The 288358-nt window shown below is 38.8% G+C and overlaps 1 protein-coding gene and 1 non-coding gene across 2 annotated transcripts; one reads left to right on the top strand and one right to left on the bottom strand.

Annotated features, from left to right (window-relative positions):
* Positions 1 to 60652: 60652 nt before the first annotated feature.
* CDH2 (cadherin 2) lies at positions 60653 to 269778 on the bottom strand. Its single transcript, XM_054510335.2, has 16 exons — positions 269624 to 269778; positions 242432 to 242543; positions 120363 to 120589; positions 118526 to 118672; positions 116618 to 116773; positions 111811 to 111955; positions 109038 to 109210; positions 100375 to 100512; positions 99518 to 99703; positions 96979 to 97232; positions 95880 to 96022; positions 93455 to 93688; positions 92920 to 93153; positions 90782 to 90921; positions 71218 to 71382; positions 60653 to 62060 (listed from the first exon to the last, which is right to left on the bottom strand). Exons 1-16 carry the CDS (start codon positions 269681 to 269683, stop codon positions 61854 to 61856), a joined length of 2721 nt encoding a protein of 906 aa, XP_054366310.1. The 5' UTR covers positions 269684 to 269778; the 3' UTR covers positions 60653 to 61853.
* LOC123853377 (U6 spliceosomal RNA) lies at positions 108336 to 108442 on the top strand. The gene has a single exon (XR_006793135.1). It is a non-coding gene; the product is annotated as a U6 spliceosomal RNA (small nuclear RNA).
* Positions 269779 to 288358: the final 18580 nt, after the last annotated feature.

Genomic DNA, 288358 nt, shown 5'->3' with positions numbered 1-288358 from the left:
TGATCCCAGGGTCTTGGGATCGAGCCCCACATTGGGCTCCCTGCTCAGTGGGGAGTCTGCTTCTCCCTCTCCCACTCCCCCTGTTTGTCTTCCCTCTCTCACTGTCTCTCTTGTTGGCAAATAAATAAAATCTTTTAAAAAAATCTCCATATTTTCTTCAAGGTTTTTAATGTATAAGTTTATACTTTTATGAATTTTTTAATTTTCTAAGGAAAAATAATCAGATAAGTAAGCTTGTTTAAATAAGACATCAAGCATGGAACCCCTAAATTGATAAATTATATTATTTAACTATTTATGAATGGCAAAAATTTACTATAAGTCAGGTTAAAAGACAAGCCTAAAACTAATACTGGGTCGACTGGGCTGCACTTGTGACTTATAAAATGTGATGGTGTACCAGTTTTACTCCTAGGCCTCGAGAGTCCTTGCATGCTTCCCTTCCATCTTCTGGAACTTGGCAGGTACCATGTGAACAACCCTGGATTAGGGATGATGAGAGACTACTTGGCTGAGAACTCAGTTACTCTATCTGGGACACATGAGAGAGCCCACTGTCTACAGCCTGCAGCCATGAGAGCGGGCCCAGCAAACACCAGAAAAACCACCCACTTGAGCCCAGTCTAAGTCATTAATCTGCAGACCTGTGAGCTAAATAAATGGTTATGCTGTTTTAAGCCGCTGAAGTTTGGTGGGCTTGTTATGCAGACATAGCTAACTCATACATCTCTTGTGAGTATTTCTTTCTGTCCTGAGACCATAGAGGGGGCTTACATAGCATCCTCTCTGGTCCCCAGGAAGAGTTAATTCTATAATACTAAGAGCAATTAGTAACTTAAACTGATGTTAATTTTAAGGGCAAATGTGAGCTTACCATACCCTTTCCCAAATTGTCTTCATCCAGGCAAGAGTCCTACTAGATGCTCACAAAAAGAGAAATCACCGAGGTGAAATCATTTTAAGAAAGGGTGCATACTACATTCTACTATCAGAAATTCACAATGTGCATTAGCGCACACACAGCCTCTACGAAGTTGTGAGTTCATGGTCTAAAACCTAGTAAATACTCAACAAATGCTCATCATTATCATCTTTATCAACATCACCATCATCCTTTTTTTTTTAAGATTTATTTATTTATTTTAGAAGGAGAGAGAGCACGAGCAGGGGGACTGGCAGAGAGAGAGAGAGGGAGACAAGCAGACTCCCCACTGAGCGGGGAGCCCGACACAAAGCTTGATCCCAGGACCCTGAGATCATGACCTGAACTGAAACCAGGAGTCAGATGCTCACGAGACTGAGCCACCCAGGCATCCCACCATCATCACCCTTATTATTTGCTAGCTACAAATTAAATTTGTCTGTTCAGATCCTTAAAACTCTGTAGTTCATTGATCTACCTCTCAGATTCTTCCAGCCAGTTGGCTTTTCATGTTAATTTAGATTAAAAAGTAATTTTAAAATAATTTGATAAAGTTCTAAAACTTTTGATTTCGGAAATTTTGGATGTTAAAATAAAAATATGGACCTTTACTGGTTTGATGTGAGTTAGTTATACGACACAAATTTCTCAAAAGTGAGTTCTAAGTAGGAAGATGCAATTTCTATTAATAGTCTGTGGAACTGGAGTTTTGTAAAACACTTTGGGATTCACTACTCCAAGGTGATGATGGCTAAATGGAAAATGTCACAGGTGAAATACTCTCTGCTCTTTTAAAGACTGCACAAGTAAAAGGCAGATAAAATTTAATTATCTTACTTCCCACCAAAGAAATAAAGAACCATGAAACAAAGTTTTCAGAGAACTCTGGAAAGTCCCCTTGAAAATCCAGCTGTGATGAATGCTGGTGGTCATGCATTATAATAATGAATCCTCACAGGGCCGAGACAGGGAGAATACGTTCTCAGAGTTCAATTTGATCTATAAAAGCAATGACCTTTTTTGAAACAAATGATAACAAAAACAACTCTCAGGGCGCCTTGGTGGCTCAGTTGGTTAAAGCGACTGCCTTCGGCTCAGGTCATGATCCCAGGGTCCTGGGATCGAGCCCCACATCTGGCTCCCTGCTCGGCCGGAAGCCTGCTTCTCCCTCTCCCACTCCCCCTGCTTGTGTTCCCTCTCACGCTGTCTCTCTCTCTCTCTCTGTCAATTAAATAAATAAATAAAATCTTAAAAAAAAAAAACAAAAAACAACTCTCATGTCTTCTCATTAAGCATTTCTCATTTGTTAAATTCCTCCTTTTTGGCATTTGATTCTCATTGATGACTCAGCATTTTACGTTTTTTTTTTTTCTTGGTAATCAATTGTTCTGAATCCATTAATTTTTATCTTACAGCCATTTTTTTTTTTTTGATCTAAGCACCAGTCTTTACTGGTCAACAGACATTAAAAAAAAAAAGTGGCCTAGGGGCTCCTGGGTGGCTCAGTCGTTAAGCGTCTGCCTTCGGCTCAGGTCATGATCCCAGGGTCTTGGGATTGAGCCCCACATCCGGCTCCCTGCTCGGCAGGAAGCCTGCTTCTCCCTCTCCCACTCCCCTTGCTTGTGTTCCCTCTCTCGCTGTCTCTCTCTCTGTCAAAAAATAAACAAAAGCTTAAAAAAAAAAAAGTGGCCTAGATTTTATTGTTTGCATGTTTCCACTGTCTAAGTTGTGAAAGCTCAGAATGAAACTAACTTAACATATCTGGGTAATAACAATTCAACCCATTTAGATATAATCTCCAATCGATGCAAGTCATTGGGATTGTGGAATAAATTTATTCCATATGTTAACTTAAACCCTTATTTTAGCAAATAACCTTTTTATCGACTTTGATATTATTTGCTAGAGCTGCTGTAACAAAGTACCACACACTGGGTTCACAACATAATTTATGTAATAGAATTTATTTTCTCACAATTCTGGAGGCTGGAAGTCTGAGATCAAGCTGTCAGCAAGGTTACCTCCTCTTCAGCCTTGTTCCGTGGCTTGTAGATGATCATCTTTGCCCCTTGTCTTCACATGGTCTTCCCTCCATGCCCGTCTGTGTCTAAATTTCCTCTTCATATAAAGACACCAGTCGTATTGGATTGGAGCCCAATTTAATGACCTCTTTAAAGACTCTATCTTCAAATATAACCACATTCTGAGGTAGTGGTGGTTAGGACTTAAACATACAGATTTTGAGGAGATACTCTGCACATAAAAGCTTCCTTCTTTGTCTTCCTCCCTAGCCTTGTGATACTGTTCTCTGTCATTAAAAAGGGGATAATAAAACATTTAGAACAAGACTGGGAGCACAATAAAGACTCAGTAAGTATTAGCTGATACGATCTTAGGCCACCTATTATTATGCTCTGGATCTGTGAAATGGAGAGTTTAACAGGATTATCAGGGTAGATAATGAACTGGAGAAAATGAGACCAAGACTACAAACACACTGGTCTGTAGCCTAGCAGTTAACAGAACAAATTCTAGAGTCATATTAAAATGCAACCCTGCCACTTATAAGCCACACAATGTCATTAACTGCTTAACATTTTCTATTGCTAATAAATCCATATTGCTCATACGGTTGTTGAAAGGCTTACATGAGATCATGTGAGGAGAGCGCCATGGAGGTCCTTGGCACGCTGTGGTACTGGACAGCCAGTAGTCGTCATCATTATGAACCACCTCCAGGTAATAAAGAGTTCATCGTAGCCCCACTTAACTCTCACTTGCTTTGTATTTAGCCCAAAGCTGTGGATGTGAATATTTATTCAACCAAACACTATATTATACCCTTTTCACTTAGGAAAAGGTATGAGAACTCTTTAAATACTCTGTTTTGTAAAGAGTTCTTAGGTTTAATTAAGGCTCAGTCTTTAGCTCTGCAGGCTATTTCTTAGGTTAGGCACACAATTACTAAAAGTTCAGCAAGAAACCTCAAAAAAAAAAAAAAAAAAAGATCAGTGGATCCAGGGGCACCCGGCTGGCTCAGTTGAAGGAATGTGTGTCTCTTCATCTCGGGGGGGTCGTGAGTTTGAGCCCCATGTTGGGTGAAGAGATGACATAAACAAACAAACAAGCAAATAATTTTTAAATATCAATTGATCCAAGTTTCTCTCACAAAACAATAAATTGGTCCCTAAACAGGTTTTCCAAATAATTCCATATATTAGAACGCAGAAAAGCTTTATGCTTTTCTGTAATAACCAAAAAATTTTAGTTTTGAAATGTTGTAGCTATTGAGAAAAATATTTATAATTTTATTTCTACACTAGTTTGTTAATATCCATGACCAAAGCAAATCATATGGACAAAATAAATTTTTCACATATGATAAATTTTATTTTATAATAAAATTGTCTTTAGAAAGTATCTTATCATCCCTTTATTTCATTTTCTAATATAAAGGGACGAAAGGAAAAATATTTCTGAGCTGCTATAAAGAAAGCTACTATTAGGTTATCTACCAAAATAGAGAGAATTACATCTAAGTGTATATTTTGGATATTTCATTTGCCTCTCGATTTCTAAGCACAATAATGCCGTTTGCTTTTACCTAACTTCTGTTGAATTGACATGGTATTTATGATAAAGTAAAACTTACTCTAGAGGCAATACAATAGTTCTCAGAAATGTGAAATCATTCCTTTTCTTTGGGCTTAGACACCTTTAAAAAGCTTCAATATGAAATTTACTGATCTTTTTAAAAGTAGAGACTTTGGGGAATGAATGAAAATAATTGTGTGTCTAGTGAAAAAAATTGGGCAAGAGGTATTGAATTGTCATGTTTTATTTACTCAATTATATAGACAATTTCCTTTATCAAAACTTCTCTGGACAAATGGGGGGAATTAGAATGGCTACCCAGCACATTTCCTATGAACTTCTCAACTTTGGCATTAAGCAGAGACTTGTCATGAAAATAAATCTATGGCTCTGCACGTTTAGTGTTCCACAAACAGTAAGGAGCGTGCAATGACAGAGAGGACTCCAAAGTAGTATGTTAAATTTATATCTCTATCAGAATATTTGTTGTTTCCAAGATCAAAAATAACATTCTTTGTTAGGAAAAAAAAGAATTCTATGTATCTTTTCTGAAGATAAAGAAAAGTATTCATAACCCCTTCAATGAAGACTTTCTGTAATCATACCTACTTAAATGAGCCTTACTGAATACAGCAATGTCAGCATGTTATCTTGTAAAGAAAGATAAAATTATGCATCCTACTTACTGAATTATTTATAATGTTGAATTTATCCAACATTTGCTTTTGATTTAAGGGTCATAATCAGAATTGCATTTGCTAATTCACAAGAACAAAAATGGAAGAATTAGCCAACACTCTTCAGTCTCTGTATCCAGCCGATTGCTCTACTCTAAGGGCCTATTTCAAAGTATGTTTTTCAGAAAACTTTGGGGAATGAAAAGAGTAGCTTTGAGTTTTTAATGCAGAGTGGTAAAGAAGAAATGATGCTTTGAGGACACCGAAGAATAGAACAAAATCCTTTCAAGTGCACACAATCACATTTCAGAAATATATTTGCCACGCCAAAGTTCACCAGAAGGGGTAGTCAGAATTTTATGCTGGGTTTCAATTTATACACTTAAAATGAATATTAGAATGTTTCTCAAGGTGGCCAAAGTAATTTTTTCATTTCTGGCACTGAAGTTGGTTTAACTAAAGAAATAAAAGAATACGATGACCATGTCATAGAAAAGAAAAGAAAAAAAAAAAAAAGACAAGTAGTCCGACACAACAAATCAGCAATAGAACTTTCTCTTGAAAATGTAGTTTTCCATAAAAATCTTAGCTCTCATGTGACTTCACTTAACCTCTCTATTCCTGCAACTGTGTATGCAAAATGGTTCTGTTTAAAAGAGTAATAGCTGACTAATTTAAGCCAAAAAGGAGGGGATTAATTGGAACCTACAGGGGCTCAGTGAGTCAAAAGAAGAGGAAACAGGCCTTAGGGAAGCTGGGTGCTGGGGTAGTTTTGACGATCTCAACAGCAAGAGCCACAGACCAGCCTGCAGACTCCCAGGGTGAGAATATTAAACTTCAGTCTCCTTTGTTCCCTTGTGTGTCCCTGTTCAAAATTCATATTATTGGGAAAGAATCTATCACCTCTCACTTAGGACATGGGCATATATCCGTGTGGCAAGCTTGAGGGGTAAAGTATTAGAACAGGACTAGGGAAGGGAACAGAGGGGTGAGTCGTATGTGGGATACCCCAGATCACATGGAAGGAGGCAGAGTGTTCTTTCACTGAAAGAAGGAAGGAGACACTGGATGGACCCTGCTCCCCCTCAAAAAGCTAAAAAAGTAAGTAAGCTATCAGCATAGTGACAAGAACATAGTACCTAATAGACATTAATTGTAGTGATATATTGGTATACATTCTGGATTATTAGTAGGCACAGAATAAAGCAAAGTCAACTCGAGAACACATTTAATCTAGAAAGTGTGTCTTTTTTTACGCTCCCCAAAACACTCTTTTAAACATTTCCACCTCAATTATTTTTCAGTTTCTCCATGCTCTTGAAAAAAAAAAAAAAGATCTCGTTTTCTGCTTTAACTGGAAATGAGAGGCAAGGACTTCCTCCTGAGCAGGGTCAAAGTTAGGCAGAGACATACTCGACGTCGTGTTCATCTTCAGGGCACAAGCCACTCAAAATCTTCTGGGATTGCTCCGCAGATAACTCTCTTTAATAACCGCCCCTCACAGACAGTGGCTTCCTGCTTTCATCATGCAACCCTGACCAAAACTCCTCTTGGGTGCTTCCTCTGGACTATTTACATTTTAACACAAATAAGAATCTCAAGGAAAAGGAAGGAAACTCTGACCTCAGAATTCCAACAGTTCTCCTGAATGGTTGAGGTTTGACAGGTGGAGGCTCTAGCTGGATGCTCCATTAAGTTGTCCCCTTTGGGGACACAGGGACTTTCTAGGAGACACAGAGAAGAGCCTGCACTAATACAAGCCGTTCCTCTTGCCCATGAGATCTGTAGCAGATGCAGTCCTCCCAAGCAATTTTTGTGAACTGTTGCTCTCCCAGGCCCATTCATAGAGCCCACTCACTGGATGGCGGCGCTCAGTCTGAATTCTGCTGCCAGGCTACTCTGGGCCCTGTCTGCTCCCCTCCCCGTGTTTGTTCTCTTATATTTTAGTGTTGTTTGCCCTTTGGTACCTCCTTCCTTCCATACCATCCTCCTTCCCTCCCTCTCTCCTTCCTTCTTGCCTTCCTTCCTTCTTTCTAACTGGGCGCAGAGAAATGCTACACAAAATCTACATGTAATGAGGATGCAGTAGAATGTGATAAAAACCATTTAAGGAGGTAAGATTTACAGTTTCTCTATCTGAGTCCATCGGTAACTAGCTGGGGGATGAGAATAAATCTCTTAACCTTCCTGAGGTTCAGTTTTCTCCCCTCTAAATAGAGAAGCTTGTTTCCAGCAACAACCCACAAATGCCCCCCACCCCCACCCCCTAGGCAGTTCTGTGCCAAGCAGCGTCTCCAAATGTCCTGCATGGCATTGGTCTCAGGCTGGTCTTTTAAAATGATGCAAGTCCTCTCTTACCTGCAAGGTCCTGTAAAACCCCGCTCTGTGCTCTCTTCGGAAGAATTGCTCCACTAGTCACCACCCTCCCTGTTACTGATAGAGTGTGTACTCTCTTCAGGGGCCCTGGAGCAAACTTAAGGCTGGGAACCACTGGTCTGGACCACCTCAAAAGTCCCTTCTGGCGAAAGGGGAACCCTCCTACACTGTTGGTGGGAATGCAAGCTGGTGCAGCCACTCTGGAAAACTGTATGGAGGTTCCTCAAAAAGTTGAAAATAGAGCTACCATATGATCCAGCAATTGCACTACTGGGTATTTACCCCAAAGATACAAAAGTAGGGATCCGAAGGGGTACGTGCACCCCGATGTTTATAGCAGCAATGTCCACAATAGCCAAACTGTGGAAAGAGCCAAGATGTCCATCGACAGATGAATGGATAAAGAAGAAGTGGTATATATATACAATGGAATATTATGCAGCCATCAAAAGGAATGAGATCTTGCCATTTGCAACGACGTGGATGGAACTGGAGGGTATTATGTTGAGTGAAATAAGTCAAAAAGAGAAAGACATGTATCATATGATCTCACTGATATGAGGAATTCTTAATCGCAGGAATCAAACTGAGGGTTGTTGGAGTGGGGGGTGGGGTGGGAGGGATGGGGGGATTGGGTGATAGACACTGGGGAGGGTATGTGCTCTGGTAAGCGCTGTGAATTGTGCAAGACTGTTGAATCTCAGATCTGTACCTCTGAAACAAATAATGCAATATATGTTAAGGAAAAAAAAAAAGAAGAAGAAGAAGAAGAAGAAGGTAGCGGGAGGGGAAGAATGAAGCGGGGGAAATCGGAGGGGTAGATGAACCATGAGAGACGATGGACTCTGAAAAACAAACAGGGTTCTAGAGGGGAGGGGGGTGGGGGATGGGTTAGCCTGGTGGTGGGTATTGAGGAGGGCACATTCTGCATGGAGCACTGGGTGTTGTGCACAAACAATGAATCATGGAACACTTCATCTAAAACTAATGATGTAATGTATGGGGATTAACATAAGAATAAAAAAAAAAAAGAAAAAAAAAAAAGTCCCTTCTGGCTCTGACAAGGATTCTAAGTAGGTTCAAGTTGGTCACGTTCTTTCATCTCTCAGCGTGAATCAAGGACTCTTCTCATTCCAGAAGAATATATGCCAAGGACATATGATGAGGCTATTTTACTAAGGGGTATAGCTTTTCGAGGGGAAATGAATAGCACAGGTCTGGGACAACCCCTTTAAAAATTGCTTTCTTCACATAGCTGCTGTTCTTCCTTTTCTTCTCTCCCGTGTAGCCAGTAGAGTAGAAGCCTTGTCTGTTGGAAAGTGGAGTGAAAACAGGGAAGGGGCCAGAAGAATGAAGGCGGGGGCTAGGTTTCTCATGACTGCTCTTAACAAAGTGGGCTTTTGTACTGCACCCATGGGGAAACGGAGCTTTGCAGAGAAAGGGCTCCGTCAGAGGTTCAGGGATGAAACTTGGGCAAGTATAAAGATTATGCATCTGTCTGGTGTGCATTTCCTGCATGTATTCCCTGGGAACCTAAGGAGCACACCAATAGTTAAATGGGGTCAAGGATTGAGTATCCCAAATAACCTAGGAAACAATTTAACAATGGAATACTATCAGCTGGTTCTGATTTTTAACTACTGGCATCATGGCTACTTAAAAGTAAGAGTATTTAAATCATGAGAAAGGGACTGCTTCATCTGGATTCCCTGACAATATTCAGGCATTACAATTCTTATTAAAATAAAAGTCTACAGTGGATAAAAGAACTTAGGATTTTTTTTTCCCCACGGTTGATATATAAACATGCCACCAGATCTTCCATAAAAATGGGACTATTTAATAACGGCAAACTATTTGCTGTTTATTACTTATTCTAATTTTTTTTTCACTGCTAGTTCTAGAATTATAGAAGCAATTATGCTTGCAATGGAGGCTGTATTTTCAACAAAGATCTGTCTGGAGAAAAAAGTACATTTGATTTTGGCCAATACCAGCTTATTTTGAAAACTACTGTTTAGGAAGTAGTTGGTGTCGTTGGTCTGTGTTAAATATTCTTTTCTTCCAAAATAATTTACGCGAATAATCAATTAAGTTCAAACAACATTTACATTACATCTACTATGGATGAGGTACGGCAATCAAAATATATTGATTGCCTTGAAGGAATTTAGACTATGGCAAGAGAAACCAAGTTAAACCGTAAAACATGTATCATGTATCTTATGACAGGAGTATGGATAAACATTTTGGAGTCACTCTAATGCTGGAAATGGCCTATCTTAAGCATAAAATGTAATATTTTAATGTTAAAGATCAAGTCATTTGCATGACATAAACAGTTGTCTTTCATCTAGCTCATACATACATTTCTAATCACTTCCTCTTGTTTCAATGTACAACCCAGGAATAATTAATAATAATTTCTAAAGATGGTCATGTTCTCTCCTGCCTCCATTCATGCCTGTTTGTTTGTTTGTGTCTGTGTCAATTTCCTGAGTAGACTCTGAGAGCCTTGCAGGGAAGCTTTAGAGGCCCTCCGAGCCCCGAACCTACACAGAGCTTGGCATATAATTGGCATCTGTAAAGAGATACGAAATTGAGCTGAGTGGATGATTTATTCTCCATGAGATCTTGCAAGCAGAAATTACTGCTTCTCTTTAGTGCTCTCGCAATATTTTGTTCTTTCTACCATGTTCTTCTTTCTTCTCTTTGTCCCGTAACAGTGGAGGGCTAAGGTGGGTGCCCTTTTCCTCTTGTTTCCTTTCACCCTCTCCTTGCACAGTGGTTACCACATGGTGGGGTCGAATACATTAATTAAATTAATTACTAATAGATGAGGGGCTGATCAAACAACTCAGCCGATGATAGCAACGGATGGCAATTTCAGGATTTTTCCTAATTGCCATTTTTTAGTACTCCTAAGATTTCAGACCCTCTACTTGATGCCATGCAATGTAGAGTCCCATATTCAGGATTGTGAAGGTTTACTCTAGAAAGAAAAGCAGCAAATGTTAAAATAGTCAATTATTTTAAAAACTGAACAACAAAGATATACGAGTGGGTTTTTTGTTGTTGTGTTTGTTTGTTTGTTTGTTTGTTTGTTTGTTTTAAAGCACTTCATCAAGGGCACCTGGGTGGCTCAGTTGGTTAAGCGACTGCCTTCGGCTCAGGTCATGATCCTGGAGTCCCGGGATCGAGTCCCGCGTCGGGCTCCCTGCTTGGCGGGGAGCCTGCTTCTCCCTCTGACCCTCCTCCCTCTCATGCTCTCTGTCTCTCATTCTCTCTCTCTCAAATAAGTAAATAAAATCTTTTAAAAAAAAAAAAAAAAGCACTTCATCAAGTGGTTTTCTCAGAAATGCAGTTCATCAGGATTATACTTTCTGGAATTTATGTGTTGCTGTGAAGGTGACTGCAGGCCTGAATGGTGGCAGATAAAGCATCACCAGGTGCCTCCCTGCAGCCCAGCAAGCATGCCCGTCTTGTGTACTGCCACTCCTTCCCTCTTGTTCCAGGCAGCTCAGGTAGAATCCAGTTTCCACTGAAGTCCCTGGGCCGCACCCCCCAGAGCAGGCAGGCAATGCTGCCCCCTGTCCTTTAAGCTAAACTCTAGAGGACTGTTAAATTCTGAAGTGAGTCGGAGTTTCTCAAGGAATTGCACAGAGATAAATATCCCAAACTGACCAGATTCCAGGTACCCTCACCTCATGAGGCTATCAGTTATACCACGAATAAATGTACAAGTTATACTAGAAATAATACACATCTGTCGTCCTAGAAATAAGTATGTTTAATTTTCACAAGTTTCAGACACTGAAATTAGAAGCCAAAATATTCAAACATGCAAAGCTCAAGTATCATGAAATCTATTCTGAATCTAATCTAATCCATGATGTAGGTGACTCCAGAGTCTGAGACTTCCCTAGTATTGAATAGTTAAAGGGAGGGGGAGGCCAAACATTGGTGGGGGGTGGGGAGGGCGACTAGGGGATGGGGGAGCAGCAAGTCAAATTGGGAGATAAGAAGGCAAAGAAATGCTTTACATTTGTTTGTTACGGAAAATAGCTTTTGCTTTGAAGGTGTTGGGTATTTTCTTCTCCTGGTTGCTCCCATTTTCCACCGCCCAAATCACTGCAAAATTTATGAACATCTAAAAAGGAACAATGAACAGAAGCATTCGAATGTTACCTCCTACTTTCTATCATGTTTTTTTAATCAAACAAACATAAAAATTATAATTAGCTAGCTTTTTGTGATAGGCTTTTTGAAAGGCGGTTTTTATCCACCACTGAATTGACATAAAATATTCAAAATTTTGCTACTTGGTAAGCACTCTGGAATATTTCCCTTCAGATTCTTGCCTTAGCACACTATTCAGGTGATTACCAAACCTAGGAATGCCAAAGAATATCAAGCCCTTCCTTTTTGAAAGACTTGATAATAGCAAGCCAAAGATCTGCCTCATTTTTTGTTGTTGTTATTTGCTTGTTTGTTTGACCGATTTGTATTTGTGTATCTGGTTTTATCCAGTATCTGACAGTGTAACAGGTACTTGGGCACAAAGACTTATGTCTTTCCTCTGAGTAACTCACAAACTACCCAATACTAAAACCCAAGTTGTGGATCAGTGACAAAAACATATTTTAAAAGTCTGCCTTCTCCCTATTCGGAAAGATTTCAGGCTGAACTACTGGGCTTTACAATGATTATGTGGAACTCTTCAATAAATTGCTTGTGGCCTCTGTTTTGAAGACATTGTGATTAAATTAAGGAGGAAATATTTACTATTCATCTATTTTTCAGTGTGGAGGAAAGACTCATTAAGTCGGTCAAATCTATATTATGCTCTGAGCAATCCAGTAGGCAAGAAGCATTTTGTTTCAACTTCATTAATCATTTATCATTGCCCATATTAGAATGTCCACATAATTTTGACATTCAAAATAAACCATTCTGGGGTTGAAATCAAGCTGTACACATCTAGTGGTATATATCCTGAAGCAAATTCTGCTGGTTTATTCTTGAAGAAAAGACAATTCAGCTGATCATGGCAGCATAACTTTAAAACATACTGCGTTTCGCTGAAGACTTTCTCTCTCAAATTCACTAATGAGTCCAAACTAAGCAAGATAAATTGTATACCCAAAGGTGTTATTCTGAGAAAATTATTAAGGAATGAAAAATAGAGGTTGGCCAGCCATGGCTTCAGCAACTTTAACCAGAGCATCACTGCCCCTACCCCTTAAATTAGATTTCGGCGAGATCTGCTACTGCTCTTCAGGGTTTGGCCTTGGTTCATCATGTGCCGTGGAACTGTGGCAGAACCAACAATTAGATCAGCTCGGGCCAGTGTGGGATTCTGTCCTAAACTTGCTAAGAGTTTGAACTACAAATAGTATTAAATAGTAGATCATACCTTGATCCTCAATCTGATTTCTTTCAAGTACTCCATTTCATTTTGGTTTCGAGGCAATGTTACATCTCTGGAGTAGTTCTTGGGGAATTTGGAACTGGGTCAGATAAGAATCACCTGGGGAGTTTTTAAAGCATATAAATACTCATACTTCTGATTCAACTTCCCATTCCAGTTCTCTAACTTTCTTCACCCCAGGTGTGTGTAATTTAAAAAAAAATCAGTCGATATTTTTGACACCCAGCATCATCCAGTATCACAAATTATGGGGAATGCTGGGCTGGGTTTTATGCTGCCACACTTGGAGCTGAAATAACCTGGGGTTCTTCACTCAACAAAAATAACAGGAAAGGGAAATCTTTTTACCCCCAGTGATAGAAGAGAAATACAGAGGGTTGTGGGACGCAAAGAATCAGGGTTGCTCGTGCCCCAGGATTGCTGGTGTCCATGGCAGAATCCACACCCCTGAAAAGTTAGCCTAGGAGTAGATAGATAGTGCCTTCAAGGATGGAAAGTATCATTCACTTCCCATCTATGTCAATCATTACTGTTCTCTGAAACAACATGCAAGAAAAACCAGCATAATAAATAGTGTTATCCATAAACTTTTTCTTCATGCTATTATATCATTGGATTCTTTTCTGCTGGAAAATGGGAAAAATGTGAGCAACTGTAAAAATATTCTAGTGTCCTTCAGAGACCACTTAGTAAAATGGAGAAGGACTTGGAAAATGAGTAAGCCTGAAATGCCTATTTGAAACCCAGAGGCAATCACAGAGTTACCAGAATTTGGCGTTTGATTTTATTTATTTAACTTTATGAGCTCATGATGGTGACTCTTTCACTGATATTTTTATAACATCCATATCTCTCTGACCCAGTGTAGGGATGAGACATGGAAAAGGCACAAGGAGAAAATGGAACAGACAAATAAAGAAGGGAAAGAGAAGGTGATGATGGAAATGCCCTCCAGCCAAAGACCACCAGGAACACACCTACAGTTGAATAAGTTGAATGGCTCCTTGAGACAAAGGAAAATGCACACCATGGGGGAGGGGACTGGCAAAGGACATCTCAGTAAGACAGCGCTAAAAAGGATTGGGGTTTGTGTGATGTAATTTAGAGGAGGTTTGAAGGACTCAGGTCTTTGTTCTGAACTGGATACTCTCACGCAGTGGCACTAATATCATGATTAGACAACTTAATAAACCTTCTCTAGAAAGAGGGAAAACTAGACCAAGGATAAAGTTGTAAATAAGGAACTTCTTACAATTTTTATATTAGCCAGTCATTCATAGTAGCCAGGATGGGGCAGTGTGAGGTCATTTTTGATGTGTGGTTACTCTTCATGTGCTTGTCTGTATTCACACATGCTTATGTGGAATCATTTTACTTTTACCTTGATCCAATGTGGTCACAGTGACTGTCTGGTCTCGGTGTTCTGTGAAATTGCTTATACCCAACGGGAGAAGGCCTAATTGTGAGTGTCAGGCTGGCTCCTAGATGCCAGGCAATGCTCTTCTATCTTTTGGTACTCTACTTGTCTTCATTTGTCACATGGAGACACTCAGTCATGGAAAGAACAAGTTCCTTGTCCAGAGTCATAGCGTTACTAGGTTATAGAACTGGCCAGTCTTCCTTCAAAGCCTAGGTCCTAAAACACAGTATTATGGTTCCACCAACAAATGAATAAACATATCTGTTCCAATGATCAGCTTCAACATTTTGAATAAGAACTTTCTTTTGTGGTTAATTATCATCCAAGGGCCTTGCTTTCCTCTCTGATGCTCCTCTGAACATCTACTTTTCTCTATCACTAAAGCATTTTACAATTTGTACCATCTCCATGGTGTCTAAAAAAGAGGAAAACCAATTTGGATGATTCTGCTATACAAAAAGTAGCCTGAAAAGTATGGTTACTGAGTTTAATGCACACGCGCGTGTGTGTGCACGCACGCACACACACCCACACAGGATGATGTCTAGTTAACTTTGAATTTCAGATAGCGAATACCACATTTTGGATAGGTATGCCCCAAATACTACCTGGAACATACTTATCCTAAAAAATTATTTGTTGCTTATCTGAAATTCAAATTTAACTAAGTGTCCCATGTTTTAACTGGCAATCCGACCCAAAAAGTTTAGTGAAAATTTAACATTTTCAACTATGAAATCAATTTCCTTTTGCCTCTTGCTGTCCATGATAAAAAGGAAATCATTTCCTTCTCCTTGGAGGCTGAACATTGTACCATATTTATTTCTGTATCTCATTCAGTGAGCATGGTCTATAGATATTTTTTAACTAAAGAAAGTGCAATCTGAAGTCTTCATGCATATATACGTCAACACAAGCATTTGATAGCTAAAGACAAACAAACACACGAGTATATGAAGTTACAACAAAATACTCAGTATTATATTCCTGTAAGGCTAAAGATGTCCTGTTCCTCATTGACTCAGTAGTCCTTTATGGTGCCTCAACTATGTGCCAGGCTCTATCAGGCACTGGGGATACAAAGAGAACCCCACAGTTTAATGAAAGCTAATGGAGAAGGAGAAAAGATTAGCTCATCTAGTGGACATTTTCCTATCCTCTTGTCTTCATATATCTTACACAACCTTGAATAGAACATTCACTCTTTGGTTTTGTGAAACAAATATACTTTAGCGGTTTGTTTGGGAGAACGTGTAATTAATTTTATCCTTGGCCTCTGCTAGACTCACATGGATGTCTACACTATTATTGGCTGCTGCCTGTTATGGGATTTTGGTATGAATTTAGCAAGCAAGCTTTTTTCTAATTACTACTGCATCTCACACAGACCTGAATCATAGACTAGGTATATAAGTATTTTGATTTCTATACCACTAGGGATCATTTACTATATAAAAGAATACTTTAAGGTTTGGTTATCACAGGATAGACTGATAACCTTAACAATGAGAAACTATGTGATCTGAAATCATTTCTTGGAAAAAGAGAATAACTGTGCTTTGTAAGAGTCTCAGTGGCAACTTTATGCCAAAACAAAAGCTACAATCCTCTGTTAAAGAGGAACAAAAGAGGAAAAAATGAGCTTAAATGTAACCCACTAATTATTTTTCCCAGAAATCACTAACTGAATGTAGTAAGGTGTATAACTCAGATTTATTTTCCTAGTTATGGCACATATGCACAGCATCATTCTGTGAGTACTGAATAATAGTTGACTGCCTGGAACACTTTTGATTAATTAAAGAACAAAAACTTCCAACAGTTGCCTTTCATGGAGTTCAAGGAGTGCTTAAAAGATTCTCTGGATCAGCAGAAGCACCCAGAGTAATGATCTGAACTATGGTGGGGGAAATTATAGTCCATGGTGAGAAACTCAGTTGAAAGTGACCGGCATCATACCCTGTATTTGGCATGTGGGAAAAGAACACTAAATACTGAATGAACAGTATAATGACTAAGAACAGTCCATGGATACACCTCTGTGTTGGATAAGCAGGCATGCAGCATGATGAAAAAAGTTGAGTTAGATTTACTCAAAATATCTGCAGGTTGGTTCTCATATCCTCCATACTGTTCTGGGATTAGGAGATCTATACTCACTATTGCTTCAAGAAGAAAGTAAAGACTATCCAAGGACATGGGGACTCTTCTGTGTTGCTGTCCTAAAAGCTGCACAATCAGACCTTTGCCTTCATTTGCTAACATCATCTGCCCGTCTTATTAGCCTGGAAATGTTGCATGGACCCTCCCAGTGACGTTTGCAAATGCGGTCACCCCTCGTAGGTACCGCTAGCTCTTTGGAAAGACTCACATACTCTTAGGTTTAAGGGACTTATGACTGTGACTTTGGATCATTTGATGAACAAACTACACCAGGATTATAAATGATCAGGTTGAATAGTCCCAGCTTGTCAATAGGGTCGGGTCACACAGAGAACCTAGAAATACAAATGTCACCATTTGCTGTGGCTTTCTGACCAACAGGCCAGTGAAAACACCCAGCCAAATGCTTCTTTGTCCAATCATGCTTCTCCATGTGGCAGAACTCTTGAGCTCTCCCCAGGTTCAAACTTTACAAGAATTCAAAGTATGCTAGTGATCTATTAATACTCAATGTGTCCTCCAATGATTTTATCAATATTTTCCCATTATTTGTCAGGCCTTTGTCTCAGTAATTTTAAAGCAGGATGTAAAAGCAATTCCAGTTTGCAATATAATAAATTGAGGTGCAGAAAATAGAAGTGAAGACTATAATTTATATGTCAAACACCATGCTTGACACGTAAATACATTCTATAATTTAATAGTCACAACAATCAAGAAAGTTAGGAATTATACCCACTTTCAAGGTGAAGGAACTCAGTCCCACAAGAGGCTGTGTGACACAATTGGAAATCACACTTTGAAATTATTTAAAAACTGTGGCCCAAATAAAATTGCTCTATCTAATTCTATTTGATATTGTAACTTGGGCAGACACTGTTTTGTTGTTTTGTCTTTGTTGGTGGTGTTCATTTTGTTTGGCATCTGATCTATGCTAAGGTATATACCTGTGTTACTTATTTAACTATGGTTCAACCAAATTGTCTGACTCCAGAACCCCATGAAGACAAATCTAAGAAATATGTCATGAATCAATTTGCTTTACAAAAATGCAATAGAGGTATACTTCTTGGAAAAAGTTCAATAGTTTGACCTCACATTTGTAGGTCCAGGGACATTTCTAATGTCTCTAATCTTAGGTTTTAAGGTCTGCACCACTGGTAAGAGATCCAGGAAAGAGAGAGATAAAACCGAGTGACATTAAATTGCTCCCAGCCTGGGACACAGTTTACTTATTCACACACAATGCTGTTGAATCCCTTGAGAAAGTTTCCAATTCCTCCTTTTCTCCTTGGAGGAACTTCTTTCTCCATCAATGTGATTTCTTGAATCCAATACTCTGTTCATCCCCTTTCTTCTTCTTGCTCTGTTAAAACAAGGCGGGGGGCGGGGGGGGGGGCGGATTTTTTTTTTTTTTTCATTCCCTCTCTTCTGTGATCATGGCAGTGAAGATGGGTCTACTCCGAGTGGGCCGCTAGAAGCAGGGCAAGTGGGCCTATGGATTAGCCGTTTGAATAATGGCTCACTGCCCCCTAAGGAGGAATTTACCAAACCCATTTCAGAGGAATCATTTTGCCCCTTGCCCCTTTTGTCTGGATAGGGTAAATCAATTTTAATGAAATCATTTCAGTTAATCTTTTATGTATAACTTGCTTTGTCCCATAGATGTGAATCTTACCAGGTCAACCCCCAAATGTTTCAGAGGTGCTTAGACTGTCAAACCAAACTGCCTGAAATAATAATTTGCCCAGCCAGGGTTACACAGAGTGGAGGACTAAGCTTACAGTGGATTTCCTCATTCCTAAACCAATATTCTATCCTCTCTCACTGCCTTTTTCTTTCCTAATAAAATTGCTGTAGCTAATTACTGGATCAGAAAACCTAAAATCGTATGAAAACATCCCTAATGGCAACAAGGGTTAAAGGAGGAAGAAGCAGGATGCATTTGTGTGCTGATTACCGTTGAAGGACAAAAGTCTTTTTGAAAATCACGTTCTTCTCCAGCAATAAGCTCTTATAATAGATCTCCACCCGCAGAGATTAAAAGGCTTCAGGCCTGTACAAATAACAATAATCAGACCAGAAACTGTTAAAAGCATAAGACAGATAAACCCAATGAGAAGCCTTCAGAGGGAAGCAGATAAGCATCGCATCAGAGGAAAAATGTCAGCGAAGTTATTTTGTTCTAGAAGCTTTTTTTTCCCTTTCTCTTGAAGAGAGGTGAAGGCACTGATTAGAAACAGAAAATTTGTACACATTTTAAAAAGAAATAGGAGTGTCAATGGAGGCGTATCTGCCTGGTAGACTCTTGTCCCTGGGAGTTTGGGGGCTTTCTTTGCATGTTACCCTGTGGCACGGTAGCTTGCCCGTATCTTTCCTGAAAAGCTGAGACAAAAATATATGCCATTCAGGTATAAGTAAATGTTAAACACATGAAAAAAAAGTTAAATGAGGGAAAACGTATGGTTGAAACACTTTCAGATTCGAAGTTGGGCGGAAGGACTGCAACAGGTAAAATGATGATTTATTTCACATTGCCTCACCCAGGTCGTAGAGGTCACCAAGCATAAAGAGAATGGCAACGCCGTGGATTTCCCCTCAGTAATCCCCCTGCCCCAGAACATGGCCAGAGCTGGGCCCCTCCTTTTAATTCACTTCCCGAGAGTCTTGATTGCATAGGAAAGATCCGAAATGATTGTCTGAGGTAGATAAACGGTTTTCTGCCTCGACACCAACACTCGTTTTTAATACTTCTCTGAGTAACCAACTCAATTTCTTTGACCGTTTGTGTGGAGGTATAATTTACATATCATCCAATTATCCCATTTTAATCGGATAACTCAATGGTGTCTAGTAAATTGGTAGAGTTCTGTAACCATCACCGTAAGACTTTCTCTTTGTCTATGACTTTCTGCAGTTCAAACGTACTCTGCCGAGGGCTGTCTTCTTTGGTATTCATGCCCCTGGATGTTCTCTGAGGCTCCTGGATCTGTGGTTTCCTGCTGCCATTGATATTGAAAAGTTGTTGGCCATTATTACTTCGATTATTTCTTCACTCCATTCTCTCCTTTGGATATTCCAGTGCCGTGGGTGGTGCTCCTCTCGCCGTTGGACCATGGTTCTTGCATGTTCTGCTCTGGTTTTACTTTCTTTTGCGCTTTCCCTTTGCATTTTCAGTTTGGGAAGTTTCTCGTGACCTCTCTTCAGGCTCACTGGTTCTTTCTTTGGTGGTGTCAAGTTTCCTCAAGAGTCCTTGGAAGGCATTCTTCATTTCTGTTACTACGACTTTGATTTCTAGAATTTCCTTTTGATTCTTCGAGTTTCTGTCTCACCCATTCTGTTCTTGCCTGTGGTGTTTCTTTTCTCTTGCAGACCTTAACATGTTAAATGTAGTTATTTTATTTTTTATTTTTTTAGGATTTTATTTATTTATTTGACAGAAACAGGGAGAGAGCACAAGCAGGGGGCGTGGGAAGCAGGCTCCCTCCTGAGCAAGGAGCCTGATGTGGGGCTTGATTCCAGGACCCTGGGATCATGACCTGAGCCGAAGGCAGACACTTAACCAACTGAGCCACCCAGGCGCCCCAATCATAGTTATTTTAGATTCCCTGTCTGATAATTCCAACATCTGTGCCATCTTTCAGTCTGATTCTGATTGCTTTGTCTCCTCAGACTGTTTTTGTTGGGGAGGGGGATTGTTTTTGTTGTTGTTCTATTTGCTTGTTTGTTTTTTTTGCCTTGTCATTTTATGTTGAAAGCAAAATATACCAATAGTGTTAATAGGCGAAGAGATAAATAGGCTTTTAGGGGGAGGATTTATGGTAACCAGCCTACACTCCAGGCTATGTTTAATGTTTTCTGTACCTATAAGTGCCAGAGACTTTAAATTCCTCTAGTGTCCTCGTTTTGTCTCAGTCTCTTGACCCTGGGCTTCCCCAAGTGTTCCCCTTTAGAAAGAATTTGTATCCTGCAACCCTTTCAGTTGTCATCCACTCTTAACTATACTGGAAACTTTTAGGTGTGGCGGTAAGATACGCGTGAGGGGAAGCATCCTGCACTCGTACACTGAAATCTTGGTCTTTCAGTGGGCCTGTATCTTGGGGCTGTGACCTTCACACGCTTCTTTTCAGCATTATAACTTTTCTTTCGCATCCCCCACTCCCTTTTCTGGCCACAGCATTTCCAATACATTTCCTTGAAACCTTGACCTCTTGTTGACTATGTTTTTCTCTCTCAGGTAAGAAGGAAGACTAGAAGGTGCTGCAGGAGGAGGAATGAGTGTTCCGCAACTGGGTAAGACTCTCTTCCTCTGGTTCTTAAGCCTTTTTTTGGAGATGGTTCTGGGCATATTTCACAATGATTACTGTATTAGTCTGCTTGGGCTGCTATAACAAAATACCATACACTGAGTGGCTTAAACAACAGATACCTTATTTCTCACAGTTCCAGAGAAATCCAACCTTAAGCTGCTGGCCAATGCACTTCCCTAGCAAGAGCCCTATTCCGAGGCTTGCAGTCATCCGCTTTCTCACTATGTTCCACGTGGCAGAAAGAGAGAGTGGAGGCAAGCTCTCCTGTGTTTCTTTTAAGAATGCTGATCCCACCGTGGGGCCCTAATCCTCGTGACCTCCTCTAATTCTAATTTCCTCCCAAAGGCCCCATTTCCAACACCATCACATTGGGGCTGAGGGCTTTAGTGTATGAAATGAAGGGGAGAGGACACACCTAATTCAGCCCATAGTAATTTCTCTTTTTCTCTCCCTATTAGAAATATGAGGTATATTTCTCACATCTTTACCATGGAAATATGGTGGGATTTCTTGAACTAATGCCTGTGAAAGTATGGGGTCCCCTTAAGACTATGGTCCTAGGAGTTTCTCACTATCATACTACTACACATTCAGTGTGACAATTAATTTTATGTATCAACTTAGCTAGGCCATAGTGCCCAGTTTTTTGTTCAAAAATCTGCCGGATGTTGCTGTGAAGTAATTTTTTAGATGTGATTAACATTTATTTTTAAATTTTTTTAAAGATGTATTTATTTATTTTAGTGAGGGGGAAGGGCAGATGGAGAGAATCTTCAAGCCAACTCCCCACTGAGCATGAAGCCCAGCACCTGGCTTGATCTCAAGATCCATGAAATCATGACCTGAGATGAAACCAAGAGTCAGACACTTAAGAGACTGAGCTACCCAAGCACCTCTAGATGTGATTAACATTTAAATCAGTAGACTTTGAGTAAAGCAGATTACCATCCACAGTGTGGGTGGACCTCATCCAATCAGCTAAAGGCCTTAAGAGACAGAGGTCTGCTGAGAAGGAATTCTGTCTCTAGATTACCTTCAGATTCAAGAATATGACATCAATTCTCACCTGAATTTCCAGACTGCCAGCTGGCCTTACAGATTTCAGACTTGCCAGCCTTCATGTGAACTCCTTTGTTATTGCTGACTGGTATTCCATTGTATGAACATAATACAGTTTATTTACTCATTCACCCATTGAAGGATATTTAGGTTAATTCTAGTTTGGGGCAAATTATTAATATAGCTTCTATAAACATTTGTATGAACACAAATTCTCTCTTGTAAATAACCAGTAGTGGGTTATAAGGTCATAAGGCAAGTGTATACTTAACCTTGTAAGAAACTGCCAAACCATTTCAAAGTGGCTGTACCATTTTTCATTCCCACCAGTAACATATAAGAGTTCCAATTGCTCTGCATCCTTGTCAATATTTGGTAGTGTCAGTATTGTTTATTTTAGCTATTATAATCGATATATAATGGTATCTCGTTGTAGCTTTAATTTGTGTTTTCACAATGACTGATGATATTGGACTATTTTTCATGTGCTTATTTCCCAACCTTTTTGGCAAACTATCCTTTCAAGTCCTTTTTTCACTTTTAATTGAGTTGTTTGCCTTCTTATTGTTGAGTTTAATAGTTCTTTATATATTCTGAGTACAAGTTCTTTGTTGAATACGTGATTTGTAAATATTATCTAATAGTTTGTAACTTGGTTTTTTAAATTCTTTACAGACCTTACTAAATTTACTCATTAAACAATATGGTACTAACATAAAAACAGACATATAGACCAATGGAATAGAACAGAGACCCCAGAAATGAACCCTCACGTATTTAGTCAAATGATTTTTGATAGGGTGCAAAGGCTAGTCAATGGAGAAAGGGCTGTCTTTTCAATAATTATTTCTATAAAACAAAGGCAAAGATTAATAAAAGTTGATATGATACTAATATTCATATGAAAATAACAAATATGTAAGAGTAGCCAAAAAAACACTAAGAAAGTAAAGCTCTGAGGAAGACTACCTCACCAGACATTGAAACATATTGGAGACTCTGTAATTACAGGTTCAGCATGCTTCCACTGCTCCACTCTGCTCGCTGCTAAAGATTCTATGATTAAACCATTATATAGCACTGATGCATGACTAGACAGACTGATGGAATAAAATATATAGCCCTGAAATAGAATCAAATACATGTACAAATTCAGTATATGATAGAGGTGGCATCTTAAATCACTGGGACAAGATTGATTTTATAAAACTGGTACCAAGATAAATGTTTGGGGAAAAAATGCAAGTAGACCTATATCTCACACCATTCACCAAAATAAACTCCAAATGGTTTAGGCATCTACATGTAAAAAAATTAAACCATAAAAGTACAAAAGTAAAACATGGGTAAGTTATTCTTTAACTTCAGAGTAGATGACGGCTTTCTAACTACAACTCGAGATATAGAGGCAATAAAAGAAAGCATTAAACTTGACCACATAAAAATTGAAATTTCATGTGACACAAAATATCAAAAATAAAGCCAAAATACAATTGAAAAAAGTAGGAGAAAATATTTGAAAAATATACTTCAAAGAGCTAAATGTTTTATATAAATACATATATAAAACTTTTAAAATTTGAGGGACAAAGGATCAAAAGCCTCAGAAAAGAGACCCAAATAAGCAATTCACACACACAAAAAGAAAGAAAACAATCCTGAAACATATGGAAAAATATTCAAATTCGGGACGCCTGGGTGGCTCAGTTCGTTGGGGGTCTGCCTTCGGCTCAGGTCATGGTCCTGGGGTTCTGGGATCAAGTCCTATGTCGGGTTCCCTGTTGGTGGGAAGCCTGCTTCTCCCTCTGCCTGCTGCTGGTGCGCACTTTCTCTCTCTCTCTCTCTGACAAATAAATAAGTAAATAAAATCTTAAAAAAAAAAAATATTCAAATTCACTCATAATGGGATATGTAAATTAAAACAACCCTAAATGCAGTGCAAGATCCTGGATTGGAACCTGGAACAGAAAAAGCACTGATAGAAAATACAGTAATAATCAAAAAGGTCTGTAGTTAATAGCATTTTTCCAATGTTGGTTTCCTAGCTTTGATCACTAACTATTGCAAGACAGTAACTTTAGGGGAAGCTGGATGAAGAATAAACTGTACAGGGATTCTCTGTACCATTTTTGTAACTGTTCAGTAAGTCTGAAATCATTTCTAAATAAAGTTTTAAAAAAACTATTTTTTTAGGATTTTAAAAAACAATATATTTAGGGTTACAACATCTTCGGTAATGGTAATGGTAAGAATAAAATATAGACTAGTGGTTACATGTGACGATGACAGATGGGAAACGGATTGGGGAGGGGCACTCAGAGGACTTCAAGGGTAATTTTAATATTACTGTTCTTAGGGGGCGCCTGGGTGGCTCAGTCGTTAAGCGTCTGCCTTCGGCTCAGGTCATGATCTCAGTGTCCTGGGATCGAGCCCCACATCGGGCTCTCTGCTTGGCGGGAAGCCTGCTTCTCCCTCTCCCACTCCCGCTGCTTGTGTTCCCTCTCTCGCTGTGTCTCTCTTTGTCAAATAAATAAAATCTTTAAAAAAAAAAAAATTACTGTTCTTAGAATAGGTGTGACTAAATGAGTTCATTGTAACATGACTATTTTATACCTTTTATATATTTGATAATTCTTTTGAATCAATGAAATATGTTTAATAAATACAATATATGATCCTAGCAGAAATATAAAGAGTTTACATTGCAGGGGCGCCTGGGTGGCTCAGTCGTTAAGCGTTTGCCTTCGGCTCAGGTCATGATCCCGGGGTCCTGGGATGGAGCCCCACATCAGGCTCCCTGCTCAGCGGGGAGTCTGCTTCTCCCTCTCCCACTCCCCCTGCTTGTGTTCCCTCTCTCGCTGTGTCTCTCTTTCTCTGTCAAATAAATAAATAAAATCTTTAAAAAAAAAAAAGAGTTTACATTGCAAAGAGGCTTTTTGTAGCAATTTGAAGTTGCATTGCATTAAACGAGAATACTCCTAAAAAGGCCTTTCGATGTTAAAATTTGAAGTGTTAGGTTTGCTTACCCCTCCATCTGTAGGTCCCTAATGTGAGCTGGCTTGCATTTAAGGATAGTAAAATCCTGGCAACAATGCGGTTTAGTTCTGAGTGTGGTATCAATGGAGAAAGGGAAACAGTTGGAATATTTGCCTTTGGAAACAATTTTAAGAAGAACAAATGGAAGAGAGTACTTATTGGCACATACTGAGAAAAATCCCCCTGCAGTGAGTCTCAAGATACCCAATTAAGATAAAATTAAATCATGCAAATATTGATCCAGCTAAATTTGCCAGGGGTAAGTCATATTATCAGTCAAATTTCTTTATATCAAATAGCAAGGAACTGTAGAAAAGACAAAAATGTTTTATATGTTTTTTAAATCAGGGGAACAGTAATAATAGAGAAAAACATTTCATTACACTTTTATTACTTGCACTGGTTATTGACTCGTAGTTTTGCTTATTGTGACCAATTGCATTTAAAGCATCAGACTCTTTCTCAGGTGTTTAGCACTATCATAGGTAATGCTCTACTCTCAAAGAGCTAACACTTTTGTCTGAGTAAGACGCACACATTTTAGGTAATTTGTACAGAGCTAAATGCATAAAATAGCCGGCAGCATACCCATGAGCACAACAACGGCACATACGCTCTGAATGTCCTTGGAAAGTGTCTATTAGTAATTTCATTGATCAAAGTAATTGGATTTACTTTCATCACAGATTGAAATTACCTTCTGGGGAACTCCATCCAGTTGTTGTAGAAAAATATGCATTTAATTCCATAAGTGTGCTCGAATGAATGCAAGTGTGAATTTCCTTAGTAAGATTTTTTTTCTTAGAGGTAGTTTCCAAAAGCAAAATCTGCATCAAAAACTTCTCAGTAAAGCAAACTCAAAAAAAAAAAAAAAAAAATTCCTCCAATAAGAAAGATACAGACATTTGGTCATAAATTTCCTTAAAATTGTCTTCGCAGTTTAGGTTGTATTCCAAGTTGTTAGCCATAATCTAATAGGTCTGTCTGATAAGGAAAGTAGCTGATTTATTTCAAGTCTACCAATTTCACATGTCTGTGTGAGGGCAGACCACGACAAAGCACCTTGGAGGTCAGATTTACCAGTGATGCTGACGCTTGACCAACACATTTCTGGAGTTCCCCTTCTGGAATTGCTCTCAGAGCTTGGGCTACGTTCCAGAGAATCCTCAGTAGAGAATCTTAATCCTTTGACAATGGATGCGATTTTTGAAAAGAAAGTGATGTGGAGTTCAGGATATCGAATAAAATGGGTGATGAATCTGGTCAGTAGAATTCTGGGCTAAAAATTAGGCATGGGGAGCCTGGGTGGCTCAGTTGGTTAGGCGACTGCCTTCGGCTCAGGTCATGATCCTGGAGTCCCGGGATCGAGTCCTGCATCAGGCTCCCTGCTCGGCAGGGGGTCTGCTTCTCCCTCTGACCCTCCTCCCTCTCATGCTCTCTGTCTCTCATTCTCTCTGTCTCAAATAAATAAATAAAATCTTTAAAAAAAAATAAAATAAATAAAAATTAGGCATAATTGCATTCAAATGGATTTTCCACAAATGGCTCATTCATTAAAATGAGCACATAAACTTCCAAAGAACCTGTTTTGAAGAACAATATTCATTTACTTGCATTAGATATGGTACTGACATTTAAACAGGGGTCTGGTTCTGGTTTGCTGTCTTACACGTGGAGGAGAGTTGCACACATCTCTGACAAGCCATTCTGTTTCTGCTGGCTAGGTCTCTTGCCTAGAAGTCACTTCAGCACTCTTATTATGGGGGTACTGCCCTGAGTTCTACGTCTTCTTCTAGAATGGGTGGAACACAGAAGGTTGCAGCTTCTCTTTTCTTTCCTCACAGAGCCCATAGCCCTAAGGAAGCCACAAAGGAAGCCTGTTTCAAAGAGCTGGCGTAAATGACAATAAAAGCCACAGGGTTACCAAACCCCCCAAACCTACCAATTTGTTGAAATTTGATCAAAATGAAATGGAAAACAAGTTCACTAAAGGAAGACATACAGCCGAGAGACATGTGGGGGGCAAGCAAGGGATATCTTCACCCAAAGGCACTAATTATATGCAGAGACCTCCATTTCTGTCAAAAACAGTTGGCAGCAACTTCTCCTCTCCATCCCTGATTGCAGCTTTTCTCCCTAACTTGCCGCTCACTTCCCCCCTCCCAGCATCCTCCTCGGCCTGCTGCCCGGCTGTCCATCCCAAGGGCCCCCACAGAGCTTAGGGCAATTGATGGCTCCAGTGAGTCAGAGCCTGACTTCTGATTTTGTTTCCTCTCCCCCTCACGCTTTTCTAGAGGTAAGACGAGGCCACTTTCTCTCCTCTAGCCTTTCAAATTGCTTCGTCATTACTTTTGAGGCCCTTACAGGGTCAGTTGGGTCAGTTAAGAGCACAAGTTTGAATCTCCACCTCAGTCCTTAATAGCTATAAGATCTACCTCACAAATGCGTTATGAAGATTGAATGAGTTCCCGCACCTAAAGCGCTGAAGGCCAGAATGAGCCCTCAAAGAAGGTTGGTAATGATTGTTCTTACTAACACAGACTTCACGGCACTCAACAAAGGCCACCTCCCTGCGCTACCTTATATAAGCCCCTCGCAGGGCGTAGTCAAGGGCCCACCCCTTTCACTAGCGCTCAGGCCTGTGAGAAGCTCCAGGCAAGGGGAATTCTGTCACCCTACAAGACTTTTATCTGGAACAGGCTTTATCTCTTTCACTGTGGGGATTTTCCCTAGGCTCTTTTGTCCTCTATTTCAGAGCTTATTTTGCCTCCCTTTTGTGCTACATTTGCTTCAGGGGGGTAGGTTGGCTATAGGGGGGTAGAGTTGCCCTATTTACAAGAGAAGCTATCACCATGGTGACTCGGTATTTTGATACAGGCATGAAACGATCCTGAGGGAAAAATAGATCCCTTATTTTTCAACTTTGGCATGTAGACGTATGGGAATCAAAATTCTTGCCCAACATTATATAGCAGGTTCAAATGTCAAAGCAAAGAAACAAGTTTTGTTGATATTTTAAATAAGTATTGAGCAACTGCAGCGTGCCATCAACTGAAATGAACATTCTCACAATTAATTTCTGCCTCTGAGGCTCTAACGCTTGAAGGCAACATGGCATCTAGTACTTCGGTGAACTCATTCTCTGAATGAAAAAAAACGGGGACCATGGTTAGACAAAGAACTGCTGTGTTCACTCAAATTGCAAAAGGCTTTGTGAAAGATGTCTTAAGGAGTTGCCGGGATATTTTGATTGTTTATTGAGAGGGAACAAGGCAGAGAATTTGGAAAAATCAGCCCGTCGGTCCGGGTCAGAGGAACAGTGTTGCAGTGTATCCGACTTCTCCACCGTATATGGCGCGGGGAGGAGGCTGGTGTTGATTACTGACAGGCAGCTCCGTGCCAGGCTCCCTGCGATGAGCTGCTAGAATAGATGAGTGCCTTGTCACTCCCACCGTTGGCACTCTTCCTCCGGTGGGGAAAGGAGTCGCTCCAATACCGAATGCAAGGTCTCTGTAAAGAGAGCTCCAAGATGCTGTGAGAAAGGAAACAAGGCCTCCTAGAGATGGATTTTGAACTGTTTTGAAGGGTGGCCAGCTGGTGAAATCAGGACTGGTGACACTGATGTGTCGCGTCTCTGCGAATCATGAGCTTCTTTATTCCCTCTGCCAAACGAGGGCAAGCCTCGTCGCTGCCTCGGCATCTTCTGCCCACCCGGGTGTTCCTAGGAGCAGGCTCGCCAACAGACCCCATGTGAATTCCCATGCGCAGCTATTTTCAGTTTGCCAAATGGGCCATGTTTTCTCTGCCCTTTGCTCATTTCGTTCCATCTGTCCAGAATCTCCCCATTGCACCGCGTCTCCTCCTCTCGCCACCCCCCCTGTAGGCGTCCTCTTACCAACTTTTGCTGTCCTTCAGGCCTTGGTTTTGATGTGCTCCCCTCGGATAACTTTTGCTGATGCCCCGAGCGTGTGCAAGCCCTCCGATCTGCTTCCGCAGTGTTCTCTACTTCCCTTCTGTCGGTGCTCATACAGTGTCTTGTCACTGCCCGTTTTCTGGTCTGGCTCCAGCAATTAATTGCACGCATGCCTTTCGTTCCCTTTGATGTTGCGAGCTGTCACTAGCAACACGAGGTGCTGTTCCCTTTTGTGTTCGCAGGGCCTCAATTAATTTTTATTAAGTAGATGCACAAATGAATAAAGGGGGGCATTGTCTGTTATATGGAAGAAACTACCTTGGCTCATAATGATGTTTCTTGGATTTGTTAGAGAGGGTCTTCCCGCAAGGTGTTTTGATTTCTTTTGGTCATTCAGTGATTGAGTTCTGAGAGTTAAATATTTTGTTTCCAAGTTCTTTGTCCGTAGATTTTTTTGAAAATATTTTCTTCAAGGCTGAAGTGTGCCTATTCATTTTCTTCATGGTGTCTTTTGATGAGCAGAAGGCTTTAGTTTTGAAGAAGCCCTCTGATTTGTCATTTTTTTTCCTTTGTGGTTATTGCTTTCTGTGTGTAAGAAGACTTTATTTGCATTAGGGAAGTTTCCTTCAGTTCCTAGTCTTCTAAGAATTTTTTTTAAAAGCATGAATGAGTGTTGAATTTTAAACTTTCGTTGAATTCTTTTTCTGCATCTACTGAGGTGACTGTATAATTTTTCTCTTTTGTTCTAATAATGTAGTGAATTACATTGATTGATTTTCAAACATTAAACCAATTCTGGGATTAATCCTAAGTTTTCATGGAGTATTATCCTCTTAATATACTGGAGACTTGATTTGCTATTATTTTCTTAAAGGGTTTTTATGACGGTGGTCATGAGTGGTATCAGTCTGTAGTTTTCTTATAATGTTTTTGCAAGGTTTTGGCATCAGGATTATGTTGGCCTCAGAAAATGAGTTTCAAAATATTCATTCTTCTATTTTCTGAAATAGTTGTGTCAGGTTTGTATAGTTTCTTAAATGTTTATTTGATAAAAATCATAGGTGGGGGCCCCTGGGTGGCTCAGTCGGTTAAGTGTTCGACTCTTGCTTTCAGCTCAGGTCATGATCTCAGGATCAGGATCAGGCCCTGTGTTGGGTTGTGAGCTCAGCAAGGAGTCTGCTAAAGTTTCTCTCTCCCTGTCCCTCTGCTCCCCCCCCCCCACCCCACCATGCTCGCTTATTCTCTCTTCTTCTCACAAATAAATGAATAAATCTTAAAAAAAAAAAAATCACAGGTGAAGGCATCTGGATATGACATATTCAATGAAGGAAGATTTTTTATTATGAATTCAGTTTTCTTAATAAATAAAAGGATACACAGGGTGCCTGGGTGGTTCAGTTGGTTAAGCGACTGCCTTCGGCTCAGGTCATGATCCTGGAGTCCCGGGATCGAGTCCCGCATCGGGCTCCCTGCTCAGCAGGGAGTCTGCTTCTCCCTTTGACCCTCACCCCTCTCATGCTCTCCCTCTCATTCTCTCTCAAATAAATAAATAAAATCTTAAAAAAAAAAAAGGATACACAGTGTTTTCCTTTTATCTTATGGTAGTTTTGATAAGTAACATTTTCAAATAATTCATCTTTTTCATCTAAATTATCAAGTGTAAATACATAAACTTTATGGCAGTATTTTCTTCTTATCTTTTTACGTCAGTAAAATCTACAGCAGTATCACACTTGTGATGGTTAATTTTATGTGTCAATTTGGTTGGGCCACATGGTGGCCATTTATTTGGTCAAATATTATTCGGGGTGCTTCTGTGAGGCTGTTTCCAAGACATAATTTTGGATGAGATTAACATTAAAATCAGTGGACTTTGAGTAAAACAGATGGAGTTCCATAGTGTTGGTGGGCCTCATCTAATCAGTTGAAGGCTTGAATAAAATAAATAGACTAGTGTTTCCCGAGCAAAAGAGAATTCTCCAGCAGATGACTTTGGATTTCATCTACAGTATCAGCTCTTCATAATTCTACAGCAAACTGCCTTTGGACTTGAATATGAACATTGGCTCTCCTGATTCTCCAGGCTGCTAGCCCAGCCTGCACATTTTGTGCTTGCCAGTATCCACAACTGCATGAGCCATTTCCTTATAACAAACAAACAAGATAAGCATCCTGTTGGTTCCGTTCCTCTGTAGAATTCTGACTAATACAACTCCTTTCATTCCTGATATTGGTAGTTGTTTTCTTATTATTCAGTCATGCCAGATGCTTGTCAATTTGTTGGTCCTTTCAAAGAGCCAATTTTGGCTTTACTAACTGTTTTTAAATTCTGTCTTTTATATTCTGTCTTTTTCCTATCTCATTAATTTCTGGTCTTATTTCTATTTGTTCCTTCCTTCCACTTACTTTGGGTTTAATTTGTTCAACTTTTTATTAAGGTGGAAATGTAGATAATTTCAACATTTCTTCTTTTGTAATATAAACATTTGAAGCTATTTGTTTCTTTCTAAACACTGTTTTAGTTGCCCACCACAAATTTTGACAAGTTTTTCATTATCTCTTAGTTTGCTGTAATGTTTAGTTTCCCTCATGATTTCTTAGACACCTGGGTTATTTAGAAGTTTGTTGTTTAATTTCCAAATATTTGGAGTTTTAAAATATCTTATTATTTACTTCTGCTTTAGTTTTATTGTGGCCAGAATTCCTAATCTGTAATGTTTTAATCTTTTGAAATTTATTGAGACTTGTTTTATGATCCAACATATAATTTACCTTCTTAAACATTTCATGTACACTTTTAAGGAATATGTATTGAACAGTTGTTGACTATTCCATAAATGTCAATTGGGTCAAGTTGTTTGATAGTGTTGTGCAATTCTTTTATATCACTCCTGGATCTTTCATATATTTCTTCTGTTACTGAGAGAGGAGTGTTAAAATCTCTGACTCTTACTGTTGATTTATCTGTTCCTCTTTTTAGTTCCATCAATTTTTGCTTTTGTATTTTACAGTTGTGTAGGTAGGTACATATGTATTGAAGATTTTATGTCTTCCTGATAAATTAACCATTCCATCACACTCAAATCTTCCTCTTGTCTGTGCTACTTTTTGCCTTTAAGTCTTTCTTTCTTTCTTTTTCTTTCTTTCTTTTTAAAGATTTATTTATTTATGAGAAAAAGAGAGAAAGAACACGTGAATGGGGGAAGGGCAGAGGGAGAGAATCTCAAGCAGACTCCCTGCTGAGTGCAGAGCCAGACACTGAGCTTGAACCTAGGACCCCAAGATCATGACCTGAGCCAAAATCAGGAGTTGGGTGCTCAACCAACTGAGCCACCCAGAGGCCCCTAAGTCTATATTTAAAATGCATCTCTTCTATACAGCAAAACTTGGGGTCTCTCTTTTTTTTTTCCTTCTGACATTCATTGCCTTATAAACAAAGGATTTGGTCCACTTATAGTCAATGCTAATGTTGACTTGGTTTTATTTATCTACCAGTGTGTTATTTGATTTTTATTTATCTCATCTATAGTCAATTTATCCTTTGACTCCTCTTTCTTTTGAGTCAATTAAACATTTAATTTCCCTATTGTTTTTTGGGAGTTACTCTAGCAATTATAAGTATGTATCTTTAAATTATCGGTCTACTTACAGTTAATATTGTACTAGTCCATCTAAAACATAAGAACATTGCTACTGTATAGTTTCATTTACCAACCTCATTTTTTGTCCTAATGTTTTCATATGTATTAAGTCTAAATATATTATAAACTCCATCGTTACAACATTTCAATTGTCTTTTAAGGAAATAATGTTTCTTTGTGCTAGGAGAAGAAAAATATAAACTCTTCTCCTTTTACTTAAATGTATCATTTCCAGTGCTCTTCCTTCTGTCCAGGACATCTGAGTTGCCAGAAAGTGTTTTTCCTTTAGTCTGAAGAACTCCCTTTAGCGTATATTGTAGTGCAGGTTAGATGGAAAAGAATATGCTCATTTTTGTTTATCTTAAAATGGTAACCTTTATTTTTGAAGAATATTTTATTTTATTTTATTTTTTTTTAAAGATTTTATTTGTTTTTTGACAGAGAGAGAGACAGCGAGAGAGGGAACACAAGCAGGGGGAGTGGGAGAGGGAGAAGCAGGCTTCCCGCTGAGCAAGGAGCCCGATGTGGGGCTCGATCCCAGGACCCTGGGATCATGACCTGAGCTGAAGGCAGACGCTTAACGACTGAGCCACCCAGGTGCCCCTGAAGAATATTTTAACTAGATATCGAATTTTGAGTTGTTAGATTTTATTTTTTGGCAGTTTGAAGAATGTTGTTCCATTATCTTTTGATGTCAGTGTTTCTGAAGAAAGAAAACCTGACTATAATTTACATCTTTGTATACAAAGTGCCATTTTTCTCTAGTTTTTTTTTTTTTTCCAGAATTTTTCTCAGTAGGTTTCTACAGGAGGCTTTGAGGAATAGAGTGAAGTGACACACTATATCCCACCACTTATAGAGACACTTTTAAAGACAAATATTTAGTTGTGAAATTGATGTGGTATTGACATCTACCTGACCTGCTAGTGAAAGGGAAAGGAGCCCTTCTTAAAAAAAAAAAAAAAAATGCTGAGTTATATATACTTTGGGAAGAGTTATATCATATGTAATCTCTTTCTGATATGAGGAGAAGTGATCACTTTCAAACTCTCTTTTTCATGAAGTATAATAATTATCAAAATAGCAAAAGTTAACATTTATTGAGTTGTTACTATATATTCAAGGTATTGTTCAAAGCACTTCATATCTATTAATTCATTTAATACTGAAAACAATGCTAGGAAATAGGAATGATTATTAGTATTTCTGTTTCCTGGTTGAGGAAATTGAGACTTAGTCAGAAATAAGCTGAAGATATTTTAGTCTTTATTTTTATAACCTGCTCTGTGGGTAAGAGTGTAATCTCTCCTCCCATACTTATTTCTGGTACTTATATTTTACTCACTCCTTCCTCCTTCAGTACTTCATGTTTGACTTTCATGTTCCTCATTTGACATGATTTTAATAGTGGTAAGTTACCTAAAATCTAATTTTTCTTTATACTTAAAAATACTCTCCAATCTTGGCAAACATTCACATTTCTCCATCACTCCAGTGAGTATCCATTTTGTCTTTTTAACTTTCAGACTTCCTGTCACTAATGCTGATTTTGACTTGAAGAAATAATCCTTTTCAATTACAAGAAGCAATAAGCAGTTTCTGTCCCCAGAACAACAATCCTCAAACTCCTTTCAATCGTCTGTCCTCCATGTTGAATTATGTGTAATAATACATTGATGTGACTTGATATCTAGTAGGGATGGTTGGACACTACCAATCTCCTGATCTCCTTTCTTCTAAGTCCTCAGGTCCTAAGACCTTTTGAGTGGGGATGATAGATCTTTTCTTCTTCTTCTTCTTTTTTTTTTTTTTGGTTTATCATGTCACCAGGCACTTAAAATTTAAAGTCTGCTTTTTTATAAAAGATACAGTAAAAAATTTTTGCAGCCTCATAAGATACTCTACCAGAATACAAAAAAAAAAAAAAAGCTATGGGATGCCATACATGATGAGCAATTAAATCATAACTTATGAACGTTTCAACATTAGGCATCATCTTTGTTCTAGTATTAAAAACTGGTAATAGTCTTAAGTAGCTCAACGTATGGGGAGCTTTAGTATACATGTAAATCAATATTTTTAGTTCAATCTGTAAAGAGCCGGCACTCACTAAAAAACATGGAAATGGCAACCAATAAAAGGAAAATAGTTTCCTTCTCTGAGCTGCCTATATGAGAAGATATTATTAACGATCATGGAGGTTAGTCAGTCACACTGAGAGGGCACTATGCCCATAAGTGCTCCTGAAGCAACATGTCAAATTTGCCTGTTTCTAAAGTTCTGATTTATGTAGTGCCTTATCCACTGCGTAATAATATCAGTCTCTGAAGTGCATCCCATAATTATGCTGGCAATAACCATTTCTTTTTGTCTATAAAAATAACAGTGAGTGAGCAGCTGAAATGTAATTTCCTGGAGCAAAGATCTAAGAATTGATAACATCTTTTTAACTCTCTTTCTACCATTTTCAAACCCCAGTTTAAAAGGTCAAGATTTCTGTTCCTAATGATTTCGAAACTATGTTGCCCCACAAAGTAATGGAATTAGCAATGACTGAAAAATCACAGATATGTAACTGATTAGCATTTAATGAATATGTGACAATATTAAAGTAAAAGCACACCTCAATTATTCAGTATAATTCAAGGAACAAGACAATCTATCTGAATTTTCTGGTTAGGGAAGGTTTGATCCATTTCTGCTAGATGCATGAACCAGTTTACTTACCTTGCCTCGTTGAATCACTTTGTATTTTTTAAAATATTAACATTAACGAACTATCAGACTTGAATTTAGAAATTAAAATATTTATTGCATGGTCAATAGTCTTTGGAAAGTATTATAAAAACAGAAATTTAAAGTTTCCAACAAGTCCCATAGGTGAAAAAGAATATTTTTCCCATAAAAATGACTAATTATTTCAAATATAAATTTTAATTCAAAATTTGATTCCAAAAAATGTTTTGAAAAACACTGGATAATTTAGAATTTATGTAATCTTATTTTAAGAGATGATGATAAAAATGCAAATATGAAATTGCCTTTGGCTCTCTTAGCTAACAGAATAAATCCTAGTTGAATCATTTATCCTCCATTATACATATTTATATTTTTGCTGTAGCCTGAAAACTCAGAGGTAAAAAGTAAAGGCCTTTAGAGGTATCTACGATGCGATCGGTAAACAGATTAAAAGTCATGATATTTGGCAGTGTGCCTTTGTCTGACCCCTTTTTCTCACTGCTTGTGCCTATCTCCATATGTGCCTCTCTCTCAGGGTGGGCACTATCTTGTTTTCTTCTAAATGAACAAGAATCAAATTTAAATTTCATTAAAAAAGATTTTATTTATTTCTTTGTCAGAGAGAGAGCATGCAAGCAGGGGGAGTGGGAATGGGAGAAGCCGACTCCCTGGTGAGCAAGGAGCCCGATGCGGGACTCAATCCCAGGACTCTGGGATCATGACCTAAGTCGAAGGGAGACGCTTAACCAACTGAAGTGTCCCTAAATTTCATTTTAATCCGCTTATTGTAAGAAATTAATGCCACCTGCCCAATATGCAACATGACATGTTTTTGGTTAAACTGTTAACATAATATATGGCTTTCTTCTCTTCAAATGCTATAGTTATTTTGGGGGCTTATTGTATAAGAGACAGCAAGCTTACTAGAGATTTTTTCTACTGTCTCTTTATGAAAATTGATTAATTTTATATACACAAGGAAAACATTTAAATGAAATTGGCTTTTCCTTTAGGAAGAAATTTTGGGCTAGACTCTTTGGGGATTATGAACCAGTTAACCATCCTTGATTTGAGACTGGGTCCCAGTTATATTTCTTTGGACTTCTTTGATTTTTTGCTAAAAGAAATTGTTCTAAGGAACATCAAATTTAGTACAAGGGTGCAAGGGTGTCTTGGAACCCACCGGTGGCAATGGGGCTGGTGCTGAAGAATGTTTGAGAAGGAGGCACTCTGCTGCTATCCCCACTTAGTTTTGCCTTTGGGCAGTTGCTGGGTTAGCTCCTAGTTGCAAACCAGTTCCCATTGTTTCTCAATTCATATGATACAAAGTGGGTATTTAATAACTCCGCATTTACATGGTCTCCATTGAGAAGTGTGCAAGATGGAGCTGAAGTCATATTTGCAATGAATGACATATTTTCAGAGGCCCCGTCGATTCTGTCCTGAAGGCGGAATTGTGTTATACGGCCAGAGTGGTTACTGTTTTAAATTGTGTAAACAGTGGGGAGAGCTTCGAAGGCACAAGATGCCTTGATTTGAACTCTCAGTTTGCTTCACAAAATTTTGACATATTAGAGAGATATGTATAGTATTGGGCCAATTGGTTATATTCATTGATTTTTAATATTTATCTATGATCAATCAGGTATCATTCAAATGAAGCTAGGAAGGGAAAGCTAGAATTGGTTTTGGTTTGTAACGAGGTCTATAGAATCCAAGTGCACAGAGATGTTAATAAGATTTGCCCGTTTGGAATCATATTGGTTAGCAAATCATATAATATATTTGCTCCTTTTTTATTTTAAAAATAAAGAGCACTAGACAATAGTATTGCAGAAAATGCAAGCACATAGGTTCATATGTAGTTGTAATTCTAAAATATTAATGGTTGACCCTGGCATTCTCTGATGTAATGTGGCTCATACACATGAGGTCAAAGGCAGGGATGGTAGACAAATTGCTGAGATCATGGTGTTGTTGAAGCCAAGGTCAAAGGTGTAAGCTCCATGTGGGCCATGATTTCTGTAGAGAGAAAATGAAAAGGCTGCATCTCCAAACTCCCTTATTCTTATTATTAACAACATACCATTAAACAGGAGGGAAACTGGTGATACTAAAGAGATTTCTTAATCAAAATACATGTCCCCCTTACTGTATCTAATATCAACTTCATGCATAAAGGGAATTTCTTATTTAATAAAAAGAATATCTTAGTTCAAGAGTGAGTCAGGATATTTATATACTCTTGTTTTTATGGAAGTAGATTCTCTTTATTTTATTAATCTAAAAAAAAAAGGTACATGCACATTGTGAACTAACAATTGTGAAGCCATTTCCATGGCCTAAATAAATCATAGTGTATATCATTCCTGAAATCTATAACATTTCACGATGACTATGATTTTATTACAATACTAGCTATTTGTTTGAATCTGTTTAATTCCAGTTCTTAGGTTAGAGAAAGAAGAGGGGGAGGAAAAGAGAGAGAAAAGAAGAGATAGAGAAATAAGTGTTTATGAGCTTAGAAGAAAATATATGAGTTGGGGCGCATCATTTGTGCTGCTATGAGAAGTTAAACATCTTGTAACTTTAATCTATTCGGATGCCCAAAGTCACTAAGTTTTGAAACCAGCCGATGAGTCAAAGGATGTTTCAAGAAAACCAAGCTGGAAGTGTTCGGGAATTATACAACATGGTATCCCGCCTCAGTGTATGTATACTTCCGTAGAAACTTGAAGTTATTCTTAATTAAGGTTTCCCAAACCCAGCTAGAAATTTACCAGAACGTACTGCCTTTGATGACACGGTGTATTAGCAAGTGCTAATAATTTTAGGTAGCTTTGATTGAAGAGCTTGACCTATTTGGGATCCATGTGAATAGTTTTGCTGAGATAAAGTAAATTAAAGAAGAGAATATTTTCCGCTAATAAAAAGAGTTAAAGTATTTCTCACACAATTGTGAAAGAATGAAGTGAAGACGGACCTGCCTACGCCCTTTTCATTTTTAATAAACACATAATAAGGTAAAATATACCCCAAATCATTGTGATGTCTCTTTCATTACAGTTTTATTTTACTTACAGCAGGTGCAGCAAAGCACACACATGTGAATATTCTAGGGACTGTTTCTTTTCCTGGTCTATGTCCATTCTGGGTCTGGTTTATGCTGCTGTTTGTGTCCCTGTCCATCCAGCAAGTCAGTAGGTTGTGCCAGTTAACTCCCCATCACCTTCTGACATGATTCTAAGAGCAATCTCAGTGCCATTTACGCTTTGATGTTCAGATTCCCTTTCAAGGCAGTGAAGGTTCCATTACGGCAACTAGGAGGAATAGATTTCTTTGTCTGCTGGAATCAGAGTGGTCTATTGTCTCTGATACTGTTGGATTTTCTTTCGGGGACCTTTTCCAATTTTAGGATGATATCTCTTTCTACCCTAAAAATCAGTTATTTTCTAACCTAACATGTCCCTTAAAGGGCCATACCACAATTTTAATAATCCATTATTAGATATAACATAATCACAGTAAATACGAAACCACCCTATAAACATTCAAATACAGTGAAATAGTCACACAACTGTGCTTGCTGTGGTCATTCACCACAAGACTTTATGCAAACCATTTTATTATCTCATTTCATTTTTTTCCCTAGCTTTCTTGAGCTATAGTTGAAATGTAACATTGTGCAAGCCTAAAGTGTACCACCTGTTGATTTGATACACTTATATATTGCAGAATAATTACCACCAGAGTGTTAGCTAACACTTCTATCCTGTCACTTAATCACCATTTATTTCTAGGGGTGAGAACATTTAAGCTCTACTCTCTTAGCAACTGCCGAGTATATACTACTATTACAATAATAATAATAATAATAATAATAATAATAATAATATAATGTTATTAACTATAATCACCATATTGTACCGTACATCCACATAACTAATTAATCTTATAACTGGAAATTTGTACATTTGACCCAAATCTCCCATTTCCCCAAATCCCATTTCTTCTAGGTTATTCAATTTTGGGGGCATATAATTGTTCATAGTAGGGGCACCTGGGTGGCTCAGTCAGTTAGGCATCTGCCTTCAGCTCAGATCATGATCCCAGGGTCCTGGGATCGAGCCCCGCATCGGGGTCCCTGCTCGGCAGGGAGTCTGCTTCTCCCTCTCCCTCTGCCGCCGCTCCCCCTGCTTGTGTTCCCTCTCTCTTTCAAATAAATAAATAAATAAAATCTTTTAAAAAAATCATTGTTCATGGTAGTCTCTTACGATCTAGTAATTCTGTGCTATCAGTAGTAATATCTCCTCTTTCATTCCTGATTTTACTTTTGAGTCTTCTCTCTTACTTAGTCTAGCTAAAGGTTTTTCAACTTTATCTTTTTAAATAACCAACTCAGTTTTGTTGATCTTTTCTATTGCCTTTTTTTTTAATTCTCTATTCCATTTATTTCTGCTCGATCTTTGTTATTTTCTTCCTTCTGCTAAGCTTGGTCTTACTTTGCACTTCTTTTTCTAGTTCCTTGAGGTATAAAGTTAAGATGTTTATTTGAGATTTGTCTTTTTTCTGATTGTAGGCATTTATCACTATAAAGGTCCCTCTAGGATCTGCTTTTGCAGCATTCTATAGGTTTTGATATGTTGTGTTTCCATTTTTTGTTTGTTTCAAGATATTTGATTTACCTTTTGATTTCTTCTTTGACCCATTGGTTGTTCAGGACTGTATTGTTTAATTGCCACACATCTGTGAATTTTGCAGCTTTCCTCTTGGTCATGATTTCCAGTTTCATACCACTGTGGTCAAAAAAGATAGTTGGTATTATTTCAATCTTCTTATTTTTGCTAAAACTTGTTTTGTGCCTATCATATGATCTATTCTATAGAATGTTCCATTTGTGCTTGAGAAGAGTGTGTATTCTGTTGCTGTTGGATGAAACGTTCTGTATGTGTCTGTCAGGTCCATTTGGTCTAAAGTACCATTGAAGTCCAATTTTTCTTGTTGATTTTCTGTCTAGTTGATCTATCCATTGTTGAAAGTGGGGTATTGAAGTCCCCTGTTAATATTATATTACTGTCTATTTATCCCTTCAGATCTGTGAGTATTTGCTTAATATATTTAGGTGCTCTGAATGGGTGATATATATTTATGATTGTTACATCTTCTTGATGAACTGACCCCTTTTTATTATATAATGACGTTCTTTGTCTCGTTACTGTTTTAGGCTCAAAATATATTTTGTGTGCTATGACCATCTCTGTTCTCTTTTGCTTTCCACTTACATAGAATACATTTTTCCATCCCTTCATATTCAGCCTTTGTGTATCCGGAAAGCTAATGTGTGTCTCTTGTAGGCAGCATATAGTTGGGTCTTGTTTTCTAATCCATCTAGCTAATCCATGTCTTTTGATTGGAGAATTCTATCCATTTACATGTAGAGTAATTATTGATAGGGAAGGATACCATCTTATTAATTGTTTTCTGGCTGTTTTCTGGTTCCCTTGTTCCTCGCTTCCTCTCTTGCTGCCTCCCTTTGTGACTTGATGATTTACATATCGGTAGCTTCGGTTCCCTTGTCTTTATCTTTTGTAAAACTACTCCAAGTCTTTGCTTTGTGATTACCATGAGGCTTACATAAAACATCTTATAGACATAATGGTCTATTTTATGCTGACAACAATTTAACTTTGATCACATACAAAACCTCTACCTTTTCTTCCCCTTCCTTTTATGTTTTCTATGTCTTGGTTTACCTCTTTTTATATTGTATATTTATTAACAAACTATTATAGCCATAGTAATTTTTAATACTTTTGTCCTTTAACCTTTATGTCAGCGTTCAGTGGTTAACACCCCACAAATAACAATATAATTCTGAATTTGACTATGGACTTACGTTTACCAGTGTGTTGCATATTTTCATATGTTTTCATGTTACTAATTCATATTTTTTCATTTCAACTTTAAGAACGTCTTTCAGCATTTCATGTGAGGCAGATCTGGTGGTCACAAAAAACCTCAGCTCCTTTTTTTTTTTTTTTTTTGCCTGGGAAAATCTTTATCTCTCCTTCATTTTTTAAAGAAAGCTTTACTGTGTAGTAGATTCTTGGTTGGCAGTTTTTTCCTTTCAGTATTTTAAATATATCATCCCACTCTCTTCCGGCCAGTAAGCGTTCTGCTGAGAAATTTACCTTATGGAGTTTCTCTTATAAGTTACAAGCATTTTTTTTTTCCTCTTGTTGTTTTTAAGATTCTCTGTCTTTGATTTTGACAGTTTTATTATAATGTGTCTTGGAGGAAATCTCTTTAAGTTGATTTTGTTTGGTGACATATGAGCTTCATGAACTTGGAGATCTGAATCTCTCCCCAGATTTGGGAAGTTGTCCACTGTTATTTCTTTATCTTTTTTTTTTTTTAAAGATTTTATTTATTTATTTGAGAGAGAGAATGAGAGAGAGAGAGAGAGAGCACAAGAGGGGGGAGCAGGAGAGGGAGAAGCAGACTCCCTGCTGAGCAGGGAGGCCGACGTGGGACTCGATCCCGGGACTCCAGGATCATGACCTGAGCCGAAGGCAGTCGCTTCACCAACTGAGCCACCCAGGCGCCCCCCTGTTATTTCTTTAAATAAGTTTTCTGCCCTCTTCTGCCTCCCTTCTCCTTTTGGGACTCCAGTAATTCCCAAAAATGGTTTTCCATATCAAGTCTGATGTTACTGCTTCCTATTGCATTTCTTTTTCATTTGATCCATTGTGTTCTTCAGCACCACAATTTCTGTTTGGCTCTTTTTTTTATGATTTCTATCTCTTGGTTAAACTTCTTTTATTTGTGTATTGCTTTGTTGATTTCATTGACTTGTCTTTCTGCTTGTGGCTCATTGAGTTTCCTTAAAGCAGCTATTTTGAATTCTTTATCAGCTAAATCACAAATCTCCCTATCTTTGGATTCAATTACTGGAAGATTATTGCTATTCTTCTGTGGTGTCATGAACTTTGGTTTTTCATGTTCCTTAAAGATTTGAGTTGCTGTCCTCACGTTTGAAGCAGTAGTCACCTCCTTCAGTCTTTACCAACTGCCTTCCTGAGAGAGACATGGTCTAGCCCTGCTAGAAATTTGGATGCTATCTCAGACTTTCCATGGGTACACTTGCTCCATGTTTCTTGCTCCTTCTTGTGGGAGAATTCTTTTTTTTTTTTTTTTAAGATTTTATTTATTCATTTGACAGAGAGAGGCAGCGAGAGAGGGAACACAAGCAGGGGGAGCGGGCGAGGGAGAAGCTGTGGGACTTGATCCCAGGATCCCAGGATCATGACCTGAGCCGAAGGCAGACGCTCAACGACTGAGCCACCCAGGCACCCTTTGTGGGAGAATTCTTGAGCTTGGTTGCTTTCTCTGGATCCTGCAACACTCCAGGCTGAGTGCTGACAGTTTCTGCTTTGTTTTTCCAAACGTGGTGCTAAAGCTCAAGATTGTGGTCTCTCTCTGGCCCAGAGGCCAGCTTTCTCTGCATGCTTACTAGCAGTTTGCCAAAATTCTCCCTTGCCACACCATTAGAAGCACTCACAGAGAGCCAGCAACAGGGTGGTGGGGGTGGGGATGTGGGTGAGGTGCACAGAGTGCTCAGGGTGCCCATGAGTCAGATGGGGGATCTGCAGGTCAGGTGTTGCCAGTAGCTTATTGACAGGCTTCTTGATGGAGTCTGCAACACAGGTAGTAGAATCCACATCCTTTGAACGCTTACTGAGAGTCCTATCTGCTGCTCTCCCAGCTTTTTCCTGCCCCCCAGTTAATTTGCTCATGCTTCAGTACTCTGGATGGGGTGAGTGAGTAATAAACCCTTTTGCCTGCATCCTGCACAGCCACAAGCTGGGGAGGCTCACTCACACACCCCCTCTTTCCCCCACAGAAGAAATCATGGCCAAGAATATCTCTCTTAGCCCTAAGCTGGGCTGCCTTGAGGAAGCATGATGCAGATAAAGTCAGGCTATTTCTTTTACCCATTTCAGTGCTGCCAAACATGTGTGTTTGTTTTTTTCTAGACATGTGCTGGAACTTCTTCTCTGGAAACCTGGACTTCCAAAAGGCCCTCTCACCTGTGAGTGACTGTGTAAGACAGTATTGTCTAGGGGCTTCCAGCCCATGGTGGGGAAGGACTGAATTGGTTTACGGGCCACTAAGAGGTCCATAGCTGGACCAAGATCTGTCTGCTTATTACTGAACATGTAGGTGGTAAAAACTCTCAGGTCCCTTGGCATATGATGCTAGATGCCAAAACTCCCACAAAGGCACTCTGTCCATGGATGGATGCCAAATTTTTGTTGGTGGGGGAAGAGGGGGAGGGAAACAAGAGACATTTTTTGCTGCCACAATGCTCTATTTTATTTTATTTTACCATATTTTATTTCATTTTTTTGGTGCAAGAGTCAGGAACAGAGTCACATCTGAAAACAAGCGTGACATTTGTACTAAGCCTATGGAATTCAGTGGTCAATTGGATTAGTGCCCTCAAATCTTGAATATTGTCCACATAGGTGGATTACAATGTTATCTTGGGCTTTAGGATTGTATTGTTCTTCAATGCGCAGTAAGGATTTCAGCATTCTGTTTTTTGTGGCTTTCCCTTTCTTCTTTTTCTTCAGCAGACAGCAAGAAGGAGAAACCAACCACCTAGCGGTTTGGTTAGTTTGCAGCAACATTTTGGCATTATGCTATTTGGAAATACAATTTTACTCTATTACCTGGACTAATAGCAATGACTGTCGTCTCAGTTGCCAGTCTGGAAACCTGGCAAATCCGGTAAATTCAATGTTCTCTCCCCATCAACCATCAATAATCATTTCCTAGGTTTTGTTGATTTTATTTGCTCTATGAATTCATTTATTCAAACCCTATTGAAGCACCTCTTAAATTTGTTTAACCTATCCATCTTTTTCCAGGCCCACAAACAAAGTCAAGCATCTGTGACTTCGTCATCTCTCATGTGGACTCTTACAGTGGATGTCTAATTTGTCTCCTTCCTGTAGCCTTAGCCCATTGCTATGCATTCTTTCTGTACTGGACTAAATGCAAGCATAGGGGAAGGTGAAGAAATAATTGAGATGATTTCATAGTTAACATCTCAAAACAACATTGAAATAATCAATATGAAAAATATCAGAACATGGTCAGATTTCTGCATTATTTTTACAATTTAATGTTGTTTTTACTTTTTACATATGGCAGAATCACCATAATATTTTCAGTACATAGGAACTCTGAAGATTTTATTTGGGCCCTGTAGACTTTATGGAACTACTGGAGTAGTCACAACAGTGACTTCCTTCCACAGCTTTCTATAACCCAAGGCGTAAAATTCTGAATTCTTTAGCAATACTACACAGGGCTGAGCTTTGTTTGAACCTGTCTTCACTTCAAATAAACCTATTCTGCTGGTTGTCTTTTGGTTTTGTTGACTGTTTCTTTTGCTGTGCAAAAGCTTTTTATCTTGATGAAGTCCCAAATAGTTCATTTTTGTCCTTGCTTCCCTTGCCTTTGGCGATGTTTCTAGGAAGAAGTTGCTGTGGCTGAGGTCGAAGAGGTTGCTGCTTGTGTTCCCCTTTAGGATTTTGATGGACCCCTGTCTCACATTTAGGTCTTTCAACCATTTGGAGTCTATTTTTGTGTGTGGTGTAAGGAAATGGTCCAGTTTCATTCTCCAGCATGTGGCTGTCCAATTTTCCCAACACCATTTGTTGAAGAGACTGTCTTTTTGCCATTGGACATGCTTTCCTGCTTTGTCAAAGATTAGTTGGCCATAGAGTTGAGGGTCCATTTCTGGGCTCTATATTCTGTTCCACTGATCTGTGTCTGTTTTTGTGCCAGTACCATACTGTCTTGATGATGACAGCTTTGTAATAGAGCTGGAAGTCCGGAATTGTGATGCACAGCAAAAGAAACAGTCAACAAAACCAAAAGACAACCAACAGAATGGGAGAAGACATTTGCAAGTGACATATCAGATAAAAGGCTAGTATCCAAAATCTATAAAGACCTTATCAAACTCAACACCCAAAGAACAAATAATCCAATCAAGAAATGGGCAGAAGACATGAACAGACATTTTTCCAAAGAAGACATCCAAATGGCCAACAGACACATGAAAAAGTGCTCAACATCGCTCAGCATCAGGGAAATCCAAATCAAAACCTCAATGAGATACCACCTCACACCAGTCAGAATGGCTAAAATGAGCAAGTCAGGAAACGACAAATGTTGGCGGGGATGCAGAGAAAGGGGAACCCTCCTACACTGTTGGTGGGAATGCAAGCTGGTGCAGCCACTCTGGAAAACAGTATGGAGGTTCCTCAAAAAGTTGAAAATAGAGCTACCATATGATCCAGCAATTGCACTACTGGGTATTTACCCCAAAGATACAAAAGTAGGGATCCGAAGGGGTATGTGCACTCCAATGTTTATAGCAGCAACGTCCATAATAACCAAACTGTGGAAAGAGCCAAGATGTCCATTGACAGATGAATGGATAAAGAAGATGTGGTATATATATGTAGCCATCAAAAGGAATGAAATCTTGCCATTTGCAATGACGTGGATGGAACTGGAGAGTATTATGCTGAGCGAAATAAGTCAATCAGAGAAAGACATGTGTCATATGACCTCACTGATATGAGGAATTCTTAATCTCAGGAAACAAACTGAGGGTTGCTGGAGTGGTGGGGGGTGGGAGGGATGGGGTGGCGGGGTGATGGACACTGGGGAGGGTATGTACTATGGTGAGCGCTGTGAATTGTGCAAGACTGTTGAATCACAGATTTGTACCTCTGAAACAAATAATGCAATATATGTTAAGAAAAAAAAGAAGATAGCAGGAGGGGAAGAACGAAGGGGGGAAAATTGGAGGGGAAGACGAACCATGAGAGACGATGGACTCTGAGAAACAAACTGAGGGTTCTAGAGGGGAGCGGGGAGGGAGGATGGGTTAGCCTGGTGATAGGTATTAAAGAGGGCACGTTCTGCATGGAGCACTGGGTGTTATGCACAAAGAATGAATCATGGAACACTACATCAAAAACTAATGATGTAAGGTATGGTGATTAACATAACAATAAAAAATATAAAAAAAATAAGCCGAATTCCTTGCCACTCCACCCTATTCAGCCGTCGTGTCAAATGGCCTGACCATTCCTAAATTGTGCCTTTTAATCACAAACTTTTATGCTTTTGATTATGTTGTTCCTTTCTAGAATGTTCTTTTTCTCCCCTTTGGGCTTAAGAAAATTATCCTTCCTCACTCATATTAAGTATTGCCATGATGAAAAGGTAATTCAAAATGGAGCTATATATTCCTTTTAATAGTTCCAATGAAGTAGGGCCCTTTTCTGCTATGCACGTACCACCTTATGTAGTGGCTGGTCATGTGACTTATCTCCTTGTTAGACCAGGCGGTTCTTGAGGGCAGACCACAAGTCTTAATCCCTTTACAGACTCATGCTTGGCATGGTGTTCAGCACAGTACAGACAATCTATATCCATTAATCAATGACTATGTATCTTTCTAGGTTAAAGGACAAAGTGGAATGTGCTTTCTTAATGCTTTATATATTTTTTTCTTGCACTACAGAATTTGTCTCTTAAGGATTAAAAAAAAATTTTATTCCCATTTTTTTTAAAGATTTTATTTATTTATTTGACAGAGAGAGAGACAGCTAGAGAGGGAACACAAGCAGGGGGAGTGGGAGAGGGAGAAGCAGGCTTCCCGCCCAGCAGGGAGCCCGATGTGGGGCTCGATCCCAGGACCCTGAGATCATGACCTGAGCCGAAGGCAGACGCTTAAGGACTGAACCACCCAGGTGCCCCTTTATTCCCATTTAAAGTATTAAACTTAACAAAATCTATTTAAGAGACTTCACTAAAAACTGAACTCTTTGATCTATATGAATGATGATATTATTCAGCTGCACTGTGGATGCAACTATAATATTGGCAGAAAATAGATTATCTAGGGAAGGTCAGATATTTTTAGTTTATGTTTTTAATTTCACTTTGTCTTTTCTTTTTTAAAGATTTTATTTATTTATTTGAGAGAGAGAGAATGAGAGAGAGCACATGAGAGAGGGGAGGGTCAAAGGGAGAAGCAGACTCCCCGCCAAGCAGGGAGCTCGATGCGGGACTCGATCCAGGGACTCCAGGATCATGACCTGAGCCGAAGGCAGTCGCTTAACCAACTGAGCCACCCAGGCGCCCCTAATTTCACTTTGTCTTGATCATGGAAAAACTGAGCTGAAGTTATAGACTCAGTTCATGGGCTTGTTCATAATGAACAACTGCTGTGATAAGCACCAGTTGGGGTTAAAAGATCAAAATTAATATTTATATACATTTACATCTACAGAGTCTTTTCTATACGTTTTCTGTTTTGCTTCTCAGTATAGCCTTTTACATTAAGTCTATGGCAGGCATTGTTATGACCGTAGTACAGATAAGGATGCAGAAGTGGCCAGAGTCTACATGGTTCCTATGTTGTCATATCATTACTAATTGTCATTCTTGGATACTAACTCAGGGCTTCTAGCTTCAAAACTCTTCTCTTTCTACTAACTATACATCTTTTCTGATTCCATGAATCTGGCTACCTGCAAACTCCTTCTAGTAAACACAGCGGTCTATTTCTCATTCTTCTTTAGATTATATGATTTTCTTTCTTACCTCCTCTTCTCCTGTTTTGTACTGAAGTAGCTATTTTTGCTTGGACTCAAAACAACTTGAGGTAGGAGGCTGACATATTCACTTTACTCAAAGTAATGAAACACTCAATTTTTAAAGATATTCTGCTTGAAAAGGAAACCTTTATTAATGCCAAGTTAATACGAAGAAAAGGTGCAAGCTGAATAGTTATATTCATTCAAATTCAAAATACAGAATAAATTTTATGTTGGGATAGCTAACCTCCTGAAATTCCATGTTTTATTTCTCTTTGCTGGGAACATTAACAGCACTGAAATTATAAGGTCATCTTTCAAATATGTTAAAAGGCTGATATCTTACCAGAACAGAATTTATAAGTGGAGTCTGAAATTTTGCTTTATTAGAGATAAAACCAGTTTTTATTGATATCTTTATAATTAAAATAAAAACTATAAAGAATATGTAGTGGTTAAAAATAATGGGATTTTAGAATTAGACATGCCTGAGTTTTCCTTCAAACTCTGTAATTCACTATGTGATTTTAGGCAACTTACTTATTTTCTTGAACATTAGTTTACTCAAGTGTGAGACAGAGTGATGTTTGGATCAAGTAAGATAATTTATTTACAGCACATCAATAAGTGTAAGACATGTGCAAAATGAATTCTTGTTATCACAACACGACATTAAGCTAATTTATCTCTGTTATTTTTAATATGTATTTTTAGTTTTTTAGTCAATAATCATTGATATGTATCCCTGGGTAACATGAAAAAAAAAATCTACACACTCATCTGATCTAATTTTCTCTCAAAATTCTGTTCACTCTTTTTCTAAAATACCTATGGTGTACACAACACGATGGAGGATTAGGAGGGAGTCAAAGATGTAGGAACTACATTTCAAGCTTTCTAGACAGAAATTGAACTAATAGATGAGTACTTTGGTTAAATCAAGAAAATATTGAATCCGGATAGTCAAGTCAGAAAAACATCTGCTATAAATGGAGGGCTGCAGCTTGCATTTATTTTGAAAACATCAATTTTTTTAAACCTTCTTTTAAAAGTATAGACACACATTTGGAAAACCACACATGGTACTCATAAATGGGATATATATAATTTGACAATATAGTCAATGTTTATAGACCATGTTTATCCTCACATATTTGCATCTTGATGAATTTTATAAGAGATAATTCTTAATCTCTCACACCAACATTCTTAAGGTGATGTAAAGTTATAAGAGAAGAATGAGATAAATCAATTTTTGATTGTCTTTTCCCAATTGAAAGCAGTTTTTCAAAGCTCTGAGGTTAAAGTTAGCTTTAAACCTGTTTTAGAAAATGCTACTTGATATATAGTAAGTGGGAATTAATTATATGCTACCTCCTTTTACTCTAACAAATTATACTTTATTACTTTCTACATTTTTTTTGTTATCTTGGGGATAACAAAACCACTAGTATTTTTTTAATTAGTTCCTTATGCAGGACTAAACAACACAGTGTAATACCGTTTCTAAACTTCTATATTATAATCTAATAGAATTAGGACATGCACACCAATTAATTGGTCTAGTAATGCAAAAATACATGCAAATTTTATCTGCTAAATTAGGATATCTGAAGGAAAGCAAAGACAGTTTTAACAAGGAATTAAAATATTTAGGGGTCATGATATTTACAATCTAGATGGAAGGAACTCCTTTATTTTATTTTATTTTATTTTAATTTTTTGAGAGAGAGAGTGCATGCACATGAGGGGAGGGGAGGTGGAGGGCAAAGAGAGAGGAGAGAGAAAATCTCAAGCAGACTCCATGCTCAGCGAGGAGCCCAACGTGGAGCCCAACACAGAGCTTGATATCATGACACTGAGATCACGACCTGAAATCAGGAGTGTGTTCTGCATTTCCCACCCCTTTTATTTTTTGGACTTCTTCTCTTTCCAGTTGGGCTGCACATTAAGACCTAGTGACTTTCCCTCCATTTTCTTTCTGGCAGCCACCAGGGCAAGTATCCAAGCCTTTCCATATATGAACCAATTGCTTTGGACAAAAGTGGGGAGTAGTAAAAACAAAACAAAACAAAACACCTGTAATTTTCGCTATCTCCTGGGGTTTCAGTGTCCTTGAGAACTCCATTACTTGTCTCAATCTGCCACCCCCACTGCACTGACATTTCTGCTCTTTACCTGATTTCCACAAAACACCAGAAACACACAATATGACAAAAAACAAAGCTAAATCCCCAAACTTTTGTACATGTCTTTTATGCAGGAAATGGAGGGGGTGATTTATTTACAACAGGGCAAACAAATTGAAATTGAATATCAAATGTCCCCGATACTAAAATTTTCCCCAACGTTATGTAATCATATATCTTCTCCCACCTTTACCACTGTTCTCTATCCTCTCTCCGTTCCCCTATCCCCACCCCACTCCTGTCATTTCAAATGTGGCGCTCTTTATTCACCTCCTTTTTGCCCTCAGTCTCAATCCCAAGAAGTTATCTTCCTAAACAAAGACTTCTTTCCTATAAGGGGAATCCTTATACCGGGAACTTTAATTTGTTTTTATTATGCCACATAATAAAGTGACTAAGTTACCAAAATTAAAACAAATTAATAAGCATTGAGTATGCTGTGCCTCCTAGAACCTTTTGGAGAACTGAAGGATGTATTTCCCCAGTTGCTGAGATTGCTGCTGCCAGATAACCTTACTGATAGCCCTCTTCCAGGGTTGACCCACTGAAGAGGGTCTACTCGCTCAAAGTCAAAAATCCTCCTAGGGTGGCATGCATCCAATCACTGGTCTATGTAGGTAGGTGTGGCCCCCTTGTCTCAATTTGTAACTATGCTTAAGGGCCCCTGTAGCTTTATAGCAGCCTGAGATGTCAGCTGAGGTCTTCACTGAGACTGCAGGGCAGCCCAACTTCTTCTGCCTAATCCAACTTCTTTCTCTTCCCATCCATACACATTGATCCCCAAAGCCCTCCCTGATAAACTCTCTGCATGCCAATTATCTCAGAATCTGCTTCCTTTGGAACCCATCCTGGGCCTCATTCTTTTTTTTTTTTTTTTTTTTTTTTAAGATTTTATTTATTTGCGAGAGAGAGCATGAGAGACAGAGAGCATTAGAAGGGGGAGGGTCAGAGGGAGAAGGAGACTCTCTGCTGAGCAGGGAGCCTGATGTGGGACTCGATCCCGGGACTCCAGGATCATGATCTGAGCCGAAGGCAGTCTGGGCCTCATTCTTAATTAGTGTTTCTCCATATGGTTACCAAGTGTCTCAGTCATAGTGCCAACAATGCTTTTAGGCAAACCAGGACAGGTTCTTCTCTTGGGTGAGCCTGAATGACAGGTTCATTTGCTCAGGCTGGGCCTTGGGTATATTAGGTTGGGAAACAGGTTATCAGTATTTTTGGAAGATCCTCAGGTATACAAATGTATAGGCACATTCAGGAGTCCCCCTACTCTTCCTCAAGTGTCCTACCTCCTTGGCTGCATTTCCTTCCTTTTTTTTTTTTTTAAAGATTTTATTTATTTATTTAACAGAGAGAGACACAGCAAGAGAGGGAACACAAGCAGGGGGAATGGGAGAAGGAGGAGAGAAGCCCCGATGCAGGGCTAGATCCCAGGACCCTGGGATCATGACCTGAGCCGAAGGCAGACGCTTAACGACTGAGCCACCCAGACGCCCCAACTGCATTTCCTTCTTAGAAGAACCTTTGCTACCTCTTTGGTGTTTTTGTGTCTGACTTGGGGAATAGTTTTATTTAATGCTCATCTGAAGAGCCATGCTTTTAGCATCCTGAGACTAATGGATGACTCCAGTCTTCTTAGCTGAGATTACAGTTTCTCCATTCTTCAGGAATGCCATGATTCATCCACATATTCCATTTCCCCTAGAGAATGAGTGTAGTCATGTTACAATTATGGTTCGACAATAGAAGAATCAACCTAACTTGTAGAAATAGTCAAAGACAGTATCTGTCAAAGGACAAGGAATTGTTTTATCATACCATTGAATCATTTTATCCCACCATTAACAGGTCACGGGTGGAGGTGGTCAAAACGTACAAACTTCCAGTTATAAATAAGTTCTGGGGATATAATCTACAACATGGTGACTAGAGTTAACAATACTGTGTTGTATATTCAAAAGGTGCAAAGAGAGTAGATCTTAAAAGTTCTGATCAAAAGAAAAAAAAAGTAACTATGCATAGTGATAGGTATGAAGTAAACTTAAGATCAGAACTTAATGTTCTGGTAGTCATTTCACAATATATACCTATATCAAATCACTCCACTGTATACCTAAAACTAATGTGATTTTATATACCAATCATATCTCAATATTAAAAAGAAGTCAGAGTTACAATAAATTATTTGGAAAAATAAAAGCAACAGGCGAACAAATCCTGGGCCAAATGGACAAACTAATAGCTCTATATCTGTTCTGTCTTTCTGGGCTGTGATATTAGTACATTTTGGGATTACCAAGTACTCGCTTTTAGTACATAAGAGAGATACATATTTGAGGCTTTCATCTAAGTAACATCTTTTTGATGATACATATCATTCACTTTTCCAAGTTACTCATTTAATATTTAAAACCTAACATTTTTACAGCCCATTACAGTTTATAAAGTATCTTCACATCAATTATCTCATTTGTCATTCTTCAGTTGTGCTGATTTAATAAACTAGGTGATGCCAGCATTAGGTTCTTATAAAAAATGTAATGATGATTAACAAAAAACAATTTGATATGTTTGCTTCTATGCCCTGTTCCTCCAATTATTAAAGTTTAGTGTTTCATAATGACCTAATTTTTTAAAGATTTCTATATATGCAGTCAAAGGTTTTAAGAGGAATGATACTATTAAGAAGGGGAATATTAGAAAGTGGATTTAGAATTAGGTGAGCCAAGCTAAAATGGATGATTCTGCTCACATAGCTGAGTTACTAAGTCTGCAATTTTCATGCCCAAGTCCACAAGGAAAATCTCCAAAGTAATAAAGTTTGATCTCTTTAGGATCTATCACTTCCAGGCAATTGAATCAATTTTTAGAATTCCTGTAGTTCCAAGTTTCCTGGATATACTTGGATGTTTTTCCAGAGCTGGTGATTAAGGAAGCAAAATTGACAGGTGTTAAAGCAATCTGGTCACTGGTATCTGGGATCCTGTACTTTTACTTCAATAAGCTTCACTATTAGGGCCAAATACATTACATAAAACACACTTAATACTGCTTTTAATAATAGTAAAAGAGTTTAAAACACAGAATGCAAAACTAACACAGAAATTTTCTTCAACTTTAAGAAGTAAAATAAAGTCTCCTATCAAGGTAAGTGTATACATGGAATGCATGAAAAGAATATGTATTACAGAATTATAAAGCTTGCATAAAATTTCTGACTGAACCTTAACAATCATTTTTGAAAAAGTAAGAAATGACACTAACTTATAGTGGAAAAACTTTTTGAGAATGAGAACGTTTTCTTCATTTGTAAATTATAAAACGACACGAGTATGGAGATAAAGATGACTGTGTCTTAATAACAATAGCTAAAAGTAGCTAACTTTTCCAGAATGCTTACTAGGTTCCAGGTCACAGGCATTGTCCTGTGATGTATCCCTAATTTATAGTCAAGGTCACTGAGAGATCAAACAAATTATCAGAAGCTATGCAGCCAGTTAGGGGCAGAAAGGGAAGTTGAACCCAGAGGGAATCAATCTGTGCCTTCTGGAAAACTTCAGTCTCTCCTCAAGGCACTTGGGGTTGCAGCCGTGTTAGGGAAGGCCATGAGTTAGTATACTGGAAAAACAAACCAGGTATGTTGGATAAAGAAACAGAATAAAAGATTCATCTTTCTTCGTGGAGAAGAAAATGAGTTTCTGCTAGCAGACTAAATGTTCCCCTAGAGCCTGGAAATGTTATTTTGATTTCCAAAATTGTTCAGCTTACAACAAGAAAATGAAACGTTTGGGCCAGAGAGGGCAGGCGGGTCTCGTTGCACATATGAATGAGAGAGATTGTCGCTCGTGGCAGAGAGCAGAGAGATGCTCTGAGTAGTAGCTTTCTAGACCCTGAGGTCAACAGCGCACAGGGCTGTCTGCCTGGGACTGGGGAGAGACTGAGGAGTAAGAATGCTAAGAATGTGCCAGTCTTGGTGTCAGCAGTGAGAGAAAAGGACTTAAGTCTAAGAAATTATTAAATTAGAAAAAAAAAAAAAAAAGAATTCCCGCTCATCCTAGCGCCTCTGATTCTCTTTCTTGCCACATGCATCTTTGCTTATGTGCTTAGTGTTTCATAAGATGTGTATGTTTCCTTAATATATATGGCTTAGTTTGAAACTTTAGGTTGAACTGATTTAAAAGTTTAACTTAGATGTGGAAATTAAAATATTCAACTGTCTCGATGTGTAAGAACTGGCGAAGATATATGGTTGACCCTAAGATACAAATGATACTGTGGGATAGAGCGGCTTTCTCCTTTCTTCAGCCAGCCCTGTGATTTTTTGCCTCATGCCTGCTGCGGCCAGGTGGTAGACGTAAGTGTGAGTTCAGGAGCCAGAGAACTGGGCTTATGTCTCAGCTTGGCCACTGACCAGCTGAGTGTCAGTGGATGAGCCGCGTAACTTCAGCTATGGCCTCTCCATCTGAAGAAACCAGGCACAATGAAAGCGATCTGACCGTTAATACGTACGTATTTCAGACTCAAAGACATGGATGCTAAGCTTTACTATTACTGAAAGGCATCAAAGTGACATTTTCCCACAACTACAACAGCACTGCGTCACCTGGCTGGGACTCAGTTATCCTGTAATGCTCCTTGATCTTAGAATTGTTCAATTATGGGGGGAAACAGTAAGTCCAATAGAAGGGATGAAAGAAGGTAATTACTGGAAGGATTAAATGAGCTAATAGGCCAAGTGAATAGAATAGAATCTTTACACATACAAAGAACTCAGTATTATTGAAATCTATCCTCATTGTTGAATATGGGTTTATTTGAGACTGGTAACAGTTTTAGTTCATATATAGTCTATGAAACCATGTTCTCTGCAAATACAAGAGAAATCAACTTCAGTTTATAACGTTCATAACGAGGCCTGGAAGATGGGACATTGATTCAGTTTGAATTACTCTGAAGGTCCCAGGGATCTTAGTGCAGGGACACGAGTTAAGTGCAGAAGGTGAAAAACCTGGGGCAAAGGGGAGAAGTTTCTTTCAGTCTGTGGTTCTTGATGCCTTTATTGATACTTAATGATCAAGATGGAGTTGAAACAGGAAGCTAGAAAAAATATCTAATGAAACAAGAAAAACATTATCAAACGCAGTTTATAAAATCATCTAAATTAGAAAATATTCTTATCCAATACAGTCATATTTCTCCTCTGACCTTTATTTACCACAAATACCCTATTAGAAAAAGGCAACAAACTCTAAAATTCTGCCAGGGAAACTAGCTTTCCTAAGAAGTAGAAACTGAAAAAAATAAACTGTTGCTGACAAATGTCTATATAATGATGCAGAAAATAAAAGTCAACATTTGGATTTTAGAGCCAAAACCTTAAACTTAAGGTTTCTTATTCCAAGTGTGTTAGTTACAGAGAAAGATCAAGAAACAAATTACTGTAGGAGCAGACAGCCATTTAGTAATTAAGTTCACCATACCTCCCTAAATATGTAAATCCTTTTAAGAATCATTTTTGAGATCAACATGTTCAAACTATAAAAAATGGAATAAATGAATCCAATATATTAAGTATATATTGGTTCTGGAGAAATTGAACACCTCAAAAATATCTGTCCACCGTTACATTTCTGATTCACAAAAATGTTTTTCTTTGAGGGACCTGCTCCACCCCACACCAACCCCATCTAAGAGTAGACACTTAAAATAATCATTATCATAACTCTTAGTGCACCTCTTTTGCTAAAACAACCCATAGAGAGTGAATATATTCTCCAACTTTAAGCTATACTTATAGTCAGCACAATCATTTGTTGTAAGAGAAATTAAGAGAATCTAAATTACTTTGTATCTACAAATAATCTCTCCCAAACTCATTTCAGCTGTTGAAGTATCCATCATCTCTTCTTCCACCCACTGACCTCTTAATCAGACTGGCTAATAAACAGAGAAAAATGGTAATATAAGAACTTTTATTATCAATCTTGCAGAAGCGCTAATGATCAATTTAAAAGTAGTATCTATAGTAAGACTGAATTTGCAGCATCAAGAAAAAGAAAGAGAAACAGTCTTGCTGCCCGCCCTTCAAATGCCTTCTTAACGGGGGTCAATCAAATTGTATTTTCCTAGGAAGGAGGGTTTTTGTTTGTTTGTTGTTGAACACATGGTGAAACACCAGTAGGTGTTTTATATTTGTTTTATGTCACTATCATTCTGAATGAGTTGAGGATAGTATGAATCTCTTAGCTTAGGTCTTCCAGTTTTTCCTTTAAATATGAAAATGATACTTTTATTCTCCTAACAAAGAAAAATAATACAGTGGATTTTAAATAAACAACTGTAAAGCTATGAGGTAAAATGGGGGGGGGGAGAAACATGGCTTTTTAGTGCCTTTTCTATTCTTTACATCATTGAGGTTAATTCACATGCTGGTGGTTGGGAGATACCCCAAAAGCCATGTGAGTGATTACTGAGAGTGACTCCTCACATGCCCAGTTCACTGTCACTCTAAAAATACATGAATGGAGGTCACTAAGTGCAAAGACAGTGAATTGCAAAAACCAAATCATTATGAAAGATTGATGTTTTCTGCCTGTTTGAAAATGGCAGTGAAATAAAATATTTTAATTAATATGTTGTTTACAGAGATATAAAAGGCAATATTATCCAAAAGTCTTCAATAAAGAGGTGGACCAAGCTTCCTCAGGCAAATGCTAAAAAAAGAAAAAGAAAGACAGACATGGCTACACAAATATTCATATCAGACAAAATGGATTTTAGAGCCAAAAGCACTAGAGGTTGCCAAGCAAGATATTTCCCATTGATAAAAGCAACAGTCCAAACTTGAGGATAGAACAGTTTTAAGCACATATCAATATGGCCTGGAAATACACAAATCCAAAACACCAGTGAGAAATGTCAGTAAACCTCTCTCAGGAACTGATAAATCAAAAATTAGTAAAACACCGATTATTTGAAAAACAAAAGTTATAGAGTTAGAAAAATGTGTGCCCTCTAAGCAAATGAGAAAATATTCTATATCAATAAATAAAACAGCTAGTTCTTTTAACAGAATAATAAATAGACACTTTTAACTGCTCTGCTGAAGAAAAAAGGGGGGAAAAACAAAAGAAAAAAGGGAAAAAGGGAAACATAAGTTATACAACATCTTCAAAATACGTTCTATCAATAAATTTTTTAGAAGCTACATAAAATACACAATTTTTCAGGAAGATGTAAATTGTGAAAATTGGTTAAAAAAAGCATAATGCCTGAATACACCAATTCCTATTGGGGGAAAGCATATAATCACAATAGTAAAATTGTAGGAGAATTCTAACAAATTTTTATGAATAGATAATCCCAGTTTATATGAGCAATTTGAGCACAGAAAAAAATGGCAGTCTTACTAATTTTTTGAGGCTAGTATAAATCTCAGACTAAAACCGAGCAAGAACATTAAAAAACAGAAAAGTATAAGAAAATCACATATGAGTTATAATTCCAAGTAAAATAGCAGCAAATCAAATCCATCAGCCCATTAAAAGAATAAATTATGATCACGATCAAGTGGGATTTAGTGCTGAGATGTAATGGTGGTTCAATATTTGCAAATCAATTTACATGATACATCACATCAATAAGAGAAAAAAAAATATGATCATCTCAATAGATGAATTAAAGAGCTGAATAAATGCAAAACAATAAAAAAAACCCCAAAATATAGGATAATAACTTCTAATTTACAGGTGGGAAGACCTTCTCAAAAATCTACAGTTGAAAATACTGAGAGTAAACCACATAAAACAAAAATTTCAGTAAGTAAAAACACCATAGACAAATTTACAAGATTAGCAAAAGACCAGGAAAAAAGAATGCATTTAACAAGGTCTTAGTAATTAATTGGAAAAGCCAAGTAATTCAATAGGGAAATAAAAATAGGCAGTTCAAAGAAACACAAATGGCTAATACACATAAGAAAAAAAAATCACCACTCTGTCTCATTAGTAATCAGGAAAGTCATAATTAGCTTGAGATATCTCTTACTGCTCATCATAGTGGTAAAACTTTTAAACATAGTGTAATGTCCAAGATTGCTGAGGATGAAGGTCCACAGGTTTTTGCACACAGTGTTGGTGGGATGTCAATTGGTTTAGTCTTTATTAGGGCAACTTGACTGTCTCATTAAAATGTAAAATGCACATATTTTATCACGGAAAACAACCCACTACACAGAGATTTTAGCACTCTGTACATTTTTTAATTTTTTTGTAATGTTGCCGAAGAGATCCAAATCACTAGTAGCAACCTAGGAAACATGTTTCTGGATAGGGTCCATAAACCACGTTCACAAATATGGTTTTCAAGGTTTTACTACATCACGTGGTGACAGTCATTTCAGAGTACTTGAAACTAGCACAGTTGCCCAACTCAAAGACTACCTTCCAAAGAAAAAGAATAAGGCCTTGGTTAGATTGTCTTACATTTTGTGGTTACTATTTTGAGCCACATAAAATCCTCTTGCCAAAAGAAGGAGTTGCTGTCTTTTAGAAAACCTCATCTACTTTTAGCTAAAAGTCAATTTGAAACGACATTAAAATACTTATAATTTTGGTCATATTTAATTCATTTCTCTCCACATTTTTTAATCCAGCAATTCCATCTCCAAGCATCTCATTTACAGAAATACCCCATGCAAAGAGGTATGGCAAAGAATGTTAATTGTAGCATTGTTTTCAGGAGTGAAAAAACTTGGAAACGACAGATTACTTAGGAAATGGCTAAGTTAACCGTATGTCCATATTAAGGAATACTAAACAGCAAATATATATATATATATATGAAATATATATATATGCTAATATGGAAAATTTTCCAAGGCACATGGCTTAATGAAAAAGGCAAGTTACAGAAAATATGTAGTACACAATCCCACTTTCATGAAAACCAAACACAATAGAATCTTAATGGAAATGTGTGTGTAAAGATACTTATTAGAAAAGACTAGAAATTACACATCAAAGAGCTAACGAAAGTTACCCTTTATCAGGGTAGGGGTGGAGCTTCCACTTTTTATTGGTTTCTTTTTGTTTGTTTTGAAAAGTGTCTTCACAAAGGAAATAGAGTCATGTATGACTTCTAGCAAAAAGGGGAAGTTTTGAAAAATATTGTTTCTAGTATTTACTGATTGTGCGTGTATGGAATGCTTATTATTAATGCTTAGAATGTATATACATATTAGATACAATCTGTGACTCTATGTCAACAATAAGTAAATAATTGGGAGAGTGTTTACCTAAATGAGGCAAATTTAAGTTCTGCGTTTGAATTAAGAAAAATAGTTCAGTATTCATTTTAGAGCAGCAGAGTGGTACAGACTAAGAATCCATTTTTAAAAAGACCACACTAAATTAGACTAAATTAGCAAATTTAGTAAGTTTCATTATGGAAATTCCCAGAGGCAACCTCTGGCATTTAATGATTAGAAAAGTAACAAGAAAGTATTGCTTTCAGAGTGAATCAATAGAAAAGTGAATTTCCCTAATATAAAATAATCTTTATGTTAAGCAAAAAGGCACAGAGCTAATTGGAGGAGGTATATTGTATAAATGTTTTTTTGAACTGTACAGTACAATACAGTGTGATAATCATCACTGAGCAAATAGAAAATACAGTGAAACTTTCCTCAAGTCTCTTAAAATTCACTTCTGAATCATAGTAGGATGCATTCATAATTTTACAAAATGTAGTAGGATCATTTCCCTTTTTGGTTCTCTGTGACTATATAAGGCTAATATTGTTCTGTATACTTAAAATTTGCTAAGAGATTTGATCTTACACACACACACACACACAAAGATGACTATGTGAGGTGATGGATGTGTTCATTAACTTGACTGTGGAAATCATTTCATAACGTATCCATATATCAAATCATCATAGTGTGGTTCTTAAATATATACAACTTTATCAATTCTACCTCAATGAAGCCAGAAAAAAAATGGTAAATGAACAGAAGTACCAGGGTATAGTTCACTAAGTACAGAAAATGGCTTCAATGAATTACCTGAGATGCTAGGTTTTCAGGGCCAGTCCTGTAACTTTTTTTTACCACGGTTTTCCTAACGCTGGTGCTCTAACAGGAAAGGCCCGTTACAGTCACTGTGACCACAAGCTTGAGCAGAAAGGAATGAAAGCATACGTGATATTAAGAAGTATACAGAGTTCACTGAAGTTACGAACATCACTTGTAAGCCAACAGCATAGTCTCTCCCTGATGTTTTTCTTCCGTGCAGTTAAGATCCACGGTGATTCCCTCTGTCACTCACTGGACACGGCTGCCCTGCTAAGGGTTTCGATGGCGAGTGGTACAAGAACAAATACATACTTTGGTAAAACTGTTGTTCTCCACAGAACTCCTTTACTTGGGATTTTTGCGACAAATTATAGCAGCTCAAGTAGAAAAGAAAAAGTTCAAACCAGTCACCAGATCCAAAATTAGCATTTTATTCAGAACGCTGGGGTCAGAGGTGTATCATTTATATTCTGGTACACAATACAGAGGCAAAGCTGGTCAGAAGTCTCTCCAATTTAAAAGCTTGGTTTTTTTTTTTTCATTTTTTTTTTTTAAAAACACACACTTAGTAATGCCTCCAGTGTCAGGCCACCCCTTTCTTTTCTTTCTTTCTTTTCTTTTTTTTTTTTTTTTGGTACAAATTATGTAAAACATTTGTGCTAAGAACTTTTCTCCCTCCCCAAACAAAAAAGAAAATAAAAAATAAAAAAAAATTAAAAAATTAAAAATTGAGTATTCTAACTACAGCTCAACAATTGAATCAAATGTCACTTTGTTTTGTAAATACTTTATCCATAACGAAAGATATAAACATGCAAAAAACCTGAATCCATAGTCCAAATAATACATACACATGTTCTGAAGTTTCTGCACTTCTCCATAGACTATGCCAATAAAACATTATGTACACATACCATTTTTACAGTGAAGTGGAAAAAATACAGTAAATAAAAAAAGTGTACATGGATTAAGACCAAAATGTATCTAACATTCTAGTTTATGAAAAAATTCAATTTTGCTACAAATTGGTGATATGAAAACTCCCTTTATTTGCAACCAGCTGCGTAAGTTTTAAGATTTTAGTGAAAAAAGAAAACTAAAGTCTAAAACTAGAAGTAATGTACATTTTCCAATCTCATGGTCTCATCCCCCAAGATAATAAAATCGCTCCATGAGTTTTTGTTTTTTGTGTGTTTAATTCTGTGTTTTAATAAAAGCAAATGCAATGTAACAAAAGCGTATTGAAGCATATCATGGTTTAACTTACTGCTCCCACCACAAAATATTTTGTCTTTTACTTATCGTTTCAGAAATCAGTACCGTTAAAGCCTTAAACATAAAACTAATTCCAATCTGAAAAAGGTACAAAAAGGCACATAAAATCCCAGTGCTTCTGTACTGTAAAATTCAAGTGTAACTGAGCTCAGTGTTTTTTCCAAACAGTATTGGATCACTGATATTCCCTCTGAGCCCAAATTGGTTTGCAGCCTATGCCAAAGCCTCCAGCAAGCACTGTGCTAGTAGACTACAAAGTTAAAGCCTAGCTTCTGAATGCTTTTTGGGAATATCAGTTGAAATTGTTTGTACTTGTCCAAAAACCAAGTTCACCCTGAAGTTCACTCATCACCTCCACCATACATGTCAGCAAGTTTCTTGAAGCGTGGCCCCCAGTCATTCAGATAGTCATAGTCCTGCTCACCGCCGCTACTTGAGGAATTAAGGGAGCTCAGGGACCCAGCAGTGGACCCACTGCCTTCATAGTCAAAGACTAAGAGGGAGTCATATGGCGGAGCTGTGGGATCATTGTCAGCAGCTTTAAGGCCCTACAATTTGGAAAGACAAAGAAAGAATGGAGAGAGGGTTACAATCGGCAAACGACATGCAGATCCCAGGGGTCCCATGTTTATAAGTTTCCACCCGCAGACCACAACATTTTCAACCACAGAAATTGGGGTTATCACCATGTTTGAATGTTGGACAAAAACGCACTTAGGTCTTTCCTCTGCAGGAAAGAGCCCAAGGAAGTCTAGCTCAGTGAGGCCAAGACATACAGTGGGAGGGGAGTTGATTGTGGAGAATGTGCTTGACAGGTGGCAGAAATGAGTGGCCAACTGCTTGAGGCTGAGAAGGAAGGATCTCGAAGTCTGGTAATCCATCTATATGACAGTGCACTGAGTGAGTAATTACTGCTGGAATAAGTTACATGAAATAATACAAAGGGCTAGGAAATCATGTTATACACGTGGACGCTAATCCAGAGTCAGAGTCAAAGGATTCTGACAGTGAACAGGTTGAACAGGAATTATACAAGCCAGGCAAACGCAGGGATATATAAGAGTGCCATATGGTCTTTGCCCTTTGTAATCTAGTGTAAAAAGCATTATTATAGTATAGTGTGAAATAAATGATAAATAAATAATAAAACTACAAAGTCTAGGCAAAAATCATCAGAATGCCAAAAAAAAAAAAAAAAAAAAATCCAGACTAGCACTGAGAGCTAGGAGTTCAAGGAGGAAGTGGCATATTTGACCTAAATTTGGAAGGAAAAAGAAGGATAAAGGCACCATGGGCTCATCACCGTATCTGTCCTGTTGGCACTCAATGAATATTTGTCTAAAAAAAACTCTTTAAAGCTTTGTTAAAAATTTCTTGCTTTGGAACTTGAAGAAAGAAAAATAAATGTGGAAACATAATATTTTAAGCAACAAAATGGCAGCTGCTTGACTGCCATCAAAAACAAGAGAGAAAAGTACACACTATCAGTTCTCTCATCCCAAAGTCTCTCTTACCAACCATCCTAACCATTTAATTAAACACCACTTTCCCTCATGTCTGGCTGGACTACGTATAACCCAGAAAAGCCAGTGTAAAATAAAATAAAGCATGTTTTCTGCAAACTACTTCAATGTATAAAACATAAATAATTTTTAGAAAGGATTTTATTTATTATATTTATAGAATAAGCTACCAGACAATTTTGCTAAGGCTGAAAATCACAAACTACAATTTCTCAGAAGTCATAATTCCTTTCTGTGGTAGACTGTGTTACTGTCCTCAATGATGCACTATCCTTTCCTTGTAGGTGGGTCAGATGCCCACACTACCACAAATACCTCCCTGGAGCCAGAGTTTACTTTCTAAACCCACTGTCAGGCTTGGCTATGGGCTGGCTTTGGCCAACACAACGTCAGCAGCAATGTAGAGAAGACTCTGTAAGACCTCTGTCCACCAGTCCCTTCTTGCCCCCTCTCCCAGGACAATGGACTGCCCCAGCTGGCAGTTTTCCTCCTGCCTGGATCCTGAAACACAGAAGACATGAGGACCCAGCCATTGCCAGCCTAGAGTGAACACAGAATTTGGACAAGAAGTAAACCTTTGTTATTATAAGTCAACAATACTTGGGGAGTTGTCAGCTACTGTAGTCTTAGCTGGTAAAAATCAAACAACGCACCTTCTGTGTTTATTTACTCAATTCAAGATGTAATTATTGAGTATGTATATTACCATGTATTCTGCTTAGTGGTGGGGACACAGCTATTAAGAAGCTAGACCCAACACCTGCCCTCATGGAGTTTATATTCAAATGTTAGCATGGGCCCTTTTTCCTTTTCCCTACTAACAACTGCAAACATAAGCAATAGGAGATTCTTTTAGTTCAGCGTGGGTTAACTTGGGTCCATACAAGAACCAGACCCGAAAAGATCTGAGGGGAAATCAAGAAGACAAAGAAAATCCTGGTAAGGAGAACAGGTTTCTGAAGACAAATGCAGGTTTCCTGGGCTATCAGAAAGTAGGGTGTTCATGAAGATGAAACCTTCCGAAAGCTGAAATGGCAGAACGCAAAGAAGCAATTACCATTCATTTATACAGGACATCTTTTTGAGCATTCCCAGACCCCAAAAATAATGGCTCTGAGGCTTTTCTGGTTCTTACAACACATGTTGCTAACAGATGCACACGATAAAATGGAGATGAAGCAGAGATGCTCACAGCCGCAGTTCAAAGCTATGCAGCTGGATGCTGAGGAGCTGAGGGTAGTTCTGGGGAAGGAGCCCAGCGGATCACTCCCGCGGCCTGGGGTGCGTGCTGCCTCTCTAACAGCTCCCTGCAAGACAAAGGCTGTGCGCTATTTTTCACTTACCATCTTTTTTTTTTTTAAAAAAAGCAGAACCTGTCTTTGGATTTCCTTGGTGAAACCAAGCACTGATGTAGGTCTTCCATAGCAGTAAAGTGGTGGAATGCAGACGGATGTTTGAAAAGCAGGGTGTACCTGCATTAAGTTTTCATTATGACCTTAAATGAAACTGCTTTCCAATGTGCAGAACAGAGCCAATGACCGAGGTCACCATGTTCAGGTCATCTGCTTTTATTATGATTCGAAATTTAAATAGAAATACATGCAGAGCCCTGCCCAGTCTTTATGGTGTGAGCACCAAACTGGAAATATGGAAAGGTTAAGACTAAAATTAGTTCTAAAGAGTCAGTGGCAGGGTGTTAAGTGTGTCTGGATTCAGTGGAGAGGAAGCAATGGCCTGTGTTCACTACGACTTAAGGATGAACGGGGGAAGCTGTCTGGTCTTCACTGGTGTATAAAAGGACCCGAGCCCCTTCATCGCATGTCTAAGCCCCCTAATTCAATGCTTTAAAATAAGCGTTAACACTGCTGATAACCTAGTCCCCTACTCACTATGAAGATTCTAAAATATATTCATTTCTTCTAAATTTCTTTTAGCTCCTGCCCCAGTTTTTGGATCATCCTGGTCATTTTTGAATCTGTTTCCTCCCTTCCTTCCTTTCTTCCTCCCTCCCTTCCACACTGTCTCAGGTTTTAAATAATTAAAAAAAAGCAAAAAAACCCCTGAACTTTTCAAGAACTCTTAGGCAAGCCATCTTTCTAGGCTGAAAGTTAAGTATCCTAAGTCCCCTCCACTTGGAATAGCACAGATTTTTATCTGAGAATAAAATACGACTCTTGTGGATGAGGTATTATATAAATTCTGGGTACTATTTTGGTAATTCTAAAAAGATCCTAGTCAAGTTCTGAGAGACTGAAAATGACAGGCACACAAGCAGAATGAATGTGCAGGAGAAAGCCGGTGGGCCACGTACCCATCTGGTCCTCCCTTATGGGATTCCTTTATTCTTAGGTGTGGACACTATTTCACATGAAGTGTATGTGCTGTTATCAACTCTACCAACTAGAGTTGCATGTGTTTCTCTTCTCCACCTGGTTTAACTAAATCTAGAAGAGTAGGTGTCTGTTTTGCCTTTCCTGGAAGGGCAGATCTTGAACTCTGGATAAATCTGAACTGTTTTCTGTAGTTTGAGGTGTCTCTGTAAAATGAAAAAGCCTGTGGCTCTGGCTGAATTCTTGCTGAGCTTGTATTTATAGACTTCCGATCCTATGCTTTATGGATGGAGATATGCTTTTAGAGGAGCTATAAAAACCCATATTCTTCAGTGAGGGAACACATGAGGGATATAAGAGGAAAGAGGTCTTATCAGCTCGCCACCTGCCTTAGTTCGGGCCCTCTTTATATCCTGCCTGGACCACAGCAAAAGCCTCTCTAACTGGTCTCCCGGTCGCCACTACTATTCCTTTTTCTTTCATACAAACTACTAGTGGCTCCTCTCTCAGACATTATTTGAAGTCGCTCCCCCAAGTAAAACTCTGATTGCTCTCCCATCACCTATTGCAGTGTTTCCCAGATAAGGGAGGGGTTCCGCTGGGGATGGGTAAGATGGTTTTTAATTGGTGCATGGGCACTTTAAAACAATTACCTTTATTAAAAAATGAAATTAAAAGTTCAAGTGAACAATAGATGAGGTGTGTGGACATGGAAAAAACCAGAAGGCGTTACTCAAATGCCTGATGTTTGGGTAACCTACAGGATAAAGTTAAAACTTTAGCAGAGCATTCAGTGAACTTGGGAGTGTTCATGCAACTTTTCCGTTTCAGCTATTCTCTACTCCAGCGACCACAACTAAATTTTTCACCAGATTCCCCCCAAATCTAAAAATGTCATGTTTTTGTGTACCCTGTGTTATTTGTACCTTCATTTCCTGATAGCTAAAATGGGATTTCCTTTGTTTGAAACTTCCTCACTCATAATTTCTCATTTTATTAATATCCATCCATCCATCCATCCATTCATCCATCCATCCATCATTTAAAACCCATTAAAAATATCACTTCTACTGTATGGATTTTTCCTCCAATCATGACTGGGAGTCATTCTCATGGTCTCCTTTACTTTCATTGTCATGTTTTGGTTACACTAGATTGTGACACCCTTTTCTGCCAGTGATGTTGATATTCATTTCATATCCCACTGTTCACTACAGTGCCTGATACCCAGCGGGCATCCTAGAAGGTAGCTTGGTACTCCTCTCCTGGGCTTTGGTTCTCACTCACCACCTTGCTCATATTTATAGACACTCCTTTCAGAAGAAGCTAGAATTTAGGTTTAAAATACATGTGGACATAAAAGTATACTAGGTTTACATTACAGTGGAATTTTGTGACTTAACGCCAACATTACTATGTCCCTTTCTGAGAATTTCACTTTACTTAAAGCAAATTTTTTTGGAAGGAGAGGATTTTGTTTTATTTACAATTAGAGAACAGTAATCTGTACTAATAACTAATATGACACATAATAAGTAAGAGATTTTACTATGGGATGGGGACTATACCAAGCACTTTATGTGGATTATCTCATTCAGTTCTTACAGAAATCTTAAAAGAGGATTTTATTATTAGTCTCATTTTATATATACATATGAAAACTGGATATCCAAGAGGTTAAATCCAAGGACCCTGACTTTGTAGAGGGGAACAGAGCTATTAGGTGAGGCAGCTGCATTTGAATTCAAACAAATGCCCAACTACTCTATGTATGGGACAGAGATATTTTAAAGAGGACAAATACATTTAATAGGAGAAAAAAGGCAAAAGTTCTAAGCTTTAGGAGTTCTGTGCAAGTTATTCTAGAAGCACTTCCCGTAAGTTTTTAAATATCAATCAAAAGTTGGTCTTTTAACAGAAATAAGTCCTTGGTTTTTGTATTTCTGAGATAAAGAAATACATAGGATTAGTAAAGTTATTGGAGGTATGCTAATACCTACTGTCAGGCTGAGATTAAATTAATTTGTTTTAACTTTTCACCCTCTGAAGGTCATATTTGAAAGCCTCAAAATAGAATGAAACTTGGTAGTCGAAATTAAAAAAATGTGTGATTTGTTTTACTCTACCTACCAGACTAGAAATATATTTTTTGATATTCAAGGCAACATTCATTGATTATTTAAATAAACAAACTAGAGAATGTTCTCATGAGCTTACTTATTCCTTACATTATAAAAACACTCCAGTTATAATTGCACCATACTCTTCTTCCTTTGGAACATTCGGTACTGTGCTAAATCAAATAAGACCTGGGGATAAAGAAATCTGTTTGCATTTTACATGTATTTACAAAATATGCTTGAATTCTTTCTAGGTGTCCTCAACTGTTTTAAAACCTTACATGAATGTATTTTTTATCTGTCCAGTTACAGAAAGAGTAAGTCCATGGGTGTCTTAGATGGAAGAATCTACACGGTGTATTTGAATGTTAGCTGACTTAGGCCTTTTGACAGTTTCAACCCTCTGAATTTTCCCACAGACCTGACCATTTCATCCCTAGACCCTCATTTTAGTTTCTTCTGTGACACCTTCACCTCCGTAGACCTTCTTCCTATGTCCAAATGTAGGGCATTTCTAGTGTGAATGTTTCGTCTTCCAACTCGTCCACATTTCTCCATCTTACAATCCCATTCAGAATTATGGATTCCATAGTCATTTGGGGAAACATTTCCAAATGTGATCCTTTGGTGCATTCATGTACTCACCAAACCAGTGGGCCCCACACTGCCCCCCAGGGACATGTGCACCTCTTCCCTTGGCAGCAGAAGGGGACCCTGAGATAGGAGTTATGAAGGAAGGTTAGTCCTGGGTACAATGGAATGTCACTGGATGGTGCCTACCCCAAACTCTGTGTGCCTGACCCTCCTTGGGTTGGTAAAGACTTAATGAAAGAACTAACGTCTAGAAAAAGAGGGAAGGGCATTCTACACAGAGAGGATAGCATGGGAACAGGTACTGACTTGGAATTATGAGCTGAGCGTGGGAGGCACAAGTCAAGTCCCTGTCCCTGGCCTGTAAGATGCAGGTTTGGGGGCAGGGGGCGTTGAGATGAAACTGTAAAACCAAGGAAGGATTACAGCCAATGGAGTCTGGCAAAGGAAGGCATCAGATACTGGAATGTTTGCCTGGTACAAAGACCGTGCTTGCAGCAAAGTGGGAGTACACACAAAGAGAATCCAGGTCTAATTTATTTTCTTTCTACATATTACTAGTACAAATATGTACACACAGGAGATGTTCAATAGTTATTTGCTGAATGAATGATCCTAAACCAAGCTCAAGATCATTTCAAAATGAGCCATTTTTAGCCAGTGCAGACAATCCTCAAATTATGAACTGACTGCATTCTAGGAGTTAATTTGCAAGTCAGTCGTTTGGCACCAAGTTTTTCATAGAAGTACTGAAACATGTTCGTTATGGTCTCCAGCTACTTTTTAGGCTGAGCACTGTTCTAGGAAAAGGAAACTGCAAATGGAAATTGTGACTGTAACTCTTTCTATTGTGGCATTTGAGGGGCTGGGTAACTGAATCTTATTAACTAGATATGCTTCTCTACCTACTGAAGAAAATCCAGTCCCTGTAAAAAAAATGAATGAACAAACACACAAACACAAAACATATCCTAAAACACAACTTAGAACAACCAATATCTTCATTTTCTGAATTTAGTCAGCTCCAGTAGAGTGAAGGCCCCAGACTTGGGCCCCGATGAAGCCCGATCAACTGCAAATCGGGTGGTACTCATGGCTTTAGACCCTAAACATCTGCCACAGCACTCGGGTTCCTTAAAACAACAAAACCTAAGAGCGAGGCAACATACTGGATGCTGAGGTTACTCAAAGATGAACAAGAAATTGCCCCCACCCTGGACAGCAGGCACATACTCATGCAGGAGAGAGAAACATCAATGGTTACACCACTGTGGCCAGGATTATCATGCAGTGTAGATGAAGGAAGTGTCTTGTGAACTCTTCCCAGAGGGATCAAAGAAGACCTCACATACAAGGGGGTGTTTGAGGTGAATCTGAAGGCTACGTGGGTGTTTCATTGATGGTTAAGAAGGTGAGGGCTTTGCAGAAATTACATTATAGTCAAAATTGGGATGCTTCTGAGGAATTGCAAATAGTTCAGTGGGGCTGCAGCCCTGGAAGGAAATGTCACGGGGAAGAGGGCAGGGGTTAGATTGGGACAACAGTCTTATACATGAAGCCTAGTACTTGACCTCTGTCACTGAGAAAAGAACAGTGTTATGGATGGACTGGAACCCCACAGAATACTGACGCTTTGGGGACAGGCAGGAACATTCAGTTAAGTATTTGTTGAATGACACTGAAGCTAAAATTCTTGCTTTAAGAAAGTCCAGTTCCTGCACTTCCCTTCAAAAGATTCACTCTATCTCGAAGTCCCACACCCACAGAGCTAATGAAACAATTTCTCATGACAACAAAATGCTAAATTAGAACTAAAATCATCAGGCACTCTTAAATATTCAAAAAAGATCTAGTCATAGATAATAAAATTCCTGCAAATCTCCTAACCAGTTCTCTATACAAATAACTAGAAAAGTCAGGGCATATTTCTGTAGATGAAGGAAGTAATGGCACTCTGTTGCTTTTGCCTTCCATCTGCTTTCAAACCACGACTAAAACAAATTAACCTATTACCTGTTTAACAGAAGTGAATGCATATGTTCAGAAAGCAGCATGCATTTCAGGAATAGACAGTAATGAAGAGTTGTAAAGGGAAATAAATACTCAAACCTTGTTTCAAATCTTTTTTTTTCCCCACAAACGATAACTGCATCTTTTTAAAAACCTAAAGTAGACTGATTATGTATATAAAATATATGACTACAAGGAAGCCCGGGAAATAAGAGTCTTATCAGCACGTGATGGCAGGCGATATATAACAGAAGTATTCCACCTTGTAGTGCACGGAGACCTATTCTGGTCTTAGAGATACTGAACGGCAGGACAGGGCCAGAGAATGCGAGTTCTGCCATAGAGTCGCAGTCGACATCAACAGGTTTTGCTCTCTTACATTTAACACTAAAAATTCAAAAGATGAATTGCAGTAAAACTATAGACATGATCAAAATAAGCAGCACAAATCATTTTACTTCAAAACGTAAGTATTAAATGTAGCAGAACTTGTGGTCAGTAATGAAATAAAAAGAATGCCATAATAATTTTGACAACGGAAATCATATCTGTTATATTCAACAGAGAATTAGCTGCCTCTTACAGAAGCTTTTAAAACTCCTCAACTAGACAAGTATTTAAATCACTTACATAATATTTAATTTAGCTCCTCTTCCTATTAATCTTATTTGATGGAACTCTAGTCATTGGGTAGGCACTGAATTCTCAACATTTGTGGGATTCAAAGGATACAGTATGAGGAAAATGAAAATGAACTATTATTACATTCATCAGTGCTAATAAGTGAAATTAGAATACACTATAATATTGTTAGTCTATTTATCACTTGTAATCTAGGGAAAAAAGCCTTTTGGAAATAGTGTGACTAATACTGATAATGTATATGAATGTCATTTATAAATACAGAATATTAATTGATAGATCTGTTTTCTGGCCCATCAAACCAATTATATCTGTCCTCCACTATTAAAGCCACATTTGCTTTAACACGAAGATAAGCTCAAGAAAATCAAGTGTGTTTAACGAACTACACAGCTGTACTCCAAGCAATCTGTGGTCTGATGGTTACGTACAGCTGACGGTTAGCATAAAATAAACGCCCCTATAAGGAGAGTGAGCCTGTCTTTGCACCTCATTAATGAAGTCCCCGATGTCCCCAGGGTGCGGGGCTGCAGATCGGACCGGGTACTGGGGCTCGGCGTGGATGGGTCTCTCATCCAATCGTCGGATTCCTACAGGCTTGATGGCATCAGGTTCCACAGTATCAGGCTGCTGCAGCTGGCTCAAGTCATAATCCTGCAAAAGACAAAATCAAAAACCCATGGTAGATGGGCATAAAGATGGAAAATTACAACCTTTGTTTTTAAACACATACCCAGAATGCATAGAAATGAGTGAAATTTAACATAATGGAAAAGTTGCCACTATGAGTTTTTCATGTTATGATTAAATATTTCTTTCACACAGCTCTTTCTTCTGTGCTTTTCATTTCTACAGTCTGTGCTCCATCTGCTTTCCTATGTTTCTCATCAGTTTCCAATGGAAAACAGCAGTGAGATAAGGCCCTACTATAAAATGACTAAAATCTGCCTAGAAGAGAGAGCTATGCCAGGGCAGCAAAGGTATTAACTCAGTGTGGGGTTTGAGACCCACTACCCTAATGTAGAGCACCTTAGCGTATTAGGTATTTCAAGTTGAAGGAATTAAAACAAACGAACAAACAAAAAAACCCCAGTAGAGTAGGAAGGTCACCCTAGCTCCCCTCATCCTTGCCCTTCTTCCTTGAAACAGGTCATAAAACTCCCGCGTGAAAGTTCCCCTCCCTGTACCGGGAGGAGGGAAGACATTCTTATCATCAGAGACAGAGACTTTGAGGCCAAGGGATCTGTACCAACAAACCTTATTAAACTAACCTTTATGTCCCTCATTACTTCTTCACCATTTACTAGCCCTCGCCCAAACCTTTGGTCTTGTCAATTCTTAGAAATGTATTGTTTCTTTGTCTAAAAGGTATAAAAGCTTCCCACCCTGGACACTTCGGGACTTCATTCTCTTGTGAGGCTCCCAGGAACATTTAAAAGTTCAATAAGTATGTTTTTCCCTGTTCATCTGTCTTCGTTTGTTTAATTTTCAGACCCAGACAGGGACCCTGAGAGGGTCAAGGAAGACTTTTTCCTTTCCTACAATGTCTTTAACATTAAAATATAATTTAAAAAAATGATGCCGATGTGTTTTCCTTAAAGAAAGGTGTTAGTTCACCACGGTTTCAAAGCCAATCTCTAGTCCTCCCTCCCTTCAGTGGTCTAAAGTTGGCAAACTACGGTCTGTGGGTCTCTGTCGGACCCATTTCCTATTTTTCTCAAAGAATGGCTTTTACATTTGTAAAGGGTATTGGAAGCAATAACAACAAAGAAGAAGAATATGCCACAGAAACTCTATGTGACCTACAAAGCCTTACTATCAGGCCTTTTACAGAAAAAGTTTGCCTATCTCTGGCCCCACGGTGTGAGGCGAGGAGGAGTGGATTTGCTCACAGGGCAGCCCTGTGGGAATGTTCTGGAACAACAGCCTGTCCACGTTCAGACGGGCAGAGTAGCATTGGTGAAGAAGGAGGCTCTGGGCACGGTTTGGGCCCTCAGAACTATTTTCAGCTTTAACATCAGCCAGTGAGACAGGAATAAAGAAGCTGACTGTAATGTGGAAATGTGTCAAAATTTTAGGTTTGGGCAAATGACTTTGTAGTTTTCAAACCCCTAAATTCTGATGATGTGCAATTCTCCAATTTAATGCGGACATTTACGGAGAGTGCAGATTTCCTGGGACTCTTCATAGCTCAGGCTTTACCTTTCTGTCTCACACCAGCTTAGCCCCGTTTGTAGTATCTCTGTGGTGGTTTTGATTGATTCAACACTCGAATACTCAGCCTCACACGTGTCCCCCCGTAATCCTCTGATCAGCGCTGTTCGCTGTTCGCCAGTTTTAGTATCCCCGTGTAAGAGCTGAGATCTGGAATCTCAAAGAACCCAAGTAACGAAGTCCCTGGTCCCAAATCTATGAGGACTCAGAGACAGGCTCCGACTCCAAGCATGTGAGACTTACTTCAAAGCCTCGCTCTTTGACAGTCACCGAGGAGAGTGAGTCAAGTCCAAGCTCCGAGGCCGGAGTTAAAGGGTAACAGACTAGACAGATGAGTGTGGAGGGCCAGGAATGTGAGGGATGATGAAAATCACAGAGCAGACCAAGGGCAGGAAGGTAACTAGCATTCACACCCACTAGGTACCAGGCACTATACTAGCCTCTTGAGAAGTGTCTTCTCACTGACACTTTCTTTTTCTTAACTGAAGATTTTTTTTAAATTTATTTGACAGAGGGGGAGGAGAGAGTGAGAGCACGACTGGAGGTTGGGGCAGAGGGAAAGGACAAAGCAGACTCCCCGCCCAGTACAGAGCCTGATGTGGGGCTTGAACCCAGGACCCTGAGATCATGACCCGAGCCGAAGGCAGACGCTTAACCGACTGAGCCACCCAGGAGCCCCTCATGGATACTTTCTAACAAACCTGTGGAGAATGTTTTATCATCGTCTTTCTAGGTGAAGAAACAGACTGAGAGAGCTTGAGTAACTTGCTCTCAGTCTCACATCTTCTGTGATTAGGATGCAAATCCAAACCAGGTGTGTCTGACTTCCAAACGTCCATCTACCACGTAAGTCTCTGCTCGCTGAGACACTCTCATCCTGACCACCGTCCTGGGTTCAGCTCCTTACCAAGAGGTCCGGCTAACCTAACCACTGAAGGCACTGAGGAAAAGCCCCTCCTCTGAGGAGTGTACACGGGTCTATGACGCGTGAGGCGGGTACACAGGGCAGGACAAGCCAGTGTGGGATGTAAGCTTGGTATATTGCAAAGTATAAAATGCTCAGAGGAGAAAATCTGTGTGAGGTTTCAAGCTTGAACAATCCGTGTTCAAGGGAGAAAAAGGACCCTTCTGGGATTATCAACAGAATGAGCAAAGGTTTGGGAATGCTGTTTTCTCTTGTCAGGATAGAGCATTTCTGACTATCCATATAAAACCTGAGTGAAAACATCTCGATCGTGCACAAATGTGCTCCGTTTTAAATTTTATGGAATTTATGAGCAATTTATAGACTATCTTGAAGACATACAATGATATAACAGATGTGAAGGCCTTTGAAATGCTAAAATGTTATACAACATAAAAACAAGGATTTATTTAGAGAATTCTGAATGCTTACACACCAGAAGCATGTTTTTCCAGGTCATGTTTAACTGCATAGCTCCCAAGCATAATAGAGTGGGATAAACCGTGACTAACTGTGCCTCCTGACAATGATTGGAGCTTTATATAGGAAGGGAAAAACAGATTGTAAGTATACTGATGACAGTAAATATTTTTATGCTGAGGGTGTAAAATATTTTATTAGAAGTCTGAATTACATGAAATTAAGTAATTGAATCTTATGGTTAAGGACTGTCTTTTTACTTGGTGACAAACTCCTTGATACTCAGTGTCTTTGTGATAATTCCGTATAGGAATACAGAGGAATTTCTTCGGCATAATTAGAGACAAAAGAGGCTTCCTTACCTGGAAAGAACCTGTGCTTCCTGATTGCTTATATAGCTCCCACCACAAGGTTACAAAGGGGAATGCATTTTGACTGGCCAGCAGTGTGGTAAAAATTTTCTAATAAATTGCCGACACTTAGACATAGGGATAGTTCCCCTGAAAATTGGGAAGATCTGGCAAAATAGAGCTTAAATTCTGACATAATTTGCTAAAACTGACTGTAGCTATCTCCTCCAGACCAGGACAGCATCTCCACCTGGACTGCTTCACTTATTAGGGATATATATATATATATATATATATATATATATATATATATATATACAGCATATTAATTTATAGGTTTTTTATCTTTCCTTTGATAGCCTTTTCCTACCACTTTAAGAACCAGAGAGCAGCAATAGCCTTCAAAGGTTTGTAGTCCTGTTCAGTCCTTTCCACCAACAAAATGGCAAGCCCGTAGAAAGAGCTCATTAAAAAAATGTGTTGAATAAAGTCTCAGCGATGATATTCATGTCAGATGTTCAAAAGAGCAACCAGTTTAAGAAATGTGCCTTGGATCGCATTACATTCCATAGCAGTAATTCACAATGGGGAGGGACAGAAAGATTGCCGATCCCGTCGCTGAGATTCATTGCCCTGGTGAGTCCCCCACAATGATGGAAACGTGTCATGTTCCTCAGCTGTGCTGGTATCAGAAAAACAGGCAGAAAACCACTGATTTACGGGAAGTTAGAAACTGGGTTAAAATGGGTGGCTTAACATTTCTCTGTGATGGTTTCTCCTGTCTATTACAAATAGGGGATATAAAAAAATCTGATAATGCTAGGAAGTAGGCAGAAATGTCTTCAGGTCACAGGGATGGGTTTTTCGGCCCACATCCATCTGTGTTATATGGCAGAAGTCCTGACCTGAGGGTCCAATTTTAAAGCCTTTTGATAAGGGGTCACTCTATGCAAACCTCCTAAATTATACATCTTTACAATCCCATAGTACTTTACTTAAACACACAAATTACAACATGTAGGATGAGAATTATAAAGACAATTACAGAGACCGAAAACATTCTCAAGGTCATTGGGTTCAGGGTCTTACTTCTGAAGATTACAAAGAAACAATCCAAGAAGAAATCTTTTATTTTGTTCCTAAAACTCTCTAGAGAAAAAGCAGATCTGAAAATTCTCTTATGATTGTCAACCTTTATTTGCAATGTTAACTTCCTAAAGAAATCTAATTTTCAAATGAAGGCTAAGGAAAATCTTGTTTTAAAATATTTGGAACATATGTTATTTGGTAACAACCATTAGAAGTAGGCATGGAATTATGGTTTTTAGAATATTAATACTGCAAGCAACTAAAACCCCCTTTTTTGGTCCATCTATGATTTAAAATGTCTTAAGTGTGATACAGTTATGAGAGAGTTAGTAAAAAGTTAGCAGCTAACACTGTGGTTTGGTTTTCTTTTTTTAAATTTTTTTATTTATTTGACAGAGACAGCGAGAGAGGGAACACAAGCAGGGGGAGTGGGAGAGGGAGAAGCAGACTTCCCGCGGAGCAGGGAGCCAGATGCGGGGCTCGATCCCAGGACCCTGGGACCATGACCTGAGCCGAAGGCAGATGCCTTCAGTCGTTAACTGAGCCACCCAGGCGCCCCTGGTTTTGGTTTTCTTATTAAATTCCACTGACTAGCAATGATTTATAATTGGTTCAGTAAAGATATCATGAATCTACCCTAAGGCATTTGGTTATGTTTAAATAAATTAAAATGCTGCATCAGTATAGATAGAAATTCTGGAACCGAGGTAAAAATTTCAGAAAGCTAAAAAAAAAAATCAGAAAGCTTCATTGCTGGTAGCATCTATAGAATTGTGCAATTAAATCTGTCTTAGAGAGTGATGAAAACATTCATTTACTGTTTCACAAGTAATTAAGGAGAGCCTACTGGGTACCAGATGCTATTTTCAGCTCGGGGTATGTATGAAAGAAGGAAACCAACCTTCACCTGGTGCCCATCATCTGTCAGGAATGTACTAGGTGCTTTCTCAAGTGATAACCTCACACACTCCCAAGCACAAATCCTTCCAAGTGGCTGTTGTTCTATTCCATTGATTACCGCAGGTCAGAGAGGTTAATGATTTGCCCAAGGTCACGGACTCAGGTAAGCAGTGTGGAAGGATAAAACAGAGACCACCAGAGCAAGTGAAATAAAAAAAAAAAAAGCTGTATCTTGTTGCCCCAGGGCCCGTGAAGAAATGCACAGGACCATTTGCTGAGGTGGGAAATGTGAGGGGTTTCCCGTGCCAGAAGAGGAGTTCAGGGTGGTTATGCTAAGTAAGCTAACTAGGCACTGGGGTCTAGAACTCTGGCCTGTGCATAGTTGGTTCAAATGTGCCTCACTGAGTTTTAGTCAGAACTAGAATTCTTCATGTAGGTCTGACACCAGGTGGGCCTGCGTTGGGGGGGGGGGAAGGGCGGGGAGGTGCGCGCGGACGGGACGGGAGGCACTGAAGATTCCTGGTCCTTTATCAGCCTCCACTGAGGAGAAGAGTGAAGGAACAGAGCATCCTGCTTCCCTATCTCCTAGGCAAGGGCTGGTACAAATGGAAAACTTTCCTTTTGTAGCAGCAAAGGCAAGGAATTTCAAATTCCCATATAGATAAATGAAACATTTTTAATGTTTCAAGACTGAGTGACTGAGAGAAGTAAAAAGTACTAACGTGAAAGTAAATGGACCAAATTCTGAAGGGGGAAAAAAAAGTTAACTGGAAAAAAAAGCTGACTGTGGCAGAGCCAAGAAACTCTTCGGACAGACACAAAAAGGAATGGAAGGTGGAAGAGAAGAACATTATCATCTCACCCTCTACAGCTCCTGGCATTAAAATAATTGAATAAAATAGTGATAAGGTGTCAACACATTACCATACAACTGCTGACAAGTCAGTCAGTCAAATACCCTTGCAAGCTTTATGTAAATGACGATACAACGTGATTTTCCTCCACAGCGAAATGCAGTGATGATGGTAACTCTCTACCCAGGCAAAATGATATGGAAGACTAAGTTGATTCTACGGATTATGAAAACCCCCCAAAACAAAAGATTTGCTAAAAGCTTTTCTGGTTTGAATCATAAGCCTAACAGAGATAAAACAACTTGGGGACAGCTAAGGACCTCTATTCTCTGCTTTCATAGACATCGTAATCTCACTAGAGGGCCAGTTTCCCACTTCCCACGAGGGACGCAGCTGGGTCCCCATGAAGAGGAAGCGCATCCATTGTTTCTGCCTCATGTTTTACAGTTAATGTTGCCTCGCCACAGCTTCTTTCAAAATTCTCTCAAAATTCTGTCTTCAGAATTTGGAATGAGCTGAAGTTTCACTCTTTGGTGCAAAATGATGGTTCTGCTGCTGCAGAAACTGGCGTTGTTGAAATTTTATCACCGCTTACTTCCTATTGTAAAATTATGGCATATTCTCTTGGAAAAATGTTGCAAATACTGTTCCATTAGATTTGATTCAACAAATACTTTTCTGGAGAGTCTCTTAGGTTGCCCATAGAGCTCTTAGTCTAGTAGTGTCTTTTAAAAGAATGCGTTCAAAAATGATGAAACCTGATATAACGTGTATATAAACAATTACAAAAATATGGAAGGGGAAGGTGTAAGCTGCTGGAGGAAGAAAGGATGTGGCTGTGCGAGGCCTGTAGGATGGAGCAGAGTAACGGCTTCAGAGAGCTGACGTTGCTCCTGCCACCTGATATTTATTTTTTTATACTGTTTGTCATTTCCCACCCTTTCCATGCAATTCAGTTATGGCCGTATACTTCTTAGCCCGCTCAAGCACGTCTGTCCGGGAGACACAGAGTATACTTTCTAAATACATCTTCAGGCCACGTTCCCACCCCAAGCTCCAACGTCTTCTGACAAAAAGACAAATGTCACCATTCAGACAAGATCAAGGTCATCCTATGTTAGCCTGACCTAGTAGTCTATCTTAGAGGAAACCTAAAAATAGGGAGTCAAGAAATGAGAAGATGTGGTTGGGAATATGGTGACAGAGCATCAGAAATCCTTCTCCACTTTAAGTCACATTGTTTTGGAATTTCCTAAGGAGAACTTTGTTGAAGTTGTTGAAGATAAACATGCATATAAAAGGAGCGTACTATGGCGACTGCAAAAGATAGAGTCTGAAATCAAAATGCCTTGATTCAAATCCCGACTTCACCATATCCAACTGCATGACCTTGGGCAGGTTCCATAAATGTCCTGTGCTAACCTTAAGAGTGTTCAAACTTCAGACAAAACACTAATGAGGGTTCCATATTCTCCAGCCACTCAGGGGGTTAGTTAGCAAAGCTTTTCCGGTGAGGCCCTGAGAGTAAACATTTTAGTATCTTTGGGCCATATAATCTCTGTTATACGGTCTCAACTCTGCTGTTACATTGTAAAAAGAGCTACGGATAACACATGAACAATGGACAAGGTGCATGGTTCTGTTCCAAGATAACTTTATTTATAAAAACAGGCAGTTGGTGGATCTGGCCAGGTGGCAGACCTCTGGCAAATGCCACTTAATATCTTACCTTTTTTTTTTCTCCCTGGCACAGTGTTAACACATAGTTGGCATTCAAAATCTTTATCACTGTTATTACCGGGATATTGATAACTTCCTATTCTTCTAAAACTAAATACAGTAAACTTATGATTAGTCAGGAAGAATGAATATTAAAAATGAATTCCAGAAGATATTTTGTTCCTTCACACAAAGTGACAAGAATAGCAAATAAAGGTCCTGTGCAAATCATGTGCACATTAAAAATACTTCATGCCCTGTGGGGAATGAACGGGCCCTGACCAGTTGAGAATATGCTGCTGGTAACCTACTGATGTGTGTCACCTGGTGGTAAGAGCTTTGGGAACAGCTTGCACGAAGGGAATGACAATGCACTAATCCAATCCCTGGTGAAGCTCTCCTCTTGTGAAATCAGTATTGGTCTTTGAATAACTAACATATACTCGTATTTGCAGGTGGTGTAAGTGGACGAACAACTTGAGAACATAACAGAGTATGCTTCAGCCAACAATAAAATCTCCACAGTTGTGGAATGGTCTCCACAGTTGTGTCCAGATTCAAACATGTCAGTTTGCTTACACAGCAGGAAGATTCTGTAAAATAATTATCTCAGAGAATCAAATATACCATGGTTAAATTATATGATTTCATTCTCTGCTTGAGACAGAGGGCCTGGGTTCGTTGCCCACACCGGGGTTGGATCCTGAGACCGGCAGGAAGTGCATGGAGACAGACCCCGTGGCTCAAGCAAAGATCCCTTGACTCGGGGAAGTGGCTCCTTTGGTCTCAAGGGGCTTTCTTATACCTGTACCCCATCCCTCTGTCTAGGCATCCAGGCTGGATTTAAAATTTAGCTCCTGTCATCCAGATTGTATACTTGGATTTTTTTTTTTTTTTTTGGTAATAACGTGGCTGTTCACATTGCTTCTCCAGATTCTAACTTTATTAATGTCAAAACATGCTCAATTTTGCAAGCCATGTTTAACCGATTAACTGAGTCTTTTTTTTTTTTTTTAAAGATTTTATCCATTTATTTGAGGCAGAGAGAATGAGAGACAGAGAGCATGAGAGGGAGGAGGGTCAGAGGGAGAAGCAGACTCCCCGCCAAGCAGGGAGCCCGATGCGGGACTCGATCCCAGGACTCCAGGATCATGACCTGAGCCGAAGGCAGTCACTTAACCAACTGAGCCACCCAGGCGCCCCCAATTAACTGAGTCTTACTCTCTGCCTGTTCTAAAGCTGGATTACCAGTGGTCTTCTAAGAAACTGGCTAAGCGCCCAGCCTCACTGGTCCTACCAGTATCACCTGCATGCTACAAATCAGCAACACCATATACGACATCCATCATATGACCACCAGCAAGTGCATTAGGAGTTTGGCCTCTCAAGCCACATGGACCTGGGTTTGAACACTGGACTAATAGCAGCATCTATTGCACAGGGTTGTTAGGAAGATGAAAAGAGAAATGCAAACTAAGGGCACAGCACAGAGCCTGACACTGAACAAGTATGTAATGAGTGCTAGCATTTATAACGGTATCATCACTTCCTGAAGACATCAGGGATTTCAAACAATGAAAGTCAAGTTATCTGGGCGTACTAGTTCAATTAACCCTGTAGACAGACTTATAAAAGCTAAGAGGTTTGGGAAGAAGGCCCAAAGCACGAACATTCTGTGAGCACCTCTCAGGCGCGAAATGTCCTAGGTACAGGAATAAAAAATGAGTAGGAGAAATCCCTGCCTTCACGGAGCTTAAGGTCGGGAGCAGGACTAGACACAAAAGCTCAAAACAAAGCAGACATGGAATGCTGTGGGTCACAGAGCAGAGACACTTGATCCAGCTGGGATTCCAAGGGAAGACGTCTTGAGATGAGTCTTGGGGGCTAAACAGAGATGCTGGTGAAGACCATGGACTAAAGCCAGGAAAGTGAAGTCACATGTCAGAGGTACAAGCGTTCAATCCTACTGCAGCTGAACATGCAAAGGGGAGGGGCCATGTGAGGAGAAACTAAATCACCAACCCTCAGAGTTCCCAGTCCTCAAAGCCAAGTCCCAGCTCAGAGGAGCTGTGGGTTCTTACTCCTTCTCAGGCACCTAAATTCCACTGAACGTGCTTCCTGTGCCATGAAGATTCCGGGAATCTCAGCTACAGAAATACTGATACTGATTTCCACAAATCACATAAGAGAACAATTTCATTAAAAAAAAAAAAAGGCAATGGTCACTCATACAGCAATTACATCTGGATCTTTTGGGTTTTGAAATCCTGGGCCACTACCAAGAGCTCCTATCATCACTCCCTTTATCCTGAAATTGCATGTGATTTTTTACATGGGCAAGTGCTGGTCCCTGATCAAGAAGACTTTAGGATCCCAGGGAGCACGGGGAGCATCCTGCAGGTTAGGGAAAGCTGCCCTCCTTGGTTTTTGTGAGCCTTATGTACAGCGTCTCATTTTCATGAGCTGTGAACCTCCTGTACATCCCCTGTGACCCCCACCACCTTCCGGGATATCTGCAGGGGTCACAAAACAATGCACTCTACTGTGGGTGAGTCCTAGGAGGAAACTCTTTTCAAACAACCTCAAAAAAGATTCTCTAAACTCAAATACCTAACAGGGTGGGGCAGAGACTTCCAGCTGGTCACCGAACTCATTTCTTCTTCTTATTAGATACCTAGGGAACAGAGAATGGAAGTCACATGCGCCACGCCCCATAAAAATCTCCCACAAGTTATCCTCCCTGCCCTTTGGTCATTCAGGGATTGCAGGTATGTATGGCTGGGGTGACCCTGGAAGCCACATGGGGTACAGTGGACCTTCCCCCCCCACCCCTAATTCCCGTGACCTGAAATCCAATGACCACGAAGTAAGTGAGAAATGCATTTCAATCAGGCTTATGTCACAGAAATTTTAGTTTGTTACAGCATCTAGCCTATTTTAACTAATTCATCTGGCTAAATATATTTGTGGTGAATCCACTTTCTTTTCCTCTTTTCCTTTAAAAACAAAAACAAAAACAGTACTATAGGAAATTGTTCCATGGTTTCAGAGCACTATGGCATCTTCTCCTTGTAGAAATCTGTTTTTTGTTAATCCAATGTCTAATAATTATTATATAATTTAATCAGAGTCAGCAAAAATAGATTTCTATAAAGGATTGGCTTATAACATAAGTCAATAAAGCTGGCCTGGGATGAAAAGAAGAAAACAAAAACAATTATCAGAACATGTCTGCCCTGCTTCAAGAGAGAAGCCTCTATTTGGTTTGCGATGTTTGCTGTCAAGGCCGAATGCCGGCCATGTTTCTAGATCTTTCAACTTTTTGGATAGGCTTCGGAGATCCAAAATTTACGGGAATTTTTTCAATTTCTACACCTTGCAAGCTAAATAAAAAAGTCCAGACACAACCTCCTTCCCCACCCACAGTTGATGAAATATGACTTTTAAAGTGACAGGGAATCCAGCTTTCAGACGTGCCCCCCAAATCATCAGGGTTGACGTCAGGCACTTCCTCTGAGAGCTCAGAACCGTCTCTGATGCGAAGGAAAAACTCTAGCTCGAGAGCAAGACTCCAAAACTTAAGAAACCAAATGTGGGAATTCAGGTAAGAGTCCTCTCAGTCCTGGAATGTGAAATCTCCTGAGCCCAAGCAGTGCTGGGCCTCTTCTGAAGAAACCGAGAGACAAAAATCTAGCTGATTGTGATGATACACTCAGCAGCAGCTGTGTGGGAAGACAGACCTGGTACCCCGGGGAGAGTAAGGACCAGGAGTCCAAGAGTGAGCAAGACAACACTGACGTGGAACCTTTAATTAGCCACTCACCCTTTCTGTCAAGACCCCCTCTGACCAGCGTCAACTTTAACCTTAGATGAGTTTGTCTGTGGAGAAGAAGCCATGGTCCAAAAGATCCCAGTGTCCACTCACTGTCACCTGGGAAACCTCCCCACGTGGACAGCAACATCCTCTCTCACACATCCAGAGTCCCCCATAGGAGTCCTCCAGCCCCAGACTCGGAATGGGAAATTTTCCAAGTCAGACTTTAAGAGCCGAGGAAGCTGCTGGATGTCCCAGAGTCCATTTCAAGGAAGGGACATCTGATAAATTCAGATGACATTCGGAAAGGCACTGTTTTAATCGCCTGATTGAACCTGAGCTTTGCCAAGGAGGGACAGGATCCTGTAGACACACCACTTTCTTTGGACTCGGATGGACAGGGACTTAATCCCCACATCACTACTTCTTAACAATGTGCTCTGTCTCTGCTGTGTACTGTGGGAGGGTCAAATGAAATAACGTATAGAAAGCACTTACTACAGTGCCTAATTCATAGGGTACCCCAAACAATAGCTTTTGCTATTATTATGAAGAATGAAACTGTATAATGGTAAGTGATTTAGATAGAGGTTGTTTAAAGTGAGCACCAGTGAGTGTTGTAAACATAATACACACTCCATAAATGTTTATTTGATATAAAAGCAATCGTAATTAAGTCTAAGCTTTAAAAAGCAGGAAGCTGGCAGTTTCTGTTTCCTATCCTGGGGCTAAAGGGGTGGTGCCATGAAAAGCGAGCCATCCGCGATATTGTATATTTACCCTGATTTTATTAGTGATGCTAATATGGAGGGAGCTCACTGCAAAGAACATTAAAAGCTACACAGTATCTGCAACAAGCCCCACTGTCCAAAAGTGCACGAATGAACATTTACTAATGAGGGTGATTAAACATGACTTGATAACCACCAAAAAACCTGATGGTACGGCAGTGAAGGAGATAAAGAAGGAACCTCGCCCTCTGAAAAGAGAACAGACATTATACTAAAAGTGTCTGTCCAACAACCAACAGATGTTCCTGTTCAGAAGGCATCTAAGGCTAACTTCAAACATCGAGGGCCCTGACAGTCTAAACCACAGCAAAGTATTGACATGCACTGGCAAAAGTCTACTTATACACAAGACAAAAGATACAGATGTGTTGTTGTTTTTCTTTTCTTAGGCTTCTGAGCTATTCTGTTAAAGAAATTAGCAGCCTGTATCCTGGCACAGAACTAAGACAGCAAGAGATGCTAATCAATGGCGGGGAAGATAAGGACTACCCTTGTAAAGGGCTGCTTTGCTTTGTTTTCTTTCTAATCAGTTAGCTTCATAAGAAGGATACTTTCTCTTGGCAGGAAAAATAAGAATGTTGGCTAAGCCAGCCTAAGGCTGGGTCTTCCAGCCTTCCCAGCACGGCTACCTTTGCCTGTCCCCACAGTCTCTACCTGGCTTTGCCAACGGCCTAAACTACCCTCTGAGGCCTGCCCATCCTTTGAAAAAGTTGGTGATTCTTTGGGATTGTCCAGCTGAGACATCAAGCAGACCACTGCCTGATTATGACAAGCCATGTCTGTCTCGTACGGCACAGTCTCCGTCCCCATCTTGAGGTAACACACATGCTCCATAAAATACTACCTACGTGTAATAAAAATCGACTAAAACTTGTCTAAAATGTAACATGGCAGCAATCCCATTTCTGAAGCCTACTCTTGTAAAGAGATAATATCTTCCCCCTAAAACTAATAAAAGTGTATGATTCATATTCTGTTGCCAAAAAAGGCTTAATGCACACTACAAAGAAATAAATCCTGGGAATAAAAGGCACAGTGTATGGAATATAGCCAGGGGCCTTGTCACAGGGTCCTATGGCGACAGGGGACAGCTACGCTGGTGGTGAGCATAATCTAACATACAGACTTGTTCAATCACTAGGTTGTACACCTGAAACTAATGTAAAATTGTATGTCAACAGGAAGAAAAAAAAAGAAATAGACTTTCTAACAGGGAGTCACATGTAAATTATGGAAAACAGAAACAATGTATTTCACAAAGCTGAACTTCTCAGGAACTGACCATAATTTTAAGATTTAAAGCAGTACCCAAGATCTTGTTTAGAAAATGGAAAAGTGGGGCGCCTGGGTGGCTCAGTCGGTGAAATGTCTGCCTTCAGCTCAGGACATGATCACGGGGTCCTGGGAGTTAGCCCCCAGTCAGAATCCCTGCTCAGCAGGGAGCCCGCTTCTCCCTCTGTCCTCCCCCAACTCACGCGCGCCCGCGCGTGCTCTCTCTCTCTCTCTAATAAAATCTTAAAAAAAGAAAATGGAAAAATATCTGGATTAAATTTACTTAGAAATTAAGAGTATTATATAAAGGGTTTAGTTTTTCTTAAGGAAAAAAAAAAATACATGAGAAATTCCACCAAAAACTTTGATGCAAATCTTGATGAATTCAGTTGGAGAACTGATACCACCAGATAGGAAGACACTGTGAAGTGACAGCAGTGACAACAAGTGGTACTGGCCAAGAGCAGGGCAGCAGAACAAACGCTACAGCGCAGGGTCAGGAGGCCAGTCTGCAGACGCACACACACAGAGCCACCTGCTTCATGACAAGTGGACCCCTGCAGTGCAGTGGAGAAGGGTTATCTTTTTCGTATGCAGTGCTGGACATCAAGGGAGAAAAGAAAAAAGGACTCTGATAAATATCTTATAACAAATGAATAATCCATTAGAGAGAGATCACAGACTTAATGTGATAGGTAAAACAATAAAGCTTTGAGAAGACTCTTTTTTTGTGGGGGGGAGAGAATTCATTACCTCAGAATCGACAATGTTTTCTTAAATAGGACATAAATGTATTAACCCTAATGGAATAAAACTGTTATACTGGGCTTCACTAAAATTAAACACTTTTGCTCATCATAAGACACCATGAAGAGAATAAAAAAGCAAGCTATGGGATGGGGGAAGATACTGACCATATGTTTATGACAAAGAAATGATATCCATAATATAGAAAGACCTCCTACAAATCAATCAGATAAAGGCAGACAGCCCAAGTAGAAATGTGGACAAAAAGGCCGAACAGAAACCTCGCAAAGATATCAAAATGGTAAACGAGTCAGTAGGAACATCCTGATTAAATCATACTGAGATACATACCATCAGAGTGGCTGAAATTCAAAGACTGGAAAAAGCCAAGTGCTAGTGAGGATGCAGGGCTACTGGAATTCTGATGCCCAGCTACGATGAGGGGAGGGGTCAACCGTACAATTACTTTGGAAAACGGACACAGAAATTCAATCCCTATGCACACACCAACAGAAATGCTCCAACACACACACACACACACATACAAGAATGTTCATAGCAGTTTTATTCATAATAATGCAACTGCATGAACTCGGTCCAAGCATAGTAGAATGGATGAATAAAATGTGGCTAATTCCTACAACAGAATACTTTTCAGCAACTATAAAAATGCACTACTTCTGTATATAGCATGGATTAATCTTACAGATGTAAGTCTGAGTAAAGGAAGCCAGACACAAAAAGTACCTACTGTATGATATCCATTTACATAATGAAATCCAAAACCCGGTTAATGCTGTTCTACGTTGATAGAAATAAAAAATACTAGTTACTTTTTGGCAGAGGGCATACTTCCCGGCAGGGGATTCAAGGAAGGCTCCCAGGGTGCTGGAAATGCTCTTGTTGATATGCATGGTGGTTACACTCTTAAACCTTGTAGGAAGCCTTCCGCTTCTGGTTGGGATGTAGAAGGTCATGAGACTGTTATTCACACTCTAATGCAAAGAACAAGCCAGATAAGTTACCAAAATTTTGAAGCCATAACTGAGAACATAACGAGGCTAACTGAATAAAAATAAAGAAGCTAACAAGCTCTAAGAGAAATAAGACCCATAGCTGCTTTTATCTCTGGAGGAGGAGAGAGTGGAAGAAGAAAGGCATCTGTCATTAAGGAGGTCCAGGCCTCCAGTCACGGAATGAATAAGTCATGGGAATAAAAGGCACAGCACAGGGAATATAGTCAATGATACTGTAATAGTGTTGTATGCTGGCAGATGGTAACTACACTTGTGATGAGCGTAGTATAACATAAAGGCTTGTTGAATCATTATGTTGTACACCCGAAACTAATGTAACGTTGTATGTCAACTATACTTCAATAAAAAAGGGAACACTACAGCCAATAAAGAAAATATTTTTAGAAACTACATCTTGACCCAAGAAAAGGCAGAGAGAGCATGAGGACAAGTCACCTAGACTTGCAAGGAAACTTTAGTGGCCACGTGTGGACAAGCCTGATAGATTTGCATCTTGAGGGAGTGCATACCCACCATCAACTCTTTCCCACAACCCTCTACCTCCTCCCTACGGGAGTGCACCAAAAGGCCAAAGACCTGTCATGCTAAGGAGGAAGTCTGGATTTAATAATTTTCAAAGAGCTGGTGCGGGTGTGAAGCCAGAGACAGGACACTCATTAGGACAGTAATGATTCTGATCTAAGTTAAGGCAGTGGCCTTGGTGATGGAGATATGCAAAGGGATTTCATGAACCTACTTTAGGTACAGACAAAGGTAGCATTCCCACACTGCATATTGTATTCTGCTATTATGAGGTAAGTCAGAGTGAATAAAAAGCCCATTATTTAATTTTGTCACAATTTTCTTTTCAATTTTTAAAAAGATTTATGTATTTATTTGAGAGAGAGTGAAAGCACATGTGGTGAGGGCGGGGCAAAGGGAGCAGGAGAGAGAAAGAATCTCAAGCAGACTCCCTGCTGAACTCGGAGCCTGACATGGGGCTTGATCTCAAGACCCTGAGATCATCAGCTGAACCAAAATCAAGAGTCGGATGCCCAACTGACTGAGCCACCTAGGCACCCCAACTTTTTTACAATTTCCTATAATGAGAACTGCAAAAGGAAATCATGACAGAGAATCCAAGATGGACAGAGGCTTTTGATCTAGATGAACATGGCATCAAAGAACCAAGACGCTAACTACCAAAAGATACCATAGGAAAACTAGTACTAAATAAAGAAATTAGACACAGAGGACAATATAGAGAAAGTTACAGCAAAACCTTTCAACTATTGGGGAAGTGGGTAGAAAACAAAACATTTGTGCCTAAGAGCTTATCTGGGGGCAAAAGAAACCTCAGAGGTCAGTAAAAGAAGAAGCTGAATATTTATGAGGATGATTTTAATAAATCTTGCAATAGGTAAGTTTGACTTATTGGATCTCAAGAATCAATCTAAGTGGATAAAGTCAATAAAGGAAGTCAGTCTTTCCTAAAATAACTACAACAATAAAACCTCATTCAGTGCTTTCCCTCAAAGGGATTGGTGGGGAAGAGGGAGAAAGAGGCAAATCAGGTAACACTGAGTGCCCAAGATGTTGAGAACGATCTTGGTTCTTGCCTCTGGGCCTCCAATTCTATGCAGCACCCAGTTATGACGGGTAGCCTTCCAGTTATTACTATTTATACTGAAGCTTCATGGAGTTGGGTTTAGATTTATGCCTAGAAAATTATGCACAATGACATGAAAAATAAAATACTGAAAGTAGAAGATTTATGAGATAATGTGATCAATATACATTTGCTGATCCTGAACATAGCTCAGGAAAGTGAAAGGAGAGATTAATTATGGATTAAGCCAAACATGAATTTTAATATCCAAAGACATTTATAAGCAAGAAACCCTGGGGCATATTTATAGCGCCACTTTAATTAGTCAGTATTCAAAGCAGCTTTACACATGAGTCAAGTTTTCGACATATTTTACAAGCATCTCCTAAATGCGAGAGTTGAGGTACTGTTAACCAAGCATGGAATCTGGAAACAGAAAAGGTGGACCTCAGTTCTGGCTCCGCCAGTTACAAACTCTGAGAACTCATCACACAACTTGCTACAAATGGAACATGGAGAACTCTAATGGGTTGCCACAATGATTTTTTTTTTTAAGATTTTATTTATTTATTTGACAGAGAGAGAGAGACAGCGAGAGAAGGAACACAAGCAGGGGGAGTGGGAGAGGGAGAAGCAGGCTTCCCGCTGAGCAGGGAGCCCAACGTGGGGCTGGATCCCAGGACCCTGGGATCATGACCTGAGCCGAAGGCAGACGCTTCACGACTGAGCCACCCAGGCGTCCCTGCCATAAAGATTAAACCCAAGTGGATGTGAATGTGCTTTGTAAAACAGAAAGTGATATAGGGGCACCTGGGTGGTGCACCTGGTTGGGCATCCGGCTCTTGGTTTAAGTTCAGGTCTGTTCTTAGGGTCATGAGATCGAGTCCCATATTGCATTCAGCTTGGAGTCTATCTGAGATGCTCCCTCTCTCCCTCTCTCTCTGTCCCTCCCCCCACTTGCACTCTTGTGCTCTCTTTCTCTCTAAATAAATACATAAATAAATAAATAAAATCTTAAAAAAAGGAAAAGAAAAAACCACCCCAAAAGTGATATATTATTTCCTCGAATACAGAGGGGACAGAGAAAATATGTTCATGAAAATTTGCTTTTATTCAAGTTAACAATCTTATCACTAATCGTCTACATATATCCTTAAGACAGAGTACATTTGAATTTACCGATAATGTTCCAAGACCCAAGAATTCTGGGGTGCTTTTTGACTACTGCCCTCCCCAAAGTTTGCATTTGTAAGTGGAAATAACATAATTATCAAAGTATCTAAAATATAGTCACCTGTCATGGTGACTTTTTGTAGATTACATTAGTATCTTCCAGGTAATTACAAGAGGTACTATATCAGAGTAGTTAGTTTAGGCTATGACATCAGACAGACCTAGACTCAAACTGTGTCCATCACTTCCTACTTCTTTATGAGAATCCAGTCATCTGCAGCTCTGTTTTCTATCACAAAAGGGGAGGTGCTCATAGTAGAGTATCACAGGTTTCAAAGATTTAAGAATACCAGCATTTATTGCACTCAGCAGAATGTCTGGTATGTGGTACAGACGTGAGCTATGATATCTAAAATTTGCTTTTGAGCACATAAAAGTATTCCACATACTGGTCACCCTCATCCTTGAACACATATGCAGTTCCTCATGTACACAGTGATACAGAAGCTCACGTGATTTTATAGCCCGATGGGAACTTCAACATGTATGAGCCAGGCATCATGAAAGACTCTACGGATACAAAGATGAACTAGATACTGTATCTAATTTCAAATACTTCTCAAGAATTGAAGACTCTTGAGGGCAAATATTTGTTGGCTCTGCCCACTTCCGTATCTTCAGTGATCAAAATAGTGTGTGGAATATTGAACTTGCTTGGTAAATGTTTGTAGAATAAGTTATCTAGTGCTTTTCCTGTATATATAAATCCAGTTGTGGACACTAATTTTACTTATACTTTAGATATCCAATGAAGAAAAACTATAAAGAAAAATATTTTTATTAGCATTATTATAATTGGAACTGGGTTTAAATCCTAGCTCCTTGAAATAATGTTAATGATTTTCTTACAAAATAAATGCAATGACATTTGGCACCTTGAAAAAAAAATCAAGAAACATGCAGTACACCTAGGGAAGAATTCCCCCCCGAGTATTTGATAATGTGACAAACACAGGAAACTCGAGACCATTTCCTTACTTACTGCGTGTATTAACATTTGTCCTGCACCTTGAATTATGTGATCACAAAATTTCATCTTAAAGGTTTAAAATATAGCTCACCTGGTCTTCTTCTCCTCCACCTTCTTCATCGTATTTTAAAATATTATCTCTTACATCATCTTCTGGATCAATTAAAAGTTGCTTGGCCTGGCGTTCTTTATCCCGGCGTTTCATCCATACCACAAACATCAGAACAAGGACTAGGTAGAAAGAGTAAAAAAAAAAAAAAAACAAAAAAACCCACAGTGTCATAATTTTAAAAACATGACCTTTCCAATCACCGCTTTTCACATTAATAACATACTTATCTGGGTCAAGAGCTTCTAAGGCATCTTCCAGTCTGTTACCTCTCTCTGGCCTGCCGTGAAGAGAGAGAAGACCGAGTGGGGCCGGAGCACTGGGCACAGAGCCTGAAACCCTGGGTTCCAGAACCTGGTGCCCTCTGAACTCACTGGCTGAATGCCCATCCTCCATTTTATAATTTACCAGTGGGGACAATAACCATGTCTGTCTCTGACTTTGGCTTGCTGGAGGATAGGACACTCCTAATATAATGGTTTGTAAATTCTAAACCAACAAACAATAGTAAGTCCACTGTTGGTTGTTATGCAACTGCTATTTCACTGAGGTGGGTTGGCTGTTACTATCCTCCCCACATCTGAGGGAACAGCACTCCCCAGGGAAGGTAGGTGCTTGCCAGGACGACTTGAGACTTGAATAGTAAATCGGAATTGGATCAGCAATTGGTCTTGAGGATTTTGGGTTCCCAAAGGCTGGTGTTTTTCTCCTGTGCTCTTCTGCATTCCCTCTCCTATTAAAATGCACGTTTCAGGTAAGAAGCTGACGGGATTTGTTTGAGCACTGAAATAACACAAGGCTTTCCGCTTTACACTTTTGTGCCAGGCCTGGCACCATGAATTTTCCAGAGGGTTGATGTTAAAATCAGCACCAATTCATTTTCCTTCAAAATGCTACAGTCACTCCTTCATGCCCATAATCCATCATATCGAAGTCTTTCTTGATAAGGTTGGCATATATATGCCACGTTTTAGTTCAAATTGAAACATATCCCTAAGTGCACATCTAGGAGCGCATTCTCTCTCAAATCTGAGGATATCAGTTTACAACCTGAAGCAAGAGATTTAATGACTCCTATTTGAGCACATTTTTATTATTGGCCATAAAAGTAAATATCCTCCTTTTAAAGCCAGATACATGATCTCATTTGCCATTGTTCCAGGGCTAAATCTAGCAAGTGGCTTATTAGTATAGCATGAAGGTTTCAAATTATAGTCAAAGCAGTCTCCACACAGGAAGTAAAAAAATGCCCAGGCTTCTACAGTAATTGCTTAGAATAAAGGGACAGAATTCTAAATTACCAGAACACTTGTAAATGGAGAAAACATAAAAGAAATGGCCAACATTTTCAAGAAAGTGATTGGTGCATTGCATGATCGCACAATAAACTAAGTCCTGCTGCTCTTTAACAATGAAACACAGGGCCCAGGCAATTTATCCTTTTAACCTGCATGCTTAGAAGTGGCTCCTACAGGACTTTCCAGTGGTTAATTTCTTGCATTCCATTGAACCAAAGATTGCAAAGTATCTGAAAAAGGAGCAATTCCTTAATCTCGACTTGCTCTAAAGACAATTGATTGAGCTATGCAATCATTCCTATTATCAAATGTGCTGTATGAAGGACAATCTCTCACTATTTTACGTAGCCCTTCAGTAACAAATACCTTGATCCCTGCATGACTGCAGTTAGCTGCTGACGGTGCTTTATACGAGCTAAGGAAGGCAATATACTTATTTTCCTAAATCATCAACTGAGTGCCATAAATTCATACTCAAATCATAAGCTAAGCGCTCGCACTGAGGAGCGTCTAACATTTTTCCGTGGAGAGAGTTTGCTCCAGCTCTCCCAGCCATCAGCATCAGAAAACGGTTGCAACGGGTCGCGGGCGAGGTGTGCTGGCTGGGTTTGCTGCAAGCACGTAAGTGCTTGAAACAGTGCTCAGGGATTTTCTCACTCTGCAGGGGACCTGACCGTCCCATACCGGATTGGCCAGAACGCGTTCAGAGGTCCAAGAAGAGAGTCGTTAAGGTTATATTAAAAGGCAAGAGCAAGAAGTTACTTCGCAAAACGTCTGAGGAGGGAGAAGAACGGAACTCCGAGAGATCATGCCAGTACTTACTGAGCAGGATGATGATGCACAGGAGGATGGCAATAATGGCGCCTGTGCCCAGCCCTGCGCCCACAATTCGATCCACATCCGTGCAGTCCCCGTTGGAGTCGCACTGGCAAACCTTCACACGAAGGATGGACATATTTGATTTGGGGGGATTACCCGAATCTGTGATTATGATCGGAACTTCATAAATCCCAGCTTCAAGAAATTTTATCTTCAAATTAAGCTGAGCAAAATCACCTACACAAAAAAGGAAAAAGTACAGTGGACAGTTAATACATCATACGATACGAAACACGCAGCCTTTTCCAGAACGCATTCACTGCTTAAGAGCATATATCAAGCAATACCACTACGCTGCACTGTGAAGATTTTTTTTTTTTTTTTTTGGCTGTAAAAGTTTTTAGTATCTTATTTAACCTTAAGTAGCTTTTAAAATATATTTAATGAGAAGATTATAAAGCACCCAAAATTAACTTTTCATATCAGGCTTCAAAACCTCTCAACTGCACATTTAGTCAAATAATTAACCTGTTCTTACCATTAAGCCGAGTGATGGTCCAATTTCTCTTAATAGTCGCTGGAGACAAAGGAAGATCAAAAGCAAATGGTCCAGCATTTGGATCGATGTCATAATCAAGTGCTGTGATGTTAATTGAATTGGGGTCTGGAGTTTCGCAAGTCTCTGCCTCTTGAGGTAACACTTGAGGGGCGTTGTCATTAATATCAAGTAAATAGATCTGCAGTGTTCCCGTTCCACTCATAGGGGGGATTCCTTAAAAGGAGAAAAATCACAAACCGATGCTGAACAGTTCTTTCCCATGAGTCTCAATGACGGTGGAATGCTCAAAACTAACCTGCTTGCCCTCATCATTGCATAACCTTGGAAATATCTAGTCGCCACAGCATCTGGCAGACTGTTACTCCAACAAGGCCACTTTTTGCTTCCTTTCTAGGATGACCCTGAGCTGCCACCTTTGGTGTGCCTAGCTGAGCGCTGGGACAATGCATGTCCCTGCAGAGTGCGATTCTGCACCTGCCCTGCCCTTGCTGTCGATTACTCTGGGCCTTGTGCATACCACGCTCCTCTAGCCACTGTGGGGAATACAAGAGAAGCAGAACATGGGGCTCATGGCCTTGTGCACCCTCCTCTTTTGATGGAGAACCAAGACGCATGAAAGAGCATGAGAATGCTTTTAAGGCTCAAAAACAGCTGTGAAATATTCAACCCGTCTACAGACAGATAACACAGACCCACAGACCTCATCTTGGGAAGGAATGCCATGGAGAAGAGAAATAGGATTTACTGATCAACCAACTACCTGCTTGTCCAAGAATTAGGTTGCTCTAAATACATAATTTCATTGGTAATCTTACGAAGTCGACTTAAACAGATGAGGCACCTCAGGCTCTGTACGCTGCTCATGGTCACACGCTCTTGTAAGCGGTGGGGTTGCTACTCAAGATAGGTCTGCCTGACCCCAAACCCATTCTCATTCCACCCTAAAAACTGTCTCTACTACGTTTTGTGATAATTTAGTCTGGTAATTTGGCCTCTTCCATATTATATGTATTTTTAGTACTATTATATATAATGACATAATTATTTTATTTAGTTTAATTACATAATAAACATTATATATAAATAGTATAGAATAGAAACATAAAAAATGTTAAAATAATAAATCTGAGACCCAGAAGTTTAAGTGACCTGCTCAAGAACATGCAGTTAGGAATGTGCCCACATACAGTCCTGAGGAGGAGACAAGGAGAAATCTCTCTGGACCTGTCTTAAGGACACAGACAGTTCTGAGAGCAAGGGGAATAAAAGTCGGGGGGTGAGGTGGCTGTGAACAATATTCTAATAATGAATATAGCACCAAGAGCCCAGTGATAGTCCATAGTTTGAAGAACTTTCACACTCATTATCACATGTAATATTTGACTTTCATAAAAACTTTATAGAATAGGCAAGCCGCAAAAACAACTTATCAATAATGAAACGAAGGCACAAAGAGTATAAGAGCTCACCCCATCATTAAGGAGCAGAACCAGTGCTCCATATCCAGCTTCAATTTGAAGTTAAGTGCATTTGCCAAGTATCACGGCTAACACAGATGTAACCACCCACTTCTCTATCCTATCAAACACTCTTTCAATTAGAAAAAATCCACCTTGGTGAATGACAAATCTGGTTGTAACAACCAACATTCATGCATATAATTTTATAGTTCTTTATTTTATTTATTTTATTTTATTTTGTTATATTAATCACCATACATTACACCATTAGTAGTAACAAAGCAAAATAAATCCATCACCAGGTTTACGTAAGTCATTTTTGTCTTATATAACTAAAGAAAGAAAAAAAGAAAGAAAGAAAAAAAGACGGCTATTTATTAATCTCAATCATTTAGAATCCAGCAGACACCCAGAAAGGAAAAAAAAGGGCCTAGACTGTATGTTCCAAAACTAACACACAAAAGCTTGTGTATTCACTTATCTCACTTTACACATGCAATTAAGAGTCTCCTATCCATGGCGGACTAGAGGTGGAGAATTACAAAGAGAAAAAAATGCTAGAGACAGACCAACTGATGTCAGTAAATAGACTGACCGTAAGAAATATAAAAAGATCGCCTCAAGGCCACTGAGGCACGAGGCTAGACTCGCAGTAAGGCGCAGTCAATGTGTCTCAGGGCAGAAGTCTGCAGAGGTTTGTCATCACAATCTGAGTTTGACACTGAGGGCATGTGGACATTGCGAACATTATAGAGGATAGGGAACATGTGAGAACACCCAGCAGAAATAGAAAATAGACATAGGGGCCTCAGCTTAATAAAGGTCAGTTTTCTAAACAATTGAGTTTGGGAGAAAACCTTGTTTCTCGATGATGCATTCGTGATGAGGCTCTACTCTCTTTAACAACATACACGGTAATACAGTGACCATATTTAATTACGTACCATTGTCAGAAGCAAGGAAAGTAGCATTATATATATTGTTTTTCACGTTTGGTGATTCTCTGTCCAAAACAGCGATTGTTGTTATTTGCCCGTTCACGGGATCTATTTTTAGCCAATTGGCAGGATCAGACAATTTTGTGTATCTACAAAATGAAAGCATTAGTAAATTTAAATTTTTCGATATACTTAAAAAATAACTACACTACACAGAACTACAGTCTTCAAAGAAAATGCCACTGAGTCTATATAAAGTAGATTTCTATGTATCAGTCGGTTTATCAGCTTAAACTCCTTTTTATTCTGGGTGGAGGCTAAGTTTTTCAAGCTCAGATAACCAATAAAGATTGGAAAAAATTTCCTGTTTTGAAAGGTAAAAAGTTGTAGGAGTTCAATATGCCTATTAGTTAGCTATTTATCTATCTTGATATCAACGTATAGAGAAATGCAATAGATATGCATTTATCTGTTAGCAGCAATTCTGAAAGAAGTTAAATTAAATATGAGCTAATTTAAAAAATTATCATCACCAGCAATGGATAATAGTCATGTGGGGTATGCTCTGCCAACAATCTACTCCCTCATCAGGAAGGATAAATTAGATTTTGCTGAGGTTGGAAATCTTTACAGATATGTTTTATAAGTCCTATAACTACTGCACAGGTAAGAGGCAAAAATAATTAGCTCTTATATCTTGTTTTTGGCATGAGTTTTCCTTTTTTCCTGATGTGTGGAGAAGAGATGAATGTTACAGCTCCCGAGCCCTATTTACTCTCAGTGAAAACTTTTTGCAACATTTGATATAAAAGCACTGGCTAAATTATTATGAAATATAAAAAGATAAAAGGGGGCAGAGAAAAAAGAGGCAGGGAACATTTTTTTCCTCAAATAATACATGAGTAGAGCCATTCTTCTATTTCCTATCTGATATACTCATTGATTTATTTCCTGACAGGAAGCTTCATCAAGGAATTAAAAATAATTTTGTAATGAGTCGTTTTGGTTCCAGTTCAAATTTCTCATTCAAAAGGTAGATAAATTTTGTGCACAACACAGAACATGAAGTGAATTTTGAAAAAATGCCACGAGTGGCATTTGATACCTAATATTTTGCTGCATGTATCGATCTGGGTCCTGAGCAGTGAATGTTGTTAACATGGTTCCAGCATGAAGGCCTTCTTCTTGGCGAATGATCTTGGGATTTGGGGCAAAATAAGGGTTTTCATTCACATCAATGACTGTGACAGACACAGTTGCAGTTGACTGAGGTGGGTGCTGGATACCCTTGGCTAATGGCACTTGATTTTCAGCAGCGACAGTGAGGACAAACATCCTGTTTGTTTCAAAGTCAATTGGCTGGGGAAAAAAAAAAAAGAAACCATATTTTTGCAGGAAATAAGAATATTTGTATTCTACAGTTTTCAACTCCATTTCCAAAACATTAATTTTTCATTCTCTGCACCATAGGTTCCTCTCAAATGTCTGGAAAACATGCATTAGCATGGCCAATGATTGAAATATTTATCACAATTGAGCCTGTTTGTCTAAGATGTCTGTAAATCTCAGGTACTTTATTGATTTATGTTAACAAAATAATGTGTATTACTATTGCACTGATTGCATCAGCTACATCTAAAAACTGGATTATTCTTAAGAACAGCATCGTTAACCAAAAATACTAAATAGTCTGAGGTCAAGTGAGAACCCGAATGTCTAGATTATAATCTCAAACGTTGGTATCAAGACCACTCCTCATCCAGGAGACCTTTTATATCTGTGATGAAGTGCAAAAAAACCCCAAGAAACCAAAGCCCCCAAACTATAAAATCCAATTTTTTCATAAAACAAAAACTTAATTCTATTTAAATTTTAAATTTAAATTCTATTTAAAAATAACATTCATAATTTGAAACACATTTTAAAGTACAGACATGTACACACACTTATGAAAAATAATAGTGTTTGTAGGCTTTTTCTTGTTTTTGCTTTTCCCTTACTTAGCAAACCAAAACTCTGGCTGTCTCCCCAAAAGAATTTTAGGTATTCTACTGGTCTGTGAGAACCCCTAATCTAAGAACAACACTTTAGATAGAGGCAATGCACAAATAACCCACAATGTAAATATTAACTTCCAAATTTCCACTGAATCCTACTGTCAACAGAAGAGTTACCAGGAGTCAAGTGATCAGACTGGACTTTCATTTCCACTCTTGATTTCCCCTGATCACCTTCCAGTGGGGGTGCAGATAAACACTACTGTGCCATAAGAATTTGAAAAAAACAAAAGAGCTTGACAAGCTCTCATGCCCTCCTAGATGGTCTAGGAAGGATTAAGAGTGAAGCTAATGAGAAAGCCCCATTATTAGTTTCCTACCCTAGACCACCTCCTCAAAACCTTCAAACACAGAGTTTCTTTTTCTCTCACTCTAAAATCTCCAATTCAACTTCCCTTTCTCAACTATTCTAAACAAGACAGTATAGAAGCCAGAAAGTAGAATTCTTTGAGTGATTTCATTAGCTACATGAAAAGTCCAGGACATAATATTTATTTATGCTACGTGGTATGCGCAAGTCTGTCCTTAAATGCGTATTAAGTGTATCCCTCAGAACGATGCTATGACTTCGATACTGTAATCCTCCCTACTTTCCGCATGAGGACCCTGAGGCTCAGAGAGGTTCCACAACTTGCCGTGCTCACACCACTCCCAAAAGCAGGGCTGGGATTTGAACACAAATGGTCTGGGTCTGGGGTGTGCTTCCTGATCGCTATGTTCTTCCCTATGCAGAGAAATTTCCAACGCCCACTTCCTCCCAGGGGAAATTCCCATTTTACTCACACGCATATGAAATTCTAGGCAACGGACCCCTCAGAGCACCCTCCTAGGCAAGATCCACATTTGGGTTCACTTACAAATCAACTGTTGGGATGTGAGGCAAGGAAACACATCTCTTCACTGGGGGCTCGAAGGAAGAGATGCTCACTTTAAGGAACTTTTACATTATAGCTACATATTTATTATCCGTGAAGTTAACATGCCCTTGCTTCTAGTGCTCAGTGTTTGGTTTGTTCGATTTTTGACAATTAAAACATTGTCTTGAATATAGCATTTAAAAACAGGAATATAAATTCATAACATTTTCAGAATGTAGGCCCTCTTTGTCCCTACTCATCCCCTTTTACTTTTGTGATATTTTCTGGTTTGTTCTCTGAGTCAATACTCAAAAGTCACCTTGAGAATAACAGGTGTGGGGCATCCTTCCTAATAGCTATCAATTGGCGATCAATACTTCAGGGTGTGCCATCTCACGAACACATCTAACTACACGGACAGTCAACACTGTGGAGGGCAGTCCTGTCTTCAGAACGTTAAAATTGTCCAAAATGACTGAAACCCAGTCGTATTCCAGAGACAATGTGAGAACATTTATGTTGGCCCCAACGTAGCCTCAACATAAACTAAACAAAAAACCAAAAAACAAATGTGACTCCCCAAAATATATTAATTCTAGATTTAAAGGTGTCTGAAAGAAAAAAAACAAGACAAAACCCTAAGATACAAAAGGAAACTATGGGTGAGGGAGCATGGACTGGTCAATGCAGGGTGCCTGTCAGAGAGATCAGCGGCCCAAGTGGCACTTACCTTGACTACAGTGACGAGGCCGTCATTGCTGTTCGGGTCTGTCTGAATGGCAAAGCGCCCCGTAGGATCCCCGCCGCTGATCCTGTACGCGGCATTCCAGGCTGGCGTGTGGGGCTGATCCTTATCGGTCACAGTTAGATTCGCTACTATGACATCTACCCTGTTTTCAGGGACTTCACCATAGAACTACAAAAAAAACAAACCTCGGTCAGAGGAGTGACCTGGTGAAAGACAGAGTGTCTTGATGACCACACTGCCCTGATTTTACTGCCCCATTGAATCTTTATTACACACACTAAATGAGGAAATCGGTAATGCAGGTAATCACAGCATTTATGTTTCACTTTAAAAATACTATCGCTTTTCTCAGCAGTCAAAATTTCTTCCAAATGATGTTACAGTTTCATTAATATTAAAATTAGTGTCCATTTGTGAGTATCTGGGTGATTAATGCAGGGTTGGAGAAAAGGACTTGTCTGAGGGAAATAATTTCCTCAAGAAATAATATTTATATTCTCGACAAAGTTGCATAAATCAGTCATGTAATATCCGTTCAATTTCATGCACCTGAAAATACTTATAAATATTCTGTTATAACAGCACCAAGTATTTTTAGGCCATTTCTTCCACGTGGCATATTTTAACAACTTCATCAGTGGACCTGGGAGACTAGGAGAAAACAAATTACTCAGGTGCCTCATTTAAAAGTCCTGGTGACAGAAAACGTCTGAGAGCGTAGCCAATCTACAACGAGGGTAAGCAAGGTCTACCTCTATTTAATGCATTTATTATTCATGACAAAACTCCTCAGTAACGGACCACAGACCTAAGTTTTGTGAGTGACAGTCTGTACTTACCGTCATGGCAGTAAACTCTGGAGGATTGTCATTGACATCTGTCACCGTGATGACAGCAGTAGCTGTGTTTGAAAGACCATATGTGGGATTGCCTTCCATGTCTGTAGCTTGAATTATTAATGTATACTGCTGCACTTTCTAGAAAGACAAAAAGATAACACCTTAGATGAAACTAATTCCTCAAGTAGACACAGCAGTTGTTCTGTAAATAGCTCTTTATTACACACAGAAAGCACAGCATCATTCATTCTGATTAACATTGCTTGAAATTTCCCAAGTGGAGCCGACTTTTAACTTGAGAAGCACAGGTCTGGTTCTTGTCTAGAGAGGTGACGTGTATTTTCACCTCTACTTGTGGAAAAGATCGCATTGTAGATGTGTGAAATTCACAGAGAAGCAGAAACTTCCATCTGGTCTCAACCTTCCCCTTTCTTCTGAACTTCACAACATTGTGATCAAGCATTCAAGTCATTTGGCTTGTGTTTACTTTCTCATATGTTAGTTTCTACCCAGTTTAGAATACTAAAGACAATGAAAAATCTTGGTAGAGTATATATATATGTATACATATATATATACGCATATATACACATATATATACGTTTTCACATATTTCATTTTACAGAGTATGCTTTCTTTTAATATATTCTCATATAAGTTCTATTATAACAAGGTTGATAGAGTATTTTCTCCTACTTTCCATTAGTACATACTATTCACAACTATGTAGGAGAGATATGTTCTTAAGTGAAGTTAAAACCTAATTAGAGGGTTTATGTTTATGTCTTTAGTTGTAACTAAGGAACACAGTGGTACTTAATTGTTGCATACTCAACGGATTGCCATTTTGACCTAACACTCATTGCGCCCACATACCTAGGAGGGACATAGATACATCTGCACGTAGATCGCTATTACCAAATAGGTATCACTGCTTTTAAATTCCAAACTGAAAAATTTTAAAATATTTTATGTATGCCTGTATTTATTTATTTATTAATTTGAGAAGGAGAGAGAGAGAGCAGGGAGAGAGGCAGGGAGGAGGGAGAGGAAGAGGGAGAGAATCTCAAGCAGGCTCTGAGCTGAGCTCAGCCCCTGATGCGGGGCTCGATCTCGTGACCCTGAGATCATGACCTGAGCCTGATGCAGGGCTCGATCTCATGACCCTGAGATCATGACCTGAGCCAAAACCTTCACCAAAATGGTGAAGGACCACCCAGGAGCCCCATCTGAATTGAGTTTTTAAAAGAGGGAGCCAAATTAAGCTGCACTGTATCTAAGAGAATATCTACAGACTGTCTGAGAAGTCTATAGCACTAGCTGATAAATACACTTTATATTATGCTAACCAAAATGATTTTCTAAAGTCATTTGAAATCTCTGTGGAAACTGGCACATATAAAAATATAGATCTTTTTCATAAATGTTAAAACATTCTGAACAACAAAACACTTCTTCATACAAAAATAAACTGTCACTGCAAAGCACAGTTTTCCCTGATTCTAAATATAGCTAACATTATGAATGGCCATTCTTAAGGGATTTCTGGAGCTGGCTGGAACAGACACAAATTGTAGCTTTTGATTTAGTTTGTTAGTGGGAAGGGCAAGGAAGAAGAAATGGGTAGGAGAAAAAGCCAAACCCCACACATCTGATTTGAAGTCTCTGTCCACCCAAATGCCAAACTCTAGCAGTTATTTATTTGTCTTCCTAAAAAAGAAAATACCACTTACTTGAATTATAAAAAAAAAAAAAAAGAAAGAAACAACGGAATAGTGCTAGTTGAGCCCTGTAAATTTTTTCTTAACCCATAACACCTCACCAGCATGCTTACGTAGGCTAAAATATTTCTCAATGATTTCCTTTCCCAATCAAGTGTCATTTCAGCTTAATGTTCTCATGGTTAGTGAGAGAATTTTGTAGGGCACTCAGTTCAACTTCCTAGCTGAAAATCATGAAAATAAAAATTTGTTACGACTTTGAAAGCAATTCTGTTAGTTATTTGCAGAAGCAGATGAACATTTTCAAAAAAAGGAAGAAGTTTTTCTTATTGTTGTTGTTAAAGAAGATAAAAAACCCACACAGATATTGTATGGAAATATGGTTCTTTGTTAATGTCTGCTCTTTAAATTATAATGTCTACTTTAAAATTATATAAGCATAATATATATAATTTTCCACTGAGCTGAAATATTGGGATCAGTAGCTAATACATGACATTTCCTACTACTTCAAGTTAGTCTTAGAATCTTTAAGCTACAAAAGAACATTGTTATTTCTAAAATACAATGTCTCTCCAAATAAAAAAATAAATCCGACTTGGTAAATAATATAATCTCCATTTTCAAATGCTTGGTTGGTAAAATGTTCTTACATTTAGTAAGGAAGACATGACAGCCTGTTTTAGACAACCAAACTATTTAGGGCTTCTTGCCTAATTTAGTCCCTGGGCATCTGGTTCTGAATGACTGACATTCAGATTCCATAAGAATTTGACTTCCCACCGTCAATCCCATATCTGGTCAAGGGGACTTTGCTTAAAAACGTTTCCTTATTTCCTCTTCTAGGTGGGTAAAATCTCAACTCATGTATTTGCTATCAATCCTTCCCTGTGACTCATCCATCTTACTTATCAAAGCAATGTATCACCTTTCATCCACTTACCCTACACCTTGAGCTTTTTGTATCTACTTTCAAATGCCTATTGTGACCCTACACCACTGCCTCTGGTATTTCCCTCAGGCTAGAACGGTGCTTCTCAATGGAGGTAATTTTGCCCCCCCCCCCCCCCAAGGGGACATTTGACCATTCCCGGGACATTTTTGGTTAACACAGTTGGGGGTTGCTACTGACACCTAATGGATGACCACAGAGGCCAGACAGAGATGCTGTTAGGCATCCCACTACACAGGACAGCCCCCCATCAAAAAGATTTATCCAATCCAGTATGTCAACAGTGCCAAGGTTGAGAAACTATGGGCTTCGGGACCCTCCCCTTCACCCTGAGCCTGGCAAAGACAAAGCGGAAAAGCCACCCCAGAGAGGACTTCAGAAAGTCCTGGAGGCAGAGCTGCTGGACTGTCATGGGTACACCTTTATCACTGTTTCTAGTTTATATGGCTGCTATCAATCCATATGTCTGTCCTCCTGGTTATGTACACACAAACACACGGCCCTCCTCAGGCCCCTGCTTTGTTCATGTCTGTGTCATTGGTACACAGACTAATGCCTGAACAGAGTAAGCGAGTGATAAATGCCTTTGACTTGGTGGTTGGATGGGTGAATGGATGAGAAATCCTGGGCTTTGCCTTTCACTATAAAAATCATTCCAGGTTTGGGAAAACCCATCTTATTTACATGGTAGCTGTTATTTATTCATTAAATCATACACTGGGAGTATAAACTAGCTAATTTCCCAAACTACAGTGATTCACACACCATCTTCCCAATGCTGACTTATCCTCATATTTCTGTATCATGAGTCACGTAACATTTATCTTGACATTCACCCCCTTTTAAAAAACTTAATTTATTGTAAAAGTACCATAAATGGAAGACCAACATCACCTGCCATAAATATAACTGTAAAAATAAACACACTATAATCCTTGTACTCTGGCAGTCTCTACTTGATGGAGTAGCATCTGAAGACTTGTGGTCTCCAGTTTTCTCAAGAGGCTTCCCCACATGTATCAGTAAAAATCATCACACCTGTGCACCACACTTTTGAAACACTGAACTAAAGTGACATGAGTGAATGAAGAAGTGAGAGCATTCGGTCGTTCATTCAGTTTGGCACACATTTAATGAATGTCTACTAGATGTCAGGCAATGTAGTATTTACTTGGATAAAATAATGAATGACACCAGAGATAGCCTTGATATCCTTAAGTGATGGAGGCAACCATTAATGGATCACAGGAGCAGATGTACAAAGCACCTGTAGTAAGAGTTGGAAGGAGTGATGCGGGGACTTCAGCAGGGGCATCCAAACCAGTCCTCAAAGTCTGGAGGGAAGAATGAATGCAAGAGACGTTTTGGGGGTAAATTGAGAGGAACCGGACAACTAAATTTATCAGTGGATGGATGGCAGTGCATGGTAAAGGCAGGTAGACCGTGATCTTGGGAGACTGGGGAGGTGGCACTGGTCACATGAAATGGGAAATTGATCAGGAATCAGATTTAGGGAGATGATAGATTGCTCTTGGATGCACTGGGTTAGGGGATCGACAACTAAGTAATAATGTCATGAGAACTTAGAAGATAAGTATAGGTTTGTGACGCTGTTCAAATTCTTAAACGGGAAGCTCCAGTTCCTTCACCTGTGAAATGCGGCTGATCATACCATCTATCCTGTATGTCTGGAGTCTAAAAATTTTTTTGAATGCTTCATGTATGCTGACATTGTTCTAAGGGCCTTGATAAGAAAAAAAAATAACATTTTTTGAGACTGAGTACTAACGACCTGCCAGATACACTGCTAAGCAGTATACATTATCTTATTCAGTCCTCACAATAATCCCATAAGGCAGGTGGACATTTTTTTTTAAAGATTTTATTGATTTATTTGACAGAGAGAGACACAGCGAGAGAGGGAACACAAGCAGGGGTAGTGGGAGAGGGAGAAGCAGACCTTCCATTGAGCAGGGAGCCCGATGCGGGACTTGATCCCAGGACCCTGGGATCATGATCTGAGCTGAAGGCAGATGCTTAACCGACTGAGCCACCCAGGTGCCCGGATTTTTTTTTAATCCTCATTTTCCAGATAAGGAAACCAAGGCTTACGGAGGCAAGGAAGCTTGCACAATGACACCCAGCCATAAGTAGCAGAGACGAGATTTGAACCCAGGTCTCTCTGACTCCAGAGTCTGTACTGTTAATCGCTCCACCGTATTAGTGCCCTCCTAGAAAGTGAGAATACGTGCATGACAAGGGGGCATCCTGAGTGGGTAGGCAGGCAGAAAGCCAAGTATTAAGATGAGGAGGGAGTGGGAACTGAGCGTGAGTGTGGGCTGTCCTTTCAAGGAGTATGGTGTTGAAAAGAAGGAGAAAATCACGTAATGTGAACATTTCCTCAGGGTTCCTATGCGGGGTGAAAAGGAGCCCATCAGCCTCACCAAATACTGAGAGCAAGAAGGCAGATATAATGTCTACGTGACATAGTCTTTGCCCATCTCAGGGAATGCAGAGACTACTAGGGGTGCCCAGGGAGGGGTTGGGGACTGGCTCTCAGAGAGTGAGGGTCACCCTGCTCTACAGAGATGGGAAAGGAAATCTCCAGGCAGAGGAAACCACAGGAACAAAAGATTTGTACAAGGAGTTTCATGTGGTTGTATGAGTGTTGGACATCACTTGTTCTTCAACAGGAGGCAAGGAATCCCAGGAGGTTAGACCAAAGAAGGCTTTAGGACCAATGTCACAGAGGGTTTGGAGTGCCATGTTACAGAGCTCTTACGTCATCCTAGGGGTCGTGGAGAGTCATTTTACCACAGGGGAGACTCAGCATGTTTACAGATTATAAAGATACTTGTGGGGTTTTAGAAGGGAACCTGTAGGGAAGGGAAGACCAACACAGTGGAACGCAGGAGAACATGGAGCTGAGAGCACAACAGAAAGGATCAGTAGGCTTGGAAAACAGGAAGTATTTTTCTTTCTTTGCCATGAGAAAGCAATGCTGAAGAGCCAAAGTGACAGTGCCCACCCAGTAGATGCCGAGGCTGGATTTATGATGGCAACAGAGGAAAACAATAGCTAATATTTATTGGGCACAGTGCTGAATGCTTTATGCCTTGTGTTACATAACCCTTACGACCATCCCACGGGGGAGGTAATATATTTTTATCCCCATTCACAGATGTGGGAACTAAGGTTTCAGGTTAATACACTGAAGGTCAAATAGCCCATAACAGGCAGTCCCAGGATTTACACCCACGGAAGCAGAGGGCGAGCCATCAGTAGTCCTACCCGAAAAGGGCAGGAGATGGACATCAAGGGAAAGGGGTGGAGAAAAGAAAGTGCCAGGAAAAGCCACCGCCAAATAATGCAACCTGAAGAACTGATATTTTTCTAAACCTACAGATTAAAGTAAAATAAAAAACGGAATCTCAGTAAGCATTTCAATGATTACGAGTTCAATCACCTGTAGGTGTCATATATCCTGGGAGAACAACTGAAATTGCTTTTGACAGAAAGAACACTGTGAATTCTAATAGAAATAAAAGAATCTCAGGCCTGCACGAGGCCTGAAGAAGTCAGAGTAATTTATGCCTGGCCTCAGGCAGAATTACCATAAACCATCTGAGATAGATACATTTTTTTCCCCATTAAATGACTTTCAGAAAAGGAAGGTTTTCCATAATTTCCCCTAGTAACTCATTGTTGTGTTTAATAATTTCACTGTCAAGAAGCGGTTTCTCACACATGATTCTAACGTTTCTAATCCATTTCCACGTTCATTTCATCAGGGGTGGGGCATGACAGCCTCAGTCCTCTGCAAAATAAACTTAACCACAATTAGGGTACCGCGCCAGGCTTTCATCCTCTAAACTAAATGCAGTCTCTCTAGTTTTTATATATGGCTGGTCTGCTTTAGTAAAATGATCTTTAATTCTCTTTCTTGTCATGAAACAGCCAGACTCAATGCGATAAGAATATTGCTGTGTGCAAACATGAGGAAGCCCCATTTCTGTATCTTCCAATGAAAAGTGTAAATGAAAGAGAAATATTTATATTGGGGGATGAGCTACATACCTACACAGTATATGAGCAACCTGGCACTCAAGAGAGAATGTTAGAAAACACCCCCTATTCTCAAACAAAATATGCATGCATGCTGATTACTGGCATTTAAGAATTGCACTTCATACGGTAATGGAAGAGGTGAAAAGACATGCATGTTCCAAGTATCACTGAATGAAAAGTACTACTGCAAACACTAAATTTCAACTATCTCCAATACAGAATATTCCTGGACAAAGAATCAGTGACACCCGGAAGTTAATAGGTACATGTCACAGGCATACATCTAACTCCTAAGTAAGGCTCCCAGCTCAGTTCAGTTGTGAATAAAGTAATCTTGATTTGTTCATACTACTTTATTAAAGTGCTTCTAGCACTATCTTGCGTATATAATTATTGCAATAGTAATGTTTTCTTCGATCGAATTCAAGTGAATGCTACTGGGGCAAATAAAGCGTCATAAAAACCAACTCCTAAAATCCTTGTCAATAATATTTATTACAGTAGGTATAGTGTTTCCTTTTGACATACATAATCTGAGGTCTCAGATTATGAGACCTCATACTATAAAAGCTGGCTCAGCCAGAAATCTACAAAACACAAATGTCTATGAATTAGCACTTTGATAATTCACTCACACAATGATTACTGATGGTCAATAATGAGCTTGAGAATCTCTTAAGAAAATGGTCAGAACAGCATAGAGAAAGAGTGTAAAAGATTCATTAGGGACAGGGTTTTCGGGAGAGGATATAAGTGGGGCTTAAATAGAAGCATGAAGAAATGGAAGGTTCAAGAGCAAGAAAAAGGTGCAAGGCATTCCTGCTAGAAGGAATCACATGACCAAAACCACAGAGGTGTGTCTGAGGACCAAGGGGTTGAGGTCTGTCACAGTGAGATGAGCATTGAGAATTACCCAAAATGCCCATCCACTCTCAGACTGTGACACTACATGGTATTTCAGTGTTGTCAACATTTTATGCCTTTTTCAACAAAAATTATGCCAGAAGTCTGTCTTTCTCCATTTATAACTTTAAAGGCTTGTCAGTAGAATTAATGCCATTACTAGTCTTCAAGCCTGTTAAGTAAGTTAATCTTAGAGTCAAGGGGAAAATTCTAATAAAGGAGATAATCTCTTTTTACCAAACCAGGTTATCCACAGAGGCTACAAAACACCTCAGCACACATGTTATTTGTAGCCTCTTAAAAATATGACTGTTGGGGTGCTCACTTCAGCAGCACACATACTAAAACTGGAACGATACAGAGAAGATTAGCATGGCCCCTGCATAAGGATGACACGCAAATTCGTGAAGCGTTCCATATTAAAAAAAAAAAAAAATGACTGTTGTGGCTCTGGGGTGGTGCAGTTGGTTGAGCATCCGACTCTGGGTTTTGGCTCAGGTCATGATCTCAGGGTCATGGGATCGAGCCCTACGTGGGGCTCCATGCTCAGAGCAGAGTCTGCTTGAGACTCTCTCTCCCTCTCCCTCTGCCCCTCCCCACCCCCACCTCACCCCCAAAATAAATAAATAAATCTTAAAAACAATATGACTGTTAAAAATTATCCTAAATTTATGCACACATTATTTGGGCACGGTTTTTAATTTAATTCCTCACAAAAACATTTGAATGTAAGGGAAAACTGAGAAAAATGCCAAGAATTTAAAAAATCAGATACCAGATGTATCTAATGAACTTAGTCAATTATACTCTAAATATTACATGGACCGGCAATGATTTATCCAGTATGCATACATCATTTAACCAATTCAAAGTTCAGTAGAAAATAGCACAAGATTTCTTTAAAAAATTGATATTGAATAATACTGTCTATGTATTATTACCTGGAGATAAACTGCATGTCATACCACGTGCACCTTTAAGATTAAACAACAAATTCAAATAGTTTTTGGTTGGCTTACTTCTCTATCAAGTCCAGCTGCCACTGTGATAATATCACCAGTCTCATTGTTGATTGTAAACATGTTGGGCGAAGGGGTGCTCGGAGCCTGGGACAGGATTCTGTACCTCAGCATCCCGTTTAGGGCATTTGGATCATCCGCATCAATAGCAGTGACCGTCATCACATATGTTCCTAGAACAGTACACATGGAAAATGAATGGTCACCCTGCACTTGAGGGTCTCCTAAATAGATATACCTAAAAGGTGTATTTGCCTTTTGGATCAATCTTAGTTTCACTTTTTCAAAACAAACATTTAGTCACTTAGATTTAATTAAAAATGCTACTGATAAGAACAGCACTCACTTTAAAAAATATAAAACATGGTTTAGATCCTCGAAAGGAAAATTATTAAAAATGTATACATTTGTAAAGACTCATTTTTTTCCATAACTTATAAGTTCACTATATGACTCAAAGAAAAGATCACTTCAGACCTTTATTTATATAAAATGCAAATAATAGTATAGATGCCATTAGCAACATCTTTTATGGCCACTGACACTTTCCCTTTGCCATGTTTTCCTCTGTTATACAATAACATCGAAAATGACATGCTGAGCATGATTCTCCTCAATGCCTAAGTCACTTTCTGAAAGTAAGCTGTGTGCATAACGATGCACACTCCATTTACTCAGGTCATAAGGAATCATTCCATGCATTACTGTTTTGGTACATTGAATAGGGGTTTGGCATTGTGGTTCATTATTTCCTAGGAGATTACAAGAGCAATGTAACAAACTGAGGGACTTCAATTTATTAGATATTTTGGAAAGGAAATCTACAACGCATTAGAATCAAATAAGTTCAAACTAGCTACACACCCTGTGTAATTTAGAAGTAGAGAGAAAAGTAGTTACTATTTAGGAAGGTTTGTTCTGTAAGATGTTTATAAGAACTAGCATATAAAATTTTCCATCTCTAATTTAAATTCGTCACGAGTGCTCTAAGCTCAGTTCTTCTTTAGAACCTCTCCATGCTACAATTTTGCCCCAGAATTCATGAAGGCTTGATCACGTTATTCAAATCTCTTTCCAGAGATTGTCCCTTTGAGTGAGACACTTCTGATTATGTGCCCACTCTACACCCTTATTTTTTTTTAAAGTTCATTGCATATGTGCTTGCTTCCTTGGCTTTTATTTTTCTCCCCTACTAGAATGTAAGCTCCAGTAGGACAGGTTAGGGTTAGGGTTAGGGTTAGGGTTAGGATTAGGGTTAGGGTTAGGGTTAGAAACTACTGTGTCAACACTGTGCCCACAGTGACCAGCATACAGCAGAGACTCTATAAACGTTTGCTGCATGAACAAATGAATGGTCAAAACAAAAAAAGTATATTCCGGAATGTTGAACCAAAATACTGATTACAATGCAGTTTAATTTAAGATCCTTACAGAACGACTACTGGAAATACATGCATGAAATGTCTATGGGAGGCTTTCATGGAAATTCACGATCAAATGCATAAAAAATATATCTTTAATGGTTTATTTTTGACAATTTTCGTGAAGCAGTACTTTTGATAAAGTTAGAAACAACAGAGGAACATATGAAATAAGTGATTTAAAAAAACAACAAAAAATAATTTCCGCACGTAAAAAATCTTTATCTTCATTTATCTTTAGAATATGTGTATAAGACTAGTGTTTTAGTAAGGATATGTTTAATGTTCTTTGATTTTATAGTATTTTAAAATACCAAAGAAAGCTACTCTGGAATGTGACTCAGAAGGAGCCACAGATGGTTGAACTTCCCGCACAGCCCCATCCTCCCACTCCAGCTCCCCTCACCCCCCACCTCTACTTCCTTTCTGAGGATATAGACAGGTACAATTGAACCAAGACAAAGTGACAATCTAAGGCATATGTGGTTATATCTATAAATTGGCGTATGCATAAAGGAGCTACTGGTATCAACTGGCGTAGGTGACAAAGGTAATATGTAGCACTATTTTAAATGTTGAGGCTCTCAAAATAAAAATAATGATGTAGCTAATTAAATCTCTCCAAACACCAAATCATCTCAGGAAAGCTGGTGAAACACTCTCTTTTCCCACCTCTCTACCCACTGGTTTTCTTGTTCACTAGTTTTTCAAACTAAATTGGCCTTCCTAGCCTTGGTCTTCTGAAGTTCACAGTATTTTCAAGGACCCGAGTCTAAAATCACTGCACGATGGTGAGAGGGTTTGGCAACTCCTGTTTCTAGGCTAGGACACTTTCCATGACACTAGTTTAAAAGTGTGGGCTGCAGAAGACATTAGGGTCATTCCAAAGTAAATATCCAGTGTCACCACAGCTGTCTCCAAGCCCCCTCTCTGCTTTTTGGCTTTACCTAGGAATACCAAGTACATTTCAGACTCTCTAATTGAGTTTTACTTGCTCCTCCGAGTAATATGATAAAATCTGTACTTTATAAACAGAAAGTCTCTGGTCTTCCAGCGCTCACTTTTTAGCCACACCGACTTTACCAACTGCAACAGAATGAAAGGATCCCATAGATTCTATAATATAGAATCAGAGACTTTAGTGTATATTTTTTTCCAAAGTGGGAAGTGATATTTTTCTGTTTTCTCTCTTCAATTGGTTTTTTCTTGTTACCTTCTTTTTTCCCTAAAATCATTTCGCATGAAAGAAAGTAACACCAAAAGGCTCACATGATTTCTCCTTTTCTTGCTTATAACCAGTGCTGAATTACACAGCATTTCCTGAATCTCTGAATTATTATGTTCAAACTTACCGGGCTTTGACCCCTCAGGAACTGTCCCATTCCAAACCTGGTGTAAGAACTCTGGTCTGTTATCGTTCATATCAATAACATTGATGACAATGTCAATAGGGTTCTCCACTTGATTTCCATTAATATCCACTGCATGTGCCCTCAACTGCAAAAATAATTAGAAAACAAAACTATTTAACACTTTTATGTCTCAAGTGAGAAGATAAAATATACAATCACCATGCTACCAAAATCGCAAGGGTGAACAGAGAAACTGAAGAAAAAGCTACTCTCCCCATCAAAATTTAAGTTAGCCAGGGCACCTGGGTGGCTCAGTCTGTTAAGCGTCTGACTCTTGATTTCGGCTCAGGTCAGGATCTCAGGTTCCTGGGATTGAGCCCTGTGTCGGGCTCCCCAATGGGTGTGCAGTCTGCTTCAGATTCTCTCGCTCCCTCAGCCCCTCCCCACCAAAATAAATAAATAAAATCTTAAAAAAAAATTTAAGTTAGCCAAACTTCATGTGATTAGGATAGATATTGTAGTAAAAAGCCAACACTTACTATTTGCTAGGCATTGTGCTCAGTTTTATGGATTTTAACTCATTTGATCCATATACAAAAGAGTGAGGCAGAAATGATAAGTGCTTGAAGGTGAAGAAATTGAGCTTCAGAAAAGCTAAGTGATTTTGCTCTGTCTCTTGACAGAGCCCATAGACAAAGCCAGTTCTGTCCAGTTCCCAAATCCTTTTGCTAAATCCGTACATATGAGTCAGGGTAATTAAAAATGTACTGGGCACAGAGTAGTCGTAGAGATTAAAAGAACAGAAGAGAACTTAGAATTAAATGTGTTTAGGGAATTTTGACACTAGGTGGGTTTTTGTTTTCATTGTAAAAGTCACTCGCCAACATTAAAAGTGTGTGAGTATATAAGACAATTGTTCCTCTCCCAAGCTTGAGTTCTCAGTTTTACAGGTATTCTAAAAATTTTATCTTTTTTTTTTTTAAATTAATACAGTCACTCAGCTACTCTTGGCAGAATATCCTCAAAATCTTTTAATCCAGCACATAGAGATCCATTACATTCTTTTCAATAGCTGTGTAGTGTTCCGTTGAATTGCTACTTTTTAATGGGAATGCTTCTGTGGTTTTTTTCCTGTGAAGTATCATGCTGGCTAATGGTTTCTGTTGGATATGCTTCATCAAGTTAAAGAAGCATCAACATATCCCCTTTTTAAAAAATTTAGAGGTTATTTAACACATGAAACAATGTAAATTTTATTATTGCCTTTTAACAGCTATAAAATAATCCTTTTTCCTTCACTTATTTAATACATTACATGTTAATACATCTTCACACTGAAACATCCTTGCAATTCTATAATTGATTCTTTTTTTTTTTTTTTTTTTTTTATGAGTATCGTTCTTTTCTGTGCTGGCAGTAAGAATCTGCAGAGCAAGAGTTGACCCCAAAACTGATCTGAGTTTTTAACCACAGGAGTTCAGATAATGAAACTTCATACAGGAAGAATTATTTAGAATTTTTGTATTGATATTATTTATATTCATAAATCCAAGACTAGTCTAATTAGAGACTGGTCTCCCGTGTGCTATCTTTATCAAGTTTCCCTATTAATGAGCTTTTGTCTTTATGAAAGGTTTGGAAGTTTTACTTATATCTTTATGGTTTAGAACAATATAAAAAGCACTAGCATTACATGTTCCTGAAGAATTAAAAAAAACCTGGTTGATGAACTGGTTGATGAAACAATCAAGTCCTTTGGAAGAAGGGAATGCTGAGTAGTACTCAAGAGTTTAAAAAAATTTTTTTTAAATTTTTACACCCAAAGTAGGGCTCAAACTCATGACCCCAAAATCAAGAGTCAGATGCTCTACAGACTGATCCAGCCAGGCGCCACCCTCCCTTTTTAAAGAATAACTCTCATTTTATTTTTTTAAGCTCTACATCCAATATGGGGCTCGAACTCATGACCACGAGATCAAGAGTCTCATGTTCTACCCACTGAGCCAGCCAGGCACCCTTGAAAAAGTTTTAAAAATTTCTCATATGCTATTCGTCTGTTTAGATCTATAGGAATCTTGCTCTACCACATATCAATATTTTAACAATTTTCAAAACTTCAATAATTTAAAAAGTTTTTACAAGTGCAAAAATTCAACAAATATGTTATTGTTCAGGGTAAGAGTCTAAAAACAAACACATGCATATGTGGAATAAAAAGTTTTGAATGACTAAGTATTGATGATAAACCACTGGGAATACTAATTCAATACATGGGACAACTGGCTATCTACAAAGGAAAAACAAAGTGGATCTATATACCTCTCTCCTTTTATTTATTTATTTTATTTTATTTTATTTTTTTAAAGATTTTATTTATTTATTTGAGAGACAGAGAGCATGAGAGACAGAGAGCATGAGAGGGAGGAGGGTCAGAGGGAGAAGCAGACTCCCTGCCGAGCAGGGAGCCTGATGCGGGACTCGATCCCGGGACTCCAGGATCATGACCTGAGCCGAAGGCAGTCGCTTAACCAACTGAGCCACCCAGGCGCCCCTACCTCTCTCCTTTTAGTAAAATAAACTGCACAGAGGTTAAAAATATAGATGCAAAAATAAATAAATAAATATAACAGATAAAATTGGGGAGATTAGAATCTTGGAGTAGAGAAGGCTTTTATAACCATCTCTAAAACAAGACTTTGATAAAATTGAAAAACACAACTAATTTTACAATGCAAGAACTGTAGTAGGGTAAAAATTATTAACAAAGTTTAAAAACAAACAACAGAAAAGGATAATATATGACAAATTAAACATTAACATCCCTAATAGATAAGAGGTTCTTAACACTAAGAATAAAAAGTAAACAAGCCAAAAGAAAATTCAACAGAGAGGGGCGCCTGGGTGGCTCAGTTGGTTAAGTGCCCCACTCTTGATTTCAGTTCAGGTCATGATCTCAGGGTCATAAGACTGAACCTCATGTTGGGCTCCACACTGGACATGGAGCCTGCTTGGGATTCTCTCTCTCTCTCTCTCCCTCTGCCCCTCCCCCCACCTCTAAAAAAACAAAATTCAACAGAGAACAGGAATAGGAAATTCACTCTGATTAGATATTCAACGTAGGCAACTTAAAGCATTAAGATCATTTCTTTGCAAATAACAGTTCGAGAAGTAAGAGAATAGAGTGGAGAAAGTATATCTCCTACACAGTGGGCAGGTAGTGCAACATAATGCAACCATTCTAGAGAACTTCACTATATTTATTAAAATAATTCCAAGTTTAGGAATTTATTCCAAGGATATAATGGGCAAATGTACAAAAAAATGTTCCCTGCCACATTATTTATAGTTTCAAAATAAAATTAAAAAACTAAGTTACCCAAATGTCTACCCATAAGTAATTAGTTAAAATTACATTACATTCATTCAACAAAATAATTTGAAGCAATTGAAAATGATGCTATAAGTAAATAATTATTTACTGACATGGAAATATGCTAAATCTTATGACTGCAAAAGTGACAAAAGCTGGTTTCAGAGAATGATGCCAATTTCAAAGAAATACATTTATGAATCTAGGCAAAGAGAAACATCCTACAGCATATCACCAAAGTGTTCCAAAAAAAAAAAAAAAAAAGAAATAAACAGGTTGGTTTTACGTACTGAGATTACAAATCATTGTTACTTTCTCATTAGAATTGCATTATTTGAAAGTTTTTATAATGCGCATATATTCTGTCTAAAAAAATGATAATTTCATTGCAAGTTTTAGTTATTCATGCAGAAACTGGAGAAGTAATAAAGACCAACTTAGGTTTCTATATTAAACTCATGAAAAAATTGTTGAAATCTTGTTCCAGGAAATGTGTAAGCATGGCTTAAAAAAAAAAAAAGAAAAATGCCTCTTGGAATTTGATTAATATTAGGTAATTCTTGAGTTTTAAAACACTCACTACAACTAGTATTTTTAAATTGGAAAAATCAGTTTCAAATATATATGTATATTTAAAAATATGAACATATAAATTATATACATAAAGTTGTGATAACTCACCAAGAAAACAGATAAAACAGAAAAATAAAGAGCATAAAAATGAACATAAGAAATATAATAAGATACTATATCTAAGAAAATATTGCTCAGATTGGCAGATTGATGAAACCAAGTGTTGGTTGGGTTATGAGAGAAAGGGAAATCTCAATTTCTGGTTGGGAACATCAAAATGGCACATCTTTCTGGAAGGAATACAGCCAACAAATAACAAAATTAAAATGTACTACCCATTTTCTAAGACTATTTCATGGTAACAATCAGACCAAGAAGAATAGATAAAGATGACGAACACAGATGTCTATTAAAATCGTAAGAAACTGTCATTAAAATTATAGCCTAATTGCTTCTTGGCCTTTTGGCTAAGATCAAGTGTAAAATTATAGCCTACACATTTAATGGAATACTATACAGTCATTAAAAGTGTTGTGATCTCTATAATTTACAGGCAACAATTTTGACCTCCTTCATGTAAATTTGTTCCTGTAAGTCCTTAGCCACACCAACATGTAAAGGGTAAGGAGATTTTTGGCAATTTCACTTTCTTCTTTGGCACTGTTTGTTTTTTACCCTAAGCATTCATCAATCCTATAAAAACAATGAAATCATTACAACAAATTGAAAAGGCTACAAAGCTCACTTCTGGTATTAAACCTGTCAGTATCAAAGCCCTAAGGCCAATGTTAAGAGGCAAACGTTAAGCTCTACACAGTTAGAAGAGTATTAATACATCAGATTATCAGCGGGCTGAAATCTTACATGAAACCGGGCTATCAGCTCACGATCCAGAGGCTTGGTCACTGACAGCTGACCTGAGATGGGGTTGATAATGAAGATACCGGTTGGAGGCTGATCAGCTCCTGGCCCCGTTACGCTATACCGTAGTGAAAGGTTTTTATCTCTATCCGACCTGATCTGAGGATCAAGAAGACAATCATATTAAATGGGAGACTAAACGAGCTCTTTATCAGGACAGGACATGCCACACCTCATGCCCTTTTTCAGTTACAAACTTAACAGCGTCTCTTCCCAGAAAACAAGTCCTTTCTCTCATCCTAGCTTCTTGGTGATAAGCTTCAAAAAGAGATGTCACCTATCACCGGAAAGACTAGGGCCAGTATTAACCTCTAAAAGAACACTCGCTAGGAGCAGTGCCAAAAAGTCAAATTTAAGGAGTGTCAGTTTTTTAAACTGCATCAAATTGTATCCAGGGAGATTATAGGTTATGATATTTAACATAAGAACAGGTGTCCAATTTAATTGAAATAAAACTTGTTTACCTTTTTGTATCAGTTAGGAGAAGACATAACTGTTTAGGCCACAGTGTGAAACAACCTTACATGGGAACTCTAATGTTATGGGTGAGCTTGGAAGTCAGATTTCTGCACTTGCATTATAGTGACATTATTCACTGCAATTCCAAAGCTTTCCGTGTCATTTTAAGGTGGCACCTATTACTCCAAATTCTTTATTAATAACAAAACATACAAGAGATCATTTTACAATACATTTTTATGCTCTCAAAAATTCAACCCACTATAGGCTCACTGCCTTTTCCTCCAAATCTAATAATTCCCCAGAAAAATAAGTTTATAGGTGAGCTGACATAGGAAAAGACTATAGAAAGGGAGGAAGAAGAACAGCTCAGAGAAAGCGCCAATTGGCAATACCTTTGCAGGTGATAATAACAGATCTTTATGTAGTAGGTAAATATACTTAACCCAGTAACAGAATCTAGTTTATTATTTTTCTTGTTAAGGCAAAATTCTCTTTTTACTCATTGTCCATTAAAGTAGGAAAAAAAAAGCCTTTATTTGGGGGTTATGTTGTTCATTGTTAAATTGAATTATAATGTGCATTAAAATAAAATACGCAATACAAAAAAATGACTTATTAAAAAATACAGCTTTCAGTAAGTATGTATTGGAATGCTAAATTAATCATGCACACAAACATCTACATTCAAATAAATAAATACACAATAACTTTGTCTTTTTTCCTTTTGTAATAAACAATGGGTAGCTAATTTTACTAAACATACACAGCTACCTGTGATTTTTTTTTCTCCACATCTGATGGTATACATTTGGAGTAACTGAAAAAAAATTACTTCTCAGATTTATAAAAGCCTATGGCTTTGCACAGCCCCAGGGATTCTGTTAATGGTATCAGAGGTCACTTCCTTTTTTCTTTAAAAAACTCTCACATGCACTTGGTGCTGGCCTTTTTAGCAATGATTGCCCCTTTATTTCTTCTTTGGCTCAAAAGCTATCTGTAGAGGGCAAAGATCATCATGGAGAGCACAGCTGTCAGACAGGGAAGTGAAGGGGTGTGTGTGTGTGTGTGTGTGTGTTTATGTGTGTTGTGAGAAAGGGTATGGTCTGGGTTGTGGATGCATGTTGGAGTTAGGGCTTACGTATTCACACACTCAACAGACTGCATCGTCCGTGGTGTAGGGGACCCACAGAGAGCTCTACTTACACATAATCTGAGATAACAATTTTTTTTAAAAAGAGGCTCTATACAACACTATAGACATTTCATCTATGCAAAAAAATATATTTTTAATACATGTTGTAAAGTCTATCTTGTGATAAAACAGACAAAAGCGTTTCTAACATACACTTGACACATGCCATGGAGACAATTAAAATTGTGCCAGCCTACCCTGACAAGCTCTTGAGGAAAAGGTCCCCTGGAGTTTTCTGGCAAGTTGATTGGAGGGATAACCCAGTCTCTCTTCTGCCTTTGTAGGTGGCCATTGTGCTTAGTCACTTGTCTTGGGAATACTATTTCTTCAATTTGTTGTGATTCCTTTGCATTAAAATACAAGACATTGCTGAGTACTAGGAAAAACATTTTCTGAAAGATAGCAATATCAATGGATACCTGACAGTGTAGGGTTCACTGTTCTGAACAAGAAAATTCACCTGGAGGCCCTCTCCTCATCCCTCTATTAAAATAATAGAAAACACCATAAAATTTGGGGGTTACACTGATCATTGAAGGATTGAATTCCAAACAATTTATTATGTGGCACATCTGTGTAAACTATTTGCAGTTTCTATAACCATCTTAGGTAGGAGTTAATATTGAGCAAAATTTAATGGTGTCCTTTTATACATCTCTCATTAGTTTAAACCACAGTTCAGGTAATGTGCTACTGTACATTAAATTTAGATCTTGATGTGCTAAAATATAATTTGAATTCCAAGAGAAGTTTAATACATACTGCTAAGGCATGTCTCAAATATTTATGACCCTATTAAATCCCACAGAATTAATGCTGTAATTATTCTAAACCTATGTCAGCCATGATGGATGCTGTAGATGACCCATTTTGCACACTGGGTATTAATCTCTGCTGGATGTCAACATTTTCTTCTGTTTCTCCTTATATCTGTAGACATATTAGCCATTAGCCCTTGCTGCTTCATGAAAATATCCAAGCTAGTTTGCTGGAACACAGCGAATCATCAACAACAAAAGCATCTTTTCACTCAATTAGTTACCAGTTTCTCCCTCTGTAGTCCCCAAATGACATGATTTCCCTTAACAGTTAATAGATTAATAAATTACATTTCACATAATAAAAGTCTAACATTGGGACAAGAGAAAAATGATATCTTTTCCACAAATACACTTACTCATATTTGATTGTGGGTGTGTATGTCACACTTAAAATTAAATAGCAGAAGTGAACGTGCGTATTCTTATCTCCCACAGTACAATAAGTCTACAAAATGTAATAGTTATACTTCATGAAATTATGGACTTCAAAATAGATGATTTTCGTGTCTCCTCATATTTTTTTCGAATTAACACGAATTAGAATATTCAGAAACTAATAGTTATCATAACTTTACTGAAGAAGTTATTGTATCTTATTAAAAATTCCTAGTATAGTGATTTATACAAAGTAAGTGCTCAGTAAATGTTTGCTGAATTTAATCAAACTGTACTTTGTTGGAAGTCTATCTACTTCTTTTATTCTGGTTCACAGCAGCTTCCACCAGAGGGAGTATATCATTCCTTGAAGTTAGGTCAGTAGTATAAATAATTCATACTCCCCAATTTGATTATTAAGGGACAAGACAAAAACCCAATACTCCTAGCTAGAAATGCTTTCCTATTGCTACTGTATATCTGTACTTCCCATTTAATAGACTTTACTAGTGACATCTTGCAAAGAATTATTTTCGGGTTATATTTAACAGCTTGTAAAGCTTCAAAGAAACTTAAAACAAACAACTACTTCTAATTTAAATTAAGTTACAAATCTCAAAGTATAAACAACCATTTCAAACACAATTTCAGATAGCTTAAATATATATTTAGTCTAAGTTAAGATTAAAAAAAACCAACAAAATAATATTGAAGTGGCTGAAGATCATAAAAATTCAAATATTGGCCAATGTGACATAAAGCAAAGCATCTATTTAGTTCCAACTGTATAAATCTCATTTTTAAAACATAACTCCAAAGCCATGTTTGGATACTCTACCTTCACTGAATCCTCAGGTAAGGTAGGCTTGAGGCTCAATTTTACTGCTACTTGCCACTTTTCCTGGGTCTCCTTATCTTGGGCGTATATCAGGAACTTGGCATGCTCAGAGGAGAGGGGAAAGCTTCTCACAGCATACACCATACCGTCTTCATCCACCTTAAAATCTGCTGGCTCACTGCTTTCATACTGGACTTTCCTTTTTCCATTGCAGTTGCTGAACTTCACTGTAAGAGATAACAAACCTACAAGTCACATGATAATACAAACACAGAAATGTCTAAGTCTGGGTCCCGCTTAGGTTAAAGGGTAAAACGCGGTACGCATAAAACACAGAAGTTTCAGTTTTACATTATTAAAGGAATTCTCATACTAAAGATACCAGATTATGATTCTGAGTTGGTCCCCAGAATCTCCTTGTTCCAAAGCCTTTCCCCTCCCTCCACATTCCCCTGCATCTTGGAGCCCTTGGCTACACCTGTTTTTTCCGCCATGCTCTCCCTCTCTCCCTGATATTATCTGCCACTCCTTAACAAAACTCCCACTCATCCTTTCCGTCCCAGCTCCAGAGTCACTGAAGGTGGAACCATCCCTAGTTCTCTATCTTCATGTAGCAATCTGAACTCTACTACCACAGTTTTATAGCCATTCCTGACATTCACGGTGAGAGGTACTGTCAGGGCCAATTTTCTTAGTTATCTTGAATACTTTGCACATTTCCTGGCACACAGTCTTAACTTATAATTTTTGAATAAATTCTTCAAGGAAGAAAGCAATAACTTTTATTAATGTTGAATGCCCACCATGGGCTCTAGAATTACAAGACCGTAGTAGTAATTAAAACGGGAATAATTTGCAATTTCTAATCCTCATGGTGCTTATAATAGTTCTATGAAGCAGTAACAATTTATAAATGTTCAGACATAAAAATAAAACATATCTCAAAATATATATCTTATCTTTATTTAACATGTAATGACTTAAAATTGAAAAAAAAAATCAATGCTTTCTTAAAAGCAACATCAACCCGATGGGCTCTGAAAAACAAACTGAGGGTTCTAGAGGTGGAGGGGTGTGGGAGGATGGGTTAGCCTGGTGATGGGTATTAAAGAGGGCACGTTCTGCATGGAGCACTGCGTGTTATATGCAAACAATGAATCATGGAACACTACATCAAAAACTAATGATGTAATGTATGGTGATTAACATAATAAAAAAGTGCAAAAAAAGAGCAACATCAATCAGCTTATGTCTCATTGGATAACAACACAAAAGTTAAACCACATGCTTATAAATGTAGGACTAAACATAGTCAAGCCAAAGTAAAATTATAAAATAATAAAAATATTCTCTAAGGAAGATGATTTCCTTTGAAATCCTCAATCATTCTTTATGAGGAAAATTTCTCTGGGAATAGCATAAAGGGAGCAAAGAAAAAACAATGTTTTAAATTTCTGTAAACATGTGATGTTATGTCCTAACCCCAATTTGTACATAGGATATATTCTGGAAAGCAATTAATAGGTACACATTACAAAATATATACTACTTTTTGCATTTTTCAAATATCTAAGTAAATTTTTCAAACTCCCACTCCACATATGGATTGATGAGTTCTTTTGTTTTCATTAATATAAATTCACTGAGATGTGCACAAGATCACAGCCAAATAATATGCAAGCTTATTTCCCTTAGTAACCATAAAATCCTTGATAACAATAATAAAATACTTTAACTACTGAATATATTATTTCCCACATAGTCCCACATATATCATCCTTCATTTTTCAAACATTTAAAAATGAAAATAAAAGTTGTATCTCATGGGGCGCCTGGGTGGCTCAGTCGTTAAGCGTCTGCCTTCGACTCAGGTCATGATCCCAGGGTCCTGGGATCGAGCCCCGCATCGGGCTCCCTGCTTGGCGGGAAGCTTGTTTCTCCCTCTCCCACTCCCCCTGCTTGTGTTCCCTCTCTCTCTGTGTCTCTGTCAAATAAATAAAATCTTTAAAAAAAAAAAGAATAAAGTTTGAAAAAAGAAGTTATAACTCACACTAAATTATGTTAAACCAGAATATTTGTCTTCGGAGTAGAAGTATCCCAAAAGATACTTATTTACCCCATCTTACTTGCCATGCGATTTAAAAGTGAAAAATAGGTAATCTGTTCTATAGAACAATGCCATCTACTGCTAATCTTTTATTAAAGACAAAATGAAAAGTAAAATTGATTTGGGGGAACCCTGCTGAGAAAGCAAAATTCAAGACTTACCATCTTTGTATAAAAACACCTTTTTATATCAGAAAAGGTATTTGTGAACTTAAAAACATAACGTAGGTCAGACCTTTGCACTTTTTTGTTCCTTTTTTACCACTCTAGCATGGACCCTCATCAATTCACACCTGGATTGTTGCATCTGCCTCCTATAGGTCTTCTCCCTGCTCCAGGTCATTGAGCATCTACTCCTAGACTAAACCTCTGTTGCTCAGCCAGGTCTCCTCCATGCTTACTATCAATAATATTATATACCCTCTTTCATCTGGTGTCCAATGCTCTTTTCGCTCTTGGTCACTTGATCTCTTTGGTAATTTTTGTACATCATCTTCTAAAACATATTCGACCCAGTTGGATTTCTCAGTCATTCCCCTATCTCACTGCAGCCCAAACCCCATGCTCACCACTTTTTCTGGAAAGCTCCTCCACCCCCATTCTCCATGCCACAGCTCCAGAGCCAGGCCATCATTTGGGCATAGGGTCCACCTGGATGATCTTTAGAAGATGGCAGCCAATGCCCTCATTTGGGAAGGCTTCAAATTTTTTATTTTAATTTAATTTTAACTCTTATTTGTTTTTACATTTCCTGTCCATGGAAGCACATATTAGCACTTTATTTTCATTAGGATTATTACAAGAAATAATGTCTACTTATTAATGGTTTCATGTGACTAAATCTTCTCTCTGTAAGTAGACTGTAAACTCATTTTGGCTTCCTGACAGCGAGTCTTGGTTATTCTGTTTCCTAGGACACCTAAAAGTGACAGAGACAGTATAAATGCTTATTAAATTTTCACAGACTAATTATATGGTGAATACCTTACAACTTTTCAAAAAACTTGAAAATAGGCAGGAAACATAGAAGTATGTCCAGCCTGCTGCAGCAATAACGTTCAGCAACCACCACAACAAAAAATCTTTAAGTAATTTGACTTTGTATTCAGTTGTTGGGAGCAAAAGAAAATAAATTAATAGTTGTTGCATGCCCGGCATTGAACAAGTTACTGAAGATTAGGTTATCTACTTTAGCCTTAGCAATAACCTCCTGAAGTGGAAATCATTATTTCTGTTCTACAAATGGGGAAAGAAAATTCAGAGAGTCATCCGTGCCCAGGGCTTGACTTTAGGTATTCTCCTACCAAAGCAAAAAAAAATCCAACTAAACTCGTGACTCCTAAGTTCCCAAAACCTAAACCTTTAGTAAACAGAATAAAGACAAAGGGGTTCGATAAATGCTCATGAAGAGAATAATGCCACATTTAGATCTCCAAAAGTACCAGAGTAAAGAGTATTATTAAAAAGAAGTCCTTAAGTTAGAGTGTACCCTAAATGTCCCCTAAAGGGGAGTAGCTGGGCCCTTGGAAGTGGGGTGCAGAGGGGCAGCCAGCAGAAGGGGAAATTCACGCTCACTCTTCCAGTGCCTGAGGATTCTGTTAATTTGGTACTCAGCTACCTACTTGGATTCAGGTGTCAGAATGATGCAGGGAAGGGAAAGAAGAAGGCCTTTAAAGAAAAATGCATTTGCAAAGAAGGAAAAAAAATATGCCTTTTCCTATAAAGGGTCATGGAACATCCTATGAATGAGAAGTGGTTGACCTCAGGGAAAACTCTCTGCAGGAAATTGCATAAAGGTCAGTTCGTTCTTTCTTCCTTCCTTCCTTCTTCCTTCCTTCCTTCCTTCTTTCCTTCTTCCTTCCTTTCTTCCTTCCTTCCTTCCTCCTTCCTTCCTTCCTTCCTTCCTTCCTTTCTTTCTTCTTTCTTTCTTTCCTCAGGGAGTCTGACATTGGGGAAAACTGCAGGAAATTGCATAAAGGTCAGTTCTTTTTTTTTTTTTTTTTTAAGATTTTATTTATTTATTTGAGACAGAGAGAATGAGAGAGAGAGAGAGCACATGAGAGGGGGGAGGGTCAGAGGGAGAAGCAGGCCCCTTGCTGAGCAGGGAGCCCAATGCGGGACTCGATCCCGGGACTCCAGGATCATGACCTGAGCCGAAGGCAGTCGCTTAACCACCTGAGCCACCCAGGCGCCCAATAAAGGTTCTTCCTTCCTTCCTTCTTTCTTTCTTTTTCTTTTCCTTCCTTCCTCCCTTCCTTTCTTCTTTCTTTCTTTCCTTCCTCCCTTCCTTTCTTTTTTCTTTCTTTTCTTTCTTTCTTTCTCTTTCTCTCTTTCCTTTCTTTCTTTCTTTTCTCTTTCTTTCTTTCTCTTTCTCTTTCTTTCTTTCTTTCTTTCCTTCCTTCCTTCCTTCCTTCCTTCCTTCCTTCCTTCCTTCCTTCCTTCCTTCCTTCCTTCCTTCCTTCCTTCCTTCCTTCCTTCCTTCTTTCTTTCTTTCTTTCTCTCTTGTTTTTTGATTCAATAAATGTTTACTGGACACCTGGTAGGTACCAAGCACTCAGCTGGGAATGATCTGTGAGTTGTTTTTTTTTTTAAGTTTTATTATGTTATGTTAATCACCATACATTACATCATTAGTTTTTGATGCAGTGTTCCATGATTCATTGCGTATAACACCCAGTGCTCCATGCAGAACGTGCCTTCTTTAATACCCATCACCAGGCTAACCCATCCTCCCATCCCCCTCAGTTCTTTAAAGTCAATTAGTTTTCTATCACCCCTGCTCCTCACCTATAACTACTATGAATTGGTTTATTATTAAATTCTTCTGGGTTTGTTAAACAAATGTTAATTTGCATTTGCTCAAATACTAAAATAAGCAATATACTGGGGAGGATTCAGGTTTAAAGAAGTGTTTTTCATTACGTAATTCCCTTTGTACAGTCAACCATTAGGGTCGACACCTTAACTGAGAAAATCCTCCTCAGTGAAAGCTTCGTCCTGACTTCATCCTGTGGTTGGGAGTTAATGCGTGTCGAGTGCCTGCTTCACGGTGACATGCTTCATCAATGATAACTACATTTTACTGTTTTCAAGTCACACAAATTAAAAGGCTTACTAATTTCAATGGGTGTTACAAACTGAATTGTGCTCCTCAAAATTCCTATGCTGAAACACTAACTCCCAATACCTTTGAATATGACTATAATTGGACATGCTGGTCTTTAAAGTGGTAATTAAGATTTACAAAGCTCATATGGGTAGGCCCTCAACCAATAGGACGGGAGTCCTTATAAGGAGAGGAAATTTGGGCATAGATGTGCATAAACACAGATGAAAGACCCTGTGAGGACACAGCAAGGAGGAGGCCATCTGCAAGCAGAGAAAGGTCTCGAGAGAAGACAAACCTGCTGTCACCTTGGTCTTGGACTTACACACTTCAGAACTGGAAGAAAATCATTTCTGTTGTTTAGACCACCTAGTTTGTGATCTGACACAGTGGGGAATGCGTGGATTCCACTTATTAACCACTGGTCAGTGTTTTTGCCTATTATTTTGTTTCACTTATGACTTAGATGCAGCTAAGAATATTTTCTCAAATTTGACAAAATTCTCTTCTTGAAACAACCACTCAAACTTATTCAAGAGGATTTTTTTTTTTTTACAGAAACATAGACATTTATGAAAAAAATAGTGGGACATGGCTATGTTATAGAATCTCAGTTACACCACTAATTTAATTTATAAATTAAATTTACATAACATTTCAAAGGAATTTTCAGGAGGACTATGACAAAGTATGTATACAAAAAAAACTGGTTAAATATAAAAAGGAGAGTGGGTAGAAGCCATTTGGAAAGAAGAAAAAGATATCCAAGGGACATGGCTTAATTATTAAAATTAGATTTAAAATTTAACTTTCAAGATGAGGAAAATAAGGCAATGATCATAGACATGTTTCTGTTGTTAGAAGAAATACATGGTTCACTGGAACCAAGCTGTTCCTGTTATTAAAACATTCTCCTAATAAATGGTAGGTAAAGAACTCTGAGTAACATAATGCATACAATTTTCAACTTTTATCTTCCAAAACATGAAACAGTGTAATCGTTTTTTGTTTTTTGTTTTTTTTAAAAGATTTTATTTATTTATTTGACAGAGAGAGAGAGCACAAGCAGTGGGAGTGGCAGGCTCCCCGCTGAGCAGGGAGCCTGATGTGGGGCTCGATCCCAGGACCCTGGGATCATGACCTGGGCCGAAGGCAGACGCTTAACCGGCTGAGGCACCCAGGTGCCCCAATCGTTTTTTTAATATATGTTTTTTTAAGAAAAGATGATAAATTTATTTTGAATTAAAATGCATCCTTAGCCATGAAACTATTCTATATGATAGTGTAATGGTGGATACATGGCCTTCTGCATCTGTCAAAACTGAAGGAACAGCACAACACAGAGAGTGAGTCCTAATGTAAACTACGGATTTTATTTACTCATAATGTATCATTATTGGTTGCAACAAATGTGCCACACTAATGCAAGACATTAATAATAGGAAAAACTTCCTTATTGGTGATGATCTAACCTGCTATATTATTAGATATTTGAAAGGGATAATTGTCAAAATCCTCAGTCTCTCATAAACATGAGTTCCAGTGAACTGCCTCAAAGTGGTATTACTTGAAGCTATAAAACTGAATCAATAACTTGACATATATACATCAGGCATGGAGATATTCAGTCGGTGTTTCACAAAAGTCATAATTTCTTATTAGACACACGTAATAAAGCAGAAATTCTATTATTTTAAAAATAATCAAGGAACTTGAATTATTTTTTCTGACAGAATAATCTTCCTTACATTAAAACATTAATTTTGCTTAAATACTCAAATAACTCCGAGTAGGAACTCCAGAATTTCGTAACACAGGAGAAGGAAATAAATTTCCTTAGACAACTAAAAAAACAGGCTTAATCCATGGGATTATTCAAATTTAAAACAACTCTATACACAATTAAATATCTGTGGCTGAAAACATTACTATATTAAACAAGAAATTTATTATTAGAGCTATTGCATAGTTTTCCTACATAATATGTAGTTATTATGTTCTAGCCTACATAAAACTGTTAACATGGTTAATACAAAATTAAACATCAGGGAAATAATTATTTTAAAGTACTTTTTGACTCTTAAAGCAATACCTCAAATTAATGTTAACCATAAAGCCATAATATCTTTATAAAATATTAACAGCAAACCGCAGATCTTATATATTAAATGCATTACCACTTAATAGCACTGCATAAACCATATGAATGAAAATGTGCAAAATACATATGGCTTATAATTTTTGCTCAAGTAAAACATCACACCATATTAAGAATACAGTGATAAGAGAACACTGCAAAATATTTTTGAGCCTAAATACACCTTTAAACTTACTGTTTTTTTTCCACATTAATTGCTGTTTTTGAAGGCATGTTGGGACAACAGAAATATTTTACAGTGCTAAGAGAAGCTTTCCTTCCAAAGGCAAAGAGCAATATTAATTAATGAACTTGACATCTAAATGAAGAAGTGAGAGCGGGGAAGGTTGAGAGGAGTCTCAACAGTAGGGATGTCACCGGGTTTTTACTTGTAGATTCCTATGGAGAATGGAGTTCACTTACAGATCTGAAAAATCTGTTTAGATATTCTTTTGCCACACCAGGCCCTTACTGAGTTTCAATCCGGAGAACAACTCCTCCTGAAACACTTTCGTAGCCATTTCAGAGTGTACCAACCCTTTCCACACCTGTACAATGCGATTCGCCAGAGGTAGTGTGGGAATGTCCATCTGGACCCTCGTGGAGAAAATCATTACATTTTTTTTTTTTTTAAGATTTTATTTATTTATTTGAGACAGAGAGAATGAGAGAGACAGAGAGCACATGAGAGGGGGGAGGGTCAGAGGGAGAAGCAGACTCCCCGCCGAGCAGGGAGCCTGATGCGGGACTCGATCCAGGGACTCCAGGATCATGACCTGAGCCGAAGGCAGTCGCTTAACCACCTGAGCCACCCAGGCGCCCACATTTTCTTTATGATATAGATAATTACAAGAAAAATGAAATACAGAATTTTAATTATACATATTGACTATTAAATATACATAAACCTTACAAAATCCTTTAAAATTCTTTAATGCTTAAAATCTGAGATTGTTTTCGTGAAATACCTTTTTTTTATAATAAGTTTTATGACTTGGATATCAAATTCTTGATAATTACCATCAATGAAAGCTTTACTCACAGAAGTTAGTGGTAGCAAATAATAGCAAAGAATTCACCCCTTTTTCTCCAACTGGCAGGAAGTTCTTTCTTGGCATGAACCATGAGGAATACATTTATTACATTTCATGGCCTTTCCTTTTCTTGCACTGACAAATATAACAAAGACATTCCTGTGGAAATGCAAAAGCTTTTCAAATTTTTTCATATTAAGTATTTTAAAATAATGATATAACGACTTCAAGAATACACAGGTGTTGCTTTGTCTTAAATAAGTTTTCTCTATCGTTTAAAAATATAACACCAACTAAATATCACAAATGAATCATTGTAATCCTTTTCCCAGAGTTGAATTTTTGCCTCAAATCCATAAACCCTGTGACCGTGTGTAGTATTTTTTACACGGCTTTTGCAGTTTTCAATTAAGTTCATTCAGGTGCACCAAAATGTCAGTTAAGTAAGCTATTTTTTCAAGTGAATAACTCTCCTTCAACAAATCCACAGTGAACAACATTCGAACACACAGTCATTTTTCTATTAGCTAATAAACTCCTGAAAAAACAGTGTCCTTTGGACAGCCTGTGCACTTTGGTATGTATCAGCAAATATGGTCTTCCCTTACCTTTGCACAAAGCCGGAGCCATTTATTTTCATAATATCAATTTATGTGGATTTAAGATTTATGAGCAATCTTTTATGTACAAGAGCTTTTTACGTGAATAAAACTAACAGAATCATGAGGTTCTCAGATTAAACTCTTGGTTTTTATATCTTCATGCCATTTATAGCCTTTATAACCTTCATGTCATTAGGGCCAGGGAATCAGCCTCATGCAGTATTTGCTTACCATCCTATTGTAAAATATTCACTTGCCTCCTTGAATATATAATTTACAGAAGTTTGTTTTGCGCTTTTTTTTTTCCAGAAGAGAATGATGCTTTTCGAAGATTCTAACCACTGTTATTAACTAATATATTTATTAGTTCCTTAAAGTCATCAACGTGCAACTATGACCTTTTTGATTTAATAATCTTTTCGGTTAGTGTTGTCACTACGATGTGTGACATCCCATCACTACCTCTCCTGAGTGTATTATCCAAAAGTGGCTCATTTTCTATTTCTCCTGCCGTCGATGATGGATATAGAGGCTGGTAAGACAAGGAATTCTGCATTTGGCTTAAAGCATTAAGTTGGAAATGCTATAAATGACGTTAAGAGCTTGATCATACAGTGCTGTACTCAGTCTCATAAAGAAATGTTCTTACTTCCTGTTTAAGAAAGTGCAAAATTCCTGCTGCCTAAAATGGCTGGTTGGGGATACAGTGCCCCCAAAGTCTGTCCTGCATATGGCTGCAATTGATCACTTTGCATTAAGTAAAATGGTTAGACCCAGTGTGAGACTAATAATAAGAACACATGAATTCCAACCTGAGGGACTCATTATTATATTATCTAATTAATACCTTAAACATTTGAGTGCGTTATTTTGACTCTGAAGTCTTTCCAGCTTTCATCCCAAATGATCCACTGGGTTGGAAAAGAAAAGATACGTAAAAATGACATCTAAAAACAGACTCTGGAATGTAGAGCTTCAGAAATCTATTTGTAAAACTATATAATATACATGTAACATATATAAATAATGTACTATGTAAGTAATATTATGTAATATATGAAATAAGATATATAAATAAGTATATAATACACATTATGTATATAAGGTCTTCTGCATTTTTAAAATACTTTAAAATAAAGACAGGAAGGGTGGCCAGGTGGTTCAGTCGGTTAAGCATCTGCCTTCAGCTCAGGTCATGATCCCGGGGTCCTGGGATCAAGCCTCCCGTTGGGCTCCCTGCTCAGCTGGGAGTCTGCTTCTCCCTCTTCCTCTGCCCCTCTCCACCCCACTCCTGCTCTCTCTCTCACAAATAAATAAAATCTTAAAAAAAATAATAAAGGGGTGCCTGGATGGTTCAGTCATTCATTAAGTGTCTGCCTTTGGCTCAGGTCATGATCCCAGGGTCCTGGGATTGAGCCCTGTGGTGGGCTCCCTGCTCCGCAGGAAGCCTGCCTCTCCCTCTCCCACTCCCCCTGCTTGTGTTCCCTCTCTCGCTGTTGTCTCTCTCTGTCAAATAAATAAATAAAATCTTTAAAAAAAAATAAAGACATGAAAAACTTAAAAAATTAAACATCCTGTAATCTAAATTAGAATATGTAATATTCACTTTCACTTCATTTAAAAAGTATAAAAAATGTACAAAAGTATACTCATAATTCTGGATAATCAAAAAATATTTTGAAAACAATCAATTTCTGGAAACTAGAGTCCTCTTTAACAATTTAGTAAATTTTACATCCAGAAAAAAAAAAAACAACTAATTTAATTCTAAGGGATTTGTTTCTAAAAACCTATATAAATTTAACACAATACATACACATTAATTCTAAAAATTACATAAAAATTCTTGATTTCCATCAAAATAAGACTTTGACTAATTCTTAACCTTAAAATCCAATAGGAAGAAAGGAAAAATAGCAAAAGAAGAAAGAGACAAAAAGAAAAAGAGGGAGAGGAGAGGAAATAAACCACCGAGAAAATTAATAAAATTAATGATTCCCTGGCTCCTGACAAAAACATAAAAAAGTTAAAATTTATAGATTCTACTTTAGATACTTTAGTTTAGGAAAACTATGAGCAAAAATATAAGCAAATGAAATGGAAAAGACAACTAAATGAATGCTTGCATAAAATCTTCACTGAGGATAAACATGTAGATACAAAAGTAATGACCAGATAACCAGATTCAGTGGGAAAGGGGACATCTTGGTGCCAGTTCCACTGGCGAGTTCTTGGTCAATGAGAAGATCTGGGTAGTTGCCATGTGTGGACGTGAGTCTACATAAGTCTTCCTCACCCAAATAGAAAATAATAAAAGTAATAAGAACTGTCAGCAAGTTTTTAGAGAAAGCCTTAAAGGAGCTTTCAAATCTAATGTTAACTGTTGTGAGTTAACTTACTGTTTTATTATAAAAATGCTTTCACATCTTTTTTTAACATTATAAAAAAGGTTCAACCATGCATATCTGTAGCACACTGTACCCTATTCTTGGCATTCTGGTTGGGAAACACTGATTTATTTTGCCATGCTTCTAAAATATAAGGCTGCAGTAGGCATTACTAATGGTCACCGATATTTTCAGTTTTTCTCCCCTTCGTGGACATTCAGAGAGATGACACTGTTCATCTCTCTTGACCTTAGGTAGGACCATGTGGCTTGCTTTGGCCAATGAAATCTGGGGATTGAAGTGACATACATCACTTCTCAGCAAAGCATTTATTTATTTATTTATTTTTTAAACATTTTATATTTATTTATTTATTTTTTATTCTTATGTTAATCCCCATACATTACATCATTAGTTTTAGATGAAGTGTTCCATGATTCATTGTCTGTTCAGCAGAAGCATTTAAAAGCTGATACCCTCTTTCCCAACAGTGGCAATGATTAAAGAAGGTGTTAAATGTGGATAGTACAAGACCAAAACCCCCAGCATGAGCGAGCCACTCTACAGGGAGCTTCTCTGGCGGGGCGGGGGTGGGGGGGTCAAACCTGTTCCAAAATGGACTTCCCATGAAAGAGAAATTGATGTTTTTTGTGTTAGGCACAGAGGGCTGGAGGTAAGTGTTAGTGCAGTGTATTGCAGCCTACCATGATAAAGCCTCACCTGCAGTGACCTGAAACCTCTCAGTGCAGTAGAACTAGCCTGAAGTGTCTATAAAATAAAGTCAATTGGAATCAAACTTACTGTAGATTAAAACAAAAATATTTCTTATTCCTAAAACTCTTGGTATTTCCCTACCAAAAGAGAAAGGTTTTATTATCATGTTCTCTAAAATGTTATGAAATCTCTTAGAGAAGCTGTTAGTTCATTTCCTTTCCAGGTAAAGTCATGTAATATTAACTAACATCTGTACACAGGTTGCACACAAATAAAGGAACAGAGCTATGATATTCCTCTTTGATATCAAATTGAAAAAAATCAAAGCAAACAGCAGGGAACGATAGAGAAGAATGATTATGACATTAAAAGTAGGAAATCTGGATTTTCAGCAGTCTGATAATGATATGTATGTAATTTTATGTATTAAACTATTGGAAAAGCAGTAAGATTATTGCATTTTCCCTTGTATGCATTTTAATAACTCAAAAAATTTAAAGCTGTTCTTCACTTCATTGATATTCTTCCTCCAGGCATCTCTATGCATGAAATTCAATGAAAACCTCCTTTTTTTTCCTGACAGACTCCACCTAAAATATATAAAATTATCAGTGCTCAGGCAGAATGATTCTCATTTTTTCCGCAGAATGTGCCCATTAACAAATTACATTGAAATATCACTACCTCTAATTAAATTACTCTGAGAAAGCACAGATTGTGTAGAAGCTCCTTTTCCCAACTATCTGATTATTAGTCTCTGAAATCGGATGCAATTTAGTTCTTCTAAATTTAGTTATTAGGCTACTTATGTCAACAAAGAAGGAATCCTAATTCCTAATTTTTGTGACAGGTTTCTGTTAATTTTTAAAGAAAATAGAGTTTCATCGTAAATTTTACTGAAAACAGAAATTCTTGCTAATTGGGAGTTTTCAAAAGCACCACTGAAAAAGGAAAAAGCAGAACTAAACTAATTGCATATCTAAATCACCTTCGACAAAGTGGCCTCCAAATGTGCCACAGAAACCAGAAAGGGTTAATGTTTCCCCACAATGCCCGGCTTGCTAAGGCAGGGAACAAAAGGATGTTACATATTTTATGAAACCTGAATAAAAGAAAGCGGTACATAGAACATAATGTTCATTAACCAAATTAGCCCTACTGGTATTACATAATATCACATTAACTGAAATTAAAATCCATTGAACTGTTGCACTATTAAATCCAAAACCAGTTGCTGATAGTAAAGTTATAAAACAAACAGGGTAAGATTTTATCCTAAGCATGTAAAACAATTTAAGAAATACTTACTCCTTTACTGGCTATTAAGAGAAAAAGATCATGGTCACATATGAAGAAATAACAATGTATTTAAAAAGTTTTTTTTTTTTTTTTTAAGATTTTGTTCAATTATTTGAGAGAGAGACAAGACGGTGTGAGAATGAGCACTGCAGAGGAGGCAGAGAGAGGAGAGGCAGACTCCCCCGCTGAGCAGGGAGTACCACTCAGGAGTCTGAAATCATGACCTGAACTAAAGGCAGACGCTTACTCACTGAACCACCCAGGCACCCCTAAAATAGCTCTTGAAAATATACCATAATGAGGGGCGCCTGGGTGGCTCAGTTAATCGTCTGCCTTCGGCTCAGGTCACGATCCCAGGGTCCTGGGATCGAGCCCTGCATCGGGCTCCCTGCTCCACGGGAAGCCTGTTCTCCCTCTCCCACTCCCCCTGCTTGTGTTCCCTCTCTTGCTGTGTCTCTGCCAAAAAAATAAAATGTTAAAAAAAATACCATAATGATACATAACGCATAGTTTAAAAACTGAATTCCCAATTATTACTGCCAATCCACTGAAAAGATGTATCAGCTCCCCAGCCACTACAAAGAACTGTATAAATAGTAAAGTTGGACTTTCAACAGAACGCAAACTATACAAATATAACAAAAGCATACCAAAATCCACACGATGTTACACGTTCTTTCTTTCTTTTTTTTTTTAAAGATTTTATTTATTTATTTGACAGAGAGAGAGCACAAGTAGGCAGAGAGAGAGGGAGAAGCAGACCCTCCACTGCGCAGGGAGCCTGACGCGGGGCTCGATCCCAGGACCCCGGGATCATGACCTGAGCCGAAGGCAGCCGCTTAACTGACTGGGCCACCCAGGCGCCCCTACACATGTTGTTTCTAAAGGCTGCTTATACTTTATGAACTTGCAACATGATGTGGAGTATTTAAAAATGCAGGATTCCATAAAAATTTCATCAGTTACTATTTTTTTCATAAATCCAGTAAAGTTATCAGAAACAATTACATAAAATCCCTAAGTTGGCAATAAAATTTAAGTGGAAAAACAATTAACAAATTCTAATACAAATTCAATTAATGTGTTTCTGCTTGGGAAACATCACCATATAACCTGGAAAAACACATGGTCTCCCAGGGGCACCTGAGTGGCTCAGTTGGTTGGGCATCCAGCTCTTGATTTCAGCTCAGGTCATGATCTCAGGGTTGTTGGATCAAGCCCCGCATCAGGCTCCACACTCAGCACTGAGTCTGCTTGTCCCTCTCCCTCTGCTCCTCCCCCTGCTCTCTCTCTCTCAAATAAATCAATAAAATCTTAAAAAACAAAACAAAAACAAAGCAAAACAAAAAACATGGTCTTCCAGTCTATCCTATTATTATTGTCTCAGTAACCCACTGTCTAACTTTTTAAAGAATTACTGTATAAACCCTAGAAAGCTGTTCCAGGAACACGAAAGTATACTTTCAACAACCTATACAGACAGCATTTCTTAGATCCAGTTCAGCTCACTTGAATCACAAGGAAAACAAAGGCAAGTAATCTATGACATGTAATTTAAAAAACAGGCTATGATTTTTAATGCATTAATGTAACAGTAATAAAGGACTATTTGAAGATTAAGATTTTACACAAACATATAAATACTTTAGTTGAGTAATACCCATTTTAAATGCCAATTACTTGTATTTAGAAATATATTTTATGCTTATTATATTTTTATTAATGTGCCCTGAACTGTGATCATTTCTAACTGCTGTCACTGGCTTAAAACCAACCAACCAACCAACAAAAATAAAACAAAAAATACTCTTCAAAAGTGTTCCCTCCCTCTATCACAGCTGAAATGAACATCTACCTCTGTGAATACACCAACTCAGCAGTCTGAATAGCTGGGCAAAAATCTGCTTCAAATGACATTAATAAGCCTCATCCTCATTAATGGGTTGACATTTCCTCTTGGAGAAATGATTACGTTTCTATTTCACCATTCTCATTAATTATATCAAACTGAATGGGATTAGTGGTCATATACTGTAACTTTATGGCCATCTCCTGTATACTCCACACTGTGTAACTTATCTAGAAACATCACAGGTGCATGAGTGTTCTGTCTAGGAGCAATTATCTCACCAACCCCTCCCTAAATGCCCCTATAGCACTCATGGACCAACTCTTAGGTATACTTACAAAGTGTCAAGATATCTTTAAATTTTTATGGAGATAAAAGATTTTGCACATTTAATTTACCCCATGAAAATACGTGCGCATGTATTAAAGTATTTTCATTACATTAACCATGATGATGTCAAGACAAATATCCTGTGCTCTTATTATTTGCTTCCAACTTTACCATTTGCCCATCTGTATGTATTAGCTACAATAAATTGAGTTAGGCTAAAACAATATCCTTATCCTGTCCTGATAAGCAGATGCAATAAGCAGACTAGTCTGAATTATATTTTTTGCCTAAAAGCCCCAGCAATACTAATGCTTTGGGATAATATATTAAAACCCTATTTTAAAAAACTGTCTTAGATACCTGACTTCAGGAAGCATGAAAATGAAGTAAAACATTAGATGTAAATAAATGGGACAATGACAGAAAAACACACACACCTAACAGTAATAATGAAAGACGTATTACATGTGAATTTTTCATTAAAAAAAAACTCTGGGTTTTTTTAAGGAGGGATATAAAAACCAAGAACAGACAGAAATGCAAGGTGTGAAGGAGACTCCAGATAGCATGGTGCGGCAGTGGGTGCATGTTTTTGGTATACTACCTTTGACTCAAATACACAGCCATCATAATAAAATATAAAGAGTTGAAACAAAATGAGATAAAATCCAGGCAGGCTCAAAAACAAGATGAATGTCGCACTAGACCGGAAATGAACTTAATGTGAATTGTCACCTGGATAGGAGGCAAGCAGGGTCAACTGAAATGCAGCTTCTCTGGGGTAAAGGCACTTGAATGTCAGGGGGACATCAGAACCTAATGCACCAAATGAAATTAACTTCATGGACCGTTCTGATTTTCCAGATCCCACTTCCCATTCCTTCTCCTTCTCTGGAAGATGTCTCAAGGGGATCAGGCGAGGACCTTCACGTCTCTACATTCTCACCCGAGGTGATTTCAACTCACCCCAAGGTTTTAAAAACCACCTGTATAAAAATGAATACTGAATATGTATCTATAAACTTTGTTCTCCTGAGATCTAAACTCCTACATCCAACTTGCCATGTCCAGTTGGATATGTAAAAGGCAACTCAAACTAAGCAGGTGCCAAACCCAACTCTTGATTCCCTCCTGCCCCCAATAAAGAAGCATGGTAAACAGTGTCACCCTACACCCAAATAAATGCTCAGACTACAAGTCTAGCTCTTGAGTTTGACTCCTGTTTTATTCCAAATGGATCAATTTGAAGATCCTGTCAGCTCTATTTTCAAAATATATCCCCAGCACAGCTCCAAGGCTACCATCTTACCATCAGCCATTATCGGGGCTGATTCATGACTAGAGCCTCTAATTGGTCTATCACTTCCACTCTTTATAATACCTATAGTGGCCTTTTAAAAATATAAGTTAGATCATACTCAAAGGCTTCCTATCACACAGAGAATAAATTCCTTAACAAAAGCCCTTGGCCTGCAGCCTCATCTTCCTTTCCTCTTCTCCTCACTCACAGGACCCCCAGTCTGGCGATTCCTCCAACAAGCCTCAAGTCCTTGTTTGTATATTTGAAATATCACACAATGCAGGAGAGAGAGAAGAAAAAATAAAACAGGAAAGGAGCAAGAGAATTTGGAAAAACCAACTGTCCAGGTAAAAGATCGTTAGGTTTATTTTGGTCTTTTTATAGGCTTTATTATTAAAGTTACCTTCTTTAATTTTTCCAACTTTCTTCCTTTTTTTTTTCTTTCCCTGTCACTGGTACCAACGAATGATTCGAGTTGACTTTTTTCAGTCAAACCAATTAATTGATTAAAAGGCACCTGAGACCCTTTTTTCATCCATTAGCTGGTTTGACTAGAGATCAGGGATATGAATCACTGAATGCATAGGGAGGGGTGTGGCATATTATGCGTTTTAGCAAGAGCTAAGCAAATAGAGAGGCAGCAAACAAAAGTGTTTTGATGTCTGTAATCTAGTAAGCGGTCTAGCCACCAGAACATGCCGCCATGGATGAGACGCTACAGACCCTGTGTTCTACTGCACCACATAGCCTCAAAAACAACACTGGAATTTGAAAATGTGCAGGAGGAATGAAGGAATTCCAACTAGCTCTTCAGTAGTAAGGACAAGGTCAAGGATAACAAGGGTGTAGTGTTGAGCCAGTGTTCATTCATATGTATATTAGGTCTTCTCAAAACTGGGGACTGGGAAGAGTGAACATAAACTTGTAGCCTCAGCATCTCAACCCCAATTATAATGCTGCTTCAGTGAGAATGTGTACAGCATGACTCTCAATATACGGAAATAAAAGCAAAGGTGGATATTGCGCCCGCTTCCTCAGATCCAACAGCACAGGGTAATAATATCACATTTAGTTGTTTTGTAGTATGTGTGAATCCATCTCTCTCTCTACATATAAAAGTGAAGTGCTTAGCACTATACTCTGAACAGAGTACGAAGTCAGCTATGACTCTCATTACTGCTCTTTCTAAGTCAGGAATTCAGAGTTCAGAATATTTGTGATCTAATATGTCATCTGGATAGCACCCCTAATGATCCAAATACTTTCATGTCTTTTTTTTTTTTTCTTTTCCTATTTGTACCATAGTTTCTCACTTTCACAGGTAGGGAAACAAAAGGCTACAGAGTTTAAGTGACCTGGTCACATTGAAAGTGATGGGGGCGCCTGGGTGGCTCAGTTGGTTAAGCGACTGCCTTCGGCTCAGGTCATGATCTCAGGGTCCTGGGATCGAGCTCCACATCGGGCTCCCTGCTCAGCAGGAAGCCTGCTTCTCCCTTTCCCACTCCCCCTGCTTGTGTTCCCTCTCTCGCTGTCTCTCTCTATCAAATAAATAAAATCTTAAAAAAAAACAACAACAATATAGAACAAGGTGGGCTAAGCCAAAGTTCTTGACAATTATGTTTGAGAGGAGGAAGAGAATCACTGAACACAGAATGCAAATGGCTGCAGGCTTTTGATCTGAACATAGAAGGAAACACAGGATTCCAACAGGCTGTGCGGAGACAGGGGAGTAGTGGTGGCTTCTGCATGAACGGGGCTTGGCTCTCCAGCAGTGACAGCCCCTTTCACAGAAGCATCAGTGTTTATGTTAAGAGCCGCACCTGGATCATAATTGCTCCTCACTCGATGCCTTTGTTAAGGATGAGTATTTGTAAAGGATTTTTTCTAGGGCAAATTTGTTTGGCAAGGTGTTTGTACAACATATTATCTTTGTGGAGTAGGAATATTTATGGACTCAAGTCTCTTACTGCAGTCTTCAGGTAGACTGAAATCCATTAGGTTGAAAGAAGAAAAGTCAACATAGGCACAAGCTAAAGATCAAATTACTGACGCACATGAGTTGGTTTACAGAATTTAGGGACCGTGTGTGTGTGTGTGTGTGTGTGTGTAACATGCATATCTGATAATAAGATTAAGCGTTAAAATTTAAATGTCATTGTAGTTTAACATTTTCCCTTTTCCTGAGCCACGGGCTAGATCTATTAATATGAGGAAGACCATTAGTGGTACTTTTAAAACACAGGAATTATTAAAGAATACACAATATAATATGCAAGATGTGATTATAAAGAAATGGGATTAATTCCACAAGTCACACAGAAAAATCAGATTCATTACATAACAAGCATGCCTTGTATAAATTAGAGTCCAACCAACGGGGCACTAAATATGCACTTTAATTTAGAGTACAATACAGAAGTAACTTTACGATCTAATGAGATGAATTATTAATGAAGCTAAAAGATACTAAAAAAATTCTGCTTGTATAAAGGCCAGCTCTAATCTCATGTATTTTTATAAGTAATCTTCAATAAAACATTATCATTTTATACTCAACTGAACCATATCCTCAACTAGACTGACACAGTGTACTTTCCTCTGAATAGAAGAAATCACATCGATATGAGATTTTTATCATTTTGTTCTTATTTGGTGCCAAAAAAATAAATAAATAAAAAGAGCAGTGGACTACAGCAAACAGTAAACTGAGTTCTGGTTGCAGTTCTACTAATACCAGATAATTCTCTAAAAACAGTTTTGCATTTTCATTTCGGCTGTAATGGGAGGGAGTTTCACTCGGTCATTACTAGTATCTTTTTACAGCACTAAAAATATGCAGACACATAGCTTAAAATTGAGGATCGTAACAAGTTCCAGAGTGATTATCACCACTGAAGGTTGTACTCAAGTTATTTTGGTTTGTTTTTGTTTTTCTTGTCGTTTGAGCAGGTTTTCGCTAAAATACAATGGCTTCTCTGGGGCAAAAAGCACAGGAGAACTCACCCAGAAATACATTTTTTTTTAATGTGTTTTTTCTCTAGTTTTTAAAAAGTTCTAAATCCCACAGCAAAGTTACAGGCCAGATATCACATCCCATGTAATTACAGATGAAAGAGACATCCACAGGACCCGTGAGAAAACTCACTGCAGTTATTCAGCGGGCACTCTTCAACAAGTGAACAAGTTACAATTAATGAATTGTAATTTATGATCTAGGTGTTTTTCTTTCATGAAACTTTGTATGCCATCACAAACAACAAAAGAAGCTCCAGTTGTTCTGTTTGAAACAGAGCTCTTTCTGGAATAGATTCATCACCTTCCTTACATGAAACCGATCTCAGTCACTGCATGCAGCACAAAGTGTCACAATGAATATAAATCTTGGTGATCAAAAGATACTCCCAGTATTTCAAGTTACAAATTCTGTGGCTCATTCCCTTTAAATAATGAATGTCAACGAGGAAGGGTAAAACTCAAACTTCCTTAGAACAGTTCTTTAGAACTATTTAGGAACGAGCACAAAACTCTTGTAACTCTGGGAAATAAAAATACGCATTTGAGACAACTGAGGACACCATCCATGCTGTCTCCTAAGTTTCCAGGCTTGATGGGATTAAATGCATTTCAGGAAAGACTCCCTGAAGACCTACAAAGTTCCTTGGGAGATACACGGCCAGAAAACCATCATGACTGTTTCAGGCTTAATTAATAACACGAAAAAAAAAAAAAAAGGTACAACAGAAAAGGTGGTCCTTTAACTTTTATATGTCATATTTACTTTTAAAAGTGTCTAATAAAATAAGCCCAATAGTTGTTACAAGAGAGGCATCCTTTGTTCGGTTCTTATCATAACGGCTACGCGTAGACATTCCACTGCAAGTTTGGGTTTCTAATGAGTAGCATTCTGTTTCTCGGGTTCAAAGTCATTTTCTTTAAACAGCCTATTTTATATGCACACAGACCTTTTGATAATTCTTTAATGGATTACAGTGTAGACTTTAAAACAAGCAACTTTGTTGAATACCTTATTGTTTTTCTAGGAGGTTTCAAATCCCTTGATGTTTGGCAAATTTCACAAAATTAATGAGGTTAACCTTCATTTTTTAGACTTGCAGAGTTACTTTATGTTAGCATAGACCTCTTATTTAGAGATGACTCACAGTCAAGGGCTTTTAAGTTTGACTTTATTTTGGGGAATAGCTACTAAGCTCAACATAGATCCTACGAAAAGAAAGTACAGGACAGATTTAGGCAAATACATACAGATTAATCCCATTTAAAATAAATTAGATTTATGAAAATACAGACATATGAACTTAAATTTAAAGAGACATTAATAATGTTTTTCACTTATAAGGCTCCCTTCCATAGCTGCATGATATTCTGCCTTGTTCCTCCTTTGCATGCTTGAAAACACGTGTCTTAATACAAGGTAAGTACTGGGAGAGGAGCTAGGAATATAAAAGTGAACAGAGCATGGGGTCTACCATCAAGAAGTCAAAGTCTCATCTAAAAACTTCTCTAGCAAATAATGTGAATTAAAATGAAGAACTACAGAGTGGGGATTAGGGAAATTAGGCCAAGAAATTTAAAAGCTGAAGTTGACATTTAATAACATGATTAAACTGAGTATCACGAGTGGTATAAAGTTGCCACAAAAATATCTGGTTTGTAAAATTTTAATTTACTTGCAGCTTGCAGGAAAAACGTCTGCTGTATACAGAAAGGGACAAATATACATTGCTGCAAAGTACCCCTGTCCAGATTTGAAAATATGTCCCTTATTTTGAATGTAAATGTGCAATTCATTCTAAAGAAGACTAAGTGGAAAGATAGCTTTTAAACATTCCCTCCTTAAGCCACCAGTCCTGCCCCATAGAATATATTTGCAGTCTTTCTGTGATTATGTTTTAGTTTGATTTTAGAATAACGGAAGAGCATAGAATCACTGAATTCTTTGTTTAAAATACAGAAACATGCTTTGTACATAAGCCTTCTCATTTTATGCTACTTTGTTTCCCAATCTAACTAAATCACTGTTGGAGGGAATGAATCAGGCGATATTTGCTACCTGAAAAGAAAACATAAGATTCGGCCTGGGTTCTTACTTTCTCAGTGAAGATACACACATTGCTCTTTAATAAAAACATGCCACCGAGTTTCCATTTCCCATAGTTCCTTCTGCTTAGTGAACAAAGCCATACAGGGATAAAGTTCTTTCGAGCTGACGGAAATGCCTATGCAGCCTTTTATAACTGGAATACTGACCGTCAGCAAAACAGAGATTGGATGGCTCAAATAGAGCCCATATTACATCTGATTCACTGATCCCTTTCAAATTCTTGCCCCCAACCTCGGAGCAACACAAAACCTTCCTGAGCTCTGCTGGTCCTTTTGTCTGTTTGCAAAACAAAATACAACATAAGAATAAACTCTTAGGGGGCAAAACAGCATTTCTATTTGGACAATTATCTCCCTTTGGCTACCTTAAGATTCATGTTTTCTGTTTTTTTCAGCTAGTAACCATCCATCACCTGTTCTTTAGCAATCTGTTAGGTAAAAATATCTGTAGCTGTCCTAGCTTTCTCTGAAGAAGCAACTTAAATGAAAAGTCAATAGTAAATGTGCTTTGTGTGCCCAGCAGCACTCAAAGTGCTTATAAGATAATTAGGACTGGTAAGGAGTCATTGGTTTTATACCTTAAATTGGGTGAGGATTCGAGATTAAATGTCAAAAGGATATATCTGAGAATACTTGCTAAAACACAAAATTTTGTAATTAAAGAAATGCACTCCATATAAGATCAAAGATGTTCTAAGTGCCAAACATGCCTCAAAATAATTTTGCTAATGGATAGATAGGAGATTCTTACAGGGTGCTTTTCCTCCCAGAGTTTTGTAGACATTAAACACACTTTATGAGTTTCAGACAGACTTCCTCCATCAGGGCAGAACTACTTTTTACAATGGCTTACCGCATGTTGTGTTGTTCTGAAACATCTCCTTTTCAACTATTAACTTTCCAGTTCACACCATACACTAAAGAGTCTAGGACAGCACAAGAATCTTGTGGGAACCTGTGAGAAAGTCTACAGAAATACTCTGGGGCCAGGCTGAACCCCAGAGAGTTCTGAGAGGCAGGGACAGGAAGAAAGGGGATTCCAGTGAGGAGAGGAATGACTGAGCAGGATAAAGAGGGTGGATGACAGATCCAGGGAAAGGCAAAAACCAGCCATTGCTTAAAACCTAGTTCATATAAGGAGAAAGTGGAAGATACATTTATAAATTTAGTACGGATATACAGCAAGGACTTGCAAAAATTCATGAGATGGATGCTGAAGGCTTTAGGTCAGGGGAAGCACACGCAGTGTTTTGGGACAAGGGACCTAACGTCAACATCAAGGCTGGAATTATGAATGAAAGACTGGCAGAGCACTGAAGAGGTCAGCGCTGGAGCCTGAAATGAGGATCTGAACCAGAGTGCTGGCCACAAGAATCTCAAAAGGAGAAATATATACCCAGAGAGGGGGTGAAGATAGAATCCGGAGGAACTGATAACCAATCTGATGTAAGGCTAAGGACTGGCTATGAAAGGAAAAGAAGAAGCCAGAAAGGATTCCAGTATTTTGAATCTGATTGACTAGTAGGAAGATGAATGGAAATGTGTTCAGTTTGAAGGAGGGAACAGTTTACGAAAGATCGTTTTTTCAGAACTGCTGATTTAATTTGGCATTAAAACACATATAAGAACTGTGCATCTTCTGAGTGTCTGATGCGGGCGAGGTGTGGACAATTCACCCATGACCATCCCTGGAGGAGCGCCTAGTCCAGTGACAGAGACACACACAAATCATTTGCCTAGTTGAAGTCATTGGAATGAGGTGAAATCTTTCAGAGAGAAAGTCACGTCTAATCTAAACTTTTCCTGCTGAGATTATTTTGTTTACTCATCTTAGGACAAAAGACACTTGAGAACCACCTCAAAGGTATCTCTTCAAAAAGATTTTTAAAATGTACTGATTTCAGCCCTCGTCTTTTTTTTTCCCTCCTTATTAAATGCATTAGTTTCTTCATGCATGGACCTTAGGTCATTTGTTTTCTTTTCCTCTGTACCAGATTCAAACTTGCTACTACTTTTTCAAATGTAAAACTTACAAAACCAGTTCCTTAAGCTCAAATGCGGGTGTGCAAAATCGTTGCCCAGTTAACAATGTCAGAATACCTACTGAAAGTAAAATACTTGTCAGCTCTTGTAACTCCTCTGCAGACTGGGCAGTTTTTTGTAAGCTTAAAAATCTCTGGAAGCTTTCATGGTAAGTGAGTGATACGTGCCCCGTCCCTGGTATTGTACACGGGACAGTGGCCTCCATCAGTCATCCTTAAGGCTCTTGGTCCCTTGCTTAACACTCTTCCAGATGTATGCCTTGGGTCTCAGGTTATGAAAAGTCCCTTCATGTCTCTCCTTTGCACAGCCATTGAAAGTTGTCCCTGATAAACCCACAACCCCATACTACTGGGTCTCCTGGGAATCCACATTTTTGACATCTGAGGATTCTGAGGCTCTGAGGCTTGGTGCAGGGGGTGGGGGGGAGGGGGGTATGGAGACATCATGATGCTTGGGATGTCAGGTGTCTGTGTTCTGGGCACACCTTTTGTGTGACCCTCTGCTCCCTGCATTTGTCCAGTGCTCCTTCCAATCTGTGCTTGGATTTAGGAGAGTGGTGTTGACATTTCAGTGATTTCACACACCTGATCGTATCTGATCCCTCACTTCAACCCGAGTAGGTAGTAACTCACATTTCCATTTTCTAAATGAATTAATTATGGCTCAGGGAGATTAAGCAACCTGCCCAGGTTCCACAACTGTCAAAGAAAACAAACTACCATTATTAGGGACCAAATGAACTACAAATCATGATGGGTTTCTAACTCACATTTAGTTTATGGCTTGTTATAATTACCTATTTTCTGCTCTAGCACTGCCAAGTCTGGACGTCACAGTCTGTGGCACATGTTTTTTTTTTTTTGTCAAGTTCTTCTCACCACTAATTTGTAAGGATCATTTTCTTCCAATTTTATTAGTTGTGGGGATAAGCAATTCCACAAAATTTCGAGTCCTGTGTGACTATGAAACAGATCTTGGTACTTTACAGTGATTCTGTAAACACAAAGAAAGGGAACTTAAGGTCAGTCAACATTTACAGTTCAAGAAAAAGAGAATATTAGACAACCAACAAGGAGTCTTCTGAGCTATTTCCTGACGATAACGCATGTTTTAAGATTGGCAACCACTGACGATGCCAAAAACAGAAGTCAATCTCTTTTGACTGATTAAACACAAACAAAAGTTGTGAGTAATGTTTATTCTGATAATATCTTAAAATGGTGTTCCTGAAGAATAAGTAACTATTTTCTTAGTCGGAGCCCGAGATGCATATTCAAAGTTGACTGAGCGTTTGTGCACAGAGCCTTGGAGTGAAGAGTCCAAGCAAGAATGTGGCCCACTGCAGTCCTTTCCCCTTGTTTTGCTTTAACAAAGGGAATGATACCGTCCTATGTATTACTGTCTGACCAGGGTAACAATAAGACCACTACCTTATTGCTTTAGAGCACCTTAACAGTTACACGACTGCCTTTCTAGAAACAGAAGGCAAATTATGATTTCAGGTATGGCAGTACTCCAAAAACTGAGTACCACTGGGCAGGGCCCACCACATCAGCAAAATAATTAACTCACTTCCAAGTGGCGAAAATTCTCTGAATGGACAGATCATGTTAGTTTTCTCGGGTCTGTGCTTGGATAAAAATTGTGTTCCTACAATCTGCATTCAACACAAAAACTCTTAGTTTTACCTCCTGTTAACGAAAGTGTCAGGGACAAAATTATCCATAGGTAGTAAAGCTGGCAACTGCTTGAAAAACATCAGATGCAGAAAGCAAAGAAAACAGGAGAAGTAGAAGCTGAACCAACGGAGTCCAGCTGAGCTTTGATGTACGACTCTGCAAGCCCTCACTACGGTAAATACTGCCCTTACTAAGTGCAACAGTATTAAACACCGGATACCAGGATGGATGACTCCAGTCCTGGCCCCATCAGAGACTCACAGTATAATGAAGGAGAAACAAATACCAAGGATTTTAGTTCATTATTCTCATAATGACAGATCTTTGGTCCACTGACTCAGCAGTTACGCCAAATACGCCTCTCCGTATACTACCCTCATTAAGTCCTAAGGACAACTGTAAAAGGTAGATGTTATTTTAGAGATGAAAAAAAAAAAAGTTAGAGGGAGATGAAGTACCAGGTCCAAGGTCACGCAGTGGTAGAACCAGTATTTAAAAACAGCTGTGTGACTCCAAAGCGGAGTACACGTTTTCAAAATGCTTCCCTGCTTCTAGTTATGGGAGAGAAATCCATAGTGAGCACACGTTGAGAGTAAGAACACGAGCCATGAATTGATATCTTTATGAATAAAACTGTCTTTCCCTTAGCATTCACGCTAGATTATACATTTAGAGAATAATGAAATCTTTATCATTTGGTGCATTCTTGAAAAAATCTCTTTTTAATTCACAAGTTTGTAAAAGTGGTTTCCTGAAGTGAAAATCCGCCATTCTACTTTAAATCAGGTATCCGTAGGCACCTGGGCTTCATAAATATTTGACTTTTCTAACGGGAAAAAAAAAAATCAGAATTCATTTAATTTCTCAATGAAATCACGGATCAAGTTTTATATGAACTAAGAAGAATGAATTTCCATTGGGTGCTTTCCACTTTAATCAAAGCCTGAATCCAACCCAAGAATCACCAGGCAATGTGAAAAAATGGATAGTCAGCAGTGTGTTTTCAATGGATAAGTGTCCATGACAACAGGAAAAAATGCCACGGCAGTGCAAGCACCCCTGTGCGCAGCTCAGAAAGATTAGGGATTGAATTAGCCTAGAGATCAATCTACTTCTCTCCCTTCCTTCTTCCAGGTGAATCATTCTTAGCAGAATTTGGAAGCATTGCAGAAGCATGCACCTGCCTCCATGTTACTTTTACACCTGTTCCTGAACCAACAGAGAGAGGGCCTGCATGCTGAATGCGGCTCATCTGGCACTTTTCAACAAGCCTTCACGTTACATATAGTTCATACGCACCTTATAATAACAGTGAGGATGAATGGAATGGATAAAAATATAAATTTATTTTCCAAAAATGAATATGTAAAAGTATACATTCCATTGAAATGCTCCCCATTACCTTAAGGATTTTACCCTGATTTCACTTAGATATAATTTTTTTAGCTCATTGAGGTATAACTGACAAAATTGTTAAAATATTTAAAGTGTACATCATGATGATTTGATGTGCGTATACATTGTGAAAATATTCCTCCCATCCAGCTTATAAACACAAGTCTGACCTCACATATATGTATACACACACACACACACACACATGTATGTATTTTTTGGTGAATATAAGTTCTACTCTCCTAGAAAATTTCAATTATACAACATTATCAACAATGGTCACCATGTTATACATTAAATCTTCAGACCTTATTCATCTTATAGCTGAAAAATTTTAAATACAATTTATTGATGAAAGAAATGAATTAACAAGAAATGAAATGACTTTCCTTTTAAATAGTTGTCGGTAACTTTTGTTATGCCTTTTGTAGTTACAACTGAGAAATAGCTTTGCACTAGGAAGGAAATCATTACCATAAAAATAGGAAATAGGAAAGCTAAAGCTGGTATATTTGAAACACCAAACTGTTAATAGGCACTTTTTAGTAATGATGTATGTGCTTTTATATTTTACTAACACATTTTATTGTTAAATTTTTTTGACTCTATGTATATGGGAATCTTAAAATTGGGATATTATGTTTTTAACAATTGATTTTTTTGTGTTTAGTCATAAACAAGATTTTCTGCTTTTATAATACCCAATAGCATAACATATTGGAATTACTGGAATAATGCTTTATTTTTTTACTTTAAGAGTATTCTACGTTAGAGGTTCTTTGGTAATTCCACAATTACCCTGCCTCAGATGACATCTAGGATGATCTTTTTTGATATTTAAACCCACTCTTTACAGATGATATTATAGTTCGTGTATCACACCGATGGTCTGACATGACACTCCAAAAGCATTTACAAATCTATAAATTAAGCTCTATTTTTCATGTTGAAAATGAGTAGACAAGTCATTTCATTTGTCTTATAAAATCATTCATTCATTCATCAATTAGTTACTGAACACCTATGTGTAGGCACTGCTAGGAACCCTAGGGATACAGAGGTGAACAAAATAAAAATACACACACAGGCACACATACAAAACATTTAAGAAAAATGAAGGCAACATTTGCATTGTAAAACAAGTTATTACAGGAAATTAAGGTTTTAAAAGTATGCTCTTGTCTTCTGTTTGAAGTCTACGAAATGAAAGGATTTCACCATTTTCCAATAAGGAAGGAGGAGAAAAAAATAGAGTAATTAGAGCTAGTAACTTCTAATCAGAAACTAGACCTGACACAGGAATGGAAGGAAGGTCAGAGCTCCTTCCCACTGTAGAGAAGAAATGTGCATATCTGGAAAACAGGTTTGATCTGGAGAAGCTGAGGGAGACGTGATTTTTAAGGGCCCTTAAAATAAGTTCCTTAGTGGTTGATGGCACTGAGTTTTTATTACATCTCATTTCACTTCAAACTTTGTGGCTTTTCCTCATGAAATAAATATCCCACCAGCACTGTTTTATTTTTAAAGATTTTACTTATTTGACAAGAGAGAGAGTGAGAGAGAGGTAGGCAGACGGAGAAGCAGGCTCCCCGCTCAGCAGGGAGCCCGATGTGGAGCTTGATCCCAGCACCCCAGGATCATGACCTGAGCCAAAGGCAGACGCTCAACCAACTGAGCCACCCAGGCGCCCCACCACCAGCACTATTCTTATGATCATCATCTTTGAAAAAGATCATTTCTATGTCAAGTTAACAAAATAAAGATAGAAGAAATTATTTCCTTAGGATCAAAAGTTGGACAGAGACCCAAAGGACCTAGAGATGCCATGTTTACAAGTGAATGATCACAACTGACAGGATCAACAGTGAAGGCCCCACACCGGCTGGACTGCTCATCTGTTTCTCAGCCTCTTGGTATTTTGAACAGAGATACAGAAACACAGGGACCTGCTGATAGTGTGTTAATTTTTGGCTATACCCTGAAGGGGAAATTCCACAAACTACTCTACTTCTTGGCTGTTAACCTCTTTTTTTTTTCCGAGATTTTCCTGGTGTTCCTCCAATAAACAATCCCGTTGGCTTAAGTTGGTTTCTGCTATTTGCAACCAAAAGAACATTAATATTATATTCCCTCCCACTGGTCCAATTTCTATGCTCATTTGAATTCACTTCCCTTTTTTTCTCATCATCTTGCTGAAGACTTTCAATGTTTCCTACTGCTGATAAGATAAAGTGAAATCTACCAACATCCCACTCTTCTCTGTGTGATACTCACAGGCTTTCAAAGCCAGGTCTAAGTGCACGCATAGTCTACCACCATGCCCATACCCTGCTTCCCCTTCTTACTAAAAATGATACTGGAAAATACCAGTGAACATTATTTTAATCATGTTTGCGATCAAATACAAATCAAACCAAATCATCAAATCATTAGACTTGGAAGCTTGCACAAGTTTACTGCTCTAAGCCTTACTTACTCTTTAATAAAATGAAGATAATAATATTTTGTTCTTAGAGTTACATTAGCGATTTAAAAATACCTTACATAAACAAATAAGTAAATTTCACAATTTTTATATTTATATACATAATCACCTAGAACAAGGCCTAGCACAAAGGATGTTTTTAATAAATGAGAGTTATTTTTATTTCATTATGACTTAAATCTGTATCTCTAACCCAAAACTCTTTCTTGAGATTTAGAGACACAGATTTAAGTGTCTCTGTGACCCTTGTGTGTGGCCATACCTCAAATCCCAAATTCAGTCTGGTGTACAGAAGAAAAATTAATGACCACATTCCTCCCAACCTGGGTTCTCCTCCATCCCTTACCTTGAAGCATGATACCATCTGCTAGTCACAGAGCACTAAATATGATAATTTTAGAATCCTGCCTCAACCAGCTAGTCTCCACATCCTGTAGACTTTCCTCATTAACATCTAGACACATCCTCTCTGCTTCTCCCTGGCACACAAACCCTCTATACTGCTCATCAGGTCTCCAGGGGGAGCTTTGCCTTTTCTCCACTCATCAAATCTACCTTCCCGACGATTAATGAGTCTTTCTAAAACTCAAAGCTGATCAAGTTTAAATCTATTAATAGCTCTCCACTGATTAGAGAATGAAGATGTACTCTTTGGACAGTTGCACATGTCCTTGACAATGTGGCCATGTCTAAGGTCAATTCTCTCATTATGCCTTGTTGGTGAACTCCACTCCAATCAAATCCACCTGCACACACTGGACTGTGTCAGGCTTCCTTTGCTTTCTTCGTGCCGGTCCATCTGAGTGGACCAAACTTAACTGCAGCACCTGGCAGGGGGTTACACATCTTTCCAGGGTCACTTCCTTTATGAAGCCCCAGTTGATATGCTCCTCCCCCATCTGTGTGCTCCAGCTGTAACCCTTATATATTTTTTCTCATAGCACTCACACTTGTGTTTCACATGCATGGGTATATATTTTCCCAAGTTGAAGGGCAAAGTTGTGCTTTATTCCTTTAGGGGCTCTGGTGCTCAGCTCAGGCCGGGTATGCAGCAGGCCCTTCCTATGTGCTTGCTGAATGAACGAAGGTTAATAGAAAGAGACCGTTGAGGGAATTTAGAATTTGAATTTTAAGAATGAGAAGCCAACTTCAGAATATGTTTCGAAATTTGTAGACATTCAGTGTCTCACAGGATCCACAACAATACAGAAAATGCTAAGTGTTCACAAGTATGATTTTTACTAATTAAGAAAACATTCCATCATAGCTATTCAGAATACCCAATTTCAGGTAATCAAGTATGTGATGAAACAGACACATTGTTCCAGAAGGAGTTGAGTCAAGTGCTCATTTTTGTAAGACAGCTATTGCCCTTAAGTGACAATTTGAGAGCATTATAAATGCTCTAAGTCTAGATAATTTAAATATGTATTACCGAGAGATCACATAGAATAACTTACTATTGTCTAGTAAATTGTGACCATCTCCTATATTGTTAGGAAATTTGGGCAACTTTAATAAATTTGCATGTAACGTCCTTAGTGGGTAATGAAAACCTGGAAGATAAAAACACACTGGGAGAATCTGCTTAATAGCAGATTAAAATACAGAATTATTCCTTCAAAAATGTTGATAGCTAGGTCACAGTGAAACATTAAGAGTATATGCAAAGATGTTGTCAGAAACCAAAAAAATAAGAATGTTTTTTGACATAAAACTGATTCAGGTGGGAAGGGATATAAATATAAATCATAATTTAGAGGAAAATCTTACATTACAGAATCAAATTAAGTTGTAATATAAGACTCAGTACTAAGAAAAATGCTCTGCAAATTTACAAAAATCATCCTAGGTAAGAGATCTCCTACAAAATATTGTCACAGGTCAGAATTAAATTGATGCCATTTTACCATTAATTTTTAACCTAATCAATAAAAAAACTAAAGGAAAAGAACAGACGTTTTGATAGGTTTTTAGATGTGCTACACATTCAAACTTTGTACAGTCTTTCAAAAAAACAGTATTTGGAAAGTGTGGCCTTTCCAGAGACCTTCACTCTGAGCAAAAATCATAATTTTGCATTTAAAATTTCACTTCTGTTGAACTGCAGTAATGGATGAAAGTGACAGGAACCATGACGGATTAAGGACAAGTAAATTTCTTCTTTCAAAGCAGCCTTAAGGCAGGTACACAATATTATCTTTGTGAAATCAAGGAGAGGCTTGCAAAAGGATGACTATGAATTTCAAGAATCATGCATTTACTGGGGTGTGTTAGAAACCAGATGATTGCATTTGATGTGATTCCTACAGGGATTCCTTTATACTTCAGATCTTCTGTGGCCTTGTGATTGGCCATGCTCCAGGCAGTTCACAAACAAATTACCATCACTTCCCTAGGAAGTGGGCTCCTAGCTGTAGGTAAAGCAACTAAGTTACAAAAAAGCACTAAGAGATTTAAATACCTAGAAGCTTGCTAGGAGCTAAAAAGAAATAAGATACTGATAAAAAGTAGATATCTATCATAGAAAGCCTTGGCCCTCTATATTCATAGCTGAGCAAGGAAACATCAAAATACTCTTCATTCTACAACTCAAGATGTTTTAAGACCAGAGGTTAAGATTAGCCCGCCAAGCGCTCAGCAAAAAGATTGAAGTATTTACGATTACCTTTTTAAAATAAAAGGGGGGAGGGGGAAACCAATTTGCTTTCTGAAGCCATGTGAGACTTGAATTCAGGGGGTATCCGGAAAGAAAAAAAAAAATTAAGTTTTCACTGGATTATTCAAGTTCTTATCTTAAAAGATTTTAGATTGACATAAACAGATCATTTCCATAGGATGAATAAGGCCTCGGTGAGGTTTTTTTTTTTTTTTTTTTTAAGATTTTATTTATTTATTTGAGAGAGACACAGAGAAAGGGAACACAAGCAGGGAGAGTGGGAGGGGAGAAGCAGGCTTCCCGCTGAGCAAGCCTGATGCGGGCTCCATCCCCAGCCCCGGGATCATGACCCCAGCTGAAGGCAGACGCTTAACGACTGAGCCACCCAGGAGCCCCAAGGCCTTGGTAAGTTTGAACTGTGATCTATTTTAACCTTTATTTAGTGTTTAATGCTAAAAACTGAAGGGGGAGGGGAGTGGAAGCAAAACTTCCCATTACTTACCTGCTTTTCACTTGAAATCATGGGCAGAGATTTTATTATGTGAAATGTATACACGGACCCAACCCGGCACAACTGTACCTCACACAGCGAAAAATAATGATTCCAGCTGTTATAAAGAATAACTGTATTTGATATGTAATGTGGGTCAAATGCCCCCGAAGCATTCCAAGTGGGTACCTAGAGACCAACATGAAAGTTTTTTGGCATTTCTTCAAGACTACGATGTTATTCATGATGCTCTTTCCCCGTGCACATGAAGGTGTTTCTGCTTAATAAATGTGGAGCACTATAACCATGACATGAATTTGAATGTAAGCAAAGACTGCCGCACCCCTCACTAAATGCAGTAGTCTCTCCACGTTAGAATAGGCAAACACCGCCAGCAAAAACAACAAACTAAATTTTCTGCTGAACCAAGAACAGCAGAGCGTGAAATAGCAGCCTGCCATCAGACGTTGGGAGCTTGGTTTTCATCAATGGCAGCTGAAACAGCCCTCGTCTCCCACTTCTGTGTGAAAAAAAAAAGAAAAAGAAAGAAAGAAAGAAAAAAAAACAGAAAACAGACAATACCATCTGCAGGCAAGCAGGGGGACAACCCTTGTCAGGCTAGTCGCTGCCCCCCGGCAGACACAGATGCCTGTTCAGGCTCTCTTTCATTGCCTGACCCCCTGTGCTACTTCTAGTTATTGCATGGTCAGAGGAATACACGGCCATTCTTTAAAAGATTCTGCTGGTGTCACATCATCTATTGGAAAAGTTTTCAACCAGAGGGCTGCTGATTGATTTGTTTGGGGTCATGCAGAGGTAAAAGGAAAAGTTTGAAAAAAATAAGCACTTAAAAGTGGTGAGTGGCGAATCCAACCAGTCAGGTGGATGCATTTCAAAAGCCTCCTCTGTGATGAAGCCCCGAAAATGCGCTGTGGGCATGTCTTACTTGCACCAAAACAACAGTCTATTTCGGTCCGTACAGCTCTTGCCAATTCACCTGTTACAATGCTAAACACGCTCCTGAAAGTCTGCCTTCTTGAGAAAGGAAACTCTTCACACGGAGATGAAATGAACAGTACAAGTACACACCGTGGTAGTACAGAAGCGAAAGTTAGATGGAATAAAGCAGATTGATAAAATAGGTAGAAAACATCTTCCGCTTGACTAGACTATTAATGGGACCAGAAAAGCACCAATGTGCTACAAAAATTTTATATGCATTTGTTTATCGGGTCCGGTGTTCGGACCATAAGGAAGCTAAGTTATCAGATGTACTCATCACTGAATGATTCCTGTGACAAGGCCACATGCACATGAAATGTCAAAAAGTAAACAACTAGCAATAATAACAATAACAATAACAACAAACCTTCCCAGCCACATCCTACAGATCTGATCACTGCTTTTAGAAACCTAATATAAGTTAACCTGGATGCAATTCATAATTATGATGATAATGGAAATCATTTTAATAATTTGAATTATCGTACAGCAAATATTCACTACCTCCCTCTTCCCACTATAGGCAGGATATACTTTCCCATTCCATTGATGTTGGGCTTGGAAATGTGTCTTGTTTTGACCACTGGGACGTTCGTGGGCACAGCACAAGCAAATGTTTGAAATGTACTTGTACTAGGAGGCTTGCCTTCTTGGAGGATGCCATCACCATGCAAAAGAATGTGGACTGGCTACCCACTAGTTAAGGAGGGTGAAGGGAATTGGGGTGGAGGGGCACATCTAAACTCAATCTGCAGCTTGTATCCCAGCCCAGCCTGGATCAGCTGAGCCCTACCCAGCCCACCAATGCATGAGCAAGAGTTAGGATTGCTGTTCTGGCCACTGAGTTTGGGACTGGTTTGTTAAGCAGCATTGCTTTTGCAATAGCTAACTGAGATAAGCAATATTAATAATGGTCCAGCTAATATATCATCATAAATAGTGCCTATATATTAGATAAATGATAAAGGGTGAAATGAAAATGCAGAGATTTTATTATTGCTGATAGAATACAGTAGAGTTATAAGCCTTAGTAAAAGTGGACCTTCTTAGTTTTGCCCCCTCCAACCTTTTCTACAGCTACCTAAATGAGCTGCTGCCGTTTATTAAATACTCTGGCTCAGCGTCTCAGGCATTAGAACAGTCACCTTCTATTCATTCGTCTCTTAAAACAATTCCCATAATGTAACTTTATCCCCCTTACTGATAAGGAAATCGAGACTCACAGAGGTTAAGTAATTCAGACCACAGAGTTAATAGGTGGTAGCTTTAGGTTTCAAGTAGGTGCTTCCCTAATACCATATTTCAGGAAAGGTTTTTTTCTATTTAAAAATGTTTAACAGAGGAACAAGCCAACTGCACTGAGGAGATGTAATGTCTTTTTCACTTTTGTTGCTCTGTAGGGACTCATCTGGCACTGAAATAGCTCTCCCATTCCCACTCCCAGATGGTCCACTTGACAAGGAGAGGCCTCTGGGGATGCCTGAAAGCTCTCTTCTTGCAAAGGAGAAGTACAGCCTAGAAAATTCTTAAGATAGCCATAAGTTTTAGCTCAAGAGGATACCTTAAAAAAAACTTTACTTCTTTTCATCTCTGACCATTAAGTTAATTCAGTCTTGATAGGGTCTATGCAAAAGAAAAATCAGAGTTGTTTTTTGTGTTTGTTTTTATTTAAACATACATCTCCCTAACCAGGTGTATTCCTAATTAAGCCATGCTAAGAACTGAAAACACTTAATTCTCTCAATTTCCTTTCCCCCATTCTTTTTTTTTTTTTTTTTTTTTTTTTAGACAGAAAGAGAAAGGGCAGACGGGGAGGGAGAGAATCTCAAGCAGACTCCCCGATGAGCACGGAGCTGGACTTGGGGCTTGATCCCAGGACACTGAGATCATGACCTGAGCCAAAATCAAGAGTTGGATGCTTAACCGGCTGAGCCACACAGGCACCCCTCCTTTCCTGATTCTAAATCTTATGCATATTTTAAAAATCAGTAACTATGAACATTTTTCTACGAATGTTTTTCCTGAGGTTGCTTTTAAAAGATGCTGATGCAGAGACTGAGTCCTTCTAAGCATTATATTATATTAAATTATTATTAATATTTCTATTGCTCGGGGCGCCTGGGCGGCTCAGTTGGTTAAGTGGCTGCCTTTGGCTCAGGTCATGATCCCAGGGTCCTGGGATCGAGCCCCGCATCGGGCTCCCTGCTCAGCGGGGAGCCTGCTTCTCCCTTTCCCTCTGCCTGCCACTCTGCCTACTTGTGCTCTTGCTCTAACTCCCTGTCAAATAAATAAATAAAATCTTTAAAAAATATATATTTCTATTGCTCACATAAGCTTTTATCATACAGATTTCCTAATATGTCAGAGTAGTCAGGCTACCGTTATTTCATGATAGTGGAAACTAAAGCATACCTAACATGACACTGGGCAAAGATCTTTCAAAACTTTAAGATGTGATAAAACTGGATATAATGATCAGGAGTTACGATGACCTTGGGAAGATGCCAAGTGCACTAAAAAAATAACCCCTGCATAATTAATAGGATGATGTTATCTCTATAGACAGTAATATCAGGCTTGCAATTAAAGATGTCTGCTTATCCTAAGAAATGCAGTCTATAAAGTAAAAGGAGAAATTCGCATGTAAGATGGTACACTCTATGTCAGAATCATCCCAATACCTCTCAGGAGTGCCTGACTTCTAAAAATTAAGAAATTCAGTGCCAAACATTTTCCAAAAAATTAAGAAAATTTAACCTTTTCCTGCAAATGGATCATACTCCAAAATGCATCCTACCAGCTACAGAATTGTCCTGCCCGTGACACAGGACTCTTTATGAGTTAAGTTTCCCAGCACACATTATGTGAGTCCTGTTAGGAAGGCCTCTGTGTCTCTAGGAAGACAGACTCCATGGCTCAACCACTGCAATGTGGTAAATACTGTTATGTACTTTTCTAGGAAATCAGTGTGTAACAATGACAACTCTATCATGGCATCAATTTTTACCAAGGACAATTATAAAATACACAAAAGGAAGAGTCTAGTGAACTCGTGCTGACCATCCAGATTGGACAACTATCAGAATTTTACCACATATGCTTCATCTGTTCCCTTTTTTGTCACTGCTTAGGCACTTTAGCACAGATCCCTGATCCCATTTGGTATGCATCTCAAAAAACATGAACACTTTCTTAGAGACTCACCATGCCATTGTAGTCCTAACACAATTAATGATTATTGCTTGGCATCATGGAATAATCAATCTATAAAGTTTAAAGCAAGTTTGTTTTTCCATCATAATCTATTTTACAAGGAAACTTATTTCTATTTCCCGACACTATACCAGTTTTCCAAGAGGAAAAATGAAGAGAACATGATTAGAAAAATCACAATTTCCATTTTTGTTTATTACACATGGAAAATAATTTGTGTAAAGGAGTTATAACTAAGAAAAGACACAGTATCAGTATGTATATCAGCTTTGTAATTAAACAGATAAAGGAAGAGAAATCCTTACTTGAATTTTAATTTATATTTAGGCAATAGCAATAGCAAAAAAAATTAAATTTAAACTTCTCAGTGTTCACTGTTATTAAAAGGCATACACAAGTGAACTCCAAAGAACCTCCTTTCTTAAATTTATTTAAAGAAAAGCTAACAACTTATTTAATGTTTTGCTTCTCTATAATGTCTTACTCATATTTATTTGGAAAGGTAGAGAAATTCCAAAGATCATAGAGAAGTGTTTTAAAGTTATTAAATAATGCTCTAACCTCAGTGATGCCAATGCATAAAGAGAGAGAGAGAGACAGAGAGAGAGAGAGAGCACATGGGAACAAAGCAGAAATTGGCAAAGCACTGAAAGCGAAAATATATGCCATGACAAAGTGGCCAGACGTTTTCTGGGTGCTTCTACTTGTTTAACATCAACAAATAACTCACTGAAACTACCAGAATTATTTTTTGAAGTTTAAAAAATTAATCTCTCTCCTTCAGATCACCATTTCATGTGTTATAAGCTGCATTTTGTCACCCCAAAATCATATGTTGTAACTCTAACCCTCAGTACCTCAGAATATGACTATATTGGGAGATAAGACCTTTAAAGAGGTAATTAAGGTGAAACGAGGTCATATGGGTGGGCTCTAATCCAGTATGACTGGTGATCCTATAAGTAGAGAAAATCTGGGGAGGGATATGCAAGTACACAAAGACAAGACCACGTGAGGACACAGCAAGAAGGCGGCCATCTGCAAGCCAAGGAGAGACGGCTCAACAGAAACCAAACCTGCCAACACCTTGATCTTGGACATATAGCCTCCAGAACCATGAGAAAGTAGTTTCTGTTGCTTAAGCCACCTAGTCTGTGGTACTTCATTATTATGACAGCAAACAGGCAAATTAATACATAATGCAACACTGAAAATTTTAAAAATTAGTCAATGACTTCATTTATAATCAGGCAAGTTAGTAGGACCTTAATTTTTTCATTGTTAAGTATTAAACTTTTTTTTAAGATATTAATATCTATCACATCTAAAAGTAAACTATAATTCATTAAAATTACCAAATATTCTGTCAGTAATCCAGTTTCCATTTGATCAGATCCAGGTTTATTATTATTTTTTTTGGCGGGCAGGGAAGGTGCAAACTAGTTCACAGATGATGTTGTGTATCCCTATCAGGAGGAGAGAATAGATTTTATTTCTTTTAGCTGTAGGTGATCATTGCCTAGACCCAGTATTTTAATAAGAGATGCAAAATGGTGATGATCAATTTCTACAATTCCTTCTTCATTTATTAGCTGCAATACTTCTATAAAAAAAAAGAACCCACTTGCATCATCTACTCATTACAGGGTTACCATGAAATAGTCATCACGGAAAAAACAATATGAATATATTATTTCCCCTTACTTAACACTTTTCAAAACAGTGACCAAAATGGGTTCGTTTTTCTTTTCCACTGCAGTTATTAAACTTGTTAACACCCACGTTGACCCAGCTTGGAGTGACCTTTTGATAAAACTAGTAATTGTTGATAGTTACGTTGCTGTGTGGTAGGGCAACATGGTAATCCAGGTCACCTCCTACACATCTTGCCATTGACACGGAATCGGCCATTCTTTCAAAGGGCCCTCGTTCCTTCTGGTGAACCTCAATATGGGTCTCAGGGTTACTCATTGTTACTAGATGGTCATTGCTTTCAGGCATCTTCAAAGGATACAAATAAATCCGTAATTTTTTGAAAATTCATTGATACCTCTCATTCAAATTCAGGATGTCAAGATTTCAGTAACACTGATCTTACACCTCTATCTGGTTCCTCTTTCTCCCAATCAACAGCATGGTTACTCACTTGCTTTACCCCACAACACAGACTGACAACATTTTCCAAGAATAACACCATTACCAAATACAACTGTGAGACAGTTTAAAATTTTGCCTCTTTTCTTTAGATCTCAGAGTCTATCCCAATGAGGACATACACTCAAATTTCTGTGCCTTAGTACCATTTGAAATGATTCTTCTCTGTGTTACTGGTTACACCAGGCAACTGCTTTATAAAATGAAGCTTATTTATTTCATCTTTAATAGTTGTCTTCATTTTGTTGGTTTTGTTTTATACTTACGTAAAATATGGACACATTTTGGGGCACCTGGGTGGCTCAGTTAGTTAAGTATCTGACTCTTGATTTCGGCTCTGGTCATGATCTCAGGGTCCTGAGATGGAGCCTCATGTCGGGCTCCATGCTGGGATGGAGCCTGCTTAAGATTCTCTCTCTCTCTCTCCTTCTGCTCCTCCCCCAGCTTGTACTCTCTCTCTCTCTCTCAAAAAAAAAGAAAAAAAAGTATGGACTCATTTCCAGAGTCAAATCCACAAAACCCTTGCTCCCTTAGATAAACAGTAGCAATGTTTATTTAAGTACACTTTCCTTGGTTGTGTTTTCACTTAATAGGTTATTGGAAAGATCTCTCCATAGCAGTTTACAGACAGCTCTCATTCCTTTTTAATCTGCAGAGTGCCTCCTCAGATGGTTGTACTATAATCTATTCAACCAGTTCCCAACTCATGGTCGTTTGATTTGTTCCTGTCTTTAAATTTTACAAACAACTGCAATGAACAGCCTCGTTCTTTGCAATAAACAAGTGACACTTAATCATTTTTCTAGCCATGTTTCTATTTCTTTTTTAAAATTTAAAATGTGGCTAAAATAATTTCAAAAGCGAGGGGATATAATGCAATAAGAGAGACTACTGGCAACTATTCACGCCCTTGTCCACTAACTGAATGAATTTAACAACTTTTCCAACAGAAAATATAGAACTTATTCAACTAAGGACCACAATTTATAATCTAATATATTCAACTTGAGTCAACAGTCTCCGGTTTGTTTTTCCTCATTATTTTTATAGCATACTGTAGATGAAAACTATTAAAATTCTTAAGCTTTTTTTAAATTAAAAAAATCATTTTTAAAACAGCTCTTGACACTGTAAACCAAGTAGTCCACGTCATGCAACTGAGCGAATAATGCAAATATTCACACCACACTAACATGAAATCAGGTGCTGCAACTATAAAAACTTTTCAAATTTTAATGGTACAACATTAAGAAAAATGGAACGAAACAACACAAGTTGTGAAACGCATCTCTCATCAAAGTCTAACAATCTTCCAGATTGTGAAAACTATATTATATTATGTAAAAAAAAATAAGCAGTACTTTAGAAAGCCGCAATTAAATGTTAGATCTGAGTAGCACTGCACAGCCCTTATCTTATTTGCATGGTGGTTTTTAAAAAATAAAAGCATACAGTTTTCTAAAATTCTATTTCTTTCTTTTAAAAGTACTTGGAAAAAAAAAACACACCCCAGAATTATTACAGAGGCAACAGCAATGTCTGTATTACTTTTCTTGTATTTTGAATCTGAGTCATTTTCCTGAAGATCTCACTACTATAACATAGTCATTATTTGGTGATTTTTTTTTTTTTTTAAAGCAAAGTAGGCAAGAGAGTCAACAGCCAACAACCACGAAGGAAGTCCATTGACTGAGGACAGAAGAATACCCTATTGTGTGGGAGGGATGGGAGGGAGGCAGTCTTTCTCTTCTAGAGCAAAGAAAAATGGGGCAGGCCAGCAAGTTATTTATGGTGGCACACACCCACAACCAGAGCGGATCTCCCTCACCCATTGTATTGAGCACGAAAGCATCATTAACACATCCTAATAAAAACTTTTCACAGGGGCTCCTTCCTCATCTACATGCTAAACTAAATGTCAGCAGGAGGCCGAGAGCTTCAGGAAGCCATAAAGTGAAGCTTGAACTCAGTAATGATCTGCAGCAGGATATCTACTGAGACAAATTGACTTGACTAGGACAGATCTGACAGCATAACAGTGTATATGTAAAACTTCACACCATTTAAGCTACACATCCCTGGGATTTGTAGACAAAAGTATCCTCTTTCATGCTTCAAAAAGCATTAACCGGCTTTTCTACATTTTCTTCCTAAAGGAGCTTCTGATGATTATTGGTAACCCATCTATATTCTGCAAGCTTCAAAAATCACTAGCGGCACAGTATACTGCATATAACCAGCCCCAATTTATTCTATCATTAAGATCGACTTAGGCAAAGGAAGAAGTAATATAATATTTATTGCCTGCCTGAGAGGCGTTAACGGCCAAAACAACTTAAAATACATGCTGTCTTTCCATTTATTTCTCCAGACATGTCTGGATGAGAAACATCTGGAGATTTCTTAAAACTATGACTTCCTCAAAGTGGGGGGGGGCAGAGGGGCAGAGGGAGACTTTCTCTCTCCTGTGTCAAAAGGATCCTCATGTCTGAAGATGGTATTTGTATGGAAGCAATTCCTGGGGATTTGAACAGTTTCTCTCATCCCTGTTCTTTCGCTGGCTTCCTAAACTAGTAATTTCTCCATGAAGCACTAGCCACAGCATGTGAGGATATACCAGAGTGTGATAAGAGAGAAACAGAAGGGTGCCAATATAAGAAAAGGGAGGAAGGAAGGGAGGAAGGGAGGGAGGGAGGGAGGAGGGGAGGGAGAAAGGGAGTAAGGAAGGAAGGAAGGAAGGAAGGAAGACAAATAAACAGGGATGAATGTAACTATTCACCTCCTCCAGTTTGAGGTGGTCTGAAGAAAAAGAACAAATAAATGAATGTGCTAAGCAAACAAACCAGAGTATTCAGAAAAACCTGGAGCCCTATTTAACAAAGGTACAAAATATAAATTAGAGCGAGTATTTACTTGGGGCGCCTGCGTGACTCAGTTAAGTGTCTGCCTTTGGCTCGGGTCATGATCCTGGTGTCTTGGGGTCGAGCCCCACATCAGGCTCTTTGCTTGGTGGGAAGCCTGCTTCTCCCTCTCCCACTCCCCCTGCTTGTATTCCCTCTCTCACTGTGTCTCTCTCTCTGTCAAATAAATAAATAAAATCTTTTTTTTTTTAAAGTGAGTATTTACTTAAAATGAGAACATAAATTGCCAAAATTACTGGAGCCTTGAGATATTCAGGTCTCTTTCTTCTGAGATCTCTTCAGGCAATTTACCAGAACTGTTTCCAGATTACAAGCTGGTCTCTCATTCCCTCCCAGGACGCTCTGAAATACCTCCCAGCAAGGCCAGCACTCAGCGTCTAAAAGTGAAGGGCCTTACACTTTCAGCTTCTTGAGCTTCTTGATAAACCTGCCTGTGCTCTCTCCTACTCCCTCAGCTTGTCTTGTCCAAGAACCATTAATGTTCAGGTCCCTTCTTTCCCAGCAGCTGTTCACCATAACATTTCTCATACCCAAGAATGTCACAGACGAAGATGTACCACAATTCGGGTGCAATGCCCAATGGCTACTAAAAAACTATAAATTACAGTGACTACCCAGTTTGTAGCTCACCTCAACAGCCCTCAGTCCAGCTTATAAAGGGAGCTCTTGGGAGCTGAGCCAGAAACTCAATCACCAAGGGGTTTATCTCCTGTTGACACTTCATTGTTCAGAGAGGTGACAAGATCTAAGCCAAGATCTTAAGCCAGGGTCCCAACTCTATTAGGCTTCACAGCTAATTATCTATACAACATAGCATCCATGTACCAGGAGGCAGGATACTAAGGAGTATCCAAAACAACATTTTCATTACACAAGATGTCTTACCAGAAAAAGGCACCTGAGTTATAGGGTAAGGAGAATCCATTCTGGAGCAAATGTAATAGAGGAATTTCTTGAAAGGACTGCTGTTTTCAAAACTACAAATGCCTCTATCTCCTTATATGGAAAAGGGATTACTGTTCTACATTCTCAGACACTGGCTCAAGTGCTAAGAATATGCCACGACAGGGATAATCCAGTCATTGTCAACCTCTAAGGAAATCCATGGTCACTTACTGTAGAATTGGTTCTTTGTTTGCCTGGGTGCTGAGATTATAAGAAATATTACATCAAGCTCTTACTTCTCCAGCGTTGTGGTCATCACCACCATTATCATCACCCTGCCTACTTCATCATCATCGTCATCATCGTAATTCTCCAATACAAAATTCTGTAGATGCTATAAGCATGAGTAGACCCCTACAGTGGTACCCTGGGTGATGAAATAATTAGTAACTCAGAAAAGCAGGACAACCACCACTATCTATCTCTTTAGGTGATACCAGACTTAAACGTTAGGGGTTTGAAGAAGATCACAAAATTAAATTTCACACTCCCTAGGTTCTGATGATTATTCACTCAGAGAGGTACCCAATCTGACCAAAAAAAAAAAAAAATGCATCCTGGGGCTTTCTAGTTAAAAGTGGGTGTAGAGTGTGATAGGGCTCAGGCTATAATCCCCCCATTTTGTTCATCAAATATTTGAGAGCTTCCTATGTTTCAGGATTTGGATGTCAATTTATGCCACAACTCTCTTCGATAACCACGTGAAAAGTACTTAGTCACTGCCTTTAAAACAATTATTCTTAAATTCAAAATGTTTATTTAAAAAAACTATAACTCAACTGGCTTGAACTGGATGGTACATTTGAATGGTACACAGGAAAAAGAAGACTTAGCCCTGGCATACACTTACTAAATATAAAATAATTTTATCGTCAAAATTAACTACAGATGAACTTCATAAATGCAGATATTTCATAAAGAGAAATACAGGTTTTACATTATTAAAGTAAAACTAGGGTTTCTAATCAGACTATTTTTAGATTTTTAAGGTTGTCACCCTTATAGCAGGAGTTCGAACAAAGGCCCTTATGTTTAATGCATCAACAATTTTTAGAATAATTTTTGATAGCAAGGCATGGAATTGTATTGACAACCCCCTCCTCCAAATAGACCCCTTCACTTTTCAAAGGCAAAACTCTCCTTTTCTTACTGCCTATCAAACAGACAAGCATGTAATTAAAACCATTTTACTAATTCTCTTCTTAGTTTAGGTGCCACTGAAATGCTGGTACTGCTCCACTGTTTGAATAATGATTTCTATTATAGTCAAGTTGAATCTGAATTGTACAAAGGATAAGTTTTACTATTGGATCAGATGGTTAAAAAAATTTTAATCTGTAAGTTACACAAATGTTTATTGTCAGAATATGAAATCCACAATACGAGCACATTTAGCATTCAGAAGAAGACTCCATTATTGCAAGATTTATATATATGCTCCTCCAGTAGGAAAGAACTGGCAAACCCCACACAATATAAAAACCTAAAGTAAATTTCAAGTAACATTGAAATAAAAGCCCTAAAATAAGAACATTGTAGAAATTTAGTTTTCTACTTGGATCTTTCTCCTCATATATAAGCAAACAAACCTATGAAACAAAACTTCATAAACTGGAGAGGAAAACAAATTCTATGAATGAACTAACAAATCTCACAGATTTATATACTTCCTGGTAATTGTAATATTCACACACTTGTTTTAAAAATTCACAGAATCTAAAAGCAAGTATTTGCAAACTCATATTGATTATGCAATGTATATCTTTGTGTTTTTGGTTTTGTCTTGGTTTTCCTTTATTTTTAGTGACATTGACTATTTTAACTCATTTATTGAAGTGTAATTCTCATATTATACAATTCACCCATTTAAAGTATACAAGTTAATGGCTTTTAGTATATCCATAGAGTTGTACATCCATTACTATAATCAATGTTAGAACATTTTTATTACCCAGAAAGAAACCCCATACCTCTTAGTTATCACCTTTGTTACCACCCCCCTCCCAACTCCCTCCACCCAACCCCAGGCATCCACTGATCTACTTCCTATGTCTATAGATAGAACTATTCTGGGCATTACATATAAGTGGAATCATACAATATGTGGTCCTTTGTAACTGAATTCTTTCACTTTAGCATAATATTTTTAAGATTCATCCATGTTGTAGCCACATATCAGTACTTCATTGTTTTATGGCTGAATAATATTATATTAGATGGATATACCACATTTTATGTATCCATTTGTCTAGTAGATGGACATTTGGGTTACTTCATGAGCAAGACCCACCACCTTACATCACTTTTCTCATTTATGAAATGGATTCTCTAGTTAAAGTGAAATAAAAGTTATTTCTGAGTTTCAAGTTTTAGGGATCTGGAAATTGATGCTCATAATACATTGCAAAGAATTATCAAAATAAAGCTGAATAAAACCAAAAATGTAGTATAATGACAGTAGTCTAAAGCTATTCCACAGGAAAAGAGGGTAATACATGTCCTGATTCACCTGTTCTTCTCTCTCCCTCCAATCTCAGCCAAAGATTGCATTGATTAAATTCACCTAGAAACAGAGGGCAAAAGAGCCCACTGATGTAGTCATAGAGGTAAGCCTCCTGCGGCCGAGAGTAGATCTGGAGGGGCAAAGGAAGATATCTGGTCTCCAAGCACTACAAACAGCGTTTCGAATTTTGACAGCTAAGTGTAGAAGAAAGAACAAAAATACCAGCGCTGCTAGCTATAAGGTCTCAACATTATTGGCAGACATAATGGTTATTTATAAATACAAGGAATGTTCGAGAGACTCCAACCCATAAGTAGTCAGTATGTATTTCTGAAGTTCAAAGGGAGAGAAAATAACAAATGCACACCTCCAAACACTCACAATGCCACTACCAAGACCATTTTGAACATTCTGATAAGACACATGGAAAAACGTTCCTGACCAGTACAAAACTTTTCAACAAATTAAAAATAAGCTGAATTTACTCATCCAGCAGATAATGCAGATATTTGGTATTAAAAATAGAAGAAGTGTTAACAGCATGACCAAAATAGCTTCATCAAGTCTTGAGGCAAGGTTATGAGACCTAAGGTCCATGCATGAAGATAATAATGTTAGCTGCTATCAATCAGTACTAGCAGCTTTAAGACTAAACTTGGTCTCAAAAAGGCTGACAAGAAATGCCCTCTAGCTAAAGAAGAGCTGCTGAACCAAGAACTACCTCATCAAGGTGAGCTAGATCCAATGCTATTCCGTTAACTAGAGACTAATTTGACAAAACCTCATAGGTGCTATGCTGGTGAAAAGCTCTTCAGGCTGAGATCTATTTAATAACATAAAACATTTTAATTAAACAAGAAAAGGACAAGTCATTCCCTACCATACAATAAACCATCTTTATTCTTTTTCTTTTTTGCTATTTTTGGAGACTAGAAAGGCACAACACTGTAACATGTTATACAAGGGGCATATTCCTGGTGTCCCTTAATTCCAAGATGAAGCCTGACAAACGATTGAGGATATTTCTATTTACCATTAGGAAGTGGAGCCATCATGAAAATTTGTTCAGTTCAACCACTCTGAAACTGTAGTAACCCTGACACTTTTTTTTTTTTTTTTTTTAATTTGGGAGGATGCACATTACTTCAGATGCACAGAGTTTTATATATATCTTTATAGTAGAGTATTGGCAATTTTGGAAATTCAGTGACACTGTAGTGCTAACCTTTGCTTGTCGTGTTAATCTAGAATCTTCAAAATTTTTTTGAGGCAACAATCTGAAAAGGTCTCTATGATTACTCTTTAAGTGGAAAAAAAAATCAATTTTATTCGGGGGGCGCCTGGGTGGCTCAGTCGTTCAGCGCCTGCCTTCGGCTCAGGTCATGATCCCGGGGTCCCAGGATCGAGCCCCGCATCGGGCTCCCTGCTCAGCGGGGAGTCTGCTTCTCCCTCTCCCACTCCCCCTGCTTGTGTTCCTCCTCTCTCTCTCTGTCAAATAAATAAATAAAATCTTTAAAAAAAAATCAATTTTATTCGGAACCTCCAATAACACTCCCATGCAATGGACATTGAATTTCATTCTTCCCAAAGGAACTACCCTCCTCATTTTATACTCTTTCTGTAATAGTAATCCCATTTTTTTTGCTCCAAGTTTCAAATGTCCAGAACCAAGAGACTCAGTGACAACCAAGTCATTTCAATGCTACTTTCCAGGGTACCTCAGCCTCTTTCAGGTGATTACTTTAAGCTCTCCTCCCTGAGACCTTAAGAATAAAAGACAACCTTTGATATCTCACCAGTAGATAATCAGTACCCAGTCTCTGGGCTCTCACAGGCTTATCTGATGCCTGTTATTATAGCACACACAGAAGGAACTAGCTGTCCCATCAGAGTAGGAGACACAGGAAGGCATCGACTGTGTTTTATGTGGGCACGGAGTCACCACCAAAATGAGCCTAAGCTGACCATTCAACTCATCTGGACACATCTCGGGAACGAGTTGCTTAGACCTTGACCCCTCCTCAAACAAACCCCAAGGTTCCATCTCCCGGAGAATGCTATAAAAAATGTGACCGTAGCAGCTTCCCAACAGAGAATAATGCAGGAAAGTGAAGGTCTACCTATGGCCTCCAGTGCATCAACAGCCACACTTAGCCCAGTAGGCAGGGGTGGATCAGGAGATTAGGACCCAATCTGCAGAGCATCAGATACTGGGGGGAAATCGGGGTGTGATATGGGGACGTGGCTTTGAAGCAGTCAGGAGTTCTGGAGGCCAAGAGAATTTATGCTAAACGTACATACAAATACATAAAACCTTCTCTATATAAGGCATCTTGCCAGGAGTAAAGGTTGCACAGGAAGTATAGTATTTGCAGCTATTGTTCTGCTCCCTCAACTACAACTACCACCTTTATAATTTATAAAGTGCTTTCATGATTATTATCTTATTTGAGTCATCTTACAACTGAATGAGGTAGGTAATAATTACCCTATTTAATTTCTAAGGCTAGGAAAAGTGAGTAAAACCTGCTAAGGTCCTTTGTGGGGTGGAGCAGAGGTGGGATTTGCTCTGGGTTTTCTCCTGACTACCAGCCAGGGGCTCATTCCATCAGGCAGCGGGACAACAACGATCAGCCAGCCCAGAAGGAAGCCAGGGACAGAATGCAGAGAGCCAAGTGTTGAGTCAATGCATCGGAGAAGAGAGAACTACTCGTTTAGCCTCCATTCCTCACTGGATCAGACCAGGTTGCAAAATAAGAACTGCTTGACTTGCTCTGGTGCACAAAGGAACCTTCTAGAACACCTACTGTGCATAGAGCAGTGAGCACGCAGTAAGCCTAGTGCCAGCCCTCACAGAGCTCAAGGCCTAACTGGAGACAACAAAGTGTAAACAAGTAATTAAATGTCATAAGATAAATGTTTTAGGAGAGACAGCAAAGGTAGAGAGGAGAAATATCAGGAAATGGTAAAAAGCATACCACACCACTAATCACGAGCAATCCATTAGTGGTAGGATTTGGATTAAATTACAACTAGATTTTACTTATTTATTATTCATGAGACATTCTGTTTTTCAATTATTATTTTTTTTTCTCCTCCACATTAGCCCACCCATTTTAAAGCCTCAAGCATTAATTTGATTTCCCGCCAATAATTTGAAGATAATGATTTGTGTCTTGGTTCTGTCTGCATGGATCTTCCTCTGATAATTTGGAGAGAAAATGATGTGTATCTCCCCTCTTTTCAGACAGTGGCCTTAGGGGATTTATTCATCGTGGGGGCAGGGCCTTAGCTTTTCTGACAGATTCAGGAAACAGGAAGACAGAAATCCAAAACTGAACAAATCTGTCAAACTCATTTTCTTGCAGGGTCTTCTGCCAATTTTTGGGCTCTCTCTCTCTCTCCTGCCCTCCCTCTCCGCCCCCCACCCCTTTTTTTACTTCTTTTAAGTAAGAGGAAGAAAATGGGAAAGTATGTTTTTCTGGTTCCTAAAGGAACCGAGTAAAAATGCTAGTGAGCAAAAATGCAGGTGTGCACCAGCTGGAAGGTCACTCTGCTCCTTGGAGAACAAAGCAGGAAGGTAACAAGGGCAAGTGGGAGTATGTGCAAGGAGCAGAGAAGCAGGCGGGAGGGACATCCGTCCATAACCATCACTCCATCACCAGGCCTCCATAACAGAAACTAAGGACAGAGGCCAACCTCAGCTTTCCCAGGGCTGCAGGACTTTGACCCGCCCTCCCCTCCCCCACCTCTTATCTTCCCATTAGCTGGAAAGCGGGGAAAGAAACCTTTTTTATTGCTAAATAATTAACAAAGCGCTGGCATTCTGACAAACTGGCAAGCATTTTCTCAATCAGCAACCCACCCAAGTAATTTTGTTTATAAGCTACTTAAGATAAATCCTGTCACTTAAATATTCTAGATGAGTCTATGTACACTGTCCATTTCCTTGGAGTTGCTTGAGTAAATGCTTTCTCCCAGCTTTGCTCCTCATTCCAGCCCGCAATCTGGCTCCTTTTCACACTCAGGGACTATCCTAGTAGCCCTAAGAGTGGCAATAATTGTGCTATGGCAGTTCTACCATCATTAGGATGAAATAATTACATTTATGAGGCTTTCCTATACAGTTCCTCTTCTGAGATCCTAGAAATTCAACAGACGATAGGGATAATGAAGTTACTCTTGATAAGGCCACCAATGACTGCTTAATTGCTAAAGTTAATGATTGTAGAGTGCGTCTCTCTTTTTTTTTAAAGATTAATTTATTTGAGAGAGAGAGAGAGAGAGTGAGTGTGTGCGTGCAAGCTGGGGAAGGGGCAGAGGGAGAGGGAGAGAAATCTTCAGGGAGACCCGCTGAGCGCAGAGCCTGATGCAGGGCTCGATCCCACGACCCAGAGATCATGACCTGGGCTGAAATCAAGAGTTGGACGCTTAACTGACTGAGCCACGCAGGTGCCCCTGGAGAGTGCTTCTCTTGAAAGAAACAGCATTGGACACCCAGCCTGCAACCTGCCTGTGCTTCTTAATTGTCCCTTTGACCCACCACTTCCACCAGGCCACCAGGTCTGGGACTCTGTCCCTCTAGTTAAGCATTGGATTCCTCTAGGACTTAGCAAGTCACTAATAAAGAGTTCCAAGTAATAAAACAGACAAGAGGGTCCTATCCAAATGATAGGGACCAAATACAAAACAAACCAAGAGATTTCCATGAAACATTTACATGTAACACAGGGAGACTTTGAGCTTTATGATATATTTACTATTACAATGTATTAGTCTCCAAACAAAAGTAATCGAAAGACCTTAAATAATTGTGCCCAAGGCAATAATTTCTGCTCTCTGCAAAGTAATACTTGAACACACTTGAGTTATCATAAACTCAAAATAAAAATCCATCAATGTTCAAAAGCATATGAACCTTATCTGGACTTACAGGTTACACACACGATTCTCTGTATATGTATCTAATTACATACACATATGCTCCCAAAGACACACTCGCCTAGAATTCCTATTTTTGTCTGGGCTATCAGTATACTAACTGTCGATAATTTAACATAAATTATATAGAGGGTGACACAGACGGTTTTATTTTTTTCAAAAAAATCATCATTTTATAGATGCATATAAGCTAGAGGGTACTGCAAGAATAGCAATGAGAATCATTATGCCTATAATTTGGACTGCATTTCCTTCAGTTCTCCAGTGTAAACAAATCTCCTCCCAGATAGCCCTATTAGTAAATGAAATATTTACTGCATCAATAAATTTGCCACAAAATTTGCTGACCAAAAATGTTTTTAATGTAGAGAACTTCATTTCACAAGGCATTTATTTCATATCCTTTGTCAAGGTTCACATACAATGGAGGCCTTTAAAAAGCTTAACAGGCCCGTTTTCGAATGACATTTTTTTTTTAAATTTTTAAAAAATCAATATAAATACAGGAGCTCTTATGTGATTGTTTTTCTTTGAAAAATATAAATCAAGCTCCTGAATCTCTAGAAAATGAAAACACTATTTTAAGTTCTGCTTTTAAAATTGTCCCTTTTACAAGTCCTGAAATGTTTATATCTTTTAAGGGGGGGGGGATGATTCTTACTAAAAAGGTGACCTTGAGCCTTCTTACCTTACTAAAGGCAGATGACAGTATCTCTCTACTGAGACTGTTATAAAGATTATAAAACATGGAAAGCATTTGGTCTGGTATTTGGTGCACTGGAAGTTACATTTATACATATTTATAGAATCAGTGAAGAAATAAAGCTTCTGTTGAGGGTAGTATAGGCTCTGGAGTGAGAGCACCTGGGTGCAAAATCAGTGTGATTTTCTATCATGTGACCTTGGGAGGCATTTACTTATTATGCTCAAGGTCCAATGTCCTTACTTACAAAAACAGTGTAACAAGACTACCTAGCGCCTAGGGTTGCTGTGAGATTCAGTGAGATAGTGCATAGAAAGAGCTTTGCAAAGCACCTAGACATTCATTATCTCTTATTATTTCCATTGCATTAATTTCATTAGCATGTTGCCGGGAGAAGGCAGGGAGATGTGGCCAACAAATTCTGGGAAACTACAAAGTCTCTCTCTACAGGAAAATTAAGCTTCTGCTCTTATTCACATGATAATCTTTGAAGTTAACAAGAGCACGTGATGCCCACTTGTGTCCACACGTACAAAATGATACCAAGCAGTGATGGAAAGGTGAACTTAATATGTAGATGATTCTCTCGTCAAGCAAAGATGAAATTATACCGATACCTTCATTGTATGAAGTTTTGACACAGTTTGAATAAGGAAAGCAGTAAGAAAAGTTGGCTGTCATAGGACACATGAATACATGAGAATACTGAACCACCTAGCATAACACAGGCATTCTTTGTATAACGATCGTTTCGACAAAACATCATCATCCAGGACAATGAATCGACACTTTAATTCCAGTTTTAAAGGCTTTTTAGTTTTTTTGGTGTATGTTTACTGTTATTTTGCTTTTACAATTATATGAGATGTATGATAAGAAAGGTTTAACGAGTTTCATATTTTGCACATTTATAACTACCAAGATACAATTTACATTTTCAGTGAAAGGAGCCCTTCTATTTCTCAAGCTTGAGAAAGGTTTTAGGGAAAGCACTGATTCGTTCATCAGATCACTCACAAAATTATATCCAACCACCTTTGCCAATCCTGATAGATGAAAAAGCAGAGAATTGTGAAAATTAACTGAGTTAATGCACAAGAAGAACTCCATGTACTTCTGTCTCTTGCCCTCAATAAAGGGAGAACATTGTCATTACCACACCACCATCATCATCATCATCATCTATAGAAGGATCTATCCATCTTCCATTTTGAGAATGAAACCCGGGTGCTATTTGCAGCAAATAGCCAAAATAGTAATACATGTTAATTTCATCTTTCCTGTTTTAGACAGTTATGGTTTTTCTGGTATATTGGCTACATGCTTTGCTGTTTTAAGTACATTAAGATGGTTAAAAACCAACCAGCTGAGTAACAGCATATAATTCTGCTTATTTATAATGGCAGAAGCCATAATCTTTGGAATAAATATTAAATGGATCAATTACATCAGATATTTACACAATCTTCAAACTGAATAAAATGAAAACTTACAAAGGAAGGTATTATCAAATTAGAAATTAAAACAAGATTTAAAGAATTTCCTTTAATAAAGGAAAACTGGTACAACAACATCCAAAATCCCTGCTTATATTAGAATGGGACTTTTCCTCTGGACATTAATAACATCATTTGTCTATTCTCGAACCCCACCCCCCTTTGAGCTGTAATTATATCCTCACCTGGTTTTACTAATGGACTTCCAGTTCCTTAAGCCTACAGGAATATTTCTTAGTTGTCTTTGCATCTAGGAAATTTTAATAAGTCCTAACAAATATTTACTAAATAATTAAAACAGTTCAACATTTAACTACCTAAATTGTCTAAGGTTCCTTCCTAGGCTTAGCTTAATTTCCCAAAATAAAGCTAAAGTTAAAAAGTCATTCTCCTCCTCCTCACCGTCCATAGATGGGGACAAGCAACATTTTTCATCCTTGCTCTAGATTATAAATACCCTTGCTCTCCAATCGTTCTCTGTTCTACTGTTTAATTTCCCCACTGGTCCTTAAAATACGGCAATATATCCTCCAAATAATATTTTACAGTAGAGGCAGAGCAGAGGGTTTACTTTATTTGCATTCCTGTGTGGGTCCAAGTCCTGTCTATAGACAGTCCAAATACACACTCAGCTTTATTTGGGTCTCTCCGATGATCTCTGATTCTATAAGCTGTGTATTTTCCTTTGAGGTAAATTATTCTACTTTTTCAGAGATCATAGCTTAAGTTTCCTAGTCCCAATGAATGATTTTTCCTTTATACGATTAATTTATTAAGAAAAAAAAAAGGAAAAGAAAGGATGTTCTGGTCAATGTTTTGAAGTGGTAGATTCCCAATTCCAGTCCGGCTACTAAGTCAAAGGCAAGATGACCCGTCCTTGGGAAGGGAAGAGCTCTGTCAAGTGGACATTGTCCCTGCATGGCTAGGGCAATGCCCTATGACAGAGATTTTAATTCTAGCAGATAGAGTGGGTAGTCTTTTTGAAAAGTGAACTTTTTTTCCCAGAGAAAAAAAGTCATATGTCATATGATCATAGGGACTTAACTGATTTTTAAAAACTGGCCCATTTATTTAAAAGTAATAAAAAAAATAAAAATTTTAGCAAAGGGAAACTCAAGATCAGAAAAATACATTCCTACCTCTAACACACAAACTGAAATTCTCCAGAATGACTTTACCCAGGTTCTGAACCAGGGACCCTGAGGAGCTTTCAGTGATGAGTGACAGATTCCTCAGAAAGAGGATGCAGGGGGCGCCTGGGTGGCTCAGTCGTTAAGCGTCTGCCTTCGGCTCAGGTCATGATCCCAGGGTCCTGGGATCGAGTCCCACGTTGGGCTCCCTGCCCGGCAGGAGGCCTGTTTTTCCCTCTCCCACTCCCCCTGCTTGTGTTCCTGCTCTCTCTGTCTCTGTCAAATAAATAAATAAAATCTTTAAAAAAAAAAAAAGAAAGAAAGAGGATGCAGGGCTGATATTCAAAAGAGACAGAAGAATATTCTGGTAATTGTAATTAATTTACCAGAAGGCGGAGGAAAGACAAGACCCTGAGGGCAAAGCAAAGACCAAAAAGACACTTGCTCTAAGGCAAAAGAGAAATTAGCAATGAATATCGAAGGTCATTACCTGAAATCTAAGACAGAAGCAAGGGCCTCTCAGGGATATTCTGAAAACTACAAATAATACCAGAATACAACAATCTCAGTTTTTATTTCCTACTTAATAAAGCAACTTGAAATATCCCCTATTCCTATTCAGAAAGAAATTAAAATTTCACAGCAGTTATGTTAAAACACAAGTTTATAATCCTAACTGGTTGGTTTGTGCTGTAAAATACCTCACTTTCTAAATTTTGAAGTTGTTAGATGATATCCCATAAATTTAATAGGTCTTTCAGAAACGAACACAGCCCAAGATAACAGAGGACAAGGAAATACTTAAAAACAAAAAAACAAAACAAAACAAAAACCCTGAAATCTTGATCGAAGAACGCTAAAACAAATTTTCATGAGTTTTGATAGAGTTTAAAGTTATTTTGTTCACCTAATGTGGCTTATTTGTGAAATCATGTTCCTGCTAACATTTTACCCAATGACCAACCTAACTTACGTGTTATACAGTAAATTGGGAAATTTCTCAGTTCTCCTTCACTCCATCAGCTAATATTACTGAGCACCCAGGATACTCCATTCCTTGTAATATGGGGAAAAATATTTAACAGTAATCAAAAAGGTCATGCTTCATACCTAAATCAGATTTCCAGTCATGTGCAGACTCCTAAGCTTAGCACCTCCTAACTCCTGGAAAGTATAGCTGTGTCTACCTTCGCGTCTTTCATTGAACCACTCCTTCCACCTTGAATGCCTTCTTATGCCCCAAACAAGTAGCCCACTGAGCGGCTTTGTGATAAAGGGTAAAAGACTAAGCTCTGAGCTTTGGCCTCCTCATTGAGAAAAGGCGTCTGTGAGGCCCAGCCTGATTTCTTGGACACTACAGGACTCACTTACACAAACTCATCATTCTAGATAGAGCCAGCCCAAGACGTTATTTGTCCATCCAGGTCAGGATAATCTCTCCTTTTCTGAAATCCTTCAACTCTAACAATTTAGCGTTTAATTGTTTTTTAACTGTTAAGTTAGTAATTCTCCCCAGATATATTTTTTTCCTTTAGGACAGGTCCCATCTTATACCCTGAAGCATTTGGTCCAGTACTAGGCAAAATAAATAGTCACTGATTCATTTATTGTTGAAGCCCAGAGAAGAGCCATTTGAAGGAATTTTTTCAAAAAGCAAATAGCTTAGATATTAAAATTAACTTTTAGGAAATGTTTTAAAATTATAAGGAATCCCTCACAAACAAGCTATTTTTAAACTTTTTTAACAAACTAGTTGTAGTATTTTATCTGCTAATGTTTTGCAAGTTCCAATACTATAAATCTTAGTTCTTAGATCATCCTACAAAAGTAAATTTTCTCCGTCACATGAGTGAAGTACAACATTAATTGTATCATTTCACTATCATGTGTAAGTAACCATGCTTCATGAGGAAAATACCATCTGGCCTCAGGACTGTTCATAAGACTTTTTTTTTTTTTTAAGATTTTATTTATTTATTTGACAGAGAGAGACACAGCGAGAGAGGGAACACAAACAGGGGGAGTGGGAGAGGGAGAAGCAGGCTTCCCGCTGAGCAGGGAGTCGGATGCGGGGCTCGATCCCAGGAGCCTGGATCATGACCTGAGCCGAAGGCAGACGCTTAACGACTGAGCCACCCAGGCACCCCTGTTCATAAGACTTTCCTGAAGGATGATTACGTTGCATTTGTAAGATTAATTATTTTCTATGCTACAAGCATTAGCACCTGTCGCTATGGTTATATGGTTAGCTTAGTGACTATCGAATATCACATATAATTCAGCATTAAGGTAATGACATATATGTGAATAAAGTTAGTCACAGGTGAAACATTTTAGAGTGGGGTATTTCATTTGATCAAAATACACAGCATCAGCAGGTAAGAAAGCAAGAGTTTATAGTTTTCTTTTTTTTTTTTTAAGATTTTATTTATTTATTTGAGAGAGAGAATGAGATAGAGCATGAGAAGGGGGAGGGTCAGAGGGAGAAGCAGACTCCCCGCTGAGCAGGGAGCCCGATGCGGGACTCGATCCCGGGACTCCAGGATCATGACCTGAGCCGAAGGCAGTCGCTCAACCAACTGAGCCACCCAGGCACCAGAGTTTATAGTTTTCTTCATTGCCATCTGTTAAGTAGCACTTTTTTCCATATCAAGTCCAAGAGCAGGATTATAGCCTTGTAAAACCTTGCTATGAACTACTGACCATTTTACTGTAACCAAATGACGGATCCAAATATTTTGTACTTATTAAAGTAAGGATCACATTCACCTCAAGGTTTTCAAAGAGTTCTTAAAATGGCAACCAAAACTTAAGAGTCGTGGTTAAATTTCTTCTCTGGAGACTGCATCATGCACATTGATAATGGACTAGCCCAAGTGGATCAAATTCCTAGTAAGTATTTTGTCACACAAAAGATTTTATTCGGCACCCCCACCTAGAAATTAATGTACATTTTTTTCCTACAAATTGTTCAAAGATTCACAAAGCAATTCTTATCCTCTCATTAATCCGATTTTATATTAGATTATAAAATGGTGTGTTACACATGGTGTTTTATGGCCACACAGCTGTTCCTTAAATGGTTGTTTTCTTAATTGTACTTAAGTTTCTTGAATCTAACGCAAATATGCTGTAAATTTTTTTCATTATTTAGGACACAAGTAAAACAAACAAACAAACAAACAGGAAAAATCTTGTCAATACCCACAGGCAGGAGTGCACACCCTATCTTAAGGGGGAGTATTTCAGCACTGGTGGAGGGCTGGTCTGTGCCAACTAGAAGGTTCTTTCTCACTTTGGTCTCTGACCACAGGGGCTGGGTTTGTTCTTCTTCACAGTGAACGAAACTAAAGGAGTCTAAAAATACTTTGTGAGCAGCCTAAAAGCAAGTGACAATTTATGCCAACTGAGCAGAAAAGAATGCTGATATTAAATTTGCTGCCTATGGACTTCCGACGGGAAGCCTGGTAAAACATGTTTGTTGCTGTTGATCTGTTTTGCAGAGCCATTCCCTCAATTAGCTCCTGGAGACACAGATAGTGTAATTAAGTAACTAAAGATAACATCCCCCAAGAAACTCATTTTCAGCATCAGGACTAAGACTACAGCAGCATCTTGCCTAAATTTCGTATTTTATTGTCCCTGCCCACCTTCTGCTGGAGGCACTAATGAATAGACAAGGAGCCCAAAAGTCACACGATAAAGAGAAGAATAAAAATCTGAAAAAGAAGCACTTTGATCCAACAGAAACCTGGGTAATCTACAGTTTGATCATAAGCACCACTGTCCACACAAAAAAGCAGGACCACTTTGGCCTAAGTAGGAAAGAGCAAGAAAAAAATTTTTGTATCTTCTAAACACAACTTAAAGGATTATAAATTATTAAAAACTGGGGGGGGGGGAGACCTTAAAGATCACCTCATGGGTGAAGAAACTTAAGACCCCAAATGTAAGCAACTCAATCAAGGTCACAAAGCTGGTTAGTTGCTGAACAAGAACAAGAACACAGATTTTCCGTATTTTCAGTCCCAAGCTGACTCACCAAGTCCCCACACCTTATTGAACGTTTATTTCAACTTGGTCTTTCGTTCCTAAAAGGTAGGATGCATTTTAAAGCTGCCTGAAAATGTACATACACACATTATAGTCAAATGAATCAAACCATGTTTTTCTCTGAGGCAAATGGAAACTAGGCACAGATACCATCAAGTCAGGGGTTCTCAATCACTGTCCTGAATTCAGCATTTGGAGAACATGCCACGTTGGCTCTGCAATCAACTCCTTAGAATCACATTTTTGCATGGGGGTGGGATGGTGCATATTTTGGCTTAGTGAGCTCTACATCTATTTGCCTTGCAGAGTTCAGCAGAGAGCAATTTTGCAGAGCTTAGAGAGCTCCCCACCCTCCCATCCCCCACCAGCTTGGTTCACACGTAATCTGAAGCTTGTCCTGGGTAGCCAGTAAGCAAATCAGCCATGAAGACTTTTGTCTGACAAATTCGAATTCCAAATACCAACAATACATGACTCGGTGCCAGCAGCTAGCATAAATGAATCCTATTTATTTAATTCTCTGTATACCTACTGGCCTCTGAGCCTTTACAAATACTACTCAAAGGCAGTACCTGCCATTTTTCTGTCACCTGAAAGCTGGCCAGCAGTTCTAAAGACAAAAGTCAACCCCTTACTCAGAATTCTAAGGACCCCAATGGGGCTAGTTCTGCAAGAAAGTCACTAAGCTCAAGCACAAGGGGGAAGAGATTTTTCTCATTTCGTTTATTGTAGTTTCTTTGTTGTTTTGTTTTTACAGGGAGACTCAGGAGTACCAAAGAAGAGCAGTAAGAGTTACTGACATTTTAGGAGTTGCTTTTGTGTCTTTATCTGAAAAATGCCAGAGAATCTCCCTATTAATCTGGTTTCTCCAAGCCACATAGGAAGGAAGCCAGTTTCAACACTATTTCACAGAGAAGGAAGGATACTGGGAAGCAAGGGGCAGCACACACACACACACACACCCCCCCCAGACACCATTACTAGCTTCGTGGCCAGCTAAACAACTGTTTGTTCCAGTTTGGCCTGACCCTTCAAACCTCATCCATCCAGCAAAACCTCAAAAACTGGGATCAATAGAGCAAAGTACAATGTCTCATCCAGATGCAGAAGCTGAGAGTTTCTGGAGAAAAATCTTGTAACTATGCATCTGCTCCAGCGCAGGCCTCAAGTCCTAACTGAGTGATCAGTACCTATGATTTTATTTTGTTGCTGTCCTTGTTATCCCTCTTGCTCCCGTTCCCTCAGGGACCATTCTGAACCTTCGCTAGGCTCGGCCCAACCTATAGGTAACTTCATCTGCCAAGACCACAGCGCCTCTGGGAAGATGGAGGCTATCAGCCACGGTCAAAGTTCAACTCCCCACTCTTCATCCTACAAACCGATCCCCAGTCACACTCATTCCTCACTCTAGGACTCCACTTGGAAGTCCTTCATGACTAGCGTTCCAATTGTGTCCTTGACCCTGACGTCATGTAGAGACATCCTTTCCTTTTTCAACATCTGTCTTTACACTTCCCTTGTACATAGGACATAAACCTGTTCAAAAATGGTCATTTTTCTCTCCAGGCCTGATCTTAATGCAATTCTTAGTTGTAACTGTCAGTCTCTACACCCACCCCTCACACATACAATTCACATGTACCGACAGATACACACACCGCACAGCTCAACTGCGTGGAGAAAAGATACTCCTCCACCTAGCAATCACAATAACCTATTCTATTTCCTCCCCCTTGCTTCTCTGAATAGGCTTGATTTCCCATCTCAGGCTCCTAATTGCCCACCTGCCCCTTAAATCTTCATTCCCTGGGGCATCATTTCCATGTCATGGCTCTTCTAAGTCACCTTGTATGATTTCATCCACCACCACGTGGCATTAACAAACAACTCCCTACTGGTAGCTCCTAGATCTCGACCTAGTAGCCCAGGTTTAACCTCCATCTTCAGAAAACTATGGCCAGTGATCTGCTGGGCACTTGCCTGATGCTGCCACGTTCATGTGCATCTGAAAATCAAACTTTCTTCTCAGTCTGGTCCTGTACTCTCTATCCCTCTTCCCAGCACTAGGGTCATCACGACCCTAGAATCCATACTGTGTAACACTGCCTTTGGGACTTACTACATATTTAATGTGCTGAATGAACGAACTGATTAATTACTTCTGATATTATAATATCCTATGAAATTAGCATTTGGATCATGTGAATAACATGACAGTCAATGCCGCAGGACACAGGTTATAAACTCCTACTGTGCCCATCTTCTCAAAGGGTAATACAAGTATCATCTACCGGGAAGCATGTTCACCACTATATTATAAACTTGTTTCAGAAACTAATCATAATTAGTGACCAGACTATAGGGCCTTTGAGACCATGCTAATTTCTGCCTAACAAAAGGGAGAAGTTCAACATTCTAGCAGGTAGAAACAGTGAAACTAAATTTACTCTGGAACAACCTGGTTTGCAATTGAGAAGTTGATGCAATTAAGAAAATGTGTTTATACATTTCCAAAGGAGGGATTAATGGGATTACTATTTTCTTAGCTTAATGAAGTAGCTTTTCAGTTCCAGAACTGCCCCTCAGTCCTCTCCAACATCAGAATTCTGTAGTTCTCCAGTTATTGTTATGCTTAAGCAATTCCTCTACTTCTGTCTAATTCCTTAAGTCTCCTGGTCAAACTTTGCTAATTTCCTTTATTTATTAAGCCGTTATCGTTTATAAGTAAAAGGTCCTTTACTTCTCATTCAGTCACATTTGAGGTCTTTCATCTCCCACTGAGAACAGACTGTATACGTAACAAAAATCTTCAGAGTATAATCAGGAGTGGAAGGGCAAATTCCCTGGGCCAGCCTCACATCCTGTCAAAATCAGGATCCTCCAGCACTGTGGGGACATTGACCGTGGTTCTAAACAGCATATGAATCTGGACAATTACAAATGTATGTTTTTGCTTTTTGCTCATACACAAGCCACACTAGGGGCTTGCCTCAAGTTCAATGGCTCCTTGTATTCAGGCAGTTTCCCAGCCCATGCTCTCATCTCATTAGAATTTCTGTATCCTCTGGTCTTGCAGAGTTCCCTTTACCTTCTTTTGTATCAGACAAAAGATGGTAATTTACGTCTAATTAACGGAACTGAGTCATAATGAGTTCTTTTCTCTTAGACAGCATTTGAATGTCCAAAATAACCAGCAAGATTGGGCTTTTTAGTCTCTCTCCAGCTTAAGGTTTTATAACACAATGCTCACATTCAGGCCTCCTACTTTGCATACAGTCAGAGGGCTGGAGGTTATCCACATTGTGAAATTCTTTGGCTAGTTATGCCCAGAGTGACTTAATGGCATGCGAGGCAGATTTAATATTTTCTGCTAAGCAATCTGTTGAAACAGTCCATCTTACAATTGCCTCCTTTTTATGTCTCTTCCTCAGACTTTGAAATGATATTTTTTGCCAGTTGATGAATTTGATAGCATTCTTTATGAGATCAATTTCCTTGCAAAAGACACAAAAGACAGGATGAAAGACAAGTTTGATGCAAAGCACACAGAGGGCTGTGCATCTGTGTGAGAGAAGCATGGTAAAGCATAAAGTGGTTCTCCCCATGCCACGAGGAGGGACAAAGATGGAATGATGTAAACACAACAAGCCGGCCTGAAGAAAGCAAAAGCACATGTTCTAACAGAAACAGTAACTGGGATAAAGTACTAAAAGCATCTTCTCCCTCCCCCACGTGCCCAGGGATTTTAAAATGCCCTCTATACATACAGGCATGCCAAGACAAACAAACCACAGTCTGAAGGCCACGGGTATCATGCCCTCCTGCAATGACACCATTTCGGCACATTGGGTTTTTTACTCCTGGATCATCTACATTCAATCTATTACTTTGGGTCCAAAAGGAAAAAAAAAAAAAAATATCCTCTCTCTTCACCTGGACTACCTCAATACCCGAATACAGATTCCTTTAATATAATATTGTTGTATTTTTTAAAGTGTGGCAAGACGATTTCATCGTCATTGTCTTCTGCTGCAATATACCTTCTGCTCTGTTCCGATCTTAAAATCAAGAAGAAAAGAAAACAAAAAAACCATGCTGACCAGACGTTCATTATGGGAGTCCTGGCCAGGGAAATGACAGCTGTGGTACATAGAAGGGCAGGCGAATCCAGGGTACCAATACTCAGATTTGTGTTGTTTGTCTCATCTTTTCTCCCTCCCCCTGAGAGAAGGCAGAATATAAAATTTACAAACACAAGCTCCTCAAGTAGACATACTTGACTTGTCAAAATGGAAAGATGATTCTTTGGTAACTAGGCTGCTTGGCAAAAATATTAAACCAGACAGTAAGTCAGAGAAAATTAAATGCTACCTTGATTAATTAGGCTTAATGGGTAAGAAGCAACTAATTTATAATGCTAAGCTGACAAAAATAGGTTAAAAGAAAAAGAGACCTCACGTCAAATTAAAGTACAATTTCTTCTTTTTTTGGCGGGGGGAGGACATACTGGTACTCAGCAAATGATCTACATTTTTGAGCATATAAACCAAAATCTCTGACATCTCTATAGGCACTTTTAAGCAACTGTCCTTGCACAACGACAGTGAAAATCTAGTATCAGAAATAAGCCATTCATAAGAAGCCCTGAACGTGCAAATGGCTTTGAAGGTTAATTTATAAATCTGACATTTGAACCACAAGTTTTTCCAAACTAAACTGAAAATCATGGGGACGTCTGCAATCAAGGTCGGAGGATCTTTCCTAATCTAGAGCAGAGTGAATGAATAGCACGAGGGACCTCACAGCATCGCCTGCTATCTCATGCCCTTGAAGGCACACAGACAGAGTCATGGGGGAGGAATGTCCTGGGTGTAGGTCTGGCCTAGAGGGCTCTGGGGAGTTGGGGACCTCCCAAAGTGGGCAGGCAGGGGAATAAAGATTTCCAGCGCCAATAGCGCCCCCAGTGGTGGGGAAGGCTTCCTACTGGGCTGGCTGGGTGGGGGTGGGAGCGTCCCATGGTGGCCACCTTTGCAGCAAGTCGAGTGTTTCTAAACTGGGGACTGTCTCTACTTATCAAAAGATAACCACAACTCAAAGTAGTGTAAGTGAAAAAAGAATGAAAGCAGATAGTGTGTACCATGAGAAAGCACGAGTTTTATACTGGATGCTGGGTAAAGAATAAAGTGCAAATTCACAGGGAAAAAAACTACAGCTGACTTAGAAAAAAATACATAGATTATTATACTTAAGTATAACTGCTAAAATAACTATGCTAAAAGAGCTTTATAAGCAAATAAAAATCTGCATGCCTGGGACTTAGTTTGACTCATTTGTTCTTTCTCATAACTCAATATACACAGAAAAGAGAAGGAAACAGAGTTTGACAACAGATCAGAAGTATGCTCCCTTTACTTGCCATTCAAAACCATTTACACACTCCAGAAGACTGTTTTGTTATAAAGAACTGCAAGAAACAGACTGTATAAAAGCCTAAATGCCAAATAAACTTACTTTGACTCTAAGCAGATCAGGACACCATGAACTGATAACTTTCTGGAAAAAAAAAAGTTAGGACTTCAAATAAAGGAGTCAAAACACCACAAAAGTCCTTCAAAGATAATAATTATCACAGAAAAATCAAACAGTAATATTCAGTCTCAACGTAGAAAGTATAACCAATGGCATACCTTTCTTCACATTATAATTATTATTATAGTTAACCGCATTTCCTAGATGTAAGGAACTTTTTAAGTGGTTATTATGTCTACTTATGAATATCTAGATTTTCACACTCTTTTTTACCCAAGAAGTTGCATACAAATTGATAGTCTGTAAATAAAGCCACACTTTAAATGTCCTCAAATTATTTAAATAATTTAAAACAATTTCAACTACAATTTTGTTCAAGTCCAATAATCTTTTCTAAAGCACATGGTTAATTAAACCTAATTTATTGATTTCTTATTTGGTTGTAATTCTTTTTTTTCTTAAAGAAAGGGTAGCTGAAATTATGATTTGTACTCTTACCAGGTCTTATTGCAAGAGATACATTCAGCAACACATATTTATCTTTTGGGCACACAGTACCTAAATGTATATGAAAGGTGCCAGGAATACAGCAGGAAACAAGACAGAGCCTGATTCCTGACCTAATGGAGACCTCCACACTTCAGACCCATGTCTGGTGGACAGAGTCTTCAATACCATAAACTCTGCTTTTACAAACTCTTTGATTATATCCTTTTAGTATATCTTTGTGGTTTCAGGGATAACAAACTAAAATGTAGTTAGCATGCCTCAAAACAGTTTTTGAATGCTATAGCTGTAAGGGTCTTGGGAGATTAGCCTGGCTCTTCCCTACCTTTTTGAATAAAAGTACTATTTTTTATTTTTAAAAATTTTATTTATTTATTTTGAGAGATAGAGAGAGATCATGGGGAGTCGGGGGTGGGCAGAGGCAGAGGAAGAGAGAGGATCCCAAACAGACTCCTGAGTGTGGAGCCCATCACAGGGCTGATCCCAGGACCCTGAGCTCATGACCCAAGCGGGAACCAAGAGTCAGATGCTTAACGGACTGAACCACCCAGGCACCCCAAATATAAAAACTATTTTTTAATTTACAAACAAAACTACACAAAAATATAGAACTCTGTGGACTCCCTCGAACCTATTAATAATTGTTCTTTTTAGCGTCTGTTAACTAAGATAATACATCATGGAAAAAATACTTTAAATTCAGTATGTGTTTAAATACATGCTTATTACACTGATCTCAATAACATTTAAAATAATTTAAAGATGAGGCCACTTAGGGGTGCCTGGGTGGCTCAGTCGTTAAGCATCTGCTTTCGGCTCAGGTCATGATCCCAGAGGTCCTGGGATCGAGCCCCCTGCATCAGGCTCCTTGCTCTGCAAGAAGCCTGCTTCTCCTTCTCCCACTCCCCTTGCTTGTGTTCCCTCTCTCGCTGTATCTCCCTCTGTCAAATAAATAAATAAAAAATAAAGTCTTTAAAGATGAGCCCCTTAAAGGAAAGAACCAAAAATCTCATCCACCTCCTTCATGTCATCACGGAAGTACAACTGAAGACCAGAAATGACTGACCCATCTTCCCAAGGTCACAAACCACTGGCAAGCAATATAGCTGTGTCTTGGCTAAACTGAGGTCCACAAGCTTCCACTTAGGTAGTTATCTAAAAACATCTGCTTGGGTGCTACCCACAACCTTCCTGCCAAAGAGTAGATTTCTCCTTCGCCTACAAAATTCCAAAGTAAACCCTGTGCACATTTATTAGAGTATCTTCTACTGCATTCCAGCAAACTCTTGGAAATGCTACATATGCTTTTCTCCTTCCAATCTTATGGTAGATAAGAATTTAACAAAAGCTAAAATATAACTTCAGGGCAAAAGACAAATTTTCTTTTATTGTACTGTAGAATGTTATATCTATCATGGCCTAAAAACGCCCAGAAGCTAGTATGGTATTTCTAATGCAACATGTATCTTTCTGGTTTGGGGAAGGAAAGAAAAAGGACTGCTATTCCTTTTCACTCTGCTACAACTAGAACACTGAGATAATAAAGATTAAGCCTTAAATTTCTATATCCAATAGTAGTAGAATCACAAGAGGACTGAAAAAGCATTTGTCTCTACAAGCTAATACCCAATATGTTAGTCCTTTGGGCAGTTTACATTGATTTTGCATTTAATTGCATAGGCTGACTTTCCCATATTTTCCAGGACAAAGTTGTAAAAATGATAGGATCTAGATATACTCTGATATGAAGCCAAAAGAAGAAAGTAAACTTAAGAGTACTGCTTTCTGTAATACCTCTATGATTGCAAAGAGGTGGGGTTTTTATGTTTGTTTTTTTCCTACCAGAAATTGACATCAAGACCAAATTGAGAACAGAGGTGATAAAATTGTACTTTCTCCCCTTTCCCTCATTTTTCCCCACTGTTCTTAAATTACTTTGAGAAACAGGAAGTGGGAACAGCCCCTGACACCTTCCACCTACTTTGTAACTAATTGGGTTTAATTTCTACTCATTCAGTCAGCCAGTAGACTTTGTCCTTCAGTCTCTGTCTGGCAAATATTTCACAAACCCTCTGATATGTTTTTGTAAAGTGTTGGGACAAAAACAAAACAAAACCATCAAAGAAGATCAAGTAATATTTTGAGGAGAATGAAGCAATTAATCCTAATGATTAACTCAAATTATTTTTTGCAAATATAGGTTTCCTGAAGCTTCACAGAAAATACTTTAAAGACAACCTACTGATCTGCTGTTTGAAGGAGCTGCCATTAGAAAATTAATTAACAAAATACCAATGGTTTTAGGACACCTTCAAAGGGATTATGAGGAAGCCACATTAATAAAAACTTGTTTCTGAAGAAAATGATAGATCTGTTTTTTCATTTGATTAACTGAGCTGTTTTAATCACTCTTTAAACAAGGCCCCCTGCATTAGTTTGCCAGGGTGGCCATAACAAAGTACCACAGACTGGGTGGCTTGAACAACAGACATTTATTTTCTCATAGTTCTGGAGGTTGGAAATCTGAGGTCAAGGTGGCCAGCAAGGCTGGTTTCTTCCGAGGCCTCTCTCCTTGACCTGACCATCTTCTGCATGTCTTCACATGGTCTTCCCTGTGTTTGGCTGTGTCCTAATCTCCTTTTCTTATAAGGAATGAGGTCATACTGGGTTAAGGTCCACCCTGATAACCTCAGTTTGACTTAAATACCTCTGTAAAGGCCCTATCTCCAAATACAGTCATTTTTTGAGGTACCTGGATTAGGACTTCGACAAATGAATTTGGGGGGAACAAATTCATTCCACAATATCCTAACCAGAAATTAACCCTTCACTTCTGAGTGGCTCTACAATGTCTGATGTTTTCAGCCCCACATTGTTTCTTTGTCTCTAAGGCCAAGGAAAGAAGACCGTGGGAAAGTCAGAGAAATTACTGACCATGACATCAAACCAACAAGAGTTGCTGTTAGTAGTATTATAACCTTAGCTTTTTATTTTTATTTATTTTTATTTTTTATTTTTTAATTTATTTTTTGACAGAGAGACACAGCGAGAGAGGGAACACAAGCAGGGGGAGTGGGAGAGGGAGAACAGGCTTCCCGCGGAGCAGGGAGCCCAACGCGGGGCTCGATCCCAGGACCCTGGGATCATGACCTGAGCTGAAGGCAGACGCTCAATGACTGAGCCACCCAGGCGTCCTCCTTTTTTATTTTTATTAAAAGATTTTTTTTCTTAGCCTTTTTTTAAATTGAAGGAATGATTATGTTTGTATTTGAAATTTTTTTAAAAGATTTTGTTTATTTGAGAGAGAGAGAGAGAGAGTGAGAGAGAGCTCAAGCAGGGGGAAGGACAGAGGAAGAGGGAGAAGCAGACTCCCCACTGGGGAGGGAACCTGACATGGGTTTAGACACCAGAACCCCGGGATCATGTCCAGAACTGAAGGCAGATGCTCAACGGACTGAACCACCTAGGTGCCCCTGTTTGTGTTTGAATTTGAGATGATTATTATAAAATGAAATAAGTCAGTCAGACAAACCACTAGGCACATAAATTCTAGTCATCACCACTCAAAAGCCCAGTGTCATTAAACAGCACTCAATCCAATTATCAAAATTCCTTCAATGGCCCTATTTTCAAGAAACAGGAATATTGATCAGATGAGAAAAAAAAAACAAACCAAAAGTATGAAAATAGTAAAAGCCTCACAAAAACTAAGCAGTTGAAAATCCTAATGTATAATATTGTTTTTTTAGAGACCCAGTCTTTGAAGAAACCACAGCAAAACAAAATCCATAATTTGGGGGTGGTATCAAATCATACTTCTAGTATTTATTTCTAATTTTATTTATATTCCAATTAATGAATGAAATTATGGGAGAAACACACACACACACACACACACACAGAAATCTTCACATCTATCCTCTCATTTTAACAGTGAGGGATGAGGTCCATTACACAGAAATTTTCTTGGACATCAAGTGGAAGCAATCAATGGTCAAGCCTAGGCCAAGTCCTCTCCATTTCAGTTACATGCTCTTTTCAAAGACAATCAATGAGTTTGAGTATTTTTCATATTATTGGGCAAATTACAAGTGCAGGTAACACTGAACTTTGATTTCTGTCATTCTGAGGGACTTGCTTAAAAAGAGAGGGACAACAAAGTTGTTTGTCATTTCCTAAGTTACTGCATTCCTGCAGATACTGCATCAAAGTTTGGGGCAATGGTTCTCCTCCTCATCTTTTTGTTCAAGACACCTTTGAGAATACGATTCATGATGCTATGAACCCCTTCAGAAAAAAAAAAAATACACATGTATACAAAATTTAGTATTTCAGGGAAATCAAATATTCCCCTAAAAGGTACTCAAGAACAAAAATCTCTGACGCATACCAAAAATAAAGCCCAAGTTAGAAGATGCTAAGTGGAGTTTCTTGCCCAAGAGTCCTTATCTTAACTAAAAGAGTTTCCATGTAATAAATAAGGTAGGAGTTCTAAATTTTTATAATTCAGTGAAGAGACAATACAGTTTCAAAGGCTTCTTTCTGTCCTTTACACAGTCTAATCCCATGTGGAGGCCACTATGCTAGCTTTGTCTGGTGTGATTAAGATAAATTTGTCTTTATCTTTTAAAGTCTAAGCAAAGTAGAAAAGAAAACAGTGGATTGTTCTCAAAAACAATAAAACACTTGACCATAAAGTTCAGATAAAACATTGTGAAAAACACAATCACAGCCAGCCAGTTGCATGATTAATACAATTTCCTTAACATATTTTATTGCATTCCTTTACATATTATATGTTATACTGAAAAACTAAAACTCAAAACCCTGTAGTAATTAATCTAGGTCTTGGTCACAAAGAGGATCAAGAATAGAAACCAAAAGCAAATTTCAATCTCACTTTTTAAAAAGCGTAGAGCATACAAATATAAGAATCACCACAGGGGTGCCTGGGCGGCTTAGTCATTAAGCGTCTGCCTTCGGCTCAGGTCATGATCCCAGGGTCCTGGGATCGAGCCCTGCATCGGGCTCCCTGCTCCGCGGGAAGCCTGTTCTCCCTCTCCCACTCCCCCTGCTTGTGTTCCCTCTCTCGCTGTGCCTCTCTCTGTCAAATAAATAAATAAAATCTTAAAAAAAAAAAAAATAAGAATCACCACAGGTCCCAGATCCCTGAAGCATTTTGGGAAGTACATATAGGATGAAGATGGGATAGGCCAGCCAGACACACGGTCAGAGCCCACATATATGGGTGAATCTAAACTATTCTTGGATCTGATTAAAAACCCTTGGGCTCAAATGTGCAAAGAGATGTGTTAAGTTCTCCATCATATTTATGAGGAAATCTACCCTTCTACATTTTTGAAATATTTTCTTTTTGGAAAAGCCCTCAGCTAGTCACAACTGCTTTAAAGTTTCGTTTCCTCGACTGTAAAAAGGAGTTTTAAATAGATGATTTCTGTGATCTCTGCCAGTTCTAAATACTACATTCCTCTGACAAAATTTTTAACGAATGAGGGAGGGGATTTACAATTGGCCAGGCCAATTTAACTAAAAATCTCTCAAGTTTGAGAAAATAACCTTTAAAAATTTGTAACATGTTATTACATATTTTTTCCCCAATAATTCCCAATCACTGTAGCCTTATGGTGTCTCAACCCGTATTTTTTAGTGCTTAAAAACCATCCTAAGCTCTAAACTCAGACTTCACACTCTGTTAATTACATAGGGACCCAAGTTTTCCCCTCGCTGTAAATGATCTGGCCAGATTACAGAGACCAAGGTTTTTTCCTCCATACCCAATAAAGCTTAAGATAGCATTCAGACATCCAATAAATTCTTGCTGAATGAATAAACAAACTTAGGCATGAAGAATTAAAAAAGAAGAAGAAGAATCTGACTGGGTTTCCACTCCTTGGGAAGCATCCAGAAGGGAAAAACACAGGCACAGAAAAAAGAATTACAATCTACTGGGATTAAGCTTCACAACGGAGAGGTAGAATAACAACTCAGAAGAGGGATGGATGAATTTGTGTGAGGCAGAAGACGTTATGACTCTGGATACCTGGGGGCATTCCAATGTCAGAAGGTGAACTGTTTGGGAATTCAGCATTTTGGACTAGCCCTGGCTGCTTGTTTCACAGGTCATAATGAGGGTGGTTCAGACGTGTTTTTATTCCTTAAAGTGTCTGCATCCAAGTGAGAACCCAATAACGTGAGGTGTTGTTCCCTCTCTACTAGTGGGTCTATAAAAGTTAAACGTTACAGGCTTTACATTTTACACACACAAAACATTTAACTTGGAATAATTCCATAAAGAATGGAATGACCTTAACTGTGACAAAGAAAAGGCTCTCAGAAGCAAGCATTTGGGTAAAAATTATGAACAGCGATTTTACACAAGACAAAATTCCAAAGTAAATACTATTAGAAAAAGATTGATCCTTGCTAGTAATCAAACTATATAAATTAAAGCAACCTTGAGATGCCATTTGATGGCCACAAAGAAAGCAGGATTTTTTTTTTTTTAATATACCACACATAACACACAATCATGAGGTAACTATTGTAGGGATTACTATTAATTAGCAACACAGTTTTGGAAGGCAATATAAAAATACATGACAAAAGCAATAAAGTACTTCCAAGTAGTTCCGCTCATAGGAATATATGTACTAAAAATACCCCACCAGAAATAAAAAAGATATAAGCAGTAAGTTGTTCACTTGGATTACATGTAATAATCAAAAAGTGGAATGAAATCCAAAATGATCAAATTAGGGAAGAATGTCAATAAATTAAAATATATCAACACACTCCAATATTACGTATTCAATCTAACATTATGTATTTGATGATTTACGATCACAAAGGCACTGCAGAAACAAACCAAAGATTTGTCAAGAGGAAACATACAAACTATGAAATGCCACATGGACTTTGTAAATAAGAATTACATAGCATAAATCCACATTTGCTTTCTTGTAGCAGCAAGGCTAAAAATAAAGAAGCTAGACATGCTCCCTACTCGAGAAAGATCATAAGCGAAATTAAAAATCTGCCAATGTAGTAGAAGGATGCAAATTTATGGCATTAGATAATTTTCCCCATGAACATAAGTTGTCTTTCAATGTCTAGCACACATGCTGTTTCTTTGGGTTGACAACACAGCAGAAAGTAATATTTGCTCCAGCCTCTGTATTTCCAATGAATTCTGCTTTGATTCCTCCTGTGACATGAAATCAGGATCTCCCTTACAGCATGGGGTCTTCATGGTCCCTCTTCACTTAGCATCCGTCCCTACATAGAATACACGTGTGACTCATATTTTCTGAATTTAGATATCTGAAACAAAGCTAGAAGAGAGAAACCTAAGAGGGGTTGGAAATGGAGGTGAACAGTCTGAGTTCTCCTCTACACCAATGGGTGAAAATATTCAGAAGAAAATAAAGCTCTGTAGTTTGGTGTGTTTAAAAAAAAATTAAATTCACAATAAAATATTCAAACAAGCCTCCAACTTTATCAGTGCAAAAGAGGAGGCTGGACTGAAGGAATCGAACGTTACTTACCTAATCTGCAATTCTCTGCACATCTGAAATACAAGGCCCTGAAACTTAAATACATCAAAACACTATAAATGGCCACCAAAATAAAAGATAAAAGTAACTTTACTAGTTTTTTCCTCAAATGCCTATGTTTTTGAAATTTGATAAAAATAGTTTATTGTTAATTTCATCTTTTTTTTTTTTAAAGATTTTATTTATTTATTTGAGAGAGAAAGAATGAGACAGAGAGAGCATGAGAGGGAGGAGGGTCAGAGGGAGAAGCAGACTCCCCCTGAGTGGGGAGCCCGATGCGGGACTCGATCCCGGGACTCCGGGATCATGACCTGAGCCGAAGGCAGTCGCTTAACCAACTGAGCCACCCAGGTGCCCAATTTCATCTTCTTTAGAAAGGAATATACTAGAAAGGTCACAAAGCAATCTTGCAAAGAGCAAAAGTCTCAATTTGCATATTCCGTGTTCCAAAAATTTCATTTGCAGAAAATTTTTCCTGAGGAAATAATCATGGATATGATCAAGATTAAGCTACAAGGATGTTTATTGCAGAACTGCATATAGTAGTAAAAAGTTACTTACTAGGGGAGAGCCTAGTAAGTATTCTCTAAAAGGAGGATTATTAAATAAACTGACATCCCATCTGTATGCTGTCCTGCTGCATAAATATTAAAAAGATGTTAAAGAGCATTTAATGACACAGGAAAATATTAAAAATATACTATCAAGGAAAAATGCACAAAGTACAGTGGAATTCAAATTTTTAAGAAAAGAAAAAAAAATTAAATTTGATCTCCATTACCCCAGGAAGTTATGTTCAAAAAAGGTTGTGGCAAATGCTGACTCAGCCAATATTTCTCTTGCTCCTAGGAGAAATACAGAGGTAGGGTCCTGGGAGCCTCTGGTCATAACATTTTCATCACCCGGTCAATACATAACGTCGTTCTTTGTGTGTTTATGTTTAAAAACACCTGATTGAATATCTACTGTTAATTCATTAACATTGAACACACGGCCAACAGCACTATAGCTCATGCCTGAATGAAGCTTAATGTGGGCATTTTCTCCAAAAGGCACATCACAGCCTTTTCGCACTTAGGAACACCAGCCAGCATTTCAGTACACCTGTGAGCCATTTTTAACAATGAAATCACCAACAATGCACACAAAAATGTGAAAACGTGACAGTGAATAGACCGAAAAGGATGCTTACCTACAGTATGAGAACCGCAACAAGAAAGCAGGCTTGTTTTGCTGGACATCTGTTGCGACGGTATGTGTTAGGTGACTCGTGTTTTCACCCTTCTGCACAGGTCTGCGAATGACCTTGAAAGGGCTATAGATACTGATTTGGGGGTTACAAATCATTTTTAGGGAATCAGCTCTGTCACAAATATGGAATCCACGAATAATGAGGGTTGACTGTACATGTACATAACCAGAGGGAGGAACTGGAAGGATCTAGCTAATCAAGCAACAGAAGTCTTTCCAGGTGGCAGCGAACTAGGTATGCCACACGGGGTATTTTCTTCTTTTTGCTCATCTGCTGTTTCAGAGTAAACTTACCATACTTCAGTTGTTTAAAAAAATACATGATTATCTGTTCAAATTTTCTACAGCAAATGTATTAACTTTTTGATCAGAGGAGAAAGATTATTACTAGCAAAATCCTTTAAACTATGGTGTTTCCATCATATTTTAGGAAGTACATTACACTCTTAAGCATTTTGTAATATTGAGAGTTATTGACATTAACCATCTCCACTAAATACTGGCAGCATCTACTCAGTAGGAACTAAAAGAAGTGCAAGTCAAGAAAACTTCATAATTCTATGGTGCACATATCAGAATAAAGAAAAAGAAACTCGTTACTAATAGAAAATATAATTCATTTTCAAAATATTGATGTTGTAGCTCAGTTTTTTTATGGCTGTAGCCACACTACTGAGTTTGTCATCACTCGTGGGATTTCAACAAACACTTTTACATCAATTAAAATCTGAAAAGTTATTATCTACACAGTAAAAGTAAAGGCAATTGGCAAGAAGCCACTAGAAGGAAGTTTATAAAGGCAGAGCCAACCCAAACTAAAATGAATTAGGGTGAAGAAAAGATAAATACTAAATATAAATAAATATAAAGATACAAAATGAAATATAAATATTAAATACCTTTTTGATAAGAAAAAAAGAGGCCATGGAAATGTAAGAAAAACTGAGAGGTAGTATGATACTAAAGGAAAAAAATAGTAAGAAAAAAGACATGCGATTTCAGAGAAGAAAAAGTTTAGATCCTTTGGAGTATTCTAGAGTATTCAAAGGTAGGTATCACCTTCAGCTTGGCTCATGTGCTAAACACCAGGGCCAAAGAATACTCAAATTCAAACAAACTTCTGTGAAGTTATAGCCTTTTAACCAGCAAAAACAGAAGTATTTCCAGATTTATAAAATGGAAACTTACAATTCTTTAACATCTGTGATGAACATTCATTCATTTATCCATCTTTCCAACAAACATTCATCCATCAATATTTATTGAGTACTGATATCTGTCCTGGACATGTACAGATACCATGTGTCATGGTGAATTTTATGTGTCAACTTGACTGGACCACAGGGTGCTCAGGTATTTGGTCATATATTACTTCTGTGAAAGCGTTTTTGGATGAAACTGACATTTAAATAGGTAGACTGAGTAAAGCAGATTGTCCTCCCTGCAATAAGTGGGCCTCATCTAATCAGTCGAAGGTCTGAGAAAAAAAAAAAAAAAAGGCCGACCTTTCCCTGAATAAAAGAGAATTCCTCCTGTCTGAATGCCTTCAGACTAGGACATTAGCTTTTTCCTGCATCTGGACCAGAGCTAAACACTGACTTCTCCTGGGTCTTAAATCTGAGGGCCTTTGGGCTAGAACCACATCATCAGGTCTTGTGGGTCTCCAAATTGCCGACTCACCCTGCAGATCTTGGGATCTGTCAGCCTCCATAATCACGTGAGCTAATCCCTTATAATAAATCATACACACACCCACACACACGTGCACACACACACACCTCCTATTGTATCTTTTTCTCTGGAGAACACTTACTAAAACACTATGTAGACTACCATAGTATACACGAGCAAGCCAGAGGGGGTCCTGAGTTTCTCCAAACCTGGTGTATGACACAACTTCTCCATGGTCCTTAGTCTAGCTTGGCAGATTTTTCTACCATGAGATAATCTCATGTCGCTCATGGACACATATTCCCAAAGATTTAAGAAATTTCTTTTCTTTTTTTTTTTAATTTATTTATTCATTAGAGACACAGAGAGAGAGAGAGAAGCAGAGGGAGAAGCAGGCTCCCAAGGAGCAGGGAGCCCGATGTGGGACTCGATCCCAGGACCCTGGGATCACGACCTGAGCCGAAGGCAGACGCTTAACCATCTGAGCCACCCAGGCGCCCAGATTTAAGAAATTTCTAATAAAACCTAAAAACTTTTGGTTGGAATTTTAAAAACTGCAATTATTAAAACCTCTACAGTTATGGCAGTAAATCTGACAGGCTAAGTCATGACAGGTCCTGGTATGGCACTGACCTGTAACAACTCACTAGCTGAATCGTCCCTCCCTCCTCTGTCCCACGGAGCAGGAATGTCTGAATACAGGTGAGTGAGACTCACACCATGAAGAGGAGTAAACTGGAGTTCACCCAAATGATTTAAAAAGGAGGAATTTTGTAAAATTTGTGAACAGGTATTAATATCCTATTATTCGTGGCATATCACATCTCAAAACATATGTTCTAGGGAGCCCAGGCGGAGAATGGACCATCTAGTGTACATGATGACCTGGGAAAGGAAAATATATTTTACCTTGAACTCAGCTACTGCTATGACTAGAATTAATGTTAACTCCAGTTACACTGTATCTAGAATACCTTAATAGTTTGCTTCCCACTTAATATTTTATATATCCAAATTTTCATTCCAGGTCACTCCGGATCTTTCCATGTTTCACGATTTTTAGCAGCTACACACACATAACCTCCACCTCCCTAGCCGTGTCATGTGACCCCTGTAGCTATTTATGTCACCCTCCTAACTATACACAACTTAATTTCCATCTACCGTAACGAAGTTAGTGGAAAATTTTCCTGCCTTTCTAAAGTCACTTGCACCTGCATGCATTTCTTCACCAGCACCTTATTCACTTACATTTCTCCAAAAGCCACCTGGAGACTTAACTGTAACCACACCTGTGATTTATAAACAAATGCACCCAAACCCATTCGGGAATTAAACCTTGCCCAGCTTATTTAATACCTATGTGCAATTTAATTTGAGTAACATGTTATGCTTGCCAGAAATAGCCATGTTCGGGGATTCAGAGTTTTAAAAAGAGAAAGAATTGATTAAAGTACAAGAGTAAAACTTTTCTGGAATCCAGGAAACTAAATTGCACAGCTTGAAGCACAGAATAGATTACAAAAATCTGCCCTAAGCATGAAAAGAGTTTTTAATTTCCTTGATTGCTTAAGAAGGTTTCCAAATGCACAAAAGTAAAAAAAACAAAAAAAACAAAAAAAAACAAAAAAACAAAAAAAACAAAAAACAAAAACTTACTTCACCCTGAAAAGACTTCCAACTTCGGCCATTCATATCTTGTCAAAGCCAAAATTAGCCACTTGAGCACCTGTTCCAGTTCTTCTCCGCCCCCTCCATTTTTACCTATGTATCTTCCTATTTCTCAAACTGCTCAAGAGGAAACGCGACGGCTGTGCAGGGTGAGAAGCTAAATAAAGCACGTTCCCCTTTCCTGTGGCCATCTGTAAAGAATGCCCGCAAGTCAACTCACCTTCATCATGGGGCTGAAACCACCTCTCCTATAAAACTGGCCTACTTTTCCAGTGAGAAGAGAGAGTGAAAGCGAGTGGTTCCTCCCTCTCTTTGGGGGAAACTGTTATGTTTTCTATAAACCAAGAAATCATAAGTTAGTTTTACTAGGAAAAAAAATGTTTTGGTGTGTGTGTTTGTGTGTGTGTGTATGTTTTTTAACTTTATTAAATGAAGAAATAAGATCACAGGCGTTTGGAACTGATTGACTGCAAAGTGCCTAAAGACTCAAGAAATGAAAATTTCAAGTACAGTCTGGGTATTCTGATTCATCTCTGCCGAATCGCTTCTTGAAATGTTTTGTTTTGTTGTAACTAGAAACACAGGGTACGGTACCATAGGCCAATATTGCTGTTTCCTGGTTCTATATCTCGAGTCCCCTATGCAAGATGGGAAGCCCATTTCCACATTGGCTATCCAACATTGAATGACAGCAGTTGGTACCTCGGGGAAGAGCAACTGCAGAGTATTTATTTTTTAAAAATGAATATGCAAATCATTCCCTTGCCTTTTTAAGTCAAGGAATTAGGCACTTAATGTAAATTAAATATAGAAAAATCCTAAAATTTATCTGATGGTTTGGAATGAGTTAATGTCATTATAGGCCTAATTGATTTGACTTATTTGTGGGCTACGTGACAAGGGGTGGAGGTAGTGGCCCCAAACCCCTTATCCAAGAAACTGAAATGCAAATTAGAGGGAAACATGAAGTATAAAAATAGACTATCAGTAGAGAGTGAGTAATGCTAAATACCTAAGAGCCCCTAGCAGTGCAACTGAAACTGGTTTGCAGATTATAAAAAAAAAAAATCCACAGTGGAAATCTGAATCAGGTAAAATAGATGCATGCATACATACAGCGGAACTGATTATAATCATCAAACATTGCCTGCCTAGAAAGAACACCCTGTTCACTAGTTACTTAACAGTAGGTACTTAGAGTAAGTAGGTACTCAGTAGATAGCCAGTTAAAAAATAAACGAGTGTGGGCTGGCCTGGGTGGCTCAGTCGGTTAAGCGTCTGACTCGATCTCACCTCAGGGTCATGAGTTCAAGCCCCATGTTGGGCTCCACACTGGGCGTGGAGCCTACTTAAAAAAAAAATAATAATAATAAATAAAAAGAACGATAGAGTAAGGATCTCAAGCCCAACTGATAAGCTCTTATTATCACATACTTAGATATAACACCCTTCCCACCCCCACCCCCCCAAAAAAAGTCAACGGGATTTTAAAATGCAGCTTAAAAAAATTTTGGCTCTAAAATAAGAAAACGGGCTGCACACTGTGAATACCAACGGCCCAGGAGAAGCCGGTTTTTCTGGCAAACTCTACCAGCTGTGGCCAGAGGCACTGAGCTCTTACAGTACCTTTCTGATGCCAACTGGCTGTGACTTCTTCCTGTCTGCTTCTCCAAGGAAACAATCAGTGTTAATTCCAGTTGGTTATAGTATTGATTTTGGTTACTTAAACAGATTTATAGTGAAGGAAGACTATAAATAATGGTATCAACAGTTTCTGTTGGTTCTCTTGGTTCTATTAGGACTATGAAAATATTTATCATATATACTCAGTTAAAAGGTTCCCAAAGCATTTGCTTGTGAAGAAATTAGCTAAAACAAAATTAGTTAAACGTGCACAGGTAGGGGCACCTGGGTGGCTCAGTTCGTTGAGTATCCGACTCTCGATTTCAGCTCAGGTCATGATGTGGCAGTCGTGGGATCGAGCCCGGTGTCCGGCTCTGTGCTCAGCGCGGAGTCTGCTTGAGATTCTCTCTCCCTCTCCCTTTGCCCCTCCCTGCCTCTCCAAAATAAATAAATGAATTTTTTTGGGGGGGGGGCGGTATTTGTTCTATACCATAAACTTTGGTTACATGAAAATTGAGATTATAACTGTTGCTATCTTGCAATCAAAGGCCATAAACAGGCAGTATTTAATGTGCATCCTCCTTCAACTATTCTTTTTAAAAACCATGAAGTAATCCAAGAATTTAACTGTTTTACACAGAGCCCCATTATGGAGGTGTTATTAAGGAGCACAGTCCTAAAACTGGGTCATGAGAGTAAGTTATCGTCATCCAAGCAAAATTATTCTCATTTTTGTAATTAATTCACAAACTGAATTAAGCATACTTTAATAGGAAAAAAATTAACCACCTAAACATACACAAGGATGCAAAACTGAATTTACCATAATAAAGTATACTTAAAATTGACGCCCTTCCAGCTATACACCATGACCTTTTGAAAAGTTACATTACTTTACTGGAGCAAACTTTCCATGATAAAAAAACTTGACCTGGAGCCCAAAGTCCAGGGTTACAGTCCTTCCTAAACTACTCTTCAGCTGTGTGCCCTTGGGCAAGTCATTTCATCTCTCTGGACCTCATTTCCTTCGACTGTAAGCTGAGAAGGTTGTGATTGCAAAGCTCTAAAGTTCCATCCTGTTCTAATAACCTATGAATCTGTGAGAGAGAAAGTTCATAAATATTCCATAATCTTCCTTTTACCAAAATGTTACTTCCAAATATAGATAACCTTTCATGACACAAAGCAAATGTTATGACAAGGTACTTTTCAATTAATGCAAATTTTAAAGTTACTATTTAAAACAATTCAAAAATAGAGTAGACTCTATCAAGATGTTGTGATTTCAGACATTTCAGAACACAACACAGGGATCGCATGCCAATCAAAAAAAAAAAAATCTGAATGAAGCAAATTATTAAGTGTGAATTTTAGAGAGTTCTGGAATACTTCCAAATTCCTTGTATCCATTTCAAAATAAGCTTTTCATAAGAAGAAATACAGTAAACTCTTAAACATAACCCATCAATTATATACATTTAAAGTTTAAAAAAAATTTTTACTCCAATCTTAGAAGAAAAGTTCAGTCTGACAACAGAACAAATTTATATTAGTCATTCAATAAACATTCTTCCCTCTCCTCTAACTTGTGGGGCATGGTCTGTCACAGAACTCTACAATAAAAATTCAAATTCAGAAAAACATTCATCCAGGTCAATGAAGAGTCCTTAATTAAAAATATAATCACATTCAGGGCGCCTGGGTGGCTCAGTCGTTAAGCGTCTGCCTTCGGCTCAGATCATGATCCCAGGGTCCTGGGATCGAGCCCCGCATCGGGCTCCCTGCTCGGCGGGAAGCCTGCTTCTCCCTCTCCCACTCCCCCTGCTTGTGTGTTCCTGCTCTCGCTCTCTCTCTGTCAAATAAATAAATAAAATCTTTAAAAATATATATATAATCACATTCATTAATAGTGTTATTACAGCCAAAGTCTCCTAACACATTTTATAAAGATATTTAAAAATAGGGACACCTGGGTGGCTCAGTCGGTGAAACATCTGTCTTAGGCTCAGGTCATGATCCCAGAGTCTCAGGATTGAGCCCCATGCTGGGATCCCTGCTCGATGGGGAGTCTGCTTCTCCCTCTGCCCCTCACCCCACTTGTGCTCTTTCTCTCAAATAAATAAATAAAATATTTTTTAAAAAGATGTTTAAAAATAAAGCTTGAATATAAATGGATTCCTGGTTAACCCCTTCATGACTTAACCAGAAAAAAATCCATTCCACTATGTGGATTAATTAATTAACAATTTATTTTTAAAACAAGAAATACAAGTTGCAATGAATAGGAAATGAGTAGAATACATTCTCTTTAATAATATTCATAATATTACTTCACTGAAAGGGCTATTCACAAGTTCTCTGCTCTGAGATTTTGAAAGTGCAATTCTTGAAAATTTTTATTTCTTGCCGGCAGTCACTGTCAGCAAATGTGGGGTAGAAAAGTGTTAGTTAGGGGCGCCTGGGTGGCTCAGTCGGTTAAGCGGCTACCTTCGGCTCAGGTCATGATCCCAGGGTCCCGGGATCGAGCCCCACATCCGGCTCCCTGCTCGGTGGAGAGCCTGCTTCTCCCTCTCTCTCTCTGCCTGCCTCTCTGCCTGCTTGTGCTTTCTCTCTCTGTGTCAAATAAATAAATAAAAAATCTTTAAAAAAAAAAAAGTGTTAGTTATATGTATCTTATGGGCATCAATTTATCGAATTACTTTTTCTTCCTAGATAGATGGTTTGAACTTATTTTTTTCATCAGAGAAAGAAAAAAAAATTATAGGAATTACCCACTACAGTTATAAATTTATAGATTTAAAAAAAAAGTCATGTAACATAACTATTAAACAGCGAGGAGTCCTACAAGATGAGCTACTCATCTGTTTCTGAGTTTCAGAGCATCTGTCTCATCTAATAGATTCTTTTCTCTGGCTTGGGTAAACTGTTATTTTTAAAACTATTTTCCTATATAATGGTACCTTACATATCAGCATTTAAAAATTCAAATTTAACTCTTTACAATAACTTATAATTTTTACTTAGCATCTCTAATTGTATTATTTATATCATAGGTAGCATGAGATAATTATTTTTTTTTTACAGTTTATCTAGTTACACAAACATTTGGTTAAAATTGTTTTGGATGTAAGCACAAAAATCAAAATTATGTACAAAGAGGTAACCCAACTGATTAGAAAACACACAGACACCAGCTAAACATTCATTACCAATTCCACGACAAATGTTTTCTCAGGTGATAAAAAGTCTGGAATCGGTACAACTGAAAAACGCAGTCAGTTTGACACTTAAAAGTAGGCAAAACTAGGGGCGCCTGAGTGGCTCAGTCGTTGGGCGTCTGCCTTCGGCTCGGGTCATGATCCCGGGGTCCTGGGATTGAGCCCTGCATTGGGCTCCCTGCTCCGCAGGAGGCCTGTTTCTCCCTCCCCTACTCCCCCTGCTTGTGTTCCCTCTCTCCCTGTGTCTCTGTCAAATAAGTAAGTAAAATCCTTAAAAAAAAAAAAAAAGTAGGCAAAACTATAATGTGGTACTACAGTATGTTTGCTGTTGAATATCTTATAAAAACCTGGCATCATTTTAGACCAAATCGAAGTTTATCAAGAATAATACATTATCTGAAGCAAGGCACCTAAAACTAAAAAAATAAAGCTAAATCTACAACAAACCATACCCAATACCTACTGATACTGAGTTTGAAATGTTGAAAAATTTGTTGATTCTTGGAGTGATAATGTATGGAATGAGAAATGGGTGCATATAGAAACCGCTGAATCAGTGATATGCTGTAATACAGAAGACTACGGACACTATTACCTAGGGCACTTAAAATGACACAAAACAGAATAAGGAAAAGCTCACTGTAAAATAGTAATAGAAGAACTGAATAAATAGCTTAATAGGAGCATAATATATATGCTACATTACTGATTAATATTGGTACAAACCTGGCATTGACAAGTGGTGCTAATTCTCCTAATATTTAAGAGTTACAAATAAGCACCTGAGCGTCCTTGATTGTGTAAAGAAGCAGTCAATAAAACAAAGAAGGTGGCAGAAAGAGTGCAGACGTTCAGAAAGGCAGCTGACAAAAGAGGTATGTTTCCCTTTGGGGGAAAAAAAAAGTAAAAGTTTTTATGCATTTTAATTAGCCCACTTGGAAAAGAAAAATCAGGTGAAGACTACTAATTATCACCTTCCAGCCCCACTAACACTTTGTAGTCTAGCAAAAAGGAAGAAAAGGGAACTAACTAAATAAATAATAAAAAAAACAAGAAAGAAAAACACCCTCCCACTCAAGGCCATTAAAAAAAAAAAAGTCAAGGCTTCCTCCAGCATCCTTCCAGACGCTACTGACAAGATTTATCTTCAAAGAACTTTCTTGTTTACAATACAAATCTTCCCCTCTGTCACAAATTAAACCCAATTATCTGGTGAACAGTTTCCATAATAAAACCTGATAGACAGAGGAAGCAGTAACCTTTCCATTTTTTCCCCCTCTCCCCTTGATAGCCTGCAGGTTTCAAGAAGCAGAAACCACTCTTACTTATCCCATTAACACATAGGTGTTGAGAGGGCACAGAAACCCCTGGAAAGATAAATGGCCTCATTTTCCTTGATCAGGCTTTTGAGACAACTTCCAAAGATCTGAAAAAGGGTTGAAAACTCTCAGTTGCTTATTTGATCCATAAATTTAAAAACTACTATGGGAATCATAACATCTACGGAAAGGCATCATTAACTCTGGTCAATGGAATCTACAGTCGTTGGGCGAGCTAGTCATTGCTGAAGGACAAACCGCAAATACTCTAAGAAACAGATCCATCTGTTGAGCTAGCAAATAGATGAAATGCAATCACATACACTTGAGTCTTGGCCAATTCTAAGTCACCCTGACAGACTGGGGCTCAGCTTTTAATCAAGCAGCAGCTCAAAGACACATTTGTGTCCCTTTAACCGTCGAACACAACTCTTACCCGATGAGGAATTACAGAAAATCAAGTTTATTCTAAGTCCTTGAAATACGTGCCTGATATACACACGCCTCAACTACAAAGTTACAAACTCTAGTTTATTCTCTGATAATAGTTTGCATTTGGCACATGACTTCTCAGAAGGTTTTTTTTAACTAGCATTTTCTGTGGATGCGTGCTCTGTTTTGAGAAAACATTAGAGGTACTTAAAAAACAAAACAAAACAAAAGGTCACTGTAAGAACAGAACAGCTTTTCCCAAATTTTCTTCACCTTAACTAGAAGGAGGGGTAAGGTCTAAACAAGTAACAGAAACTTCCCTCTCTTCCCTTGTGGTCTGTAGAATTCCATTTAACTGACCGTCAAGAAAGGCAGAATAAAAGAAAAAAAACAAGAACAGGCACACCTCAAGAGGGTTTGTTCATGTTGAACATTAAATAATCCTTTGACAACACGACAGCACCTTCACAGTACTAAAAGCATTATGATTAATCTTATTAAACCAGCATCTGAACCGTGGCCACCATGTGATGGGCAAATAATTAGATAACTAATGACATAAATACTGTATCTACAAACTCCTATTACTGGAGCTAATAAGGAGCAAAAGGGATTTCATTCTTGAAATACCCAATACAAATTAAGAAAATTTTCCATAGAAAGGAAATCAGTACAAAATAAATAGTTTTGGTAGACTGGCCTGTGACCCTTAGTAGCCTTTTCTTTTCTTTTAGTTTTTAACACCACTATGACAGAAAAGTTCTACTAATTAACAAAGATCTGACAAATAAAAAATGAAATGCCATCTAGTTTTGAGAATCCCTATATCCCCACGTATTTAGAAGTATAGGGTAATGCTTTTGTCCTCCTTACACAGTTCATGAAAGATTTAAGAGCATAAGGAAAACTTCAAGTGGAATTCATTGACCACATCCCCTTTTAAGTATTATAATAATGAACAAAACAATACATGAGCTAGATATGGAACAACCATACAAATAAGACACTTTGGGCTGTTATTCTTAAGAACTGGGGAGTGATTTATTATTGCACATTTCAACATCATTCTAGACAGAACTAAGTCAGCTTCAAGGTGATTTCACAAATAACTGATGTCAAAATCTCCTTGACACTTTTCCCTACTACTTTGGAAAATGAAACTCTGGGGAAAAAAAAAAAAATCTGCCATGTCTAGATAATCAGAAGATCAGGAGGAAAGATTCTTCTACTGTTTATGCAATTATGTTTTAGGTCTTATTATCATTAAATGCACATACATGATACCAACACTTATAGGGAGTTGTTAATTCCTTTCATACGCCAAAACAGTATTTTGAAAACTGCTGGTTAAAAAAATGCAATTCCCTTCCTTTTTTTGAATGATCGGCCAAGAATTTACATACCATCCTTCTGGAGAAAATCATTTTTGACAGAAGGAATTGTCATGGCAAGAGTATACAAATACAGGGCCATGTGGTGTCCTTCCTTGAGATAAGAGGCAAAGGCAATAAACCTGACACACTTAGGAGTTTATTCCCTTTCTGAATTATGAACTTGATGTTGCCCATGTTAATGCAGATCACACTCACACTGTACTAATTACACTTGGGGACTCATGCCATTATGTCCACTGTGTAGCATCGTCCTCTGGTTAATTCTGCTTTGTTTTAGTTCCAGCCAAAGACTAACATAGAAACACATTTCCTTACATGAGACTCTCAATCAGCCACATTCTTTCACTGTATCAACTATTTCTTTCTTTTTTTTTTTTTAATATTTTATTTATTTGACAGAGAGAGACACAGCGAGAGAGGGAACACAGCAGGGGGAATGGGAGAGGGAGAAGCAGGCTTCCCGCTGAGCAGGGAGCCCAATGCGGGGCTCGATCCCAGGACCCTGGGATCATGACCTGAGCCGAAGGCAGACGCTTAACGACTGCGCCACGCAGGTGCCCCCTGTATCAACTATTTCTTAAGAATAAATCTTCGCCTTTGTTCCCCAACCCTAAAATAATGGATCTGCTCTGTAAGTTAGTGGGCCAACCTCCCTAAGCAACAGGACGTATCAGGAGAGGGATAATGAATTTACACGCTACTGAGACCTAAAAGTAGACTGATGATGCCCTTCTGCTGGCAAAAGGACAGTAACAAACATGAAATAAACGTGCAAAGTAAGTGTTAAAGTGAACGTGTTATTTACCGTTATTTACCGCATCGAGAGTTCAAAGGAGAAAGATGCCTATGCTTGCTTATGCAGGCTGCCATGGAAACTGAGGCCAGAGGCAGGTGGCTAGACTTGGCCAAGGGTATCCAGTTGCACAGGACAAAGCTGGCTGTAGAACCCAAATCACTTTTCTCCAAATTGTGGCTTCTCTTTACCACACCGTCTTGAAGGTCCATTTGGTAGAAGCAGGAGGACTTAAGGTAAGTCCAGCTGAACTGGGTTAGTATGGCAGAGAAATTAAAGAGGATGATAATGGAAGTACATGCCCATCTGACAGTCCATGCAGAGTCACAGAAGGTGGGCCTTCTTGCTTAGTTGCAGAAGGGGAAGAGAGTTCTTATCAACTCCCCTATCAATTCCCAAGGTTGACCTTCAGTGGCTCGCTGGCCTACTTACAGGCCTTGGAAACAGGCAAGACCAATACTGCCCGGGAAGAAAACAGCAGAGCAGGGCTTCTATTATGAAATCTAAAAGCCTCGGCATGTTGGCCTCAGCCTCACCCTCCCTCACGGAGCCCACCTGCTAACCTAGATGGAGACGTGTCAAGAGTCGCACACGCACGTGGGCATGGGCCTCTCTTCCCCACCCCAGCAGCCCAATCACACGTTCCTTCTTTTTTCTCTTTGGTTTCATCTGGATTTGGAATGTTACTTAACACAACCCTGAAATAGAAGTTGCTTTTTTGAAGATTAAAAACATATGTGTTTGAGATAATAACACTGTCCACATTAAAAAAAGAAACAACTCTGTGCTATAATTTGTGCGAGCAAAAAGAATCTCAGGAATCATCCAACCAAGACCTATCTTTTCATAAATGAAGCAACTGAGGATCAGAGAGGCAGGTGTTGTTTCTTTGAAATTAAAACCACTGAGTTCTTGGATGTCTTGATCTGCCTGCAACGTTTTGAATGAGAAGAGTCAAGTTCAGGCAGAAAGAACACTACACTTCCAATATCAGAGATTCAAATTTTGGTTGAGCCCGTGCTGCCCGCTAGCCTGGAGACTTGAAAAAGGTGTTTACTTCCTTTAAACCCAGTTTACTAGTAAGCAACATGGAAAGACGTAGAGCTTAAAGGAGATGATCTCCAGAGTTTTTTCCTCCAGACCTAAAGTTCTGTGATTCTGTTACACATTGAACAAGAGGAAACAACAAGAAAAAGTGTAAATAGCTTCACTGCATTCACAAAATGAATACTTTCAAAATTCTAAGAGGAGTTTTACAAGTGTACACTTATTTTTTACATATTTACTTTCCCAGCCTCTGCGACATATACATATTTTTATATCTACAAAACCAGAAGGACAGCATGACCTTAGCATTTAAGGGTAACGGACAATGAGCCTGACAGACAATTAGCTGTTAAGAGTTAGATATATTTAGCATTTAAGTAATGTACTATCAGTACACTGAAAGTATTTGGAAAGTTTCGTCATCAGGAGATAGAGCATGAATCATGTCTGTGTCACTACCCGACCACTTGTCTAATCTCTTCCACTATGAATGCAAGACTCCATGTCTCCAGAGCTGGTTTGTTTCATATTTCAGCCCCATGGTCACAGACAAATGCAATGATCCGAAATAAAACCTGACTTTCTGTATTCACCGTCTTCAAATGGGTCAGTGATGTCTGGGCCTGCAGAATTCCACACTGGGATCTTAATGAGCAGGAAAGCCTTCCATGCGGCCCTCTGCAGAAAGGACACCAAAAGGCCAGACCCAAATTCCTTTGAAGGAGGAACCAAGGTGATGGATTCAACAAAAGGCTGCGAAGTGTATGTGAAACTTCTCTAAATCTTCAAACACTCTGAAAAGAAATTAACAGTCTAGTTTCAGGGAAAAAAAAGAAGTTTCATAGTGCTCATTTGGTCATCTTCTAGTTTTCAATAACCTTTACTTCCATGAAGTGAAGTATGTGACTCCTTCTAAATGTCCTCTAATTGGTAACTCAGGATTTATCTTAAAAGAAAAAGGAAAAAACCCAAAAACACAAAAAACTTCCTGAGGATCCTTGCCCACATTCAAAGTAGCAGATTTATAAACTCAAACAAGTAGATTAAAAAAAAAAAAAAAAAAAAAAAACCAAACCCTCAGACATGCAGATCAAAGCCCACACTCTAAGACCCCTTATCTCTGCAGGCTGGTGAGCAAACAAGACACAGCCTTGAAAGTGTGTCTACTAATTCTCTTAAGGAAGAAAAGTCACTGGCACTGAGACAACACAGGAAAGAAAAATCAAGGAGGCCAAATTTGTGGAATGAGTAACAAAAAAATGTTTAAATATATATATCTTTTTGTGTTAAAATTTAAGACTCCTAGAGGAGTAGGTAAAAGCATGCGGAAGTATTCAGAGAATGTGAAGAAAGTATTCTTTCAATACAATCTATATTGATCAGGCCTTTAAAATACTGAATCTGGGTGCTCAAGTGCAAAGAAAGCGGATAGCAGAGTCCAGAGCGGTGCTACCCCAATGGAAATACTATGTGAGTTGCATGTGTAATTTTAAAGTTTCCAGCAGCCAGTTTAAAAAGGTAAAAAGAAAACAGATGAAATTAATTTACATAGTACATGATATTTGACCCAATATATCTAAAATATCATTCCAATATGTAATCGATAAAAAAGAAAAAGGAGACCTTTTACATTCATTTTTTGTACTCGGTCTTCAAAATCTGGAGTCACATTATAAACGTTCCATAGCCACATGTGGTTACTGGCTGTCATATTGAACAGAACATTTAAATACATGCACAGTTAATTGCCTGTAAGGCAGAAGTGTCAATATACTGCGATAAGCCAGGAAAAGAAAGAGCAAAAGAAAAAGAGAAAGAAAAAGCATGTGTTTACCAAAGATGTGACACAAATACCTGCTGCCTGGGAAGGGTAGGTAACAGACAGAGATCAGGCACAAACAAAACGTGAATGATTTACAATTAGACATTAGAAAGAACCTGAGAGCTATTGGGACTGAAACATTTGTACTGGAGGCATTTACACAGAATCTTCTTGGAATACTGTACAAAATGAGCATGATCTTTAAATGTAACTCTGAATTAGCTCTGAAAGGAAGACAGGGAATATGGAATACTACCTCCATCTCTTCCTTCAAGCTTCTAATGATGACTTCTAATGTATATAAAAAGTTACCTTCCATAGAAGAAGGAGTCTTTTATACAAACCCCAAAGGAGCATAATGCAGATATGCATTTTCTTAAAAAAAAAAAAAAAAAAAAAAAAGTAAGGAAAAACGTCAATGTATTGAAAAGGGAGAAGGGAAAAGACTATGTAGAACAAGAGCAGTAATTTGGAAAGAAATTAGATTTCATAGTACTTAGTACTGTTATCCTCTGCTCCCCAAAATTAAGATGTTAGGTGGGATAAGAGAGCCAAATCCTAAAATTTTTCCTATTTATTCTAGGCCTGTTTATTCACCTACTAATTATTTTTTCCATGGATTCTCCGACATACAATTTGTAAAGAAACATGTGTTTAATAAGAAAAAGGAATAAGTGATTAAATATTTCATATCTGGATTGTGTAAAATTTTATTTGAACTTGTTTTTAAATTTAATTTGCAATTGATGAGCAATAAAATGGGCTTTTGTTTCATTTAAACTATGTTCTCCTTTAAGTTCTAAACCATGTAACTGTCAAAGATGTTTTTACTAATGACTCACCTATCAAGCTGTAGTTCAGCAATGGCATTATCTGGATTTGGTGTCAATAAAATACTTAGGTTACTATGTCATGAGAGGTTTTAGTTATGGGGCCTCTAAATTTTGAGGTCTTGAATCTGTTATTAATATGCCATGACCTTAGGCGCATTGTAACCTTTGACTCAATCTGTCCGTCTTCTAAAAATATCAGTGTAATACTCTCCATCTAAATTGTAGGCTGCCTTCATAAAGGAAAGCAAATCACTGGAAAATACCTTATAATGAACAGCACTAAGGTTAGCTCCTGTCTGTCAAAAATGTCTCAGCCTCCAGTGGTACTCAACCATTTTCTTGCCCAACCCAGCTGAGGATTTGATATGACAAAGGATTTGATATGACAAATCCCTAAGAAGAACAGGGAGTCCTAAATGATGATTCAAAGTGATGATGTCAAAAGGGACAGTGCCATCCCCCACGCTGTCACTCCTGGGGAATGTACCTTATCTGTTAAAATTCACTGAGTCAAGAATCTAGGCGTGCCAGGAGTCTTCAGCCTCTACTTGAACCCTGGGAACCAGAGTGAGAGCCTGGGAAAAAACTGGGGTTATGTAGAGAGTGCTCATTCCCATATGGGAGTTATGGCTGAAAGATCTTATGGGAAGTTCCTGGGAAAGATTTCCCTACACATAAGTGCCACAGGGATCACTTCCATAAGAAATGCCATGTGGGAAGAGGGTGTGAGTTATACCATTTTAATTCCTGCTGTATTTTTCACACCCTCTAACCTGGAAAATGCAGGGGCATCCTCAATGTGAATCACCATGCTCCTCTGGGGCTGACCATTTCAGCACCAATCAGGGACGAGGGAGAGGAAATCAAATTAGTCAACACCTAAGGATTCTCAAACACAGGCCAGGATTCCCCATCAGTTGGTGACAAAGCTTCCCACTGGTCACTGGTATCTTTCTAGGAGAATTTCCTGATATCAGGGCCTCTGGCTGCATCATCTTGATGATCACCAGGGAGTCAGTTAGAACCACCTCTCGTTAGAACAACACCAGAACTACTACAACCAATTTACTGGTCAGCTTTCCAGTTTGCCCAGGATATTCCAAAGTCAAATAACTGGGGTTAAAATGTTTATTTCCATTTATACAAATATGCCTCAAGGAATCAGAATTTGTGCAATGACCTTTTCTAAGTGACAACACAAGTGGGACATCTGAACTCCATCTCACCTTGTACAATGTGGTCTAGATCTGTCAAACATGTATCAAGAAAACAACTGAATTCAATAAATCTCATAAAATTTTAACATTGCATTTTTATTAGTTTCCATCCTATTCCTCCTTAAGAAGGCTTATCCTTTACTAGGATATTTCTGGTGTTAAATGGTGATACCAATTAAAATGTAAAGCAGTGGTTCTCAATTGTGGGTGATTCTGCCCTCCAGCTAACTTCTGGCAATCTTTGGAGATATTTTTGGTTATCACAACTGGGGCATCTAATGGGTGATCAGGGATGTTGCTACACATCAATGCCCGGGATAATGCCACACATCAAAGAATTATCTATTTCAAAATGTCAATAATGCCAAAGTTGAGAAACCCAAGCAAAAGTCTTCACTAGGCAATTTTTTTTTGAAATTTTACTAATTTTTTAATCCCAATGACCTGAGATTGCTAGGCTAAAAAGGACGAGTTTTCAGGGAGAGATCACTGGTTGATCGAGTTTAATAATCAAAGGATTTTTGGACTAGCTAACTTTGAAACCTGAGTTATCTGTAAGAATGATAATAGATGATGCTTTTAAATTTTACTGCCTGCTTTAACTTATTTTCTGATCAAACTCTATGTATTATTTTGAATGTCCTTTTATGAACCATTTTGGGTCACATGAACCTTGGTACAAAGCAGTTCCTCAAGGAAATAGCTATCCCGATAAGAAGAGTTCCTCGTAAGACTGATGAATCACAGACCTGTACCCTTGTAACAAATAATACATTATATGTTAGTAAAAAAAAAAGAAGTGAGTTCCTCATCACTATATGATTTTTTTTTTTAAGATTTTATTTATTTATTTGACAGAGAGAGACACAGCGAGAGAGGGAACACAAGCAGGGGGAGTGGGAGAGGGAGAAGCAGGCTTCCCGCGGAGCAGGGAGCCCAATGCGGGGCTCGATCCCAGGACCCTGGGATCGTGACCTGACCTGAAGGCAGTCGGTTAACCAACTGAACCACCCAGGCACCCATCACTATATGATTTTAATTGGAGAATGAATGACCAGGCATGTGCCTCTTTTAGAAAGAACTCCCAAAAGGCCAGAGAAGTAAGTGGGATGATACCGAAGGTTGTTGACATTCAAGGTTTTTTCTATAAAACCAATTAATAACAAAGACTGTAGGTTTCACACTTTTTCAAACAACCCTGTCACTTGTTAAGTTTTCACTCTATTTGTCTTTGATCCTGAGCCCAGAACCCATGTGACAGTAGACACTGCAGACATGGTTTGAATGACTCCAAGTCTGAACTCTGACTTCATGAGCCAAACCAGACCTTAATAAAAATAACTGAGTTACCTGTAAGAGTCAACAAAGGCACACTCTAAAGGAATAGCTGTTTGTTTAATGGACTAAGTACCTGTCTTAGGAATGAAGAAAGAGTCAGCATTTCATCTTTTTAAAAACTCTGATTACTAAAATTTTATAGGTGGGGGAGGGGCTAATTAAGTAGCTTCATCTCCCACAACTGTGCCCACAATCTGGTTTTCGTATTCTCCTTCCTGTACCAATTATTGTGTATTTGAAATTAATCTTCTAACTTCTGAAGTTTGAAAAGTGGCTTGTTTAATCTTACTCATTTTTTTCACACTGATATTTAATATTCCCCGAAACTGAAATTGATTGTTACCAACAAAAGGGGAAGCGATGACACACAAAGAGAAATCCATTTACCTCTTTGTAAAAAAACCAAATTGGTCTAAACAAGATTAATTGAAACTGGAAATACCAACCTCAAATTAAGTAAACCAAGTCCATATGGCTAGACATGTGATCCAAGGGGACGATGGCTAAAGTAAAAATATACAACTGGGACAAATGTTCACAACCAGCAGGTCAGAGACAGCCCTTCCAGGCTGGCCGGCTGGCCCCTCACCCGCAGAGGACATGCAACTGCAGGGCTCCCCCAATGGTTTCACTCATTAGCTGGTTCAAGGAGACTCTAGAATGCTCCTAGAATACACTAGCAGCAGGGGCTCCATGCCAACACCCGGGACTGGAGCTTAACATTGCTAGGTCACAAAATGTATTCACGAGCCGTTGAAACCATCAAGAAAGTTATGCGGCATTAGGACAAATTACACAGATTTGGGCACCGATCCTGCTTTTTTTTCCTTTTTTTAATAGGACGTGGCTTTAAAAAAATGCTGATTTTTTTTGTTTATTTTGTGTTATTTTTAAGGTAAAAGTGACCAGTGCCATGTTAATCACAGACCTGAATGCAATCTTAGTAATCACGGAGTGCAAGCCCTCCATTTTACAAATGAGAAAACAGACACCCAGAGATAGTACACACCATAGTAGGATTATATGGAAGTTCGGAACTGAGCTGACCCTGAAACCCAAGTTTCTGGACTCAGGGATGATTGCTTTCCAGCAGGTGAGGCTATCTGTCATCTAACTCATATGCACAATCCTGGGGGAAATAGTTTAAGAGCTGTCATATATCCCAACCTAAGCACTTCATTTGACTTAATATATTAAAAATAAAAGCAAAGAATAGGGATGTGATACTTCCATCTTTATTTAAACCTTATCTGCCCTCCTGACAAGTCCGGGGCACCACAGACATTTTCTTTTTCTGTTTTTTCTCTGTTGAGTTTTGTTTTTTCCCAATGATCTGATTCTACCCATATCATAAAACAAAATCTTTCAAGAGTCGTCTATCTGATAATTAATATTCACATGCCTCTATATTAGACATAGAGTAAACTGAGGTTGAAAGAAGAGTAAGAAACAAAGGGACAGAAGTGCAACAGGGGGACTGGGATTAGGAAGAAGTGCTGATTGTGCCCCATGTACTGAAGCATATTTACGGCCAAGTAAAGTGTTCCATCTTCTAGTATACGTGATTTTTTAAAAAAGTTTATTTATGTTTTTTTTAGTAATTTCTACACCCAATGTGAGGCTCGAACCCATGATCTCAAGATCAAGAGTTGCCTGCTCTACCAACTGAGCCAGTCAGGCACCCCTATTATACATGATTTTTAATAACATTTATAATAGTCCTCGTGATTCTAATGTAATCAAAGAAAATGATCAACCCATTTCAAAAGAATACTGTTAAAAAAAAAAAGTTCCAAACTTCTCATTAGAGAATGACAAAGGAAAGAAAGAAAGAAAGAAAGAAAGAAAGAAAGAAAGAAAGAAAGAAAGAAAGAAAGAAAGAAAGGAAGAAAGAAAAAACTGGTTGAACCAGTGTTTGTTTTCTTGTTGTTGTTTTATAATGCATTTAAGGTTTGATTAGTAGCTGTTTGGCTGTGTGTGTGTGTGTGTGTGTGCATGCCCTGACTTCAGGTTGTGAGCAGTATGAAGGTCACATAAGGTTTTGCTGGAGATTTTAAGAATAAAACCCAAATTGTGTACCTAAGGAAGGCTTAGTCAGTATACCTTAATGGTTATTGATGTATGTAATATGTATTAAAACCAGCTTTTTATTTCTTTTTTTTTTTAAAGATTTTATTTGTTTATTTGAGAGAGAGAATGAGATAGAGAGCACAAGAGGGGGGAGCGAGAGGGGGAGAAGCAGACTCCCTGCGGAGCAGGGAGCCCGACGTGGGACTCGATCCCGGGACTCCAGGATCATGACCTGAGCCAAAGGAAGTCGCTTAACCAACTGAGCCACCCAGGCGCCCCAGCTTTTTATTTCTTAAAGACCATTCCAAAAGTTCAAAAGTTACACTCTGATTAAATGGGAAAATTTTAAATCTGAGTTGCTTAAGAAAAGAGAATATGCATAACTATTAGGTAAAATAATATTTTATGTTAAAAAAAATAATTTTCCAAATCCTGAAAATTACTTTTTAAATAGGCATCAATAAAGTTTTTTTTCCTCGTTCCCGGACAAACCCATGGACGACACTGGGGGCAACTTCATAATCCATCAGAAAATTCAAAACCAGAAAACAATCCAAGGAACATAAATAATTTGAACTTCAAGAAATTTTCCCACCATTGTCACAAAGTCAAGAGTGGATTATGTTCAGGGAGTATGGTGCAGAGCAGACTCTGAGTGAATGAAGAAGAGACTTCGGGGCAATGTTCCCTTGATTTCCACCAGGTACAGCCATTATTGTCCAGGCCAGACTTTCACAGGGATGTACACAGGGCTGTAAAAGCTTTATTACTTAGAGTTTATGTCCAGCTCATTTTGTATGTCATGCAGCGCCTGGCACCGGACCCCCACTTAAGAGAGCTTTATTAAGCTTAAGCTTAAGCTTAAGAACTGAAATGAGTGAATAAATAAAGCAATATTCAAGGGGTAATCAGACACAGACCACCCTTAACCTGCTAGGAAACAAACAGATCTCCATCAGTAATTAAGTGCAATCTACCACACAATCAAAGTCCTCAGAGATTAAAATTCTGGAATTTGAGATCATCAAGTTTCCAACTGAAGGAGATGTCTTTTGCATAATTTATAAACCATGCAATAATGCCTTAGTATTAAGCAATACTGACTGGACATTCAATAAATGATCTATAATAATGTAACTACAGAAATGGCATTTCTGCTATTTATATACCCCAACTCTTTTGTGCCCTGGGACAGAAACTGTAACCCAATATCCACTCTCACCTACTTCCAAAGTAAAAGAATTTTTAGCTGGCATACTGCAGCTCAGAATACAGAGTTCATTTCCTTGCCTCCCTTTAGGTTGTTGTGCCTCAGAAGAAACCTCTGGCTAATGGGACGCCAGGGTGAGTGATATGTGCAGCTTCCAGATCATGCCTTTAAAAGGAAGGGACATTCTCCGCTTTCCAGCTGTCAGGACTGTGAGCCTGACCGTTAGCCAACTTGGAATGCAAATGAGAGCATCACTCTAGGAAGGCAAAACAGTGACGAAGAGGGAGGCTGGATCTATGGATAACTTCACAGAAGAAAGCCACCCTACCTTCCCTGAATGCTGACGCCCAACTAACCACTTGTGAGAGAAATAAACTTCTTTCCCAAGTTACTATTATTTCTAGGTCTTGTTTCTCACAGCCAAATTTGTATATTACCTAATTCATAAAGCAAGTGAACAAAAGCCACTCCTTTTAATTATTCCTAAGTACTCTGGCTAAATAATCTCTCTCACACACACATAGGCACACACACACACAATTGGAACAATGGACAGAGACACACATATGTCTGTAGTATGTGTGTGTAGAGGTCCCAATCATTTTCAGATGCCATATCTGGGCCATATCAAAGGCCCAACACATTTCTTAAACTCCTTCCCCCTTAATGCATTCGTCTGCCCTGGAGACTTTAAAATATGGCTAACTGAAAATTTGAGCAAAGAAATTACAGACTATTCAGTAACAGAAAAGATACAGATTTTGATATGTAAGTCGTATGCATCACGTAGTTTCCCCCCAAAGTTTTGCTATTACATAGTCCTTGCCTGTTTATGACCAAAATTGATATTTCATCCAATAGTACATGGCTAGACGGGCTGTGTGTATTTAGAAGATGAGACATGACCATAATAAAGAAGATAGATGAGCAGTAATATAAAAGAGATAGATATAAAAGGAAGGCATGATTTATGCTCAAGCCGGACAGAAAACCTATGGTACTTCATCGACCTCATCTATCCTGTCCTAAATTGTAACCTAAGAGTGAAAGAACAGTATTGAAGAAATAGTCAGACACAACATACACTGGTCATCCCTGGACACAGATATCACCCAGACTATCAAGAAGTTGTCTTGTTGGGGCGCCTGGGTGGCTCAGTCATTAAGTGTCTGCCTTCAGCTCAGGTCATGATCCCGGAGTCCTGAGATCAAGTCCCGCATCGGGCTCCCTGCTTGATGGGAAACCTGCTTCTCCCTCTTCCACTCCCCCTACTTGTGTTCCCTCTCTCGCTGTGTCTCTCCCTGTCAAATAAATAAAATCTTAAAAAAAAAAAAAAAGTTGTATTGTTGTTATTTCCCCAGTTTCCTGATTAGAAAATTAAAATTGCTTATCAAGGGTTTCAGCCCTTCTCAAGAGAAAGCCCCTTTGGCCACAAGTGTAAACTTTTACTCATGGAATCCAACTGTCCCCACAGGCATTGTGTCAGCTGATAGCTAATAGGCTCATTACAAGTCAAGGACAAATAGAGAAACCCATGGAAACCACAGTGAAACACTAATGTTATTCTGTGCAGTTTCACCTAAGTATCCAGTACTTAGAATTATGTTTTACTCAATAGCCAGCTTTCAATCAGCTAAAAACGACCACAAGAAATCATCAGCCTTCTGGTCACTCAGGGGTGAAGGGTCAATAGAAAACACCTAAATAAACTAAATTGTCCAGCACATCATTACAAATGACATATGAAAACATGTGGATGTTTTCTTAAAGAAACACATATTTGCATCTTAACCATTCTATTTAAACTATTCTCAGGGGCCTCAAAGACTGACCCTTCACCAGATGCAACCTTTTCATTATGTCTTATTTTTCTTGGCTTCCCTGCAGTATTTCAACTCTTCGGTCATTCCTTAATTCTTGAGATTTTCTTTGTCCTTAACTTAGGTTGTACTGATTTCCTTTAACCTCCTTCAGCTCCACATTTGGGTCCCATGATTCAGTCTTCCACATTCTTTTCTTTTCTCTAGATTCCAGTCTCAAAAGGCCAACTCTAACTATAGATTAGATTCTCGAACCTCTTCCCCAATTCTAGTAAACCCAAGCCACAGCTGCTGGATGTCCTCCCCCTAGTTACCTTTCCAACAACCTGAATTCTTTATCCTTTTTCATTAATCCAACAGAAATTTGAGTATTTTCTGTGTGCCAGGATTAGGGTTAGCAAGAAAAACAAGGTCACTAGAGTGCCATAAAATAGAACCACACTCACATTAGTGCGGTCAACCAAAAAGTGTTGGACTGGGGGAATGAGAGCACTTATCCCCATGGTGGTACACAAAGCTTCAACACTTGACCTGGGTTTTATAAAAATCCCAAGCAGAGGAATTAGCAGGACAGAGTGGGAAAGAGGGCATCAAGGGGACGAGCGATAATGTACAGAGGTGTGTCGATGAGGGAGGGCAGGAATTGTACACACTTTGCTCAGCAGAGCTATAACTCAAGATGTCAAGAGAGGAGGATGGTCTTCCTTTATCACTCTTGATCTTTAGTCTTGGTGCTTCCTTATTTCAGGTAATACTATCAATGTTCTTCGAGTTTCTTCTAGATCTTGAAAGTCTTAAGCTCCCTTCTCTTCTTGGTGCCTCATGCCCAACAAATGCCAAACAGAAAATCCCAGTTGGTTTCATCTAATTCATGCCTAAGTTTTTTGTTTTTTGGTTTTTTTTTTAAGATTTTATTTATTCATTTGACAGAGAGAGACACAATGAAAGAGGGAACACAAGCAGGGGGAATGGGAGAGGGAGAAGCAGGTTTCCCGCTGAGCAGGGAGCCCAATGCGGGGCTCGATCCCAGGACCCTGGGATCATGACCTGAGCTGAAGGCAGACGCTTAACCACTGAGCCGCTCAGGTGCCCCTAATTCATGCCTAAGTTTTAAGGCTAAGCCCAACTGCCATGTCTCCAGGAAGCTTTCCTAATCTCCACCACAGACACAAGTAATCACTCCTTCAGGGATCCCTAAAACTTCAACTCTCTGTATTCATCCTCAGCGCCACGATTTGATAGAAAGCTCACAGAACACGTAACTGTCTAATGAGATTTGCACTATGGTGTTTTTACACAGCAGGTACTCAAAGATGTTGCCTTTTCTCCAAGTACTTTTTTAAATTTCCTATTCATTTTTACACTGCCTCTTATTATGGAGAGTATTTTAACACTCTGATATTACTCTATTAGCAAAGTCATCATAAATTCAGTTAGCTAAGTTGTCTTTTATTATTTTTTAATTAACGCACTCCATGGAAGGAAGGGGGCCTAGGCCATTTGCCAAATTCCTTCCAAGTCTAGAATTCTAGTCTTTCACCTTATAAATATGGTTAACTAAAAATTATTAGTGTTAAGATTTCTAATTATAAGACACTGAGAAGTAATTTTTAAATCAACACATTATAAGGAGATTTCTCCAAACTTTTTTTCTTCTTTTTTTCCCTCCAAACTTTCTTAAACACAATCCTTTAGCACACTAGAAGTCATGCACTTCATTCTTGCCTAAGAATATAAACATCGTCTTACAACCCTTAAATGGAAACTAAAAAACAGACATTCTTCAATGGGCTTCATGTTAATGATTTAACTATATTCTATTAAAAATAAGCAATTTCTAATAAATTGGACAACCTCTATTGAGATAGGATTTTTCCAGGAAAAACAATCTGAGGACATTTCTGGGTTATGATGAAAGTTCATGAAAAACACATGAAGATACGAGAGCCAACAAGGTGACAAACTGTGCTTTAGCACCTTATATAAGGGATCAATTTTCACATCTCAGTTCTGTCTAACTCAACGCAAGTGTTAGAAAACTGATATCCCAAATACTCTAAAAACACTCCTCCAAATACATAGAGATTTTTAAAGCTAAGATGAAAGCTGCTAAAAAGTCTCACTAAGAGCAAATCCTGAACAAAGCATAAAAACCCAGAAAGCAAGTACAATAGATTCCAATTTGTTTTATTCATGTTGCATATAAATGAATCTATGTTAAAATTACAGTTGACAGATTACCTCTCCAGTGCTATGATAATCCATATACTTTCCACAATCACACTGCTAACCTGTGGGTATACTTTCATAAAACGAAGGATTTTATTCAAAACCATTTAGCAGCAATCATCTTATGTGATTAAGTCATAGATAACTAACTAAAACAGTATTTTGCAGATACTCAATTTTTCTTTCTGGAATCTAATGGTTTCTCTTCACTCCTTCTTCATTATTCTAGAGGATGGACATGTCTTGGGACACACCGGGGGAATGAGCTTTGGGGATCCTGTCTGGAGGGGGATCCAAAGTGTTGCTCCATCCTGGGTAATAAGGGGAAAAAAACCTCAAAAAACATAATGCTGATTGTGCTTTGGAACAGGAAAACAGACACCTTCCTAGCCTGACAGTGACGCTTAGAAGGGAACTGGAACACAGACTTCATTACACTGTATTGATCTCACTAAATAAAGGGTTCTAAATGTATTGATCAGCTTGGATTAAACCCCTAACTGTTTGCAGGACCGTGCACGATGTGAAGGCTGGTTCACTGAACAAGGAGGAGCACAAAGCACTTTTGTATTTGGGCAGCCACAGAGCAGCATTTTATACTAAGTAGTAGATTAACATGATTAAAATAACAGACAGCATTCAGTTGGAGGACAGGCGGGGAGATAAAAATTGTGTTAAATTCAAAGATTTCTTGGTTTTAAAAATGATGTAACTTAACTTAAAGGTAAAATGACTTTTAAAAGAGGAATATTTTCCTTTCGTATTTCCAAACAGAAAGGCAATTCCGCCTCCTTAATACCCCAAAAGATGTCCGTAGTGACCTTTTTAACTCTATGCAGCAGTTCCCCGCACCTCGTCACTTTCACTATTACTGTAAAATGGTGCACGCGGGGAGGGGCAAATCCGAGATGAATGTTAAGGTTCGTTTTGCACATCTGTTCACTTTCATTTGGAAGAGCGTGATTTTCTTTAGTCAAACTCAGTTTTCATTCAAAGTAAGCCTGAATATGCTGCGAACTGATCTTATTACAATAAAATATTGCTGCCAAAATTTACAGGAGGCTTGAATCTCAGAAAAAGAGAAACCATGCCCCTTTATCCTGGTTTTCAGAACACGGGCCAACCACGTGCTTCCAAATTTTGTTAGCATTCACCTTTACACTTTCAAAAAGTTCTCAATTTTAAAACAGTAAGTGTTTTTCTAAACATCAGCCAAGGGAGTTATTTCCAGAAAGCCTTTCCACCTTCCTTCCAAATTCAAAGGGTTACGTACTCTGACGTACTACCACATTTACCCATTATTCTTACTCTACCGTTACTACTCCAATATTTTGGTATTTAAAAGAGAGGATGGCAATAATTTAGTACTAAATCACTACATTAATCTCTCCACTATTTCTTGTCTTTTCAACCTCACTGACTAATAATGATTCAAGAATGACTCACTTAACGAAATAAAGTAATTGGTTGTAGTTGGGGGTGGGGGGGTGGCAGGGGGACCAGCCCAGGGACTGAATCCAAACTTGAATGCAGTCCAGATCTTGGTTTAGCTTCCAAAGGGCTACACGGTACAGTATCTTAGGCAAGTTGCTATGCCTCTGAGCTTCTGTATTACAGAGCAGACACTGCTTACTCACTGGGTTGGTTCTAAAGTTTTAAGAAAATTATTTGAAAACACCATTAGAGACAAATATTAGTTATTTTAAAAACTGCCTAGGGCTTAGATTCTAACACCTTTATGTCCACTTTATCTGGAGAATGTCAGAGTTGTTACACAAATATTAAGGACATTTTAGCTCGGGAAGAGGAGGAGAGAGACGTCTACTTTAATATTTATGTTTCAGTATATCACATACGAGAAAACTCTTCAAGTTCCTTCCTCTGAAGGTCAAGAAGCCAGAAACCCAGTACATTACTGTTCAGCCATTGATTCATTTAACCAATATTTACAAAGTACGTAGAGTGAAGAAAGTATCTCTGCTGCTCAATTAATACACTGAATGCAAAAGCTATTATCTACAAGCAGTGATTCTAAAGAAGACAGAAGGTGGAAGGGAGTAAGACTCAAAGAAGGTATTTAAATTCATTTTCTTCTTAAAAAGCAGGTCAAGATTGGGGCGCCTGGGTGCCTCAGTCTTTAAGGGTCTGGCTTTGACTCGGGTCATGGTCCCAGGGTCCTGGGATCGAGTCCCGAATCATCCGGCTCCTTGCTCCGCGGGAAGCCTGCTTCTCTCTCTCCCACTCCCCCTGCTTGTGTTCCCTCTCTCGCTGTGTCTGTCTGTCAAATAAATAAATAAATAAATAATCCTTAAAAAAAAAAAAGTGGGCCAAGATTAAGTAGAAATACACTGCGAAGGGGCAGTAAGGAGGAAGTGAACCCAAATGCTTGCTTTATAAAAATGGACTTATTTACCTTAATATATTAATTTATTAAAAATAACCATTAATTGACTCAGTTTCTGAAAACTTCATGTGTAAAAGGAAGGGGTGGAAGAAAAAAATGCTAAATTATCACCATGAATATTTATTTAGCATTCCCTATGTGGTGGGCATTGTTCTAAGCACTTTATAGGTATTAACTTATTTACTTACCCTAACAGGCATGTAAATAGGAACTATCCTTATCCTCAGGAAACTGAAGTTAACAGAAGGGGTGAAATCTTGAATACTGTTTATGACTAGAGCTCACAGCTCCTGATTACAAAATATATGCATTTACATTTAAGAAATATTTAGGGGTGTGGAAAATATGAAAGATAATTTAAACATTTTCCTTAATTTTGCACTGAAAATAGGGAAACTGAAAGCTTACCTTAAGTATACTTAAGTATAGTATCTTTTTTTTTTTTTAGATTTTATTTTTAAGTCATCTCTATACCCAACATGGGGCTTGAACTCACAACCCCAAGATCAAGAGTTGCATGCTTCACTGACTGAGCCAGCCAGGCGCCCCTAAGTATAGTATCTTTATAGGAAATGAAGGAGTTCACGGTAAACTGCATTGTCTAACTCCTGGAACTGCTCAGACTGACACAATGATGGTTCACATTTAATAAAAAGACATTGTTAAAAGGTCATATATTGTTATTCTAGAGGAAATACCCAGATGCCTATGCTTTTAAAAGTGGTCAAATATTTTTATTTTGGATATTGTCATCATCCTGAGAAAAATGGACCTCAGAAATTCATAACTACTTTTTCAATTATATATTGTTCTCAAATGTGAATATGAAATTAAACTTAAATAGAATAATTGGGGGAGGTTATATGATTATATAATAAACTTTAAAAAATCAAAATGAATCATTTCTTCAAAACACAGTAGTATATATGCTAGCCTTAGAAAGATGACTGGGAGCCTTTGGAAAAAACATGGAATCTTCCATGTATTAATAAATAACTGGGTGCTTCTGCAAATTCTCTAGATTTTCTAAATCTGTTTACTCAATCCCTTTGAAATATGTATAAAATATATCCCAACTGGATGTTATGATAATTAAGCTAAATAACACATCTAAAGCCCCTAATAGTATTGGAACTCAGCAAACTTGGTACATTTACATAAATATAAAACACAGTCAAGGGGTTTCCAATCTCTTGCCTACAGATAATTACCTTTGAAAAAAATCTTAAGATTGGGTAAATCTCTCCAATTTTCTAATCTCTGAAAGAAAGAGAATGAGTGAGTGATAGCCATCACTAATTTCAAACATTATTGAGTGTGCTGTGCTTGGCACAGGAGATGGAGATGTGAATAAGAGAGGTCATCCTGACAGAACTGCAAGGTGAGTATGGAAAAGAGACTTTCTAGAATTGAAAGGTGAACAGAGGAGCTAGTAGGTTCTGGAGAGGCAGATCAGCACAAGCAAAGATATGGCAATGTGACCAAATAGGGCAGCCAGACCCATCAATCAGTTCCACATGGGGCGCCTGGGTGCTTCAGATGGTTAAGTATCTGCCTTCCATTCAAGTCATGATCCCGGGATCCTGGGATTGAGCCCCGCATTGGGCTCCCTGCTCAGTGGAGAGCCTGCATCTCCTCTCTCTCAAATAAATAAATAAATAAATCTTAAAAAAAATAATAAATAATAGTTCCACAAATGAACTGAGAATATCCACAAGGGCTAAAGGGCAAAGAAACTGCAGAGGCATGCTCCAGGGCCAGACCCTGCAAGAAAGGGCCTTCCACACTAAGCCCAAGTGGCTGGACTTTCTCCTCAAGGCACTGTGAGCCCATGAGGCCCATCATGAGTCCTTGGGCAGGGAACAGACAAAATACCTGCCTTGTATAAAGAATTCCAGCAGCAGTATGAGAGAGAGAGAGAGAGAGCTCGAAGAGGAACTGTATTATTAAAAAAAAAAAAAAGATAAGTATTGTTACTTATTAAATCATCTTCTTTTGTATAGAAAAAAAAATTGTCAAGTCATCCAAATCCACCACACTAATATGGAGGAAATAATACTAAAATCTACAGGGCTTTCCCCAGTTCCCAGAGGAGCAGTTATGGATTTAGTTGATGGATTCAACTTTTGAGTGGCTTGGGAATTTATAAGCTTCCCCTAATAACAGCAAATTTAAATTCTGGTAGCCATAGTGACAGGTTATTATAGCCCTATCTGAAATTTGGGAAGCAACCAACAAAGCAAGGCCCTAAGGTAAAGGAAAAATACTTTTTCCTGAACAATGGTCAACAAGTATTCCACATATATTAAAAAATACATTTAAGATTTTATTTAGCCTTATCAAAATAATGCTCATTCCTCTTTTTAATAAGAAAAATAATATATTAACAGAGCACAAAGACTGATTATGATACAGTAATTTAAGTCATGCCAAGAGAAGAAAATTTACTACAATTATATGTCGATAGAACTAGATCTAAAAAAAAAAAGTGGGGTTTAATTATGGTTGGAGGTAGCGCTGCCCTAATGCATACAAGTCCTTCAAGGCTATTTCAGTACACATGCAATCAGAAAATTATTTCAGAAAGGAACAAAAATGTGTAACATTTCCTCTTTCATTTCATATACACACATGAACTCAGCTAATTGTATGGGTAATATATTGCAAAGCTCTATATGCTTAGGCATCAAAGTATATCATGATGCTGGCCGAAGAGGATGGTGCACAAATATTTTGCCAAGCTAAACTATTACTCAATAACTTACAATCCTAAAAGAATGCTCAGTAACAAATATTTTAGATAATGAGTGAGAAAATAAAGAAATGACTAATGACTAGTTAGATGTCATCCTGGGACACCTCTAATGCTCCCAGGACACACAACTAAAGGAAATAGTGAAACAGTAAGGTTTCCACTATACAATTCCAGTATACGATTCCAAAACTGTATACTAACAACTAACTAACCAATAACAACTAAATGGAGCTTATGCAACTCATTATTACACTTCTGATATACTTTAAAAATGTTATCATGAAATTTCTTATCAGTTTTTTCTTTGGTTTTTCCGTAACCAAATATAAAATTAAAGAGGATTTTTTTAAAAGAAGTGAGTTAATAGGCCACACCAGAATATATAATTAGGTTCTCAAAAACTTTTAAAATGGTAACGAAGTCTCATAATCTCATCACTTATATTATTTCATGGATTACACTTCAATTTCATGGATTACACTTTTATTATTTCATGGATTACACTTGTATATGTGTACAATATAATAAGTGTGTGCCTAAAATATTAGATGTATATATATTTATTTCTCATATATTTGGCTACCCTCCAAAGAACCTTGACTGCTAAACTATAATATCCAAAGGGTTATTTTAATATGTCTCAATGGCATTCATGAATTAAGGAGCTAACTGAAGAATGGGTTTAGCATTACCCCCATTATTAATGAGGCTGCCTCCCATGGAAGGACAAAAACACACAATAAATAGATTGAGTGTTGCCACACATTCAACACATACCCTATTTATTCAGTTCAGATATATCAGTGGTACAAATCAAAGCCTATCTGAATTGCTGTTTTCTTATATTTGAAAGTAAATTTGTAAATTAATTTCACATGCAGCCCACACTGGATGGGTCACGCCCGTATTCTCTAATGACATCAGACATTTACATACAGGTTTCAGACATACCCTATCCCACTCCGAACAACTAGGCATCATATATTATGTGATTGTTGTCCCTTTTACCTGCAAACAGGCATTAGAATTGCCATTTTGTGATCCGGTTAACAGCTACTCCCCTGAAAATTATAATTTGTCTTTCAAAATATCAGTAAGTCCAAGACTGACATATTCCTAATGTGAAGCTATTTTCTCTTAGAACGAATTTACTTCCTTCACTTTAATACTTTTAAATCATAGCTGTAAAGATTTTAAGCTCATAAAGAAAACCTAACTACCTGCATATAAAAAACTATCTACTTAAACTTAAGCAAATACACTTTAATTGTGGTAACTATAAAAAAAAAAAGGAAGAAAAATAATACATAATGGAAGTTGGCCTTGATGTCTTTGATAACATAAACTGAAGATAATATATCAAGACTTTATTTTTCTCTGAGTCCAGCCTATAATTTGTAAAACAGGTGGGTATCAGTTAGTTCTGCCACAACTTGGAAAATACAAAGTATTAACTATGAAAATTTAATGATGATTCTATATAGTCAGCGGTCATAATTTACATAACTTTCTTATTACCCATTTTTAGGACCTTTAGAACTTCATAAGGAAAGTGTTATTAGGTCAAAAAGCAGAATTTTTGGAATAATGCAACATTAAGCACAGTGTCCCTGTGCTCTGCTACTTCTTCAGCAGAATAATGAACCTCTCTTTTCATTTATAAAATAGATGATATACAATCATAGTGCTCACACCTAACAGATGACAGTGAGGCAAAGAGGTGCTAATTCACACACAAAAAACATTTTCATATCCAGTACGCAGTGTCTAATAAATAAAAATCAGTTAGAAGCGTCACGAACATTTTGGAATTGTATTAACACTAACAGAGGGACCATGGGCATGGGTAGGTACATCATAGCTAGTCATCAGAGGTCCATTTCTACTGGAAAAGAGACAGAAGTCTCTGAGGCTGAGTACTTCCTCTACCTTAGAATGCAGGACAAAAGGAATGCTTTTCAAAGTGCAGATATAACAACAGATTATTAGCATCACCTGGAATGGAATGAAATGGAAACTGGAGTACATTGCCGTCAGTGCTAAGTATATTGTCTTGTGACATATAGATGTGTGGTGTGTATATCTACACCCCCACCTACATGCACACACACACACACACACACACACGTTAATAGAGAATCATGATGTGAAATGTATTTGTGACAATGTTTCCCATCATAACACTTTGAAAACTAGTGCTCTAATGGACATGAGTCTATACCCACCCAACTAGGACACCTGTGAAGTAATCACACCACGCCTACCTAAGGTCTCTAAGGCAGAATTAATGGGCCAAAGTAATGAGATGACAGAGAGCTTCAAGATGTGAGCGTAGCAGCTGAGCAGGCCTCTTCCAGGGAGCCCTGTCGGAGAGGATTTGGGCTCCGTCCCCAGTGACTGAAGTCTAAAATTGTGTTACCTCCTCTGGGGCGCAGAGAGCTCTATTCCTACCAATACTTTCCAAAGTGGAATTCGACTGTGAGAGCAAGAACTTCTCCAGAACAGTGAAAGAACTAAATTTCCTTAGGAAGCTGAGACTTCAGTAATCCCAAATTTCAATGAGTTAATTAATTAATTAAGAGTTGATTAAGAGTTAATTAAAAATTTACCATCAGACACATATATTGGCATCCACATTCATCCATTCAATGGAATCTTTTTTTTAAAAAAACAGCTCTTTACACCATTTCTTCAGCTAACCAGACATATAACCAAAAACAAAACAAAACAAAAAACAGTTCCAAAATTCTCAGATAGGAAATGTCATTTTGGACTAATAAAATACCACCTAATTTGTTGACGGAGTGACCTACACAAAATAGCTCAAATAAGATACTCTAAGTTCCACAGTATTTGACAGTGATAATTACAAGTTTCTTCTGCCCTTTTCACAAACCTACTAATGTATAATCAACATTTTTTTTCAAAAATACAAAAATTTATCTTTTCTGTTAGAAATTTGCTGTCAACTGAATATCTGTGGCCACCCAAAATTCGTATGTTGAAACCTATTCCCTGATATATGGCATTTGGAGGTGGGGCTTTTAGGAGGTGATTAGGTCATGAGGGTGGAGCCCTCATGAGGGGATCCCTGTCCTCATATTTAAAAAAAAAAGGGAGGGGGGGAAAGGTGAGTTCCTTCACCCCTCCACCATTTGAGAACAGAGTGGATAAGACAGTTATCTATGAACCAGGAAGTTGGCCCTCACTCACAGGCCGATCAGCCACCCTGGGGCTTCCCCAGCCTCCAGAACAGTGAGAAATAAATTTCTGTTGTTTATGAGTCATTCAGTCTATGGTATTCTCTTACTGCATCCTGAACAGACTAAAGGAAAAAAAAAAAAAAAACTCAGATAGTGAATTTTCTGTCAATTTTTAAAAATCTAACACTGAACAGCTTTTGCATCCCTACTTTGTAAGAAAAGAGGCCACAGGAGTAAAAATGATCATAGCAAGGCCTCTGTGCAAGCACACTGTGGGTTTTTGATGACAACACCTCACTTCCCACCTCGGCAAGTGACAGGAACACTTTGATAAAATCTTCCCATAGCAACATCTCTCACTGCCATGGTGATTTTCTATTAAGATCTGACCTAGAAAAAGCCCTTAATTTTTCTTTCTGCTCTATCTTACAATATATTCTTACAAGAAAATCAAAATATTTTGGAAGACATTTAGAAAAAATTAGTCCATTTAGAGAGAGAAAAAAATTAAGGAGAAAGAAGAAATTATTCCCAAAGCAGTCTTGTGTAGCCTAAAACAGTGTGATCCTACGGCCTACTTACAATTTCCTTTTACTTTACACCAATTCACAAACTATCATCCCATTTCCACCTTTCTAAGTTACTAAGTACTTCATTTTTCTTCTAATTTCCATTTTATTTCCTGTAATAGAGGATACTCTCCTTGACCTCATTCCCTATTTTTCAGTAAATCGCCAAACTGTTGTTCATACACATTCATTCATTTAATCTACCAACTAGTGTTCTGGGAAAGATTTGTCAGGCATTGTGCTAGGCACTGAGGGTACTGGATAAATAAATGACGCAATCCCCACCTCAGAGCGATGACCACTATCTCAGGCTCATGGCAGAAAAGCACAGACCCTTTTTCAAAGCAACACCTTTCATTTCCGTACCTTGATATTTCCCCTTTCTGGCCATCACCACATAGACCAGCTTCTCATTCCCCCAAAGTTACGAAGTCTGTGTGCCCATCCTGACTGAGACCTTCAGCAACACCCACTATCAGCTAGGATGTAACTCACTGCCCATAAAAGAAAACTCATCTCATGCTGACTTACACTATCGATGGAGCTTATCAGCTAACATGACCAGAAGCCCAGGAATAGGAAAAGCTCTGGATCATATTAATTCAGCTGTTCAGTAACTGCATCTTCCCTTCTCTCCACTCTGCCAGGAACGGGATGACTAATAGGAGCTCTTGACATTATCTGCTTCCTTGTCTCCATCCAGGGAGGGTGAGAACCATGGAGGGAAAGGGAAGGAGGGAGGGGGTGGGGGGAAAGAGGGGGCAAAAGATCTAGACACAAGTTGAGAGCGAACAATGTATCTTTCCTTAAACTTGAGCTCACTGTTCAAACATTCCACCGTGGGCAGAGGAAGAGGACTATGGTGCCTCTTCCCTAGAACTAGAGGCGGATTAAGCTTCTCCTAAAGCTTTGAACTGTGTGGGGTTGCCAGGAGTAGATACCCAAAGAGTAACTGAGGAAGGACTCTTGGGGGGAAGACCACCATGATGTCTATTACGTAACTTACTCCACACAAAACATTATTCACCCACTGTTTACAGCCTTTAGACTCAGCTTCATCCATAATGTCCTCTGCAGAATTCCTAATAGCCTAATTCTCCTTCCCAGCTCTAGAAGACTCCCAAATCATCAGCCAACTCAATCCCTCCCTCTGGCACTTGAGGGCCTTCAAGACTTGGTCCCGTCAGTCTACAATTTTGGGAAGTAATCGCCAATAAAAATCTTCCCCCCAGGTCAATCTGATCTCACACACATACTCCTTTATCCATCTCTCCTCCTCTATCTAAACTTCCACTCTCCAAAGTGTAGCTCAGTTGCCTCACCGATCTGACTTTTCAGGCACACCCTATGGAGACAGCATGGCATATCAGGAAGAGCACAGGAATAGAAATCACACAGACCTGGGGTCAATTCTTGGTACCACCACTTGCTAATGGTATGCCTTGGGTAAATCATGTTAAAACTGCTTACATCTGAATTTCCTTACCTACAACACTGGATTACTGTTTTTGCCAGGCTATTTTATTAAGTACCTGGTGCATACAGTCATTTGATAAATTAAAAAAATCTATTATCACGGGGCGCCTGGGTGGCACAGCTGGTTAAGCGACTGCCTTCGGCTCAGGTCATGATCCTGGAGTCCCGGGATCGAGTCCTGCATCGGGCTCCCTGCTCAGCGAAGAGCCTGCTTCTCCCTCTGACCCTCCTCCCTCTCATGCTCTCTGTCTCTCATTCTCTCTGTCTCAAATAAATAAATAAAATCTTTAAAAAAAAAATCTATTATCTCTACTGAATCATGAGATCTCTTGCTTGTATGCAGTCTTCTGGTTCTGGTTCTCTCTCATGTTCTCATCTACCAGGTCTTCACTTAACAAGTAATCTGGGGCAAACAAGAGAATCATCTCTCTATCTATGTCCAATTAACTGCTGGCCACTGGGTCTGGCAAAACCAAGATGCTGTTCCCCGAGGGCTACACTTGTCTTCTATCATCTTCCATAGAAATGAATTGCTATTTCTTAAGTAGTAAACATTCATGGCATAAGAGTATTCAGGGTAGAATGTTGAGTCCAAAATGGTAGAAAAAAAGGTAGCACTCTGGGTGCACTTACTAATACCTCAAGGAAACTGAGCAAGGTTTTGTGATCTTTCTCGGGAAAGAAAGAATGGTAAAATGAACTGGTACTGGCAATTGGAATTTTAAAACACCAAACAAGCAACAGAGTATTGGCAAGTAGGGGATGGGAAGTTGACGGTACATGAAATGCCTCATCAGAACAAGGCTTTGTGAGAAGAACTGACCTCATGGGCTAGAAGGGAAGGACTGTATAATGGACAGAAATCAGAAGACAATATCCAGACCCCATTTGGCACTTATTAATCTTATGCTTCTAAGTGAATCACTTCACCTCTGTGAACTCAGTTTCATTATGTGAAAATAGAAATGTCCCCCACCATGCGCCTCCACTGCACCCCCTTGTCCTACTTAACTCAGCTTGCAGCAGCTAAATAAAATTTATTAAATTTCTGAAGAAGTAGAAAAGGCCATGCAAATGTAACACATTCAACCTGAATGCCAAAAGTAAGGTGATCCTCACAAATTTCAATATAGCACTGATGAAATGTCCACGTTGAACCCACTAGACATCATATATGAATGACCAGCAAAACAAAGGGTACATCTGTTCTTCTTTTTTTTTTTTTAAAGATTTTATTTATTTGACAGAGAGAGACAGTGAGAGCAGGAACACAAGCAGGGGGAGTGGGAGAGGGAGAAGCAGGCTTCCCACTGAGCAGGGAGCCCGATGTGGGAGTTGATCCCAGGACTCTGGGATCATGACCTGAGCTGAAGGCAGATGTTTAACGACTGAGCCACCCAGGCGCCCAGGTACATCTGTTCTTAATTGCCTAGTTTATTTAAATGGCTGCCTGGAAAATGATAAATTACAATTATTATTTGAGATGCGTTAAACAATTAGGACATTTAAGTGGAAGACTACCAAACCTCTGACAATGGGGCACTAATATGGACTGAGAATTCAGGCTATCTGCTAATTTGCTAATTATTAGTGGAGTGACAATACTGTACTAGAGCTTTATCAGTTTGAGTAGTTAGTGTGAGGTTACCTCATAAGGGACCATTTTCCTACAACATAAAATGCAACGAGATGCTTTACTAAATGTCTTCAGCATCAACAGAATAGATGACAAGTCAACAAAAGATGCCACTGCAGATCTAAGTGACTGAATTGAAAGAATAATTACATAGACGCATAATGTGATAATCTGCAGCATTCAATTTCACAAAGGAATTAGGAGAACAAATATTCAGCGCTGTTGAGATTTTTCTCTGATCATTTCATTAAGGTGGCCCACTCTTGTTGGCCTTGAAAACCACAGAGATTCTACACAGAAATACTTATAATTTAAATGATTCCCACGGATTGTGACTATTTTCCCCACCACCACAACTAGTAAGTGTTAGCTGGGCACTGACATTTTCCAAGACAATGTACACTGACTTCCTTGCACACGCCAGAAAACAAGTATTTGTTGAATAAACATACAGAACACAAAGACATGCCAGGCTCTGAAAATTTCCATATCAACACTTTCTTAAATTCATAATGCCTGCTAATCCAGAGTAGTTAATTTAAGGTGAATTTCTGAAATAAAAGACAAAAGTAATGATGAACTGGCCCTTCTTCGTAGGGTTTTAAAATGTAATTCAAGGGGCGCCTAGGTGGCTCAGTTGGTTGAGCGTCTGTGTTTGGCTCAGGTCATGATCTCAGGGGTCCTGGGATCGAGCCCCACATCCGGCTCCCTGCTCAGTGGGGAGTCCGCTTCTCCCTCTCCCTGCCCCCATTCGTGCAGGGCTCTCTCTCTCTCCCTCACTCTCTCTCTCTCAAACAAATAAAATCCTTAAAAAAAATAAAATGTAATTCAACAATCTGCTAAATAAAGTCAAATGCCAAAGAAAGGAGAACATCAGGAAGGCCAGTTGATGTCAGAGGAAAATCAAATGCAATATATCGGTGCTTCCCCTCCAGACAGAGATACCTTTAGTTAAACCATAATATCAGCAAGTGAATGAAGCAGCCAGAAAGGAGGAGATTTCAGCACTAAGAATTAACTGGAGGTAGAACTTCTGAGCCATTTTCTTTGCCATAATTTTTTTTTAACCAGGTAAGTGCAGAATCTTAGTCTATTTATTCACACTTACACTAGAATTTACTAGTCTCCTTACTTGAGCATCTGATGAAATAAATATCAAGATATTTAAAAACAAACAAAATGTAGTAATAATAGTGTATATAGATATGTTCTGATCAATCATTGACATGAACAAAGGTTTCACCAATGTCTATTTTAAATGCAGGTAGTATATGTCCAAAGACACAAAGTAGGCTTCTATATTAAAACAAAAACAACAACAAAACAAGAAAAAGGAGGTAATGTACAACCTCCAATGTATAATATCTCTAAAAATCCATCTGATCTGTGTTTCTGTCATGGAAATACACACTAAGTCCAACTATGTCCGTTTGGTGGAATACCACCTTTATTAGAATCACCAGAGTTCACTTGTACTAATGTGTGTTCTTAGGACTAAGACCTTGGGTAGGCCTCGGAATCTGAATTTTAACAAACTACCCCCCACAGCAACTCTCAAGCACCCCAAAATCTGAAAGCCAATGATACTGGCTTTAAAAAAAGTTAAAAGATCTTTGTTAGAGTTACTGCCTGCACTTTTTAACATAGACACTAGGAACAAAAGTTAAACTGGAAATAATAAAAGCATATAAATAGTAAAGAACCATGTAACAGTCAATGTAATAGGCAGTCGGATTAAAATCTGATGAGTTCTTTTGATAAAGGGATTACTCCCTCATACTACTGGAAATCTCAAAATGAGGTGAAATGACGCACTGTCACAAAGAACCACCTGCTCCTACAGGGGGACACATGACCTGGTGTAAGGACACACGTCTTCAAAAGTGGCTGGCATTCTCAGTTTCATTCTTGATACAACTCAGATTGTGAATATTAGCATCAAAGATGATTCCACTTGGAAAAAAAGCCTAAAAGACATTTCCCCCCAAAAAAACAACAGCAAAGTAAAGTGTCCATAAAAGGAACTTCATCCACATTGAAGAAGGAGGAATAACAGGTCAAGGGGACAGTGACTTTCCCTTCCAAGTGAACAAATCCCAACCAGAGTGATCTATAAAACATTCAACAAGGAACAGCTGAAGAAATAAACCTGAAACTCCTACAGAGACACGATTCAAAACACAAAGTTACTGAAGGCCTCCCCCACCCAAAAAATAATAGTGCTCAATTTGCAAATGTAATGGATTTGCCATAATGGATTCACCTTTGTTCTATGTTCTATCAGTTTAGGGGACAACCATTTACTGACATAAAAGTCCTCAAGATGAAACAGAGACTTTGTGGCAACTTCTATGTGCTTTAAAAGATATATGCATTCTTGAAAACAGATTATTCTTTACTTTTTGTTAAAGTTAATGAAATTCATTTTTCAGCAGGAATGTGTTATCCCTTGTTATTTATACCTTCATACATCTACCACAGACCTTTTCTCCATTGCCTGATGTTAAGAAATCTTATTTAAGAAAATCATAGGCCATGAACTGAAATATAGTCTTAACATGTCTCTTCAAGTTGCTATAGGCTGAAACTCATCAACCCCTTTTTGGTCATTTAACAATGTAAAGCATGTGTGTGTGTGTATGGTTTACCCCATCGATTTGGCAGCTTATGTCATCTAAAACTTGTAGATGTTATCGTACACGCTTTGTTCAAATGAGGATTTAAAGTAAGTACTGGGCATTGATTTCTGAAGCTACTATGTGTTTGGGTTGCCAGCGGGGTCTCCAGATGATGTTGAAATGAGGGCCTTTTTGAAAAAAGAATCAACTTACAGGTCTAACATTTGAGTTCAAAAATCAATTTTACAAGTGCAAGATGTAAGCAGTTCATCTGAAAAACACCCAGGAGTTTTAGTTAGCCACAGTCTTAACAGGAGCCAACAGAATCATGCAGCGGGTAACAATGCCAAGTCCACCTTGGGCCGCGCTGGGAAGGGCCGCATCCCCATCAAAGGCAAGAACGCCTCTGAGGCATGGACAGGACACAGAAGGAATGAGTTCAGCAGTGGAGGGAACCTCAGTTTCCTCTACGGAAAGGAAAGAGTCGATCAGAATGCTCAAACACCACTGAGAAAACCACGTGAGGTTCAGCCTGTGGCAGACCACATTTAAGGAGCCAAAGTGATTGTGTTCAGGTATGTGAAGGATCTCTACATGGTAGGTTCCTACCACAGGGGTTTCGCCTGTCTTGTTGACCATCGCTGCCTGCTCCTTGAAAAAGGCCTGACATAGGACAAATGCTCAAAAATACTTGTTGAATGAAAAATGATGAAATAAATGACCTCAGAGCATAAGAGAATATACCTGCTGTTCTGTATGGTGCCAAAAAATGAGACAGGCACCAGTGGGTAAAAATTTTAGGAACATATGCTCCTGTTAAACTTTTTAAGAAACCACTTTTTAACAGTTAGAGCTCTCCAAAGACGGAGCAGACTTTGTAAAGGAGTGATCTCCTCCTCATTTGGGGGGAGGGAGCAGCAGTGGTATTCTTGCAGAAACTGGATAACCATCTGTCAAGGATGCTACAGCAATGAAAACACTGTTTACATCATCGAACACCACAAGGGTTTCATTTTTATCCTATCTACCATTTCTGTAGAGCAAACCTTCTGCTGACATGAAATCATCAAGCTGAAATGAAGGATTTTAAACCATTTTAGGAGTGACTCAACAAAATGTGTTAGAGTGGTTCCCAAATGCAGGTACATAAACACATCTGTAGAGCTTGTCATAAATACAGGTTTCTAAGTTCCACTTGATCTCCCTTCTCTAGTCTACTCCATGACATTGTCTTAGCAATTAGCTCCTCTCTTCAGCACCATCCCCTCCCCCCCACTGGAGTCTGTGCCCCATCATCGTGCAAACCTGTCATCTCCTTTCCTAAAAAATATCCTCGATTAACCCCGCTTCTCTCTTCAACCACCACCCAACTTCTCTTCTTCCTTTTAAAGGAAAACTCAATCTGTATCCAGCTTCTCACCTCCACCTGACTGTTGAACACACCCGAAATCAAAGACACCAGTTACTCCAAGTTGAAGAATCAATGGTGAATTTCCAGCCCTCATCCGAGTTGATCCTTCACAGTAGCATCTGGCACAGACGATCACGCCCTCCCTTTAACACATTTCCTCACATCCCTTCAGATATGCCACACCTTACTGATTTTTATCCTACCTCTCTGGTCACTCTCAGTCTCCAGTTCACCTCTTAATCCTGACTTCCTAACACTGGAGTGCTCAAATTCATGATACAAAACCATTTCTTTACTTTTGTTGGTTTTTCTCCTCCTCACACTGGGCTCCTTAGTGACTTCAGCCTGGGTCCTGGTTCTACTTACCGTCTATACACTTATTACTTCCCATTCTGCAGCCCAGCCTACTCCACTGAACCCCAAACCTGTATTCAAATGTCCCTTTGACATCTCTGATATTCTTCTCCACAGATTCAAACCAAGTTCCTGATCTTCCCCATCACAGTGACTAACATCCTTCCCAGCATTCAGACAAAATTATCAAAGTCGTCCTTGACTCTATTTACACACCACCCATCCAAGCCATCAAATCCCATCAGCTCTATTGTCAAAACAGATCCAGAGAATAAACTAGGACTTCTATCTGACACCACATACAAAAATTAACTCAAAATGGGTCCATGACCTACGCATAAGAACTAAAACCACAAAAATTTTTGAAGAAAACAATGGAGAAATAAAGACCTTGGATTCTGCAATGGATTCTTAAGATATGACACCAAAAGCAAGAGCAATGAGAAAAAAAAATAGATAAATTGGACTTCATCAAAGTTAAAAACTTTCGTGCATAAATGGACATTGCCAAGAAGGTGAAAAGACAACCCTGAGAATGGGAAAGAATGTCTGCCAATCATGTATCTGTTAAGGGACTAATATCCAGAATATATAAGGAACTTTGACAACTGAAAGACAAAAAACAAACAATCCAACTTAAAAATGGGCAAAAGACTTGAACAGACATTCCTCCAGAGAAGAGACACAATGACACATATAAAAAGCTACTCAATATCAGCAGTCATTAGGGAAATGCAAATCGAAACCACAAAGAGGTACCACTTCGCCCACACTAGGATGGCTACAATCAAAACAAATGGAAAATCACAAGTTTTGATGTGGATGTGGAGAAACTGGAATCCTCGTATATTGCCACTGGGGGTGCAAAATGGTGCAGCTGCTGTGCAAAACAGTTTGGCAGTTCCTCAAAAAGTTAAACACAGAATTACCATAGGACCCTTCAATTCCACTCCCAGGTATACACACAAAAGAACTGAAAACAGGTACTCAAAAAGTCTGTGTATACACACATTCATGCTAGCTCTATTCACAATAGCCAAGAGGTGAAAATATCCCCAATGTTCATCAACCAAGGAATGAGTAAATAGTTTACAGACAAATTGTAAACCACATACATCTTTACATACATACAATGGAGTACTCTTTGGCCATAACAAGGAACGAAGTACTGCCACAGGTTACAATGTGGATGAACCTCCAAAACATGACGCTACGTGAAAGAAGCCAGATACAAAAGGTTTATGGGACTGGGTTGGGGAGGACGATTTGGGAGAAAAGGCTTAATGGACAAGGGGTTTTATTTTGAAGTGATGAAAATATTTGAAACTACACAGAGGTGGTGGTTGTAAAACACTGGAATGTACTAAATTCCATTGAATGGTTCACTATAAAATGGTTAAGTTTATGTTATGTGAATTTCACGTCAATAAATTATTTTTTAAAACATTCAGAATCCAACCTCTTCCCCTACCTCTACTGCTTTGGTCCAAGCCACCATCTTCTCTTACCAACATTATCACTAGTCTCCTAAGTGGTCTCCTCATCCCCTCTTATCTCCCTTGGCTTTTCTCAATACAACTGCCAGAATGATGCTATTTCGTCAGTCAGATCATGTCTTTCCTCTGCTGAAGACCCTCTAATAGCTTTTTACTTCCTCAAAGTAAAAGCCGAAGTCCTTACAGTGGTCTACAAGGCCCCACACAGTGTGGCCCATTACTGCTCTAACCCGACTACTCTGCCCCTTCTCTCCACACAGATCACACCAGGCTCCCTGCTGCCCCTCCAACATTCCAAACACACTCCTGCCTCAGGGCCCTTGCACTTGATGTTTGCTCTATTTTGAATGCTCTTCCCCTAGATATCTCTGGCTCTTGGACCATCTCCTCCAACATCAGTTCTTACTCAAATATGTCCTCTGCAGTGATGCCTCCCCTAAGCATCTTATTTGAACGGCAGAACGACACATTCTCCCTATTTCCCTTCTCTGCGTTATTTTTCTCCATAGCATTTACACCGTCTAACATACAGTAATTTTTACGTATTTACTATGTCTATTTTCTATTCCCCACTAAATGTTTACTAGAGAATCCAAGGGACAATGAGAAAGGGCCTCTCTGGATCATAGAAGGACAGATTTTAAACCACTTGGGTGCCTGCTTGCTAATACGTTTGCCTACGTGAACTGTGACTTACTTTCTTTAACATAGACGTGGTTGCAAGTTTGTGAGAGAGCAGGCCTCACCTACTCCAAATCACTGAAGGCTATAAATAACTGTAAAAGGACTAAAAAAAAAAAAAAAAGAAAAAAAGGAACCACTCATACTGGCTTATCTTGGTTTGCAGCATTGCATTAAGAAAGATGGACCTAAAATACATCAAAAGGGATATAAAAAATTCCAAGTATTAAATAAAGTCTAAATGAGATGATGAAAACAAGGATGAAATTTCTTAGTTCTTATGTTGATCTTATTACATACTTAATTGCTCTTAAAAAAAAATTGCCACGTGGTATTAAAACAAGGTCTCCACCCCTGAGAATCCCACAGGGCTGCATTTCATTTGTAACTCCTTAGAGCTCATCATAATATCCAAAAGAACAATCCCAGTACCTAGTGCCTTCTCCCACAATCACTGGAAATTATAAAGTTCAAGTGGCTAGCCAACTTTATAAATAAGATGTTTATAAACCTACCTTTCAAATATTTAAAAACACACATTCAATACCAAAAGCAATATGTGTCAAAATAAAAAAAAAAATTAAAACAAAGCCAAGGTTTTCACAACAATTCAATCACAAGCCTCGAACGCAGCAAGCTACTTAAAATAGAGATGACTTCCCAATTCAGTAACACATACACAAAAGTACTCATTAAAAAAGTAGTGTAGTTGTAAAGTCCTGCTAAACTAATAGAAAATATTTTCATACTGTCATCTAAAGATACCATACACTACTGCTTCCCCAGAGCTTGTTAATGCAGACAAGCCTCAATCAGTAAGTAAACTAATCTAAATCAAATTCTCTCCAGTTGAAAATAATCATCATGTCCTGCCCAGAGTTGGTGAGTATAAATGGATTACTGAAAATATTCTTGGTAATTGCAGGTTGCTATTTATGTTGACCAGAGTTGGAGGAGTTTACTTAGTGAAATGTCTAAGCACGCAGACCACCAATGTGCAACACACAGGAAAATCACTCTTGACATCCACACGAAAAACAGCCTGGATCCTCTCTGCAATGTCACGGTGTGGTTGTAATTTTATAGTGTCAGATGCATTGCTGGTGACAAAATGAAAATTTATGATTGCAGTTATTTTATTTTCAGGTAATATGCTACCACAAGAGATTTTTCTAGTTCAGTGGAGTAGAAGTTATATACTAAAGACTAAATATTATTTTGCAAAGCCCTTAATTTTGCTGCTTATAAGCAAGTAGGCACAAAATATGAATGGTGACAGTAATTAAAATGTCTTTTTTAATTACAGGGAGCTTTGGTTGCCTCACAGTCACCAATTCCCAAATATATCTAGTAACACACAAGTCATGGTGTGAAGTGGGAATAAAAAAGACTAGCTCTAAGATGAACTTGTCACAAGACACCTGGCCAGTTAGGCTAGCTCTCATTAGCTTTCACTCTTCCCTGGGTTATCCCATAATGTTTTGTTTTGTTTTTTAATCATTGTCATCATCGGGATTAAATTAGGAATCAGAAAACCTAGGTTCTAACTCCAGATCTGCAGCTAACCATCTAAAGAACTGTATAATCATAGGAAAAGCCTATAATCTCTCTGAGCTCCAATTTGCTCATCTGTAAAATGAGGGGGGTTGTGATAAATGCTTTTAAATCAGAACAGAAAAATGCAAGGTAAAAATGAGTACCTCAACATATTACAATTGATCCTAACTTATAAAGGCAAACACAGAGAATACCACAGGATAAGAAAGGAATGTTTTTCACTGGAGGGGAAAAAGAAAAATGAAAAATATTACAGAATTAAAGGGTCATGAGGATGTAGAAAAGAACTAACATACGTTTAGCCTTGGAAGGAAGCGTCCTACAAAAATGTAAAAAAAAAAAAAAAAAAAAAACATCAATAGCCTACATTCCCTTTGGCCTAGTAATTCTACTTTTGAGTATAAATCCCCCTAAAAAATATCCCTGAAGAAAAAATCAAAGTTCTCTCAAAAAGCATCTCCATAGCAGCACTCTATGTAAGAGAGAAAAACTGGGAACAACCTGGAAGTGCAAAAAGAGAGGCCCAGTTAAGTAAAAAACTGGTTTTGCTAACAAAATGGAACAAAGATCTACATGGCCATTTTTTAATACTGAACTATTCTCAAAAGAGCAGAAATATTCAACATGGTATCACATGAAACGTAAAGGCTGATCACAAAATACATTTGTCTTCTTTATGATTTTATAGAAGACATACTGATGACAACCGGAAGAGAAACTGGAGGGATAGAACTAGCTCGTTAGGTCTCTTCTTTCTATGAAATTCATCAGAAGAGAAAAAAAAAAAAAGGCAGATGGGAGGAAAGGATGCTCTCCACACTACAGACCAGCTTTGACGTTTTTATGCTTCTTCCACATAGTGCTTCGCTAACATGACCAATACCAACTTAGATCTCCATCTAATGCTTAATGGTCTCCAAGCACTTTCACAAAGATTATGATGTTTTATTGTTTGAAAAATAATCAGCATGCATAACACTACACCAAAATGTCAAAGTTTGGTACAAGGACTAGTGTGCCAGGGATGTAATCTATGAAACCATACTATACATATGGTTGGACTCCCCTCTCCCCAGACATCATCAATGAGAAATCAGAGGAAGCATCAAAAGTCAGGAGCTATGATTTCAGTAGGCTTTTGGACTCTACTGTAAATTTTAATACAGGAGAACTTGCCATGAGGCAAATGCCTAAGAGAATTGTTGTACATATCTTATGTACAATTACTTCTTTCCTTAAACACCATAAATCACAAAACTTGACAAAAGGTGGGTCTAGCAATAGATCCCTTCCAGATGCAGTACATGCAAGGTAAATGAGCTTACTGCAGGGCACAGAATTCATGAACAGAGTCACAGCATGGCATTTGGGTTCAGTGTATAGATGAACCTTTGGGTTATTTATCCCACTAAGAACTCCAAAAAGATGTAAGAGGTAAAAATGTAGAATCCTTCTAAATAACAATTCTCTGAAGGAAACATAACTGGTGACAACCCTCTTGTAAAAAAATGGATATTTCACAAAAGCCTGTGTAAGTTTTCTTCCTCACCCCAAAACATTTTTTTCTACTAACCAATATTTTGAGCTTTATGTTTTAAGCTGTCAGATGCTGGTGTCCCTTCACATATTCTGTGAATGACAAAGAGAAAAGTAATGGTGTGGCATGAGAGAAATAGTTTGAAAAGAAAAAGAAAAGCTTAAAGATAAAGAAGGTAACAACTGGGTGTACCACAGCATGTAAGTTCTATGGGAGATTATGATACACACTTCTTTCAATGATGGCAAGAGCACAAAGTCAAAAGTAGCTTCAATCTTTCACATTTGTAACTCTAGCAAAACCCCAGCTTCTAGGTTATACTAAAAAGACCCTGGCAAGCAACTATGCCCAATTTCTACTCTTACTGGCATTATCTACTAATTAGAAAACAGGCTTTCATTTTGCAAAACCATTCAACGTGCCAATGTACTTCATCTTAAATCCGTGGTCTCTAATGACAGACCGTGTGTTGATCTGTAACCAGAAAATTTCAACAAGCTTTTAGGAAAAGAGACTGGGAGAAAGACTTATCCATTAAAAATGAATCTCAGAAATAAATTGCAAATATGCAACAAATTCCACTGACATTTTTTCTCGGAGTTATTCTAGAGAAGCGTCATCAATACATTTTTTTTTTCTAGGATTCAAATAATATTTACTGGTCACACAGGTCCTAGGATACCATATAATAATTCATAGATTTTTAAAAAAATGACAAACATGCAGAAGTACTCCAAGACTCAAAATCTATTGTGATTTGATTTGATATAACCTCTATCATGTCAACCGTTACCCAGTAGATGAGCAATTCAGTTGTGGAGACAGACTAATTTAACATTTACTCATTAAAATACCATGTAATAAGGCAAGGACACAAAGATGTCTTTAAAAAAAATCAACTTCAGAAAGAATACATAGGTGTAAGCAAATCACAATTAGAATAGAAATGAAAGTAAAATGATTAATCTTGCACTAAAGAACCTTAGTAGCTAAGAGGCCATTTACATTTCAAAGTCCTCTGTCTATGGTCTTCGTAAGTATTATACCAGTAAGGTTTGTCAGTGCTGCAGAGACACTTCAATTAAGGCTGTGCGGTAGAACCCTGTGTAAATTAATTAGTTGAGGCTGCACGGATTTTCTAAAAGGAGCTCTCTAAAACAGCCTTAGAGTTATGCACGATTTGTGGGGAATAACAATTTAAATACAACTCACTAATCAATTCTTCTTGCTTTCACATTTCAGTGACATTTTGTGTAATGATAAATAAGTCCATGAAAATACTACTAACCAAAATTTTATTTGCTTTCAATTAGAGATAAAGGAAGGGGCTTTCAATTTTGCTTAGGCTACTCAAAGTTTTATTTCAGATTTTATCTAGACGTATTGGCATGATTACCACAATGAACTTGATCCACATTTAAACAGGAGAGGTGTCTATATGCAAAAGTCACATATGTTAACAGAAAATTAGCTATCTAATAATTTCTGTAAACAATGTCATAACAAAAATATGAATCTCATGCTCCTGCCTCAAGGTTTAATCTGCTAAGTCTTTTATGATAACTTAGCTAAATATTAAAGTTTGATGTGTTTTATCAAAGATAATATCATAGTAATTTCTTTGTTTCTTTAATTCAAAATACTAAGTGGATTTTTGCTGTAAATAATTTCTAAACACATTAGAATCTGATGTTTGGCAAACATCCTTCAAAATAAGTAAAATGTGTACAGAAAAACTGTAAAAATTAATTACATAATGGTTTCTACTATAAATTAAAAATGGAAGAAATCTGAAGTTTTCAAGAGATTAGGAGCCTTCCAGTTATGTACATAAGAGATTCATAAGCTCTTCTGTAATCCTAAAATAAAGTCCCTACAGTCTCACTGTAGTGATTGTGAAAAATTCATACTTGTTATACAGTAGAGATGATTTAGAGACTTTTTAATAGCTAATTTGTTTCACGAGCATAGACACTGTATGTACAAATATATCTTTTGAGATAGTACCATTGAGAAGAGGCTGTCCTTCATGCACATCCTGTGATAAGACTGCACTGTAAACATCTTCAGGAAATCCAGTCTTGCATAATGCGATTTCACCAGAAGCCTCTACAGAAGCCTGCAACACAAGAAAAAATGTGTGCAATGATTGCTACCTCCTTCAACTGAGAAACATTCCACTTGGCATAAAGCCTCAATTTTTCAGCTATCTTGTACAAACAACCCCTTTGTTTCCGAACGGTTACAATTAGAATGTAGAGGGCAAAGGGTTAATCTTTTTGATAACTGGAGTAGAAGAAACAAATCCCACTTGTCTTGTCCAGTAAAATCCAAATAATACACATTCCAGGTTCTTCTAAAGACCGCACATTTCCATTAAAATGGGCATTGTGACGGAAGAATTATCAAGTGGATCTGGGGGGAGGGAGGCAGCCAACTAGTTTTTAGTCTCCACAAATCACCATCGCCAACTTAACTTTTCAAGAAAAACGTATACATTAAGTATATAGATTTTTACATTCTCATCCCATTCTCTGGCTATGAAGTTTGTTTTGATATACCCGGTTCATTAAAAGACCAAACTACGATAGACTTCTTGCACGGTATAGAGTATTTTGTACCAAGTAAAACCAATCAATCAAAAGTCTATATGTCTCTAATCTGGAGGGCAGGGACATGTTAAAAATATAAATGAAGATTAATACAATTATGTTTCCTTTTTATACTTAAAAATTAGGAAGTCTCTCTTGCCATCTTCGTCTCTATTATCCCATATGCAGCTACCTACCCAGTGTGGTTACAACTCAGTCATACCAAGTGCTATGCACTTACCCCTCCAAGTCAGTTTCCCTGTGTCTTCTGGCCCTACTGACCTCCTCATAGCACTCAACAGAACTCATGCAGCGTTTACATTAAACGTGATGGGGATCCATATACAGGAGGAGGAAGAGAGGACACGGGCTGCCAGAGGGATCGCAGTAGCTGTAGGACCAGCATTAGGCACAATCTACACTGATGAGAACCAGAAATTGGGAGGAAGAAGGAAGGGAATTCCCAGAAAGAGAGAGACCTGAAAGCAAGTGTCAAAGCAAAACCGCACAGCTTCACAATTAAAGGCCCACCTGGATTCTGCATGAGAAGTTGTGCAAATACTAAAGTCATAAAAATCCATGCTAATATAATATTTAAGCCATTCTTTTTGGATCTGGGGAAAAAAAGAAAAAAGTGCATTTGAACTTTGTTAAATATTACACAGTCTTTAATCTCAAAAAAAAAAAAAAAGGTGTTAGGAGCAACAGTGAGAGAATAGTTCAGACCCTCCAAATTAGCAAACAGTTTTAAGTCTGTTATGTGCAAGGAAGGACTGCATCAGGTCAAGGGTCTGGAGCAACCAACCTGCTCATACAGGTGTTTGTGGAAGTTGGTACAGGCACATCTGGAATGCAGTTGGGAAAATTCTAGTAAAGATGCATGTGGATATATCCTAGCCTACGTGCTAGGTATATTCCTGTGGAAACTCTCCTGTGTGTGCTCCAGTCATATGTGAGGGCATGTTCACATGCCCACCGCAGCACGGTTATAACAGCAAAACCTGAAGACTACCTAAACAGCCATCAAAATTTTCACATGGCCAAAAACAGTAACACTCTACAGCCTGAGAATGGAAGAACTGGAGCTACATTTATCCACAGGGTTCCATCTCCAAACAGACAGTCAATTTCTTTAACTTCCATGCGAGACTGCAAGAGAAATTTAATTCTAAATCAACCTAGAGAAGACTATTCTTCTTAGGTAAGTTCAGAAATCTATTTATGCAACACTCCAAACTCAGACCAGAGACAAAGCACTCTGTAGCATGAATCTTGAAAGAAAAAAAAAAAAATTAAAAGCATGATTGAGGACTCCATTTCTATACATAAAGTTTAATATAAAAGATGTGTAGTTTCTCTCTCTCTCATTCTCACTCTCTCAAATAAATAAATCTTTAAAAAAAAAAAAAAGGGCGCCTGGGTGGCTCAGTTGGTTAAGCGACTGCCTTCGGCTCAGGTCATGATCCTGGAGTCCCTGGATCGAGTCCCGCATCGGGCTCCCTGCTTGGCGAGGAGCCTGCTTCTCCCTCTAACCCTCCCCCCTCTCATGTACTCTCTCTCTCTCTCTCTCATTCTCGCTCTCTCAAATAAATAAATAAATCTTTAAAAAAAAAAAGATGTGTAGTTACTGACACTTATAAAGCAAGAATATAAAAATGTACAAGGTGGTGATAAGCACGGAACCAAGGATAGGGGCTACCCCCAGGGCAGCTGGGTAAGATAGGAAAGGCCTCAGGAAGGGTCATACAGGCAGGCGGCTTTGATTTTATTTGTAATAATTCATTTCTTTCAGTAAAATGTGGAGATATGCACAGGAACACGGGTGCAGATTATATTATTCCCTATTTATCCTGTATGCTCTATTATTTCATAATAAGAAAGAGAAAACATTAGGGGCTAAGTGAGAAGTAAGGAGTAGGGCTTCCAACACCCATCAAGTTTGGGACACCGGATGCTATTTTGATTCCTGCCAGATGGAAATATCCAGGCCCTTGTACTTTACCAGCCCTGGCAAAGAGCCGGCACTCAGTAAGTAAAAGCTTTTGCTTCTAGCTAACCAAAACAACTGAAGGGAACTCCCGGGTTCACCAGCTAAAACGGACCAATGTGTTGTAACTCTGTGTCCCACTGATGGGTCCAAAGTCAGCCTACTCCCCTCTGCAGAAGGAGGCCGTGGCAGGGTTCCAATGGTGGACAGGTGGGAGCAGGGCTCTGGAGGGGCAGCAGGGCAGAGGCAAACAATGGTCAGCATGCAGTAAACAGGGGTCACATTCCAACATGGCCATTCGGGTTAGGGCAGCGTGCAGTTGGACAGGCAGCCAGGGATCTGTAAGTCTAAAGACTAGAGGAACACTGCAACCTTTTCTTGAGTTCCATGGCTACGGTCTTGTTTTCCAGTGGATCTGCCCTAAGGTGGGAGAAGCAGCAACAACATGCTCCTCATTCAAACCCACAGGAAAGGAATTTCAAGGCGGAATAAAGTCCATGTATGTTCACTTCTGAGTTTCTGTCTCCATCTTATTTCAGAAAAGGGAATTTCTGTCCTCAACATGTTACCCTTTCTTTGCTCAACCTCTCTGCTCAGCTTCCTCATCTAGGAAAGGGGGCCTACCTGCAAAAGGCGGCTGCGAGAATTTCTGCAACCATGTTTGTATAGCATATCTCTAACAAATACTGGCAACCGATATTAAATACCCACGGGGGTCATATATTACTTTATGAGATTTTCATACTCATTTTGTTTTTTAAGATTTTATTTATTTATTTATTTGAGAGAGAGAGAGGGGGAGAGCATAAGCAGGGGGAGGGTCAGAGGGAGAGGGGGAAGCAGACTGCCCACTGAGCTGAGCCGGAGGCAGACGTTTAACCCACTGAGCCACCCAGGCACCCCTTCATACTCATTTTAAACAGCTAAAACTTTTCTAAATTCTTCTTCCCCAAGACAAAATGGATTCAAAACATAACATGCTGTTATTCTATAATGTGTTTTCTTAAAAATAGGCTCCAAAAGTTATTAAATGTATGGACACATTTTTGGTTGTTCCAACTGGGGACGAGGGTGCTGCTGGCCTTTAGTGGCTGACGGCCAGGGTTGCTGCTAATCACCACACAACACACAGGACAGAGAATGATCCAGCCCCGAATGTCAATAGGGTCAAGAGTGAGACACCCCGTTCCTTAGCAACCCATGAAAACTGGGTGTCCGTCTACCCTTTAACCCCCTCCCCCCAAGTGGTGGGAAGTTCACGGTCTTTTCAAACCGCCCTCCATACTCTTATTGGGACATCCTCGTCTTCAGGAAACCAGAACCGTGCCCCTGTGGCTCGCTCCAACGTCAATGGATGACTCTGCTGGACCCAGAATGAGGCTCCGAAAGTTCAAAGAGAGAAACTTTCCCCTCAAAAAGTACCCTGTGGTACAAGAAGGCAGCTGTGAATCACATGCATTTTCCTAATATTTGAACAAGGTAGGGGTCAGCAAACATTTTTCTATAAGGGGCCAGATAGTAAATATTTGAGGTTCGACAAGCCATAGTAACTGTTGAAATGACTGAACTCTGCGATTGCAATGGCAAAGCCGTAATAGACAATGGGAAAAGAATGAACTCGGCTCTATTCATTCAAGTAAAACTTTATTTATAGACACTGAAATTTGAATTTCATTTAATTTTCGAGTGGCAAAAGTATTCTTCTTCTTTTGATTTTCTATAAGCACTTAAAACTGTGAAAAACATTCTTGGCCATACAAAAATGGGCATCAGGGGTGTAGTCCGCGATCCCCGGAATGGCGTGTTAAGATTTATAAAACATTACTATCTCACCTGCTTCTCACAAGAGCCCCTTGGGGGGATGTGTGTGAAATTATCCTCATTTTACAAATGAGCAAACAGGTGCTCACTCAAAGGAGGGGCAAAATACTCAAGACCTCACATCCAGGAAGAGGAAGAGGCAACATGCTAACCCTACAGTCTTTCCAGGTAGAACAAATAATTACAACACAATTCTTTCCAGAAACTTGTACTGAGTATCCATTTGCCAATGGAAACAAAACCAGACATCCTCACTGCCTTTAAGAAGTTCAAGGCTTAATGTGAATGCGAAATAAAGAAGTGATTGCAATAGAAAGTGACAACCAGGAGGCAGAGACCGAGAGAACCCAAGGCAGGGGCCCGGGGCCTCCCACGCAGAACCCAGGAGGAGCCCGGCAGTGTGGGGTGGTGGGAAGCCATCCCAGGCGGTCACTGTTGAGCTGGAACAAGGAGGCAAGAAACAGCATTATGCCTGGAGAATTACAATGAGTTCAGTGTCACTGGAGTCCAAGAAGCAAGACAAGAAGTCAAAAGTTGAGGATGGAGAGTTAGACAGGGTTAGATCATAAATGGTTAGGGCCTTGGGGTTATCCTGTTGGCTGTGGGGAGTCAGGCACAGATTTTAAGCACAGGCAGATTACATTTGATAGAGAAGTCTCTGATGCTTTGTGGGAAAATGGGAGGGAGGGCGGTGACAAGTGACAGCCGGGGTACAAGTCAGGACACAGACTTGAATTGGACAGGGGCTGCAGGAATGAGGAAGGGGCAGATTGTATCAGTAAGCAGACAGTTAAAACTGATAGGCTTAGTGAGGGCAGGGATTCTTGCAGGGATGTTGGAAGAGAAGGATGCTCTTCCCCACGTTTCCAGCTGAGTGACTGTGAACTTGGGTGGCACAAACTAAGAAAGATAATCGCAGAATTATAACACCAGGAACAAAGTGCTAAAGAAGCAGAACGAATGATGATGAATCTGCCTGTAGAAATCAAAGAAGACTCCATAGCCGAAGTGACATTTAGGCTCTGTCTTTAAAGATGATTAAAAATTTGCCGGAGAAAGAGGAGGAAGTGGAAAAGGGCATTCCAGGCAAAAGGTGCAGTGTAGACAAAGGCTTGTTGATTTATATTGAGTTTGTAGTCAACCCAAACAACCCTGATCTTTTTTACCAGGAAACTATATAAAGTCATGGCTTCCAGTATCTTTGCTGCTGATTTGGGGCCCCAAGGGGCAGCACTTTACATGTAACCTCCCAGATTGGATCGTGATAAATTAATAATTCCACCTAGATGTAGTCATTCCACACCCCCCAGCTCTCTGCATCAAGAAAGCCTGAGAACCCCAATGTCTTCATAAAGATGCCACTCAGATATTAAAGACAGGGTATGACACATGCCCAGACATCACCCTTCCCTCCAACCCCGAGCCCTAAGGCGGGCTTTTAAGAGGGGCTATCTGATGGGGCACGTGGGTGGCTCAGTCGGTTAGGCATTCGCCTTGGGCTCAAGTCATGATCCCAGGGTCCTGGGATGGAGTCCCGCATCGGGCTCCCTGCTCAGCAGGGTGTCTGTTTCTCCCTCTGCCTGCAGCTCCCCCCGTTTGTGCTCTCTCCCTCTGTCTCTCTGACAAATAAATAAAATCTTAAAAAAAAAAAAAAAGAGGGGCTATCGGCTGAGTGGTGCAGAAGCTCAGACTTTCAAAAGCGCCAGACTTCCCGAGTTTGAATCCTGCCCCATCCCTTACTGTCTGTGAGACTTCAGAGACGTCACAGCTCCCCGTCTGGATGATATGTACAATAAAGACAGCACCCACTCACTGCGCTGGGGTGAGGATTAAATGAGAGCATATGTGCACAGCCCTTGGCGTAGTGGCTGGCACGTGGTTATCCAATGCATCAGCTGTCACGCATTAACACGATGATGACAACATCAATCTAATGCACAGCACGTGTCCTACAGCTCAGCAGTTCCCAAACTTGCTCCAGCATAGCAAGGAATCTGGAACACGGGCCTATAATCCAGATTCCTGGATCTAAATCACGAATCACTAAAACAGAATTTCAAGACATGTGGTAGATAAACCGGTACGCTTAACAAGCGCCTACACAGCATGTGGTGGCCACACATCCAGAGATCTCTCCTGAAACCTCTCTGGACTCCAGGCACGGCATACCTGTGTGCCCTGGCCTCCAAGTCTAAGAACCTAGCAACAAAAAGCAATAAAGAAACAATTATTTTTCCCACTTTTAACAGTCCCATGAGGTCTCCTAGCTACCGTGTACATGTGCAAATTGAATCTTCAAGCCATCCTTTTGTAATTACTGGTTCCAGAATTTTGCCCCAGGTCGGCATGGGGCTTTCTATTCTTTTCTCTGAAAACTACGCTTTCTTGATTTTGCTTTTGGCTTTGCTCTTCATCGGGCATGATCCCATCCCTGATCCGTTAGTGATTCTCCTCGTCTCCACAATTCTTCAAAGATTACAAGTAGGCAGCAAAAGTCCGCTTGGCCCACTAGGATGAAATTCATGCTGGCCAGAGGAGGTGAACTCATTCAGAGCTGCCCCGCGCCTTCAAACAATCAGTTCACCTATCTTGAGTTTCAATTTCCTCTTACAAGTACTTGCTCTACTCTTCCCAGGCTGAAGATCGACCTCCTTGCCTAGAAAGGACAAAAGTGTAATAGGAGTTGAGGAGTACCGCTTGCCTGTTAGTATTAGTCTATCTGTTCCGGTCCTGAACGCACAATGACGTCACTTTTGTTTCCGTTAAAATGTTTTCCATAGTCTCAATACTGTGAGCTTTCAAGCCCCGAGTCCACTACTCTTTCAGGTCCCCATTATCGTGATTCTTTTTTATAGTCTTCCTCGGTCACTGGCTCCGCTTTCCAATTTCCTCCAAGTCACTCCTAAATCCAAGCTTTTAAATATTCCACTGAAGCCACAGTGGATGTTCAATCTCCTCGCCTCTCCATCTTCTTCCTGATCAAGATTATCTATGATTATTGGCTAAAAATTTCACATTAGAAAGCGGCCCAAAGCTAATGGAATCTTTATCTTTTCTTCGTGGCTCCGAAGACTGCCTAAGTGAAACCTAGGCTCTCTTGCTTATCAAATTTAATCATCTGGATGTTTTCCCCCAAAGGATCAATCTCTTCATTTTTTTCCCCTTCCAGATAATCTAAGGTCAGAATCGAGTAACAATTTAAGTTCTGTGAAGTAGATTATCTAATGCAGTCAACAAAGCTGGAAACTTCCTTTTTCTTTTTGTTTGTCTCTTACTTTTTATGGAAATAAAGGCAGTGATGTGCATAGCGGTTAAGATTCAGGGCTCTGGAGCAAACCTGCTTAGGTTTAAACCCTGTCTCCACTGCCTGTGTGACCTGCATGAGCTTAACAAGCTACAGAAGTTCACCTGGACCTCGGCTTCTTCTTCTATACAACTATGGACTGCTACTACCACTAACAGAGTACCAGCCTCATGGGACTGCTGTGGAGCAGACAGAGGGCTTAAAGAGAATACCTGATCCACCGCAAGACAAGGGGTAGCTATTATTATGATATTGTTGTTGTTTTTTTCTGTTGTGGAGACTTTTATCGCTTTGCTACATGATTACCTGAGAAATATTTTAAAGCAGGAATTACAAAAAGAAAACAACGGAATTCTTTCCCTGATGTGTGTTTGTGGGGTGGGGGTGGGCAGGGTTGGGAAAGTAAGGGGGAACGCAAAAATAAACAACCGGTGAAGACATTTTTTAAGTGGTTAGTGGGGGACTGTTCTGGACCAAGTGTGCGTGACTAATTTTTTGTTTTTAAATCCAATTTATCACCAGATGATTACATTTGCCAGATTCTCTACATTTCACAGAATTCCACCCTGATGTTGGAGGCTACGTTAAGAAGATTAGTCAAGAGCTGCTGCTACTCTTTAACGATTTTTCTCTGAGTCAGCCATGCTATGGATGACACTTAGAATTTCGTATCCCTGGAAACATGCTTGAAATGGGCAGAAGTTTAACCCTGCCCTTTTTTATTTTTGTTTTGCCAGGTACTACTCTGGAGGGAGAGCCCAGCATTTCGAACTGGTTCTTTAACTCTTTCTTGACTTCATGATACCATCTAGACTGGCTGAGATGCGAGGAATCCCTGACCAAGGCCACCCACTGCGCCCTGTGACCCACCTAGTAATTTCCATCTTCACCTCTGTTTTATCATTAGGATGAGTCCTTGAATATCTCTAGCGTTGGTACTTTTCTTTTTCTGATTTTCATTTCTTTTTAATGACAGAGAGTCAAATAATAGCATCGATGCTGGCCAGGAAACCTGACAGCCCTGCTGAAACTGAATTCAAAGCCGGAGGATAACACAAGACAACAGCCTGATGGACAAAAATCTGAGTTCCGCATACAAAACATGGTTTAGAGCGTCAGCTTCTCAGGAGCAGAACCTATGAAAGCTTGGGACCAAATACAAACATCTAACAAGCGAAGTCCAGGGAGATCAGCCCCATCCATCCCCCAGCTCATCAGCCACGTGAGAAGGGGCTTCCGAGGCATTAAGGCTTCGTGGAGCACAATCCCGAAACATAGCCAAGAGTTTACCAGTAAGTGTCATGGATTTAATGTAATGGGTAGCAGCCCTACAGGTACTCACTTATGGACTTGGCTTAGGAAAGGGTAACACTAACAAGAGATTGTGGCTCAGGCCATTCTGCAATTAAACTGCCAGTAAAAAGTTCCACACGTGCCGAAGGCAATTCAGTAGAGACGACCAATCCTGGCTTACATTGATTTTGCCCCATCAATTCATCACACTCACCAGAGATTGCAAGAGGCTTACACACAATGTTCAAAATGTCATCAAATAGTATATTACTTAGCATCAGATGGTGTTTATAACCAACTGGGGAATTCATCTGACTAAATACACTGAGTATGACTGATTACTAATATTTATGGAGTGCTTACCACGTTCCAGGATCTGCATTCCAAGGCTTTCCACGCATTATATCCCAATAATCCTCGCAACAATCCTATGAGGTAGGTACTATAATGTGCCATTTTGCAGGCAAGGAAGCAAACTAAAAGGAAGTTACCCTGGGTTATTTATTTATTTTAAAGATTTTATTTATTTATTTATTTGACAGAGAGAGAGAGACAGCGAGAGAGGGAACACAAGCAAGGGGAGAGGGAGAGGGAGAAGCAGGCTTCCTGCGGAGCAGGAAGCCCGATGTGGGGCTCGATCCCAGGACCCTGGGATCATAACCTGAGCCAAAGGCAGACGCTTAACGACTGAGCCACCCAGGAGCCCCTGCCCTAGGTTATTTAGCTAGTCAATTTAGGGATGCTATTCAAACCAGCATGAAATGGCTTTGGGGACCACCCTTCCCCACTGCGAATCGGGGACAAAAACATCAGGAAGTATCCACACACAATGACACATATTACCTAACTGGCTAAGGGCTAGAACTTGTCCTATATGAATTAAGACCAACTGAAGAATCTACTTGCTACCATTGTAAATTTTTTTCCTAAAATGATTCTCACATATGATTGTGATATGATATGATACCTCCTTTTAAAATAATTCCAATGTTTCTGTCCACTGGGAAAAAATTGGAGAGAAAGAGACATCAGCGCAAATGTGGATAAACATCTTGTTTTTTTAAGCCACCCAAACCAAAACCCCTCCACGTCCCTCAAGCCCTTCTAAAAGTACACATGGAAAATTATCAGCAAATACATATAGCGAGTATATGAATTTTCAGTAGGTGGTACTGATGAGGAAATAATTATCGCCTATAATAGACTCTCTGTGCACTTCCTATACTCCAGGCTCCCTTGTATTCATCTACAATCAGACCTGTTTCATAAAACCTGGAGCATGGTTTCATTTTTCCTTTCTTTTTTTTTTTTTTTTTTAATGGTTTCACTTTTTAAAAATGGTTACAGACATTTACAGTCCCCGTAACTCTGATTTAATTTGAATAGCTGGCCATAGTGATGATTTATCTAATTCGAAGTCCTTGATAAGATAAACCCAAGCCAATTATACCATTATTCTTGTGAGAAAATAACATTCACAGCACAGCTTCCAGAAATGTCCTGCAGTGAGAAGAGGATACTGTCAATAACATCAGGGTTCAAAGTCATTCCTGAACTCGTTCCCCAAGCAGCACCCTGCCCAGTGGTGTTCTAATAGGTTAAGCAATAAAGAAGTAAAGCCTCGAGCCCCGCATGCTAACTCAGAGGTTACAGAGCTAATATCATCAGTTGCCGTCTCAACTCGGGGGCTGAAGACTAACATTTTTTCCACCCGTGGCCATGGTGAATGATTTAAGGCTGGCCTTTGGACGGTTCCACTGCGTAACCTGTGCAGGGGGAATGCTTCCTCTCCTCCAGAAGCTTCTTTCCATGTGGAAGGAATGTTGCTCCCACCTCTTTCCACTCCACCAGTCAGGCCTAACCTGAATGGCAGTTCTCAAAGTGCGGGCTGCGGAATGCTAGGGGTCCCCAAGATCCTTCCAGGAGATCTGGAAGGCAAAAACTCTTCTCCTAATAGAGTAACATTATTTGTCCTTTCACTCTCAATCTCTCACAAGTGTAAAGCAGAGTATTCCTGAGGCAGGCAATGTGTGCTACCATAACAGAGCAAATGCAGAAGCAGATAAGCCAGACATTAAGGAGATTTACAAAAACAGATAAGTGCAAGGCTACTATTCCCACTAACTTCTCTTTTCTGTTTTGGAAAATACAGCTCTTTTTCATAATAATTGGTATTTATGTTACCTATATAATGGATTTTAATATCTTTAAATGAATTAAATATGTATTTTTCTCAGTTTAATTTCTAATATGCTAAACACCAACAGATATTACCCACATTGCACAAGCTCACTGGGGCACTCAGTAACTTTTAAGAGCATAAAAGGATCCTAAGACCGAGAAGTTTGTGAATGACTGCCCTAGAGAGAACGATGGACTGAACTTATCTGAAGGCTGAATTCAAAAGAACAATCTGGGCAGCTGGTGCCCAGCTCTGTCCCCCACTCCTCCCACTGGGGAGTCTCAGGCCCGCAGAAAACAAGTGTGGTGATCTCATTTTCCATGCTGGGAATTCGCGGATCCCCTGCAGCATTTGGGGGTTGGGGGAGGGTGTCCACAACCGCCTGCAACTGAGCACCCATATCTGTGGAATTCTGGGGTTCCCTATTAGCAACAGACAAAAGCTACACTTTCAAGCCCAGCTTTTGCCAGAACCACGTGATACCCTCCTTTCCGGACTGTTGGCTCTCCTGGCTTCTATTTCACTTGGTTCAGAATTTGGTTCAGCAGGAGAGGTCCTATTTATTGGGCCCCTTCGAGACTTGCATTTGGTATATTATCTGGAGATCTCGGCAAATAATAAAAAAGGAATCCAACATTGGGGAAGAAAATACTCATGGAGGTTACCGGGTCTCCAGGCAGGGGAGAAAGGATGTTTTACTATGGCCCTGAATGTTTTTCAACTTGGTGGTTTGCAGCCTTGATTGTGCAGTGTGGCTGGTTTTTATAGTTGGGCAAGTAGTTTTTAACATCAAGAGGCTTTAATTCCTAAACCACAGGGTATTTTGATCTTGATGTGTGACCACAACTTATGGTGGTTATTCTCCAGGAAAGTGGCTGTTTACAGGGGTAGGGTCTAGAGCAAGCAAGGGGCCTCAGGAAAGGCTGTAGGCCAAGGATCTCAGAAAAGAGGCAGGACACATGGGGTGACCTTGGCCAAATGATGAACACTTTTGGGTGAGGGCCACCGTAGTTTGGCCCCTTGGCAGTCTGCACTGGTCTTTACAAATGAAGGAGAAATCTTGCCTTGCACAGGGCCTTTTTGGCTAAAGCAACCCCATAACAAGTGGCAAGAGACTGAAAACCTTGCTACCAAGACAGTGTGTCCCATAACTACCCACCCAACAGAGCCCTCGCCAGTGACAACACCAGGCTGGCAGTCTCCAGGGGCTCATAGGGAAAGGTAGAGTAGGAGGTTTCAATGTGCTGGTTGCAAACCGAAACTCTTCACGGAGAGGCTCCCAGTGGGAGGTTATATTCAGCACTTTGTACTTACCTCGGGGGAGGGGATCCACCCACACATTCTGGGTTTTTCTTGAGAAAACTGGCATTTGAGATACTGCCCCCTACGTGCAAGGTTCGAGAATATCCCATGGTGGCAATCCCTGTCTTCTTTAACTTCCATCCATCAGATTCAGTATCTTTAAGTCTTCATTTCCTCTTTGAGCTGTGTTTAGCCCAAGGGTCAGGGATTATAGACAAGAGGCTTGGCCTGATTAGCATTTGGGGAAGGCTAAACTGAAGAAGGTTTTCTCAGCCCACTGTGAGTCTTTCTCTCAGATATCATGGGCTCCCTGTTACGGTCTTTGGGACACTTAGAGATAGGCCGTGGGATCCTAACCTTGCCTGGGATAAATCTTCCAGGATCGACATGGGTGTGCCTTCTAATTCTGTAGGCTGTGCAGCCACTGCTCTGATCATCTTGCATATCCCATTAGCTTTGGGGACTCTTGAGAAAGTAAAGCTATCGATCTCCTAAGGCTTCATGAGGTTGGAAGCAGGGTTGGTCCTGACAGAGGCCCATCTTCCCCACTGTGGGCAATCGCTGTACCTTCTCGATGAGCACAGGCTTGGTGGTTAAGAACATAAACTCAATGGCTAATCCAAAATCTGGGAAAGGTTTACGGGAACCCTTACCCCCTACTTTCAAGTAGGGGGCGCTACGTTAGCAATAGCTCTCCTGACCTCTGTCAACCTCTCTGGCAGGTTAGTCTGAGACAAATGGGCATGTAGGGTTCAGGACCTTCATCATCTTTTTTCTGTTGGGAGCCTGCCTGCTTCCATAACGCAGATATCACGATGCTACAGGTGAACTTACAGGAGCAGGGTCCCCAGGCAGGAGGCTGGCCCTCACCCAGCGCTGCTGAAGATGGGAGGTAAGGGGGGGGGAATTAATTCGGAGATCCAATATATTTAATCTACATTCTCCACCCTTGCCTTTGTCAGTAAGAAAAGTTGTATTTTGACTATCTGCTGACCCTTTTGTCTTACTTACCAGAACTTAGATGAATAGAAGCACTATTTACTAGGTCTCTTCAAAGACACCAAAATTACATACAAAGTCTCACTCTTACTGAATACTCAAAGGCTAAGGCTCAAAGATCGAAAAGAGGCCAGACTATATAACATCCTGATACCACCAGCAGAGCTATAAGCTCACCAGGATGCTGAACACTGAGGGTCTGAGAGCAGACATCCACGTCTCTTCAAGTGCTTGGGGGAGCCCAGGTGCTAGGAAGAGAAAGTCGCATGGACCCCTGGATTGCTCGGTGACTACGGTGCTGGGCCCAGCCAGCCTGAGGTCAGGAAAAACAGGGCAATTCAGAGAACTGTCAACCACTATCAGTTACTTGCAGCTCTTAAAATCACCACCGAGGGGTCATGTGGCCAGTGACAGAAACTGCCTGCTTCCATGGTATCCTATCTGAACGCTGGCTCTGTCTATTAAATTTTCCCATTCAATGTAAGGCCAAAGTTGCTCTCTGAAACAGAGATCCTTAAAGTCTGGATTCTAAACTCCAAATCCTCCTCCAGGCTGCAATCTTTCCCAAAATCTAGAACAGAGAAGCTTATTATGCTCCCACTGCATATATTCTTGTAGACTTCCAAGGAACTAGTTGTTACGAGCAAGGCAAAACCCTGTTCAAATCCCCACCAGCCACATCCTCGAGGCGTGCCTTTGAGTGAATGTGTTAAGCCAGGTTTCATTCAGACCTTTGTAAAATGGATAGTGATGATAATGCCCACTTTATCTCAGGGGACTGATGTGAGATTACATGAGACAGCGCAGGTGAAGGGCTTGGCCTGGCCCATAGTAAGCACTCAGCGAATATTAGATTTAACCACATGAGTAAGCTTTCAAAAAGGTTCAATCCTTGACAACATCCCATACATGCCACAACTGAAAATGTTAGGCAAAAAGAAGAGGCAATAAACAGTAAGGCCAAGCTATAGACAAATTACAAATTTCATCTGATAGGCTAGCGTTCATTCAGACACCTCAAGGAAGAGACAAAGGCCAAAACGCATATCAAAACAATCTTCTACTCATTAGTAACCAGGAGAGCATAAACTGAAACCAAAGAGATACAATTATGCAGTCCACTAAACAGTTAAAAATTTTAAAGTTTGGCTATAACACATATGCTAAAATCATGGGAAAACGAGAAATACATACATGGTGCTGGTGGACCGGTTTGGAAAACATTCTTGTTTGCAACCCAGCAATTCTACTCCTTGGTACATATCCCAGAGCAGTCCAGCATTCCATCACCTGGGAGCTTGCTAGACATGCAAATTCTCAGGCTCCACCACAGAGTTACTGAATCAGAAGCTCAGAGGGTGAGGCCAGGAATCTCTGTTTAATGGGCTTTCTGGTGATTCTTACACAAGCTCAAGTTTGAGAAATGCAGTCCCGGAGTATCCCTGACACTTAATGCCCAGGTGGCAAGTACAGCAATGTTCACAGTAGCCGAATTCTGAACACACACAAACCCATCAACAATAAATTGAATAAGTAAATTCTACCATATTCATAGCATGCAATGCCCTAGAGCAGTGAAAATGAACAAATTAGAGTTATACAATTCAACTGAATGAATCTTACAGACAGAATGCTAAGCAGAATAAGCAAATCACAAAAAGTACATTTTATATATATATGTGCACATAAATACACACATATGCATAATACATTTATAAACACATAATACACGCACATTTACATAAACACACCTCTCCTCCCCCATATATATGGGATATATACATAGATGGTAATACTATGAAGAAAAGCAATGAGTAATTAATTAGAAAGATGAAGATAATTGTTACCTCTGGGGCAAAAAGGGGGAATAGATACAGTATTCTGGAGACTTCCAAGGTACTGGCAATTTTCCATTTCTTAACTCGTCTGGTAGTTACACGGACATATTTGTATACTCTAATTATTTTTTATACTGTGCATATACTGTGCTTTATATACTCCTCCACATGGACCACATTTTACAATAAAAAAGATTTTTTTTTAAAGGTTGAACTTCATATATATGCAAAGTAGAACTGGATGCCAATCCTGCCTTAATTTTTTTTTTTTTTTTACCTGCATTCAAATAAATACCAAACCAGAACACAGGCTCTGACCTCAGGCTGCTGGCATTTGAATCCTAAGTTTCTTCCCTTAACAAAATCACTTTGGGTACCTTGTTCTAAACGATCTGTGCTTTGGTGTCCTCATATGTAAAGCGAGTATAATCTTGGGTGAATTAAATGAGTTAATACACTTAAAGTCCTTAGAACAGTGCCTGGCACATATAGTAATTACTCAAAAATGATGTGCTATTATTAGGACAGGATGAAACTGAGTTAAAAGTAATATTTCCTACATCTAATCACCAATAAATTATCAGAATCTACAAGAACAATGACTCCTCACTCAGTTTTTGCAGATTCTGTATTGGCATCCACCAACATTACCTTCAACCCCCTCCTCTCTATGAGGTCCTCATCATCATGTTAAAAGCATTCAGAGATGAGTAACTTACTCTGGTTCCAGGCTAGTCTCAACACATACACACACATGTTTGCATCAATATCAGAACATTAAAGAATTAAATCACAGAAGCAAAGAGAAAGACACCAGAATAGCTTCTGTTCGATTACCTGCAATTCCCAAAATTCAAATTGCTGGCAGAATACACTCCATATACATTAACCCCTTTCCCTAATCCTATCAGCCTAGCAACATCTGTTAGAATTTAAAGAGGGATGTTAAAATATGTGTCCTTCAGGTGTGGTTCCTCAGTGAGGCCGAAGGGACATTCGGGTGATAGTCCCTTCAGAGTTACAAGTTCCTGGCTATCACGCTGAACACAGAACAAAGCTTTAGACATATAAGAGCTCAAATTTATTCAAATATTTAAATTATCCCTTGACTGTGTTTGTATAAAACAGTGGTAATGGCTATGCCCCAAAATCTTCAGTTAAAGAGCTTATACCTTGTTTACCATATGAAAGCACTTTTTTAAGTGATGTATATATATTAGCCCATTTACTTTTCATAACCGCCTTATGATAAACTATCATAAAAATGTCATGTTGTCCACGTGCGCATAATACCCAAGTGTCAGAACTGGGGTACAAACACAGGTCAACTAGCTCCAGAGACCCCAATCTTAACCACAATGCCTCACTGCCTCTCTAGGCTACTAAATCAGTACAACTGAAAAGAAAAAAGGACAAGAACCAAAAATCTAAGGAAATATTAAACGTAATAAAGGGAGCATTTCAGTTCAGAAAACGAGCAGCTTTATTTGACCAACAACAGCCACTCGTGTGTTAGTCTGTGTATTATGTGTATAAAATCTTGGTGGGAGAAATTGAGCAAGACTCTCTACCCTCATACCACATACAAAAAGAAATTTCAGGTAAGTAAATATCTAAATGTGAAAATATAAACAGATAAATACAATTTGATATAGCATGAGGTTTAAGAAGACTGTGTTTGGAGGTGCATGGTCTCAATTTATATACTGGCACAACAACCAGAGTAGTGGCCCAGGAACACGTGATATGTATGTGTATATGTATGTATATATGTGTGTATATATATATTTAAATTATGTATGCATTTAAATTCTGAAGAACCAAGACTTAGGAAAATAAGGAATAGGAATCATGACAATATCCATTACAAATGCAAATACTAAAAAAGTAACCTCACTGTTTTCCAAAATGCCTTTATTTTAGGTCATAAAATGCTATAAGCCATCTGCAGATAGTCTACTGTTATCTACATTTAAATACACCAGTATCCTCCTTTTAAACACAGCTCCATAGAGACAGCCTCAAATAAAGGGAAGACCATAAACCAAATCATGGATAACCCAGTTTTGTTTACAAAGAAGTTAACTATAAATCGATTTGTAAATTAAATCAGTGATTATGATGTTCTCCCCAAATGTCCTTAGTACTTGTCAAACAGAAAAGACAGACTGTAAACAAAATTTAATGCCAAAAACACAAACACCAAATACAAACAATTACTTTTATGGGAGAAAAACTATGGGTTGGGGCGAAACACAAATGAAATACATATTATGTATCAATAAGCTAAGGCCGTGCAAAAAGTACACTCTCTTTAAATACTGCAAAATAAAGTCCACACGTGTAAGAAAGTCCACACGTGTAAGAACGTTAAAAAAAAAAACTAGAACTGCCTTGAAGCAAAGAAATCCTTGGTGGGCTGGAATTTGATTCTTTAGTCCTCAGCACCATGCATGGAATCCTCCACCTAGAATCTGGATCTACTAAACAACCGTTATAAATAGAGAGAAAAGGCCTCTACAAAGAAAGATCTTGGGACAAATATGGCACTCTGCATCCTTCATGGCAACCTCTCAGATCTTTAAAAAACCTATACAAACACAAAAGAGGATCAACTGTACCCAAAGATGCACTGAACAGCTGGAAAACTAGCAGTTTATGGCATTATAACCCCTCCATTTAACCTCTTTTTAAGTTAAAATTAAATCTGGGTAAGACCTCATTGAGAAGTGGGTCACCGATAAGCTCAGAGAAGGTATTAAGAAGCATCACTGAAAAGATTAGAATCTGTTAACACCCCAAAACTCTGCTTGAAGACGTCAAATCAAAAAGACATTTAGTTCTTTGCCTCCATCCTCCTTCTGGTAGAGGCTGTAACTTACTACAGTCTAAATGGTTTTGGCTTTTGGCTAAACAACACTGCCAAGTTAAAAGAACTACAGAAGAAAAAATCTGAGTAGGAAAACCCACAAAAGGTGTTTCATGGCTTGACAAACCACAAATATGCAAGCAACTTCTAGCTGCAATGAAATAATCACTCCATTCTTTAAATAAAAAAAAATGAATTTTCAACTTCCTTAACTTCCTGAAGATTTCTATAACATCCATGAATCTTTCCTAATTTCTGACTATTAAAACATATGTATGACACAAACATATGGACAAATTCTAAAATTGAGTGGAAGATGCCAGACACAAACGGGAATATAATATAGGATTTCATAAAGTACAAAGATTCCATAAAAATAAGCAAAAGTAATAGATGTCACTAGAAGTCAAGTAAATACTCAGCATTGGAGGATGGTTAAAATTGGAGGAGGGTACTCATGAGGTGCTGTTGAAGCTGTGTCTTGATTGGGTGCTGACTCAATAGTATGTTCAATTTATGAATATTCAGCAGGTTATCCACTTATATGTGCACTTTCCTGTAAGCATTTGATAGTTCCCTAAAGTGTGAGTGTGTATGTTGAGGTGTGTGTCAACTCTGATTTTGAATTCCCTAAAGTACAATTTGGGGAAGCAGAACATTGTAAGTTAATTTTGAACATGTTACCACCAAATGGACTCCACCGGGGGGATGCCAAAGGAGCTGCAAAAGGCTAATATTCTGGCCACACAAAACACATTTTTTCTTTATTTACTGGACCAGAAAGTCATAAAGAATGAACTTCAGACTTTGAACCATTGTGTTAACCAATTAAGACAACAAAAGAAAAAAAATTAAAGTGGTCACAATCTCTAGTTTATGAAAGATTTATGTTAAGCAGAGGGAGTGGATTATATCCCCTTTAAACTTAGTAAAATTAATGGTTTTTTTATTCATTTATTTCAGAGTTCACTTAATAGCTTCCCAATCAACCAAGAGACATTTTGTTGGAGATTCTAGTCAAGCCAACTGAATCCGCCCAGTTACAACAGGTCAAGTTACAAGCGAAACAGTTCTAGGCTTTCTCCTTGGCAAAACAAATCTGTTGTCCCTCCACAAAACATTCGCATGAATCTGCTTTAGTAGTTCCTTTTGAGATGTGGACATATTTGTTTTAAAAGCCCCCAAATAATTTCATTTTGGGAGAAAAAGTAATTCAGATGATTCAAACAGGGAAAATGTGTCACTAAACATATTTCAAAACTTGGTGATCCACTCTCTTGAACTTACTTTCACAGAAAGGAACGCTGAAAAAACAGTATCAAAAAAAAGAAAAAAAAAAAAAACACACATAGCCTGAGGGTTTCTAGGCTCTTAGGAAGTATTTTAAGTTCTAGGATTTGCGCAAAAAAATTATTTTTGAACACTTATCAGCATATTATTTGTTGATCGAGACAATTTGAAGAACATTATAAAACTGATTATGAATCATTTCCCTATGATATTTTCTTCTTTCTCTAAGATAACATATTTTATTTTATTTTTTTAAAGATTTTATTTATTTGTTTGACAGAGAGAGACACAGGGAGAGAAGGAGCACAAGCAGGGGGAGTGGGAGAGGGAGAAGCAGGCTTCCCACTGAGCAGGGAGCCCCTTGTGGGACTCTATCCCAGGACCCTGGGATCATGACCTGAGCCAAAGGCAGACACTTAATGACTGAGCCACCCAGGCGCCCCTAAGAGAACGTATTTTAAAAATGAGTGAAAATCCTAACCAAGCATTACATTTTGGGTTCAGACGCCAAAATAAATCAAAATATTTAAGGTCAAATTAATAGAGAATATAACTCAAAAGTTGACTATTTAAAAAAAAAATCTTATCAACCCACTAAAGAGGAATCGAAATTCCTCTCTAATGCAATATTCATTCCTTGACTACCACTGTATTGAAAGGGTCCCAGTCCATAGAGGGAGGGAGAAAACCATATGTTTTGCAGTCAGGCTCAATCTATTCTGACAGATATCGTTTCACTCTGGATTCTCAGAAAAACTACTCAAACTGAGTTCTACTTTCATCATCTCTAAAATGGGAATTTTATCTCACAGGGTTATGGAAACAATTAACTGGGATAACATGTTAGTTTCCTTCACTGAAATTAAAAATATTTTATTGTAAAGGTTTAGTACTACCAGACATTAGTTAAAAAAAACAAAAGGGTTCGAAGAGGTGGCAACAAATATCAGAAGTTCTAATGGTTTTCTCCGGTGTATGTGTTTTTTCTGAGTTACATGAATGACCTACTGACGATTAATAAAAATAAAATAAATTGTGAGAGGTCTTAAAACTGCATATGAGGAAAAAAGGGCCAGCCTTACAATCATTACTGAAAGCAGTAATAGCATCTGATTCCTATACTAAATATTCTTCTGCATCTCAAATTCTAGATAGTACTAAGGTGTTTAGACTACACTTTAGGCCACACTTTCACCACCAGGAATAGATGAAAAATTAAATATTCAGTCAAAGGAATGTAAGAAATATCACAATGGTTTAAACCAACTAATGTAATCTCTCAGGCACAAATAACTCAGCACAGTATAGTCATTTTATGATACAACATGGAAACTAAGCTATTATTTAACTACCCATTAACTTAGCCAATCTTCTTAGGCCTACTTGTAGCTCAGCCTGCCATAGGTTGTTCTCGACACAACTTTAGGACGTTCTACTGTTACCTTAGGCCATCTTCATCCTATTCCTACATCGTTTGATTACCTATTCTTTCGTCACAGCTTCTATCGTGGTCTTCGTCCAATTTCTCCTCATTCAGAAGCCCTGAAATCCCACTGATCATTTTCGCGGTCCTTCTCTGAGGCATTTCTAGGTACGTGGCTATGCCATAAACATTAGGTGGTTTAACAATCATTTTCTTGACCTGGAACTAGAACTAAAATGCTTTACTCCACACAGCAAGGGTTCGCAAATGTAACTGCATATTACACATATAATTTATTAAATCAATTCCTACTAATGACATTCAGAGTTCAATTAATCCAATCTTTTGTAATTATAAACATATCAATACATAATGTTATATATGCACATAGATTTATATATTATGTGTACATCATGAATACAGACATATCTGTAGAAAAATAACTTGCTAGGTCAATGGGCTATATTTTTAGTGCTGACCCATATCACTCAATTCAAAGGTTCTCACGGAAGCTATCTTCTTTCAAAGAAACACAGAAGTATATAGGAATAAAAGGAATAATTTTTATTCTTAGTAGTATCACATTCCCCTTCAAGTCTAACCCAAAAAAATAGTTTACTTTTAGTGGTAAAAGGAGCACTGCCAATGAAAAAAAATTACTTTTAAAAGTCAAGCATATAAAAAAGAGAGATGACTTCTAACCTACCATATATAATAAACTATTGTTAATGACCTCCAAAGAGATATTCTACCACTCTGAGTCTGTGGAAATCTTTGCATTTCAGGTTAAAAATTAAAGTCATTCCAAAGTCTTTGAAAAGGAGTCATTTGGGGGATATTTTTAAGCAGCCCCAAGAGTCCCAGAACTGGAAAGTCCCTTAGAGATCAACTAATCCAACCAGGCCCAGTATTTTACTGTTGAAGAAAATGAGGTCAGGAGAGTTTAAGGGCGTAAGCCACATCTAGACTAGATTAGAACCCCAGGCTCCCTGCCCTTGACACTAGCTCTTGCCCTTGACACTAGCTCTTGCCCTTGACACTAGCTCTTGCCCTTGACCCTATGTAACATCAGCTCATTTGCACAGAACAAAATTACTACACCTTTGGTACCCAAATCACCTCGGATGGCAAACAAAGAGGTGTCAATTAACTATGGATTGACACTTCATGCTAAACTGTGATAAATGTTGCAGGAGACATGTGTGTAAATACCAGTCCTCAACATACATGTTGTACATATATACACAACCCAAGGTCTTTGTGCTGCTGTAAGTACAGGGGAAGCTCAGACAAGGAAGTGCACAGAGTATGAAAGAGAGTAACCAGAAATAAGAACCAAGAAGCATTTATTTATAACCCAAATTTTCCTTTTAAAAACTCTGTTGTAACACAAATCGTAATCTTTAAATATAAATCTTTTTAAAGGTCCTATTTAGCTCCGGAATTCACCTTCTTTTGACTACTTTACAGACATCACTCTATATAGGCAGAAGATACAGCTCTAACTAAAACATTTATCTATATAAATCTCTTCCCTGGCATAAATAGGGTTGTTTAATTAAAACTGATCTACATTTAGTTAAATACACAAAGACTAGCATCTGCTCAAATTAACTGATATAATTTGCTAAAAAATTAAAACAAAAATAAGTTTTTGGTAGGAAAAGACAGAAATGTGCGGCATAATACAAATTACATTTCAACTTATAGTTCTTAACCCAATTTGAAAATGCTTAGGTTTTTAGAAGGTATACTAATGGCAGATAAATATTCAAATGACAAAATCCAAACTTCAAATCTACCATATTTTTTAAATGGTTGATAAAATTCACCACCAGTCTGTGCAGTGCTTAAACTTGATTACTTTTTGTATTTGAGCCAAAAGAACAAATTTGAATAATGTTAACTTGGGCAAATGGTAGAGTATATACACAAACACGGCATTTCTTAAATAACATCTAGGATTTTTCTTTAAAAATCACTCTTCTAACTTAAGAATATCCCTTTGAAAACAGAATGGGGATCTGAGTTACTTAGGATTTTTTTTAAGGCATTTTAAAGCAAGATTAACTGTTGCTTTAAGTCTTGACATTTCCCGATTAATAGCCCTGAAGCTTAATGAGGCACAACAGATTTAAGAATTGAAAATTTTTAATGAAAAGGGAAATTAAGGACAGTTTGGTGCAATATATTGTCATCAAAATAATCTGTCCCAAGAAGACTTTAGTCTCTATATGCAAAAAATACAATCTAAAAAAATTTCCTCTTAAAATCTCAGTCTGAACTTTTAGAAGATCAGAGCAGACTTCCAGGAACGTATGAAAGTCAAAAAGTACAATCTTAAGTAAATTCTGAACTTGCAATTGGAGCCTAAGAAATTACAGATAGATAGATAGATAGACAGATACAGATTATCTGTCTACATATATATCTCCATATATATATATTTTTTAAATGTGTCCATAAAATATTTTAGGATGCACAAATTATTATTTATCAAATCACACCTAGTATGCTGGCAATGCACCATCTATGAGTAATGACCACATACCATAAGATAAGAAAAGGGCAACGATATGCATACCTATGGCCACTAAGTAAAATAAACTATAAATACCAACTATGTTAATTCTCCTTACTTTCACAATAAGTTGTTACAAAGACACATGAAAATCAAATAAACACTGAGAATAAATATGTTTTATACCTAAAATGATTACTGCATCCTAGATTTCCCACTTCCTAAAATAAAGCTTCTTCTTATGTGTCTCATGTGTTGAATATTAATCTCTTCAAAGTGTATACACCTAACAGGTGAAAATCACATATGGTTTATGCCATCTTTTTTCATACTTCCTCACCCAAGGTTGAAAGCAGGACTTATGTGATAAGACTAAGAATCCAGAGTACCTATAAACATTAAGGTGATGTCCTTGATGCTTCATAACCCATACAAATTTATTTAAATAAGAAGAATGGAACTATGCCATTAAAACGTGAACTAGAAAAACAAAGCAGGTTTTTTAGTCTAGTAATTACTGGGTAGGTAGTAAAAATAAAATTGATTTCTTTTTTTTTTTTTTTTTTGCCTGATGATAAATCTATTGAAGGCCTTGAAAGTCACTTGCATAATTTAAAAGGGAAGTTTGTCATAACTTTGTGATATCCTTTGATCTTTGACATTTAATGGTTAAATTTGACTTTCTTGTTTTTAGTGCAAAGGAAAATACTAATGCCATAAGTTAAAATAAGGAAGAATTAGAGAAAATCTTAAAGCTGAATATCATAATGTGCAAATGACTAGAATTATATAACTCTAAGTAAGAGAACAACTAAACTAATAAAGGATCTCTCAAAGTAAAAATAAAAGTGTTCAAAGTAAAACAAGAAACACCTCAGTTAACACATAAACGCACAAAGTCTTTTTGAATATTTAATCATTCTTTAACTGGTCTGAAAAAATAAGGTTGCTCTGTATCTATACTAATAACCTATTCATTCTCTTTCCTAAAAGTCTTGTCTTCTTAGTCTGACCTTAAAAAAAAAAAAAAAAAAAAAAAAAAAACTGGACTTGAATAGCAGATGACTGCAGAAGGGGCCATTTTCACCTTGCAGATAGATCTTTGTTATTCTGGTGTGTAAAGCAGGCCATTAGCACAAAGTCATTTCTAATCTCAGTTGTACAATTCACATGGCGCACTTAACCCTGAAACTCATGTTCATAAACTGCTCTGCTTTCACTCCTAATGACCTTGCAAATCATTCAATGTAATTGCTTAACTTGCACCCAGGAATTAGGAGACTGCCAAATAACTTGATGACAAAGTTATAACTTCCCTTTTCCTGAGGGTTTACAAACGTCAACATAACATCCATTTAGAAGAAACTGGAAAGAACATGGGACCGTAAAGATAAGCGCAGTATGTGACGTTTATAAATTCTATTTTTAAAAAATGCTTAAAGGAGAAAATGACTTAGAAAATTCACACCTGACTTCAAGGCAGATGACTAAGAGAAAATGAGACTGCTCCAGTGGTACCACACTTAGTCCCACGGTATGAATGACCAACAAATGTCTCCTCCTCTCCTAACTTCACTGCGCAGTATTCAATTAAAACATACTTTCAGATCAAAAAGTTAGTGAACATGATACTATCTACTGCTGGTTTCACACTCTGAAAATTTATGAAAACTTGTTTGTAAATTAGTAAGACCACTCAATGATGTTCAAAATTAATGCTTTTAAAAATAAGATTTTTTGATCTACGGCATTTTCTGTTTAAAAGGGAAAATATCTGATGTCCATAGGATTCTTAAGTTTATCTTGCCCTCCCCCTAACTTCAAACCACCGAAGTAGCATTTTTTTCCTTCCTTCCCCTTCAGCCTAACCCCTTTAGTAAACCCTATTTGAAAAGAAGAAACAGTTAAGTGACAGGAGGGAAAGAATGAGGAGTGCGCACTTCAAGAATAAAGGGCGGTTTTATAACAGGAGATACTTTTGTTAGCAAGTGACTGACTGGTCTCCTCCCCCAGTTAGAAGAAATTCCATCCACTTCCCAAAACTGCAGAGGCCAAAAACGTCTAGTCTAATAGTTCTCAAACCCCAGAGTCAGAAGAGCCAAGGGGGGCGGACTGGCGAGTGGGGGAAGGGGAGAGAGACCAGCAGGAGACGAAAGAACAAAAGGAGAAACCCAAGAAAGGAGAAAAGACGGGACCCGGGCGGCCACGGAGTCAGAGGGAGAGAGAGAGAGAGAGAGAGAGCGCGCCGGAAAGCGGGAGAGCACGACCTGGGGGAAGAGAGCGCAGAGCCGGGCAGGGCGCGCGGCTCCACGGCGGACCATGGACAGGGCTCCAGCGGCTTCTGCCCACACCCCTCTAGGGGGCGGCGGGAGAAAGCGCGAGAGACCGCGGGCGCCGACCCCGTCCCGCCCCCGGCGCCCGCATTCGCCCCCTCACCCCCCACCCTCGCCGCGGCCGGACCGCGCCAGGCCGTGACCCGTGAAGACCATGGAGGGGGGCGATCCGCACCATCTGTCCCAGCCCCGGCCGCCCCCGGCGCAGCGGCACTTCCAAGCCGCGCCCGCACTTTTCAGAGCTGCCACTCGCTGGCCACCCCCAGCTGCAAGGGTGCGCAGGGGGCCCCTTGGGCGGATTTCCCCAGGGACCCTGACCTGCATTCAGGGCGGACACGCCCCTCTCCTGCGGCCGCTTTGGAACCCCATCGCCAGCCGCGGCCGATTTAGGACCCCCGGCCTGCCCCCGCCCTGCGCGGGGGTCGGGGCTGAGGCGCGCGGCGTCGCTTCCCGGGACCGTGTGGGCGGCCGGGAGGGGCCTTGGCTTATCCTCCGCTGGACGCCGCGGGGAAAGTTGGTCGGTCAGCCGGGCTGGGGATCGGTGGCGCGGAGTGGCAAGGGAACCTGCGACCTGCCTGAAGCAGGTGCTTCCTGCCGCGGAGAAGACTCCTAGTACCGATTCTATGAAGAGGCTGTCTGGCGCTCTCCCGAAGGCGTGAAAAGTGCGGAGGCTCCTTGCGAAGGCGTCCCCGAGGACGAACGCAGGGGAGAGACAGCGGACAGAGGAAGAGGAATAATAACCGAGTAACGGAACTTCTCCCCACCCGCCAGCGTTCGGGGCGTGCGGGGCCAGGGTCTGGGTGCGGAGGCCCCGGCCCGCATTGACTCTTCGGGGCAAGGGGACGAGGTTTTCTTCCAGGTGGGACCGACACAGAACACAGTGAGGGCAAGAGGACAAGAAGAGAAAGCAACTCTGGTCTTGGGTAAAGACAATAGGACAGTGGAGCCCTCGGGCCCCGGGAGGCGCGCGGGTGCCAGGGTGGGGTGGGATGGAGGCACGTCCCATAACTAAGACACCAGAGTGAGAATTCCTACTGCAAACTCGCGACCCATCCCTGCAGAAATAAACAAAAAAATCGGAGCAAAGTGCAAAGCGAGGGGCGAGAAGCGCAGAAAACTGCAAAACCTGGGAGCTGTCCTGCCTCACCCTTCTGCTGCCCGGAGATACCCCCTGCAAGCTCGCCCGGCCCGGAAGGAAGAACAGAGGGGGCCGGCGATAGGTCCCTTCGGGACCCGCCGGGAGCGGCGCCGGAGACCAGCCGGCCCGGCCAGCCCTGCCCCAGCGCCCCGGCCCGAGCCTCGTGCCTGCGCAGCTCCCGACCGCGCGGTGCGGCACCTCCCTTCCCCGGTGCGCAGCCTGGCCCCGCAGCGGCGCGGGGAACAAAGGGACCCGGCGCCGCCCGCCCCACCCCGCCCGCGGCCCGGCCCGCGGAGACCGCCGCGTACCTGAAGCAGGGCCGCCAGCAGCGGCAGCAGGGTCCGCGACGCTCCCACTATCCGGCACATGGAGGCGGAGAGGGGCCGAGCGAGGAGCCGGAGGCGGCGGCGGCGGCGGCAGCGGCAGCGGCAGCACCAACAGCGGCGCGGAGAGACGGCTCCAGGCAGTTTCCACCCCCTTCCCTTCCCCTCCCCACCCCACCCCCTTCACCGCTGCTCTCCTCTCCCCGCCAATGGAGAGCGAGCTGATGACAAATAGCGGGCCGCGGAGTCCGCGGGACTCGCACCAGGAGTAATAAAACAGACCGAGAGATCAAGGAGCTGGGGAGGGGGCGGGGGAGAAGGCGTGCGTGCGTGTGAGGGTGTGAGAGAGAGAAAGAGAGTGTGTGTGCGTGTGTGTGTGTAGGCGGCCGCGGTGGCCGCGCAGGCGGCTAGGCTTCGGCCCTAAGCGCAGCGGAAGCCGGGAGGGATGCAGGCGGCGGGGACCTTGGCCGGTGTAGGATGCGGAGGTGGAAGTGGAGCGGCTGGCGCTCCCGAGGAGCTCCGCAACGCGAGGTTTCGGGCTCGTGGCTTTGCTTCCTCTGGGTCCCCTCTCCAGGGCCGCTCTGCAAGACCAAGATGCCGAGGAGAGCGCCGCGGGGAGGGCGCTCCGGGCCGTGCGCGCTGCGCCCACAAAGGGCAGCAGTCCCGCCGCCCGGCGCCTCCGCTGCGTGGGGGCGGGGGGAATAGGGGGCGCTGAGGGCCGCTTCCCGGCACCCCGGAGAGTTGGAGACTATTCTCCGGCCTCGGCCGCACGGGGGTGAGGCCAGCGGCCGGCGCGGCCGCTACTGCCACGGCTCCGTCCCGCGCAGCCGCCGCCGCGGCCACCCCTGCTGCCCGCGCGCCGGCACCCGCCTGCCGGTCCTTGCCCCGCGCCGCTCACTCGCGCGCGCCGCCCCACCCCCCGCCGCCGCCGCCCGCGCACCCCGCTCGGCCTCCGCGAGCGCGATGGACGCGAGCCGCCGCCGCCGCCGCCACTCTCCCGGCGCTCGCCGCACGCGCTGCCAGGCTGCGCGGCCCTCTCTCCTTCCCTCTCCTCTCCCGCCGCCGCCGCCCTCGCCCCCGCCTCCTCCTCCCTCCTCCGCCGAGCTTCCCCGCCCGCGTCGTGGCCAATCGGAGGCCACCGAGCTGCGGCGGTAGCCGGCCAAATCCACGGCAACCGCCCGCCCCCGTCCCCCCCCGAAGCACCCCGTGTTTGCGGCAGCCCGCGGGGGGTCGCCGGAGGGAAGTCTGGGGTGCGAGCAGCACCGCCCCGGCAGGTGGAGGGGCTGCGGGAAATAAAATTACTTGCACGGGAACTTGATGGTTGGCAGGTTCCTCCTTGGACCGCGATGGGGAATCAGAGATCAGGAAAGGGGACAATGCCTCCCAGGCAGCCTAACAGACGCTTCTTTTTCTGTTTTGTCATTCTTTCGAGATAGATTATTTTTCTGGGTAAGGGCAGACACAGCATACTGGCGACGCAGGCAGAGCCCATCCTGGCCATGGTCGTCTGAGGTGCTCGCCTTGAGCCACCTGAGGGCCGGGGAGGGCGGAGGCCGCGGTTTCCCTGTGGCGCTCGTACTTCTCCCACCTTTGCGAATGTGCCGGAACAGCCCAAGTTTGTGTGTTCTTGTTTCGTTTTCTTTTGTTCCCTCTGAGAGTTAGAGAGTGCGTGTTATTTTATTTGAAGTCTCCCGTTCTGTATTTCTAACTCGTTAGTGGTACTGTTCACAATTTTTAGCAAACAGTTTCAGGGGCTTTGACTTCCTCCTTACACCACCTCCAACAACGTCAACAAAGAAAAACAGAAAAGAAAGAGAAAGAGAGGGGTAAACAACCTAAAAGCCAGAGCTCGCTGTGAAAATAGGATTATCTAAAAGATAAAATGACTGATAGTTCGCACCAAGTAACGGAGTTTTGTTTCCTCTCCTTAAGGCAAGAACTTGGAGAGGTACACAAAAAGTGAGAGACTTTACAAGTTTGGGTCACAAGCATTTGTGGAACGGAGGGAGGGGTGAGGAGTCATTGATTTTGGCTACATAATGAATTTTTTCCAGAACTTTTTTTTTTTTTTTTTAGGTTTTACAGGTAAATAAAAATACCAGTATTTTATTTAAACGTTTCCACACTCTGGAGGTCGTGGAACTTCGTTGCAGTGAATGAACATTATTCTTCTACTTCGGGTAACTGAAGTACTAACATTATTTGAATTTGAATTTCAGGATACTGATCATTTAAGAACTTGATGAATTTCTAAAAATCAAGTACTAATTTCTTTGACATGAGTGATGCAGCTTTTGATAATGTACTATTGCTGGCTAGGCTTTTAGAAATTTAATATGCATAGGGAGGCTTATTCAATTTTAATTAAAACATAATATTGTAGGCCATTTTTAAAATGAATCTCAAAAAAAATTTCCTAGATTTTTTTTCTCAAAAAGAATAAGGAAGGTCATGTCAATTCAAATTCCTCCCCACTCCCAGCAGTAGCCATTGATGTTTATTGCCATTCTGATTAAAGTTAGAACAGATTTCAGCATGAGTAACTCTATTGCTTGTTAGTATTATTTGCTAGAAGCTTTAAACATCATGCCCCTTATAAATTAAACTCTTATTACGACTTCAAAATCTGCTTTGGAATGCCTGTCAATGCCTGTCAGCTAACTAATTCTCTGATTCCAATAGTTTTTGATCATACAGATAAGAACTTGCAGGGTTTTTGTTTTTTTTTTGTTTTGTTTTTGGTCCAACTTGCATGCCTCTCATTTTTCAATGGTTGTGAATTGCTTTGGAAACTTGCCTGAGATTAACTTGACCACGTGGTCAGCCAAATCTTGCTAATCAGCCTTTTATCACAAGAAGGAATAGACTAGTCTAAAATTATGTTATTGGAGACTGTGCATCCATTTGATGTTAATAAAATTAGATACAGTGTTGACTTTGGCACGCAACACACCCCTGCCTCCATTGAACCAGTTAAAATAATCTAATGGGGCCATTCATTTCTCTGGGCAAATGGTGACCAAACTCTAAGATTTTCAGCCCAGATCACAGCATTGTTAGTCAGAAGACTAACTTTCCATCAGCCTGCAGAGCTCCAGGGCTGCAGGGGACTTGGCAGTGACCCAGAGAAACAGCCAGGTGGTAGGGGAAGGGGAAGAAAACAAGAAAATAATAAAAATTAAGGCTGGGCTCATACACTGAAAATCAGTCTAATCCCTTGATTTCTGGCCTGTGGGCTGCTGCTGATTTACTACAAGAGGTCTCAAATAAATATGTGCACCAAGCATTGTGGACAGACTGAATAAATGATGTGCACATAGCTAGTTTTCATATGTATATAGATACCATGATGATTCATTTTTAACATTTATTTCAAAGTAAAATCATAACAACTTTTTTGTTGTGGTGTATTTTCTCAAACGGGAGATGCTAAACCTAAAAATACATCATTCAAGTGTTTGGATAAAAGGGTCCTCACTTTGGAAACAAATGACAAATAGTAGTATCTATCTGCAGCACCCTCACCTACAACCTCCCCTCCTCGCCGCCCCACACAGCTCCAAGACAGGAACCATACTTGTCTTTATCCTGCTAAGTGTCCTTCCCAAATGTTAAATGAAGACACTCCTCAACTTTGCCTCCTTCTCTCCCAACCCCCATGGCAAGCTAGGGTTGTCCCTTCTCCCTTAGGAAATGGCCCTCACATTGCAAGTTTCTCCTCAGTTAGCATTAGGGTATTAAAGCTGACCTTTCCTGGGTTATAACCCTTTTATAGAGTTATGGAATGTTCTAAATTAAAGTTAAAGAAGATCTGTGCAACCCCCTTATTTTCCAGGAGCACTGAAGCTTAAAAAGGTACACAAGGCTACCTGCTGGCAAGTAGGGAACCCCAATGAGACACCTGCTTTGTGACTCCCAGTCCTATCTAGGTTCTTTAATCTAGAGAGTCCCTTTTAACTTTAGAAAAATCAATGATATGGAATGAGAGGAAAGTTTAACAAAAAAAAAAAAAAGAAGAAAAGAAAGAGTAAAAGAAAGAGAAAGAAAGAAAAGAAAGAAAGAAAAAGAAAGAAAAAAAATAAAGAAAAGAAAAGAAAAAAGAAACAAAGTTAATGAGGCTGTGGATTTGTCCACTATTTCTCTTAGCTATTTTGTTCTTTGCTGTATATGTCACATGGGGCTCATAACTGTTTTTCTCTCTGCTAGTCTCAGTTCCCATGTTCCATTTTCAGTGTGATCATCTCACTGTATTTAGTGTGATTCTTGTGTTTCAAGATTCATATATTTTCTCTTTTTTTTCAGATTTTATTTATTTAGAGAGAGAGAGGGAGAATGGGGGGAGGGGCAGAGGGAGAAGGAGAGAGAGATTTCAAGCAAGCTCCATGCTGAGTGCGCAGCCCAAAGAGGGAGGGGGGCTCGATCTCAAGACCCCGAGATCATGACCTGAGCTGAAATCAAGAGTTGGACTCTCAACCGACTGTGCCATTCATTTGGTACTCAGCCAGAGAAGTCGTCATCTGTGCCAATATTAGAAGAAAAACTTGGGTTTCTTAAATCTACTCTTGTTTGGAGATATTATTTACATTTCTTTCTGTCTTTCTTTTCTTTTTTAAAAAAAATATTTATTTTTATTTTTTTAAGTATTTGAAAATCCAACTCAATGTTTCGATGGAAAATATAACCACATTAGTAACTTGAAGTACATATGGTCAAGTAAGTGAATAAAGGAGTTGTACATTTCCATGACCAGGGAGGTAATTCACAAGCAGCTTTTATATCACAAGGAACACCCCTTCCTCGCCGCCCCCCCCAAACAATCCCTTTCTGGAAGTTAGAAAGGTATAATAAACAGAGTATGGATTTGAATTCAGGTGGACCTAGCTTTTTTTTTTTTTTTTTTTTAAAGATTTTATTTATTTATTTGAGAGAGAGAGAATGAGAGACAGAGAGCACGAGAGGGAAGAGGGCAGAGGGAGAAGCAGACCCCCTGCTGAGCAGGGAGCCCGATGTGGGACTCGATCCAGGGACTCCAGGATCATGACCTGAGCCGAAGGCAGTCGCTTAACCAACTGAGCCACCCAGGCGCCCCAGGTGGACCTAGCTTTATGAACTTGGGTGAGTTTCTTAACATTTCTAAGGCTCTTTTCATTATTTCTAAAATGTGGATAATATATCAGGATTTCTTATATGAACACAGTGGAACACAGGAGGGACTTGGCGTTTTATCTATATGTGTATTAAATATGCTTACTTCCGCTGGGGATTTGGAGCAGAGTTGTTGATGAATCTCAGTGAATGTTCCTCTCACCTCCTCCAGTACTGTCTGCAATTAAAACAAACAAGGCTTTGAATCAGAGTTTTATTTGGGAGGCATGAATTTTACAGAGGGACATGAAATCTCTAATGTAGGTAGCAATGGCTGAATACATATTTTACTGAGAAAAGTAATAAATATATGGTGGCTTTACAAGATGCATAAAAACATCTGAGTATATGAAGTATTAGTAGGAAACTATCTTCAATATTAATGTATTGATTTTACAAAGGAAAACATATTCATTTTTGGATTATCTCATAAACTGATAATAGCAAGACCAGGACTAAAACTTAACTTGGCTTAGAACTTTTCTCCAGTAAACCTGACTTCTGTTATTTCTCAAATGACTTTCTATGTGTTCCCAGAGTCAAGATTTCATAGTTGATTTCAGAGTCCTGCTTGAATATCAGCTGTATTTGAGAAAATATAATTTGCATGATGTTAAAGAAATCTGCCTTCTACACAGGAAGCATGGGTGTTTATGGGATAACAACAGCACTTTGGATTCCTTAAGAATCAGAAGGCCTATTTCTCAAGATAAACGTATCTTCAGAAAATAAAACAAATCATGTTGAAGATTTTGGTAACATTAGTTGTGCCAAACTTTTGCCCTTGTGTCCTTATAAAAGCAAAGATCTGCCTTCTGGAAGGTTCTGAAATACAACGGTCAGTGTTTAGAGGATACTAAAACATATTTAGTATCTGAGCTTATACGGACTCTGTGCCCTTTCCTCCAGTGAAGTTCCAGGCAGTTGAAAAATATTCCCTGGATTCAGGAGACTCGTGTTCTCTTCCTAGATCTATGAATGGCTGAATCCTCTTAAACACGCCACTTAATTTCTTTACACATTTTCTTACCTATAGAACCTAAATAATTCCACTTTCCTCACAAAATGCTGAGTTGTCTAAAAAAATAATGTCAGTAAAGCCTATTTAGTTCTTTAGAGAGAGGTTGTAGATAAATATACAGTATTCTTTAAGGCTGTGGATTCGGCTCTCACAAGAGGAATGATTATTTGGTACCTAAAGTTAAGTCACATTTTAATGATGTGGCATAACCAACAAGCTGTCTTGTGCTTATTAAATCATTCCCCTCCCCCCTCCACTTATCCACAGATTTAAAAATAACATATTTATCTTTCCATTACAAAGGCAACACATTCTCATCCATAGATACTTGAGAAAATTATATTCAGTTAAACACACCATAATCATCCATAGAGGACTTCTTACATTGCAATACAATCCGGGAAGATATAGTCCAAGTTTTCCTTTTCAATGGTGAATGTAAAAAAAAAAATCAACAATAGTCCCATTTATTACAGAATTTATAATGTATGTCACTGTGATTCATTCTTTCCATAGCTCAAAAGAGCCAAGTGATTACCATAAATAAGCATTTTCTTTCTGGGAGGTCTATTATTTTGAATCATCCTTGAGAAGCTTTTTCAAAAATGTGTTTGCAGGAGATGGGAATATTCTCACCTCTAAAGTTGTTAGACAGCCAATAATAAGCATGTTTTTGCATTCCCAAACTACCTATCCAAGCCATATGCAATGTTAATCCCTTGGAGGCCTACTAGCCCCTGGGAAGAGTTCTTGGAGGTTTCTGGTCCTCAGGGCTTTGAGGGAAGGGATGAGCGGCTGGCAAAGACAAATGGGCACAGCCGAACATCAGAAGGAAAGAACTAAAGCACCTGAAGGTTGTGCTCTGTAATGAGAGGAGGGGACAGAATGTGGACAGAATGTTGACTATGGCTAAACTACAGGACCAGGGCAAGGTCATAATCCTAGTAATCACTCAATAAATGTTTTTTCAGTTTTAGAAGTGAGTCATGCCCCCCCCCCAAAAAAAAAGAAAGAGAAAGAAAAAATATGGAATTCGGACAAGAGCGTGGGACAGCCTTTTCTTTTCAGCATCCAGAACTGACAGGAAGGGCCACACAACAGGGCGACTGGTAAGTAGCAGTCATCCAGTGCAGTTCAGTCTGTCCTTTCCCAGAATTTGCACAGCTCTTGAGAAGGGCAAGTCATCATCAACAGTAAGAAATTTTCACTCAGCGATGCTTGCTGGTGGGGATGTGCACTGCTATTCCCATTCTCAAATCGTTACCTCAACAAATATTATAAACCTATTATACTTCAAAAATTCTGCCTCTGAAGTAATTTTTGTAAGTTTGGAAATGATATAAAATGGCCTTTTGTAATTATAGCCTTTTTTTTTATTGAAAATGAACTCTATCCATATGTTAATGAGATAGTTTAAGCTTTAACTGAAGAAGATGTAAGTTGGCTTCTTTTTTTTCTTATTTTCTGGATGCAGAACCTTACAGGTCGATCCTTAATTTTCTTATCTCTCTCATTTTTTTTCTATTTTCTCTGCCTCCCCCCTACATTCTCTCTCTTTCAAATAACGTTTTCTGGGAGATTTCTTTAGCTTTTTCCTTCAGCCTTTCTGTTGAATATTTGGTCCTATTTTTTTATTTCCAAGAGTTTTTGGTGGTTCTCTGATAGTTTCTTTTATAGCAACTTGCTCTTGTTTCATAAATGGAAAAGCTTCTCTTATCTCTTTACATATTGTTTAAAAGTTTTCTTCTGTTCGCTGAATCATCCTAGTTTACCGTCTGTTGCATTTCTTGCAGTGTTTATTTTTGTCTCAGTCTTTCATGTCAGAGGCTTTCTTGGGGAAGGGGATTATGTTCAGCATGCAGAATTTAACATGATCCTCCCAGTTTTCCATAAGCCATCCTACCCTACTTCAGCTTTGCTTGGGTGATGAGTTCAGAGACTGTCTCTAAGACGTCAATAACCTTCTTCTCAGAACTTCTAACCATTGTCCTCTCAATTCTGATGAAATAGGAGTTGTTACTTCTGCACTTACACCCTACGACTCATGCACTGGGCAGCCCGGGACTGGTTTCTGCCCTGCAGAAGTATATAAACTCCCCAGCTGAGACAGGCTCAAGCCACACTGCACTCTGCTGGTGGCTTGATCTTACTTTTCTCTGTCTAGATTTAATCTGTGGCTTATTCCTTGATAAAGGAAAGAAGGAGCCCTTGGTGATTATCTGGAGGCTAGGTGACTGTCGATACCTTTTTCCCTGACAGAGATGGTCATCTAAGGATGAGATACATATGCATCAGTCTCCACCGAGACCTGGATCTCTGGAAGCAGGTTAGGACTCCCACTGTGACCCAGCCTTTCCTGAAGTTCATGACGGACACCTGTCACTCTCCATGTTCTGTGAGAAACAGTGTCACCTTTATATATTACCTAGTCCCAATTCACTGTTCTAACACCTATAGTCTTCAGCTTTAAAAAAAAATTCTAAATCTTCTATCCTCAACTAATATAAATAATAGTTATGAAAACCATTTTCAAGGTTGTACCACATCATGTTGAAGCAATCCATGGGAGTATATTGACCCCCCCTAGAGTTCACTTATGTATGTGCTAAAACAATCCAGAATGAAGTACTTATCCATATCATATGGATAGATTTATATTTCCAACAGACAGTAGTGAAATATAAATTTACAGTATTAGTAATCCAAACCTCAAATTTGGAGTAGTTGAGAAAGAAATACTTCAGTGACTAAGGTATCTAGTACAATTATCTTCAGCTTTTTTTTGATGCTTGTCACACTGTGTGTACTAAAATGTCCTAGAAAAAACATCTTTCATTGGAATGAAAGGAACACCCTATAATGTCTGTGATTTAATAGGTGCCCTTATTATACCTTGCCCCAAATATTGTGACAAATTCCTAGTGGGGCAGCTCATCACTACCTTCCCCACTAACATTCCTGCTATTGAGAATCACTGATTGAATTTTTAACTCCTCTTCCCTTACACTTAATATGAACCTTCTCTTATGTATTTGAAGTCTTATGAGGTTGAATTTCATCATCTTGTTATTCAACGACGTGCCATCACTTCACCTTATAGGGGGTTTATAAAGATTTTATACACATACTGATTTCAAGCTTAGAGTTAAAAGGGATATATTTAAAACCATTTAACAGATGTGTAGAAATTACTCACCATTTCACCAGAAGTTGTATTTCCAGAGAATCAGTTCTAAAAAATGTATCTCTTCTGTTTAGAATATCCAGTGTATCTTATAGTAAAATCGAGTAGTTTACCACTTCCTAGTAGCAACATAGGAGAGGGAAAAGCTTTTTTTTTTTAAATTATTAAGAAAATACTTTCCCTTAAAAAAAAGGGAGGGGGACTTTTAAAAAGACTGTGTACAAATTGGATCACTTATCTGAGAATGGAACAAAATACAAGACTAATACTGCAAATCTTTTTCTTTTACTCTTAGGTCTACAGAAGACAGGCAGACTTCAGGGTAGCTCTGCATAGACTCTAGAGTTTGTAGGAAAAGAAACAAGGGGGTGGTGACAGGCTGGCGGGGAGGGAGAACCACGGTGAGCAGGAATATGGACACTCGAAGGCTCCAGTGAGAGCTTCAAACTCCACGTGCCTGACAAAAGATAGCAGTGAATAGATGATGAATTGAGATAGCACCTGCCTGAAGGAAAGCAACCTGCTTGGATCTGAATAAGCAGGAAATTCTTCAGTTTGTTCAGCAGAACCTAGAAAAAGATAACCCACAACGCTGGCTAAAAATCTTTACCCTGTAGTACATGTTTTTTGGTTTGTTTGTTTTTAAGAATCACAAAATCAACCTAGCTGCTTGCATGTTGTATACTGTTAAGAAATCACTTTGCATTCTTCTATAAATCCTAAAGTTTAAATTGCTGATGGCATCTCCTATAATCGATATGGTAAAATCAGATTATTACCAAAATTAAAGTAAAAAAATATTTGCTATTTATAGTTTTCCAGAGTTAATGTTAAAAAAAAAAAAAAAAAAAGCCCAAATCCTGGATTTAAGAAATCTTCACTAAGGGGCACCTGAATGACTTAGTCAGTTGAGCATCCAACTCTTGATCTCAGCTCAGGTCTTGATCTCAGGGTCATGAGTTCAAGCCCCATGTTGGGCTCCATGCTGGGTGTGGAGCCTAGTTAAAAAAAAAAAAAAAAAAAGGCGAACTAAACTAAAAAAATGTTTAAAAGTCTTCACGAACAGTAAAAAACTCATGTGTGGTCCTCCAAAATGGTACATAATTAATAATTAATAGTTTTCTCCAGAAATCAAATTCTTAAAACCTTTATGCAATATTTTGACCATAAAAATAAATGTTTTCCATCCTTAGTTATCAGTTTCCCAATTTTTTTTCATTTAAAAATATTTGTTTTTGACCACAGTTTTCTTCACTAAACATTTCTCCCCACCTTTGTCCTCCTTTGAGTCAAATTTATAGCAAATACCATTTCTTAGCTCTGTGTGATTGATGCTATTTTTAAAAATCTGTATATATCTGAGTCAGCTTACAATATCTTAAAAACAAGCAAGCGAATAAAAAAAGCAGCAAAGAGGGAGTTGGTGGGGAGGAAAGAACAAAAAGATACAGTTATTCACACTGTTGACTTTTCCTATGCTTTGTTAAAATGTCTAATCCTAAAACCGATGTGGTGTGGTGTGGCCCTGCTCCTTGAACCAGCCATTAGGAGGTGCTCCTAGTTTAGAACAAACTCTTCAAACCTTTAAGGCTACTTATAGTCTAGTTCTTATGTTTTGTAGAATTTATCTTTAATTTTAGAAATTTTATTTCACTTGAACTTACCACTTGTAAAAAGCTGACAGCTCTGGAAACCGAAGTCATCCAATTAGGCCAAAAAACAAATGTTTCTATGGCATCTATCACCACAGAACACCAAGTGGCCCTTAGACAAACACATCAGGTTAAAAGAAAAACATGTATTTGAGAAGGAACAACTTCCCGGCTACTCTGCCTTCAGACTGATGAAGCTGATGATAACTGGTGTAGAGCAGTGGTTTTCAGGAAGTTTTCCCAAGGGCGGTATCTAATTTTGTACAATAGAAGGGTACGTTTATGTCCCGAATGTGCCTCCAGGGTAGAGTCTGCTTTCATAAAGCAGTTTCACAGCTGTTTGTTATGGACACTGATGTGGGAAACAAAGGCAGAAGAAACATTAAATTTTCTTACTACCTACAGCCCACTGACAAGTCCTTGAAATAGGCAGAGTGACATTCCTCTAGGGACTCAACTGCCTCGATGTTGACACTTTGCTAAGGGTGAAAGGCAATCTTAGCCCGACCCCCCTTCCCCACAGCCCCTATCCTGTAAGTCTACTTTAACATATAAAAATTCCTTTAAAAATGTCCTTTATCTCTAAGCCCCCAAGATACATGTTGGCCATCATCCTCCAAGTCTATGGCCCACTGATATACATCTGAAGGGTCTCTGACTCAGGTTTTATTAGACGGTAGTAAATGACCTTTTCCCAACAATAGCTAGCCCCCTCACGGTCCTGGAAACCTTGCTTCCAAAATTCCTTGGAGCCTTACGCTATCCCAAACCCCTCCCAACTTGAAAGTATATAATGGACCACTCCTCATGACCCCAGTGCAGCTCTTTTTGCTCACGGGTCCTGTCCCTGTGCTTTAATAAAACCACCTTTTTGCACCAAAGTTGTCTCAAGAATTCTTTCTTGGCCATCAGCTTCAAATCCTAACGTCTTTCTTACATCGGACATTATTCAGACTGTTAATTATCCATTCTGTTTCCACCATTATTGCTTTTTATTTACTCTCTCAGACCCACACTGACTGCTCCTTGACAAGTGTTTAGCAAAGATATGAACAACGTATGGAACAACGAAGACCAAAGGGCAAGCAAGGCCATCAGGAATCCTTGGTAGGTTTCCTTTGCCTCTGAGACATTGTTTGAAGGAGAGAGAAAAGGATTTTCAGCTGGTTATTTGTAATAGAAGTTATTGTTAATGGGTTATAGTTGTCTGTATGAGTACAATAATTTTTGAATAGTGTGCATGAATTACTTAAATAACTTAACCATGGCTTTAATAATCTCACATCAGTTATCAAGTTCAGTGTGACAATCAAGCATTTACACTGAAATACTATTTTTTAAAATTTCTGTATTAAAGGAAACAAATATACACAATTAAAAAATTGTACAACTGATAAAATAGAGAACCAATTAAAAAATATTATTATTTGGAATTAACTCCTGATGAATAGGAACACTTATTTTACTTTCCTATCTTTGGCAGCCAAGTCGTAAATCTTCTACCCATCATTTTGTTGTTGTTGTTTTTTAAACCTGCACTGCACAGTGTAGATCCTGACACCTACTGGCAGCATAAAATTTTGCACCCTAGTTCCATAAGACAGTGAAGGCCCTTGTTACTGAAGATAGGTATTTCAAAGATATTTCAAAGCTATGCTTATAATTATTATGAGTCAATAATAAACTCTCCTTGAAAGAATTGTATCTTGGAGCATGACTCTTGGTTTGGATAGACAACATTGTGCTGGCCAACAAACACTGCCTAACACTAGGTGACTTCAAATAACAAAGGTCTAATTCTTGCACACACTACGTGTCTGTTGCAAATTATTAGTGATGAAAAGTAAGAAATGGAGGTTGAAAGTCAATTCCATTTCCAGTGCCGTGCACGGTTACCTACCAGCCTAGTGTCTCCAAGGAGAGTCACTGATTGATTTGGGATATCCTTTTTTATCCATTAAGCAGGGTCTTTCTGTATTTGCATCAATTCTGTGTTACTTTAATTATCACAGCTTTGTCATACGCTTACTGTATGGGAAGACTTATCTCTTCTTCTAATCGTTCTTTTAAAAAATCCTTTATTATTCTTACCTGATTATTCTCCTGGGAGAAGTTTAATATATTTTTGTTAAATTACCTCAAATCACATTTGATCTGTTTTTGGACACATTAAACTATCAATTTGGTAATAACTGTAAAATATTTAGTCTTCCATAGATGTCCTTTATATCTCTAAAAATTATTTGTAATATTATTCATATGTTAAACGTGTTGTATTAAAATAGATCCTTGGGATGTTATATTTTTGTTACAGTAATAAATGAAATTTCTTTACACAGTTTTATTTCCACATTTGCTATTACTTGTATATAGGCATGCTGTTGATTTTGTATTTTTCTCTTATAATAAATAAAATAATTGTATACATTTTTCATATGATGTCATTTTGCATTTTCTTAACAAATCACTGTATGTCTTATATTGATAGCTCTTACCTTTGGGTCATGTCTTCCAGCATTGAACAAATAAAGTCTTCTAAAAAGGACATCATTATTGTTTGTTTCCACATTTAATAACAGTCTTCCTTGGGTTTAACCATGAACTGTATCACAGTGACTATTTTTTAATAATATTGATGACAGGGCGCCTGGGTGGCTCAGTTGGTTAAGCGACTGCCTTCGGCTCAGGTCATGATCCTGGAGTCCCTGGATCGAGTCCCGCATCGGGCTCCCTGCTCGGCAGGGAGTCTGCTTCTCCCTCTGACCCTTCTCTCTCTCATGTGTTCTCTCTCATTCTCTCTGTCTCAAATAAATAAATAAAATCTTTAAAAATAATAATAATAATATTGATTACATAATTCTATGCCATTAGTGTTTTCAAAAATTGTGACTATTGAATATTTTCAATGTTTTGCTCAAAAATTATGATTATGTTTTTATTAATTGACATAGTGCTTTAATGTATTTTAATAATAAATTATGTAATATTGATTCATTTTACATTCCTGAAATAAGTCCTACCTGATGACTTTATTATGCAGCATAAAATTCTAGATTTTATTTGTGATTTTTAAAAGTCATTTTTATTTGAAGATACGTTGATATCATTGGCAGAATCTGGTATTTTATTCAGTTCTAAAAGTACTGTTATATTGTGTTTATTACACAATTTTATTTAATATTTGCTAATAATGTTATTAGACATTTGCTGTCATTCTATTCTTTGTCTCTTTCTTTTCTTTTCAATTCATTAATTTTATTACCTAATTCTTTCCTTTTTTTTAAATTGATCTTTTCTTTTTCTAAAATTTACTTTATTTGCATTCTTCACAACACATAGAAAATATTAATACATATGAATTCACTTTTGTTTGCCACTTTTGTTTTAACATTTTTATTACTTTTTATCTCTTCCTTGGTTCAATAGTTTTTAGAGAAGTATGTTTTCATTTCTAAGGGTTTGAACCTTGTTCTCAGTAACAGAAGAATTTATATTTTTCATTCTATTGTTGTCACTTAATATGGTGCGTGATTTTGGTTTCTTTGAATTACTGATTTTGTTATGGGTATGGTATCAATTTTAATACATGCTTCTTGCATATTTTATATGAAAGAAAGTTACTGGTAATGCCAAGAACGTGACAGGTTGAGAATTTGCCTCACTTGATGGCTAACAAGTTAGCTTCCATGGTTGTGTGAATGTTGGGAGAAGACATGCAATTCCTAGGTCACAGAGAAAGGATTTTATCACTTACAGCAGTAGTGGTAGCTAGAGTATCATCATTTTTATGTTAGCTCTCCATCTGTGATTTCCACAGGACAAGGTAAAGAGAACTAGGTGACACCTACATACACTATGATATGTTACAGAAGAAGAATCCTGAGGTTAGGGAACCTGATCATTTTATAAATGGCAGTAAGCATGCCTCTCTTTTGTTCCGGAGAAATATTGTCTCCAAGACTCTAAGCAAGCCAACTCTGCTCCAGAGGGAGACATTATCTCTCTCTTCCAAGGTTATTTCCTATAAAAGCATCCTTTTAAAAAAAAGATTTTAGGGGCGCCTGGGTGGCTCAGTTGTTAAGCATCTGCCTTCGGCTCAACTCATGATCCCAGGGTCCTGGAATCGAGCCCTTCATCGGGCTCCCTGTTTGGCCGGGAGCCTGCTTCTCCCTCTCCCACTCCCCCTGCTTGTGTTCCCTCTCTCGCTGTCTCTCTGTCAAATAAATAAAATAAAATCTTAAAAAAAAAGATTTTATTTATGTGAGAGAGAAAGAGAGAAAGCAAGCACGAGTGGGGGAGGGGCACAGGGAGAGGGAGAAGCAGACTCCTCCCTGAGAAGGGATCCCAACTCAGAGCTCAATCCTACGACCCTGTGATCATGATCTGAGCCGAAGGCAGATGCCCAACCAACTAAGTCACCCAGGTGCCCCTCTATAAAAGCATCCTTGGAAAGATAGCCTGAAGCATCCAGCGCCTCTGGTAGCAACATGTATAGAAGTGCAAGAAACTCATGGACAGTTATCTCCTAAAAGGGGTAGGGGATAAATATATTTTTTTTTATCTTGTTCATTTACTTATAATTATTTTTATCAGCTCAATATAGACATTGATATAAAATAGAGATATTTATTATACCTATCTATCTATCTAGAATGTTGTAATGTTTAACAAGATAGTTAAGTGTGCATTTAAAATGTTATTTCCTATATTTTTAATAATTTTTTAATATATGTTTTAAGCTATTCTGCTGTAGATAACTCAGTATTATTTTTCTTTTACTGTTATAATAATCCTTTTTAGTCCCATTTGTGTGAATTGCCACCTCTGCTATAATTATCTGTATAATTATTTAGATCTCTCTCTTAAAAGTATGAACTCACTGGATTACTTTTTATTCAATCTGACATATTTTGCCCTTTTAATAGGGCAGTTTAAACTATATTCATTAATTTTTTCGGTCTTAGATAATTTTGTCGTCTGGTTTTTGTTTGCTTACTCTTTGGCTTCTGTTCTACAGGCTGTTTTGTTTACTTTTATCTTGTCAATGCTTTTAGAAAGCAGACTTCCTATGTTTAATTCTGTTCATAGTTTTTTCATCACTATTAAGATATATTCATAACTGCTTTTAATTAATCAAAATAGTAACAAAGAGGCTCTTGTTTATTAATTGGGCTTCTTTTATCTATTTCTTTCTCTGTCCCATAATTCATATGGTTATTCAAACTGTAATTGCTATATCTATACATATCCCTCTTCTCAGGAAATTAGAGTTTTTAAGCTGTTGCAATTTTATTATCCTAATAATGCCAATTGTTTTGAATTTTCAGTATTAACTTTATTCTCTGCAGTCATATTTTGCAACAGTTGTTGGAACATTATGGTCACAGGTTGAAGGCCAAGAGAAATACTCTTCAATTTTCCAGTTTCTTTGTGCTATGGAGCCAAGGTGGAAGTGAATCAGAATTCCAGTGGGTCTGGGAAACCAGCTCAAGGGAATGAAGTTGACCCTTCTGCAAGCACTAGGCAGAATGATAAAGGAGGGAGGGACGCTAAGGGTTCCTCTCTATGGGAGGCTGAAATTCATAATGTGCCTCCACAAGCTCTAGGAATGGTTCCTTTCCCCCTTATCCAAAGCTTCTATGGAGAGTGGTGTCTGTTTCTCTTCCCTCTTCCTTTCTTTCCTCCTCTCTCTTCCTCACATTTCCAGTATCATCTCACCCATTACTGGCTTCAAACATCACAGTATATGTACTTTTTAAAGTAACCCAAGGGCATGAGAGCACTTGTCTTAGTCTTCTCTAACTGCCCTAACAAAACACCATAGACTGGGTGGCGATACAACAGAAATTTATTTTCTCACGGTTCTAGAGGCTGGAAGAGATCAGGGTGCTAGCATGACTGGGTCCTGTGAGAATTCTCTTCCTGGTTTACAGATGGTCTTCTTGCTGTGTGCTCACATGTCCTTTCCTCAGTGTGTGTGCTTGGAGAGAGAGAGAGAGAGAGAGAGAGAGATCTTTGTTTTATAAGGCCAAAAATCCTACTGAATTAGGATCCTACCCTTACAACTTTATTTAACCTTAATTATTTCCCGTAAGTCCTATCTCCAAATACAGTCATATTGGGAACTAAAGATTCAACATATGAATTTGCAGGGTGGGGCGGGGGGGGCATATAACAATACTGTAACCTTTGAGACCTTCATTTATACTATAATCTGGGCCTGAAAGCCCTTCCCACTTTTTTTTTTTTTTAAGATTTATTTATTTGAGAGAGAAAGAGAGAGTGAGCACACGTGCTTGGGGTGGGGGGTGGGCAGAAGGAAGAGGGAGAGAATCGTTAAGCAGACTCCCTGGTGAGTGTGGATCCTGACACAGGGCTCTGATCCCAGGACCTTGAGATCATGGCCTGAGCCCAAATCAAGTGTGGGTCAGAGCCAACTGACTGAGCCACCCAGGTGCCCCTCTTCCCACTTTTCACTAAGTGACCAAGTTGTCTTCATCTATCAAGACTAGTTCAAGGTCACCCCCTCCAGGAAGTTATGACTGAAACCTTGATGGACCTACAAACTCCAGTGCTATATGGTCCCTCCACGGGGAACAGCTCTCCCTTGTCTGTTAGTGTTGGATGAGCTCCAGTGTACCATAAACTCCTCAGGGCCAGGGCTAGTTTCTTATTTACCATAAGACTTCAGGGTCTTGGGCAGTGTCTAGCTCAGAGTAAGCCTGTAATCAAGGCTGGATAAACTTATAGCACATATCCTGGACCACCCATGTTCACTGAGGCGCCTGGAAATCTTAGGAGAGACAGGAAGAGGAGGGGAGCGTGAGGAGAGAGGGAGTGGTACCCAGTAGGAGCAGGGACCTAAGCCCTGGGTGACTGAACTTTGATCTTATTGCTTGACCACCAGGACTTCTCAGGCTGCCAGCAGAGAGCCACAAGTTTTGCATCAGGTGATGAAAATTTAATCCCTTTCAGACATAAACATTTTGTGAATTAGTAAAAACTTGCTGCAAAGGGTGCTAGTCTGCAGTCTGGCATCTGGGAAATTCTGCTGCATAGCTAAGTTGCCCAGAGGACATACACTTCATAAAGTGGTAGAAATCAGTACAGCAAAAACGTCAGGAGTCTTTAGGGAATAATATTAATCTGCAGTCTTTTTTCATAAAATCTCTTTGCAGTAAAGAAGGCATCATGATGAGAAGCATGTCCTTTATAGATTAAATGGAGATTGATGACCCTTAAATTTAGCTAGAAAATAATAATTTTTTAACTCCAGTATGATCAAAAAGATTTGATGTGCCTTTTAAGAGGATAAAGATGGAAAAATTATCACCAGATTAATTATTTCCACCCTTGTTTTGCATGCCGTACATACGAATCATAGGAAAGGAGAAAGTTTGGGGTCAAATCTTTTAGCCAGACTCTTTTCTCTCTTTCGGAAACACTGTACCCAAACTGTATTCTTTCCTGATCTAAAAATAATACTAGACCTTTGATCAACAGATTTTTCACACGATGCCAAACATTCCGGGTGAAAGGAAATGTTCTTACATTCACTTAACAAAACTGCTCTTTTAGTTGGTTCGCATAGATTTATTTTTGAAGCCTGAATTGCCTGCTAATTTCCCAATTAGAAGCTCATGGAATTGCCACATTAGCATCCTCTTCTATTCATTTTCTGGATGCTCTCCTGTAAGCTGGCTTCTGTGGCAACCTCC

Source organism: Mirounga angustirostris, unplaced genomic scaffold (genome assembly GCF_029215605.1).
Source record: "Mirounga angustirostris isolate CCGP_5_RB_7025 unplaced genomic scaffold, mMirAng1.0.hap1 SCAF_14, whole genome shotgun sequence".
Classification (NCBI taxonomy): Eukaryota; Metazoa; Chordata; class Mammalia; order Carnivora; family Phocidae; genus Mirounga; species Mirounga angustirostris.
Note: the sequence above shows the minus strand (reverse complement) of the source record. Positions and strands in the feature narration are given on the sequence as shown.

What these genes read in the sequence shown, in the direction of transcription:
- CDH2 (XM_054510335.2), bottom strand. Translation starts at nt 269,683, where the DNA reads ATGTGCCGGATAGTGGGAGCGTCGCGGACCCTGCTGCCGCTGCTGGCG. An exon ending in CAGAGTTTACTGCCATGACG is followed by an intron (nt 99,704 to 100,374) that starts GTAAGTACAGAC and finishes TTTTTTTTGTAG; the next exon opens with TTCTATGGTGAAGTCCCTGA. An exon ending in GACCATCACTCGGCTTAATG is followed by an intron (nt 93,154 to 93,454) that starts GTAAGAACAGGT and finishes TTTTTTGTGTAG; the next exon opens with GTGATTTTGCTCAGCTTAAT.